This window comes from Saimiri boliviensis, chromosome 11, assembly GCF_048565385.1.
Source record: "Saimiri boliviensis isolate mSaiBol1 chromosome 11, mSaiBol1.pri, whole genome shotgun sequence".
NCBI lineage: Eukaryota > Metazoa > Chordata > Mammalia > Primates > Cebidae > Saimiri > Saimiri boliviensis.
The window spans coordinates 14,691,569-14,973,165 of record NC_133459.1 but is presented as its reverse complement, the minus strand read 5'-3'; the positions used below and the strand labels follow the sequence as shown (position 1 = coordinate 14,973,165).

General features: G+C 49.9%; 8 protein-coding genes, 1 non-coding gene and 2 pseudogenes across 34 annotated transcripts; 4 read left to right on the top strand and 7 right to left on the bottom strand.

The window, feature by feature from the left end:
- Window positions 1-26,370: 26,370 nt before the first annotated feature.
- FAM131C (family with sequence similarity 131 member C) lies at window positions 26,371-46,412 on the top strand. Its single transcript, XM_003934968.3, has 7 exons — window positions 26,371-26,747; window positions 40,830-40,945; window positions 41,222-41,257; window positions 41,557-41,650; window positions 43,638-43,820; window positions 44,083-44,193; window positions 44,971-46,412. The coding sequence occupies exons 1-7, from the start codon at window positions 26,726-26,728 to the stop codon at window positions 45,252-45,254; spliced, it is 846 nt and encodes a 281-aa protein (XP_003935017.1). The 5' UTR covers window positions 26,371-26,725; the 3' UTR covers window positions 45,255-46,412.
- On the bottom strand, window positions 46,370-63,688 carry LOC101044206 (chloride channel protein ClC-Kb). The gene is made up of 20 exons (XM_039473505.2): window positions 61,694-63,688; window positions 60,442-60,547; window positions 58,906-59,034; window positions 57,960-58,088; window positions 56,657-56,796; window positions 56,280-56,357; window positions 56,118-56,196; window positions 55,442-55,567; window positions 54,987-55,071; window positions 54,776-54,877; window positions 54,322-54,406; window positions 53,888-54,061; window positions 53,389-53,458; window positions 53,114-53,224; window positions 52,534-52,747; window positions 50,523-50,656; window positions 48,140-48,228; window positions 47,908-47,988; window positions 47,153-47,239; window positions 46,370-46,805 (listed from the first exon to the last, which is right to left on the bottom strand). The coding sequence occupies exons 2-20, from the start codon at window positions 60,539-60,541 to the stop codon at window positions 46,758-46,760; spliced, it is 2,061 nt and encodes a 686-aa protein (XP_039329439.2). The 5' UTR covers window positions 60,542-60,547; window positions 61,694-63,688; the 3' UTR covers window positions 46,370-46,757.
- Window positions 63,689-63,769: 81 nt separating this feature from the next.
- On the bottom strand, window positions 63,770-86,005 carry CLCNKA (chloride voltage-gated channel Ka). 13 transcript variants are annotated; one of them, XM_074380133.1, is made up of 22 exons: window positions 85,768-86,005; window positions 77,145-77,543; window positions 76,606-76,678; window positions 74,797-74,902; window positions 73,768-73,896; window positions 72,827-72,955; window positions 71,464-71,603; window positions 71,087-71,164; window positions 70,925-71,003; window positions 70,260-70,385; window positions 69,806-69,890; window positions 69,608-69,709; window positions 68,855-69,113; window positions 68,392-68,565; window positions 67,893-67,962; window positions 67,620-67,730; window positions 67,019-67,232; window positions 65,952-66,085; window positions 65,517-65,605; window positions 65,268-65,351; window positions 64,553-64,639; window positions 63,770-64,205 (listed from the first exon to the last, which is right to left on the bottom strand). In XM_074380133.1, the coding sequence occupies exons 4-22, from the start codon at window positions 74,894-74,896 to the stop codon at window positions 64,158-64,160; spliced, it is 2,238 nt and encodes a 745-aa protein (XP_074236234.1). In that variant the 5' UTR covers window positions 74,897-74,902; window positions 76,606-76,678; window positions 77,145-77,543; window positions 85,768-86,005; the 3' UTR covers window positions 63,770-64,157. The 13 variants fall into 13 exon arrangements, with proteins under 13 accessions (XP_074236234.1, XP_074236233.1, XP_074236229.1 ...); XM_074380132.1 differs by lacking the exon at window positions 85,768-86,005 and having other exon boundaries at window positions 77,145-77,225; window positions 77,360-80,523; XM_074380128.1 differs by lacking the exon at window positions 85,768-86,005 and adding an exon at window positions 78,363-80,523 and having other exon boundaries at window positions 77,145-77,624.
- HSPB7 (heat shock protein family B (small) member 7) lies at window positions 80,599-84,714 on the top strand. The gene is made up of 3 exons (XM_010345555.3): window positions 80,599-80,797; window positions 81,328-81,461; window positions 82,980-84,714. Exons 1-3 carry the CDS (start codon window positions 80,599-80,601, stop codon window positions 83,157-83,159), a joined length of 513 nt encoding a protein of 170 aa, XP_010343857.2. The 3' UTR covers window positions 83,160-84,714.
- An 8,770-nt stretch (window positions 86,006-94,775) lies between the features above and the next one.
- Window positions 94,776-97,283, bottom strand: SRARP (steroid receptor associated and regulated protein). The gene is made up of 2 exons (XM_003934971.4): window positions 97,078-97,283; window positions 94,776-95,535 (listed from the first exon to the last, which is right to left on the bottom strand). Exons 1-2 carry the CDS (start codon window positions 97,157-97,159, stop codon window positions 95,108-95,110), a joined length of 510 nt encoding a protein of 169 aa, XP_003935020.2. The 5' UTR covers window positions 97,160-97,283; the 3' UTR covers window positions 94,776-95,107.
- Window positions 97,284-98,394: 1,111 nt separating this feature from the next.
- LOC120366093 (TBC1 domain family member 3K-like) lies at window positions 98,395-101,383 on the bottom strand (annotated as a pseudogene).
- Window positions 101,384-106,695: 5,312 nt separating this feature from the next.
- Window positions 106,696-107,178, top strand: LOC101048130 (developmental pluripotency-associated protein 3-like). The gene has a single exon (XM_003934972.1). The coding sequence runs from the start codon at window positions 106,696-106,698 to the stop codon at window positions 107,176-107,178; it is 483 nt and encodes a 160-aa protein (XP_003935021.1).
- Window positions 107,179-113,143: 5,965 nt separating this feature from the next.
- On the top strand, window positions 113,144-149,215 carry ZBTB17 (zinc finger and BTB domain containing 17). Of its 9 annotated transcripts, XM_074380124.1 has the most exons (17): window positions 113,144-113,269; window positions 116,289-116,372; window positions 140,227-140,301; window positions 142,672-142,878; window positions 144,056-144,247; window positions 144,868-145,005; window positions 145,319-145,444; window positions 145,964-146,193; window positions 146,293-146,435; window positions 146,533-146,833; window positions 147,235-147,322; window positions 147,415-147,531; window positions 147,607-147,727; window positions 147,915-148,045; window positions 148,350-148,559; window positions 148,647-148,757; window positions 148,836-149,215. In XM_074380124.1, the coding sequence occupies exons 4-17, from the start codon at window positions 142,674-142,676 to the stop codon at window positions 149,117-149,119; spliced, it is 2,397 nt and encodes a 798-aa protein (XP_074236225.1). In that variant the 5' UTR covers window positions 113,144-113,269; window positions 116,289-116,372; window positions 140,227-140,301; window positions 142,672-142,673; the 3' UTR covers window positions 149,120-149,215. The 9 variants fall into 9 exon arrangements, with proteins under 9 accessions (XP_074236225.1, XP_074236224.1, XP_074236223.1 ...); XM_074380123.1 differs by lacking the exon at window positions 140,227-140,301; XM_074380122.1 differs by lacking the exons at window positions 116,289-116,372; window positions 140,227-140,301.
- LOC101048776 (thioredoxin domain-containing protein 17 pseudogene) lies at window positions 119,005-119,563 on the bottom strand (annotated as a pseudogene).
- Window positions 149,216-150,598: 1,383 nt separating the features above from the next.
- Window positions 150,599-250,209, bottom strand: SPEN (spen family transcriptional repressor). 6 transcript variants are annotated; one of them, XM_039473557.2, is made up of 15 exons: window positions 250,035-250,209; window positions 221,601-221,921; window positions 217,784-218,260; window positions 184,765-184,925; window positions 183,280-183,480; window positions 178,966-179,117; window positions 173,063-173,188; window positions 172,598-172,711; window positions 170,524-170,637; window positions 169,080-169,180; window positions 155,051-163,241; window positions 153,365-153,847; window positions 153,003-153,197; window positions 152,148-152,306; window positions 150,599-151,714 (listed from the first exon to the last, which is right to left on the bottom strand). In XM_039473557.2, exons 1-15 carry the CDS (start codon window positions 250,115-250,117, stop codon window positions 151,583-151,585), a joined length of 11,010 nt encoding a protein of 3,669 aa, XP_039329491.1. In that variant the 5' UTR covers window positions 250,118-250,209; the 3' UTR covers window positions 150,599-151,582. The 6 variants fall into 6 exon arrangements, with proteins under 6 accessions (XP_039329491.1, XP_074236217.1, XP_074236218.1 ...); XM_074380116.1 differs by having other exon boundaries at window positions 184,765-184,922; XM_074380117.1 differs by lacking the exon at window positions 250,035-250,209 and adding an exon at window positions 228,450-229,375.
- LOC120366256 (small nucleolar RNA U13) lies at window positions 183,584-183,685 on the bottom strand. The gene has a single exon (XR_005580987.1). It is a non-coding gene; the product is annotated as a small nucleolar RNA U13 (small nucleolar RNA).
- Window positions 250,210-281,597: the final 31,388 nt, after the last annotated feature.

Here is a 281,597-nt window from a genome sequence, read left to right as displayed (position 1 = left end):
TTTTCTAACAGAAGGATACGCGTGGCACAGAAAGTGGGGGTCGCAGCCTTGTGAAGGAACACGGCATTCCCGCAATTCTGGTCTCAGCGCTGGGACGCTATTGTGTAAGATCAGATGAACTCGTTCCAACGGGTGGAGAAGAACGTTAGGCGTCTTAGGGTCTGGCGGAGGGGCTGGTGGAGAGCAACTGATTGCATTCTGTCTTTGTTTGCATCTGATAAACAGGTTTATAGCCAGCACCTTTCTGTGAAATGTTTCACAAACTCCAGTCAAGCAGGTGAAAGGTCGGCTTTACATGATAGATCTAGGTTTTATTACCCACGTGCCTGACAGCAGCCACCGTGGGCCACCGTGAACATTTTCTTTTGAAATGTCCTTTTTCTGAGAGCATGGACCATATTTTATTTAGCATTTGGCAGTGTACGGGCATAAGGGTGGCTCCCAATTTTTGGTTATTATGAATAGTGCTGTTGTCAATATCACCTATGTTTTTCCTTCTCTGGGGTATTCCTAGAAGTGCCATTGCTAGGCCATATAGTAACTCTTCATTTAGGTTTTTGTTTTGTTTTGTTTTTGTTTCTGTTTTGAGATGAAGTTTCGCTCTTGTTGCCCAGGTTGGAGTGCAACGGCATGATCTTGGCTCGCCGCAACCTCTGCCTCCCAGATTCAAGCAATTCTCCTGCCTCAGCCTCCCAAGTAGCCGGGATTACAGGCATGTGCCACCATGCCCTGGTAATTTTGTATTTTTTAGTAGAGACGGAGTTTCTCCATGTTGGTCAGGCTGTGACCTCAGGTGATCTGCCAGCCTTGGCCTCCCAAAGTGCTGGGATTACAGGCATGAGCCACTGTGCCCACATGGACTTTTTTTTTTTTTTTAAGATGATGTTTTGCTCTGTCGCCTAGGCTGGAGTACATCAGTGCGACCTCAACACACTGCAACCTTTGCCTCCGAGGTTCAAGTGATTCTCCTGCCTCGGCCTCCCGAATGGCTGGGACTACAGATGTGCACCATGATGTCCAGCTAATTTTTGTATTTTTAATAGAGTTTGTGTTTCACCATGTTGACCAGGCTGGTCTCGAACTCCTGACCTCAGGTGATCTTCCCCTCTTGGCCTCCCAAAGTCCTGGGATTACAGGCATAAGCCACTGTGCCCGGCCTCGTTTAGGTTTTTAAGGAACTGCCAAACTGTTTTCCAAAGCGGCTCCTAAAATCCTCAGAATCTTTTTGCATGCTAGTAAGTGGACTGATGGCTAGCCGCTCCTCAGTAGCTTTAGGCTGGGGCTGGTCACCAGAAAGACCAAGGCATGATTAAGGGGTTAATTCTTTCAGCTCCATCTCCTAACCTCTGGGAAGGAGAGAAGAACTGAAGGTTAAATTGATCACCAATGGCAAATGTTTTAATCAATCACACTTATGTAAATAAAGCCTCCCTAAAAATCCAAAAGGACGAGACCTGGAGAGCTTCCAGATAGATGAACAGGTGGAGATTCCTGGAGGGTGGAGTATCCAGGGAAGCCATGGAAGCTCTGTGTCCCACCCCCACATCTTCCCCTTTCCCTCTCCTCCTCTTCCCTCTCCCCCTCTCTCCTCTCCTCTTCCATTTTTTCTTTCTTTCTTTCTTTCTCTTTCTTTTCTTTTACTTCCTTCCTTCTTCCTTTCTTCTTTCTTTCTTTCTCTCTCTCTCTCTCTCTTTCTTTCTTTCTTTTTTGAGACAGAGTTTCGCTCTTAAGTTGCCCTGGCTGGAGTGCAATGGCATGATCTCGGCTCACTGCAACCTCTGCCTCCCAGGTTCAAGTGATTCTCCTTCTTCAGCCTCCCCAGTAGCTGGGATTACAGGCACCTACCACCATGCCCGGCTATTTTTTTTTTTTTTTTTTTTTTGAGACAGAGTTTCGCTCTTGTTACCCAGGCTGGAGTGCAATGGCGCGATCTCGGCTCACCGTGACCACTGCCTCCTGGGTTCAGGCAATTCTCCTGCCTCAGCCTCCTGAGTAACTGGGATTACAGGCACGCACTACCATGCCTAGCTAATTTTTTGTATTTTTAGTAGAGACGGGGTTTCACTATGTTGACCGGGATGGTCTCGATCTCTTGACCTCGTGATCCACCCGTCTCGGCCTCCCAAAGTGTTAGGATTACAGGCTTGAGCCACCGCGCCCGGCAATTTTTTAATATTTTTAGTAGAGACAGGGTTTTACCATGTTGGCCAGGCTTGTCTCAAACTCCTGACCTCAGGTGATCCGCCCACCTCGGCCTCCCAAAGTGCTGGGATTACAGGCGTAAGCCACTACGCCCAGCCTCCTTTTTCTTTTTTCTTTTTGAGACGACGTCTTACTCTGTCACCCAGACTGGAGTCCCAGTGGCATGATCTCGGTTCACTGCAAACTCTGCCTACTGGGTTCAAGCGATTCTCCTGCCTCAGCCTCCCCAGTAGCTGGGATTACAGGTACCCACCACCACACCCAGGTAATTTTTTTGTATTTTTAGTAGAGACGGGATTTTGCCATGTTGGCCAGGCTGGTCTCAAACTCATGACCTCGTGATCTTCCTGCCTCGGCTTCCCAAAGTGCTGGGATTACAGGCATGAGCCACCATACCCGGCCTCCTCTCCTCTTTTTTTTTTTTTTTTTGAGACGGAGTTTCGCTCTTGTTAACCCAGGCTGGAGTGCAATGGCGCGATCTCGGCTCACCACAACCTCCGCCTCCTGGGTTCAGGCAATTCTCCTGCCTCAGCCTCCTGAGTAGCTGGGTTCACAGGCACACGCCACCATGCCCAGCTAATTTTTTGTATTTTTAGTAGAGACGGGGTTTCACCATGTTGACCAGGATGGTCGCGATCTCTCGACCTCGTGATCCACCCGCCTCGGCCTCCCAAAGTGCTGGGATTACAGGCTTGAGCCACCGCGCCCGGCCACTCCTCTCCTCTTTTTAAAGACAGAGTCTGGCCAGGCGTAGTGGCTCATGCCTGTAATCTTAGCACTTTGGGAGGCCGAGGCGGGTGGATCACCTGAGGTCAGGAGTTTGAGACCAACCTGACCAACATGGAGAAACCCTGTTTCTACTAAAAACACAAAATTAGCCAGGCGTGGTGGTACATGCCTGTAATTCCAGCTAACTTGGGAGGCTGAGGCAGGAGAAACGTTTGAATCCGGAGGCAGAGGTTGCAGTGAGCCAAGATCACGGCATTGCACTCCAGACTGGGCAACAAGAGCAAAACTCTGTCTCAAGAAGAAAGAAAAAAGGAAAGAAAGAAATAGGATCAAGGGACTTTCGCTGTCCTCAGCGGGAGTGTTGGTTCAAATTATATCATATCCCATCATGACTCAAAGCGGAAGCCCCTACAAAGCTGTAATTTCCCACAGGCATCAGGCTTTGCCTAGCCCAGGATGAAACCTCTCTACCTGTCTCAGACACCCCTAATCTCAAAGCCCGGCACAGACCTTTGCCACCAGAAGCCACCCAAAGTCAGAGTCCCTGGCTCTCAACTCTGATCCCTGAGGTCTTCATCGCCATCACTGTGGTCACTCAACCTCCAACATTTATGTGGCACCCACATATGCCAGGCCCATCCTAGGCATTGAGAATTCAGCTGTGAACAAGACAGAGGCTGGGGAATGACAGTGGGTGACAACCCACTGTGATCAAGTTTGGTAGGGAGAAACAGAGCCATGGGGGCATTGCAAGGAAGTCCAACCAGGAGAGGCTTCCTGGAGGAAGTGATATGTAAGCTGAGACTTGAAGGATGTATATAAACTCAGTGCTGTTGTCAGTAAAAAGAACGAAAGAAAAAAAGGATGTGTAGCAATTATCAGGCAAACAGATGTGGGAGCAAAGGGCGTTCCAGGCAGAGTAAAGGTTATCTGTGAAGGTGTATAGGGGCAGTAGTGAATCAGAGTGGAGTGTGAGGGAGGGGGGACTGACAGGTGAAGCGGGAGGTGGGTTCAGCACCCTTGTCTGGCTTTATGAATTCCCCTTTTTGGTGTGTGTGTGTGTGTTTAGATGGAGTCATCGAAGGCTGTAGTGCAGTCATGCGACCTCAGCTCACTGCAACTTCCGCTTCCCAGGTTCAAGTGATTCTCCTGCCTCAGCCTCCTGAAAAGCTGGGATTACAGGCACCCGCCACCATGCCTGGCTAATTTTTGTATTTTTAGTAGACACGGGGTTTCACCACGTTGGCCAGGCTCATCTGAAACTCTCGACCTCAAGTGATCCGCCTGCCTTGGCCTCCCAAAGTGCTGGGATTACAGGTGTGAGCCACTGCGCCCGGCGTGAATTCCCCTTTTTCCTCTTCCCCTCCGAAAGATGGGGCTGGAAGCCTGGAGGACCCCTCACATGAGGGAAGGCAAACTCCCTGGATCTTCCGTGTGGAATGATCCCCTTTTGGAAAGGTCACTGCCCTTGGTGCACACTTCAGTCCTCAGCTTCTGCCTCCTCCTCCTTCTGCCTGGGGCAGAATGGAGGATGCCACATCCCTTTGGCACAAAAGAGGCAGGATTTGGGACTGAATGGGGCTACAGAGACTGTCTTCCTCAACTGGCCGCCAGCGCCCTCCTTACAAGCCCTGAGGCTCTGCCGGGCCCTTCCTGGGGCTCCTCTGGCTCTGTCCGGACCATCCTGTTTGGCTTGGATGGGGTCCCTGATCCAGGGAATGAGGTGGGATGGGGATAGAGGGCACAGAGCCCTGACCTTGAGCCCTTGGAAATGGCCACAAGCAACACGTCTTCCTACCTGGCCAAGGGTGTGATGACTGGGGACACACAGGATCTTTGGATCTCACCTGCTCCTCAAATCACCCCAAGTTCAAACTTGGGAGGAAAGGCTGGGTTAACCCTCAGGGAACCAGTGCTTGACAGGGGAGACTAGAAGATTCCTGTGTGGACCACTGAAAGGTTAACAGCAGGGAGGATTTTGTTTCTTTTGAGACTGAGTTTCATCCCATCCCCCAGGCTGGGGTGCAGTGGCACCATCTGGGCTCACTGCAACCTCTGCCTCCCAAGTTCAAGTGATTCTCCTGCCTCAGCCTCCTGAGTAGCTGGGATTACAGGCATGTGCCACCACACCCAGCTAATTTTCGTGTTTTAATAGAGACGGGTTTCAGCATGTTGGCCAGGCTGGTCTCAACTCCTGACTTCAGGCAATCTGCCCTCCTCAGCCTCCCAAAGTGTTGGGATTACAGGTGAGAGCCACTGCACCTGGCCGATAGCAGGGAGTTGAGTGAATAGTCTCAACTGGGGAATGGTCCCCTTCAACCATTTATCCCACTCGCCTCCACCCTAACCCATTGTCCAGATGGATAAACTGAGACTTGGTCACGTGACAACTGAGAGGCAGAGGCAAGACCTGAACCTGGATCTCCTGACTCCCGGGCCAGTGCTTGCCGCCTTGTGCTTTACTCCCTACACAGATGGTGGTGGTGGTGGTGGTGGGTGTGTCAAGGCTCATATTTGGGCTGTAGTGAGTGGAGCTGCAGGGCCAGCAAGGAGTTAACCTTCTCCAGCCCAACCTGGAAACGTGGCCTCCTGGGAACAGCTGGAGATGACAGGGTCCTCTCTCACCTTGTCATGCTTCACTGGAGGCTGACACTTTCCTGGCCCCTGGCTCCAGAGGCATCAACAAAATGGGCTGAACAAAACATGTCTTGTTCAGTTTTCTAAGACCTCGTCAATGCCTTCTAGCCAAAGGTCACCAGAAACACACCCGGACAAGGCTTACTGCTCATTGACACGGAGAAGGACGCACATCTCAGGAAACGGAGGGGCGTCTAAGATGGGGCAGGAAGGACTTAGAGGATTTGGGCTCGTGTTGGATGCTTTTGGGGAGGGTTCGGGGAGGTGGATTGGCTCTGAATTGTATGCTGTCACCAAGTGTGGGGTCATTCCGTGATTGGAGATCTTAGGTTTTTTTTTTTTTTTTTTTTTTTTTGAGGCAGAGTCTTGCTCTTATTGCTCAGGCTGGAGTGCAATGGCGCCATCTCGGCTCACTGCAACCTCCGCCTCCTGGGTTCAAGTGACTCTCCTGCCTCAGCTTCCTGAGTAGCTGGGATTACAGGCGTGCGCCACCACGCCCAGCTAATTTTCTATTTTTAGTAAAGATGGGGTTTCTCCATGTTGGTCAGGCTGGTCTCGAACTCCTGACCTCAGGTGTTCCACCCGCCTCAGCCTCCCAAAGTGCTGGGATTGCAGACATGAGCCACCGCATCTGTCCTTGTTTTTTGGCTTGATCATCATGGTCATAGGATGGCCTTGTCTGATGCTGGTGATCTGTGAAGTTGATTCTAACAGGATCACACCAAGGCCCAGCTGGGAGGGCCAGGTAGCTCCAGGGTGTCAGGGGCTGCTTCCTTCCTTCTTCATTTGAAAGCGAACAGCATGGAGCCCTAAAGCTGGCCGCATCGCACAGGGTGCTCACGAGGGGCAAATGTCAGCCATGTGTCATTTGTGGACCCTAAGGCTGCAAAGGAGGCTCTGCTAAGGTCAGGAAGCAGAAGCGCCTTTGGCATCAGATGGGTCCTGATCCTGACTGCTCACGCTTTTCGACGAGTCGCCTTCCCCCTTGCAACTTCATTCTCTGAACAAATACTTAGTAAACAGCCACTGTATGCCAGGGATTGGGGGCCTGGGGCCAGCGCCTTAACTCCCGGGGACTCGGTTTATCCCTCTAGAAAATGAGAAGATTCCAGCCTGGACAGCAAAGCAAGATCCTGTCTCTACAGAAATAAAAATTGTCGGGTGCTGTGGCTCATGCCTGTAATCCTAGCACTTTGGGAGGCTGAGGAGGCGGGCGGATCACCTGAGGTCAGGAGTTCAAGACCAGCCTGACCAATATGGTGAAACCCCTCTTTAAAAAATAATAATAATAATCCTTCAAATTATCCCCCTTCAATTTGAATATGCTATCAGTTTAAATTTAAAAAAAAATAAATAAAAATTAAAAAATTAGCTGGGTGTGGTGGCTCATGCCTGTAGTCCCAGCTCCTCAAGAGGCTAAGGCAGGAGGATTGTCTAAGCCTAGGAGGTCAAGGCTGTAGGGAGCTGTGAACACGACACTGCACTCCAGCCTGGGCCACAGAGTGAGACCCTATCTCAAACAAAACAAAACACACACAAAACAAAAATCAAAACAAAACAAAAAAAAACACAAAAAAAGAAAGAATGAAAATGGGACTAACCAAATTAGTGCCTTACTCCCAGGCTTGCCGTGAGATCAAATGAAAAACTCAGTGTAGGTCAGGTGTGGTGGCTAATGCCTGTAATGCCAGCGCTTTGGGAGGCCAGGGTGGATAGATCACGAGGTCAGGAGTTCAAGACCAGCCTGGCCAACATGGTGAAATTTCATCTCTACTAAAAACACAAAAATTATCCAGGTGTGGTGGCACACACCTGTAATCCCAGCTACTTGGGAGACTGGGACAGAGAACTGCTTAAACCCAGGTGGTGGAGTTTGCAGTGAGCTGAGATCATGCCACTGCACTCCATCCTGGGCAACTGAGCAAGACTCTGTATCAAAAAAAAAAAAGAAAGAAAGAAAGAAAGAAAGAAAGAAAGAAAGAAAGAAAGAAAGAAAGAAAGAAAGAAAGAAAAACGTCTGCCTAGTGGGTCCATTCCAGGTTCAGCCTGCTCCGGAGAGCATGGCCCCTGCCCCACTGCCAAGGGACCTGAGGCCCCAGCTGGTCCCCAGGCAGATCTGGGGCTGCACGAAGCAGAAGGAGGAGATCCTGGGGTTTGGGCCCCTCTGGTCTACACTTCCAGCTTCTCTGGAGGCTGGACCATGTGACACAGTAGGGGCTGGTCCTGCACCCTGGGATTACCTTGCAGGCAGCTGAGCCCCCCACCCGCCCCACCGACGCTGCCCAGGCATCAGCTCCATCTCCGCGGGCAGGGTGCTGCCTGTCCTTGGGCTCGAGACTGACGCTCCATATGCTGGGGGGATGCCCTTCCAGAAGTGGCGTTCTGTGTCTGGCCTTCTCCTGAGCAGTGGTGGTGCCAGTGCAGCTGCTGGGGCCTGGGGAGGCACAGAAGGCACCAGGGCTGTGGGGGTGGAGGAGGGCATGTGCCATCCTGCCTCTCGGGTGTGGAGGAGGGGGTGGTGACAAGGAGGGTGTGAGAACAGCACAGGAGGACGTCTGTGTACCCACTGGAGGTGGTGGTGGGAGGGCCCTTTGCATGGGCTTGAGTGGCGTGATGGGGAGTATGTGTCTGGGTGCACCCCACGGGGTAGATGTGCATATGCGTATGAGCAGGATTGACATTGTGGTGGGTGCAAGTTCATGTGGAAGGGTGTGATGTTCCCACCTCAGTGGGTGGGTCTCAGAAGCAGCCTGAGTTTAGGGTTCAAACTGGCCTGAATTGATTCCCCGTTGAGGTCCTTTTGGGCTGTGTGACCTTGGCCAGGTCACTTGCCCTCTCTGAGCCCAATTTATCCCCTCCACAAGTACACCTTGAGATCTTGTGCCAGGAGCAAACAAGGCAGAGAAGGTCCAAACCTTCATGCAATTGGTGGTCTTGCCTCAGTTTCCCCATCTTTAAAGTGAGAGTGGCAATATCCATCTTCCAGGCAACATCTGTCAAATGCAGGGCATCAGGTCCAAGTGCTCAGTGGATGTCTGTTTTCCTCCTCCTTCTGGAAGCCTGGAAGGGCACCCCTTCTTCCAAGGGACACAGCTTTCAGCTGATGGGTAGAGGAAGCCAAGCTCTCCCCACTTAAGGCGTGACTGAGCCCTTGCTCTGCTGTCTGCCAAGGGCCCTGGGAGGGAATGGCAAAGGCATCTGGGGTGGGTGGGTGAGACAGGGGCCTCGGCACTCCAAAGAGCCTGGCGCCTCCCAGGCAGTGAGGGGCGCAGGTCTGGAGGACACAGATGTTCTGTGGGCCCCCATCAGAATCCCCCTGACACGCCCAGTATAAGCACCGGGCACCGATGTGGGAGAGAAACTCCTCCAACAAGCTGGGACACCCTCTTTCCCCGGGTGGGCGGGGTTCACGGGGTGGGGATGGGGGGAAGAGCAGAGGAAGAGGCTGCCAACCTCCCACTGGGCAGTTGTTTACACCCAAGTGATGAGCTGGCTCTTGGCTTTATCACCTGCTCACCTGGCCAGCTATGCCAGGAGAGGCAGGCTGTTCCTGCCCGGCCCCAGTCAGCATTCAAAGTTCTGGCCCCACTGGGACTGGGCACGAGACAGAAGAGGTGACCAGCAGAGGATGACTGCAGGTCTTTGCTTGGAACTCGATGTCTGATTTTCCTCCACCTGATTTCCCTTATGTGCCCACAGCAGCCCTGGAGTGAGAGGAGTGCCAGTTCCCTTTGTAGGGGAGGCTGGCAGAGATTTAGGGCATCCCTGGCCCAGAAAGAATGATGTCCTGCTAGAGGGGTTGGTGACATTTCTCTCTCTCTCTTTTTTTTCTGAGATGGAGTTTTGCTCTTGTTGCCCAGGTTGGAGTGCAATGGCTCGATCTCGGCTTATCACAACCTCCACGCCCCAGGTTCAAGCAATTCTCCTGCCTCAGCCTCCCAAATAGCTGGGATTACAGGCGTATGCCACCACACCCAGCTAATTTTTTATTTTTAGTACAGATGGGGTTTTCCATGTTGTCCAGGCTGGTCTCGAACTCCTGATCTCAGGTGATCCGCATACCTTGGCCTCCCAAAGTGCTGGGATTATAGGTGTGAGCCACCGTGCCCAGCCAGTGACCTCTCTTTTCCACATCAGTGAAGTGTTTGGGGTCTTGAGAGAAGTAGCTGCCAGCCCAGAAGGCGGGTGGAGAGGAAGCAGTCTGTACCCAAAGTAGGAAGGACTCAGGTTAGACCCCAGAGAGTCATTGCAGCCCACGGAGGAGCTCTGGAGTCAGAAAGGGATGCTTCCTCACAGGACCTGCCTTTTGTGGGGGTAGGGAGGTGGGAGAGAGGCCAGGACAGATGGAGGAAGGGACCAGGTCCCCTCTCCCTCTTGCCAAGTGAAGAGCATGTGGGCCCTTCACCCACCTACCCAGCCACCCATTTCCTTCCACGTTGCCAGCCAAGAGAAGCCAGGTCTGGGACTTGCACAGTTAGAACTGCAGGGAGATCATGAGCGAGTTCCTTTAACTTCTCTGAGCCTCTGTTTCCCTGTTCTGTATGATGGGCAGCATGTATTTGACTCTCAGGGCCCAGGTGTGACCAAATTGTGTACCAGGCACTTCACACGTGCCAGGCACGGTATACCAGCCACATCGTATATGCCATGAACAGTGTACTGGGCACTCTGTATGTGCCACACACCCTTGCGTGTGGTGCCTGCCCTTAGTTCCTTCTTCTGAGGTAGGCACCATTATAGACCCATTTTACGGATAAGGAGATTGGGGCTTAGAGTCCAAGGGAGACACCAGGTAGGGCAAGAGACATCCCTGCCATGGGTCCCTGTCCTTTCCCAGAGAGCAGGCAAGTAAGGCACGGGCAGGCGAGCCTGACAGTGCAGCTTGGGCTCTCACTGGCTGTGGCTCAGGGAGTTCTTGTAATCCAGGCAGGGTGTTCTCTCCTGGTGGCCTTCCAGAGCGTCGTTTCTTTACGCAATGCGTCACAGCTGCAGAGCCGGTCTCCCTTACTAAGGAAGTGGGAGCACTGGCAAGTAGGTCCCCGGCTTGGGTCGACTCTGGGCCTGCCATCTTCAGCTCACGGGGCTGCCCCCAGGACATCTGCTCCCTCTAAGGCCCCTCCGCTGTCCAGGCAAGAGTGGTGCTCCGCTCTAGCCCTGCAGCTGCTTCCTGCTTCCTTGTGTCTGTCTCTGGGTGCTGGGCATGCGCAGCCCTGGGTGTTTTGTGCTGCGGTGTCCAGAGACAGAGGCAGGAGGTTTTCTTTGTTCTGCCTCAGTTCCAGCCTCACTTTTGTTATCTTCAAAAGACAAGAGGGATGGACTTCACACGCCATCAGCTACACAGTGGCCACGCCGCCAGGAAGAGGAGGCGCTGCCTGCACCAGTGCCTGCACCGCCAATTCTTTTCCTTTCTTTGTTTTTTTTCTTTTCTTTTCTTTTTTTTTTTTTTTTTGAGTTGGAGTCTTGCTTTGTCGCCCAAGCTGGAGTGCAGTGGCACGATCTCGGCTCACTGAAACCCCCGCCTACTGGGTTCAAGCAATTCTCGTGCCTCGGCCTCTCAAAGTGCTGGGATTACAGGCACGTGAGCCACGGCACCCAGCTTGCCCCTCCCTCCCTCCCTCCTTCCCTTCCTTCTTTCTTTCTCTCTCTCTCTTTTTTTCCTGGGTTCAAGTGAGTCTCTTGTGCCTTGGCCTCCCAAAGTCCTGGGATTACAGGCATGAGCCACTGTGCCCAGCATCCGATTTCTTCATTTTTCTTTCTCCATCATTCATAGGCATCCATTAAACCTTATTCCCTCACCCCTCTTCCGTCATCTCACTGATGCCCAAGCTGTGGCCACCTCCTTTCACCTGGCCTCTACCCACCTCCCTTTGGCACCCCCCCCCCAGCCTCCATCCTGGCCCCTTCCTGCACCCTCATCTGATCACCTCCCACCTGGGTGCTGAATCCTTCAATAGCTCCCCTTTGCTTCCTGATGAAGGCCGGCATTCAGCGCCTGCCCTGTGGAAACTGACAGGCGGAGAACCACGTGGGCCTGCGGCGCCTTCTCAGCCAGTGTCCAGGCCCGGAGTCAGCCCTGTGTGTAGAGGGGAGGCAGGCAACGGCGGCACGAGACGTCGAGGGGAACTGAGGCCCCAGGAGGGGTGGACTCTACCTTACTCCAAGTCGTATGGCAGGGAAGCTCAGCAGAGGCCCTGCCCCTTTCCCCGGGCCTCGTCCCTGCGGGCACTGGGCACTGGGAGCCAAGAGACCCATGGGTAAGGCTGACCCCTCCCCCTGCCTGGTTAGGCCTTCCGAATCCCCATAAATCAGAGCTGAAGAGCGGATGGCATTCTGCGCAAATCACCCTTGGTGCTGTGTTTGCCCACTGGCCCCGCTGCCCGCTCGCCCGCCTGCTGCTCCCCAGAGCCATGAATGTCAGGGAAGCAGCCAGCCCAGCTGCCCCTCAAGGGCAGGTTTGGGGCACAGGCCCCCGAGGCCTCCTCCCAACTCCGTCCCAGGGGAAGCCCGAGGCTCAGCCCACTTCCCCCTCTCTGGACAGAGAGGCCTCCACCCTGGTGCCCACCCTCCTGGCCCTGCCCAGGCAGCCTCCAGCAGGTTGTTTTCCCGGCTGCGCCTGGCTCAGCCTCCAGGTCCTGCCGGTCACGTAGCCAAACTCGTTCCTCCTCTCCTGCTGCCCAGGCTGCTGAGCACAGCGGTTTCCTGCTGGGGAGAGCACAATGGAGCCCGCCCCAAGGTACCCACCCCGGGGTGGCGCCAGCCCAGCTGTCTGTGAGCGCTGTGTGACCCGGGACTGGGCCCACGCCCTCTCTGGGCCTTGGTTTCCCTCCTGAGATGGAAGGAGGTGAGGTGAGGTCATGGGAGGCCACTCTCCAGTGACAGCCACCTTTCCCTGAGCACCGAGCCCACGCCAGGCTCCGCAGCCCCATGTCCTCACCGCCGGCCTTCGGGGCCAGGACAGAGTCAGGCTAACTCACTTGACCACAGCCAAATCTCCCTTTTCTGGCCAACATCTCAGAGCTTCTTCCTGTCTCCTGTTTAGGAATCTGCTCTCCCTGTTCCCACCCCTGCCCTACCGTCCGCCTCTTCCTCCCAGGAGGTGCCCAGCCGGGCCTGGGGTGGAGAAATCGGAGGAAGTGTTAGAAAGTACAAATTCGATCAGAGGGCACCTGGGCCAAGGTGGTCCTGGCCTGCCCGCCCCAGCCGTCTGGTGGGGAGGAGATTTGGGAGCTGTGGGGAGAGAGGCTGATGTGGGGAGACATCAGGGAGGAGAGAGAGGGGCTAGAGACTTTCAGAGGCTGAGAGTCAGTGGCCCTACAGAGTTTTGTTTTGTTTTGTTTTGTTGAGACAGAGTCTTGCTCTGTTGCCAAGCACCAGCCTGGAGTGCAGTGGCACGACCTCGGCTCACCGCAACCTCCGCCTCCTGGGTTCAAGCAGTTCTCCTGCCTCAGTCTCCTGAGTAGCTGGGACTACAGGCGCTCACAACCATGCCCAGCTAATTTTTGTATTTTTTAGTAGAGACGGGGTTTCACCATGTTGGCCAGGATGGTCTCGATCTCTTGACCTCGTGATCCGCCCACCTCGGCCTCCCAAAATGCTGGGATTACAGGCCTGAGCCACTGTGCCCCGCCGGCCCTACAGAGTTCTGTTCCTGCCTCCCTGCCCCTGCTTCTGCCACATCTTCGCCTTCAGCCTGTTGGCGATCTTACTCCTCTTCCGCCCAGAGCCTGGACCCAAGACCTCTTAGTAGTGGGGAAGGGGGAGGGCTACCCCCCCCATAGTGACGAGCAGCCCTAAGCAGGGACGACTCCCCAAGTTCTCACAACCTCAGTGTGCCTCCCCAATATAAACCCATGTGGATGAGCTCCATTCCCAAGTCCTGGGTCAAGTTGAATTAACCCCAAGTCTGAGCCCTGGAAAACCGTTATTTGCAAATATTGTTGTAACCATTTAGAAATCTGTGCACACCTGTTTTTGTCTTTTGAGAAAAACTATCCACCTATAAAAAACTACCTTGACAAAAACAGTTCTGGTTTGACTGATCATTTGTTTTCTTTTTTTTTTTCTCTCTCTTTTTCTCTTTTGAGATGGAGTCTCACTCTTGTTGCCCAGGCTGGAGTGCAGTGGCGCCATCTCGGCTCACTGCAGCCTCCACCTCCCAGGTTCAAGCGAGTCTCCTCCCTTAGCCTCCTGTAGCTGATATTATAGGTGCCTACCATCATGCCCAGCTAATTTTTAGTAGAAACGGGGTTTTGCCATGTTGGCCAGGCTGGTCTCGAACTCCTGGCCTCAGGTGAAACACTTGCCTCAGCCTCCCAAAGTGCTGGGATCACAGAGTGAGTCACCAGCGTGGGCCATTTTGTTTCTCCTTCTTCTTTTTTTTAGATGAGTTTTACTCTTTTTGCCCAGGCTGGAGTGCAATCTTGACTCACTGCAACTTCTGCCTCCCAGGTTCAAGCGATTCTCCTGCCTCAGCCTCCTGAGTAGCTGGGATTACAGGCATGCACCACCATGCCCGGCTAATTTTGCATTTTTAGTACAGATGGGGTTTTACCATGTTGGTCAGGCTGGTCTCGAACTCCTGACCTCAGGTGATCCACCCACCTCTGCCTCCCAAAGTTCTGGGATTACAGGTGTGAGCCACCAAGCCCGGCCTCCCATTTTGTTTCTTTAAATGGTAAATATATGCAGGGTGGGTCCTGGGCGAGCCCACGTTGCACTGTGGATGTATTTCTACATCTGCGTGCTATCTGAACAGAAGGCACCCTAAATCGAAATGTTGCTTTGAAGCAATATTTGTAGAATACGCAAACTTCTGTATTTGTATTTGGAAGAAATGAAACAGGTTCTTGTGCTTAAGAAAAAAAAAAAAATGAGGAAGGCACCAGGCACAATCGCTTAGGTTCGTAATTCCAGCACTTCGGGCAGTTAAGGTGGCAGGATCGCTTGAGCTCAGGAGTTCAAGACCAGCCCCGCCAACATAGCGAGCCCCATCTCTACAAAAAAATTTAAAAATTAGCCAGGTGTGATGATATTTCTACTCAGGAGGCTGACATAGAGAGCTCGAGCTGAGGTCAAGCCAAAGGCGGAAAAAAAAAAAAAAAAAAAAAAAAAGAGCAAGACCAGGCATGGTGGCACACACACCTGTAATCACAGCACACTTTGGGAGGCTGAGACAGAAGAATGGCTGGAGTCTAGGGGTTTGTGACTGGCCTGAGCAATATAGTGAGATCCTCTATTAAAAAAAAAAAAAAAAAAAAAGCACAGCCCAGACTCTCTGCCTGACAGTGCCATGGGTCAGGGGCTGCCCAGGTGTGTCCCCAGAAAAGTGGGTCCCCAAAGCAGGGCTTCCTCAGACCACTGCTGAGGTTTCTGGTGAGAACCAGGGAGATGGCGAGGAGCATTCCTTCCTTGGCAGGGCCTGAGAGGATCCCTTGAAGGGAAGAGGAAGTGACCACTGTCCCCAAAGCCACTTCTCGCCCCTCCTTGGTCCGAGGTCTGGCAAACACGCCTGAGTCCACCACCCCAGCTCTCCAGAATCAGAAGGTTTGACCTTGCCGCTGCTCAGCCCCGACCTCTATCCTGGCCCAGCCGGGCCCTGGAAGCGTCAGCAGCACTTCAGCCCTGAAGCCCAGGGTCCACAGCGGGACTAGCCCCAGCGCAGCTGACCCACGCTCTCCTTCTCCCCTCCTGTCTCCATCTTGAGATTTGGAGCTCTGCGCTCTTAGGCGATGGAATCTGGAATCCTAGCACTTGCCTCTTAGAGCTTCCATTTCCTCATCTGCACAACCATCTTCTAAACAATCCCACTTCCTCGGCTGGTTGTGAGGACAAAAAGGGACAGTGCACATGAGGAGCCTCACCCAAGAGGTGCAGAATCATAGGAATGTTTTTTTCTTTTCTTTTCTTTTCTTTGGAGACAGAGTTGCACTCTTGTTGCACTCCAGGCTGGAGTGCAGTGGCTCAATCGACTTACTGCAACCTCCACCTCCCAGGTTCAAGCGGGGGCCTCCTGAGTAGCTGGGATTGCAGGTGTGCACCACCACACCTGGTTAGCTTTTGTATTTTTAATAGAGACAGGGTTTCACCACATTGGCCAGGCTGGTCCCGAACTCCTGACCTCAGGTGATCTGTGCTCCTTAGCCTCCCGAAGTGCTGGGATTACAGGCGTGAGCCACCACACCTGGCCATGAATGTCTATTTCTAATTGAATTGTCTCGCCCACCCTCTCTGTCTCCCACCCATCCCTTTCTCTCCTGCACTTCTGACTTTTTAATTTCCACTGTTGCCTCCTTTTGGCCTCTAAGTCTGTGAAGTCCCCCTTCCTGACAGAGCCTGTCCTGGAGACTGCTTGGTCCCACCCTGCCCCACTTGGCTTCTGCCCTTCCCAGCAGGTCTCAAAGCCCAGTTCAGGGAGCCGGGTGTGGTGGTGGGTGCCTGTAGTCCCAGCTACTTGGGAGGCTGAGCCAGGAGGATTGCTGGGGCCAGGAGTTTGGGCCTTCAGTAAGCTATGATTGTGCCACTGCACTCTGGACTGGGAGAGGAAGCAAGATCTGTCTTTGAAAAAAAAGTGGGATGTTGGGGTGGAATTTTTTTTTTTTTTTTTTTTTTTAAGATAGAACCTCAAGCTGTCACCCAGACTGGAGTGTAGTAGTGTGATATTGGCTCACTGCAATCTCTGCCTCGTGGGTTTAAGAGATTCTCCTGCCTTAGCCTCCCGCGTAGCTGGGACTACAGGTGTGTGCTATCACGCCCTGCTAATTTTTGTATTTTTGTAGAGACATAGTTTTACCAAGTTGGCCAGTCTCGTCTCGAACTCCTGGGCTCAAGTGATCTACCCACCTTGACTTCCCAGAGTGCTGGGATTACAGGGGTGAGCCACCACACCTGGCCAAAATTGTTTTTTAAAGAAGGAAAAAAAGCCCCATTTGGGGACTTCCTACACATCAGTCCCGTATTCCCCACGCTGGCAGGGAGCTCAAAGTTCCCACCAACTCAGGGAACCAGGACCTGGTGGCAGGGAGTGGGGGCGGAAGGACTCTGGAGTCCGTATATTCACTGAGCTTGCTGGGGGGCTGCTGCCCACTGCTCTTCCCCCAGGAAGGAACATCTCATAGGCAGGTGAGCCCTGAGGTCCGCCCCTCGGCTGTTGCCACCCTGGGCACCTGGCCTTGTGCCCCCTCCACACCTCTGCTGGGAAAAACACTTTCCCACAGTGTGAGTTTCTCCGCCCCACCCCCACCCGCTTCTCGGGTTGGGAAGGCAGGAGTGGGCTGGGCAGGGCTGGGCAGGGGAGACCAGCTGGGCTGTGTTTGTTTTTGGGTTTTCCTCTTAGACTGGTTCTCTAAACAAAAGGCCTGGATGGTTGTGGAGACAGAGCCAGCCCCAACCCCTCCTGGGGCCAAGGTATTCCCAAGAGAAGATTTTGTGAGAAGGGGCATTTAGAGTCCCCCCAGGGCCAGGCCGTCTTAGGGAACATTTGAAACCATGACACGGGTGCTATTTCCCCATTTTACAGAGAAGACTGAGGCTCAGAGAGGCTCAGTGACATGCCCAGTGACAGGTGAAGAGGGCGGCTGGCAGGGGGTGACTCAGCAGGCGGGCTTATTTTGGGGCTGCGCTGGGTGCTTGGCTATCCTCCTTCAAACTCCCTCCCTCCCCTCCCTGCACGCTCCCCCTGCAGTGCAGTCGTGTTCCCCCACCCCCAAATCTCCCGGCCTGCGCCTCTTGCTCTCTCTTCTCCAGGAGGCTCCATCCTCTAAGTCCTTGTCCTCTTCAGTCTCCCCCAGGGCAGGCACAAGCCCCGGGTGACAACATCCCAACACCAGGCCATGACAATGCCATTTCAGGAGTCTGCACAGGCCACACTCTGTTCCAAAAGGTGTTACCCAAGATCAGCTGCCCAGTCCTCACAGCGGCTCTGGGAGGTAAGTACTATTCCTATCCTTGCTTTGCAGGTGAGGAAGCTGAGGCCCAGAGAGGGGACACCGTTGACCATGGGTGGCAGAGCCCGTGTTCAAACCCAAGCAGCCTGGCCCCGAGGCCCACACACTTGCTCCTCCATGTGTCCCTCTGGCTCTCCTGCCTAGACCTCCGACCTGGACTTCAGGCTGGACATCTTTCCCCAACTAGGGAGAGACGGGAGCTATGGTGGCAGAGGAGCGACATTGCCCTGGGCACCATTCCTGCCTAGCCCCCACCATAGCTCCCATCTCATTCTGTGTTGGGCCTTGTTGCTCCATGACCCCGCCCCACCCCCTTGGGTCCCATTTATTCATGGCCGGGTCCTTTTGCCCAGCACAGCAGACGGGGCCCACAGTAGGGCCTCAAAATGGGTTCTCATAGGAACAAAGTGGATTCCAGTCCTGGATCCAGCCCCAGCTTCCCCAGAGTGCCCTCTACTGGTCAGCCCAGACACTGCCCCACGGCCTCCAGGCCAGCATCCCTGCTTGATCCTGGATCGCCTAATAACCCCCTGAGTTTATAGAGTTCCGTTCTCCCACCGAGCTCAAAGCACTTTCCCATCTGTGATCTCTCTGGCCTGGGACCCACCCCAGAAGTGTGGGAGGGCCTAGCATTCATCTCCCCATTTTACAGAGATGAACCAAGGCCTGGAGAGTGATGGGCAGGCCCCAGCGTGCTGCTGGCAGATGCAGAAAAGAACGTACGGGTCCATTCATCCAGCCCTCTAGGGGACAGCTGAACACACTGAGGCCCAGAGGGAAAGAGACTTGCCCTGATGAGTCCTGGGCTAGAACCCTGGTGCCCTAAATGCCATCCGTGGCTTTCCCACGACATCAAGATCCCTGCCTGCAGAGACAAGGAGCAAGGCCTTGCCAAGTCATCAAACATGAAGAGCGTCTATCATCCTGTTCGCACTTTCCTCTCCTGCCTTCCTCCCAGGGGATGACTGGCAGGGAAGGGCTCCTGGTCCGCTGTGAAGGCCGTGAGGCCCGGTGAGGCCCGGTGAGGCCCGGTGAGGCCTGGTGAGGCCCGGTGAGGTCAGGTGAGGTCAGTGAGGCCAGGTGAGGTCAGGTGAGGTCAGTGAGGCCAGGTGAGGTCAGGTGAGGTGGTGATGAGAGCAGTGGTCCCTACTGCAGATTTGGCCGGGAGCCTTCCCTCTGCCTGGCATAAACACTGACCCAGCAGGAGTCCCTCACCCAAGACTTTGCCTTCTGAGGGACCAGCACGCTGTCTGCTACCCCCACCCTGCCCTGGCTGACCTGGTCAGGGGACCAAAGGTGAAAATCAATGGTCAACCAGTCTGACCCTAAGCATCAGTTCTTGGCCCCTGTTGTGCCCCTCCTGACACCTCTGATGTGTCAACTTATTTATTCCAGTGACTTGTTAACGTTCTGTCCTCTGCCACACTCTAGGCATCATAGCTCACTGCAGCCTCAACCTTCTGGACTCTACCGATACTCCCACTTCTGCCTCCAGACTAGCTGAGACTACAGGTACATGGCACCATGCTTGACTAATTTAAAAAATTTTTGGCCAGATGTGGTGGCTCACGCCTGTAATTCCAGCACTTTGGGAGGCCAAGCTGGGCAGATCACCTGAGGTCGGGAGTTTGAGACCAGCTTGACCAACATGGAGAAACCCCGTCTCTACTAAAAATACAAAATTAGCTAGGGGTGGTGGCGCATGCCTGTAATCCCAGCTACTCAGGAGGCTGAGGCAGGAAAATCACTTGAACCAGAAAGGCAGAGGTTGTGGTGAGCCGAGATCGTGCCATTGCACTCCAGCCTGGGCAATAAGAGCGAAACTCTGTCTCAAAACAAAACAAGACAAAACAAATGTAGAGACAAGGTCTCACTATATTGCTCAGGCTGGTCTTGAACTCCTGGGCTCAAGTGATCTTCCCATCTTGACCTCCTGAAGTGCTGGGATAATAGGTGTGAACTACCATGTCCAGCCTATTTTCAGCTTTGAGGGCCTTGCCATCTCTGTCTACCCCACTGTGCCCTGGGAGGGTGGGGTAATGAGAGACAACAAGTAAACAAATGAGCATAGATATGTTTCAGTAAAACTTTGTTTAGGCCAGGTGCTGTGGCTCATGTCTGTAATCCCAGCACTTTGGGAGGCTGAGGTGGACAAATCACCTGAGGTCAGGAGTTCGAGACCAGCCTGGCCAACATGGCGAAACCCCCATCATGTCACCACTAAAAATAAAAAAAATAGCCAGGAGTGGTGGCACGTGCCCATAGCCCCAGCTACTCAGGAGGCTGAGGCAGGAGAATTGCTTGAACCAGAGAAGCAGGGGTTGCAGTGAGCCGAGATTGTGCCATTGCACTCCAGCCTGGGTGACAAAATGAGACTCCGACTGAAATAAACAAATAACATAACATAAAATAAAAATTTACTTACAAAAACAGACTGTTTTCTGCATTTGGCCCACGGGCCATAGTTTGGGGGCCCCTGCTGTAATCTCCAGGGCCGGTGGGCCACCTCCAGACCATGGCTGTGCCTGAGCTGTTCCCTCTGCCTTGGAGGCTGAGCATGGCTGTTCGCTGTCAGCTGTCACTCACTGTGGGTGCTGCTTCAATCAACATTTGATGAATAACGGCATGAACAGAGAGTGAAACAGGCAAGACCTCTGTGGGTAGGACTCAAGGATGTGTGCGCTCTGGACTGATCGTGGCGGGGCGTGCAGCTTGTACAAATGTCCAGAGGCAGGAATTGGGGGGACGCTCAGGCCCCAGCAGTTACCAGGCTCAGGATCGCCCCCAAGGTCAAGATAGAGGGAAATCCAAGCATCTAAGGGCTGATGATGGCTAACCCTGCCCCTCCCAGGGTTACTGGGAGGGTGAAACAGGACAGGTGGGTAAGGGTCTCCACGCAGCACCTGACACACAGAAGGGCCTCAGCTGCTATGGTTATTATTGGTATTGTTAATAACCCAGACACCTGCAACTGCCCCTCAAGCTCCCACCAATGGCTGGACCCGTTCAGCCGGGCTCTCGCCGCCCTGGGGCTTGGGCCCTCAGAATGACCATGAAATGTCTCTGGAGGAGCTGAGGACACCTCAGCGCCTCATCAGGCTGGGAGCGTTCCCAGCAGAGGGACTGGATTATTCTGTGTTCCCAGTGCTCAGGACAGGGCCTGAGAGCATGGCTGTGTCTCCTCCATCAGACTTGGAATTCCCTGCAGGCTCTGTCTCCCCCATCAGACTAGGTAAGGCCTTGACTTCTGTCTCTCCTTATCCCATCTAGCCTAACTGGTTGCCTGGGGAGCTTACTAAGGGCCCTGACGTGACATCCAATTCCAGTCAGAGCCTGGAAGTGAGAGTCGGCACATTCCAAGAATGGTCCGTGACTTTCTCAGGCTCCCCAGAAAGGCCCCAAGCTCCAGCCCCGGGGCACCCCCAGGCAGGGCCAGGACACCAGAAGTGGCACCTAGCACTTGACACCACCAGACTGGAGCCGGGGTAGTCCTGCTGGCTGCAGGGTTCCAGTCCCTGCTGCGCTCCTAACTGGCCTTGGTTTCTTTCCTGGGGCTCAGTCTCCACATCTGTACAATGGGGGTCGGGATCGGGCGCTGTTCGGCTGCCGGAGCCTGGCCAGGCTGTACAGAGAGACTTTGTGCAGGTTTGTAAAAGGCCTTCCCTCTCTGTAGATGCAGCCTGTGAGCACGCAGCTTAAAGGAGGTGACACCTTTGCGCTAGGACAAAATCCGCCCTGTCCTGGGGCAGACACAGAGCTCTATACAGCCGTAGGGCTCAAGGCTTTGGGACCAGAGCACGGGCAGGTTTTGGCCCCCTCTCGCTCAGCCGGGCACCTCTGCGCTGGGTGCAGCATGCACCACCTGGACCCACGGCTGGGGCTGAGTTACCAGCCCACTTTCTGGGTCAGTTGACCAAGGGAGGAAGGACAGGAAAGCGGCAGAGAATGATGCTGTCTCAGGCTGCCCCCTGGTGGCCAGCGGCTGCCTCACGCGCACAGCTCCGGAAAAGCAATGGTTCCAGCCGAGGGACTTCCTCTCACCTGCGGAGAGCTGAGATCCTGAGATTTAGGAATTGGGGCACTAGCCCTCTGAGCCCTGACAAAGGGACCTGTCACAAAGCAGCCACCATGGGCCGGGCCAGGCCTGGGCTGGGCGTCTTAGAGATGAACTCAGGGCTCCTCCTTTTTTTTTTTTTTTTTTTTTTTTTGAGACAAAGTCCCGCTCTGCCACCCAGGCTGGAGTGCAGTGGCACGATCTTGGCTCACTGCAACCTCCATCTCCTGGGTTCAAGCAATTCTCTTGCCTCAGCCTCCCGCGTAGCTGGGATTACAGGCTTGCGCCACCACACCTGGCTAATTTTTTTTGTATTTTTAGTAGAGATGGGGTTTTACCATGTTGACCAGGCTGGTCTGGAACTCCTGACCTCTGGTGATTCTCCCATGCTTCAGCCTCCCAGAGTGCTGGGATTACAGGCATGAGCCACCACACCTGGCCTGGGGCACCTCTTTACCCACCAGGCTGGAAGCTCCCAGGGCAAGGGCTGGTCTCACCCCAGTGTCTCTGTGCCCAGCACAGCGGCTGTGTCTCTGTCAGACCTGGAGCTCCCTGAGGGCTCTGTCTCCCCCATCAGACTGAGGGCTTAAACTTCTCTCTCTCCCTAGTCCAGCTGGTTGCCTGGGGGTGAGGCAGGGAGATGGCCTGACACCCAACTCTAGCCAGTAGCCCCAGCCCTGAACCTGGAGCTGAAAGAGGACCCATTCTTTCTCAGTCTCCCCTAAGAGGCCCCAAGTCCTTGCCCCTGGAACCCCCAGGCAGGGCTGGGCCTCCAGAGAAAACAGAGAATTCTCCTGGAAACTCATTTGTGCCTCCATCTCACCGAGAATAAATGTAGGGGGGTTTGGTTCGCAGATGAAGAAACAAGAGATACACTTTGGACAAAGACCAGATTCTACTCTGAGGCCCTGCAGGAGGAGCTGCTGCCTCTCTCCTCCTCCTGGGACCTGGTCCCTCCCTCCCACCTGCAGACCGTGGCAGTCACCTGGCCTCTCTGCCCAGCCCCTCTGCCTTGGAGACCCTCCCCTCTCTCTGCCTAGCTAAGTCCCACTCATGCATCAGCTGTGAGCTCTGTCACTGCCACTTCTCTGGATGTGCCCTTCATGCCTGGGACCAGATGAAGTCCTCTCCACGCTCAAGGGCTCCTTTCTGAGCTCCTCCAGGGCTGTGATTCTAAATGTATCTGGGTCATCATTGGATTAACACCTGCCTCCCCCACCAGAACCGCAAGCTCCAATGACCGGGGCCCTGAGCACCTCCGTCTCATTCATGCTGCAATCTCGGCACAGACAGCGCTTGGCACACAGGAGGTGCTCAGTGAGCAATTGCTGGATGAATGAAAGGTTGACTCAGTCCTGGCTGATTGAACCACGTTCTAGGTGTAAAACCTTGGACAAGTCTCACTTTCGTCCATTCACTCAGCAGATCCTTACTGAGCATCTATCTACTGCATGTTGGTTTTGGCACAGGATTCAAACCCAGCTGTCTGGCTGTCGACCACGCTGTTCTCTTTCTACTTTGCAAGCTCTGCCCTTCCTGCGATGTTTGGGGCCTGGGGAAGAGGTCCAGGCTCACCCACTCTCACTGGTCCCTGGATGTCATAGATGCCAGTCCGCTGTGGCCCCCTGCCTCCTGACCTTTGTACACACAGAGCCTTCTACCACCCACAGCCCACTCGACCTTCAAAATCCACTTCTAAGGTCACGATCGCCTGAAAGCCATCCCCACAGCCCTTGGCAGAAGTGACTCTCCTGTCACACACTTGGCTGACATGGAGATGCAGCACTGTCCACCCTGACCCTGTGCTATTTATGCACGTGGCTCCCGCAGCGTCCCCGCCCCATCCCCCAGGGCTGCCAGAGCAGGGCCTGATCTGATTCATCACTGTAATGGTTGGCCTTGATTAATCTTTCCCTGATCAAACCCTGCAGCAGCTCCTCTCCACGCTCCAGCGCCCAGCCAACCAGGGCCGGGCACTCAGGGCTGGTGAATGTCCGGAGTAAGGCCACAGGAGTGGGGGTTCTGCCTGGATCCTTGAAATCATGACAGGAGAATGGGCTGCCAGGTGCGAAGGGCACAGCTTGGACACTCTCTCCTCTCCTCTCTGCCCCAGCAGCGGGCATGGCAAGGAGGGCCCTGGGGGCGGGCAGGGGAAGGTCACAGGGCAGATGGGCTGTGGGGTGAGCTGGGAAAGGACAATGTGGCCCCAGAGAGGACAACCACACATCTCAGAGCTGTCTGGACATCGTCCACTTCAGCAGAATTCCAAGGTGAATGTGAGCGTGCAAGGATAGCCACCGTCCCTGCGTGGGCTGGTCGCAGGCTGGTGCTAGGGCTGGGCTGACAGGCAGGAGACCTGGGTTCTAGTCCCCACTCTACCACTGATTTGCTGTGTGACCTTGGGCAAGCCCCTGTCCCTCTCTGAGTGCCAGTGTGTACAAGGAGAGAACTGAGTCAGTGTGGAACTGACTAGCATGAACACCAGAGGCCGGAGAGTCAGCTCTCCAGCTCAGTCACCTCTGAGAGGGTCAGCAAGGGACCCCAGGTGGGGCCACTGCCTAGACCTGCCCTCCTGTCCCTGGCTTAGGCTAAAGGGGGAACAGTGGGGTGCCCAGGCATCCTATCCCCTGTGAGCTGCCCTGTCCTCTCCTCAAGGGTCCCCCTCCCTGCCCCATCTGCCCCCAAAGCTGTCAGGCTGCCAGCAGGGAACATCAGCTGCCATGACGGAGCATCCTGCGTCACAGTGACTCAGAGCCCTCCTCCAGGCCAGATCCAGTCACTCGGTGACAGGAAGAAGAGAAGGACACCGCTGCCTTTTCAAGCCCGGGCCACACAGGATGGGACCCCAGAGCCTGGCACAGGCAGATCCGCCTTTCCTTCTCCACACAAGGGCAGGCACACGCCTGGCACCCAGGCATCCAAGATGACAGTAGGCCATCCCTTCCGACCCACCCCCTCCAAGGCCAGACCTGGAGGATACAGTTAGGGGGCCTCTGAGCACCTGTGATGGAATATGGTGCTGACTCAAGGATGGGCACATCTGTCTTGCTCACACTGGCACAAAGTAGGTGCTTTATATGTATCTGTTGAACGGAAGTTCTCAGGCTTCCCTGTGGTTGTCGGGAAGTTGTGATGGAGTAATAACACATCATACCTGTCTGTGTTCACCTATCACTATTATTTATTTTTAGTCTTGAGTACCTACTATGTGCCAGTCATTTTGCATACATTAATTTCATTAGCCCTCACAGCAATCCCATAAGGTGAGATTTTTACCGCAAGTTAACAGATGAAAAAACTCAGAGAGGTGAAGCAACTTACCCAAGGTCACACAGCTTGTGTGAGCTGAGCCCTCATTCACCCAAGTCTGCTGACACCAGGGCCAGGCACAGAACTGCTCTCCACCCAGATTTTACTGGGCAGAGAGCACCCAGCTTAGAGAAAGAAGTCAGCAGCCACTCCCTGGCCCAACTGCCCCGGTAGCACCTCCTGGCCCAGATCCTGCCCCTCAAAAGGCCTCCAGCCCCACCCCATGCAGCTGCTTCAAACTTTATTCTCTCTCTCTCTCTCTTTCTTTCTTTCTTTCTTTCTTTCTTTCTTTCTTTTTCTTTCTTTCTTCTTTTTTAAACAGAGTCTCGCTCTGTCACCCAGGCTGGAAAGCAGTGGCACAATTTCTGCTCACTGCAACCTCCGCCTCCCAAGTTCAAGCGATTCTCCTGCATCGGCCTCCCAAGTAACTGGGGTTACAGGCATGCGCCACCACGCTCGCTCAGCTAATTTTTTATATTTTTGGTAGAGACGGGGTTTCATCATGTTGGCCAGGCTGGTCTTGAACTCCTGACCTCAAGTGATCCACCTGCCTCAGGCTCCCAAAGTGCTGGGATTACAGGCATGAGCCACCGCACCTGGCCCCTCATTCATTCTTCAAAACCCCTCTCTGCCAAAACTAGTGAACCTGACTGCCTCACCTGGAAAACAGACACAAGACTGGGCTGCCCTGCCTGGTGCCCAGGTGAGCATGAAGAAGGGAGCGAGATGCCATATGTGAGTGAGGGTCTCAGACACTGGCACTGGGAAGTTTTGCTACAGGATCTTCAGACCTCAGGAGCTGGGATGCATGTGTGTGTAAATGCAAGCATACATAAATGTGAGTGTATAACTGTCATTGTGTGGGTGTGAGTGGGGGTATGTACACATGGGAGAGTGTGTGTGTATTCATGTGTGTGTGTGTGTGTGTGTGTGTGTGTGTGTATGACCATCAGTGTGTGAATGAAGGGGATGTATACATGGGAGAGTGTGTGTATAGGTATGTGTGTGTCAGTGTGAATGATTACAGAGGCCGTCCAGGGCTGGGGAAAAAAACCCGTGCCTCAGTTTACTCTGCCCTGGACAAGCCCAGAGAGGCAGCCTTGCCCACATCTTCAGCCACCGCTGGAGATCCTTCATCCAGCCACGAGGCCACCAGCACACCATCCCCACTCTCTCTACCCCAACTTTGGGCATGTATTATTTTGCATAAGTTAATTTCGATAGCTCTGAATGAGGTCAAAAGTCAAAAGTCGCTGAATTCACAGCTTAGGGCTCTCAGGCATGGCCTCTAACTTCTGCGATCCTCACTTTCGTCCTCTGCAAAATGGGTCTAACGGAACTGTGGTTCTTGTGCGCATCCCTCCTCGCCCCCAAGCCCTCGTGCCCAGTCGTCGCTGTTGTGGTTAAATTCATCTTGTTTACTTTGTGCCCCAAATGCCAGGAGTCTCCCCGCCCCCTCCGTCTCCTTCCCTGTCCTTCAGCCCACGCCAACCCGGGAGGTGCCGGAGACCCGAAGGGACAGAGCTGGCCCTCCCGCGCGCCGCGGCCACAGGTGCGCCCAGGCCTCCCGGCTGCGCTCCCCCCGGCCCCGCCCGCCGCGCCCCGCGGTGTCGCCCTTCCCTGGCAGCGGCAGGCGCGGGGCGGGAGGCGGCGGCGCGAGGCGAGCTGGGCGCGGCGGCGGCGGCGGCGGCGGCGACAACCCGGGCGGGAGCGGAGGCCGAGCCGAGGGCCCCCGAGCCCCCTCCCCGCGCGTCCTCTGGCTGCGCAGCGCTCAGCCCCGGGCCCGCGGAGACATGAGCGCCCCGCGGCCCCACACACCCCGGGCGCAGCGGCCCGGCCACGCGGCCCCGTGATGGGCTCCTGCGTGTCGCGAGGTGAGGGGACCCGGCCGGTGGTGGGGGAATCGGGTGCCGGGGACCCGCGGGGTCCCCTCGCCGCTCGGAGACCCTGGGGGGTGGAGCTGACAACCCGCCCTTCACTGCTCGGCCGCACCCTCGGGGACACGGCGTCCTGAGGGGGACAGGGCTGGGGACGGTAGGGGGCGGGGGGCAACACAGCGCGCGTGCAGAGGTCACCGCATCCTGCCCGTGTTCGGTTCGCAGCCCTGCAGGTGACACGAAGCAGGGTCCCGCGCCGCGCTCTCAGCCCCACAGCCACACACCCCCTGCCGGGTGCCTGGGAGGGGAGGGAGGCTCCGGTTCTTCCTGGCTTACCGGAGGAACTGTGGAGCACCCGGAGAACTGGCAGACCCTCCCTCTCCCACCCCTCCCCAAGACACAGGCCTTACCGGCTAACCCCCCCATCCCTCCCCACGCCTTACCGGGCGCCCCCATCAGCAGAGCCCCGGAACCCTGTTGGCAGGAAAGGGTTAATGGTGGGGCACAGGTTATCAAGAAGGTTCCCCTGCCCCCACCTTTATCCCTAATCCTCCTCCCCACCCCCATCCTTGGTCTGGGGACAGAAGGGCCAGAGCACAGCTAATGTTCCCTGTTACCCCTGGGCCTTTCTCCGTCTGACCTGCCACCCTGCACTCTCCCGCAGGTGGTACCCAGGGAGGTGGAGGGTCCTGCCCTTGCCTGGGGTCCCAGGGCAGGCCCCGGCCTCTTCTATCTGTGAGGAGGGGATGCAGAGTCTTGCACAGAGATTGGGGGATGGGCAGGTTGGTCTTTGGAGCCCCCTTCCTCCACCCCACGCACCACCACCAACTTTCCAACAGGCCTCTGGGCAGTATTTTAGGCAGCGATTGGGCTGAGCCCTTCCCCAACCTTGGTCCATTCACCCCACAGTGGGAACAAGGGGTGTGGCTGGGAGTGGGGGTGGCTTTGGCCTTGGTTCAAGCTCTGTAGGCTGAGGCCAAACCCATGGACCACCACCACACCCGTTACCCCTAGTAGCTCATCAGAATAGAGGGGACCTTGTCCTGGGGGTGTTGAGCAAGGAGCACACGCCCCTCCTCCATCCTCTGGACTTTAAGGGCTTCTGCTTGGGAGTTCCTGTGGGCATTCAGGTAAGTGGCTCAGGGTGTCTCTGGGAGATGTCAGGAGCGGGATCATGGCTGAGGAATGGGGAGGTACGGGGTCACTGTAACTTCCCTGCCTTTCACTGCCCGGCGGCACCCCTGGGCAGGCGGTGTCCTGAGGGGGACAGGGCTGGGAACGGTGGGGAGCTGGGGGGAGGGAGGCAGCACAGAGAGCAAGCATGCAGAGGTCAGTCACTACACGCATCCCCGCCGCATCCCCGCCCCAATTCGAAGCCCAGAAGGGAACAGGGTCCCATGCGGTGCTCTCATCCCTGCAGCCACACACCCCCTGCCGGGAGTGTAAGGACTATGTGAGGTTCCTTTACTTATCCATGCATTAAGCTGTTATTAACATGGTGCCTGCCATGTGCCAGGGACTGTGTGCACGCTGAGCATCCAGCAGCAAGGAACCCAGCACAGCACCCGGTCCAGGAGGCCTGCAACCTAGCGGGAGGGGAAGGGAGTTTGAAGAGGAAGGAGTGCTGGGGATTCTTCAGGCTCTCAAGAGTCTGAGGGTGTCTCCAGAAACCCCAAAGTTTCTAGGCAGTCTCTGCCTGGGACCAGCTCCAGGTGGAGGGGATCTGAGTGTTTCTTCAGTGGTCACACCCTTCCCCTTCACTCGGCCATCCCATGCCAGGTGCCTTCGGGTCCCAGCCCAGGTGGACTGGCCTGTGAGCTGAGGACCCACTGAGCACGGGGCAGAGGCCAGGGAGGAAGAGACACCTGCTAAGGTCACCCTGAGAGGCTGGGGCCCAGGTCCATTGACCCCACACCTGGGGTTCCCTCCACTGGCCCCTCTTCCAGGGCTCTTTGGGGCCACAGCAGGCAAGACGCGCTCCCTCCATCCTTCCTCTGCAGCCTGGGCTTCCCCAGTGCCCCCCAAATCTGACTCTGCAGTCCAGCCTTGTCCCGCTCCTGAGAGGACCGGGCCCCTGACAGTCTCGACATGCGCCCAGGAGAGTTGGGTAGAGGTGAAAGGAGTACGGGAAGCCACATGGCCAGAGGGCAGCCAGCGTCCGAGACTCTGGGTGGCTGCACCACTGACCGTCCCCCGAGCTTTCTCCTCGTCACTGATGCTCTCCGAAGCATACTAGTCTGAAAGTTTTAGGCAGATAAAGCTAGTTTGAGTTATATATGAAAACAGTCTCCATCTTAAAGGTGGAAAACTGGCCGGGCGCGGTGGCTCAAGCCTGTAATCCCAGCACTTTGGGAGGCCGAGGCGGGTGGATCACAAGGTCAAAAGATCGAGACCATCCTGGTCAACATGGTGAAACCCCGTCTCTACTAAAAATACAAAAAATTAGCTGGGCATGGTGGCGCGTGCCTGCAATCCCAGCTACTCAGGAGGCTGAGGCAGGAGAATTGCCTGAACCCAGGAGGCGGAGGTTGCGGTGAGCCGAGATCGCGCCATTGCACTCTAGCCTGGGTAACAAGAGCAAAACTCCGTCTCGAAAAAGAAAAAAAAAAAAAAGGTGGAAAACTGAGGCAGAGGGCAGTGGAGTGATGACCAGGGTCACACAGCACACAGCTAGGAGAGTATAAGCCAGGATTAAAACCATGCAGCACTGGCCGGGCGCGGTGTCTCAAGCCTATAATCCCAGCACTTTGGGAGGCCAAGGCGGGTGGATCACGAGGTCGAGAGATCAAGACCGTCCTGGTCAACATGGTGAAACCCCGTCTCACTAAAAAAAAAATACAAAAAATTAGCTGGGCATGGTGGCACATGCCTGTAATCCCAGCTACTCAGGAGGCTGAGGCAGGAGAATTGCTTGAATCCAGGAGGCGGAGGTTGCGGTGAGCCGAGATCGCTCCATTGCACTCCAGCCTGGGTAACAAGAGTGAAACTCCGTCTCAAAAAAAAAAACAAAAAACCATGCAGCGCTGACTCCACAGCCTGGGGCCTCAGTCTCTGCACTCACAGGCAGCCCTCGGCCCTGTTGCCTGCACCTGTCGACTCTCCTGCAGCTGCAGGCTGCCGTGGGCTCCTCAGCTCCCACCTGGCCCCAGCACCAGCAACTGATTGCTAATCGTAGCCTCTGAGCACTGAGTGCCTGCTGGGCCAGGTGGGCACTGCTGTAGAAGGAAGGGTGGAGGGAGTAACTCCACCCTTGGCCAAGGGCAAGGATTGCAGGCCTCAGGCTGATGCCCATACTGAGCCCAGAGCTTGCACCCAGCTGGTGCCATGCAGCTAAACCCCAAACCCCAGGTCAGGTCACACCTGGGAGAACCACCCCATCCCAGCATCGGCAGCAGTTAGCTCCTGCATACTTGACAGGGAGGACAGGAGTGCGGAATATGAACCAGGACTCCCCCATTTACCAGCTCTGTGACCTCAGCAAGTGACTTGACCTTGTGTGTGTACCTCAGTGTTCCCATCTCTAAATTGGGAATTATAACAGTATTGATGTCATAGGGTTGCTGGGGGAACTAAATGGCTTAATTTATATAAGGCACTCAGACCAGTACCCAACACATAGTAAGCACTTGTACATAGCAGCTACTGCTCTCTTATTTATTTAGTTAGTTACTTAGTTAGTTTTGAGATAGAGTCTTCCTCTGTCGCCCAGGCTGGCTCCATCTCGGCTCACTGCAACCTCTGCCTCCCGGGTTCAAGTGATTCTCCTGCTTCAGCCTCCCAAGTAGCTGGGACTACAGGCGTGCACCACCATGCCCGGCTAATTTTTGTATTTTTAATAGTGAAGGGGTTTCACCATGTTGGCCAGGCTGGTCTCAAACTCCTGACCTCAGGTGATCCACCCGCTTTGGCTTCCCAAAATGCTGGGATTACAAGTGTGAGCCACTGCGCTTGGCCTCATTTTTACTTTTAATGTTAAGATTTTATATATTATAATAGAGACAGGCTTACCTAGAACTCCTGGCTTCAATCCATCCTCCACCTCAGCCTCCCCAAACTGAGATTACAGGTGTGAGCCACTGCGCCCGGCCTTTAATTTGTATTACGTGTATGTGCAGACAGCTAATGCGGGTCTTCGTGGCTGGAAGGGGAACCTACAGAGATCTGAAGCCTCACCCTGCCTCATGGAAAAAGCAGCGGGTGGCAGGCACTCAAGGTCCCGAGGACATCGGGAAAGTGATTGGGACAGATTAAGGCAACAAACGCTGTTACCAGGAGCTGTTTCGTGTTCATTATCTATTTTTAAGCTACTGTTTGTCGAGCGCTTATCCTGAGCCGGGCTGAATCTTTGCTCTCCTGACCTAGTTAGTTCTCATTCAACCCTGTGGCAAGGGACGTGGGGCTCAGAGAACGGGAGGGTCTTCCCTCAGGTCACATGGGCAGAGTATGGAGAGGCAGGACTCAAATCCAGGTCAGTGTGACCCTAGAGCCTGAATGTGGAAACCCTGTCCTTTGCTCTCTCATGTCCCTACATAGAGAAAGGTGCTGTGGCTCGTGCTTATAATCTAAACATGGGAGGCCGAGGTGGGAGGATCGCTTGAGCCCACCAGTTCAAGACCAGCTTGTGCAACGTAGTGAGAACTCTCCTCTACAAAAAAAAAAAAAATTTTTTTAATTAGCTAGGTGGCCGGGTGCAGTGGCTCATGCCTGTAATCCCAGCACTTTGGGAGGCCGAGACAGGTGGATCTTACAAAGTCAGGAGTTCAAGATCAGTCTGACCAATATGGTGAAACCCCGTCTCTCCTAAAAATACAAAAATTAGCTGGGCAGGGTGGTGTGCGTCTGTAGTCCCACCACTATGGAGGCTGAGGCAGGAGAATTGCTTAAACCTGGAAGGCAGAGGTTGCAGTGAGCCGAGGTCACACCATTGCACTCCAGCCTGGGCGACAGAGCAAGACTCCATCTAAAAACAAACAAACTAGGTGTCGTGGTGTGCGCCAGTAGTCCCAGCTACTTGGGAGGCTGAGGCAGGAGGATGGCTTGTGAGCCCGGGAGGTCAAAGCTGCAGTGAGCTGTGATTGCTCCACTGCACTGTAGCCTGGGCAGAAAAGACCCTGTCTCAAAAACAAAAAGAAGTGCTAAATATATGGCCGGTGCTTAGAAAAACCACCTTTTGGAATAACTTGAATAGTCCCTAGTTGTTTGAGACTCTGCAGCCAGTGGCAGTCTGTATGGAACAGAGAGGAAGTTAATATTTGCCTCCTTCTCGCCAGCTCCAGGGGCTCATTACCCACGCCCTCGGTGCCATAACCACTCTGCCTGCCCACTCATGCCCCAGCCCTCTCCTCCAGACCCTGAGGGTCTCCAATGCACTGGGGGCCGGTGGGGTCGGGGGTGAGAGTAGAAATTAGAGACCAAGGCCGGATGCAGTGGCTCACGCCTGTAATCCCAGCACTTTGGGAGGCCAAGGCTGGTGGATCACCTGAGGTCAGGAGTTTGAAACCAGCCTGGCCAATATGGCGAAACCCTGTCTCTACTAAAAACACAAAAATCAGCTGGGCATGGTGTAATCCCAGCTGCCCCGGAGGCTGAGGCAAGAGAATGACGAACCTGGGAGGTGGAGGTTGCAGTGAGCTAAGACTGCACCATTGCACTCCAGTCTGGGCAACAGAGCAATCCTCCAAGTCCCAAAAAAAAAAGAAATTAGAGATCGAGAATTTTCCTCTGGAAAGTCAGACATCTGATCACGTCTGGGAGAAGGCACACGCTCTAAGAGAGCCGACCAGGGCCACCCACAGCTTCCAAGTCCTGAACAGTCCTACACCCGGAACCGTGGGGGACTGAGGACAGGGTAGTGGGACCTTGCCCTTCAGGGGCTCACAGTCTGACGAGAGAGGTACAGCTTTGTCCTTGGAGTGACCTAATGGGGGAGGCAGGATGCGTGGACAGAAGCCCTGAGGACCCTGTCTGGAGATCAGCGTCGTTTATGGGTGGGGCACCAGCTTTGGAGTTTCACTCGGGCTGAAGTTTGACCCTTATCTCTGCTGCTTATTAGCGGGTGACCTTGCATTTATCGTTTCTGACCCTCTGTTTCCCTGTCTGTAAAATGGGCATAACACCTACTTTGCAGAATTGTTGTATGGGTTAAATGCGAGATCATGGGTGAATAAGTCATTTATTCTCTCCAAGCCTCCATTTCCCTATCTGTAAAATGGGCATAACACCTACTTTGCAGGATTGCCATGTGGGTTAAATGAGAGATCATGGGTGAATAGGCCTAGGACAGTACCTGGCACTTAATAGGTGCTCAGTAAACAGTGGCGGCAAATCACTGCAGGCCAGACTTTGCCCGTTAGGTCCACTGGTAAAGGAGTCACCTAATCCAACAGAGGCCAATTTGGGCATGTTGCTTTGGTGAGGTGAGGCTAGAACAAGATGTTCCCAGAGGTGGGGTCACAGGATGGGAGGTAGCCTGGGCAAGGAAGTGAGGAGGAGCTGGGGGTGTGGAAGTCCCAGGGAGGAGCCCATTTTCTCTCTCCATCCTTGCAAGGGAGGGAATGGGACCCCCACCCCCAGCAGCTCTGAGCTGCGCCAACCCATGGATGAGCTACTGTCATGGCTTAGGTGACCCATAAACAAATGTCCTGGGGAGGAGGGGACATTCAGTCCACTTGAGGCCTGGCCTCTGCCAATCTCTGTGGCCTGCTCCCCTGGCAGTGACTCATCTGGCAGAGAGGCCAAGGACTCACCCTCAAGGGCCTCCCTCTGCAGAGCCTCCAGACCCAGCTGCAGCCCTGGGGACAGAACCAGAGGAGTGGGTGACCGGATGTGTCTCATTGTCCAGAGAGAGCCGCTGAGGGGAGAGGGAGGAGCGGCTGCCGCTTACGGACCACTTACTGTGGTGGGTGCTTCGTCCTTGCTGCAGCCCTTTCTGGGCTGGTATTATTTCACAGATGAGAATCCAGGACTCACAGAGCCCAAGTCTCATGCCCACCCCCCGGAGCGGGACTTAACCCCAGCTCAGGGGCTGTCAGTGGAATGCCTTGCACTTAGGTTCTCTTGGGCAGAGCCCAGCAGGGTACAGCTGGGCAGCACACACCCGGGCAGTGCTGGCTGGAGGGATCGCATCATGCATTCGGCTGCAGGTGCCCCAAGAAGCTGAGTGGAGAAGCTCGAGGCTGGCCAGGGAGGGGCATCACAGGGCTCTTTCGCCCCAGGCTGCTGCTCAGTTTCTGTGTGGTTTCAAGAGGATGTTTGCCCTCCCTGGGCTGCTGCAGAGGTAAACACGGTCCCTCTCTGCCCTTTGGGGTGCAGAGCCCCGAGAGACACTCTTGGGGTAGATGGCAACCACGGTGACTAATGGGTGGGACATGGAGCCCCAAAGAATCGGCTTAAAGGAGCTGGGAGGCCCTGTAGCAGATGAGAGGAGACTGAGAAGTGGTACTGCAGACTCCCCCGAGGATCAAGCGGAGAAGACCAGTGTGGCAACCGCAGCAAGACGGTTTTTTTGTTTTTGAGGCAGAGTCTCACTCTATCGCCCAGGCTGGAGTGCAGTGCTGCGATCTTGGCTAACTGCAACCTCTGCCACCCCGGTTCAAGCAATTCTTCCAGCCTCCTGAGTAGCTGGGGTTACAGGCGACTGCCGCTGCACCTGGCTAATTTTTTTTTATTTTTAGTAGAGATGGGGTTTCATCATGTTGGCCAGCCTGGTCTTGAACTCCTGACCTTGTGATCCACCCGCCTCAGCCTCCCAAAGTGCTGGGATTACAGATGTGAGCCACCGCACAGGCCGCAAGAGAGTTTTAGGCTAGACATCAGGAGGAACTGTGTGGGAGGTTAGACTCTAAAGCAGACTGAAGAGAAGCTGGTGTAAGAAGGCAGGAAGCACCCTCAAGATGCAGAGGAGAAGCTCTGGTTGAAGACAGAGGGATGGAGGAGACATCTACTGACACCCTCTCCTCGAAGGACCAAGATGGCCCTCTCCAGCTTGCCATGGCGACCAGAAGGCTGTCACTCTTGTGGACAGAGGAGGTAGGGGAGGGAACAGGTCTGAAAAGGGACCTCTGACCTTGAGGTCAGGAGAGTGGGGTATGGACTGAAAGAAAGGCAGTGGCCTTCTGAGAGGGGGCCACAGGAGCAGCTGCTAGCGGTCCCCTCGGGCTGCCCCCCCATCCCACATGACACTCTGTGTTTTTCCAGTTGCTGGTGGTGACGTGGCCACCAGTCCCAGCTGGGCGAAGAACAGCCTGTGATTTCACCCTGGGCTGGCTCATTACCTGACGTCTCCGTGGCAACCAGCCTGTGACATCACGGGGCCCAAGTCCTCAGGGGGAGCAGGCAGCTTCGGCAGAGACACCTGCACCCCAACTGAGGTGGGGGGCCAGGCAGGCTGGGGATGGGGTGGGAGCCAGGAGTCCACCAAGTCCACCACCGTCTCAACGAACGACCTTGTTCAAGTCACGCCTCTGCCAGGCTTTGGCATCACTGCCAGCCTCCTCTGTGCCCGGCCCCCCTCCCCATCAACCTTGCTCCCTAGTCAGTGGCTGGAGAGTTGTAAAAAAGCTTCAGGGGGCTGGGTATGGTGGCTCATGCCTGTAATCCCAGTACTTTGGGAGGCCCAGGCGGGTGGATCATGAGGTCAGGAGTTCAAGACCAGCCTGACCAACAAGGTGAAACCTCATCTCTACTAAAAATATAAAAAAACTAGAAGGCATAGTGGCACACACTCCCAGCTACTCAGGAGGCTGAGGCAGGGGAATTGCTTGAACCCGGGAGGTGAAGGTTGCAGTGAGCTGAGATCGAGCCACTGCCGTTATACTCCAGCCTGGGTGACAGAGTGAGACTCCATCTCGAAAAAACAAAAACAAAAGAAAAACACCTTCAGGTGATGGCCAGAGGTCCTAGAAATACTCTAATACCCCTCAAGTTCCCAGAGTCAGCCTATGGCCAGTACCACCTGTCTGCACCTTGGTGGGTACTGACTTGTGCAGGACATGCAGAATTTCCAGAGCCTCAAGATTGGCAACCTTCAAACTGTTTTGACTGGACACATAGGAGTAATATATTTTGCATCACGACCCAGTATACACACATAGAAAATTATTACTGTGTGTGTGTTGTGGACACACATGTGCACAGACTTGTATCTGCAGAAACAGAAACTTTATGAAGTCATACTTAACCTGACTTGCAGTGGGCTCTGATATTTTCCATTCTATTCCATTCTTTTTTTTTTTTTTTGAGATGGAGTTTCACTCTTACTGCCCAGGCTGGAGTGCAATGGCGAAATCTTGGCTCACCGCAACCTCTGCCTCCCGGGTTCAAGCAATCCTCCTGCCTCAGCCTCCTGAGTAACCGGGATTATAGACATGTGCCACCACGCCCGGCTAATTTTTTTTTTTTTTTTTTTTTTAGTAGAGATGGGTTTTCTCCATGTTGGTCAGGCTGGTCTCGAACTCCCAACCTCAGGTGATCAGCCTCGGCCTCCCAAAGTGCTGGGATTACAGGTGTGAGCCACCTCACCCAGCCTATTTCATTCTACTTCATTTAAAAAATAAGACCTAATAAATAAATGGCTTGCATGACCCACTGAAAGATGTACTCCCAGTTTGAACATTGCCTTTGAGGGGACTGGACAACATGGCCTTGTAGAAATGAAGGTCCTGGAGCCCAGAGAGGGGCAGGACTAGCTCAGGGTCACACAGCAGGGACTCAGGAAGATGAGCTGAGCGCTATGGTGCGCAGGCTCATGGCTCAGCCCACACGATCCCATGCTGCCTCGGGTGCTCTCACCTCCTTAGACCTGGGTCATGGGTGGGACGGTTCATCAAGATCCTTCCTCGGCTCCAGTCTCTGCCTCCAGCCTCCCTGACTTGCCCACCTACTTACAGCCTTTGGGTAGATCCCAGAAATCTTTGGGTAGATCCCTTCTGCAAACTAAGTCTAATCCAGATGGGGTGAAAACTTTAATCTCGGCTCCAATTCAATGCTCACCTTCCCCCTGCCAGCCAGGGCTGGTGACCTGTGGGCCACAGTGGGTTCTCCACTCTGCAGACCTCTGTTCTCTCTTGGCATTTCTTTTTCCTCTGGCATGCTGGGGTCCGGCATGAGGGATTTCTGGGAAAAGGCCAAGACATTGTTACTTTATCAGGGGCTTTAGGGTCTCACTGGGCCAAACACTGGCTCACTGTTGAGACGTCTGTGTGGCAGGCACCCAAATATTCATGCCTTCATTCTTACCCAAATGTGCCATGAGTGCCTTTGTGTGCCAGGCCCAGTGGCAGGTGCTGAGGCTGCCCTGGTGAAGGAAACAGACGAGGGCCCAGCCCTGGCAGAGCTTGTATCCTAGTGAGAGTCAATGGATGAGATGGACCCGCGTGATGAGGAGGGGCATGGGCGCTACGACCCAAACAGGATGGGGACAGAGAAAGAGTCGGCTGTAATTCAGACAGTTGCGGGAAGCCTGGCTGAGGTCCTAAGCACTGGCGCAGAGAGCTTCGGAGTGAGGGACTGAACACGGGGCTGTGTGGGAGGAGGGAGCTCCGGGCAGAGAGGGGAGACAGCCAGTGCCCAGGCCCCGAGGCAGAAGTGTCTGGGCAGCTCTGAGGATGCCCCAGGAGTGGCATCAGCATGGTTGGAGGGGAGCGAGATGGGAGAGGGGTGGGAGATGAGAGGGAGCGGTCCCCCTGATCTCCCAGCTTCGAGTGTGTGAGTTCTCCGGGGAACCATCTGGGTGGCAGCAGTGGCGGGGTGGGGGTGGGGGCTCCTAACCATAGAACTCCGCCATGGGAGGCCTGACCTGGCTTGACCTCTTCCATTCCCTGCCCAACTCCCCTCTCCTCCTCTAGGCTCCCCCTGCAGCCTCTGGGCGCTGCGGGCCCCTTGCCCTGCAAGCAACCCTCTTAGGGGTCTCAGGGGGGCCCAGCCGTGACTCCTTCCTAGTTGTCTGCTTTGTCTTGAACATCTCACGATCCTTGCCATAGCACAGGCTGGAGGGCTGGCTGTTTCCTGCCCACCCCACCCCTGCCTGCCCCACCCTGCGCTCTCTCACTGGTTATAGGGACATCTAACTGGGGCCTCGCCTGCCTCTGCAGGCCTCCCACATTTCTGCACGAGATCTTGTGGGAACCTTCTCAGTTAGTGGGGAGACGTGGGTAGTCGGAGTCAGAAGGGTGGTTTCAACCGCATTAGAGACGAGGTCATCTCCCTCCCCACCGACGATAGCAGCTTGCTTGGAAACATGGGGGATTCAAGGCCTCTGTGTTCTCAGTTTTATTTTATTTTATTTACTTATTTTTGAGACAGAGTCTCACTCTGTCGCCAGGCGCCAAGCTCGAGTGCAGTGGCACAATCTCAGCTCACTACAACCTCCGCCTCCCGGGTTCAAGCAATTCTCCTGCCTCGGCCTCCCGAGTAGCTGGGATTACAGGCACGCGCCACCATGCCCAGCTAATTTTTGCATTTTTAGTAGAGACGGGGTTTCACCATGTTGGCCAGGATGGTCTCGATCTCTTGACCTCGTGATCCGCCCACCTCGGCCTCCCAAAGTGCTGGGATTACCAGCGCCCAGCCCTGTGTTCTCAGTTTTAGATCCCACTACACAATTCCTGGTGAACAAGAACGGTCTCCCTCAATAGCCCACTCTGTAGATGAGGAAATGGGCGAGGGGAAGGCACCTGCTCAGGCCCGGAGGTGGTAAGGGTGGGGCTGGGATTCCGAGGGGACAGTCTGGCTCCAGGCCCTGACCTGGTGAGCTTTGGAGCAGTTCCTCAGAAGCTGCCCCTGAAATGAGGATTTGGGTACAACTGATATACGGTGAACCTTCCAGAGGAAGCCAGTAGGGAACTGGATGAGAGCAGGACGGAGGAGACCAGCCAGGCAGGGGGGTGGTCTCAGGCCCGGCCTCAGCTTGGCCCTGCAGGGTGCGCTCACGTCCTTAGACCTGGAGCTGGTCGCCCACCTGCTTACAAACGTTGGGTAGATCCCAGAAATCTGTGGTCTCTTCTGCGAACTAAGTCTAATCCAGTTGGGATGAAAACGTTAATCAGGAGGGTAAGTGAAGGGCAATTTTCTGATTCCAAAGGAGCTGGGGTCTTGCACCTGGCAGTCATTGGCTCAGGGACCCTCTGGGTGGGGCCAATGGAAATTTACCCAGGGCAGCCCCCGTAGAAAGAGCCTCAGGGGGTGCCTTTTAGAAGCCATTCAGGGGCGGAGGCAAAAACAGGAGAAAGGAATCCAGGCGAAGTGGGGGCAGCACCCTTGTGGTCCCCTGACCCCACGAAGTCCCTCTGCTGCCGGGCTAACAGTGAGTGCAGGGACCATTGTCTTCCAGGGAGGGAGAATGCCTGCCGCAGGGGAGCCCTGGGAGAAGGGAGGGGGAGACCCAGGATCGTCCTAAGAGAGGCCTAATAGGGTTTGCTGGTTGACTGGGTGGCCCCGGGGAGAATGGGGGACGGCAGGACCCGAGAAATTCCTGGGTTGTAGTTGGTGTGGGGGCGAGGGGCGTAGAGGGGAGGATGAACCCAGATTTGGGAGTCCTCTTTTGCCCAGGTGTGCTCGAGGTGCCTCTGGGGCATCCACGCAGAGAGTTGGAAACTCAGTTGGAGCTCAAATGTGGAGTTAGGGCTGGAGGTGTGCATGTGGGCAGCAGGCAGCAGGCAGCAGAAACACCCAGGTGAGACCTCCTGAGGAGAGAGGATGGAGAAGGGCCAGGACGGAAGTGTGGTGCCAGCCAACAGGCAGAGGTGAGCCGGGGAGGAGCCACAGAGGGGACCCAGGACAGCAGCCAGAGAGGTCAGAGGCCAGGATAAGAGCGAGGTTCAAGAGGGCAGGCAGACTGCACAGCTCGAGCTCCAAGAAGAGGCTAGAGCGGACCCCATTGGACTTGGCCCCATGGAGGGTCCTGGCAGCTTGGCAAGGGCTGCCTTATGAAAGCCTGCTAGGAGCAGTTGGAGGAGAAGTGGAGGACGAGGAAGTCGAGGTGGGACCCAGCTCTCTGCACGTCCGGCGAGAAGGGAGCAGAGGAACGGGCACGTTGCTGGAGGGAAACTGGTCACGACAAGGTTCTGAAAAGACAGGAGATGCTTGGGCTGCTGGGATGCTGACGGCCCCACCCAGTGGTAAGGGGACAGAGGAGTGAGAATGCAGGAGGAGGTCCAGAGCCCAAGAAGCATGGCAGCATGTGCGATGCTGGATGCATGCTTCCAGCCAGATGGAGCGGAGAGGGCGCAGTGATGCCTTGGAGAGAGAGCAGGGAGAGCAGAGAGAGCCTCGGGGTGGTGGGGGGGAAGGCAGGGGCAGGACCCAGCCTGGGGGGATGGGCCAGCAGGAACAGCTCTTCTTCTGTTGCAGGAGGGAAAGGTGATGATGTGGGCAAACGTGCAGGCAGGCTGGTGATTTGGTTGGAAAGATCCGGGTGACACCTTTCCAAGGATCCTGGACCCAGTGAGGAAGGGGCCAAGCCCCCAACAGCGTGCAGGGGAGGGGAGGGGAGGGAGGGTGTTTCGTGTCTGGGAAGGAAAGATGGGGGGAAGTTGTCAACCTGGCAGGAAACAAAGGCAGCAGGAAATGGAGAGACAGAGAAGGATCCGGGCAGCCTCACGTCCGTCCGTCCCTCGGGAGGCTGGAGCCACCAAGCTCACACGCGCCAGTCACTCTCCACCAACATTCAGCTCCTCAGACCCAGGCGTGGGACAGGAGGGTCAAACTCAAACCATCTGTGAAGGAGAGCTCGGAGGCCATGCCAGGGGGTTAGCTCGGCCAGGTGCGAAAGAGGACAGGAGGAGCTAGCGGGAGGGTGAATGGATGAAAGGTCTCTACGAGGCCAAAGCCATGCTGGAGTGTGGGTGCCAGAAATGGCGGAAAGGGAGTAAAAAGAAGATGCGGCCAATAATTCCCACGGAGGGGCACAGGCAGGAGGGCATCTGGCTGGACCCTCTCCTGCCGTGGACTTGAGTCTGCTTCCTGTACAATGATGTTGGGTAAGGATAAGGCCATGCCCATCTTACAGGGGGGCATGACCATGCTTTGTAAGCAGGAGAGGGCTGGGCTTTGCTGAGTTCCTTCTCTTGCTCTTATTTCCAGACCTATTCACAAGTGCCCACAAGGACTGCCCCATACCCCAGGGCACGAACCCCTTGAACCCAGACCTGCCCTCGGGCTGCACCCCCACCGTGGCTCCAGACCATGTCACTGGCAAGGTAACTGATTCCTGTGCCACCCATGCCCCCGGTTCTGACCTGTCCCCTACAGCTCCCTGCAGGGAGCAGAATCCATTCCAGTCTCCTTCCTTCCCTGCTAAACCCGCTTCTCCCTGTGGAATCAGGGACACCAGGGCATGACCCACGAGAGGGCAGACCCCGACCTCACAAAGCACTGGAAGGCTGACCCCCACCCTCACCCAGGATGCCAGAACTAGGGCCATCTGCAGACACAGTGCTGGGCCCTGCCTGATCCTTTCTCTCCTCTTGTTTCAGGACAAACAGATGGATTTCTGTTGGGATCCTTGGCAGGTCGGTGCACAGTGTGTCCCTAAGTCTAGCCAGCCCCAGCTGACACCACCACCCCTCCATCCTTTGTGCCCAGCCCAGGCACACAGTCCTGCCGGCCCTGGGGAAGTGGGGGGTCTGATGAAACGGTGGGTGGAGGTGGTCCCGTGGGAGTTGGTACGATCTCCCTGGCTTTAGCTGCCCTGTCCTTGCCCACTGCCCAGAGGACCTGGTTGGCTGGGAGACAGGGATGGGTAGCGCTGGAGGGATGTCGGCCAGCAGCCTGGCCCCCCTCTGCTCAGCCCTCCTGCCCTTTCCTCCAGAGGTGCTTCCAGACCACCAATGGCTACCTGTCCGACTCCAGGTCCTGCTCCAGCAAATACAACGTGGCAGCCCTGGCCACCTCGTCCCTTGTGGGTAGGTTCCGGCTGCCCCTCTCCCGCCCGTGGAGACCGCACGGTCCCACTCTAGACCCTGGCAGTGGGAAGGGCACAGCTGCGTTGCAGGTGGGAGGATGGCAACCTTGTTGGATTCTCCGTTTTCTAAATGCCAGACTCCATGCTGGGTTCTGCGGGTCGCAGAGGGACCTGTGGCTCAGGGTTCTGCTTCGCTGCAGGTCAGCATGGTCAGGTTAAACTGCTGGGTTCTCAAGAAGCTCTGAGGGGGTTGGCCAGAGTTTTTCAAATGTCTGCCTAGGGTGGTCTCCCTGCCTCTCTGCCAGTCACATCACCTTAGGTTAGGTTCCCTGGAAGCAGAGCCTGGCATGGGCATGACTGTGCAGGTGATTCCCTGGAGACTGGCCTTCAAGAGAAGCCAGCAGGCAACGGGGGAGGCCTCGGCAGGATTCTAGCTCTGCCCACCGGGTCTCACCGGGAGCTTGGGAGCATGCATGACACCCCCGAATTGACAGCAAGCCAAGGCGAGGGGCCGGACTTTATATTCCCCCATAGTGACTCACTGCCTGCCCCGGGGAGGACTCTGCAGCTTCCTAGGCATCTCTAGGTGAGGAGGCTCCCGGGAGCTCAGGGCAGTTCTCCAGATAAGGGCGTGAGCTCACAGCAGCAGCGCCTGAAGCAGCTGGCCCTGGGCTCCCAGGCTAGTAGAGAGGGTTTTGATGGCCACCACGGCATCAGGTGGCCCCGGCCCTAAATCCCACCCAGCTCCCCTGGGACCCCTGGGGCCCTCCTTCCCGAATTGTCCTGTGTCTTTCCTCCAGCCAAGGACCTTCCTCTGCCTCACTTGCCCTTCAAGGGCCACTTGAACCCCAACCGCCTCCAGGACACCCTCTCCAACGGCCAACACTCCCCACTTGGTGGGAGGGAGAGTCTCCCCTTTTCTCCACACCCCCGTCTTTCCCGTGTTCCCCACTTTAATTACCTTCGTGCGTACTTCTGCCTCCTTAAATATCGCCATTCCTCGCGCCATGGCTTCGGGGACCTGGGTGACTCTCAGATCTGTTCTCAGCCTTGGTTCATGGCAGTGCCCTCTTCATCCAGCAGCTCTACTACTAAAGCCCTGACCCCTCCTCTCCGTCTGCCCAGCCCTCACCTTGTTTCTCGTCGGGTCCCTGCGGTAGCCCCTAATCCTCCAACTGGAGCACTTTGTAAACAGGAGTGCCAGCTGGTCACTCTCATGCTCATTACCCTGCTGTGGCTCCCCACTGCACAAGGAGAACATCTGAGCCCTGCACCTGGTTCTCTCCAAACCTGTCCTGGCCTTGATCAGCTCCCAACATCTCCTGCCGCCCAGTCCGAGTGTGGACCTCATGTCTCACCCCGGCTAGTCCTGGACTCATGCCAGACTCTCTCATGCCTTCATCTTCTTCTCATCTCTGAAAAAGTCTCCCATCTTGCCTTTATCTTTCTATATCCAACCCAACTTCAAATTCCAATCCCAGGTCTCCTCTTCCAGGAAGCCTTCCCTGCCTGATCCACCCACCCAGGTCTCACCTTCAGCAGAGCTGGCACGGCCACAGAGACTTTCTTTCAGAATGTGTTTAAAGGATCCTGGAGAAAGCTGGGGGATCATGAGTGGTCCTTGGGTGGATCCCCTTGGGCGGAAGGGTCTGAACTTGATCAGAAAGGGAGTGAGGGGTGTGGGTGGTTGGGGAAGAAGCACCAGTGGGCAGGAACATGGACTGGGAGTTGGATGCTGGGGGGAAATGTACACACCAGTGGGTGAGGCATGCAGGGGAGGGCTCAGGGCAGGAGTGGGCAGGAGGCGCTGGAGGGCACAAAGAGTTAGATGGGTACAGGCCTTTGGGGAGGTGTGGGGCACTGATGGAGATTGTAGTGCACTGAAAGAATGTCGGGTACAGGCCCCTGGGTGGGCTGAGGCACGGGGGCCAGGTGCTGAGCTAGGGCTTGTGTCAGGACGGTCACCCAGATGCCCTCGGTGCCCCCAGGCGTGGTGCAGAGCATCAAGGACCACATCACAAAGCCCACGGCCATGGCCCGAGGCCGCGTGGCCCACCTCATCGAGTGGAAGGGCTGGAGTGCCCATCGGGCGGGCTGGGAGCTGTCCCCAGCCGAGGACGAACATTACTGCTGCCTCCCGGATGAGCTGCGTGAGGCCCGCTTTGCTGCAGGTCAGCGTGGAGAGGGACCGGCCGGGGCACTGTGGGGGTGAAGCTGGGTCCTTGGGGGGCCCAGATCACTGCATGGGAATTGTCTGGGCAGGAAAAAATAATGGCATGTGGGAGGGGATTCAGTGAGCACTGCCGACCACTGGGGTGTGGATGGGCAGCCCAGAGAGGCCGCCACCCTCCAGCCTGTCCTGGAGCAGCTCCATTGGGCACTGAGGTCGTCCCCACCCGTGCCCCCCTGAGCCAGATCTCGCTGTCCCCTCAGGGGTCGCTGAGCAGTTTGCCATCACGGAGGCCACACTGAGCGCTTGGTCCTCGCTGGACGACGAGGAGCTGCACCCCAAGGACAGCCCCCAGGACATCAGCCAGCTCCAGGGTACAGCCCAGGGAGTCCAGGGTGGGTGGGCAGAGTGGAGCTGAGGCTGGATGCCTGCCCACCAGCAAATGCAGCGTGACCTCGGCCGAGCCCCTTCCTTTTCTCAGCCTAAGTTTCTGCATCTGCAAAATGGGGCAGTGATCCTTGGCCTGCCCATTGCCTGGCAGCACCAAGAGCGTGAAGGAGAGAATGAGCACAGTGGAGGTGGGAATCGGGCGCCTGCCACACTGAGGCTGGGCACGAGGCATCTCACAGAATCCTCACAGCAGCCCTAGGGAGTGGGTCCTGTTGTTCCCATTTTTCTAATTAATGAGGAAACTGAGGCACTCAGGTTCAGAAACTTACTCCAAATGACACAGCTAGAAACGTCAGAGGCAGATCTGAAATTTACCAGCAGGCACAAGCAACCACCTTTCTAGAAGCCCAGGTTACTATTGAGGGCTTCAAGAAGCCTTGGCCCTGGGGGAAGTCTGCACTTAATCCTCCCTGACAGCTGGAGAGGGATGGGGAGGGGACAGAGGTTCAGGGGGAGCCCTGTTACCCCAGTTCTCAGAGAGCACAGGCTGGCTCCAAGCCCACTCTTAACTCCTGTTTACTGCCTCGAGGAGGAACCTGGAGCTCAGAGAGTTTTGGTGACTTGTCGAAGGTCACATGCTCGGCAGTCACACAGTGAGATTTGGAGGCCGGTCGTCTGCCCTTGCCCTCCTTCACACACGCAGAGAGGGCATGGAGCTGGATCTGGGACCCCATTCCTCCCTTACCCTGTTGCTTTTCCAGACCCCGAGAGCGGCTACTTTCCGGACAGCCTTCCTAGCGGCCCCTGGCAGGACGACAGCCTTCAAGCCTTCTCCTCACCCAGCCTCTCCCTTGACAGCTGTCCCTCACCTGAGGAGCCCCTCAGCACTGCTGGCGTCCTGCAGCCCCCAAGCTCAGAGCTGCAGCATCGGCGGCGGCTGCCTGGGACCCAAAGACCCAAGGGTGGGACCCACCTGCCAGGCTCCCTCCGCTCCGTGGACAACGGCTCCCTCTGGGAGGAGGAGGACGAGGTGTTCTATAACTGAGGAGGGGCGGTGCTGGTCCTGCACTGCTCACACCACCATCTCGCCTCCTGGGCAGCCCAGGCACATCTGGACCCCAGGGCCCAGGGCAGGGCATCTCGTCCCCTCCGGTAGGCACAGGGTTGGTGTGGCAGGAATGGGCCAGCGCTTGTGGTGGCCTCTCTGTGCCTCAGCGGACCTGCCCCTGGAAGTGAGAGCCATAATCCCCTCCCCCTTCATTATGTCACTCAGGTGGGCACCTTCCCCTGCAGGGTGTCTGCCCTCAGGGAACTCAAGGACTCTCAGAAACACCAGAGCAGACCGACCCAGAGGAGCCACAGCCAGGCCCCAGGGGGACAGCCAGGGAGAGAACTGGGACCCACTTAGAGCGGGGTCTGGGAACCCTACCTGTACCTGGGGCTCAGGCCCTCCCCACTCCCTCTGTGCATCTGCCCCCCGGCAAAGGCGGGGTGGCCACTTCTGGTAGCTACGCACCCGCTCCCCAGCTCTCCTCACCAGGACATCTGTCCCTGTGGAGTGTCTGTCTGTCCGTCCCTCCCTCTCTGAACCTGCTTCCTCGGTGCTCCCTGCTCCTCGCCCCAGGGAGCCCACTCCCCCTCCTTGCAGCTCCCTCCCATCTCACTCAAGGTTCTCTGAAGACATTAAAGTGGTGGGTTCACCCTGGATGACCTTGGCCTGGTCTCTGCTGGGGAAGATGTGACCTCGGGCCCCTGGGTGGAGACCAGAGGGAGTCAGGGAGGCCCCCTAACCCCAGCACACACACACTGCTGCTACCCAGCCCGAGAGGACCCATGGAGGATGCCCAACGCTCTGTGGACTCCCTGAGGAGCCACACTTGGGGACCCGGCTTTATGAGCTGTGGCTCAGCCAAGCAGGAGACTAGGGCTTGAGCGACACAGGGTCCTGCTTGTCCATGAGGACCAGCATCACAGACCTGGTGGGAGCCCCTCTTTCCCTGGCATCTCCCTGGTAAGAAGTGGAGCATGAGGAGGAGCCCAGGGACCCGAGCCTGCAGTGCCCATGTGGCTGTGGGAAACTCATTCTGGACCAGTGCAGGTGGGGAGGTCACGTCCCAGGCCAGCACCCCTGCAGCTGAGACGAGGGATGGACAGCAGCTCTGGGAACCAGCTTTATTTTTCTCAGGAGCCTCTCACTGGGAATCAGACAACCCCAGAGAGCATCTGTGCCTGCCCTTGGTGACAGCATACCCCAACCTTGTCATTCATTAATGTGATAGTCAGTCACTGAGCACCTGCCAGATACTGGTTTTCTGGCATCTCACGCTCTGAGCTCTGTCCAAGGTGGGATGTGCTTTTCAATCAGGAGCCATCGTTTCTTCCAGGATGAGCCATCCTCTTCCGGGCTAGGTTAGAGCTGCCTCTTATGCCAAGGAAATGGAGCTGGGCTGGAGGGAGGTGTGGGTGGTGATGGGGGAAGACAGCAGGGTCTCGGCCCAACCACAGCACCAGGGCGGCCGGGGTGCTGTGGGCATCTTGCTGGGCCGGCTCACTGTGGGGCTGGTGGATTTGTCAGGTTGGAAATTGCTTTCTTCATCTAGAACAGAGCAAGAGGGTGGGGGTTGGGGGGATGTAGAGGAGGTTGAGAGGGGGGCTCCAGCATTTTTAGTTCCCCTAAGGATTGTTTCTGGGCTGAATAGCAGAGCCCGTGCCACCCCACTGCACAGATGGGATCATCAAGGCTCAGAGAGGGGCAGGCTGGCCACTGGCCAGAAAACAAGATAGGGAGGGCTAGGCCCAGTGGCCAGCCTAGGCCAGGAAGAGGGGCTCATCAGTATCCTCTGAACCCCCCAGGTTTGGATGGGAGCATGCTGGTGTCCCCCCACCTCCCCAGCCTTCTCAGTATGGGTCCCCTGCTTTGCTCTGCCCTGGAGACCCTGGTACCTCTACCCAGGACACGCAGCCCACAGCTCTGCCCCGCGATGTCACAAAGAGGGACTGAAGGTTCAACAGCTCAAAGAGGTTGTGTGCCTGGAGGAGGGATTGTTAGGAAATGCTGGAGGGTAGAAGGCGTCCAGCCCGCCTTCTGGCCACCTTCCTGCCCACGCCTCTGAGCCAGGAAGAGGGGCCGGGCTTGATGTGGGTGGGAGACCAGAGACCCAGGTCTGCAATGTCCAGTGTGGCCACTGGGGGATGCCAGAGTCCAAGCAAGAGGCTGGGTGGGCAGCAGGTGGGCAGGACCCAATATCCAGCACCCTCCAGCAGCACAGAGTGGGCAGTGCCATCTCCAGGTCCCTTGCCAACCTCTGCCCCTCCCCCACCCATGAGTCAGGCTCTGTCCCCAGTGGCTGCGTCATTTGTCCAAGATCACACCGAGAAAATGTGCTGGACCTAAACTGAAATGCACGTGTGCCTTGGTGCCACCCCTTTGTCTCCACTCGGAGACTTCCCTTTGCCAACCCCCCACTTCTCTTTTCTCTTCTCTCTGCCCATCCCCACAATCCTGGCAGTGAGGGGCAACAGCTCGGGAGCTGCCCTGTCCGGCGTGCCGGTGAGGACACAGACCCAGGAGGGGCAGGGGGCAGCATAAGGCAGGTGGGCAGGGCGGGGGTGGGACGGGAGGCTGTAGCCTGAGCGCCTTATCAGCTCTTCCCCCACACGGGGGCCTCACATGTCGCACTCCCTAACTCTCCTGTTACCTCATGCAGGGAGGTCTCTGGGGACAGCTTCAGGGTCACTGGTTCCGTGGGGCAGCCCCCAGCCAAGATGTCCTGGAGACGCTGCCAGGGGTGGGGAAGGGTCACGGGTGCAGAGCCAGCACCCCCAGGCTGCCTCTCTCAGACCACCTCTCCCTCAGATCAGCGGGCCCCTCCCCTCCCAGCCCTGCCGGCCAACCCCCGCCCCATCCCCACGGCCCTCAGGAGTACCCACCTGCTCTCCTGGAGCCCAGGAAAGAGGCTCAGCCTGGAGGGCCTGCACCAGCTGGGGCCTTCGCACGATGCCCACCAGGATCTGGGACTCTGACAGGTGGAGAGGGAGAGGGAGGGAGGCGCGTTACAAAGAACCCGGGACTCACATTGACTTAGCACCTACTTAGCCAAGAACTGTGTTGGGTGTTCCTATGGGGCTATTGTAACTATTGTCACCCTTTATAAAGGACAGGAAACAGGCTCAGCAGCACAGAGAGGTTCGTTGTCTTGCCCATGGACATTCAGCTTCTGATGTAGAGGTGTGGTAGCTGAGGGTGGCTGAGAGGCTGCCAGGGGGCCAGCAGGGACCCTGGCCACCACTGAGATTCCCCACTTTGCAGGTCATCAAGACTGGAGCAAGCTGGGGACGCTGGCACGGTGACGTCTGTGTGTCAGGGCTGGGCTCTCTCCTTCATTTCCCAAGAGGTTTCACATTTGGCGCAGCCCAGTGAAAGTGTGAGCCCAGGAGGCCACCGTGTTCTGAGGCCCTACTGTGTGCTGGGAGCCTTGGCAAGCTTCACTCTGGCCCTGGGGTATCACTGGCATTGTCAGATATTTAGCTTTGAGGGCCCAGCTTAGTGTTTTTGCTTTCTGTTGAGTAGAATAAAAACTTGACACCCAGACATATACATGTCCCCCTACCCTTTATTTTTCTTTTCTTTTTTTGGTTATCTCCTCAAGTTAAAAGACTTTTTTGAGACAGAGTCTCACTCTGTTGCCCAGGCTGGAGTGCAGTGGCACGATCTCGGCTCACTGCAACCTCTGCCTCCCGAGTAGCTGGGACTACAGGTGCAGGCCACCACGCCCAGCTAATTTTTTGTTTTTAGTAGAAATGGGGTTTCACCATGTTAGCCAGGATGGTCTCGGTCACCTGACCTTGTGATCTGCCTGCCTTGGCCTCCCCAAACGCTAGGATTACAGACATGAGCTCCCTCCCCTCTTTAAAATGAACAATGGCCGGGCGAGGTGGTTCACACCTGTAATCCCAGCACTTTGGGAGGCCGAGGCGGGTGGATCACAAGGTTGAGAGATCGGGACCATCCTGGTCAACATGGCGAAACCCCATCTCTACTAAAAATACAAAACATTAGCTGGGCATGGTGGCGCGTGCCTGCAATCCCAGCTACTCAGGAGGCTGAGGCAGGAGAATTGCCTGAACCCGGGAGGCGGAGGTTGCGGTGAGCCGAGATCGCGCCATTGCACTCCAGCCTGGGTAACAAGAGCGAAACTCCATCTCAAAAAAATAAAAATAAAAAATAAAAAAATAAAATAAAAATAAAATGAACAATGAGGCTATTTCTTGGGTGAGCAGTGGGGCCTCACAGCCTGGCCTGTGTTGGTTGAAGCACTTTGCTGTGGCTCTAAGGGTGAAAGAAGACTTTGTCTTAGAGGCTCATTCTTCCTTTGCTCCAGGAGGTGAAGCCTCTTGTGGGGGTCATCGCAACGCAAACATTTTCAGATGAGATATTTGGCATGTTCCACGGTGTGATGTTAACAGTCTTCCAATTAGTGGGAAAAAAAGGGCCCAGCATTTGGGGTGAGAAGTCTGACCTATACTCTCTTGAGTCCTACTTTCCTGACGATGAAAATGCAGTACGTAGAGCTTCAGTGGAATATTCACAATTCTTTAGCTCATACGTGGATCTGTCCCTCTGGGGGTGGGCCTAGGGGTGACCCATATGGTTGTACAGGTTGTTCACTGCACAAGGTGCCTGCCCAAAGTGCAAGTGGAGACCAAAATCCAGCTGTGCTGTGCTTGCCAGGTGTGCACCTTGTCTCATTTGCACAGGGAGACGCGCGGCTGACAGTGGCCTGGAGTGGACAGGGCTCCCCCCCAACCCCGCCTTGTCTTCTGGATGCAGATACGGGACTTGTCCCCACAGGAAATGATGCTCTAGTAAAGGTCTCCCCAAGCACTGGGTTCCATTGCTTTTAACAAGGGCCGCCACGCTTTTGTCTTTAAGGAGACGTTTTCCTCGTGGCAACAGGGATTTGGGGGAGGGGCCTCATCTGGGAAACGCTTGAAGGGAGGCCTGAAGGGAAGCTTCTGAAAGACCCTGGTGGTATCCCCAATCTCTTACTCCAGCAGCTGCCCAGAGGCTGCCTTACAAGCACCCGGCCGTCTCTCTTTAGACAGGTCAATCACCCCAAGGGAGGAAGGCCATGATCTCCATTTTGCTGATGAGGAAACTGAGGCTCAGGCAAAGTGACTTGCCCAAGGTCACACGGTTGGTTGCTAAGCCACAGAGCCTGGATGCAGATCCTGTCTGCCTGGCAGGTCCAAGCAGGAGGCAGAGGGCATCCCCCACCCCACCCCCTGACTTCCTCCCCCATCTGGCTGGCACCTGTGCTCTCCACCAGGGGATACTCGGCTGTGTCTGTGGAGGTCACGACCTTGACCACCTCCTCCAGCGGCATGTCCTTGGCCAGCGTGGTGACGCTGTGGTTCATGAAGTGTTCCACCCTCACACAGTGGGAGCTGCGGGCAGAGGGGCTCCCATCAGGTCCCAGAGTCAGGGATGTCAGACCCAGGCTGGGCAGGGGCATCTCGGGGGAGCTTTGTTGGAACCAGGGACTCATGGCTCTGGAGTGTGGGCAGAGCCGGAGAGGTTCCTGGAATGAGGGACGCCTAGAACCCACGGTGGGAGGAAATCCTGGAGACCACATCCCTGATGGCCCAGTTCGGAATCCCCACCCCCTCCCATGCCAGCATGTCCTCTCCTGTCAGTTCACTTTGGCCTTTTTTACCCAGCAGCCTTCTCCGGAGAATTTCATTTGAATAAAAAGTATATGTGGCTGGGCATGTACTGACTAATGCCTGTAATCCCAGCACTCTGGGAGGCCAAAGCAGGTGGATCACTTGCGGCCAGGAGTTCGAGACCAGCCTGGCCAATATGGTGAAACCTCATCTCTACTAAAAATATAAACAATCCGAGTATGGAGGCACGTGCCTCGTCTGAGCTACCTGGGAAGCTGAGGCAGGAGAATTGCTTGAATCTGGGAGGTGGAGGTTGCAGTGACTGAGATTGTGCCACTGCACTTCAGCCTGTGTGACATGGCAAGAGAGACTCTAGCTCAAAAAAAAAAAAAAAAAAAAAAAAAAAAGTATATCCTTCCTCCAGGGTAAAAACTTGAAGGTTTGGAAACCTCTGGGGTGACAGCCCCATTTTACAGAGAAACAGGTTCAGAGCAAGGCTGCAGCTCGCTCATGTTTGGGATGGGGCCTTGGACCCAGTGACTCTCAGAGCCTCTTTGGTCTGCTTCTCTGGCGCCAGAATCTGCTCTGGTCCGATACGTCTGGTGGAGTGAGGACCTCAAAACCCATTTCCGTTCTTGTTCCACTTCCTGCTCCTGAACTCCCAGGGAAGGCAGCAGAAGTGGGGAGAGGGGAGGACACCCAGCTCTGGTGCTGGAGCAGGACACAGCCCCTCTCTGAGCCCCGGCTTCTTCACCCTGCACACGGGGCGGTATTCATCATCCTGCTGTGAGGACCAGCTGACCACAAGACAGACACAGAGGCCTGAAGCCCGAGGCCTTGCCCATGGTCACCCGGGGCACTGGGGAGAGTGGAGACCAGAGCACAACGGGTGTCAGCCCCTCCCAGCCCCCACGTCCAAGGTCAGCTGCGGTGGTGTTTCTTTTCTTTCTTTCGTTTTTTTTTTTTTTAGATGGCGTTACGCTCTTGTTACCCAGGCTGGAGTGCAATGGCGTGATCTCGGCTCACAGCAACCTCCGTCTCCTGGGCTCAGGCAATTCTCCTGCCTCAGCCTCCTGAGTAGCTGGGATTACAGGCACGCGCCACCACGCCCAGCTAATTTTTTGTATTTTTAGTAGAGACGGGGTTTCACCATGTTGACCAGGATGGTCTCGATCTCTTGACCTCGTGATCCACCCACCTCGGCCTCCCAAAGTGCTGGGATTACAGGCGTGAGCCACCGCGCCCGGCTCTTTTCTTTCTTTCTTTCTTTTTTTTTTTTTTTTTGAGATGGTGTTTCCCTCTTGCTGCCCAGGCTGGAGTGCAATGATGTGATCTCGGCTCACTGCAACTTCCACCTCCTGGGTTCAAGTGATTCTCCTGCCTCAGCATCCCAAGTAGCTGGGATTACAAGTGTATGCCAGCACACCTGGCTAATTTTTGTATTTTTAGTAGAGAAAGGCTTTCACCATGTTGGCCAGGAGGGCCTTGATCTCTTGACCTCATAAGCTGCCTGCCTTGACCTCCCAAAGTGCTGGGATTACAGGCGTAACCCAGCGCGCCCGGCCTGCGGTGGTGTTTCTTTTTAGAGGTGCCCTCCACCCCCGACCCTGCCCAGTCACTGTGACCCTTTCAGCCAGCCTGAGGTGGGCGCTGCTCACCGGATCTTGCGGCCCAGAATCCGTGGCAGGTATGGCAGCTTCTTGACGATGATGGTGCCATCGTAGAAAGAGGGCTGGCAGCTCTGTGCAATGGCATTGGCTGCCAGCACTGCCATCAGCACGGGCAACGAATGCACTATCTGGCCGGTCATCTCAAAGGCCAGCAGCGCCGTGGAGATGGTGTGGGTCACAGCCCCTGAGAAGGCTGCAGCCCCTGTGGGGGCAGAGTCAGGCAGGGCAGCTCAGGCCAGGGGCCAGCCTCACGTGAGGGCAAGGCTGGCACAGCTGCAGCCAGGGTCCAGGCAACAGGCTGGGCACTGTGGGAAGTGCCCCAAGGCCTGAGCTTGATGAGAAAGAGGGATAAGGGAGGCCACAGGGCATGGGGGACAGGACAGAAGCCCTGAGGGAGAGATGGGACCTGGAGAATGGTGGGGCTCAGGAGAGACAGGCCCCCATGAGGGATGGGGACTCACTGGGAGGCTGGGGGCCTGCTCCGTGCCCTGTGGAACCACTGGTTGGTTCTCCAGATCCAGCCCAGACCCACGACGTTGCCCACCCAAAAGGCCCCTGACGCACTCACCTGCCAGGGCATACCCCCCGGGCATGATGGGATTGGTGACCCCTCCAGCCACTATGCCCTCAGGAAAAATGAAAGAGACAGTCTCCCCAAAGAGGCGCCCGATGGCAGCTCCTGACCACAGACTTAGGGTGAGGGGGAGCCAGGCTGACCCGGCCCCCACTGCCCTCCATCCCTGAGGACCATCCTCAGTACCACCCCAGAAAAGGGTGAACCAGGAGCCATAGCCCTGCCCCAAGAACCCCAAAACTCTCAGAACCTCAGGGCTCCAGACTCACCGAAGACAAAGACGGGCATGAAGTACCCGGCAGGCATGGGGATGGTGGTGGCCAGAATCAGCATCCAGAACTGTGGGAGCGGGGAGACCAGGGCAGAACTTAGAGGCTGCTGGGCAAGGCGTGGACAAGGGAGGACAGGACAGGGGACAGGGGCGCATCCTAGAAAGAAAGAGTGTGCCCGGCCATATGCCCATTGCCAGCGTCTGGCATTAGGGGAGGGTCCTCACCCTGAGAAATGCCCACTGTGTGCCTGGCACTGTGCCAGGTATGTTCCTTTTTCCCTCCTCAGCCTTCCCAGTAACCACCCCATTTTAAAGATGGGAAGACTGAGTCCCAGAGAGCTGAAGCCACTTGCCCTGGACCATGTGGGGAGCAGGGGGCACATCATGAAGTATGGGTGGGAGGCCTGGGCTCCATGCCACCAACTGCGGGAAGGTACCCCCCTCCCCACCAAAGCTGATCCTGGCTCTGTGCACCTGTGGGGACCCGGGGGGCCCACCTTCATAACCAGGAAGAAGGCAAGGGTCCCAAAGATGGTGAACCTCGGGTGGTACCATTCCCACCACAGGTGCTGGGGGTCAAGCTCCTCAGGCCAGGGTGGGCTGGAGTTCCGGGTCATCAGCACCCAGGAGTGGTTGTCGAACAGTGAGTCCAGATGCTGCTGCATGGACAGCTGGGGTGGGGCAGGTGGGAACTGGACGTGAGGGGCCCGAGTGGCAGACTCCATCCACCCGTGCACCACCTGACCCCGCCTGGAATTCTCCTCTGCCACTTCCCAGCAGGGGCCTTAGGCCCGAAGCTGTAGTCTCATCCGTAAAATAATGCCCAGGCAGCTCCTCTATGGGGTATTGGGGGGAACTACATGAGATACACGCAAAGCGGGCAACAAATAGGGCTTCCCCACTCCTGCCGCTCCAGCTCAGGGCCCCTTACCCGAGAACCCAGGAAGCGGCCCAGGCCAGGCGGGTAGGTGATGGAGGCGAGAACCAGGGCGGCCAGGGCGGAGTACACAGGCTTGCTGTGGGGTGTGGGTGAGCTCCGGGGCTGGCCCTCCCTTTCCCCCATCCGGAGGAGAGGGCAGCAGGGCCTCGCCCAGGCAGGACCGCAAGGCAAGGACCAGGGAGGAAGAACAGTGGGAACGGAAGACGTGGGCTGGGCCCGCTCCAGGGGACAGACCCTGTGGGTCAGCCCCACACTCCTGGGTATTTTTAGGGGTAGAGGCTGATAGGAGAATTGGGTCACAGGCAGGCTGGGAGGGAGGATAGAGTGGGGCCAGGCCAGGGCGGGGCTCATGCGCCTAGGGCAGGAGGGCTCAGCCAACATAAGGTTGGGGGTACACAGTGGGTGGGCTCGCTGAGAGGTCCCCAGCCCCTAGTCCGGAGCCTACCTAGTGACCATGAGCTTGGAGCTGAACCGATTGTTCTTGATGAAACCAAGGAAGACTCGCTGGCAGAAGAGGTAAGCGCAGCTCACGATGCCGCAGATACCCCTGGGGAGCATGGAGCCATGAGTCCAGAGCCCAACCCCAGAACCAGAGGTCCAGTCCGTACCTGGCGGATGCCATGTTGGACTCGCAGGGGCCCAAGGTTCCCACTCACCCCAGTGCCACAAAAAAGAAGATCTCTGGCAGGTCGAAGGGGACTTCCACCCGAAAACTGGTCTTGAAGAGGGAGGTGATGGTCTCTGGGGAAGGAGGGCAGTGGGGAGTCTAGATGGCGCTCCAACCCCACCCAAACCCAAGTCCCAGGATAACAGACCAGGGTGGAGGGGTTCTAGGTCCTGACCCTGAATCTGTTTCCTGGCATTCGAGGCCCCCACAATCAGGCTCCTGCCTCCCTGTCCAGCCTCGCCCCCTTCTACCCTCAGGGCCCTGCCCTTCATGCCTGACAGGGGTCAGCCCCTCCATCCTCCCAGAAGGAGGTGGAAACAGGAAGGAGGGAAATGAGGGGGCGGAGAGAGAAGGGAAGAGCAAGGAGTGTATACAGGGGAAGAAGGGGGGACCCTTGCCCCAGCCCCCAGGCAGGGCCAGGGTCAGGCAGCCCAGGGGGCTCACCCTGCTCGCTGTTGAAGACCGCCAGGAGTCGGAACATGAAAGCCCCGCAGGTGGCTGCAAAGAAGCCCCTCCAGTAATCCCAGACAGAGAAGTGGGAAGACATGACCTCGATGCTGAACAGGACGCCTGGGGGCGACACTGATCTCAGGTGGGCGCCCCCACCCCCACCCCCACCTCCACCCACCTGCGGCTGTGGAGCGCTCTCTCCATATTACCTCCTCCCTGACCCATCTGTCCTGCTCCCCTGCAGCCTGGACAGGGACAGACAGGAGGGGAGGGCAGGGCATGCGCCCTGGGTGGGGAGGACCCCGCTGCCCAGGGACCCGTCCAGCCTGGAATGCAGGTGTGCGCCCTCTCACTACCGGGCGGGGACAGTTGCGATCCCCATTTTACCGAGGAGGAAGCCGGCTCAGAGAGGCCAACGGGCCAGGATCACACGTGGATTTCAAACCCACGTCTCTCTATTGTCACCCTGAAGCCTCTCAGCACCGCCCAATCACGTCCCCTCCCCCCCCAACCCCCACGTCCCTGGGGGTGGCTGTCCCCAAGGCAGGGCTGAAGTAAGAACTGGAATGAGCCCCGCCCCCTCCTCCAGGCTCTCTGCGGGACTGAGGGAGCCCAGGGTGTGAGGGGAGGAGCGTGAGGGACCCAGGGGGCGGGGCACGAGGGGTCTCACCGCTGAACGGAGCTGCGAAGACTGTGGCCACGCCCACTGCCGCCGCGGCCGCCAGCATTTCGGTTTGCTTGCTCTTGTTCTAGCGGGATCCGAGTCCAGGGCTCAGCGTCAGCCCCTCGCTCCCCACACCCATTCCTCCGAGGAAGCTCCCCAGCCCCTAACCTCAGGCTCCCCGCTGATCGCTGTGCGCACACGGCCCAGATAGGCCGCCATCATCACAGACAGGTGCACGAAGGGACCCTGCAGAGGGAGGGGTGAGCCCAGGGCCCAGGTGAGGGCAGCAGAAGAGCCTCACCCAGAGGCCACCGCAAGGCTTCCCCACCACGCCCTCTCCTCCATCTCCCCAACCCCCAGGGCTGTCCTCAGGTGGCTTTTGTCACGCTCTGGGGACCTGGCCTGCCTCTTCCCCCAAGACTGAGCTCCCTGAAGGCAGGGCCCAGCCCAAGTCCCTCTGATCCAGCTTTGGTGGTGATGGGGGAGAGGATAGGTTCAGGGTGGGGTGGGCGGGGTGGTTGGGGTGCCCTCATGCCTGCCCATACCACTTTGCCCAGGAAGACAGTGCTGCCACAGGCCAGGGTGCAGGAGAGGCCCACCACCTTGGCCCCAAAGTTCTTAATATCCAGGTAGTCCTCCAGGATCACACCCGACAAGATGGTCTTCAGCTCTGGAATTCCAGAACCTTAGCGGAAGGAGGACAGGAATGAGACGGGGACAATCTCTAGATTAAAACTCTCAACACTCTACATTACAGTCTTGCCAGATCAGGAGAACCCTCTCAAGTTAGGATTATTTTCCTTTGGGGACAGGGTCTGGCTCTGTTGGCCACGCTGGAGTACAGTGGCAGGATCATAGCTCACTGCAGCCTCAGATGCCAGGGCTCAAGTTATCCTCCCAAGTCAGCCTCCTGAATAGCTGGGACTACAGGCGGAGACCACTTCACCCAGCTTATTTTTTCAAAAGAAGGAGTCTGGCTATGTTGCCTGGGCTGCTCTAGAACTCTTGACCTCAAGCGATCCGTCTCCTTATGGCTCCGAAAGTGCTGGGATTACAGGCATGAGCCAGTGTGCCCAGCTGGGTTAGGATTCCTGTTTGTTTCAGGCTGGAGTGCATTGGTGAAACACGGCTCACTGAAGGACCAAATTCCCGGCTCAAGCAATTCTCACGCCTCAGCTTCCTGAGTAGCTCCGACCACGGGAACATGCAATCATGCCCAGCTGATTTTTCCTATTTGTTTTAGAGACAGGGTCTCCCTGTGTTGCCCAGCTGGTCTCAAACTCTAGGCACAAATGATCCTCCTGCCTCAACCTTCTAAAGTTCTGGGATTACGGACATGAGTCACTGCACCTGACCCAGGAGAGGATCCTTGAACTCATTTTGCAGATTTGGACACTGAGCGTCACAGAGGGAATGTGAGTTGTTCACGTTCCTCCCCACCAGGCCTGACAGATGGCTCTGGCAGAATGGGGGAAGCCTGGATGAAACCTCAGGCCACTACTGAGTGAGCCTGGAGCTCCCCTCTGCTGGCCTGCAGCTCTCCAGGAGACAGGGCTGAGCGCCCTGCGGGAGCTGTGCCTCCTCCACAGGCCCCTCAAGACACCAGCACAGGCCCCACAGGGGAATCTCTTTCCAAGGAGCCCTTGGAAAGTGGGTAGGGCCAGCAGTGACCCAAGAGTCAAGATCTGGCCTTCTTGCTGTGTGCTTTTGGACAAGCCACACGACCCTTTCTTCTGGGCCTTCGTCTGTAAAATGAGGCTGCCGCTTCCCGACTCCCCCCATCAGAAGCCCCCTGGGATCTGAGAAGGTTTTGGCCAGTGGGGACTGGCATGGTGACCGTGTACTCACCTCCAGAGGAGGGCGTGATGCTCTGGGAGAAGCCCGAGGAGAAAGAGACGAGGGCCACAGGGTACACGGTCCAGGAGAGATACCGGAGCAGGTGACCGTCCCCAATCTCCCGGTACAGCCACTGGTGTGCTGGGGACAGCTGGGTATCAGGAGGCCACCCACAGCCTCTGCAGCCCTCGGGACCAACACTGTGGTGCCCACTTACTGACCAGGAAATGGAGGCACAGAGAGGGGAGGACCAGGACACCTAGTGAGGGGCAGACCCCCGAGAGGAGGCACGAGTACAACCCTGGGTCCGTATCCCGGGTTTACCACTTCCTAGCTGAGTGACCTTGGGCAACCACTCAAGCTCTCTGAGCCTCAGTTTCCCCATCTGTCCAGTGGGCTAGTGATGGGCTCTCTCTCACAGGCTCACTGTAGACTAAAGAGAGCCACTGAGAACTAAATGACACAGGTGTGAAGCTCCAACCACCACAGTAGGTCCTGCTTCAGGCAGCCAAGGGCGTCTCCAGAGCAAGCGTCTTAGACCCTTCCTGCCCACACCCACTCTTCCAGGCAGGCCTCAGGGTGGAGGCAGGCTGCTGAGGAATGGGGGGGAAGGCTCCAGGTTTGGTGATCTAGGCAAGTCCCCCCACTCCTGCCCCAGGGCACAGAGGAGGGAAGGAGAAGGAATGGGGTGGCTGGAAGAGGAGACAGAGAGCTCAGAGGAGGAAGGGCTGTGGGGAACATTCAGGCCTCTCTCCCTTGTGCAAATGAGATGACTGAGGCCCAGAGAGGGGCAGGAGTCTGCCCAGGGTCACACAGCAAGTCAGGAGTAAGGCCAGGACCGGATCCCCACCCAGAGCCCTCTCCCCACCTCCGCTGCACCTGGTGACATCCATCTGGCATCCCCAGAGTGAGCTCAGAATCCCTTGGCCCAGGACAGCACCTGCCTTGGAGAGGTTACCTCGGACCACACTCCTGACAGCGAAGTCCATGGCGTAGCTGACCATGGCCATGAGCACCCCGAGGGCCAGCAGGAAGTACCAGTCCTCGCCCAGGCGGAACAGCTTCTGCTTCAGCCACTCCAGGCCTCCTGGGGCAGGGCATAGGGGTCGTGGCCCAGGGTGGGGCAGGGTACACAGACAGTCTTCCTTGGAGGCCTGCTGGGCTCCAGGCAGGGAGACTGGGGCAGAATGGGTAGAGCTTGGTGATGGAGTCTGGGGTAGTTCTGAGGGGGCCCTTCCTCACACGGGGCTGGGCGGGATTTGTGGAGGGTGACAATCATGACACAGTGGGTGCCAGGACTGCTGCCCCTGCCGGAAAGCCTTTGACCTGTCCACCCTCTACATCCCTGCGTCTACTGGGGGCCCCTGGTGGACAGGGAGTGCGGAGGGGGCTGGCAGCTACGCTTTCACCCGAATCCCTGCAGGGTCCGTAGCTTAGAGAGCTCCAGGGTCCAGCAGACTCCTGCATGTCCCAGGACCTGTGGCACCAGGTATCCTCTGGGTCCCCAGCAATGCCCCTGGCCCACTGGCTGCCAGCCCAGCCTGGGAGCTGGCCATCACTGACTGTGGGCACCAGCCCCTGGGGCTGCACTTAGCTTCCTTCTGGGGTCCCTGCCTGCTCTGCCCCATAGCTGAGGGGCTCTGAGCAAAGGTGCCAAGTGCAGGCTGCCCCAGCCCCCTGCTGTACCCCAGCTGTCCCCGCAGCTGACCCTTGGAGCCCCTCATTGGCACAGGTAGGTGAAGGAGAGGCCTAGAAGAAGGGTGGGCACAGTGACCAGGCCTCAGGCTGTATCTCTCAAAAGGCAGAGGGGGCCGGGCGCGGTGGCTCAAGCCTGTAATCCCAGCACTTTGGGAGGCCGAGGTAGGTGGATCACGAGGTCGAGAGATCGAGACCATCCTGGTGAACATGGTGAAACCCCATCTCTACTAAAAATACAAAACATTAGCTGGGCATGGTGGCACGTGCCTGCAATGCCAGCTACTCAGGAGGCTGAGGCAGGAGAATTGCCTGAACCCAGGAGGCGGTGGTTGTGGTGAGCCGAGATCGTGCCATTGCACTCCAGCCTGGGTAACAAGAGCGAAACTCCGTCTCAAAAAAAACAAAAAAACAAAAAACACAAAAAATTAGCTGGGCATGGTGGCAGGTGCCTGTAATCCCAGCTACCCAGGAGGCTGAGGCAGGAGAATTGCCTGAACCCAGGAGGCGGAGATTGCGGTGAGCCGAGATCACGCCGTTGCACTCCAGCCTGGGTAACAAGAGCGAAACTCCGTCTCAAAAAAAAAAAGGCGGAGGGCAGATGCCAGGCCCATCTGACCCACAGACAGCTGAACAGACAGACCCCTTCCCTCCCTACACCCAGGAGACTCTCGGCCGTGATGTCCTGGACAAATGCCAGGAGGAGGGTGGCTCCTGGGCAGGGAGGTGGGGTGGGAGCTGGGCAGGGGCATGTCCTGAGGGGTCCGCCACGGGGAGGGGAAGGGAACCTGGATCTCACCGCGGATGCCTCGGCGGATGCGGGGACATGGGCCCCATAGCTCCCACAGAGTTACAGGGTCCCCTGAGGAGCCCTCGCGCAGCCCCACCAGTTCCTCCATCAGGTCCTGGGGAAGCAGATAGAGGCAGGGACCCGGGTGAGCCGCTCTGGATAGAGGCAGGGACCCGGGTGAGCCGCTCTGGATAGAGGCAGGGACCCGGGTGAGCCGCTCTGGATAGAGGCAGGGACCCGGGTGAGCCGCTCTGGATAGAGGCAGGGACCCGGGTGAGCCGCTCTGGATAGAGGCAGGGACCCGGGTGAGCCGCTCTGGATAGAGGCAGGGACCCGGGTGAGCCGCTCTGGATAGAGGCAGGGACCCGGGTGAGCCGCTCTGGATAGAGGCAGGGACCCGGGTGAGCCGCTCTGGATAGAGGCAGGGACCCGGGTGAGCCGCTCTGGATAGAGGCAGGGACCCGGGTGAGCCGCTCTGGATAGAGGCAGGGACCCGGGTGAGCCGCTCTGGATAGAGGCAGGGACCCGGGTGAGCCGCTCTGGATAGAGGCAGGGACCCGGGTGAGCCGCTCTGGATAGAGGCAGGGACCCGGGTGAGCCGCTCTGGATAGAGGCAGGGACCCCAGTGAGCTGCTCTGGATAGAGGGAAGGACCCCAGTGAGCTGCTCTGGATAGAGGGAGAGACCCGGGTAAGCTGCCCCACATCCTCTCGCTGCCTCTCAGCCCTTCCGGGGCTCTCCCTCCCAAATGAAGAGGAAGGATTGGGCTTTCGCGGGTGTGTGTGTGTGTGTGTGTGTGTGTGTGATCACACTAGGTCTGCGTGTGCCCTCATCCCTCAGGTTCTGTCACTGAGGGTGTGCCCCTATGTGTGTCATTGTGTGGGATGGGGGTGGGATTCCTAGGTGTCCCCCGTGTCCAGCAGCCGAGTGGGCACAGGCTGGAGCCCAAGCCCTGCTCAGAGCCTTCCCCTTCTGTGGCCACGCTCGCACCCTTCTGGATCGCTTGGCGCTTCCACTGCTGGAAGCAGTGTCTGACCATGGCTGTGACTCTCTCCCTGCAGAGTCCCAGGGATGGCTCTGACTCTCCCTGTCCACTCCTGAGCACTCCTCACCCCAGCTCAGGCCACAGAGGCAGGAAAACCCCAGGCCCAGAATGAGACCCCTCCAGGACCAAAGTGAGGTGTTGGCTCCTGCCCTCACCACCCCCTCCTCCCTGCCTGCCTAGCCCTGGCAAGCCCCAGCTCCTTGCAGCCACCCCTCACCTGTCAGTCCTGCTGTGGCTGAGCTGACCCTCTTCTCACAGAGCCTCCAGCTCCCCTGCACCTGGACAGGTGTGTGTTCCAACAATCAACAGCCTCCCCCCCTTTCCTGCCTGGGCCCAGAGTTTATGGCAAACACTTCAAATGTCCTTGAAAACCAACCAGAACTGCCCAGGAGCAGAGCAGAGCAGAGCCGCCAAGAGAGAGGGGGCAGTAGCTTCCCCACCCACCAGAGCCACACAGAGGGTGGTGCCCGGCTGCACTCAGGCTCCCGGGGTGTTGCTGGGCAGGGAGGGGAGCTCACGCACACAGCAGGACAGCGAGGGGTCATCTGCCCGAGCTGAGGCTCAAGGCCCAGGGGACTCAGAGCTGGACATGGAAGGTTTGGAAAAGCACAGAGGGAGATGGAGGAGGCTGGGCAGGGAAGGCAAGGACAGGCCGGCAAAGGTGAGTGGGGCAGCACGATGGCACCCTCCCTGTGTGCCAGGCACACAGCCTTCCCCAGATTAATCACCGTAAGTGCCCACGGAAACCCCATGAGGCAGGCAGGGTGATCCTGTTATAATGGCGTCTCAGGGAGGCGAGGCTGCCTGTCCAAGATCACAGAGGCTGAGGCACAGCCAGGCTCCCAGCCAGGGTTGCCTAGGGTCAACCATTCCCCACTCACCCAGTTGCTTTTCCAGACCTGGAGAGTAGCTACCTTCAGGACAGCCTGCCCAGCGACTCTTGCAAGATGACAGTCTTCAGGCCTTCTCGCCCGGCTTCTCCTCCAGCTGCTGGCCCTCTTCCGAGGAGCCCCCCAGCACCGCTGCCATCCCGCAGCCCCCAGCCCAGAGCTGCAGCATCGGCGGTGGCTGCCTGGGACCCAAAGACCCAAGGGTGGGACCCACCTGCCAGGCTCCCTCCCCTCCGTGGACAATGGCTCCCTCTGGGAGGAGGAGGACGAGGTGTTCTATAACTGAGGAGGGGCGGTGCTGGTCCTGCACTGCTCACACCACCATCTCGCCTCATGGGCAGCCCAGCCATATCTGGACCCCAGGGCCCAGGGCAGGGCATCTCTTGTCCCCTCGGGTAGGCACAGGGTCGGTGTGGCAGGGATGGGGCCAGCGCTCATGGTGGCCTCTCTGTGCCTCAGCGGACCTGCCCCTGGCAGTGGGAGCCATAATCCCTTCCCCTTTCGTTATGTCACTCAGGGGGGCACCTCCCCCTGCAGGGTGTCTGCCTTCAGGGAACTCAAGGAATCTCAGAGACACCAGGGAAGACCGGCCCAGAGGAGCCACAGCCAGGCCCAGGGGGACAGCCAGGGAGAGAACTGGGACCCACTTAGAGCGGGGTCTGGGAACCCTACCTGTACCTGGGGCTCAGGCCCTCCCCACTCCCTCTGTGCATCTGCCCCCCGGCAAAGGCGGGGTGGCCACTTCTGGTAGCTACGCACCCGCTCCCCAGCTCTCCTCACCAGGACATCTGTCCCTGTGGAGTGTCTGTCTGTCCGTCCCTCCCTCTCTGAACCTGCTTCCTCGGTGCTCCCTGCTCCTCGCCCCAGGGAGCCCACTCCCCCTCCTTGCAGCTCCCTCCCATCTCACTCAAGGTTCTCTGAAGACATTGAAGTGGTGGGTTCACCCTGGATGACCTTGGCCTGGTCTCTGCTGGGGAAGATGTGACCTCGGGCCCCTGGGTGGAGACCAGAGGGAGTCAGGGAGGCCCCCTAACCCCAGCACACACACACTGCTGCTACCCAGCCCGAGAGGACCCATGGAGGATGCCCAACGCTCTGTGGACTCCCCGAGGAGCCACACTTGGGGACCCGGCTTTATGAGCTGTGGCTCAGCCAAGCAGGAGACTAGGGCTTGAGCGACACAGGGTCCTGCTTGTCCATGAGGACCAGCATCACAGACCTGGTGGGAGCCCCTCTTTCCCTGGCATCTCCCTGGTAAGAAGTGGAGCATGAGGAGGAGCCCAAGGACCCGAGCCTGCAGTGCCCATGTGGCTGTGGGAAACTCATTCTGGACCAGTGCAGGTGGGGAGGTCACGTCCCAGGCCAGCACCCCTGCAGCTGAGACGAGGGATGGACAGCAGCTCTGGGAACCAGCTTTATTTTTCTCAGGAGCCTCTCACTGGGAATCAGACAACCCCAGAGAGCATCTGTGCCTGCCCTTGGTGACAGCATACCCCAACCTTGTCATTCATTAATGTGATAGTCAGTCACTGAGCACCTGCCAGATACTGGTTTTCTGGCATCTCACGCTCTGAGCTCTGTCCAAGGTGGGATGTGCTTTTCAATCAGGAGCCATCGTTTCTTCCAGGATGAGCCATCCTCTTCCGGGCTAGGTTAGAGCTGCCTCTTATGCCAAGGAAATGGAGCTGGGCTGGAGGGAGGCGTGGGTGGTGATGGGGAAAGACAGCAGGGTCTCGGCCCAACCTCAGCACCAGGGCGGCCGGGGTGCTGTGGGCATCTTGCTGGGTCGGCTCATTGTGGGGCTGGTGGATTTGTCAGGTTGGAAATTGCTTTCTTCATCTAGAACAGAGCAAGAGGGTGGGGGTTGGGGGGATGTAGAGGAGGTTGAGAGGGGGGCTCCAGCATTTTTAGTTCCCCTAAGGATTGTTTCTGGGCTGAATAGCAGAGCCCGTGCCACCCCACTGCACAGATGGGATCATCAAGGCTCAGAGAGGGGCAGGCTGGCCACTGGCCAGAAAACAAGATAGGGAGGGCTAGGCCCAGTGGCCAGCCTAGGCCAGGAAGAGGGGCTCATCAGTATCCTCTGAACCCCCCAGGTTTGGATGGGAGCATGCTGGTGTCCCCCCACCTCCCCAGCCTTCTCAGTATGGGTCCCCTGCTTTGCTCTGCCCTGGAGACCCTGGTACCTCTACCCAGGACACGCAGCCCACAGCTCTGCCCCGCGATGTCACAAAGAGGGACTGAAGGTTCAACAGCTCAAAGAGGTTGTGTGCCTGGAGGAGGGATTGTTAGGAAATGCTGGAGGGTAGAAGGCGTCCAGCCCGCCTTCTGGCCACCTTCCTGCCCACGCCTCTGAGCCAGGAAGAGGGGCCGGGCTTGATGTGGGTGGGAGACCAGAGACCCAGGTCTGCAATGTCCAGTGTGGCCACTGGGGGATGCCAGAGTCCAAGCAAGAGGCTGGGTGGGCAGCAGGTGGGCAGGACCCAATATCCAGCACCCTCCAGCAGCACAGAGTGGGCAGTGCCATCTCCAGGTCCCCTGCCAGCCTCTGCCCCTCCCCCGCCCATGTCTCAGGCTCTGTCCCGAGTGGCTATGTCATTTGTCCAAGATCACACGTGTGCCTTGTTGCAACTCCATTGTCTCCACGTGGAGACTTGCCTTTGCCAAGCGTCCACTTCCCTTCTCCCTGCGTCATCCCCACAGCTCTGGCAGTGAGGTGACTACAGGGCGGGACCTGCCCTGCCTGGTGTGTTGATGCTGGCACAGGCCCAGGAGGGGCAGGGAGCAGCACAAGGCAGGTGGGCGAGGCGGGGGTGGGAGGGGAGGCTGGAGCCTGAGCTCCTCAGCAGCTCTTGCCCCTCCCCAGGGGCCTCACATGTCGCACTCCCCAATACTTGTTACCTGGTGCAGGGAGGTCTCTGGGAATAGCGTCAGGGTCACTGGTTCCGTGGGGCAGCCCCTAGCCAAGATGTCCTGGAGACCCTGCTGGGGTGGAGAAGGGTTATGGGTGCAGGGCCGGCCTCCCCCCACACCGCCCCGCCAGGCTGCCTCTCTCAGACCAACTCTCCCTCAGGAGATCTGCAGGTCCATCCCCTCCCAGCCCTGCTGACCAACCCCCACCCCATCCCCACACCCCTCAGGAGTACCCACCTGATGTCCTGGAGCCCAGGAAGAAGACTCAACCTGGAGGGCCTGCACCAGCTGGGGCCTTCGCACGATGCCCACCAGGATCTGGGACTCTGGCAGGTGGAGAGGGAGAGGGAGGGAGGCGTGTTACAAAGAACCAGGCCTGAGGGCAAAGCTTCTGGAAGTCCTCATGCTCCTACCCCAGCAGCTGCCCAGAGGCTGCCTTACAAGCACCCGGCCGTCTCTCTTTAGACAAGTCAATCACCCCAAGGGAGGAAGGCCATGATCTCCATTTTACTGATGAGGAAACTGAGGCTCAGGCAAAGTGACTTGCCGAAGGTCACATGGTTGGTTGCTAAGCCACAGAGCCTGGATGCAGATCCTGTCTGCCTGGCAGGTCCAAGCAGGAGGCAGAGGGCATCCCCCACCCCCCGACTTCCTCCCCCATCTGGCTGGCACCTGTGCTCTCCACCAGGGGATACTCGGCTGCGTCTGTGGAGGTCACGACCTCGACCACCTCCTCCAGCGGCATGTCCTTGGCCAGCGTGGTGACGCTGTGGTTCATGAAGTGTTCCACCCTCACACAGTGGGAGCTGCGGGCAGAGGGGCTCCCATCAGGTCCCAGAGTCAGGGATGTCAGACCCAGGCCGGGCAGGGGGATGTGGTGGGAGCTTTGCTAGAACCAGAGACCCACGGCTCTGGAGTGTGGGCAGGGCTGGAGAGGTTCCTGGAATGAGGGACGCCTAGAACCTATTGTGGTAACCAGGGGACCACGTCCCTCATGGCCCAATTCTGAATCTCCAGTCCCTGGGTCCCCATGTGCCCCAGACCAGCTCCACTTGGATCTGTTTTACCCAGCAGCCTTCTCTGGAGTATTCCATTTGATTAAAAAGTATATGTCACCCCCCAAGGAAAAACTTGAAAGTTTGAAAACCACTGGGATAAACAGCCCCATTTTACAGATGGGAAAACAGGTTCGGAGCAAGGCAGCAGCTTGCGTGTGCTCTGAGTGTCCCTCAGACCCAGGGACTCTCAGAGCCTCTTCGGTCTGCTTCTCTGGTGCCAGAAGCCGCTCTGGTACCATCTGGTTGAGCGGGGACCTTAAAGTCCACTTCCATCCTCGCTCTACCTCCTGCTCCCAAAGTCCCAGCGAGGATGCAGGAGTGGGGAGAGGGGCAGAGAACTCTGGAATCTGGTGCTGACTCTCCATGTCACCTGGAGCAGGACACGGCCCCTCTCTGAGCCCCGGTTTCCTCACCCTGCATACAGGGCAATATTCATCCCCCTGCTGTGAAGACCAGCTGACCGCTAGACAGACACAGAGGCCTGAAGGTCAAGGCCTTGCCCAAGGTCACCCGGGGGCACTAGGGAGAGTGGAGACCAGAGCACAGCTGTGTGTCAGCCCCTCCCAGCCCCCACGTCCAAGGTCAGTTGCAGTGGCATTTCTTTTTGGAGATGCCCTCCACACCCAGCCAAGCCCAAACACTGTGACTCCCTTCAGCCAGCCTGAGGCGGGCGCTGCTCACCCAATGTTGCGGCCGAGGATCCGTGGCAGGTATGGTAGCTTCTTAATGAGAATGGTGCCTTCATAGAAGGAGGGCTGGCAGCTCTGTGCAATGGCGTTGGCTGCCAGCACCGCCATCAGCACCGGCAGCGCATGCACTATCTGGCCAGTCAGCTCAAAGGCCAGCAGGGCCGTGGAGATGGTGTGGGTCACAGCCCCTGAGAAGGCCGCAGCCCCTGCGGGGGCAGAGTCAGGCAGCATGGCTCAGGCCAGGAGTCAGGGGGCCAGCGGTCAGGAGCCAGCCTCATGTGAAGGCATAACTAGCCTGGCTGCAGCCAGGGACTAAGGTGGCATTTGTAAGAGGCCACAGCCTGGGCACTGTGGGAATTGCCCCAAGGCCCAGGCTTAGTGAGAAGAGAGGTATAAGGGAGGCCACAGAGCTGGTGATGGGACAGAAGCCATGAGGGAGCAACGGAGCTCAGGGAATGGTGGGGCTCAGGAGGGACAAGCCCCGCAATGCAGGGCTCGGTGGCTGCTCTGGCCCTGGGGAACCACTGGCCGATTCTCCAGGTCCAGTCCAGTCCCACGACATTGCCCATCCAGCAGGGCCCTGCCCCACTCACCTGCCAGGGCATACCCTCCCGGCATGATGGGATTGGTGATCCCTCCAGCCACGATGCCTTCAGGGAAGGTGACAGCAAGAGCCTCTCCCAAGAGGCGCCCGATGGCAGCTCCTGACCAGACTTAGGGTGAGGGGGAGCCAGGCTGACCCGGCCCCCACAGCCCTCCATCCCTGAGGACCATCCTCAGTACCACCCCAGAAGAGGGTGAACCAGGAACCATGGCCCTGCCCCAAGAACCCCGAAACTCTCAGAACCTCAGGGCCCCAGACTCACCAAGGATGAAGATGGGCATGAAGTACCCGGCAGGCATGGGGATGGTGGTGGCCAGAATCAGCATCCAGAACTGTGGGAGCGGGGAGACCAGGGCAGAGGTTAGAGGCCACTGGGCAAGGCGTGGACAAGGGAGGACAGATCAGGGGACAGGGGCACATCCTAGAGAGAAAGAGGGTGCCCGGCCATGTGCCCATTGCCAGCGTCTGGCGTTAGGGGAGGGTCCTCACCCTGAGAAATGTCCACTGTGTGCCTGGCAGTTTGCCAGGTATGTTCCTTTTTCCCTCCTCAGCCTTCCCAGTAACCACCCCATTTTAAAGATGGGAAGACTGAGTCCCAGAGAGCTGAAGCCACTTGCCCTGGACCATGTCGGGAGCAGGGGGCACATCATGAAGTATGGGTGGGAGGCCTGGGCTCCATGCCACCAACTGTGGGAAGGTACCCCCCTCCCCACCAAAGCTGATCCTGGCTCTGTGCACATGTGGGAGTCTGGGGGGCCCACCTTCATAACCAGGAAGAAGGCAAGGGTCCCAAAGATGGTGAACCTTGGGTGGTACCATTCCCACCACAGGTGCTGGGGGTCGAGCTCCTCAGGCCAGGGTGGGCTGGAGTTCCGGGTCATCAGCACCCAGGAGTGGTTGTCGAACAGTGAGTCCAGATGCTGCTGCATGGACAGCTGGGGTGGGGCAGGTGGGAACTGGACGTGAGGGGCCTGAGTGGCAGACTCCATCCACCCGTGCACCACCTGACCCCGCCTGGAATTCTCCTCTGCCACTTCCCAGCGGGGGGCTTTGGGCAGAACTCTGAAAGCGCCCCCCACCCCCACTCAGCTATGGTCTCCTTATCTGTCAAACGATGCGCAGGGGTTGCCCTTGTGGGGTACCGAAGGGATTACGTGAGATACATGCAAAGGGGAAAACAAATGGGGGTTCCCACTCCTGCCCCTCCAACTCAGGGCCCCTTACCCGAGAAGCTAGGAAGCGGCCCACGCCAGGCGGGTAGGTGATGGAGGCGAGAACCAGGGTGGCCAGGGCGGAGTACACAGGCTTGCTGTGGGGCGTGGGTGAGCTCCAGGGCTGGCCCTCCCTTTCCCCCATCCGGTGGAGAGGGCAGCTGGGCCTCGCCCAGACAGGACAGCAGAGTTCACGCCCACTTGCCCCCCGGGGGCTGACAGCGAGACAAGGACTGGGGAGGAGGAAGGGTGGGAGCAGGGAGCATGGCCCCCTCCAGGGGGTGGAAACTGTGAGATGAGCTCCTCACTACTGGGTATGATTGGGGGCAGAGGAATCATACGGGTGATTGAGAGAATTGGGGCAGAGCAGGCTGGGAGGGAGGAGAGAGTGGACGGGACCAGAGTGGGCCACGTGCATCTCGGGGTAAGAGGGCTGGCCAATGCCAAGTCCAATGCTTTGCTGGAACCAGGGACCCAGGGGCCACACAGGGTTTGAAGGGGCACAAGGTTTGAGGCTCAGTGAGGGAGTGGGGGTTTGCTGAGCCAGTTAGACTGAAGGAGGGATGGGGGTTCAATGGGGGGTTCGTAGCACAGTAAGGAAGGGGGGACAGTGACTGTGGGGACTTGGAGATGGGGTATTAGGTGCTCCACGGGCTAGGGAGGGATTGAGGGGCTCAGTGGGAGGATAGGGGTGGGGCTTTCTCATAAGTTTGGGAGCCCATACGGGACTCGCTGAGAGGTCCTCAGCCCCTATCTTGGAGCCTACCTGGTGGCCAGCAGTTTTGAGCTGAACCTATTGGTCCTGATGAAGTGGAGGAAGGTTCGCTGACAGAAGAGGTAAACGCAGCTCAGGACACCGCAGATACCACTGGGGGGTGGAGGGAGGTAAGAGCAGAGCCCGACCCCAGTACCAGGGGCCACAGTCCAGGCTTGAGGCAGGCGGGGCAGAAGGACACACGCTCACCCCAGTGCCACAAAAAAGAAGATCTCTGGCAGGTCGAAGGGGACTTCCACCCGGAAACTGGTCTTGAAGAGGGAGGTGATGGTCTCTGGGGAAGGAGGGCAGTGGGGAGCCTAGATGGCGCTCCAATCCCACCCAAACCCAAGTCCCAGGATAACAGGCCAGGGTGGAGGGGTGCCAGGTCCTGACCCTGAATCTGTTTCCTGGCATTCTAGGCCCCCACAATCAGGCTCCTGCCTCCCTGTCCAGCCTCGCCCCCTTCTACCCTCAGGGCCCTGCCCTTCATGCCCGACACGGGTCAGCCCCTCCATCTTCCCAGAAGGAGGTGGAAACAGGGAGGAGGGAAACGGGAGAGAAAGAAGGAAGGGAAGAACAAGGGGTGTGCACAGAGGAAAAGGGAAGCCCCCTCCACCCAGCCCTGAGGCAGGGCCAGGGTCAGGCAGCCCAGGGAGCTCACCCTGCTCGCTGTTGAAGACCGCCAGGAGTCGGAACATGAAGGCCCCGCAGGTGGCTGCAAAGAAGCCCCTCCAGTAATCCCAGACAGAGAAGTGGGAAGACATGACCTCGATGCTGAACAGGACGCCTGGGGGCAACACTGATCTCAGGTGGGCTCCCCACCCCCACCCACCTGAGGCTGTAGAGCCCCCTCCGCATGTCACCTCCTCCCTGACCCATCTGTCCTGCTCCCCTGCAGCCTGGACAGGGACAGACAGGAGGGGAGGGCAGGACATGCGCCCTGGGTGGGGAGGACCCCGCTGCCCAGGGACCCGTCCAGCCTGGAATGCAGGTGTGCGCCCTCTCACTACCAGGCGGGGACGGTTACGATTCCCATTTTACAGAGGAGGAAGCCGGCTCAGAGAGGCCAACGGGCCAGGATCACACGTGGATTTCAAACCCACGTCTCTCTAATGTCACCCTGAAGCCTCTCAGCACCGCCCAATCACGTCCCCTCCCCCCCCCCAACCCCCACGTCCCTGGGGGTGGCTGTCCCCAAGGCAGGGCTGAAGTAAGAACTGGAATGAGCCCCGCCCCCTCCTCCAGGCTCTCTGCGGGACTGAGGGAGCCCAGGGTGTGAGGGGAGGAGCGTGAGGGACCCAGGGGGCGGGGCACGAGGGGTCTCACCGCTGAACGGAGCTGCGAAGACTGTGGCCACGCCCACTGCCGCCGCGGCCGCCAGCATTTCGGTTTGCTTGCTCTTGTTCTAGCGGGATCCGAGTCCAGGGCTCAGCGTCAGCCCCTCGCTCCCCACACCCATTCCTCCGAGGAAGCTCCCCAGCCCCTAACCTCAGGCTCCCCGCTGATCGCTGTGCGCACACGGCCCAGATAGGCCGCCATCATCACAGACAGGTGCACGAAGGGACCCTGCAGAGGGAGGGGTGAGCCCAGGGCCCAGGTGAGGGCAGCAGAAGAGCCTCACCCAGAGGCCACCGCAAGGCTTCCCCACCACGCCCTCTCCTCCATCTCCCCAACCCCCAGGGCTGTCCTCAGGTGGCTTTTGTCACGCTCTGGGGACCTGGCCTGCCTCTTCCCCCAAGACTGAGCTCCCTGAAGGCAGGGCCCAGCCCAAGTCCCTCTGATCCAGCTTTGGTGGTGATGGGGGAGAGGATAGGTTCAGGGTGGGGTGGGCGGGGTGGTTGGGGTGCCCTCATGCCTGCCCATACCACTTTGCCCAGGAAGACAGTGCTGCCACAGGCCAGGGTGCAGCAGAGGCCCACCACCTTGGCCCCAAAGTTCTTAATATCCAGGTAGTCCTCCAGGATCACACCCGACAAGATGGTCTTCAGCTCTGGAATTCCAGAACCTTAGCGGAAGGAGGACAGGAATGAGACGGGGACAATCTCTAGATTAAAACTCTCAACACTCTACCCACACGGTGTTTTCACGTGATGATATTTTTTTTTCCTTTGAGGGGGGGTATCACTCTGTCGTTCAGGCAGGCATGCAGTGGTTTGATCTCAGCCGATTGCATCCCTGACCTCTTCGGGCTCAAAAGTGATCCTCGGGGCCGGGCGCGGTGGCTCAAGCCTGTAATCCCAGCACTTTGGGAGGCCGAGGCGGGTGGATCACGAGGTCGAGAGATCGAGACCATCCTGGTCAACAAGGTGAAACCCCGTCTCTACTAAAAATACAAAAAATTAGCTGGGCATGGTGGCGCGTGCCTGTAATCCCAGCTACTCAGGAGGCTGAGACAGGAGAATTGCTTGAACCCAGGAGGCGGAGGTTGCGGTGAGCCGAGATCGCACCATTGCACTCCAGCCTGGGTAACAAGAGCGAAACTCCGTCTCCAAAAAAAAAAAAAAAAAAAAAAAAAGTGATCCTCCTATCTCAGCCTCTCAAGTAGCTGGGACTACAAGGCGGGCACTACAAATCCTGGCTAACTCTTTTTTATTATTTGTAGAGATGGGGTTTCACTATGTTGTCCAAGGTGGTCTTGAACTCCTGGAATCAAGCAATCCACTCACCCCGCTAAATGCTGGGATTATAGACTGAGTCACGATGCCTGGCCCTATTATGATCACGCCAGATCCGCAGAACCCTCTGAGGTTAGGATGCATAAACTCATTTTGCAGAGGTGGACGCTGAGAGGCAGAGAGGGAATGCAAATTGTGTCTGTTCCTTCTGGTGGGCCTGGCAGATGGTGTGGCAGGGTGGGGAGCCCTGAACAGAACCTCAGGCCACCACTGAGTGAGCCTGGAGCTCCCCTCTGCTGGCCTGCAGCTGGAGACAGGGCTGAGCGCCCTGCGGGAGCTGTGCCTCCTCCACAGGCCCCTCAAGACACCAGCACAGGCCCCACAGGGGAATCTCTTTCCAAGGAGCCCTTGGAAAGTGGGTAGGGCCAGCAGTGACCCAAGAGTCAAGATCTGGCCTTCTTGCTGTGTGCTTTTGGACAAGCCACACGACTCTTTCTTCTGGGCCTTCGTCTGTAAAATGAGGCTGCCGCTTCCCGACTCCCCCCATCAGAAGCCCCCTGGGATCTGAGAAGGTTTTGGCCAGTGGGGACTGGCATGGTGACCGTGTACTCACCTCCAGAGGAGGGCGTGATGCTCTGGGAGAAGCCCGAGGAGAAAGAGACGAGGGCCACAGGGTACACGGTCCAGGAGAGATACCGGAGCAGGTGACCGTCCCCAATCTCCCGGTACAGCCACTGGTGTGCTGGGGACAGCTGGGTATCAGGGGGCCACCCACAGCCTCTGCAGCCCTCGGGACCAACACTGTGGTGCCCGCTTACTGACCAGGAAATGGAGGCACAGAGAGGGGAGGACCAGGACACCTAGTGAGGGGCAGACCCCCGAGAGGAGGCACGAGTACAACCCTGGGTCCGTATCCCGGGTTTACCACTTCCTAGCTGAGTGACCTTGGGCAACCACTCAAGCTCTCTGAGCCTCAGTTTCCCCATCTGTCCAGTGGGCTAGTGATGGGCTCTCTCTCACAGGCTCACTGTAGACTAAAGAGAGCCACTGAGAACTAAATGACACAGGTGTGAAGCTCCAACCACCACAGTAGGTCCTGCTTCAGGCAGCCAAGGGCGTCTCCAGAGCAAGCGTCTTAGACCCTTCCTGCCCACACCCACTCTTCCAGGCAGGCCTCAGGGTGGAGGCAGGCTGCTGAGGAATGGGGGGGAAGGCTCCAGGTTTGGTGATCTAGGCAAGTCCCCCCACTCCTGCCCCAGGGCACAGAGGAGGGAAGGAGAAGGAATGGGGTGGCTGGAAGAGGAGACAGAGAGCTCAGAGGAGGAAGGGCTGTGGGGAACATTCAGGCCTCTCTCCCTTGTGCAAATGAGATGACTGAGGCCCAGAGAGGGGCAGGAGTCTGCCCAGGGTCACACAGCAAGTCAAGAGTGGAACCAGAGCCCTCCCCCGACCCAGATCCCTGCCTGCACCGCTGCACCTGGTGGCCCATCTGGCATCCTCAGAGCGAGCTCAGAACTCCTTGGTCCAGAGCAGCACCTGCCAGGGAGGACTCACCTCGGACCACACGCCCGATGGCAAAGTTCATGGCGTAGCTGACCAGGGCCATGAGCACCCCAAGGGCCATCAGGAAGTACCAGTCCTCGCCCAGGCGGAACAGCTTCTGCTTCAGCCACTCCAGGCCTCCTGGGGCAGGCAGGGCATAGGGGTACTGGCTTATGTTGGGAAAGGGGTCACAGACAGCCCCCTCCCTGGAGGCCTGCTTGGTTCCAGGTAGGGAGGACCCTGGTAGTGGAGTCTGGGGTAGTCCTGAGGGGGTCCTGCCTCACACTAGGGGCTGGGCGGGATTTGTGGTGGGTGACAGTGGCAGCGCAGTGGGTACCAGGCCTGTTGCCCCTGCCAGAGGCCTTTGACCTGTCCACCCTCCATACTGGGGGCCCCTGGTGGACAGGGAGTGCGGAGGGGGCTGGCAGCTACGCTTTCACCCGCATCCCTGCAGGGTCCGTAGCTTAGAGAGCACCAGGGTCCAGCAGACTCCTGCGTGTCCCAGGACCTGTGGCACCAGGTATCCTCTGGGGCCCCAGCAATGCCCCTGGCCCACTGGCTGCCAGTCCAGCCTGGGAGCTGGCCATCACTGACTGTGGGCACCAGCCCCTGGGGCTGCAACTTAGCTTCCTTCTGAGGTCCCTGCCTGCTCTGCCCCATAGCTGAGGGGCTCTGAGCAAAGGTGCCAAGTGGAGGCTGCCCCACCCCTTGCTGTACCCCAGCTGTCCCAGCAGCTGACCCTTGGGGCCCCTCATTGGCACAGGTCGGTGAAGGAGAGGCCTGGAAGGAGGGTGGGCACAGTGACCAGGCCTCAGGCTGTATCTCTCAAAAGGCGGAGGGCAGATGCCAGGCCCATCTGACCCACAGACAGCTGAACAGACAGACCCCTTCCCTCCCTACACCCAGGAGACTCTCGGCCGTGATGTCCTGGACAAAGGCCAGGAGGAGGGTGGCTCCTGGGCAGGGAGGTGGCGTGGGAGCTGGGCAGGGGCATGTCCTGAGGGGTCCGCCACGGGGAGGGGAAGGGAACCTGGATCTCACCTCGGATGCCTCGGCGGATGCGGGGACATGGGCCCCATAGCTCCCACAGAGTTACAGGGTCCCCTGAGGAGCCCTCGCGCAGCCCCACCAGTTCCTCCATCAGGTCCTGGGGAAGCAGATAGAGGCAGGGACCCGGGTGAGCCGCTCTGGATAGAGGCAGGGACCCGGGTGAGCCGCTCTGGATAGAGGCAGGGACCCGGGTGAGCCGCTCTGGATAGAGGCAGGGACCCGGGTGAGCCGCTCTGGATAGAGGCAGGGACCCGGGTGAGCCGCTCTGGATAGAGGCAGGGACCCGGGTGAGCCGCTCTGGATAGAGGCAGGGACCCGGGTGAGCCGCTCTGGATAGAGGCAGGGACCCGGGTGAGCCGCTCTGGATAGAGGCAGGGACCCGGGTGAGCCGCTCTGGATAGAGGCAGGGACCCGGGTGAGCCGCTCTGGATAGAGGCAGGGACCCGGGTGAGCCGCTCTGGATAGAGGCAGGGACCCGGGTGAGCCGCTCTGGATAGAGGCAGGGACCCGGGTGAGCCGCTCTGGATAGAGGCAGGGACCCGGGTGAGCCGCTCTGGATAGAGGCAGGGACCCGGGTGAGCCGCTCTGGATAGAGGCAGGGACCCGGGTGAGCCGCTCTGGATAGAGGCAGGGACCCGGGTGAGCCGCTCTGGATAGAGGCAGGGACCCGGGTGAGCCGCTCTGGATAGAGGCAGGGACCCGGGTGAGCCGCTCTGGATAGAGGCAGGGACCCGGGTGAGCCGCTCTGGATAGAGGCAGGGACCCGGGTGAGCCGCTCTGGATAGAGGCAGGGACCCGGGTGAGCCGCTCTGGATAGAGGCAGGGACCCGGGTGAGCCGCTCTGGATAGAGGCAGGGACCCGGGTGAGCCGCTCTGGATAGAGGCAGGGACCCGGGTGAGCCGCTCTGGATAGAGGCAGGGACCCGGGTGAGCCGCTCTGGATAGAGGCAGGGACCCGGGTGAGCCGCTCTGGATAGAGGCAGGGACCCGGGTGAGCCGCTCTGGATAGAGGCAGGGACCCGGGTGAGCCGCTCTGGATAGAGGCAGGGACCCGGGTGAGCCGCTCTGGATAGAGGCAGGGACCCGGGTGAGCCGCTCTGGATAGAGGCAGGGACCCGGGTGAGCCGCTCTGGATAGAGGCAGGGACCCCGGTGAGCTGCTCTGGATAGAGGCAGGGACCCCGGTGAGCTGCTCTGGATAGAGGGAAGGACCCGGGTAAGCTGCCCCACATCCTCTGGCTGCCTCTCAGCCCTTCCGGGGCTCTCCCTCCCAAATGAAGAGGAAGGATTGGGCTTTCGCGGGTGTGTGTGTGTGTGTGTGTGTGTGTGATCACACTAGGTCTGCGTGTGCCCTCATCCCTCAGGTTCTGTCACTGAGGGTGTGCCCCTGTGTGTGTCATTGTGTGGGATGGGGGTGGGATTCCTAGGTGTCCCCCGTGTCCAGCAGCCGAGTGGGCACAGGCTGGAGCCCAAGCCCTGCTCAGAGCCTTCCCCTTCTGTGGCCACCGCTCGCACCCTTCTGGATCGTTTGGCGCTTCCACTGCTGGGAGCAGTATCTAGCCAGGGCTGTGACTCTTTCACTGCAGAGTCCCAGGGATGGCTCTGAATCTCCCTGCTCATCTCGGAGCACCTTCCTCTCTCCCCAGTAGCTCAGGCCACAGAGGCAGGAAAGCCCCAGGTCCAGAAGGAGACTGCTGCAGAGCCAAAGTGAGATACTAGCTCCTGCCCCTACCATCCCCTCTGCCCTGCCTGCCTGGTGCTGCCAAGTCCATACCCCAGTTCATGCCCAGAGTCCCCTTACCTCTCAGTCCTCCTGCTGTGGCCGAACTGGCCCTCCCGTCACAGAGCCTCCTTTGCTCTCAGCTGCAGCGCACCTAGACAGGTGTATGCTCTATGCTCCACCAATCATCCTCCTCTCCCCGCCCCACTACCACCTGGGGTTTACTGTGGAGATTTAAAATGTCCTTGACAAACCAACCTGAACTGTGCAGCCCAGAGCCATGCAGGGCAGAGCGGCCAAGAGAGCGGGCAGCAGCTTCCCCACCCACCAGAACCACACAGAGGGTGGTGCCCGGCTGCACTCAGGCTCCTGGGGTGTTGCTGGGCAGGGGCCGGGGAAGGGGAGCTCACACACACAGCAGAACAGCGAGGGGTCATCTGCCCGAGCTGAGGCTCAAGGCCCAGGGGACTCAGAGCTGGACATGGAAGGTTTGGAAAAGCACAGAGGGAGATGGAGGAGGCTGGGCAGGGAAGGCGAGGACAGGCTGGCAAAGGTGAGTGGGGCAGCACGATGGCACCCTCCCTGTGTGCCAGGCACACAGCCTTCCCCAGATTAATCACCGTAAGTGCCCACGGAAACCCCATGAGGCAGGCAGGGTGATCCCGTTGTAAAGAAGTGGCGTCTCAGGGAGGCGAGGCTGCCTGTCCAAGATCAGAGGCCGAGACCGAGTCAGAACTCCCAGCCAGGGTTTGCCTGGTTCCAAAGCCTACAGGCTGTGCCGCACGGTCCCGTCCTGCTAACCCATCTTGTCCAGGGCTGGCGAGGAGGCCAACACCTGGGGCAAGGCGGTGAATTGGGGTGAGGCACTTGAACTTGATCCTGGTGTCCAGACCCTCCAGGCTCAGGAAATGCCTGTCAAAGCACACGTCCAGGGGGCAGCAGCTCTGGCTGGGGACTTCCGGGTAATTCCACAGACTGTCCCGCTCCAACAGAGGACAGGAGCGCAGGAGTGAGGGAACCTGGTGAGGAGCAAGCAGGTGTTGCGTGCCTGCTACGTGCACGAGCTTCACGTCCGCAGCTCAAGTCCCCCTCCACACACTCTGTGAATGGTGAGAGCATTGCCATTTTGTAGATGTTCAGAGAGGTGAGTCACTCATCCAGGGTCACAGAGCTGAGGCTGAACCCAGCCCTCCACTGTGCAGCTCTCCCTCTGCCCCAAGCTTCTCCAGCTCCTGAGGCTCAACCCAGGCAACGGCTTGGGTACACAGCAGAAGAGTTGAGTCTGATGCCACTTTTGGGCAAGAGGTCGGTCCTGTAACGATTGCTAAAATCTGGGACGCTGGGCTACCCTTTGTCCCTAGATGCCAGGCAAGTCAGATCAAAATAGAAGGTGTGTGTTGTGGGAGGTGGGACGGGGCTTGCTGCTCTGCGTGGTCCTAAGCCCATCTTCACCTTGGCCACCCCGACCTGTCGACTCTGCACAGCACCAGAACTGGCTGCCCTTTTGACATCCTGATCCCCAGTGTCTGGTCTAGGGCAGCGGCTGGCTACTCTCCCACAGCTGGCATTGCAAGTCCACATCCACCCTCACCCCCCAGCCCTGGGAGCCCCAGGAGGCTGAGAAGAGGGCAGCCAGGGGGCTCAGCAGGATGAAAGTAGGTTTGAAGCCAGCACAGCTCTGCTATGCCTAACTCCTTCATCAACTTGAACCTCAGTTTCCTCTTCTGTCTGATGAGGTGAGCCTGGAGGCAGGGGCCTGTCTCTGCCTTATTCATCCGAGTCCTTCAGAGCCTAGTACAGTGCCCAGCACCTATTTATAGCAGGGTTTCAATAAATACCTGCTGAGTGATGAGGGCTTCATCACCGGCCCATGAGCTGGCTGTGTGGGGAGCTGATGGGAAGTCATGGGAGGTCCCTTCTCCAGATCCCAAATCAAAATCCTGGGGTCAGAGGAAAGGATCTGTGTTTGGGAAAAGCTTCCCTGGGTAATCGGGATTCAAAGGACTGTATCATCTTTTTAGCTCCTTCTGTCCCTGTGATCTGAAGATAGAGGCAGGGGAATGGCCTTGATGACCTTTTGAGGTCCCTCCGGGCCAGTGAAGCCAGAGGATCCAGTATTTGTGTGGGCAATGCCCTGGGAAGCGGAATGGTGGGCGGGGGTGGGTAATGGGATCTGACATCCAGGGGCAGTGACTCAGGCCCTCAGCACCATGACAGTGTGTCTGCATTTAGCCACTGGCTCCTGTTTCCCTGGCGTCCGGCAGGCTCTGGGCCCCCCACCCTGCCCCACCCTCTCTCCATCTCACCTCAGTGCTGGTGGCTTCCCAGTGGCCCTAGAAACCCCTCAGCCAGGCTGGGTGTCACAGGCTACCACATGGGCAGGAAACTGCCGGGACAACAGGCACCAGCCTGGCCCCCACTGTGCCCTTTGCCCTGCTCTGCTTCCACTCCACGTACCTCCGGCACCGCTAACACCACCGTAGATCGAGCCCTCTGGGATGAAGTGCCAGACTGGGTTGTAGGAGGCTCAGATAAAAGAGAAACAGTCCCTGTCTTCGGGAACCTTCCATCTAATAGGGAGACAGGTGAATCCTTGCCCCCGTGGGAACTGCCAGTTGGATAAGGAAGAAGGGACACAGCAGAGAGTCACAGCACACAGAAAGACCATGTCACACTGCCAGGTGCTGTGGGTGGACAAAGACAGTCAGTGTTGGGGGCATCTGGACAACGTGTGGGGCTGTATGACCAGGAGCAATCAGAGAGGCCTCTCTGGGGGAGGAGGGATGAGAGCTGATCTGGGATGGAAGGGCGGGATTTAGAGAGGACAGCAGAGGCCCCGAACTGCAACCTGGGCAGAGCAGAGGGCCTGGCTGCCTCTTGCAATGGCCTCCACCCTGGCCCAGTGCAAGGTCAGTTCCAGCTCTGCTGAGCAAGCAGGTGAGTAGGGAGGGGCTTCTCCGGCTCTTCTGGGCCAGCCTGTCTCCACAGGCATATGTTCAAAAGCACCTCGGCCTCCGAAGGGCTTTGGGTCCACATCTAGGTTCGAATCCCAGCTCTGCTCCTTACGCAAGTGCAAGCCCCTCCCTTTCCAAGAGGCTTCATTTCCCCGTCCCATAAAATGGGAAGAACGCCTCACCTCCACCCTCCCGGCTGCGTGGGGATCAAATGGGGCCACACTGGACAGCTTGTGGCCAGAAGCCTGTGCCCAGAAGTCAGGACTAGAATGATAGTTGTCTGGAATTATTTTACCTCTGACTGAAATCCCTAAAGCAGCCCCAGGGGTCCCCTCTGACACGGAGCTGCAGCGGACAGTTCCCGGGAACATAACCCTCTAGACCTTTAAGGAGGAAGCTGCCAGCTTTCTCCTCTTGGGGCCCCTAAATGCTCTGAGAGTCAGGGGGAGTGCAGGCAGGGGATCCAGGTCCCCGTGGGGGCTGGCAGGGGACAGCTGCACATCCTACTCCCCCTGCCAGGGTTCAGCCTTCCTTAGACATAGGCTGGGAAGGTTGTCTGCCTTGAGGGAAGGAGCTCCTGACATCACACAGCCATGGTACTTCCACCTACCCTGTTCCCAAGGAGCCCACAGTCTGATGAGAGAGGCATGGCCGTGGCGGAGAACCACAGTCTGAGGGGGGAGGCACAGTCCTTACAGAGCCCCCCAGGCTGATGGGGCAAACAACACACAAGAAACCTCAAACCTGCAAGGTTCTGGGGCAGGCACCGAGGTCCAAGTGTCAAGGGGGCAGAACCCAGGCCTGTGTTTGGGAAAGGCGGTGTGGAGGCCCGTGGGGCTGCTGTGATCGGCCTGGAATGCCAGGCTGTGAGCTCAGCCTCTTGGCCTGCGTGTGTCAGGCTGTCAGCAGGCCGGCGCACGGGAGAAGGTTTCCAGCCCCCTCTGGGCCATGGAGAGGCCTAAATTTAGCTAGTAGACAAGGGGCTGGCCCCGAGCCCAGGGACAGTCGGCCTTATAAAGCGGCCACCGCCGGGGCCCAGCACGCTCCCCCGGAGGCCTGTGCCCACACCCTCTCCTGTCCAGTCCCTGCCCGCCTGGACAGGGCCCGGCGCCGCCCGTGGATGAGCCACAGGACCTCTTCCACCTTCCGAGCGGAGAGAAGTTTCCATTCCTCCTCCTCTTCCTCCTCTTCCTCCACCTCCTCCTCGGCCTCCCGTGCCCTCCCGGCCCAGGACCCACCCATGGAGAAGGCCCTGAGCATGTTTTCCGATGACTTTGGCAGCTTCATGCGTCCCCACTCGGAGCCCCTGGCCTTCCCAGGCAAGTGCTCGAGGCTCTGAGGGGAGGGGAGGTGCAGAGGGAGGTGACGTCCACTCCAGGGCGCCACCGAATGCACTGTGGCTGCCGGGCTGCCTGGAACAGGTGCCACACAGCCCGCAGCCGTGTGTGGCTGCCAAGACAGAGGTGTCCACAGGGACAGATGTGGCCATGAAAACAGGTGGGCCTCTAAGGAACAGTGGTGGCCCTGGGGATCAGACACGGTTCCGTGGCCACCATGGTCTGTAAATGCATCCAATCCCAGCTGAAGCCTTGGAGGGCTGGATAGGGTGAGGGGTGGGAGGCAGCCCCCAGGCTCCAGGCCCGGGGTGGGGTGTTACAGACCTAGCATCACACATACACACACCACACCTGTGGGTGAGCTGCAAGAAGGCGGAGGAGCTTAAGGAGAAACACCCGGGGGGTGGGTAGGGCCTGGGGAGCCACCCATTGCCCTAAGAGAAGGAGCCAGAACCCTGGGGTCAGCACGCCAGGCCTGCTCTGTGCCTCGCTCACAGTAGCCCATCCCACAGCCTGCCCTGGGGGACCAGGCAACATCAAGACCCTCGGAGACGCCTATGAGTTTGCAGTGGACGTGAGGGACTTCTCACCTGAAGACATCATCGTCACCACCTCCAACAACCACATTGAGGTGCGGGCTGAGAAGGTGAGCCCCCCCAACACCACCCACTGCACCCCAAATTCTGCTCTTGCCTCCAGCGTCCCCTACTCCCCCTTTCCATCCGGTGACCCCAGACCCTGGCCAATGTCCCTTCCCCATGCCCCGCCAGGGCTAACTGAAGGCCTTGCCTCTGCAGCCCATGGCTCTGGGGATCCTCACTGCCCCTCTTTGCATCGAGGTTCCCAGACCATTTCTTCCAGGGCCCTGGGCAGCTGAGGGAGCCTACGGGGAATGGGAGAGGGTTGGAAGGGTGTGGGCAGAGGGAGCCTGAGGGGGTGGGGCTTGAGGGCGGGAGATGAGGAGCGAGAGATGGTGATGGCAGAGTGAAGACAGCTCCTCTGGCAGCCATAGAGGGTGGATGCGGGTAGGCGGGGAACTCACCTGGGCAGCCGGGGGGAGTCTCTCCATGTGACACACCTCAAGCCCTCTTCCATTCCACAGCCAGAGAAACCCATTCCCCATCTTGGAAATTAGGCCCGAGGTTGGACAGCTTAGGGTGTCCAGTCCACCTGGGGTCTAGGGGTATAGGGGCTGGAACCTGGGCTGAGATGCCTGCATTCCCCAGGCATCCCAGATTCTGAGCTATTGCCATGGAGCCGCTTCTTCCAAGCCCCACCCCCTCCCCATGCCCCATGCTGCCCTTTGGAGCTACTGGAGATCCACGAAGCACCCTGCCCTGTCCCTGCAAAGTCCTCGGCCTATGGCCATCACCACCATGCAGTTTAGGGTCACACACACTCTAAACCACACACACCCTCTGCCCTCGGATCTCAGGGTCACGGGTCTCTAGAGTGTCTGCGTCTGAACTTCCAGGAGGCACTGGGGCCTCCGCCCTGGAGAGGGTGTGGCCAGGCCTGAACAGGGGCGCCCCCTGGGACAGCCAGGGCTGCCAGGAGAGAAGAGAGGACCTGCCCAAGGCCTCCTCCTAAGCTCCCGTGGGCTGGCTTCCTCCCCTCCGTATTCAAGGATGGACTCCTGAGCATCCCTGCCAGAGATGACAAAGACTGGGGACACCAGGACCTGAGGGCAGCACGTGCCAGCCCTGCCACCCGCAACAGTGACTCAGCCGCCCCAAACTCCCCTGGACACTATGTGCTGGCTGAGCTGTGGGGGAGAGGCAGGCGCTCAGTCTTGGCGGGCAGACGCCCAACGAGTCTGGAGATCCAGGAAGGCACGGCTGTCCTCTGTCATCTCTGCGTTCCCCAGGAGCCCCAGATTCAGAGCTACTACCACAGAGCTGCCTCCCTCTCCAAGCCCCACCCCTCCCTATGCCCCTTGCCTGTCCCTTGGAGCTACTGGAGCTCTGCGACACAGCCCTGGGCTGTCCCTGAATAGCCCTGGGCCTGAGGCCATCACCACCCTGGGCAGACCCTCCACACCTGAGGGCAGAGCCCCTGAGCATATGGGGCCTGGCCGGGGTTAGAATGGGGAGAAGAGGGCTATGGCTTGTCACAAGCAGGACAGGGGCGGGGGCAGCCTGCCTGACGGTCACCCCTTTCCCAGCTGGCAGCTGACGGCACGGTCATGAACACCTTCGCTCACAAGTGCCAGCTGCCGGAGGATGTAGACCCCACGTCAGTGACCTCGGCTCTCCGGGAGGACGGCAGCCTCACCATCCGGGCACGGCGCCACCCGCATACAGAGCACGTCCAGCAGACCTTCCGGACAGAGATCAAAATCTGAGGGCCTCTCCTTTCCCTTGCCCTGCCCCCCACCCCCACGTCTGCCAGCAAAGCCTTCCTAACCCCATTTCAACAGCTCCAGACCATCTCAGCCCAGGTTCCAGCCCCTATGCTCCCCAGGCCCCAGGTGGACCATCCTCCCGGACTAGGGCCCTCCACTCTATCCAGAGCAGGCCAGGGGGGTCCCTGGCCTGAGGCATGGTGCCCAGATTTCAAATATGGCTTCCCTCACTTAATTCAGAGTAGAGGGGCTGGGGTAGGGGAAGGAATATCTAAAGAACCTGCTGTGGGTCAGGGGATTGGGACCAGCAGGACATCTGGGCAAGCTCTGCGGGACAGACAGACCGACAAACACTCTGATCTATGAAGTCTCTGCAGGGCAAGGGGAGCAGGGACCTGGAACTCCCTTGGCCAAGGGGAGCAGGAGACACAGAGGGAAGGTCACAGGCAGGGGTGTCTATCTAAGTGGAACCAACTGCCCGAGGGTTCAGCAAGGCCAAGAGGAGACAGCCGTGACGGTAAACTTCCCCTCTGCCAGCCTCCAACCCTCACGCCAGTGAGCAGGCTGCCTGCCCGCCCTGTGCCCCCAGCCAGCTGGCTGTGCCAGAGCAGAGCCACGCCACATCTGTATATAGATGGGGTTTTTCCAGTACCCCTGATTCGTGATAAACGGCATGAAACTCCTGCCATCCCATGCCTGCTGGGGCCTTCAGCACGGCCAGGTAGGGTGGGGGGGGGGCTGGTCCTTCTCCCTCCCACCCACAGGCCTGTGTTCCTGGGCTGTTCCATGCAGACAGGATCACCCAACAGAGGTGGAGGCCAGGGCATGGGTGGGGCTTTGGGTCCCAAAGGCTGGACCTCAGCTTCTTGCCACCTTCCCCTCTAGGCAGTCGCCTCCTCATCCGTACCCCTCTTTAATCTATGAATTTATAGGTTTGGTGTGTGTAACACACACACCCTTATCCTTGTCCTTCAAATACTCAGCATTACCATTGGTTGAGGCCAAATTCAGAGCTTTCCCAGATTTACGATCTCCATTTTCATCAATGGGGAAACCATCTGTGAGCCACTGAGCGCCGGGCTTTGCTGCTGAAGGTTAGATCTAAACCCAGGGTGTCAACAGCTGCTCTCAACCCCCCATCTCTGGGCAATAAGGAGTATTTCCCCTCATTCTACCTCTCTAGGGCTATGCACCCCTCCCACGTCTTCCAGCTGGGGGACAGAGGAAGTCATAGGAAAAGCCCCAATCTCCCATCTGGGATAGCGACCTTCCATCAGCCTTAACCCTGGGGAATGCCTGCTGCCCCCAGTGACTCTTGGCTTTGGCTCCCACATACAGAAGCAGGGTGGAGGGAAGGGGTGGTCCTCAGTTAGTGGGTCCCCAGGGCAAGTGGCAGGCCAGCCTCCTCCCTCCGCGCCTCTCAGGTCAGTGTGCCGTGAGGTGGCCTCTCACTCCTGTCACTCTGGGCCCCTTGGGGGAGGACTCGGGAGGGATGTGTGGGAAAGCCCTGTGGTTGGAACCTGTATACACAATAAAGGACAGTCTCACAGCCTTCTGGAGGCCTCCTGCCTGGAGTTCTCAAACAGGGCAGGGCTGGAAACCCCGGGAGAAACAGACACACCTTTGAGATTTGGGGGTGAGAGTTGTAGCTCAAGTTAGAGCTTAAGATCTGGCCGGGCGCGGTGGCTCAAGCCTGTAATCCCAGCACTTTGGGAGGCCGAGGCGGGTGGATCACGAGGTCAAGAGATCGAGACCATCCCGGTCAACATAGTGAAACCCCGTCTCTACTAAAAATACAAAAAATTAGCTGGGCATGGTGGTACGTGCCTGTAATCCCAGCTACTCAGGAGGCTGAGGCAGGAGAATTGCCTGAACCCAGGAGGCGGAGGTTGCGGTGAGCCGAGATCGCGCCATTGCACTTCAGCCTGGGTAACAAGAGCGAAACTCCGTCTCAAAAAAAAAAAAAAAAAAAAAAAGATCTTACAAAATATGGGTGTTCCTTGACCTCCTCCGTGGGCTCCCCATAACCCCTGGGCAGGAACCCCAGGATTGTTTCTGGAACACCCTTGCAACACCCTCTCTTCCAACCGCCTGCCCTTCCCTTTTTATTTTTTCTTCCCTTCCAGAGATATTTACTGCCCTGCGGTATGTCAGGCGCTGTGCCAAGCACTGTCGCAGTCCCAGGCCTCGGGATGCAAAGGTGGGCAGGCTGCACCGGGTCACCTGCCCTCTTGAATTCCTTCCTGTACCTAATGGGGCTTCTGCGGCCCAGAGAGGCTGAGTGACTGGCCCAGGGTCACACAGTCCCAGAGGCAAAGCCAGCTGGAACTTGGGGGCAGGGGTTGTCCTGGCTGATTCAGAGAGCCTGGTGGGGGGGCCCTCCGGAGGGGTCCCCCACCTTGCACACCCCCAGGCCTGCTCCCCTGTGCAGCTCCTCCGGCTGCGGTCAGGAGGAGGGGAGGCGAGCAGGGGCGCGCGGTATTTCCAGCATCCATGACTCACTGATTCCACTGGGCTATTTGCAGCCCCGACACTCATTGGCGCGAGGTTGTGGGAGGAGCCGGCCTGGCTTCCCCTCCCGCGCCCCCCACCCCGGGTTCAGGCTCACCTTGGCGAACTGACCCCAGCAAGCCTTCCCTCGGCCGGTGCTGGGAAAGGGGACAGCTTCCCAAGTGGTCAACAGGGCCGAAACCCCCCCAGTCCCCAGCAGCCCCCTCCCCAAACCGCAGTTTGCGGGGATGAGGACAGCTCAGGGGACCAGGCGGCTGCTGGGCAGCTGGGGCATGGCGGGTCTGAAGCAGCCCTTGGCCGCCAGTCCGGCCAAGGTGACCCTGCGGCAGGGGAGGGCGGGTTGGCTCCTGGGCTTTCGCCGGCTCCGCCCCCTGGGAACTGGCCTCCGCGCTTTGTCTCCCAGCGCTCTCAACTCCCTTCCAGGCTAAATATAGGCCTGGCTGCCGGCCCTGCGCCCCGCCCCCACCCGGAAGAGTAATTATAGCCGTCCCATTCATTAAGCAACTAGTGTGTGCCAGGGGCGCTGCCCAGTCCCACGAGTCCTGCAAAGCGGGTACTGTGATAACTGTGTGCTGAGAAGGACGCGGAGGCTCAGCGAGGTCAGGCAGGTGGCCAAGGTCACCCGGCTTGGAAGTGGCAGGGTTAGGATGTGAATCCTTGCTGTGGCTCTGGAAAGCCCTCTGCTGGGTCAGTCTGGATCATCAGCTCCCCACAACCATGACAACCACCACAGGGAAAGGGGGTTCTCGCATCTTACAGCTTCTGGGATGGGCCTGGGAAGGAGGTAGGGGATACTGAAAAGACGCAGCTCTCTGGGGCTGGAAACCTGTGAGAAAGTCCAGGTCAGGTAGTACCAGAGACTGGGAGGGTCAGACCTAGAAGTTTTCCTCACTTTGAAGGCCTAGCCCAGGCCAAAGGCCTCCTCCTCCAGAAAGCCCTCCAGAGCTACCAGCTCAGAGTCACAGACAGAGCACAAAGAGCCCAGGCAGATGATGTTCAGAGCCCCTTCCAAAACCCTGTTTCCAAACTCAGATGAAAGTAGCGCATGCTCAGGAGCCTGAGGTGAGAGGATCGCTTGAGCCCCAGGTTTAGAGACCAGCCTGGGTAACATGGCAAGAACCCGTCTGTACACAAAATACGAAAATTAGCCGATATGGTGATGTGCACCTGTGGTCCCAGCTACTTGGGAGGTTGAGGTGGGAGGATCGCTGGAGCCCAGGAGATGGAGGCCTCAGCGAGCCATGATCACACCATTACACTCCATCCTGGGTGACACAGTGAGACCCTGACTCAAATAAAATAAAGTAAAAAATGACCAGGCTCACTCCTGCATTCCTAGCACTTTGGGAGGCTGAGGAGGGTGGATTGCCTGAGCTAGACAAATACAAAGCATTTATTTGAGACCAGCCTGGGCAACATGGCAAAACTGCATCTCCACAAAAAATACAAAAATTAACAGGGTATGGTAGCGCATGCCTGTAGCTCCAGCTAGTTGGGAGTTGATGCTGGAGGATCGCTTGAGCCCTGGAGGTTGAGGCAGTGAGCCATGTTTGAGCCACCACACTCCAGCCTAGGCAATGGAGTGAGAACCTGTCTCAAAAAAAAAAAAAAAAAAAAAAAAAGTGACCTGTAGGGAAAAGACCCCAGAAGAGCAGAGGCAGGAACCAAAGACCTCAGCCTATTTCCATATGAATAATGAAGAAGAAAGTAACTGGAAACATAACCGGTAGTAGTTATTAGTTATTCATAGGTGATCTTAGTTCTTCATAATTGAACTTAATTCTTTTTTTGTCTTTTTTTTTTTAAAGACGGCATTTCACCACATTGGTCAGGCTGGTCTTGAACCCTCGACCTCAGGTGATCCACCCGCCTTAGCCTCCAAAGTGCTTGGATTACAGGTGTGAGCCACCACGCCCGGCTGTGATCTTAATTCTTTTACTAAGGCCTCTCAGTTTGGAAGTGTGAACCTGGGGCGACATTGTGAAATGAAAGATTCTAAGGCAAGACACTTTAAGCCCTCTGCCACGCCTGCGTAAGGGCTGCTCAGAGCGCCTTGGCTGTGCGGCAGGCAGCGTCAGTGCTGGGAAGGAGCCTGCTGTTTAGCCAGCTAGGGAAGGAGACGTCCAAAATAGCTGAGACGTCTCCTTCCTCGGAAGAGTCAGGAGAAAACTCCACTTCTGCAAGCTCTTTCGGCAAGGCTTGATGGCTGTCAGGAAGGTCTGCAAACACCCAGGGGCTTAATTGTCTCTGTGATGCTGTGCTTCAGTGGTCACGTTCCACGTCAATCTCATGATCCGCTTCTGCATCTGGTTCCTTTTTCTTGTAAGAATGAATCAGTAAAAGTAACGTAAATCTTAATGTCTTTGTGACAAGTATGGAAAAAGTGCTGACGAACTATGCCACTTACCTCATCTCGGCTACGGAATATTCCTGAGCCCCTACCTGCATGGCTCTATCACTGTCACACCCTCTTTTACCCTGCTACTAGTCACCGACCTCCAAGACCACGCCCTACCTCCACCCTACCTTCCCTGCCCCCAGCTTTTGTACTCAACAAATTAAGTCAGAGTGTGCCGACACTCGGGGCTCCGCGCTTTGGCTGGCAGTGGACCCCTGGGGCCAAATGTACTTTTCTCTATCTCTGTGCCTTGTGTCTTTTATTTGTACAATTTCTCCTCTCCCCACCAGCAGGGAGAGGCTCACAGAACCCTGAAGGGCTGGACCCTACAGTGACCTTTTGTATTTGACATCTTTAACCTAGCATGTTTTCAAGATTCATCTATATTGTAGCATGGGCTAATAATCGGTTCCTTTTCAAGGCTGAGTCATACTGAGTTGCACAGCTAGGCCAAAATTTGCTTACATCAGTTGATGGATGCTTGGGTTGGTTCCACCCTCTGGTTTTGGTGACTAGTGCTACTCTGTGCACTCAGGCAGATTTTCTTTTTTTTTCTTTTTGAGATGGAGTTTCACTCTTGTCGCCCAGGCTGGAGTGCAATGGCACAATCTCAGCTCTCTGCAACCTCCACTTCCCAGGTTCAAGCTATTCTCCTGCCTCAGCCTCCTGTGTAGCTGGGATTACAGGCATGTACCACCACACCCAGCTATTTTGTATTTTTAGTAGAGATGGAGTTTCCCCAAGTTGGCCAGGCTGGTCTACCCGCCTCGGCCTCCCAAAGTGTTGGGATTACACCAGCCATTGCACCTGGCCATTAGTGCAGATTTTCATGTGGATGAATGTTTTCACTTTTATTGGGTATATATCTAGGAGCGGAATTTCTGGGTCCTCTTAAAGCTCCACATTTGTTTGAGGAACTGCCAGACTATTTTCCAAAGTGGTTGTACCATCTTACAGTCCCACTGAAGATTTTACTCAATTCATGGTTAATGAGGGAACCAGTAAGATGTTACAACCAGTTCAAAGAAGGCAAAGAACAGACAATATCTGTAGATCAGAGAGTATTGAAATGAACATGCACATAGAGGTAACGTTGCTTTCTTCCACAGTGGGGAAGGAGAATCCACTGGACTTAAGCAGGACAGGACAGAATTTTCTTGTCTATAGACAAGAAGTATTTTGCATTCCTATGGGTTACACACCATAGACAGAGCCGTAAAATAGCTCAAAGGCAAAGAAACATGCTCAATCCCTAGATAATCAGATAATGCATAGATTGTGTTGGATATTTTTTGCGATCTTTTGTGCTTATTCCAAAGTTTTCACGTCCCTGTCACCTTAGGTCTAAAGGAAATAATGGATACAGTGGTCCTTTTCCAAACCCAAAGTGCCTTGAATAGGTTTGAGTCCTCAAACTACAGAACAGACTCTACTAGGACCCTGCTTTGACAGCTGGTGCCTGCTTGTCAGGGTGCCCTTGGTTGCCCTCACCCAAACCAAAAAAGTTTAGTCTAGAATGAAAGTTTACTAGCCTGCAAAATAGCTCAATTTGTCTATTCTTATCAGCTTGCCTGACTACATAGGTCATAAGTCAAATACTTGAAAAAATCCTAAGCTGACTATGATTGCAATGCATTGTGGGCTGCCACAAAATGTACCTCTAAAGAAAACACCTAAAAACCCCTACCCAACAACCAATAGGTGACATCTGGGAAGACTGTGACCCCACAGCCACGGTACTCAGCTTATGAGGAACCAGGGAGGGACCTGCGCACTAGGGGATAGATTGCTTGTTGTGACTGTGCTGGGTGTGCCTGCCTACCAGACACTCCATCTTGCAAGACCATCGTTAAAAGTCTCTCTTCCGCCGGGCACGGCGGCTCAAACCTGTAATCCCAGCACTTTGGGAGGCCGAGGCGGGTGGATCACGAGGTCAAGAGATCGAGACCATCCTGGTCAACATGGTGAAACCCCGTCTCTACTAAAAATACAAAAAATTAGCTGGGCATGGTGGTGCGTGCCTGTAGTCCCAGCTACTCAGGAGGCTGAGGCAGGAGAATTGCCTGAGCCCAGGAGGCGGAGGTTGCGGTGAGCCGAGATCGCGCCATTGCACTCCAGCCTGGGTAACAAGAGCGAGACTCTGTCTCAAAAAAAAAAAAAAAAAGTCTCTCTTCCATGCCAGGCATGGTGATTCATGCCTGTAATCCCAGCACGAGGCTGAGGTGGGTGGACTATGAGGTCAGGAGTTTGAGAGCAGCCCGACCAACATGGTGAAACCCCATCTGTACAAAAAATACAAAAATTAGCCAGGTATAGTGATATAGACCTGTAATCCCAGCTACTCAGGAGGCTGAGGCAGGAGAATCGCTTGAACACGGGAGGTGGAGGTTGTATTGAGCCAAGATCACTCTATCGCACTCCAGTCTGGGTGACAGAGTCAGACTCCGTCTCAAAAAAAAAAAAAAAAAAAAAAGGCTCTCTTCGGCTGTTTTCCGTGCCTCTGAGTCCATTCTTTGGGTTTGGACGGGTAAGTTGGTTTCTCACAGGCCTGATGACCTGGTCTCATACCTCACCTCCCCAGACCAGCTTCATCACCCACCTCTATCCCAATGCAGTCCCACTGCCAGTCTCAGCCTCTGACCAGAGCTCCAACAGGGAATGGGCCATCACCTGCCCGCCTCCCCCCGGCAAGTCCCACAGTCCCTCACGTGACATCCACCTCCTGAGCCTGTCATCTCCCCGTGTCCCCACTGGCTCCTCCACTTGTATGTCCTATCTCAGCTAGGGCCGCACCACCCATTCGGTCCCCAGACACTCCCCACATGCTGCCAAGTCCTTGGCTGCATCCTTGGAAAATGGTCATTCTTCACTCACTCATTCAACAGATATGACCGGTGTGTTTACAGCACAGTGCGGGCCTGCAAGCCCGGTGCGCAATCACACTACCTGGGGTTTGGATTTGGGCTCTACCGATTTCCAGTTAGTGACCTTGGGCAAAGTATTCAACCTCTCTGCACCTCAGCTTCCTCTGTAAAATGGCATGGGAAGTCATGCCAACCACACGTGACTGGGGTTAGGTGAACTGATGGGGCGTGGGGTGCATATTTAATTGTCTAGTAATCACGACAGCTATAGTAATTGACGACATCAACAGTAATGATGACAGCTCCCTTTAAGGGGCAAGTATAAGTGCCTGGTCCCTCTGACTTCTCACCATGACCCCCAGGGTTCAACTCTGAAATGTCACTTTGCTGGGTGCCTGACATAGAGTAAACATTCATTATTCCGGATGAAAGGAGTCTTGGTTAGAATGAGTTTGGCTTCTGAAAAACAGATCCACCAGGCGGCTGGTCTCAAGGCTCTGGCCCGAGACCCGGCAGGTCCACGCCTTCCCTGTCCAGACCTGGACCCAGTGTCCTCCAGTCTGATGAGAGGGTGACACCTGCTGCTGAAAAGCTGGATGTGCAGCCACATCCTTTTTCCTTGAGGGTCTCAAACTCTCTCTGCAGCCTTGTCCTTTGGGTCTCCAGGAGAGGGGAAGAAGCGTATGTCACCCAGACTGCACTGTATCCTCCCCTCTATCCCAAAGCATTACTCTCCTTTGTTTGGATTAAGGCTCAACCTCCTGTGCCTCCTCCCCTGCAGGCAGAAGGGTTGGAGGCATCCTTTGCAAAGATGTGCCTGGCCATGATGCTTTCTGCTCAGTTTCCAGTGCTGCCATCTGGGAATAAGATCTAAAGGTCTGGCCGGGCGCTGTGGCTTACGCTGTAATTCCAGCACTTTGGGAGGGCAGCAGGGGTGTGGTGGTGGGGCGGATCACTTGAGGTCAGGAGTTCAAGACTAGCCTGGCAAACATGGTGAAACCCTGTCTCTACTGAAAATACGAAAAATTGGCCGGATGCAGTGGCTCATGCCTGTAATCCCAGCACTTTGGGAGGCTGAGGCAGGCAGATCACCTGAGGTCAGGAGTTCAAGACTAGTCTGACCAATATGATGAAACCCTGTCTCTACTAAAAATATAAAAAATTAGCCAGGCATGGTGGGGGGTGCCCATAATCCCAGCTACTTGGGAGGCTAACGCAGGAGAATTGCTTAAATCCAGGAGGCAGAGGTTGCAGTGAGTTGCGGTCGCACCATTGCACTCCAGCCTGGGCGAGAGAGTGAGACTTCATCTCAAAAAAAAAAAGAAACCATAAAAACTAAAGGTCTCGTTGCACCCTGCCAGGCCTCACGGGATGCAGCTCCTGCCACTTTTCTTTTTTCTTTTTCTTTTCTTGTTTTTTTTTTTTTTCTTTTTTCTGTTTTTTCCTTTGAGACAGCTTTTCTCCATTACCCAGGCTGGAATGCAGTGGCAAGGTCTCAGCTCACTGCAACCTCTGCCTCCCAGGTTCAAGAGATTCTCATGCCTCAGCCTCCCAAGTAGCTGGGATTATAGGCACCAGCCACCATGGCTGGCTAATTTTTGTATTTTTAGTAGAGATAGGGTTTCACCAAGTTGGCCAGGCTGGTCTCAAACTCCTGACCTCAGGTGATCCTTTCCCTGCACTGCCGTCTCGGCCTCCCAAAGTGCTGGGATTACAGGCAGGAACCCGCGTGCCTGACCTCCTGCCACTTTTCTGATCTGTTTGTTGTGTGTGTGCGCATTGCTTGTCTCCCCCAACTAGAGGATAAGCTGTTTCGTGGCTGGGCCTCATTGTCTTATTCATTGCTCCATCGCATGGTCTAGCCTAGAGCCTGGCATTCAGTGGGTGCCCAATAAATATTTGGTGAGTAAATGAATAAATGATGATTACCCTAGCCAGACTGAATGACAGGTCCTTCTGCCTAGAGAACTCCCCACTGGCTCCCCCACCCCACTCTTTTGTATACCTTAGTCACTGGTCAGATCTCACTTTAGGCATCACTTCCTGCAGGAAGCCCTCCCTGATCTCCTCTCTCCAGAGTGGGCTGCGTGCCCTCCAGCATCACTCTGTTTTGCCCTAACTCTGTTTTGCCCTCACTTTTTTTTTTTTTTTTCTTTTTGAGATCAATTTTCACTCTTGTTGCCTAGGCTGGAGTGCAATGGCGTGATCTCAGCTCACCACAACCTCCACCTCCCGGGTTCAAGCGATTCTCCTGCCTCAGCCTCCGAAGTAACTGGGATTACAGATATGTACCACCATGCCTGGGTAATTTTGTATTTTTAGTAGAGACGAGGTTTCTCCCTGTTGGTCAGGCTGGTCTCAAACTCCTGACCTCAGGTGATCCGCCCCTCCCCTCCCCCGGACTCCCAAAGTGCTGCTGGGATTACAGCCATGAGTCACCACCCCCGGCCAATTGTCTGCCTTCTTTCTGGCTTCCTCCACCTGGCTGTGAGTTCCTTGAGGACAGAGTTACATTTATTCTCTGTGGGTCTCTGTCTAGAAGAGATGCTGCCAAGAGGATATGTACCTTACAGTTATGAGCAAGAACATGAACACCTGTCTTGCCTGAGTGCTAATCTCAACAGTACCAGTCTATGGAACTTTGAGTGCATTCTTGGACCTCTCTGTGCCTCAGCTCTCTAACCTATAAAATGGTCACAAATATAGAGCCCATGTCATTTATCTGACACAGAGTAAATGATCAATACATGTTAAATGTTAGTGGTTGGTATTTGTAGGAACCTAGTAAAATAGTCATTGAATAAATTAATGACCGGGTACAGTGGCTCACACCTGTAATCTGAGCACTTTGGGAAGGTGAGGCAGGACGATAGCTTGAGGCAAGGAGTTCAAGACCAGCCTGGGCAGCACAGTGAGACTGCCTCTCTACTAAAACTCAAAGAAGTTAAGCTGGGCGTAGTGGTGCACCTTTAATCTCAGCTTCTTGGGAGGCTGAGGCAGGAGGATCACTTGAGCCCAGGAGTTTGAGGCTGCATTGAGCTGTGATTGTTCCACTGCACTCCAGCCTGGGTGATAGAGTGAGATCCTGTCTCTAAAATAAAATAAATAAATAAATAAAAACTCTGATTTTTATCTGGGAGCCTTGAAACTGACTTCCTTAAATAGGTTGATTTAGGGTTTCACACAGCACTGTGCCTCTCTTAGACTTACACACACCCTCACCCATGCCAGTAACCCCACCTCCTGCTCAGGGAACATGGTTGCCTTGAGGGCAGTGAACCTCGTCCAGCCACCTTTTTTTTTTAAATCCCTAGAGGGCACCTTGAGCCTGGTATGCAGTAGATGCTCAATAAATATCTCTTATTTTCATTAGTTCAAGTATGATACTCGATTTCTGAGCACCTCCCTCCCTTTTGAGAAGCCAGTTGCCCTTAGTTCCCATCTCAGATTCCCAGGTCCCACCCGGACTGCCTTCTGGGATGGAGTCTCCTGGAGCCAATTTCCCTGAGCCTCCCAGCCCCCACTGGCATGCCCTTGAATCTCCCTGTGTGCTGTCCCATGCCTTTGCAGTGACCTACACACTTGCCTCTGAGCCAAGATGGCAGCAAGCCCATCACGCTGGGGCATGCTGACCACCTGCTCTGGCCTGCCCTGGGGTAAGATGACTGCAGGTGGCCCTGGGGAGGGTGGATTCTCTCAGTGCTGGCTCCTTCTCATCTTTCACATCACACTTTGTTACCTATGCAGAGAGGCCCTTCCCAAGCACTGTATCGGGAAAGCTCTTCACCCCCATCACTCTCCATCTAGCATCTTGTTTCAGTTCCCACCCAGCATTCATCACTGTTCAAAATCATGTTCTTTCTTTATTTGGTTACTTTATTTATTTGGGGTGGATTCCCTCCACCCCAAAAATACCAGCTCCAAGAAAACCATGGTATCTCCCCAGCACTTAGCAGGGCCTGGCACGTAGAAGATGCTCCAGTAATATTTGCTGTATGAATGAGTGAGTCTCTTCATGTGCAGGTGCCTTATCCTGCCTCTGCCATTCGATGGCTGTTTCAGAGGTCCCTTAGCGGATCTAATGACCTTTCCTTGGTTCAGGCACGCTTAGCTGGGGAGGCAGGGCCAGGCCTTGGGAATTGCAGCCTCTGGGCATAGGAGCCTGGCTCTTCCAGCTAATCGGCCTGCCCACAGACACAAGAGGAGAGGGCTTTCAGCGAGTCCTTGACTGTTCCCCAAGTTGAAGACCTCACAGGCATAGCCTTCAAGTGTCTGCCCTTAGCCTCGGGAACCTCCTGGGGACAGAGCGGGCTGACCGGGAAGGAAGCTGAGGCTGTAGTCCCTCTGCAGGGCGGCAGGGTGGCCCTGGCCTGGGCAAGGCATTCCCCACCCGTGGGGGTCACCCGAGTCAGATGGGGCCAGTTTTCCCCACAGAACACAATGTAGGTCTTCATTGGTGGGGTGACAAGCCCTCGATTGGGACTGGGGGCTTGGGGTGGTGATGGGGTTGCTGCCAGGGAGAGCTGCTTCCTGTGGGCACAGTCAATAATGAAAGTCAGGTGAGCCATGGGGACAGTCTTCTGATGCCTGGCCAACTTCCCACCTAGAAGTGAGGAAAAGACCGAAGGTTTGTGTTAGCATAAGCAAGGGACTTTTTTGCCCCCCGAGACAGGGTCTCGCTCTATCGCCCAGTGAGCATGATCGTGGCTCACTGCAGCCTCAGCCTCGGGGCTCAAGCAATCCTCCCATCTCAGCCCCCTAAGTAGCTGGGACTACAGGCTCATGCCACCATGCCCAGTGAATTTTAATTTTTTTTTTTTTTTGTAGAGATGAGGTTTCCCTATGCTGCCCAGGCTGGTCTCAAACTCCTGGACTCAAGAAATCCTCCTGCCTCAGCCCAATCAGTACTGGGATTACAGGCATGAGCCACAGTACCCGACCAAGACATGGTTTCGTTAATTCATTTGTTCATTCGTTCTATAGGGTTTAACTGAGTTGGTTGATACACAAACAGAAGAGGACAGTCATGGTTTAAGCGCCTGGATTTCAGCATCAGAGAGACCTGAGTTCCAGTTTCCACTCACCATCCGTCCATCTACCTTCCAGGAGCACAGAGACCAGCATGTCAGTGCCTCTCAACTTTGCTGTTCCCATGAGCTGCCTGGGGAGTTTGTTAATATGCAGAGTCTAGTGCAGTGGGCCTGGGGTGGGGCCTGAGATTTGCATTTCTTGCAAGCCACCCAGGGGATGCCAATTCTGCTGGTCCATGGACCATATTATGAATAGCACAGTCCTCAACCCCAGAGAGGAAGGTCCTGGCCATCTTTCCAGGTGAGGAAACTGAGGCCCAGCTTGCACAAGTGCTGGTGGGTCTCAGGGAGCATCATGATACTCTTCCGCTCCCCACACAATCTTATCCACAGCCTCAGAGAATCCCATCAGTGCCTGGTGGCATCTGCCCTGGCAAACCCCCGCCCAGAGCCCAGCACAGGGTAGAGGGATGGATAAACCAGCCAATAGATTTATCAGTGAAGCAGGTATCTGAGCAAGTATATCTGAATGCAAAGCCTGTGCTCTTAAAAAGGTAACTTTTTGAGTTACCCAAAATAACACACACACCTCCATTCTTTTAGCTACGTGCTGGAAAGCACAGCATGGACTCAGAAGGAAGCTTACGTTCAAGCAGATTGGCTAACACAGGAAATAAAACAAGCCCGCCCTTGGCTTGAGAATCCCAGCAACCCGAGGGAGGTAGCATGTCTGCCATCAAACCCCCACCCACAGCTGGTCTTTCTTTTTTTTTTTTTTTTTTTTTTTGAGATGGCGTCTTGCACTGTGGCCCAGGCTAGAGTGCAGTGGCACGATCTCAGATCACTGCAAACTCCGCTAACTGGGTTCAAGCAATTCTCCTGCCTCAGCCTCCCAAGTAGCTGGGATTATAGGTGCCTGCTACACCACCCAGCTAATTTTTTGTATTTTTAGTAGAGACAGGATTTCACTATGATGGCTAGGCTGGTCTCAAACTCCTGACTTCATGATCCGCCCGCCTCAGCCTCCTAAATTGCTGGGATTACAAGCGTGAGGCACCGCGCCCAACCCCCAGCTGGTCTTTCCGTGGGGCTGGGGTAGCTTTGCCACCTCTTACCAGAGCTGGTCTCCAGGCCTGTCTCACGGATGGTGCCTTTCAGGCTGGCTCTCCAGTCCCTGGGGTCTTCTGATGGGGCCATGCCGCTACCTCGGCGCCTGCCTATCTCTGGCAGGAGGGGAGCTGTCCTCGGCCACTCTTCCAGGATGTGGCTCCCCAACTGCGGGACCAGACCTTTTATACTGACCGGATCTGGATTCTCTGAGTGCATTCCACCAGGAGCCAAAGGAACTGGCCCAGAGCAGTCAGGGGATCGCTTTGATCAACAGGGTTATGTCAACAGGATTATTGTTGGGTCAGTGGGAGGCAGGCCTCCTACAGGACAGACCAAACAGACACTATTTCTACCAAGGGCAACTGCTTCCTGATTTGGGATAGGCCTCTGGAACCGTCTCATCCAGCCTTAGTTTCCCAGACTCAGTCATTATCCAGTGGCTCCACAAGTTTGATTTTTTTTTCCCCTTTCTGGGAACTATATGTAATATTACTTACTTCACAGGTCCTTGAAGTCAGTCAACTGTGCTTACTGAAAAAGAAGTGCACTTTTATTTATTTATTTATTTATTTTGAGACAGAGTTTTGCTCTTGTTGCCCAGGATGGAGTGCCACGGCACAATCTCGGCTCACAGCAACCTCCACCTCCCAGGTTTAAGCGATTCTCCTGCCTCAGCTTCCCAAGTAGCTGGGATTACAGCCATGTGCCACCACACGTGACTAATTGTGCATTTTTAGTAGAGACGGGGGTTTATCCATGTTGGTCAGGCTGGTCTCGAACTCCTGACCTCAGGTGATCTGCCCACTTCAGCCTCCCAAAGTGCTAGGATTACAGGCGTGAGCCACCACACCCAGCCAGCAGTGCACTTTATTTTTATTTTATTATTATTATTTGAGATGGCGTCTTGCTCTGTTGCCCAGGTTGGAGTGCAGTGGTGTGATCTGAGCTCACTCTCTGTCTCTGGAAAGTGGGAGGGGGCTTGCTGGAGGCGTCTTGCCCACATCCCCCTCTCGCCTGCAGTGTGTCCAATACACACCCACTGAGTGCCTATCCTGAGGATCAGTGGGCCTACTGTGCTTTCTTAGAGACCAGGAGGAAGAGGGGGAAGAAAAGGTACAAGCGAAAGACCCAGGTAGTAGGGTTGGGGGTCCAGGCAGTCCGCCACTACTGACTGCCCGGAGGGTGACTCGGGAGGTCCCCACATTTCCTCGTTAGTTTCCTCATAGAGACCAGAGGGTGCCTGAGAACTGCACTGTTGTCCAGGGCCCAGGTATGGGAGAACTGCTCCTGAAAATGTGCCCATGAGCCAGACCTGGACATCGTCATGAGGCGCTCTAGGGAAAGAGTGGGCATCAGGCCGGGAGAGTTCCCTGAGAGGGGGCAGAGCCCATATCCCGTTGCCATCTCCCACTGGGCGGTGCAGGATCCTTTTGTAGCCACCCCAGGCATCCAGATGGGCACCAGAGGCTGTGGCTGGGGGGCAGCCTGGGCAGGGAAGTGCTCACCACACTCCAGACTTTCATCTGGGTCATGTGGGGGATGGGACCCCGAAGTGGGGGATATGTCACTGTGCCCTGCCCAGCCCACCCAGCCAGACCTCTCTCTGGGCCAGAGCAGAGGATCATGGGGACAGCGAGAGGAAGCTGCCACAGTCAGGGTCTGACCCCAGTGCTCCCCAGGCCCCACTGGGCCCACATGGACTTACTCCTCTGAACCTTAAAGGTAGCGTGTGCCATTGGCATCAACACCTGCTCCCCTTCTAGCAAATACATGTCCCAAAGGCTCAGGGTGAGCCCGAGAGAGATCTGTGGGGACAGTAAGTGTGGGAGGGCCTGACCCTTCTAGGCTGGGGGCTGGTGGTTCAAGCTGGGCCCACTGGGGCTGCAGTCCCCCAGAGGCAGTGACCCTTCCCATGAGGGTCATCAGACCCCTCCAGGAGGCTGGGTCAGACAAGGTCTTGCAGCTCCTTATGGGGGGGGGCACTCATTTCAGTGGGGATGTGGCTTCTGGAGAGGGGCTTCTCCAGGGCTGGAGGCTTCCCTGAGCCCTCCTAAGTGGGTCCTGGCCCAGTCTGCCCATGAGGCTGCGCCTGAGCCCCAGTCTCTGCCGTGGGATGACCCCTCTTGGGCGGAGGGTTTTGCGTGTGTGTCCTGCAGGAATCTGCCTATGCCTCCTATGGGCTGGGGGTGAGCCAGACCCCTGGGCAGGGGTCTCCCTGTGCCTCTTACCCCCTCTGTCAGGCTCCAAAGAATCTGACCTAATAAGGAACCCTGAACACATAGCCCTTCCTTGTCCTGAGGGGAGGAACAGAGGTGATCAGGTCCCCCTGGGCTAGCCTAAAAACCTCCCTCTCCTAGGGCCCTCTGAAGACCCTTCCCCACGTGCAGAACACTGGGTGGTGTCCGGGGCTCCTTACACCTTCCCCTTCCCGCACTCCTGCTGGACACACGCCTAGGCCTGCTCTGTGGGAGCCGGCCCCTGCGCCTGTGTCTCCTCCTGGCCAGAAAGGTAACCCCAACTCCAAACTCATAGAGAGCCCCATGTCCAGGTCAGGCCCCGGCTGGAACTCAGCCTCTCACCAGCCCCACTAGGGTCTCCAACCCTGGTTCCTCTGGCCCCACAGGATGCAGGGCCTGGGGGAAGAGCTGGGAGGACCATAAACTCACCGCGTGCCTCATGGTCTTAGGGTGTGACATGGGTACTTCATGCTCCTGGTGGCCTTGGAGCCCCTGGATCCTCACACCATTTGGACTGTGGAATCCTGGGAGGCCCCCAGCCCATATCATGACATCAACCCGCTTCCCAGATGTGGAGCCATCAGCTGGAAGAGCTGGACAGCTGCAGAGGCCCCCGGACCCCAAGGCCTCCCACCCTCCCATCTGGTGACCCCACCATGCAGCCTTGGCCTGGGGGAGGAGGGGTGGGACTATCCCCTGGAGCCTGGCTGGAGGTGCTCGGGGGGCCTCCTGGCGTCAACAGGAGGAGAGAGAAAGAGAGATGGGGAGGAGGGAGTGAGATCAAGAGAGAGGAAGGGTCGATTCTAAATCTTCTGGGGAACGGGAAAAAAAAAAGAGAGAGAGAGGAAAGGAGATGGGGAGAGAGGAGGCTGAGAGCAAGAGGAGGGAGAGGGACGTAAAAGTAAAGAGAGACACGCAGAGAGGTACACGAGCAGGGTGAGCAAGCCTGACTTTGAGGCCATGACAGAGGGCCAGAGCTGGGCTTCCTGGTCACCTTCTGGAGGTGATATTGGGTCGGGAGACACAGGGTGTGGAGACACTGCCATCAGGCTTCATTGGCCCATCTGTGGGCATCAAGGCAGCTGGAGCCCGGCCAGCTGGAGGGCAGGAGGACTCTCAGGGAGGAGAGAGTCAGCTGCACAGAGTCAGAGCCAGAGGGGGTGGCTCCAGGACACAGAGGATGGCCATGGGGATGACGAAATGCCCTCTGCTGATAGGGGTGAAAGGCAACTGACTTGGGATCTGGGGGTCCCCGTTCAGCCCGGGCTCCTGTGGGACCCTCAACAGAGACATCCTATAGGCTCCAAACAAGCTGACAACACAAGGAAGGTGCCTTTGCTGAAAGTTGAGGTCACCTGGCCAGGGTGGCTGTCCCCAGGTCTAGCTGCATGAGGCCCTGGGGACAGCTGTCCACCTACCCTACGGGGAGTGCCTCTCACCGGCCAGCAGCCAGACCAGTGCCCAGAACATGTCCTCCTCAGGCAGATAAAGGAGGAGCAAGGCGACGACATGGCTCAGGTCCCTGCAGTATTCCACCTCCTGTGAGAGCCAGAGTCACGGTGGAAGGACTGGGAGGGCCGAGGTCACCTGGGAGGACTCACGTCATTGGAGGAGGCAGAGGTGACTGGGGGGGCTTCCCCTGAAGAAGAGGCTTCCTCAGGATGCAAATTCATTTCATGACAAGAGGCATGTCCACCAGGCACTTCAGCAACTTGTCCAGAATGTCACCGAGAGCACTGTCCTGTGTGTAACACTGCCAAGCTTTGAAGCCCGGTGGTTGCCCTTAGTTTCTAGATCCAGGGAGACTTCTGGAGCCTGTGACTGGGGCTTTCTAGGGCTGAAGGTGGGCGGGCAGGGGGAAGGGTGGCAGAGGAGGCCTTGCATGGCAGGGTGCAGGGCAGGACACTGGCTCCCATCCCACCCCCACCTCCAAACCCACCCCTACCCAACCCTGGTGCAGGGTCAGGCCTGGTCAGGTGTCCTCCGCTTTGGCCTCAGCAGATCACAAGGTGGAAGCCAGCGGCCCGGTGGGTGTGCCACTCGAGCCAGTGGTGACCTGCAGCTTCTGCTTCATGGAGCGTGGGGCACCCACCCAAGAAAGCCCAGGCACGCCCCACGCCCCTGAGCTTGAGGGTGCTGGGAGATGGGGGACCAAGGTCCCGCAACCCCGTGCACGCATCCTGAAAGGTGGCCTAGGAGTCCTGTGTGCACCTGTCCAGGTGGGCCCCAGAAGCCTGAGCGGTGGCAGGGAGTGAGACCAGGAGGAAGAGAGAAGTGGAGAAGAAAGAGAGAGAAAGAGATGGGGAGGAGAAGTGAGATCAAGAGAGAGGAAAAGAGATCAGGAGAGAGACAGAGGAGGCTGAGAGAAAGAGGAGGGAGAGAGACAGAAAAGGGAAAGAGAGACACAGAGAGAGAGACGTGAGCAGGAGGTTGGGTCACTCTTGATCCCAGTTCCCAGTGCAAACTTAGGTCACTATCACCTAACCACACATGCAATAAAGTCTTCTGCTTGCTGCTTATAGCCCCCGAGAACCCCTTCTCCTGGAGAATAAAATCTTTTTTTTTTTTTTTTTTTTCTTTTTGAGACAGAGCCTCTGTTGCCTAGGCTGGAGTGCAGTGGCAAGATCTCGGCTCACTGAAACCTCCACCTCCTAGGCTCAAGCGATTATTCTGCCTCAGCATCCCGAGTAGCTGGAACTATAGGTGTGCGCCACCATGCCCGGCTAATTTTTGTATTTTTAGTGGAGATGGGGTTTCACCATGTTGATCAGGCTGGTCTCGAACTCCTGACCTCAAGTCATCCACCCGCCTCAGCCTCCCAAAGTGCTGGGATTACAGGTATGAGCCACCATGCCCGGCCTGCAACATTTTTAATAGCAAAAAAAGAAAACAACCAAAGTGTTTATCAGTAGGGATTTCATTAAATTGTGATGGTCATAAGCTAATGTTCTATTCAGCTATTAAAAGGAATGATGTGGATTTCTATTTGCTAATATGGAAAGATGGCTTGATATTTTATGAAGCACAAAAAGCAAGGTGCACCTCAAAATGTATAGTGTGATTTATTTGGTAAAGTGAAAGAAATAATAAATAAACTCGTATATGTAAAAACATATTTCCTGTCTGGGCATCGTGGTTCACACCTGCCAACCCAGCACTTTGGGAGGCCAAGGCGTGTGGATCATCTGAGGTCAGGAGCTCTAGACCAGCCTGACCAACATGCCAAAATGCCATCTCTACTAAAAGTACAAAACCCTAGCTGGGCTGTGTTGGTGAATTTCTGCCGTCCCAGCTACTCGGGAGGCTGAGGCACAAGAACTGCTTGAACCCAGGGGGCAGAGGTGGCAGTGAGCCGAGATTGTGCCACTGCACTCCAGCCTGGATGGCAGAGTGAGACCTTATTTCAAAAACAAAACAAAACCAAAAAACCTTTACACAAATGTTCATTGGAGTATTATTCATAATAGCGAAAGTGAAAATAACCCAAATGTTTATCAGCTGAAAAATGAACTGTGGTGTATTCATACAATGGTATATGTTTGACAATAAAAAATGCTGAAGTACTGACATGTGCCACAGTGTCAATGAACCTTGAAAATCAAGTGGCCAGGAACAGTGTCTCACACCTGGAATTCCAGCAATTTGGGAGGCTGAGGCTGGTAGATCACTTAAGGTGAGGAGTTCAAGACCAGCCTGGCCAAAATGGTAAAACCCATCTCTACTACAAATACAAAAATTAGCCAGGTGTGAAGGCATGCACCTGTAATCCCAGCTAGTCAGAAGACTGAAGTAGATTTGCTTGACTCCAGGAGCGGGAGGCTGCGGTGAGCTGAGGTAGCCGCCAGTGGTACTCCTGTCTAGGTAGCAGAGTGAGACCATGTCAGAGAAGGGAAGAGGAGGAGAGAAGAGGGGAGAGGGCAGGAGAGGGGAGGAAAATAAGTCAGTCGCAAAAGACCATATGGTGTATGATTCCATTTATATGAAGTGCCCAGAATAGGCAAATTCATGGAAATAAAGCAGATTAGTGGTTGTCAGGAGCCGGGAGGGGAGGAAGGAATGGGAAGTGTCTGTTAATGAGCATGGAGTTTCTTCTGGGTATAATGAAACTGTTCTGAAATTAGTGGTGATGGTTGCACAACTCTGTGAATGCACTAAAAACCACTGAACTGTACACTTTTCAAGGATGAATTGTATGTATGTGAATCATATCTCAATAAAGTTGTAGTATTTTAAGAAAGGAAATAAGCTCTCTCCTGCCTTTCCTCAGTGAACTATATTTTCAGGTAACCACATAATCCTGGATGATGTAGGGAATTCTTGTTTACAGAATTCCAGCTCATAGAGGTAGAAAGAATGATAGAAATGCATTATTTTACCACGTCTAATGAAATCAATGACTCAGAGATCTTCAAAGGAAAAACCATTACTTGGAAGGCTGATGGGGAACTTCCCAAACGTGAAGTCAGATTGCTGCCATGCAAACCCACCAAGGGGCTCCTACGATGTGACTTCCCAGAAGCACTCAGCAAAACCTGTGAAATGCACCTAACAAAAAAAGTTGGATCAGTGCCAGGCATGGTGGCTTATGCCTGGAATCCCGGCACTTTGGGAGGCCGAGGCAGGCAGATCACAAGGTCAAGAGATTGAGACGGCCAACATGGTGAAACCCCGTCTCTACTAAAATATAAAAAATCAGCCGGGCATGGTGGCGCGCACCTGTAGTCCCAGCTACTCTGAAGGTTGAGGCAGGGGAATCACTGGAACCTGGGAGGCGGAGGTTGCAGTGAGCCAAGATTGTGCCATTGCACTCCAGTCTGGCGACAGAGCAAGACTCCGTCTCAATAATCACAACAATAATAATTTTAAAATTAGCCAGGTATAGTGTTGCATGCCTGTAGTCCCACCTACTTGGGAGGCTGAGGCAGGAGGATTGCTTGAGCCCAGGAGTTCGAGGCTGCAGTGAGCCATGACCACACCATCAACACTCCAGCCTGGGTGACAGGATGAGATCCTGCCTCTAAAAAATAATAATGACAATAATAAATTTTTTTTTTTTTTTGAGATGGAGTTTCGGTCTTGTTACCCAGGCTGGAGTGCAATGGCGCGATCTCGGCTCACCGCAACCTCCGCCTCCTGGGTTCAAGCAATTCTCCTGCCTCAGCCTACTGAGTAACTGGGATTACAGGCACGTGCCACCATGCCCAGCTAATTTTTTGTATTTTTAGTAGAGACGGGGTTTCACCATGTTCACCAGGATGGTCTCGATCTCTCCACCTCGTGATCCACCGACCTTGGCCTCCCAAAGTGCTAGGATTACAGGCTTGAGCCACCACGCCCGGCTGACAATAATAAATTTTTAAAAATTAGACTGGGCCTGGGTGTGGTGGTTTATGCCTGTAATCCCAGCACTATGTGAGGCCAAGGCAGGTGGAATATTTGAGGTCAGAAGTTCAAGATCAGCCTGGTCAACATGGTGAAACCCCACCTCTACTAAAAATACAAAAATCAGCTGGGCATGGTGGCACGTGCTTGCAATTCCAGCTACTCAGGAGGCTGAGGCAGGAGAATCAGTTGCACCTGGGAGGCAGAGGGTGCAGTGAGAGGAGATTGCACCACTGCACTCCAGCCTGGGTGATGGAGTGAGACTCTGTCTCAAATAAATAATAAGAAGTTAGACCTGAATCTACTCAAGGCTTGAGGGCTAATTTACAGGAAAGAGGGAGACAGAGAAGCTAGTTAAATAACAGCACAAGGCAACAAACAGAAAATTCCAGAATGTGGGAATTCTACCGGACAACAGGCCCTACTTCTGCATCAAGGCAACAAGATGGAACAAACGAAAAACAAAGGAAGGAAGGACTTTGGAATAAAAGCGGCTCAAAAGACGATCTTTGAAACATCCTGCTCTTGCACAGGCTCTTAAGCAACATGGAAATAAGTTTGATGGAAAATAAACATCAGTTTCTAAAAAGTTGAAAAAAAAAATCACCACACGATTGTGACTGTGGTGGGAAGACTTTGTGTGGATCCCGATTTGAACAAAGCAATCATAAAAAGACACTCGGAGACAATTAGCAAAATTTGATTATGGCTGAACATTAAATTATTCCAAAGAATAATGCTTCATGTTGTTAGGCATGATCAGGGCATTGTGGACATTTTTTTACAGCTGCACGCTGAAGTGTCATCATAATGCACAGTGGAATGATAGAATGTCTGGGATTTGCTTTAGAAGACTTCTCCAGGCCAGGCACAGTGGCTCATGCCTGTAATTCCAGCACTTTGGGATGCTGAAGCGGGCGGATCACCTGAGGTCAGGAGTTCGAGACCAGCATGGCCAAACAGGGCGAAACCCTGTCTCTACTGAAAATATAAAAATTAGCCAGGTGTGGTGGCACATGCCTGGGGTCCCAGGTACTTGGGGGGCTGAGGCAGGAGAATCGCTTGAACCCAGGAGGCAGAGGTTGCAGTGAGCCAAGATCACACCACTGCACTCCAGCCTGGGCAACAGAGTGAGACTCAGTCTCAAAAAAAGAAAAAAAAAAAAAAAGAATAAAGAGCAAAGAAAGGAAGAATATATTAAGAATATGTAGCAAAACTTAACATTGAATCTGGATGATGGAACTGTAGAAAATGTTTTATTACTTCCACTTTTCTATAATTTATAACATTTTCAAAATGGATGGAAACTAAAAAGTATATGCCAAGGATTTCTGGGAAGAGTTAAGAAAACCATTTCATGACAAGTAAACAGAAGGAGAAAAGCAATATTTATGAATTAATACAGTTATGTTACATAATTATCTTACATTATTTGTGATTTTTAAGATTTGTGCAATCAGGTTGGTAGATTAAATTATATGAACAGCCATTCGTCTATCTACAGCTCTTCAAGTTTACGTCTACAAGGTTTTTTTGTTTTTGTTTTTGTTTTTTTGGTTTTTTTGGGGACGGAGTTTCGCTCTTGTTACCCAGGCTGGAGTGCAATGGCGCGATCTCGGCTCACCGCAACCTCCGCCTCTTGGGTTCAGGCAATTCTCCTGCCTCAGCCTCCTGAGTAGCTGGGATTACAGGCACGCGCCACCATGCCCAGCTAATTTTTTGTATTTTTTAGTAGAGACGGGGTTTCACCATGTTGACCAGGATGGTCTCGATCTCTTGACCTCGTGATCCACCCGCCTCGGCCTCCCAAAGTGCTGGGATTACAGGCTTGAGCCACCGCGCCCGGCCCACGTCTACAAGGTTTATCCACAGTTCTTCAAGTGTATGTCTACAGGGTGGCCAACTGCTTAAAAAGTTATCCTTGAGCAATCTGAATTTGCCCGTCATCATTTTCTGCTGGGTTTCAAAGACCCGGGAGAAGCTTAGAGTTGTGTCAAGACAAAAATGGACCCAACACAGAAGTTTAATCTAACCTTCATCCCAGAGTCTTCACAAGTGGTCACCGAAGAAACTTACCTGGACGATTCAGGGGCCTCTCAAAACTTCTCCGAGACATTGATAAAGAACCTTAGTCAGCTGACTCTCAACGCCAGTACTGAATTCCCTTCCCCTCTACCAGAGGGTTCACTCCATCAGCAGTCTACAGGAGCAGCAGTCCTCAGGGAAATCGGAGATGACAGGAGGAGAGGAGCAAGAACATTGCTGTCTGTGAAGAGAGAAAGGCTGGCAAGATTCAGATACATGTTACTTGGCACAGGTCCTAGGCAGCCTGAAAGAACACTAATGAACACTGGGCTTAAGGGAGTTAAGAATGCATCGAGAAGAGGAATATTCAAATGTCCCTGCAGTTTCTGCGAGTCTAGCGGATGGGATCCTTCTGAGAATGCTAGAATGGGGAACTATGACACCAAGCCACTTCAGCCATAAACCTTATTCTTGCCCCTTTTATTTTCTTGCTGGTAATTTTATACAGCAGACCGAGAAAGTTACTCTCTGCTCATACGGATTATACACCAATAATTTTGATAATGAGTTCGAGCTTGTATTTTTCTTGTATCTTTTTCCCTACTATGATGCTAGTGATTTATAAGGGATCTGTATAGTTTGAATATATTTGGATAACTTTAGCTCTACTGTTTGGTTAGACCCAAAGAAGCCAAGAGCATTTAAGTATTCCCGTGTGTTTCAGAAACCCAAAGTCAGTAAGGTAAAACCCAGCAACAAGAAATTGAAGCAAAGTTACTTGTGGATAAAGAAAGCATTAGCTAGTTTGGTTAGAGCATAATAATTAGATTTTCTGGCTTTCAAAAATTTGGGTTGCAATAAGAGCAAAGTTTATGCTATTTTTACAGTATTCAGTACAAAAAGGTGTACATATAGAAACAATAAAGTTGACATTTGATTACCTTAAAAAAAAAAGTTATCCTTATAGGGAAAATGCAGTGTTGCCCACGTATGGGCACAGCTCTGGAACAGTAACAGCTCTGGGAGGGCGTTAGGGAAGAAAGTGACATATGGTATATACATAATATAGAATATTATTCGGCCTTTAAAAAGGAAATCCTGCAATGTTGGACAATAAGGATAAACCCCAAGGATATTGTGCTTTGTGAAATAAGCCAGTCACAGAAGGACAAATCCATCATGATTCCACTGTAAACTAAAAATAAAATCCCAAGTTCCCCACTGACTCAATGGACCTCCTCTAGGCTACGGAGATCCCAGAAAAACCTTAGAGACTGAGTCCCCAGCTACAACAGGGTGGGAGGTTAGACGTGTGATATGGTTTGGCTGTGTCCTCACCCAAATCTCATCTTGAATTGTAGTTTCCATAATCCTCACGTGCTGTGGGAGGGGTCTGGTGGGAGGTAATTGAACCATGGAGGTGATTACCCCCCATGCTGCTGTTCTCAGGATGGTGAGTGAGAGTGAGTTCTCAAGACATTTGATGTTTTGTTTTCGTTTTAGAAGGAGTCTTGCTATTTTAGTAGAGGTGGAATTTCACCATGATAGCCTCGAACTCCTGGGCTGAAGTGATCCTCCTGCCTCAGCCTCGCTAGCAGCTGGGATTATAGGCATACATTACCATGCCCAGCTAAGTTTTTAGTTTTAGTAGAGATGGGGAGTGGATCTCACTGTGTTGCCCAAGCTGGTCTCCAATTCCCAGTCTCAAGCAGTCCTCCTGCCTTGGCCTCCCAAAATGCTGGGATTACAGGCATGAGCCACCACACCTGGCCTGTGATACGTTTAAATGTTAAGTCCAAACATTAGTTCAACCTAAAGTGAACATGGGTCATATATTACATGCACGTTAGTTCAACACGTGTGGGTCAGCACTGACTTCATGAATATTCATAGCTCCTCCTGTAATCTGCTGAATATGTATATTCAGCCAACCCATTCAGTTTAAATTCCCGTCCAATCCCTCCTCCTCCAAAGTTCCATCTCTGGTCTTTGCTAGAATCTGTGTTTTCAACCCTGCAGGATGGCCACCTTGCAGTCAGAATCCTATAAAAGAAATAAAGTCTCATCTCCTTATCTAAATGCATAGATCTTGTGATTTTTTTTTTTTCATGAGACAGAGTCTCACTCTGTCTCCCAGGCCGAAGTGAGTTGATCTCTGCTTACTGCAACCTCTGCCTCCCGGGTTCAAGCAATTCTCTTTCCTTAGCCTCCCAAGCAGCTGGGACTACAGGAATGCACCAACCACCATGTCCAGCTAATTTTTTGTTTTTTGTTTTTTGTTTTTTGTTTTTTTGTAGAAACGGGGTGTCACCATGTTGCCCAGGCTGGTCTTGAACTTCTGGCCTCAAGTGATCTGCCTGCCTCGACCTCTCAAACTGCTGGGATTAAAGGCATCACCGTACCTAGCCTAGATCTTATGATTGTTTTAAGTTACTACCACTTACTTATATGAGGTACCTAAAAACAGTCAAACTCACAGACTCAGAGAGTAGAATTGTGGTTGCCAGGGGCTGAGTGTGGGGAGGTGGAAACAGGGATTTGCTAATCAATGGACACAACATCTCAATTATGCAAGATGAGTTAGTTATTATTCCTGTAGTTAACAATATTATATTGTACACTTACAAATTATTGGGGGGCATAGGTGGATAGAAGAATAGTTAATGAATGCTGGGCTTAATACCTAGGTGATGTGATGATCTGTGCAGCAAACCACCATGGCACACATTTACCTAAGTAACGAACCTGCATATCCTGCACATGTACCCTTGAACTTAAAATAAAAGTTGAAGAGAAAGAACAAATCTTAAGAGGGTAGATCTCATGTTAAGTGTTCTTACTATGATTTAAAAATTTTTTTTCAAGGAGGGGGAAGTATGGGACCAAAAAAGAGCCTGCATAGCCAAAGCAAGACTAAGCAAAAAGAATAAATCTGAAAGCATCATATTACCCAACTTCAAACTATACTATAAGGCTATAGTCACTAAAACAGCATGATACTGGTATAAAATAGGTATACAGACCAATGGAACAGGATAGAGAACCCAGAAATAAAGCCAAATACTTACATCCAAATGATTTTTGACAAAGCAAACAAAAACATAAAGTGGGGAAAGAACACCCTATTCCACAAATGGTGCTGGGACAATTGGCAAGCCACACGTAGAAGGATGAAACTGGATCCTCACCTCTCACCTTATATAAAAATCAACTCAAGATAGGTCAAAGACTGAAATCTAAGACCTTGAACCACAAAAATTCTAGAAGACAACATTGAAAAAACTCTTCTGGATATTGGCTTAGGCAAAGACTTTATGACTAAGAACCCAAAAGCAAATGCAACAAAAGCAAAAATAAATACATGGGACCTAATTAAATTAAAAAGCTTCTGCACAGCAATAATAATAATAATAATAATAATAATAATAAGCCCACAGAGTGGGAAAGAATTTTCACAAACTATGCATCCAGTAAACGACTAATATCCAGAACCTACAAGGAACTAAAACAAATTAGCAAGAAAAAGAGCAAATAATCCCATCCAAATGTCACATGCTAAGGACATGAATAGACAATTCTTAAAAGAAGATACACAAATGGCCAACACACATGTGAAAAGTGCTCAGTATCACTAATTAACAGGGAAATGCAAATCAAAACCACAATGCTATACCTACTCCTGCATGAATGTCCATAATCAAAAATAAAAAAAAATAGACGTTGACATGACGTGGTGAAAGAGAACACTTCTACACTGCTGGTGGGAATGTCAACTGGAGGAGATTGGTCAGGGTGGTGGGAAAAATTACAGGAAAGACACAAACCTTCTTGGAAGGCTGGGAGGTTTTCAAAAGCTTCGGGAAAGGGTTATGGCTGAAGGCAGCCGAATCCACTTACCTTGAGCTAACAGCAGAGGACATATAACAAGGGAGTGCAAAGGAATTTATCGAGATGAATTTATCTATTTCTCTGGAAACCAACCATTGATCATCAGGGCGCAGGACTGCCCCCTACTGGGGGTGGGGGGTCGACAATGTTAATTACCCACAAACGGTGCTTGCTCCAAGCCTTTGTCGTTAAAATTTGTACTAAATAAATGCGAGCTCTCCAGCTGCTTATTGGGGCCTCACTTTCTCCTCGGCTGTGCTGAGCCTTGCAGTTCAGCCGCACTCGCAGGCAAAAAAACCTGGGTCTGTGTACTCTGTTCATCCATCACTCGGCCAGTCTGTGAGACAGACTTGACTGTAAACTAGTACAACCACTATGGAAAACAGTATGGAGATTCCTTAAAGGACTAAAAGTAAATCTGCCATTAGATCCAGCAATCCCACTAGGGGGTACCTACACAGAGGAAAAGAAGTCACTATGCGAAAAAGACACTTCCACACACGTTTATAGCAGCACAGTTCATAATTGCAAAAATATGGAACCAGCTCAAATGCCCATCAATGTACGAGTGGATAATAAAAATGTGGTGTGTGCATATATATATATATATATACATATAACACAGAATACTACTCAGCCATAAAAAGGAATGAAATCATGGCCTTTGGAGCAACCTGAATGGAGTTACAGACCATTGTTTTAAATGAAGTAACTCAGGAATGGAAAACCAAATATCACATGTTCTCACTTATAAGTGGGAGCTAAGCTATGAGGATACAAAGGCATAAGAATGATACAATGGACTTTGGGAACTTGGGGGAAAGGATGGGATGGGGTGAGGGATAAAAGACTACACATTGGGGGCTGGGCACAGTGGCTCATGTCTGTAATCCCAGCACTTTGGGAGGCTGAGGTGGGCAGATCACCCAAGGTCAGGAGTTTGAGACCAGCCTCACCAATATGGAGAAACCCCGTCTCTACTAAAAATACAAAATTAGCTGGGCATGGTAGCGCATGCCTGCAATCCCAGCTACTTGGGAGGCTGAGGCAGAGATTACACACCTGTAATCCCAGCTACTCGGGAGGTTGTGGTGAGCTGGTGAGCTAAGATCATGCCATTGCACTCCAGCCTTGGCAATGAGAGCGAAACTCTGTCTCAAAAAAAAGACTACATATTGGGTACAATGTACACTGTTCAGGTGATGGGTCCCCCAAAATCTCAGAAATCACCAAAAGAACTTATCCATGTAACCAAACACCACCTGTTCCCCAAAACTACTGAAGTAAAAATTAAAAAGAGTGGGTGAAATTAGTCAGGTGTCGATGCACATGCCTGTAGTCCCAGCTACTGAGGAGGATGAGAGGGATGATTGCTTGAGCCCAGGGGTTTCAGTCCAGCCTGGGCAACACAGCCAGATCCTTCAAGAGGGAAGGAAGGAAGGAAGGAAGGAAGGAAGGAAGGAAGGAAGGAAGGAGGGAAGGAGGGAAGGAGGGAAGGAGGGAAGGAGGGAAGGAGGGAAGGAGGGAAGGAGGGAAGGAGGGAAGGAGGGAAGGAGGGAAGGAGGGTAGGAGGGAGGGAGAGAGGGAGGGAAGGAAGGAAGGAAGGAAATACAAGAAGGGGTAAACTCAACTGCTGGGCTTTTTTGTTTCTCTTGCCATTGTGAAGGTAGGACTGAGTGGCCAGATTGGCATATGTTGCAGTCCTATTGAAGGCTAGTGGTCATTAATCTGTATGGACAGTCTCCCCATTGGATACTTTCTCTGGCTGTGCTTGGCTGTTTGGGAGCAAGCAAAGAGAAAAGGTGCAGTTGGAGTCACACAGGGTTGGTATTCTTACCAAATCCGTGTGACAAAAAGACAAGGGAGCAAAAGAGCTTTCGGTAGTGGCAAGAGTGTTGTTAAAATTATGGATTATGGAAAGTAAGCAGCCCTAGAAGTAAAGAAAGGAGAAAGCCCTCAGACTGTGAGAAAGTGGAGAAGTCAGTGGCCTAGAGGTACCAAAAAGGTAGAAGAGGGCCACAGAGAGGCCGTGCACGTCTGTCTGCAGACACTTTTGTTTTCAGACACCTTTATTCACATCCAAGATAATCCTGGATCTGCCTAAAGAGGGAAGCGGGTAATGGTTGGTTTAGAAGATTAAACACAATTGGGATCTGCAGCTTTGGAGCCACAAGTAGATTTACATCTCCGCTCCACCACTTACAAGATATGTGACCATGGGCAATTCATTTACACTTTTTGAGTCTGTTTTCCCTTTTTTAAAATTAGGAGAATAATCTTATAATTGGTGTGAGGATTTAAAGAGATAATGCAAGTAAAGCGCTTAACACAGTACCTGGCACACAGTAAGAGCTGAACACATGATGTTACTGTTACATTTGGAAGAGAAACCAAGGCAAGGGGACAATGAGGACGATTCGCAGCGCAGTACCGTACTGCAAGGTGAAACTTTTGGATAGCTAGGCGCATGCGCATGCGGCTGTCTAAGGGCGCTCGTCTAGCGAGGGCGCTGCGCATGCGCCGGAAGTTGCAACCGGGAAGCCTGCGAGGTCGGTTCCGCCCGACTCTAACATGGCGGCGCCCTTTGTCTGCTCTGAAGTGCCGTCCCCGGCCTTCTCGTGGCCGTGATGCACCTCCCTCTGCGGTGGGATCCGGGACATGGCAGGTGAGGGTCAACAAGCGCCCGGGGCCGGGGAAGTCCCGGAAGCCAGGGAGGAGGCGGCGGAGGATGGGGCGCGGCGGGACGCCGGGGACGGTTGTGTGGGGGAGGGGAGGCAAGTGGAATGGGACGCGATCCGGGGCTGAGGGGACACCACCGCGCTGGAGATTGTAGGGTGGTGGGGCGGGGGGCGCCGCCGGGCTTGCGGCCGGAGCGACCGCCCGAGCGAGGGGGCGCGAGTCGCCTCCCGGGCTAGGTGACACCCCAGCTGGTAGCGTCTCCGCCCCCGCCGCCCGGCTGTCACCGCCCCTTGACCCCGCGCGCCGTCGAGGGTGGGCGTTCTGCGGCCGGGAGGGAGCACGGGGCCCGGCAGCTGCCGTCAGCCCGCCCGGGCGGGAGGGCGCGGGGCTGCCCGGGCCTTGGAGGAGCTGACAGGAGGCCAACGCTGTCCCTGTATAAGATTATCTCATTCATTCATTCGTCCTGCGGATGGTGGTTTAGCACCTGATAGATGCAGAGGCTAGAGAGAGTGATGCGGGTGGATTGGATCCTGGAGCAGTGGTTAGGAGTGAACAGTGGAGCCTTGGGCACTTTTGGCTCTTTCTCTCTGCCTGGGTTTACTCATCCTTTAAGCAGAGATGTTAATAAAATCTGCCTCCTGAGATTGTAATTAAGGGGAAATGAGATTCCTAGAACACTTTTTGGCACAAAGTAAAAGCTTTGTTGCTGTGATCAGTTGTATCCTCATCGTCACCCAGAGCTCAGAGACCCATGTGGGAGACATACAGGTAAATCAGCAATTCTGATGCTGCTGCGAGGGCAGAAAGCCCTCCCTCCTCTGGAGCAGAGTAGAGACACTTCCCTCAGTCTAGGGGGAATCCTAGGAGGCTTCTGTCCCCCAGAAAGCTAAGACCTAAGGGAGAGAGAGAGATCAGGCTAAAGAAACAGGCTGGGCCGGGTGAGGTGGCTAACGCCTGCAATTCCAGCACTTTGGGAGGCCGAGATGGGCAGATCACTTGACGTCAGGAGTTCGAGACCAGCCTGGCCAACATAGTTAAACCCCCATCTCTACTAAAAATACAAAAATTAGCTGGGCATGGTTGCATGCGCCTGTAGTGCCAGCTGCATGGGAGGCTGAGACAGGAGAATCGATTGAACTCGGGAGGCAGAGGTTGCAGTGAGCTGAGTTGGCTGGCGCTGCTGACTCCAACCTGGGTGACAGAGCGAGGCTCCATCTCAAAAAAAAAAAAAAAAAGGAACAGGCCCTGGTCTGGTCTTAGGGAAAGTTGTAAACCTAGTTAAGGACTTTTAAGTTTTAGGTTAATGAGAAGCCATTTAAGAATCAGATTTGTGGCTAGGTGTGGTGGCTTATTCTCTAATTCCAGCACTTTGGGAGGCCAAGGTGGGATGATCACTTCAGCCCAGAAGTTTGAGACAAGCCTGGGCAACATGGCAAGGCCCCATCTTTATAGAAAAAAAAAAAAAATAGCTGAGCATGGTGGAGCATGCCTCTGTTCCCAGCACTTGGAAGGCTGAGGTGGGAGGATTCTTTTATTTCCAGCCTGAAATAAAAGAATCATATGTGTGTGTGTGTGTGTATATATATATATATATATATTTTTTTTTTTTTTTAGACAAAGTTGCTCTGTCACCCAGGCTGGAGTGCAGTGGCAGCATAATCATAGTTCACTGCAGCCTCGACCTGAAATCATGCAATCCTCCTGCCTCAGCCTCCCAACTAGCTGGGACTACAGGCATGCACCACAACACCTGGCTAATTTTTAAAATTTTAGTACAGATGAGGTCTCACTATGTTGTCCAGACTGGTCTCAAACTCTTGGCCTCAAATAATCCTCCCACTTCAGCCTCCCAAAGTACTGGGATTATACGCATGTGTAACCATGTCTGGCCAAGAATCAGATTTGTGGATTAGGAAGATCACTCTGGCTAAGTGAAGACTGTATCAAAGGGAGTGGGCCTGTAGGCCAATTAGGAGACTGCTATAATAATCCAAGTGAGGGCCAGGCTCGGTGGCTCATGCCTATAATCCCAGCACTTTGGGAGGCCGAGGCGAGCGGATCACGAGGTCAAGAGATGGAGACCATCCTGGGCCAACATGGTGAAACCCCGTCTCTATTTAAAAAAATTACCTGGGCGTGATGGCCTGTGCCTGTAGTCCTAGCTGCTCAGGTGGCTGAGGCAGGAGAATCACTTGAACCTGGGAGGTGGAGGTTGTAGTGAGCCGAGATCACACCACTGCACTCCACCCTGGCAACAGAGTGAGACTCCATCTCAAAAAACTCCAAGTGAGAAATGACAGTGTGAGTTAGAGGCAGAGTGTGAGGAAAGATGGTTTGGAAGATAGAATTGACACAATTAGTTTGATGAGAGTTAGGGGCAGGGAGGAGTCGGGATCACCCCAATTTTTGGCTGATGAGTGTTGGATGCTGCTCCATGTGACAGGGAGCAGGACGGGGACCAGATATGGGGGAGGGCAGATATGTTTAGTTTTGAACATGTTGGGAATCGGATGCCTATAAAACATTCAAGTACACTCGTTCAGCAGTGATCTAGTAGCTGTCACCATCAAAGGTCACTGAAGTTATGGGAGGCGATGAGCTCACCTAAGGAAGGGTATGCAATGAGAAACAAAGTCCCCAGGGTATCCCAGAGCAGTGCCAGTGCAGCAGTAATGCTTGGGCACAAGCCTTGTCATTTTTTGCTTATCAACCTTGTGTCCTATCTCTCACTGAGCAGGAGTTCTTGAGAGCAGGGCCTGAGGCTAAGTCTGTGCATCTTTGTGTCCCAGTGCCAGAATGTTGTCTGGCACGGAGCAGGCCATTTATTCAACCCTTCCTTTACCATTTATTCAAGTTGACCATTTATTCAGCACTTCCTTGGGCTGGGCGCTGTGCTCAGCACTCTGTATTTGTCTATGTTTGATCAATGCGTGAAAGGGCAGCTCTGAGGGAGCAGGTACCCTTCAGTTTCTCATCATTTTTCTTCTTGGGTGTCATTGATTCAGGTAATGAGCTGGAGGAGGGGAGCCAAGCTGGAGTTACAGGCAAACTGTCAGAAGAGAGTAGCCTGGGCTACTTGGGAATCTGAGGTATGTCTGTAATACTCAAGGATGAAACAAATCAGTTCAGTTTGTCCTTCTTCTCTCTAGACTCAATGTGATTCAAATCATTCTTTCCTGATAGCTTTTTCTTCAGAATTATACAGTAATGACAAAATCCCTGTTACAGTTTGGTTGGACAATTGTTGATATTACTGTGATTTTACCTACAGAGACCAGAGTGGGTAATCACTGGGCAATGCTTACACCTTTAGTTAGGTGAAATCTAAAATGCTCCAACAAAGTAATCCAAAATACAGTGGCGGAAACAGAAGTTTATTCTTTGCTCCTTAACATTCTGGAATTATGCAGTCCAGAGCTGGTAGAACAGTTTGCTCTTTCTGTGAATCATCTGGGAGCAAGGTTCCTTTGATAATGTGGCTTTTCTTGCTCAAACTTGGGCTTCCATCTCATAGTGCAAGCTGGCTGCTGTAGCTCCTGCCAACGCGTATGATCTCCCTAGGGCAAAAAGGGAAACAGCAGCGAGCACACACTCATCCCTTTTAAGGTTCTAAAGTTTAAGGAGACATTTTTGTACAACATGGTTCCCAAACATAAGCCACTTCCTGCATCTGATGCACAGCTAAAGAACAGATTGTGGGTATTTCAGTGCTGGACAAAAAGCTGGCTGAGCGAACGTGCTCTGTCCCGAGTCTGTCTGGATTACTGTCTTGAGGGTGTGATCCCAGCCTGAGGGGAGGTCCACTGAGTCCCCAGGGCAGGCTGCTCTGGCTTTTCGTGGGCAGGCTGCTCTGGCTTTTCGTAGGTTTACAGTGCATGGGCCCAGGGAGTGAAGGCTTGTTTATCCATTCATTGTGCCCAGCGTGTGTCAGGCATTGTGCTGGGTGCTAGGGATGCTGACACGAGTAAGAGTGAATCCTGGGAGCAGGTGCACCATACAATGCACAAAATACCTTGAAGGGCTGGTGGAGGGTGTGTGCACACAGGGAAGATGGACTGACGCTGGAAGGCCTTCCTGAGGGGGTGAAGAGGTTGTGAATGGCACTTTTTGGACTGATGAGTGTAAAGTTCCCCTTGGACAGATAGAGGCAGCCAGGACTCTGGAGTCAGGTGTGAGTCTGTCCTCCTGTTGAGTGGCTCTGTGCCTGACAGTCAGTTCCTTCTGAAACTGTGTTCCAAAGAGTTTAAAAAAAAGAAAAAAAAACCAAAAACCTCATGACTATTAATTTTCCTAATCACAAGATTATCTTCTGACACATGAGACAGCAAGCCCTTTTACTCAGTTCCATCACTGAGCCTCACTTTCCTCATCTATAAAATAGGGATGACAACAGCTACCTCACAGAATTGTTTGGAGAATGACGTGACATCAGCAAGGTAATTCAGAGTTTGCTGCATAGTGCGGTGGTCCCAAATCTTTTTTTTTTTTTCCTTCTTTTTTTTTATAGCAATATATATATATACATTATATATATAGTTATATAAATATAGGGGAGATTTCCCCCACCTACCCAAAACATGTGTCTTAGTGTTTGATTTTTTTGTTTCATATGCAGTGAAGAGGGAATTTCAGAATTTTTACATTTTAGCAAACAAGTTTGACTTCTTGGCTTTTTGGTGCAGTAATGCCACAGCAATCCCTCCTGGTGCCAAAGGCTCACACTATTACAGGGAAGTTGTGAACACTCGTTTCTTGGGGGGTGAGGCCTGCCCCACATGAACTTCTCTTGCATCCCTCTGCTCCACCATGATACATAAACACTTAGACTTTTTGTTTTCCCCCAGTGAATCATTAGACATTAAAAATGGAACAACAGAGTCACAAAGGGCCACATGCTTTTCAGTATAAAGCATTCTCCTTCTCTAGGTTGCTGTCACAGTGCAGACTGCTTGAATATGCTCAGGAGATTTAGTCAGTGTTGTCTGTATTTGGTTATAGAAAAGGGTCTCCTGGCGGGGGCAGTGGCTAACACCTGTAATCCTAGCACTTTGGGAGGCCGAGGCGTGTGGATCACAAGGTCAGGAGTTCAAGACCATCCTGGCTAACGTGGTGAAACCCCGCCTCTACTAAAAATACAAGAAATTAGCTGGGCATGGTGGTGAGTGCCTGTAGTCCCAGCTACTCGGGAAGCTGAGGTAGGAGAATCGCTTAAACTGGGAGGTGGAGGTTGCAGTGAGCCGAGATCGCGCCACTTCACTCCAGCCTGGAGGACAGAACGAGACTCCGTCTCAAAAAAAAAAAAAGCGCCTCTCCTTTTCTTTTTCTTTTTTTCAAAATCCAAAGTACAGAGTGAGAGCAAACAAAGCATTTCTTTTCCTTCTCAGCATCAGTTTCATCTGAGCACCTTCCCGTGAGACGCTGCTCAAGTGTCTCGCCTTTGTCCTCCCCACCCTCCAAAAATAAAAAGCAACAAGAGAGTCAAGGAATTTAGACATTTATCAGCCTGGTAAACAAACTTTGCAGCAAATAGAAGTCCTACTATTGTAAAGAAAATTGATGAGACAAAAAGTACATATGATGACCCAGCTACTGTGTTTGTTGGGTAATTTATAAGGTTGACCTCTGACTTCATTGTTTTGTTTTGTTTTGTTTCCAGTTTTTTAACACCATTTATTGCTAACATGAATTCAAAGCAAGTATACAGTTTTTTGATACTAAAATCAGGAAATCAAGACATGATTGCCATCATAAAATCTTAATCTTCAGAGAACAGCATTTCCGCAAGGTTGGCCTGAAGACGCTGAGGTTCTGCCAGTTTTTGAGGGGTTCCATACTTAAGTAGCATAGGCACTGCTGTTACTTTCACGTTTTTTCTGAAGCCATTATTTGGATCTTTCCAATAAGGCTTGTCTCCTACTTGGCAGTGGATGAACACACACCCTTCACTAACGTCCTTCAGCCCTTCTCATACAACTGGTTCGGCCTTCACGAAGTCGGGACGCTAGCTTTTCCCTCCGGCGTCCTTAGAACCCATAAAGGAGGCAAACGTGATCTTGCCATTGTGCTGTTCCATGGCCTAGTTGAACTCCTGGAAGCCAGGCAACGCTCACCTCCTCGTAGTGGGCCATTGGCACGACGCGGAACTGCTGCTAGCGGAGTGCGTGTCTGGCCGCCGTGGGCCGGGCCCACGTGGGCCTCGTTTTGTTTGGTTTTTTGAGACAGACTTTCACTCCTGTTGTCCAGGCTGGAGTGCAATGGCGTGATGTTGGCTCACCACATCCTCAGCCTCCTGGGTTCAAGTGATTTTCCTGACTCAGCCTCCCCAGTAGCTGGGACAATAGGCATGCACCACCACGTCTGGCTAATTTTGTATTTTTAGTAGAGACAGGGTTTCACTGTATTGGTCAGGCTGGTCTCGAACTCCTGACCTCAGGTGATTCGCCCGCCTTGGACTCCCAAAGTGCTGGGATTACAAGCATGTGCCACCATGCCCAGCCTACCTCTGACTTCATTGATGTAAAATCCTATTGGAAATATTAGGGCAGCCATACAGAAAAGGATGGTTCCAGTGAATGCTATCCATTGAGTACATTTTGTAGCTTCTCTTCCCCAGTGGGAAGCCACCAGCAAACCACATGTGACAGTCAATGAAATGATTCCCATGATGATAAAAAACCGTGTGGTGACCCACTCCAGGGGAAGCCCGGGAGAGATGCACATCCCGTCTCGTCCATGGATTGTTTGGCACTGTCACGTGAGGCCCACGGTGAGTGCTCCCACAGACTCCCCGGTGTTGAGCCAGTCTGGGTTGGTGATGCTGGTGATGGTGAAGATATCAGCAGCCAGAAAGAGACACCCTGAGATAATGGTCAGTTTATCCAGTCGCCCCACCCTGCTTCCCCAACTCTCCGAGCCCCGGGCAGGGTGGCCTCACACCTCCTGCCCCGTGCACGGCCTCCAGGATCTGGAGTCCCTGTGCCACTGCCTCACGCCCCCTTAGCCCCCATGCCCTGGTCCAGCAGCTGTGGCACAGCCTGCACCCCCCCAACCTTTTTGGCACCAGGGACTGGTTTTGCAGGAGACAGTTTTTCCAGGGACAGGGGGTTAAAGGTAGAAGGTGGTTTCAGGTTGACTCAAACACATTACATTTACTATGCACTTTCTTTCTATTGTTATTACATCATAATATATAATGAAATAATTCTACAACTCACCATAGTGCAGAATCAGGGGAGCGCTGAGCTCGTTTTCCTGCAACCAGATGGTCCCATTTAGGGGTGATGGGAGACAGTGACAGATCATCAGGCATTAGATTCTCATGAGAAGCATGCAGCCTAGATTCTTCACCTGCGCAGTTCACAGTAGGGTCTTGCTCCTATGACAGTCTGATGCCTCCGCTGCTGATCTGGCAGGAGGTGGAACTCACGACGGTAATGGCGAGCAAGCGATGGGGAGCGGCTGTAAATACAGATGAAGCATCGCTCACTCGCCTGCCACTCACCTGCTGTGCAGCCCAGTTCCTAACAGGCCATGGACAGTAGGTCTATGGCCCAGGGGTTGGGGACCCCTGGTATAGTGGACATTTGTGAAATGGTACTTGCTTCCTGCTGCAAGATACAGGATGGTTGGAAGCTGGGGGCCAGTCAGGATGGAAGTTGAGGACGGCCCAAACCTGTGGGGAGGCCAGGTTGCTGTCCTGCCCTGTGGCAGGGACCATGCCATCTAGGTTGTGCATGGAGGGTCAAGGATTGCTCTGTGCCCCTGTTTTCTGTGAGAGTTCCCCCAAGCTTTCTAATTAAAGTCATCAAACCTTGGATTTCCAGAGACCATATCCTGAGAGATCTGATAAGGGGTGTTTTGAGGATTCTGTCTGTCAGTTTAATTCCTTCAAGCTCAGATGCCTCTGGGAAGCCTTTTTTGAGCCTTTCCCAGATCTATCCCAAGTGAGTTTGGAACCCCTCCCCTGTGGTTTCTTAACATCCTGTTTTTGATCTCTGTTAACACATTTTCACCTCAGTTATGATCCTGGGCTCCCTTGTCTGTCTTCCCATGAGACCGCCAGCGTCTTGAATGCAGGGACAGGTTCTTACTTATTCTGTCATTGCCACTGTATAGCTTGTTTCCTGGCACACAGCTGGTGCTCAGCAAATGTTGGATGAGTGGATGATCAGTCTTGATTGGCTGAGGAGGAACTGGCATTTGGGGTTGGAGAAACTCCATGCGATGAGGGCTGGGCATGCTGCTTGTTTCTTGGGTATTTGGCTATAATATGGGAAGTAGACATGATGAACTATGACCTTCACTGTGAGAGTTTTGGTCAGAAGATGGTTTCCGTGTCTTTTTGTCTTGTTCCAGTATAGTGGGTTACTCAATCTTACACTTCTGACATTTGGGGCCAGATATATCTTTGTTGGGGGCAGAGGGTGTTCCTGTAGCATCTCTGGCCTCTCACCATAAGTGCCGGTAGTAACTCTTCTCCAGTGGTGACATCCCAAAATGTTTCCAGATATTGCCAGGTGTCTCCTGGCACAAAATCGCCCCCAGTTAAGAAACCCCCTTAGTATAAGGTAGCAGTTAGGAACGTGAACTTTTAAGCCAGACGTACCTGGGCTCATGTCTGGGTCTTAGAGTTACTACCTGTAGGCCCTTGGGCAGAGAAGCCTCAGTTTTGCTCAGATGTAAAATGGGGATAATAGTTACTTTGAATATAACTTTCTTGGGTGGGATTATTAATAAGGTTATGCATGTAAAGTGCTTAGTCGTGTCCCTGGCTCCATAATTACTGTTATTTGATGGAAGAAGACTCCTGAGGGTCAGAAAAGAAAATCTGCAGAGTTTAGGAAGAGAACAATGTTTGGTATGGGAATGCATTCACAAGGTTGAAAAATCAGGAGGTTCTCAAGGGTGTACCAGGCTGGTCCCAATCTTCTGGGCTCGAGCAGTCCTCCTGCCTCAGCCTTCAAAGTGCTGGTATTAAAGGCTTGAGCCACCAAACCCAGCCTCAGATAACACTTTTTATTTATTTATTTTTTTCTTGACAGGGTCTTGCTCTGTGGCCAAGGCTAGAGAGCAGTGGAGCTGTCATAGCTCACTACAGCCTCGACCTCCCTGGCTCAAGCAATCTTCCTGACTCAGCCCCCCAGGTACCTGGGACTACAAGCACACACTACCATACCTGGCTAATTTTTCTGTTTTTTTATAGAGATAGGGTTTTGTCATGTTGCCCAGGCTGGTCTTGAACTCCTCGGCTCCAGTGATCCACCCACCACGGCCTTCCGAAGGACTGGGATTACAGACGTCAGCAAGGGTATCCTGCAGGGTGACCCATTGTTGGGTTTGACATTTGACATCATAGTAGGGAGGGAGCTCAACTTTAATTAAAACAAAAAACTCCAAATACATTTTGTGTACAAAGCATATTGTCCTAGAGATCATAATCTACTTCTTTTGCTGGCCACAGTTTTTTTTTTTTAATGTTTTTAAGTTTTTGAGACTGAGTCTTGCTCTGTTGCCCAGGTTGGAGTGCAGTGCTAGGATTATAGCTCACTGCAGCCTCAACCTCCTGGGCTCACACGATCCTCCTATCTCAGCCTCCCATGGCCACAGTTTTTAAATGATTGAAATAATAGAGGTCAGAGAGTAAGTACTGTGGCTCAAAGAGATTCAGCTTTGCTGCAGGTGTGTATGTGGAGTGTCAGCACAGGAACTCCTTATGGACATCAATGCTTGACAGCCCCAGGGTGGTTAAGGCTGACCTCAGTAATGCAGTCAGCACAGATACATGTAGAAAACTGGGGCTTTGGCTCTTGGATTCAAACATGCTTGTTATGAATTGAAGAGAGACGGTTCTTAGGGCCTGGGCTTCAAAGGAAGGAAGGAAGCAAAGGGCATGGTGAGAATTGAGAGTTGTTCACTCATATCTAAACAGCAGTGTGGACAGAGCTCAGAGGTGGGAATTCCCGCTGCGAGCAGAGAGCAGGCCAGAAAGCAGGCTTGGTGGATTCGTTGTAACATCAAAAATCTGCTCGGCTTCTGGTCTTAAAAGGTCTGGCAGTAGAATCTGTTCTCCACTCCCCAGCCTCACCACTTCCTATACTGGAACTTATTAATCTAAGCAGCCACTTTCCTGTCCCGAATGGCAGGCTCGACTCAGATTTTGCCAGCCTGCCCCACGGGAAGCTGTATCACCACAGCTCAGAGAGCAAAGCACTTCTTTCAGTGGTCTCAGGCCATGCGGGGCCCCTCAGGGATTTTCCCCAGCTACTGTGACTCAGTCAGCAGCCCAAATGAACCCTTGACAACATTGTTTAAAGTAAGAAAAGAACGTTGTTTAATTTTGTTTGTTTTTGTTAAATGTTGACTGGATACAAAAGAATGTGTTCAGTGTAAAGAATAAGGATACAAGAAACATCTTCCAGGTACTCATTACCCAGTTCCCAAAAATAACTGACTGTTACCTTTAGAGCCCCCTGTGTGCCCCTCCATATCTTGCCCAGCCCAAGTCATCCTTGAGTTTTGCTTTTATCACTCTTTTGCTTTTCTTTATAGTTTTTTTTTTTTTTTTTTTTTTTTTTTTTGAGACGGAGTTTTCGCTCTTGTTACCCAGGCTGGAGTGCAATGGCGTGATCTCGGCTCACCGCAACCTCCGCCTCCTGGGTTCAGGCAATTCTCCTGCCTCAGCCTCCTGAGTAGCTGGGATTACAGGCACGCGCCACCATGCCCAGCTAATTTTTTGTATTTTTAGTAGAGACGGGGTTTCACCATGTTGACCAGGATGGTCTCGATCTCTCGACCTCGTGATCCACCCGCCTCGGCCTCCCAAAGTGCTGGGATTACAAGCTTGAGCCACCGCGCCCGGCCTTTCTTTATAGTTTTACCATGTGTTTGTCTTGCTGAACAATGTACCATTTAATTTTCCTGGTTTTTGAACTTAATATAATCATACTGTTTTCTTCAGTGCCTTGACATTAATCCATGTTGCACAAAGTGGTATTTCATTTTCACAGATGAATAATGTTCCATTGTATGAGAATTTATTTATCCTTTCTATTGTTGGTGCATATTTGGGTTGTTTCCAGTATTTTGCTGAGACAAACAGTGCCACTGTCCACATTCCTGGGACATGTGTGCCCAGCCTCTCCAGGGGCTACAGCTGGGAGTGGAGCTGAGTCACGGGGTATGTGCGTCTTCAGTTTAACCAAATAATGCCAAGTTGTTTCCGAAATGGTATCCCCAGTGTACACTTCAACAATTCCATTTGCCTTATATCCTCTCAACAATGGCATTTTCAGACTTCAACATTTTTACTAATCTGGTGGGCGTAGAGTGACATCTCATGCGGTTTTGATTTGCATTTTCCTGGTTGTGAGTTGGCCATCTTTTCATTGCTTCCTGATCATTCAGATTTCACCTTCTCTGAAACACCAGATTGTCTTGCTCATTTTTCTTTTGGGTGGTTTGTAAGCTTTTTGTTAGTTTGTTTCTTATTTCTTATTTTGGATACTAAATCTTTGCCAGTTATATGAGTTATAACTGCCCACTTCCAGTTTGTGGCTTGTCTTTTTACTCTAGGATTTTGTTTTTTGGTTTTGATGAAGAGAAATTCTTTTTTTTTTTTTGAGACAGAGCTCTGTCATCCAGGCCGGAGTGCAGTGGTGCGATTGTGGCCCACGGCAACATCTGCCTCCTGGGTTTAAGCAGTTCTCCTGCCTCAGCCTCCCGAATAGCTGGGATTATAGGCATGCACCACTACACCTGGATAATTTTTATATTTTTAGTAGGGACTGGGTTTCACCATGTTGGCCAGGCTGGTGTCGAACTCCTGACCTCAGGCGATCTGCCCACCTCAGCACTCCCAAAGTGCTAAGATTACAGGCATGAGCCACTGTGCCTGGCCAGAAAACCTTAATTTTATTGTAATTTATCAAATTTTCCTTTTATGATTAGTCCTTTTTGTTTCTTTTTTTTTTTTTTTTTTTTTTTGAGACGGAGTTTCACTCTTGTTACTCAGGCTGGAGTGCAATGGCGCGATCTCGGCTCACCACAATCTCTGCCTCCTGGGTTCAGGCAATTCTCCTGCCTCAGCCTCCTGCTTTTTGTTTCTTTTTAAGAAATTCCTTCCACTTTCAAATTTATAAAGATATTTCCCTATATATATTGTCTTCCAAGCATTTTACTGTCTTGCCTTTTACCTTGAAATCTTTAATCCATTTATAATTATTTTTGTGTGTGGTATGAGATAGGGGGCCAATTTCTTTCTCTCTCTCTCTCTCTCTCTTTTTTTTTTTTTAGATGAAGTCTCTCCCTTGTCCCCCAGGCTGGAGTGTAATGGCGCTATCTCAACTCGATGCAACCTCTGCCTCCCGTGTTCTAGTGATTCTCCTGCCTTAGCCTCCTGAGTAGCTGGGATTACAGGCATGTGCCACCACACCCAGTTAATTTTTGTGGTTTTAGTAGAGATAGGATTTCACCATGTTGGCCAAGCTGGTCTCGAACTCCTGATCTCAGGTGATCCACCCACCTCGGCCTCCCAAACTGCTGAGATGACAGGCGTGAGCCACCACACCCGGCTTTTTTTTTTTTTTTTTTTAAGAGGAAGTCTCTCTGTGTTACCCAGGCTGGTCCTGAACTCCTAGGCTCAAGTGATCCTCTCACCTCAACTTCCCAAAGTGGTGGGATTATAGGTGTGAGCCACTGTGCCTGGCTCTTTCTCTTTTTTAACAGGTGTACCAAATTGCCCCAGTACCATTTATATATATAAAAAAAAAAAAAAAAAATAGGCTGGGCACAGTGGCTCATGCCTGTAATCCCAGCACTTTGGGAGACCGAGGTGGGTGGATCACCTGAGATGAGGAGTTTGAGACCAGCTTGGCCAACATGGTGAAATCCTATCTCTACTAAAAATACAAAAATTAGCTGGGTATGGTGGCATGTGCCTGTAATCCTAGCTACTCAGGAGGCTGAGGCAAAAGAATCGCTTGAACACAGGAGGCAGAGGTTGCAGTGAGCCGAGACCAGGCCACTGCACTCCAGCCTGGGCAACAGAGCAAGACTCCATCTCCAAAAAAAAAAAAAAAAAGTTTAAAAAGAACTAAAATACACAACTACAGAGTAAAAGTGGAGAGGAAATGATAGGAATTAAAGTGTTCTCAGGTCCTCATTGTTTGAGAGTCAGGTATAAATACATTGACGAAATTTAGACTTTGATAAGTTAATGTAAATTGAAAGCTACACCACATTTATAGATCAGATGACTCAACATCATAAAAACGTCAACTCTACCCAAATTTATGTATTATAAACTCACGGCAATCCTAAGAAAACATCCCAACAATTTTTATGGCATTTGGCAAACATAATCTAAAATGACAATGGGGCCAGGCAAGATGGCTCACGCCTGCAATCCTAACACTTTGGGAGGTTGAGGCAGGAGGATTGCTTGAGTCCAAGAATTGAAGACTAGTTTGGGCAACATGATGAAGCCCTGTCTCTACAAAAAAGACAAAAATAGCCAAGCGTGACAGCATGTGCCTATAGTCTCAGCTACTTGGGAGGGTAAAGCAGGAGGATAGGTTAAGCCTGGGAGGTCAAAGCTGTAGTGAGCCAAGATCGCACTACTGCACTACAGCCTAGGTGACAGAGCAAGACCCTGTCTTAGAAAAAAATAAAATGAAAATGGAAGAGCAAAGGGCCAACACATTGCTAGACACCAGTTCACCAGTTTTCTAAAATGATGTAATTTACTAGTCAGTGTGGCATTTGCAGAGACAGAGAACAGATAACAAAGAGCCTAGAAACACAACCACACATTAGTGGATGCTTGATGTATGCTAATATTACTGGTGACATTATAGATCCACACAAAAGAGGTGGAGCTCACTGCAGCCTTGACCTTCTAGGCTTATGCAATCCTCCTGCCTCAGTTTCTCAGTAGCTTGGGACCACAGGCACTCACCACCACACCCTGCTAAGTTTTACTTTTTGTTTGTTTGTTTGTTTGTTAAGACAAGGTCTCTTTTGGTAAAGACAGTAGTCTTGAACTGCTGGGCTCAAGCAATCCTTCTGCCTTGGCCTCCCAAAGTGGTGGGATTAGAGGTGTGAGCCACTGTGCCAGTCCTTTTCAAGCTTTTGTGAACATCATCAGTTGAGCATTTGTTTAGGTTTGCTCACTTGTATTTACTGTTTTTCTTGTTCTTCCTTCCTTCTTGCATTTAATACTTTCTTTGGGGGGGGATCACTTTCATCTGCCTGAAATATGTCTTTCATAAGGTATGAATTTGAGTTGCAGTCATTTGGGGGCCTGTTAGTCATTGTGTATTCTCAGGGAAGATTTTTTTCCTCCTCTATTCAGCACCAGGATGTGATAGAGGCAGCTTCTGTATTGTCTTCTTTCCACCGAGGTCCATTGAGACCTCTCTCTGGGGATGGGGTGGAGGGTAGGGCTCAAGCTTGCCTGTTCTGCAGGTGTCTTTCCTTGAAACCTGGTCTCAAAGCTCCACTTGCTGTCTGGATTTCAGCCCTTATTTAGTTGTGTTTTGACCTCTCAGTGTTACTTACTGACCTATCAGTTCTTTGATACTTTTTACTTTTATTTATCTATTTATTTATATTTTGAGATGGAGTCTTGCTATATTGCCCAGGCTGGAGGGAAGGTCATTTTTTTGTTTGTTTGGTTTGTTTTGTTTGTTTAGATGGAGTTTTGCTCTGTTTTGCCCAGGCTGGAATGCAATGGCACAATCTCGGCTCACTTGCAACCTCTGCCTCGTGGGTTCCAGTGATTCTCCTGTCTCAGCCTCCCCAGTATCTGGGATTACAGGTTCATGCCACCACACCCGGCTAATTTTGTATTTTTAGTAGAGACAGGATTTCACCATGTTGGCCAGGCTGATCTCAAACCCCTGACCTCAGGTGATCAGCCCACCTCAGCCTCCCAAAGTGCTGGGATTATAGGCGTGAGCCACCGTACTTGGCCATTTTATTTCATTTTTAACTCCTCTTATTATCAATTTTTGATGCGTTTGAAAAAATGTCTTATAATTTTTATCCAGCATTTATAGCTGTTTACAGTGGGAGAATTGGCCAGGCTACCTTTGCCAGAAATGGAGTTGTTTCATAGCTTTAACTTTGCATTTCATCTGGCAGTAGCAAACTCTGAATATATTAAGGCTTAGTAATGTTCACTTCTGGATTGTGTGAGTTTTTTAAAATTAATTAATTTGCGGCCGGGCGCGGTGGCTCAGCCTGTAATCCCAGCACTTTGGGAGGCCGAGGCGGGTGGATCACGAGGTCAAGAGATCGAGACCATCCTGGTCAACATGGTGAAACCCCGTCTCTACTAAAAATACAAAAAAATTAGCTGGGCATGGTGGCGTGTGCCTGTGATCCCAGCTACTCAGGAGGCTGAGGCAGGAGAATTGCCTGAACCCAGGAGGCAGAGGTTACGGTGAGCCGAGATCGCGCCATTGCACTCCAGCCTGGGTAACAAGAGTGAAACTCTGTCTCAAAAAAAAAAAAAAAAAAAAAAAAATTAATTAATTTATATATTTTTTAGAGATAGGTTTTCACTGCCTTGCCCAGGGTGGTCTCAAACTCCTGGGCTCAAGCAGTCTGCCTGCCACGGGCCCCCAAAGTGCGGGATTACAAGTGTGAGCCACTGTGCCCAGCCTTGGATATTTTTTAGTTTTTTTGTTTTTCTTTTTTAGAAACAGGGTCTCACTGTGTTGCTTAGGCTGGAGTGCAGAGGTTATTCATAGATGCAGTCAAAGTTCACTACAACCTTGAACTCCCAACCTCAGGTGATCCTCTTGCTTCAGCCTTTCAAGTAGCTGGGACGACAGGCACGTACCACTGTACCCAGCCACTTCTGGGTTTTATATGATGTCTTACAGCATTCATTAGTATAAGGAAGAGAGACTGCTACGTGCCTGTGATGACGGAGAATTTGCCCATTTGGTACAGGCTAAGGATCTGTTGAGCCTGTTATTCTGTGTTTGTCCACAGACGTTTTGTTCTTGTCTGTAGTGGAAAGAGCAGTTTTTAGAGTATGATGAACTTGGCTGTGAACGTGGTCAGGGCAGTGTGACCTAGGTCAGTGACAACCTCAAACTGATTTGCTCATCTGCTCAGTGGGGGTGGCAGTATTAGTCCCTCCTCTCAGGATCACTGTGAGTACTGGTGAGGCAGCGTGGAAGTGTGAAACACTGCTGGTGGGACACGGCAACAGCTCTGGCCCTTACTCCCTTCATGGCTGCTGTGAGTTATAGTCTGTTTGCACAGGAAACAATCAGCCTGTGAGTTTTTCTAGCCAGTAACCTCCCCTGGAGTCTCAGCAAATGGAACTGTTATCAGCAAGGTTCAGTTTCCTCTTGGCACACAGGACACAGTCCCACCTGTGGTCTCTTACCAGGACTCACAATTTTTATTTCATTTCATTTTATTATTTTATTTTATTTGAGATAAGGTCTTGCACTGTCACCCAGGCTGGAACAGCAGTACCATGATCTCAGCTCACTGCAGCTTCAACCTCCCAGGCTCAAGTGATCCTTCCACCTCAGCCTCCCAGTAGCTGGGACCACAGGCACATGCCACCATGCCCAGCTAAATTATTTTGTTCTTTTTGTAGAGACAGGATCTTACCATATTGCCCAGGCTGGTTGCCAACTCTGGAGCTCAGGCAATCCTCCTTCCTGGGTCTCCCAAAGTGTTGAGATTACAGGCGTGAGCCACCGCTTCGGGTTTACTGATAACATCATAAAATATACTTCTCCACTGGGACCCCACCCCGTGTCATCGCTAGCTGTGTCTGTGTCTCTGTCTTCGTCTCCATCCTATTTGCCCCACCTCCCTGGTCTTATTAGGAACAAGAGCCAGGCCACACTTGGGGGTGATTTCCAAGTTTCTCTCAGAAGCTCGTACTTCAAAGCAGGGCTGGTCGGGAAACCAGCCAGGGTTGCAAGCCTTCCGTTTCAAGGCTTGGCCTGGGAGCAGCTTTGCTGATTCATTGCTGCCGCAGGTGGTGAGGATTTGAGGGGCCGGAGGTCTGCAGCACTGTTTGTTGAAGGGCGGCCCTGGGCCCCTGAGCCTCTCTTAGTCCTCACAGGGCTGCTTCTAAAACCTCTGCCGTAGGACAGCACTTCTGCATCTAGATTGAGAAGCCCAGCAGTTTTTAAAAATTATCAGAAACTGAGACATTGGGTTCTTGACCCCTGTTTATCCAGGCCCAACCTAAGGCTTCGGGATCCCCAAAATATCCCTCTAAAATATTCTCTTACTCATTTCGTTTTTTCCCAATGAAGTTTTACAGAATTTTAACTGAGCTTAATCGTATTTGGAATAGGAAATGTAAAATCTGGTGTTGGCTTCTGCTGTATGTATTTCATAGTTTGTGTTCATGTCCTATATAGTTCATGTTCATAGTTGGAAATCTTAAAGATAATACTGTAGGGAAAGTTGTTTTTGTTGTTGTTGTTGTTTAATTGTTTTGTTTTTGAGACGGAGTCTCCCTCTACTGCCCAGGCTAGAGTGCAGTGGCACAATCTCAGCTCCCTGCACCCTCCGCCTCCTGGGTTTAAGTGATTCTCCTGCCTCAGCCTCCCGAGTAGTTGGGACCACAGGCACGAGCCACCACGTCCAGCTAGTTTTTTTTTGTACTTTTAGTAGAGGCCAGGCTGGTCTCAAACTGCTGACCTCGTGGTCCGCCTGCTTCAGCCTCCCAAAGTGCTGGGATTACAGGCGTGAGCCACCGAGCCTGGCCAGGAAAAGTTTTAAGTGGAAAAAATCTGCTAACTGCTAGGTAAATGCCTCCTTTTAATTGTTACACTGTATCTGCTATGTTTCAAATGCATGGCAGCTTCCTTAATGAAATCGTTCATTCATTTATTCAACACTGATGAAATCTTTTTTCTTTTTTTGAGACAGGGTCTGTTGTCCAGGCTGGAGTGCAGTGGTGCAGTCACTGCTCACTGCAGTCTCAACCTTGTGAGCTTAAGTGATCCCCCCACCTCAGTTTCCCAAGTAGCTGGGACCACAGGCAGGCACCAGCATGCCTGGCTAATTTTTGTATTTTTTGTAGAGATGGGGTCTTGCTGTGTTGCCCAGGCTGGAGCATGTATTACATCTGAACACTGCAAGACACCTTGGCAGTGACCTAATCCAAATGAGCATCCAAACCCAGAAAAAGTCAGTCACATTTGCAGAGCCTGAGCTACATCCATTTCCAGTTCATACTTAACCTGCTTTATTCTTTTGGCTTGAATTCTTGATCTTCAAAGAGTATCATGGGCCATCTAAGCCTTCCTTTGTGATTATCATGTTCTTCGTCCTTGATGAAAGCCTCTTTGCTCCTGGCGTCCTTGTGCCCATTGTAGAAAGAAGGTGGCGGTTACCATCAAGTATTAAGCATTTCTGCCTTTTATTCTGATTCCTGTCGAGGAAGTATTGCAGTGTGTGGGCCTTTTCCTGGTCTTTTTTCAGGTTGAAACTTAATGGGTGCCTGGATTACTGATGAAATTTTTACATCCATTTCTAGGAGACAGGACAGGGATGACAGCATTGGGCTCTCTTTTTTCTGTAATTTTTTTCTTTATTAAAAAATTAAAAACAAGTTCAAGCCAACTATTTTCTATAATTTATCAACCTTGCTGGCGTGAGTTTCTATGTAATGACAGAATGATGATGGCCAGCAGCAGCTTTATGAAGAAACTTTCATCATCATCTCCGTTTTACAGAAGGGAAATTGAGGTACGAGATTCGAATACTCCTGCCTGAGGCACTTAACTAGCCTTGGCTGGATTCCAAGTTCGGAGTGTTTGAACTGGGTCTTGGACGTGGCAAGCTCCCCACGGTTGTTGTGGATTGTGTATATGTATCTCCCAAGGGGAAGGACTTGGGTTTTGTCACACTGTCGGTGGCTCCCTCTGTTTGAACACGAGGGTACCAGCTGCTGCACTAGGGGCGTCCCCTCAAGGAATTTCTGCTCATATTGTTTTCCTGAGTGATACATTGATTCTCTGCGCACATTACCGCAAGTTTCCATTTCCCTTATGAGAAATGTTTTCCTTTGAGAAGTTTCAGTCACCAGGTCTTATAGAAAATATCTTAAGATTTTATGGTAGATGGAAATAAAGGGCTTAGGTCTCTGGCTTTGTGGGCATTGTTTTCTTTTCTTTCCTTGTCTTTTACATGTTTATTTTTTGATACAGTTTTGCTCTGTTGCCCACACTGGAGTGCAGTGGTGTGATCATAGCTCTCTGCAGCCTCAAACTCCTGGGCTCAAGCAATCCTCCCACCTCAGCCTCCCAGTTAGCTGGGACCATGCACCTGGCTTCCTTCCTTCCTTCTTCTTCCCTCCCTCCCTCCTTCTCCCTCTGTCTTTTTCCTTCCTCCCTCCCTTCCCTCCCTCCCTCCCTCCCTCCATCTGTCCTTCTCCTTCCTTCCCTCCCTCCTTCTCCCTCTGTCTTTTTCCTTCCTCCCTCCCTTCCCTCCCTCCCTCCCTCCCTCCCTCCATCTGTCCTTCTCCTTCCTTCCCTCCCTCCTTCTCCCTCTGTCTTTTTCCTTCTTCCCTCCCTCCCTCCCTCCCTCCATCTGTCCTTCTCCTTCCTTCCCTCCCTCCTTCTTCCTCTTTCTTCCTTCCCTCCCTCCCTCTCCTCCCTTTTCCTTCCCTCCCTCCCTCCCTCTCCTCCCTCTTCCTTCCCTCGTCTTTTTCTCTCCATTCTTTTTTAGCTTTCTTAGTTTTAATTTTTTAATAGATAGTGTTTACAAGTGAGGAAACAATACAAAAAGGAAATACAGTGAAAAGTTCAGCTCCTTCCCCACTTCCCCTGCTCCCCTGAGGGGCTTCTCATTACCAGTTTCCTGTATACCCTCCAGAGATGTGGATGTTGTCTTTTAAAAATAAGATGGGCCAAGCATGGTGGCTCACGCCTGTAATCCCAGCACTTTGGGAGGCCACGGCAGGTGGATCAAGAGATCAAGAGATCGAGACCATTCTGGCCAACATGGTGAAACCCCGTCTCTACTAAAAATACAAAAATTAGCTGGGCGTGGTGGCACACCTTTAATCCCAGCTGCTCGGGAGTCTGAGGCAGGATAATCGCTTGAACCCAGGAGGCGGAGGTTGCAGTGAGCCAGGATGGCGCCACTGCATTCCAGCCTGGGCAACAAGGCAAGACTCCATCTCAAATAAAATAAAATAAGATATATAAATTCTTAGCCTGGGTTTATGGTTTTGGACAAATGTCGTGGACTACCTTCCACTGGGAAGGGCCAGATAATAAATTTTAAGAGACTTTGAGCTACTCCAAGAAGAGCTGCTTAAAACTTTTAGAGGATTTAATAGTATTTAGTGGGAGGGCCACTTGTACAGGCTGTCCAGAAAGAATAATGTAAGTGTGTTTTGAATTCTTGGCACTAACTAAACCCTTTTAGGGCCGCCTGGAGGTGACATCGTCCCAGTTTTCCCATCCCAAGGGTCCAGTCCAGTGGAACTTAATCTTCTGCTTTCAAGTCCCATTGTGGCTCCTGACTGCCAAGGTTGTCACTGAATCCTGGTGTGGTAGTCCCAGCCTGAGTGTCTGGCCCTCCAGCTGCGTTTCTCATCACTTTGTCTCCTCCTTCCTCTCGTATGCTGGGGCATGATCCACTTCTCCACCTGGCCCTCCAGCCGTCACTGCTTCTGCTGTCCCTGCCTGGATGTCTTTCTTGCCTTTATCTGTCTAGGTATGGTTACATCCTCCCAAGTTGGCACTTAGCAGCACCCACTCATCACCCAGTCGAGGGGCCAGAGCTCAGACCCAGCCTTATCCAAGGGCCCCCTGAACTAGACAGTGCTCTGCAGTTGACTTTGAAGTAACCTCCACCATCCCCTCAGCCCACCAGCTATGGAGATTAGACCCCCAAAGCCCCTTCTATTGAACTTGAGCTCCCAGGCTTTCTGCCGTAAGTGACATAATAGAGGCCTGACGATAGAGAAGCAATACCTAGGTGCTTTTTTGTCGTTAGAGCAGGCTGTGGCTCCTTTAGCTTTTGCCAGCTGCCCTCCCAGGGCTTTGACCAGCTGCCATCCTGTTCACAGGAGCCCTGTGCCTCCCTGGTATGGGGATTTCACTTGGGATCACCTGGTTTGTTTTTGTTGTAATTAGTTCATCATTTCCCTTTTAACTGTGTATCAGTCACAGAGCTGTGTTAGAGAAGTAATATCTAATTCCACTTTTGCCAATATTTGGGCAGTACTTCCTGTCTCCTTGTCTCATTGAACCCTTATGTTGGTGGTGGTTTTCCTATTTTACAGGTGAGCGATTGAAAATTCAGAGATGCTTGCCTGAGGTCACCCTGTTAAATTTGGAGCTGGGATTCTGAGTCCATTGGTTTCTTCTCTTGTTCATCCAATACCCGCTCCCATGGATATCTTGTTCTACCTTGTGGCTTTAATTATCATCTCTGCAAGCAGACATCTCAGTTGTAATTGGCCAGCCAGCCTTCCCTTTCATGCACAATCCTGGAGCAGTGGGGTCCATCAGTGATCAGGCAGTGGGGTGTCTGTCCTTCAAACGTGTGGCTAAACTTATGTTGTTGATGATGATGTTGATAGGGTCTCTCTCTGTCACATAGCCTGGAGTGCGGTGGTGCAGTCATAGCTCAACCCAGCTAATATTTTAATTTTTATTTTGTAGAGATGAGGTCTCACTGTGTTGCCCAGGCTGATCTCAAGTTTCTGGCCTCAAGTGATCCTTCAGTCTCAGCCCCCCAAAGTGCTAGGATTACAGGTGTGAGCCATTGTGCCTGGCCTAAATCTGAAAGATAGTAGTAGTTGTATAGTTTGAAAAGCAAAGTCGAAATTTCATTTATATTTAGACATTTTTAAGACTTAAAGAAGTCTGTTTTTTTTAATAATACAAACTTCAGAAAATACTGCTGAACCCTGGCTGGTGGGACTGTGTAGAAGATAGCAGTGGTTCTTAAGCTCGGAACGGGCATTTTCCAGGGGAAATACCAGAGTCAGGTTGTTGGGAGGGGCCGAGATTTGTATGCTTATCTAAAGGAAAAAGTGATTTTAAAAGTTTGAGAAATCCAGTCTTAAGAAGAGTGTTTGCTGGGTGAGGAGGAAAGTGGCAGCAGGGTTGCTTTTGTTCATCTTTGCTTCTCTGCCGTCTCTTGTATTCAGAAAAATGGGTTGTCAAACTGGGCTGGTTGATGGGGTTGGGCAGGTAGGTTTCATGCTCACAAGGCTGGCCTGATGTGAACTTCCATTTCCTTGGAAGTTTGGTTTGTTTGTTTTTGGGGACAGAGTCCACTCTGTCACCCAGGCTGGAGTGCAGTGGTGCAATCTCGACTCATTGTGACCTCTGCCTCCAGGGTTCAAGTGATTCTCCTGCCTCAGCCTCCCCAGTAGCTGGGACTAAAGGCGTGCACCACCACACTAGGTAATTTTGTATTTTTAGTTTTTATTTAAAAAAATTTTTTTGAGATAGAGTCTCACTCTGTTTCCTAGGCTGGAATGCAGTGGCGTGATCTCGGCTCACTGCAGCCTCTGCCTCCTGGGTTCAAGTGATTTTCCTGCCTCAGCTTCCCGAGTAGCTGGGATTACAGGCACATGTCACCATGCCAGGTTAATTTTTGTATTTTTAGTAGAGACGGGTTTCACCATGTTGGTCAGGCTGGTCTCAAACTCCTGACTCCTGGTCCGCCCACCTTTGCCTCCCAAAGTGCTGGGATTACAGGCGTGAACCACCGAGCTCAGCTTAATTTTGTATTATTAGTAGAAATGGAATTTTGCCATGGTTGGTCAGGCTGATCTCGAACTCCTGACCTCAAGTGAGTCAACAACCTCGGTCTCCCAAAGTCCTGGGATTATAGGCATGAGCCACCATGCTTGGACACAGGTTTTTTATTTGTTTGTTTTTGAGACAGGGTCTCACTCCACGGCCGGGGCTGGAGTGCAGTGGTGCAGTCATAGCTCACTGCAGCCTCGACCTCCTGGGCTTAATCTATCCTCCTGTCTCAGCCTCCCAAGTAGCTGGAACCACAGGTTGTGCCACCATACTCAGGTAATTAAAAAAAATTTTTTTTTTGTACTGACGGGGTTTCACCATGTTGCCCAGGCTGATCTCAAACCTTCCGCAGTCCTCCTGCCTTGGCTCCCTAAAACGCTCACAGACGTGAGCCACCATGCCTGGCTCCTTTTTTTTTTTTTTGAGACGGAGTTTCACTCTTGTTACCCAGGCTTGAGTGCAACGGCACGATCTCGGCTCACCGCAACCTCCGCCTCCTGGGTTCAGGCAATTCTCCTGCCTCAGCCTCCTGAGTAGCTGGGATTACAGGCACGCGCCACCATGCCCAGCTAATTTTTTGTATTTTTAGTAGAGACGGGGTTTCACCATGTTGACCAGGATGGTCTCGATCTTGACCTCGTGATCCACCTGCCTCGGCCTCCCAAAGTGCTGGGATTACAGGCGTGAGCCACCACGCCCGGCCTCCTTTGGAAGTTTATGTCGAGCCACCTGTATTTCTAGAAAATCGAGAATGCTGAGCAACTGGAAGCCAATGGTGATCCTTCTCACCTGCCATTAGGTTCCTCAAGCACCTGGATGTGAGAGGTCTCATGTCAAGGCTCAGAGCTGGGCGCAGCTTGTTCTGGGAGCCAGGACTGTTGTTTGTGAAGATCAGTGTTTCTCTATGGTAGGCTAGTTGTTTCCTGGCTTAATGGCTTCCCTTTGCGGCAGTTTGGAAACCCTGCTGGTAGTTTAGCTCGTGCTAATAAGCCGGGTCATATTTCATGTTTGGCAGGTGCCCATTTGACTCTGAGATGGAGCTGTACTCTGTGGGGCTATTTAGCGCTCTGGGCATACACTCCAGCCTTCACCTGGGAGCACCCTTGGGGTTTAACAGAAGTTCAGTGTAAAGTGCCTCCCAGCAGAGACCATCACTCTGGATCTCTCTCCACTCAGTGCCTCTCCCATCATTCCCTCCCTCTTTTCATGCTAATTGTGCTCCGGGATTTTTCCATATTGCATTTAAAAGCAGTGATGGGTTATGATTACAACCTCTTAACAAGGTCAAGTCACCACATAGTTTTCAAAGGTACCCAATGTGCCCAGCGTAAAGGGGTTTATAGAAGCCATCTGATAAAGTCTTTGGCCTACAAAAGCAAAACTGTCGTCTGCATGTCTGCTTCCTGGTGACAGGAGTTTGCTGCGTGCTCATGATATGCCGGGCGCTGTACCGGGCCTTGACAGATGTTACTTAATTTAATCCCCTCACAAAGGAAATCACACCATTAGCCCTGTTGGCCATTGGAGAAGCTTTGCTGGAGATCGCCTGCAGGTGGGTGGTGGAACTCGGCCCTAGGTCCTGCTGGACCTGTCCCTGGAGGTTCTGCTGCTTCCATGGGGCTCAGCTGCCACTGGAATCCCTGCGTCGTGGAGGCAGCAGTATAGAGCTTGGCAGCAGAGTAGATTTCACACCGCAAACAGAAACTCGTACTCAGCAGTCTGTGGTGCTTTGGAACTGCAAGGCAGATGCAGTGGGTGGTGTTTTCTGGGGCCAGCTCTTCCGAATCCCACCTGTGGGAGCCTTGGCGATCCTTGGCTGCCCTCTTAGCTCCTCTGACCCTCGCTGCCATGCTGGGCCTCAGGGCAGCCGTGGCGAGCATGGTGGGGGATAGCGGTTGGAAGCAACCCAACTTTGGCCTGCACTCTCTGCCGTGACTGGATCAAGTCTGGCAACTGAACCTCACTTTTTTTTATTAACATTTTTGAAAAATGGCTGGGTGCAGTGGCTCATGCCTATAATCCGGCATGTTAGGAGGCTGAGGCAGGCAGATCACTCAAGCCCAGGAGTTTGAGACCAGCCCGGGCAACAGGGTAGAATCTTGCCTCTACGAAAAAAAATAATATTTTTTTAATTGAAATATGTTTTCATTTAAATGTATATGAAATATACACATTGAGTTTAAGTAGTAAATCCAGGAGACTCTAAGTAAAGAAAGAGAACTCTTCCAAGATCTCAGAAGTCCCCTGCTCGCCCTTCCCCATCTAGAGAGAACCATCATCCTGAACCTTTGACTTAATCACTTCCTTTGCTTTATAGTTTTACCGTCTGTCTCAGTTATCTCTTGCTGCACAGCAAACCACCCCCAAACCCAGTGGTTTAAGTCATCAGTGGGTCAGTATTTCTTACAGTTTTGTGGGTGGACAGGGAGTCACTTGCTCCCCAGGCATTGTGTGAGGCCGTGCGGGCAGTGCACGTGGGCTGGGAGGTGCAGGAAAGTGTGCCCTGTCCCCAGAGCCCCTCCATGCGTTTCCTACTCACTCGGGAGGCCGGGCTTTCCTCCAGCTCGGCAGCTGAGTTTCCAGGAGCCAGAGCAGAATCTTCCAGGCTTCTTTAGGTTTGGGTCTGAAACGGGTACAGCCCCTGCATCCTGATGGTCAGAGTCCTCACTGGGTCCTCCAGATTCCACCGGGAGGGAGAGACAGCGTCTCTCCATGGGAGGTGTGGTGGGCCCTGGCGGGAGAGGTGTTGTCGGCCATCCTGAGAGGGGCCCTGCGTTGCCTGTGTCCGTTTCGCCGCACTGGCCTGCCTGTCTGGACTCATGCTGCACGTGGCCCCGGTGCTTCACTCTTTTGTTCTGCAGTGAATTCCTTGTGAGGGAGGCAAGGGCCGTGTGTCCAGCCAAGCCTTTGGTCATCTGGACAGCATCCCAGCTCTGACACCTGAGGTCAGGGAGAAAAACTGAGTGACTGGAGGTGTCAGAGGAAAGTTGCCCAATGGCAGCCAGTACTTTGTAAGGGGGAGATAGGGTTAGTCTGCATCTAAAATGAGGACTTTGGGCTGCTGGGCTCTGTGGTCTTGCCTGTTGGCATTTTCTGTGGGTCTAAGGTGTTTGGGTCTTCCTTAGAAGTCGCTTGAACTAGTGCCTGTATTTATCGCCCATGACGCAAGATGAAGTAAAGACCACAGACCCTGACACTCGTGCTTGAGCAATGCGTACCGCGTTCCAAGGGTGGGTGGGGACAGGCTGCCTGGTGGGAGCAGTATTGCTTCACCCTCTGTGCCTGCTCACCTGGGGGCGCAGGGGAGCAGGCTGGCTGTGGATCTGATGACCGTGGGTAACGTCTCCCCAGACGGCACCTCCTAGCACGCACTCAGGGGTGCTCCTGGGAGCTGCCCACCCCTTCGCTCCCAGCTCCTCCTGTGTCCATCCAAGCATGGCCATCCTGCTGGGTTCCTGTCACTGAGGAGCAGATAAGGGAGGAACTAGGACACGGGCTGGTGATCCCTCCAGAGCAGTTTGCGTGGGTTGGAGGTACAGGAGTGCCTAGTTCCAGCTCAGCCCCTCTGAGGGAAGGACCCAGAGCCTTACCACGGGCCTTGGGAGAGGGGCTGTTCGAGCTTCCCGGCTGCCTGGGGGACCCTGAGCCCCACTTGCCTCATGAGGGTGAGGCTTCAGTTATAAAGTCCACAATGACACAGTTCTGCAGGTAACACCATTTAGCACTTGGTATCCCCGCTCCTGCACCCCTCAGGCTGCTCATGCACCCCTGGGAGGCCAGTCCCAGATTGTACTGGAGTGTGCATTTCAGCTGCTGCTGATCTCTCTGTGGGAACAGGGCCCCTCCCTCCCTTCCTCCCTTCTTTCTTTCCCTTACTCTGCCCATCTTTACTTCTTCCTCCCTCCCTCTTATGATCGGCTCTCCTATTTTCTTCCCACTTGGTACATTTCTGTTGGAGCTGCCTCAGAGGGTTATAGACGCCTGTTTCTCCTGCTAACACCCATGTGTGGGAGGAGCCCACTGCTGGGCGGGCATCTTGCATGTGAAGAGTGTGGTTGGTGTGAGGTGGAGAACATTACTCATGGGCACACAGCTGCTCTCTTGGCAGGTGGTGGCATGAGGGGTGCTGGGCTACCACCCACCCTGTCCTCAGGGCCTTTACTATTTTATTCTCTAGGGAATGTGCCTTATCTAATCTACGTGGCTCATCCATCCATCCATCCATCCGGGCCCAGGACAGCTGTATGGCTGGGTGAGGCTGTGCTTGTGGGAAGCCCGAGGGCACATGGCCACAGGGAGGTTCATCCCAGCCTTGGGCCCCAGACAAGACGGATTGATCCTGTCCCTTCACTTGGCTAGGAGTTTTCTCATGTATCTTCCCAGCAGGTCAGATGGTTTTCCTGCTAGAGGGTTCTCTGTACCTCTGGGGGTTCAGCTGCTGCTCCCCAGGTTGTTTTAGCACCTGGGAGACCCCTCCTTCCCAGCTCAGGTGTCAGGTTGGCTCCTGGGGAAGGTAAAGAAGTCTGCATACAGCCAAGAGAAAAGGGTTGAGCCTCACTTGCAAGTTCCAGTTAAACGTTTTGCCCTGTGTAGGCCCTGGTGTTCCCCTCTTCTGCACTTAGGGCTGCTGGGGCTGTAGGGGGGTGACTAGTGATTGAGCCCAGGGCTTGCCACCCACACAGCTGTCTGTTCACGAGACCTTTTCCACAGCCAGAAGACAGCTGAGGGCCCTGCCTTGGTTCCTTCTGCACCTTGCCCTCCGGTCTTGACCCACAGGCCAGACACTGGTGCCTCCCCACATCCAGCACATAGGAGCAGCGCAGCCACGATTCTCCCTTGCATTCCTTCAGTTCACAAATGGGACCCTGCTGCTTCCAGGGACTGAGAACGGGAGAGAAAGGCCTCTAGGCTTTGCTCCACGTGGCCGTGTGCAGCTGCCAGCCCCCTGGCTTTGGTGTGGGGCCAGCTGCCCCAAGGCCTTACCTCCTGACTTCCGGGCTGGCCCTGGCTCTCCAGTGCTTACGCTTAGGGCTCTAGCCACAGCCATTTAGGAATGCCACTGAGAGCTGAAGCTGGCCAGTGTGGGGGGAAGGAGCGGCTGTTTCTGGGTCTCTGGTGGCAGCAGCAACGCCGAACGTGTGGCTCGGAGGCTGCAGCGCTGTGCTCATGCTTGTTGCCACCGCCACTCTCCCCGCTTGTTTGCTGGATCACTTCCCCTGGCTCAGCAGATAACATTACCTCCATTTGTGAAAAGTTTCCCAGACATTACGTGGTGGGGGGCCTTCGCGCCCTTCGAGGCTGGCGGACCTGTGCTGGCAGGAGGGGCGTGGCTTCCTCTGCGGCTCCTCACAGCCTGACAGCCATACATGGTCACAGCGGCTTCAGAGCTGCAGCAGTGATTCACCCCCAAGAGGCTGATGTCACAGGGGAGCGCTGGAGCTAGGGCAGAGCTGCTGAAAGTGAGGGCAGAGAGCCCCGGTGTCCTTCTCACCTTCCCAGAAGCAGCAGGGGCAGCCCTGTGCAGACTCGGGCCTCAGAGAAGAGGAGGAGTAGGCAGAGACCCACCGCCCCTTAGCAGAGGCTGGGCCAAGGCTTGACAGCTGTGCCCAGTTGAATCTGTCTGATGTGATCCCAGACAGTGGGTATTGATTTTTCTCCTCAAACATTCTGAAATGGGTTCTTTCTAGAAAAGAGGGCCTGCTTATTTTCCCTAGACAATTGCTGATCTTGATGCTGACTCTGGGTGGTGTGGGGGCGGGAGTGAGAGCTGTTTTAAATACTTAGTCACGGCTTGTGCAGTTCAAGACTGCTGGGCACCGGGCCACGGAATTTTTCTGAACATTTTCACTTGTGGGATTTCCAGGCATGAAGTGAGGCCCTTGACAGAGAAGTTGTGGCCAGCTCAGCCGCTCTTGGGGTCAGGATCAGAGTTTGTTGTTTCTCCTGGGACGGCCACCAGGACACAGGTTTCTGAAGTCAGAAGACTCCGCAACTCTAGGCAGTTCCCCAAGCCCATGAATCAGAAAGAGAGGGAGATCTGGGCTTCGGCAGGGGATGAGGGCAACTGCAGAGCCTGAGCGGGGCCAAGCTCTGTAACACTGGGTGATGAAACAGCATCATGTCTTTACCTGTCCATGAGAGAATGCAAAAAATAAGAACAAGATAGAAAAGTTTTATTAAAGACCAGCCTGTCCAATGGAAACATCTGTCCCCTATTCTAACATTGTCATGCATTCTTTTTGTAACAAATGTTAGTGACCATGTCTTTTCATTTTTGAAATCATGGCAGTAATCAGTGTTTTATGTTTATTCACTTTTTTGGCTTTTTAGTGTCATTACCAGGCTGGATACAGAGGTGGCTGCCTCGTGTTGGTGCCCGATGCATTTTGGTTTGGGGCACTTTTCCTGGCCAGTAGACCCAGGCATGCGGGAGCCACCAGGTGGTTGAGTTTGGCTTGCAGCAGGGGTGTCTGGAAGGATCTGGCCTTTTGGGGCAGAAATGCCCTCACTCGTTTTAAATCTGTCTTCTCCATGGTGCTTGCCTGGGAGTTCAGGGGTGACTCTTGAGTGTGGCTGGCACCCTTTCTCCTTGCTAACCCCAGGGCCCTCTGACTTTCTGCAGCCATGGACTTTCCCCAGCACAGCCAGCACGTCTTGGAACAGCTGAACCAGCAGCGGCAGCTGGGGCTTCTCTGTGACTGCACCTTTGTGGTGGATGGTGTTCACTTTAAGGCCCATAAAGCAGTGCTGGCAGCCTGCAGCGAGTACTTCAAGATGCTCTTCGTGGACCAGAAGGACGTGGTGCACCTGGACATCAGTAACGCGGCAGGTACCCCGTCAGGGCTGCAGCTGAGCTTGCTGAGGGCCAGAAGCTGTGGCTGGCCCTGTGCCATGCCAGGCCCTCCAGGGGTAGCGCCTGTAGGCTGTGGGGTGCACCAGGCCTCCTGCACAGGCTTCAGGCCATGAGCATGTCAGTACTAAGTTCCTCCCACCTTTTGGGGGTCTGTTTTGAGTGGGGGTGAAGCAGTAAGGGGAGAACTGGCAGGAAGGGCTCATGATGAGCTCTAGGCCGCAGTGAACACAGGAAAATCTCATTGGGAGGGGCAGAGAACAGGCGGGCTCTGTTCCCTGGCTGAGTCAGTCCTGAAGCATCGACCTCAGTGCCAACTAGAAGTGTGGGGAGAGGTGATGGGGAAGGCCTGGGGGCTGCGAGCAGTGGCAGCAACACCTTGGGACTGCAGGAGTAGCTGGTCCTGGATTCGGTCTCCCAACCCAGAATGGCATGACATGCCCAGAGAAGGTATTATTCTCCCAATTTATGGATGTGGAAACTGAGACCCAAAGAGGTCAATGACTGACCTGGAGGTCAGTCAGACAGATTTGGTAGCAGAGCCCTGATGAAAGTCAGGTCAGAGTGTCCTTCACTTCGATGGTGAAGCCCAGTAGCCAGGTAGAGGGTGTATAGGGTAGACGTTCAAACCATCTGTCCTCAATGCGGGGTGGGCCTTCAAACCTGTCCTCGTTGAAGGCAGGCATTCTCACTCTGTCCTCCGTGCAGGGTGGGCGTTTATACCGCCATCCTCCGTGCCGGGTGGGCGTTTATACCCCCGTCCTCCGTGCCGGGTGGGCGTTTATACCCCCCGTCCTCCGTGCCGGGTGGGCGTTTATACCCCCGTCCCCCGTGCAGGGTTCATATTCACATCTCCTTTTCTCTATGCGTGGATGGCATTCACAGCTCATCCTCCTCCATGCAGGGCAGGCATTCACACCTCCTGTTATCCATGCAGGGCAGACATTCAGAACCGCAGTGAGCACTTCTTTTCAAGGGCTGTTGGCAGTGCTGAGATCCCCGGGTTACCTGCCTCCTCCCTACACAGGAGATGGGGCAGTGCAGGCTTGCCAGTCTGCTGCTCCTAAATCCCTGCCTCCTGCTGCTGAGTGAAGTGGCAGGCAGGCTACCAGTGCTGGGTCTTGAGGTGGGTCTGTGACAGCTGTCCTGTCCTCAGCAGGCCTGGGGCAAGTGCTGGAGTTTATGTACACAGCCAAGCTGAGCCTGAGCCCTGAGAACGTGGATGATGTGCTGGCCGTGGCCACCTTCCTCCAGATGCAGGACATCGTCACGGCCTGCCATGCCCTCAAGTCACTCGCCGAGCCGGCCACCAGCCCTAGGGGAAACGCAGAGCCCTTGACCACAGAAGGTAGGTGATTGGCACCCGCTCCCAAGCAGATGGCCAGAGGCCCTGGCTTTTGATGTGGGCTCTGCCTCTGACTTTCTGGGTCTCAGTTTCCTCATCTGGCCCTGACTTGGTTGGGGTGCTGGCAAGGGTTAGCCTCAGGTCTGAGGGTGGCCTCTCTGCCTGCCTTTCCCCTGCAGAGCACCCGGGAGCTGTGCCTGGTTTGGTGCCTTTGCAAATGGGCAGAGTTTGCTCCTAGCCCCTCCTTCTGCTCCCCTTAGCTGCTGAGATAAAGCCCTCAGACGCCCCGTGTGGGCCAGGTACCTTGCTGGCGACTTCCAGAAGCCACATTCCTCCCTTTCCAAGTGCTGACCTCTGATCAGCTCCCTTAGTGCACATGTGAGGTCAGCCTTCTCAACCAGTCTGTGTGTCCCACACAAGCATGAACCATCACTGTTGTGTTCCTGGTGCCCAGCCAGCAGCCTGGTATGGAGTGGGTGCCCTGTGAATAATTGGGTGAATGAAAATAGCAAACCACTACTTAGAGGTATCCTAGGGAGGACGAGGAAGACCTAGCCAAGTTCTGGGCCACCTCACACCGCCAGATGGTGGGAAACGGCAGGTCTGCCCTGTTCCATCTCCAGGAGGGGACAAGAGAGCCAAAGAGAAGGCGGCCACCAGCACACTGAGCAGGCTGGAGCAGGCAGGACGAAGCGCATCCACAGGCCCCAGCAGGGACCTCAAGGAGGAGCGCGGCGGCCAGGCCCAGAGTGCGGCCAGCGGTGAGTCAGATGCTGAGAACCCAGCCAGCTGCCTTGTCACCTCCCAGCGGCCTGGGCACAGGATAGTGAGGGCTGCCTTGGGACAGGTGGCATGGACACCTGCACCTCTTGAGCTTGTGTTACCCAGAATGACCTGTTGTGTGTTCCAGGGGTCTCTTCCAGCCAGAGCAGACACGAGTAGCCTGAGCCAGGGGTATGCTGGGGCCTCCCCTCCTGGGCCACGCACAGCCACCACCAGGGCAGTGGTCCAGGAGAGGAATCCGACCCCTGGGCAGAGGGTAGCAATCCAGCCTCCGGTGCTTCCCCCACTCAGGTGCAGAGCAGACAGAGAAAGCCGACGTGCCGCGGGAGCCGCCCCCTGTGGCGCTCAAGCCAGACCCCACGAGTGGCATGGCTGCTGCAGAAGCTGAGGCTGCTGTGTCGGAGAGTGCGGAGCAAGGTAGCCCCGCCCAGCCAGGACCAGGCCCTCTCTGGTGCATCCTCCCAGGGCCCTGCCTCCACTGCGCACTGGGGCCTGCCCTCCTCCCACCTCCAGCCAGTCCCACTTGGAGCCACCATGCACTCCAGCTTTCGGACACACTTGGTCTTTGCATGTTCCCGAGTCTCAAGGTCGTTCCTTGGCTGACCATGCTAGCCGTGTGTCTGTGAGCACAGCCACATCTTTCCAGGCCCCAGAGCTTCTCCTGCTTCTCGGCTTTGAGCACCAGGCAGGGGTGCCTTGCCACCCAGAGCAACCCTCCAGAGCCTGCTGGCTGACAGCGCCCACCCCAGCTGGCTGAGCCAGCCCCCCTGCATCCCCCAAGCGGCAAATATCGAGGTCACAGACCCCCAGCGGGTTTTCCTTGGCCAGTGCTGGGGCCATCTACTGTCCCTCCCACATGTTGCCAGTGCCCCAGGCCTAGGTGCGAGGCCCTGACACCCTCTGAGGCACCTCCGTGCCCCGCCCTTCTCTCCACAGAAGTGGAGGTGGAGCCTGCCTGGAAAGGGGAAGAGGAGCAAGAGGAGGAGGTCAAGGAGGAGGGCCCCCAGCTGGAGAACGGAGAGGCCCCCGAGGAGAACGAGAACGAGGAGTCGGCAGGCACAGACTCCGGGCAGGAGCTTGGCACCGAGGCCCGGGGCCTGCGCCCAGGCACCTACGGCGACCGCACAGAATCCAAGGCCTACGGCTCCGTCATCCACAAGTGCGAGGTGCGGGGGAGCGTGGCCAGCCCTCCCCGCCGGCCTCCCCTCCCCTCCAGCCTCCCCTCTCGCTGCCCCTCATGCCCCGCTTCCCCGCTGCACCCGCAGGACTGTGGGAAGGAGTTCACGCACACGGGGAACTTCAAGCGGCACATCCGAATCCACACGGGGGAGAAGCCCTTCTCGTGCCGGGAGTGCAGCAAGGCCTTCTCTGACCCGGCCGCGTGCAAGGCCCACGAGAAGACACACAGGTACTGCCCCAGGCTGGCCTCCTGCCCTGGCCCCTGCCTGGCCGGGCCTCTCGAGCGCCGGCGAGCCCTGCCTCCCTGTCGCCTTCTGGCCCCGTAGCCCCCTGAAGCCCTACGGCTGCGAGGAGTGTGGGAAGAGCTACCGGCTCATCAGCCTGCTCAACCTGCACAAGAAGCGGCACTCGGGCGAGGCGCGCTACCGCTGCGAAGACTGCAGCAAGCTCTTCACCACCTCGGGCAACCTCAAGCGCCACCAGCTGGTGCACAGCGGCGAGAAGCCTTACCAGTGCGACTACTGCGGCCGCTCCTTCTCCGACCCCACCTCCAAGATGCGCCACCTGGAGACCCACGACACGGACAAGGAGCACAAGTGCCCACACTGCGACAAGAAGTTCAACCAGGTGTGCGGACCCCTCCCCGAGCCAGCAGCTGGGAGCCCCCAGCAGCCCCGCGCATGCCACAGGGTGGCGGGTAGCACAGCCCCGGCCTCAAGGAGCTCATCAGTCTCTTCACCCAGGAAGCAGGGCCAGCCCCAGCCACTCGCGCAGGAGAGCTCCTGGCTGCTCCGCAGAGGCAACCCGGAGGGCAGGCCGAGTCAGGGTGGGGTCTGGGCCTGAAAGAATGGGGTAGGGTGGCTTGCCTCTCACCCCTGGGACCTGGGAGCTCTCCTGACCCAGGAGAGATGGAGCCTTCACGGTCGTGGCAAGCCTGAGAAGCGATTGCTCCTTGGGGGGAGGGGCAGGTGAGAGGGCCCACGGCCGAGCTCTGCGGGGTGGCCCCCCTGACCTCTCCCTGGGCACAGGTGGGGAACCTGAAGGCCCACCTGAAGATCCACATCGCGGACGGGCCCCTCAAGTGCCGAGAGTGTGGAAAGCAGTTCACCACCTCAGGTAGGGCCAGGGCTACCCTGGCTGACCTCACACCCCTGCTCCTCGGCCACCAGTGGTGCCCCACGGCAGGTTCACCCTTGGTCTTGCCACAGGGAACCTGAAGCGGCACCTGCGGATCCACAGCGGGGAGAAGCCCTACGTGTGCATCCACTGCCAGCGGCAGTTCGCGGACCCCGGCGCCCTGCAGAGGCACGTCCGAATCCACACGGGTGGGTGAACGGCCACACCCGGGCTGGGAGGGCACGGGGAGGAACCGACACCAACACCTTCTTCCTGGCCCCCAGGTGAGAAGCCGTGCCAGTGTGTGATGTGTGGCAAGGCCTTCACCCAGGCCAGCTCCCTCATCGCCCACGTGCGCCAGCACACCGGGGAGAAGCCTTACGTCTGTGAGCGCTGTGGCAAGAGGTCCTGCCCCGCCGCCACATCCATCGCCCAGACACCCCACAGTGAGGGGCCCAGAAGACAAACTGGGGGCTTGGCTGGGGACTGGGATGACCGCTGCCCACACCAGGGGTCCTTTTCAGTCTAGAGGGGGAGGCAGGAGGCCCAGGCTGCGGCGGTTCCATGGGAGCTCCTCCCTGTGGCCCCACAGGTTCGTCCAGTCCAGCCAGTTGGCCAATCATATTCGCCACCACGACAACATCCGCCCACACAAGTGCAGCGTGTGCAGCAAGGCCTTCGTGAACGTGGGGGACCTGTCCAAGCACATCATCATCCACACGGGTGAGCCGTGCCCCCACCATGCCTGTGGGGAGCAGGGAGAAGGAAGGGACCCCCAGACCCCAGCCTCAGGTGCTGCCTCTTGCTGCAGGTGACCTTAAAGGCAGTTCCATTCAAATGAGGACCCCATTTTCCTAGAGCTTCCTGAAGAGCCAATGTCACGGGAGGCATCTGTGCAGCTCTAGTGGCCCTCCCAGAGCACTTCCTGCTGTAAAAGGGTTGCTGGGCAAAGGAGTCATTGAGGGCCTCCCACCCCACCCCCTGTGGCCCCTTCCCCCTAAGGAAAGAGAGAACCTTGCTCCCCCAGGAGAGAAGCCTTACCTGTGTGATAAGTGTGGGCGTGGCTTCAACCGGGTAGACAACCTGCGCTCCCACGTGAAGACCGTGCACCAGGGCAAGGCAGGCATCAAGATCCTGGAGCCCGAGGAGGGCAGTGAGGTCAGCGTGGTCACTGTGGATGACATGGTCACGCTGGCCACGGAGGCACTGGCGGCAACAGCCGTCACTCAGCTCACAGGTGCGGGCTGTGGGCAGCAGAGGGAAGTCACAGGCAGCTTGCTGCCAGGGTGTCGATGATGGGGCAGTGCCTGTGCCTTTGCCTTAGGCCCTGAAACTCTGCCCGCAGTGGTGCCAGTGGGAGCTGCAGTGACAGCCGATGAGACGGAAGTCCTGAAGGCCGAGATCAGCAAAGCTGTGAAGCAAGTACAGGAAGAAGGTGAGAGGGGCCACCCGGGTGTGAGGACGGGTGGAGCCGGGGGTCCTTCCCACTCTGACTGCAGCCCCACCTCCGCAGACCCCAACACTCACATCCTCTACGCCTGTGACTCCTGTGGGGACAAGTTCCTGGATGCCAACAGTCTGGCTCAGCACGTGCGGATCCATACAGCACAGGCACTGGTCATGTTCCAGACAGACGCGGACTTCTACCAGCAGTATGGGCCAGGTGGCACATGGCCTGCTGGGCAGGTGCTGCAGGCTGGGGAGCTGGTCTTCCGTCCTCGGGACGGGGCTGAGGGCCAGCCTGCACTGGCAGAGACCTCCCTTACAGCTCCTGAATGTCCACCGCCTGCCGAGTGAGCTGGCGGCCCTTCTCTTGACTGTTTATTTAAGGATGGATGGCACCCTGGAAGGGTGACCTGTTCCCTAGAGAGAATAAATTGGATTATTTTCTAATGCTGCCTATAGGTCCCTGTGGAGTGGGTGGGGAGTTGGCAGTTAGGGCTGATGCCACGGAAGGGCTGCAACACTCAGGACCAGCCTTCCTGGGAAGGTCAGCCCATCCCTCCTGTTGAATGCAACTGGAACCAGAGCCAGGCTGGCTGCTTTGCCCCAAGTTGAGGAGTGGGCAGCATACTCGGGCTGGAGAGATTGCGGTACCCTGTGCCCTACGTCCTCATCCCGTCTTCTGTTTGGAGGCGTCTCACCTGTTCAGCTTTAGAGCCCAGCCTCCCCTCGCCCCCCAGCGAGCACAGCTATCACCCTGCTCCCCCTCTGCCCAGGTTGAGGAGAGGTTGGGAAGTTGGAGAAGGGACCAGCAGGGGCAGCCAACAACTGCTTACCAGGGCAAAGCTGGCTCACAGGCCACACTACTGCCAGGTTTGCCTTAGGGGTCCTTTCAGCGAGAGTGGCAAGATAGGCCAAGGAGAGTGCCAGGCCCAGGTCCCTCGCCTGGCTCTGATGGGCCTGGGGGAGGAGACGGATGCCACACTTGCTTCAGCAGAGTGGCCCGAGGACGAAGGCCAAGCCAGTGCCATCATCTTTTGGGAAGGTTCAAAAGATGGCATCTGGGCCACCAGGCTGGGAGCCCAGAGGAACAGGAAGGAGTAGCCAAGAGCTTTGATGGGGAGCTGGGGGGCTGGCAGAGCAGCTCTCACTCCTGTCAGCAAGGAGTCGGGAGGTACTGTCTCGACCCCCTTCCCACAGTTGACCCCAGCACCTGTGCTCCACCGTTTAGAGGGGGATGCCATCTTCTCGCACCGGAACAGGCCCATCTGTAGGAGCCCACTGACATTGCAAGTGAGACGAACTCTCTAGTGTCCGTGTCCCTGTCCCTACCCCAACTCCATAGCTTGTAGAGGATCCAGCTGCAGGAGAAGCCTGTCCACAACCTTCATCCTCCTGTCTGGAGGCAGATACAGGATCAAATGAGCCCCAAGGATCCCAAGCAGGGCCACTGCCTGCTTCACACTGGAAAGGGAGGGGCAAGAGACAAGAAACCAAAGTTTGCCGAGACACTTCTGAGACAACATGGAGCGTGGCTATATTCTGTATCAAAATTGGAAGTGCCGTCCACGTTACCTAAGGACCAATTAGGACCTTGAAGACACCACAAGAGTGAGAAATAGTTAAGTTCCATGTCGATGACAAAAATCTCTTTTGTACAAGACAAAACTATACTTGGGGGGGGGGGAGGACCGCCCAGGAGGCAGAAGGGAAACAGGTCCCATGTACAGACTTGACATGGGGAGCAAAAGCGGGGTGAGGGTTTATTGTTCCCATAAGCCAAGGACCCAGGGTTCATCCTCCCACCCAAGTGGCAATCACATTCACACTCGGTGTGTTTTATATTTTTTAATAAAGTTTGTAATCCAATGGACACACAAAACAAAACTGCGCTGAGAAAAACAGTTTCATAAATTAATAAGTGTTAGGAAGTTGGGGGAGAGGTCAAGGTAATCGGAAGAGGGGTTAGCCAGTCTTTCTGTACAGGTGGCGTGACACTTCCACATCGCGGGAGCAGGACCCGTGCTGTACCGAAGCGCACTTATACAAATGAGTGGGCAATACAAAGTCTGAATATGAAAATAAGATTTCCTCTGAAAACACATTTTTGGCACAGATTAAAAAAAATGTATGTCGGGGGATTGGATTTTTTCAGTCAGTATTATATATATTTATATATATTATATATTTATATATACACACATCCCAAGTTCTGCATATCCCACCAGAGAAAACCTTTCTGTTTGCTCAACTGTAAACTGTACATCCCGGTGAATCAAAGACGGTGGTAGCAGGAGAATTAAGGTGATGCATCCAAATGAGCAAGGGAGAAAAACCCAATGAAATGTTCCTTGACCCCAAGGTCTCAGCAGAAGTCTGAAGTCTTTCCTGCGTTGAGTCCACGATGTGTGTCTATACACACGAGACATCCAGAGTGTCACAGCCTGTCTTCACTGGGCAAAAGTCCAAGTCACTAATTTAGTGCAAAGGCAGTTCTGTTTTCTTGTTTCTTAAAAACAAAAAAAAAATTTTTTTATTCCACTGCCCTGTTCTTTTTCTCCAAAAAGAGGAGAGAGAAACCCAGCCCCAGGGTGTCTGCAAGTCCATCGGTTGGTGATGTGTCCTTGGGGTAAAGCATCATGTAAACATACAAGGTAGCAGCACCACTCCCAGAGGAAGTCTGTCCGACTGAGCCGGGCGGCCGGACAGCGAGAGGCTGGCCGTCTGGCAGTGGAGTCTCCCCTTCAGCAGCTTCTTCCTCTGCTTGGCTGGGTTGCCCTTTGTTTTGATTCACTGAGGTGGTGACTGTTCAGCAGCTCACACGGAGGCAATGACAATCATGAGGTGGGGAGAGATGTTGGAGATGCTGGCAAGGAGGTCAGGGGCCAGGCGGGACAGGTGACTCTCGGAGAACTCACAGGGCGGGAAGATCTGCAGCACATAGGCGGGCTGGAAACAGGACGAGAGAGCAACATGGGACCCTCCGTCTTCTCATCACCCCGCAACTCCGTTTCCACTGGGGGGACCTGAAGAGGCCCAATGCTAAGAACCAGGCTCAGTCCCCAGCCAGCAAATGTCTCCAGGACTATGTCCACTGGAAGACCTACCAGGTGTCAGAAAACTATGAACAGGAACCCCTGGGGCCTCTCCCTGTCGTTAATCTCACGGACACCTGTGTTCCCAGTGGTCCCCAGCTTCTCTCCAGGATGGGCGATGGCACGCTGCCCTGTGTGCTCTGCTGGCTTCTGTCCAAAATGCCCCTTTGCCCACCTCTGGGAAGCTCTGGGACCATATGTAGTGGGCACCAGATGACTCAGCCCACCTACCCTGACCAGCCCCACCTGTGGGTGTACATGTGAAGGAAGGACACAGGAAAACCGACCTGATTGGAGCCAGGGTTGGGAACGTTGATGATCCCTGCTGCCTGCTTGGCCTGCAGGTAAGTGATGAAGGCAGCCTTGAGGGACTCAGTCTGGCTCACAACATCCTCTTGGTCACGGCCACAGGGCAGAGCCAGCAGCAGACAGTAATCTGTCTCCACCTGAGGGAGAGGCCAATAGCTAGTAAGGAGAGGCCTCCTAGTCGACTAGCAACCCATGTCCAATCCACAGTATCAGGTCCACAAACCCCCCTCCCCCTGCCCCACAAGATGACTTTAAAGTCTACCCTGATATTTGAATGGAAAAAAAAAAAGCTTTTTTCAACCTGAGAAAGTTGATTTAAAAAATACTTTTTAAAAATGCAAAGCCTTGTTTCAGGATCTAGAGGCATTTTACATCCCCCCACCAAGTAGAAGCAGAATGGACCCTTCATTGCCCACTTCAAGAACACCGTTACTGGCCAGGTATAGTGGCTCATTCCTGTAAACTCAGCACTTTGGGTGGCTGAGGTGGGCAGATCACTTGAGGTCAGGAGTTCGAGACCAGCCTGGCCAACATGGTGAAACCCCATCTCTACTAAAAATACAAAAAATTAGCTGGGCCTGGTGGTGAGTGCCTGTAATCCCAGCTACTCAGGAGGCTGAGGTAGGAGAATGGCTTGAACCCGGGAGGCGGAGGCTGCAGTGAACAGAGATCATACTACTGTATTCCAGTCTGAGCAACAGAGTGAGACCGTTTCAACAACAGCAAGAACATAGTTAACTCTTCCAGGACAGGCCAGAGACGGGCTGACGGGCCATCTCCGTCTTCCCTCGTCGCAGGTAGGGCAGTTGCTCACCTGGGCCTCAGAGTCTTACCGTCATCCTTCGGGCAACCCCTTCCAGCTGGGATGCCTCCAGCCGCATCCTCTGGGCGATCCTTAGTGGGGGCCCTCCTTCAGAGAGCGGCAGGGACCGATGGGCCAGGACGTTGTTGCCAGAGACGAAGTGGAGCTGCACAGCAGCTGTGTCATTCTTGAGGGCCAGCAGGCCCTGCCACACGATGGGGTACTTCTGCTCACAGGGAAACAAACATGAAGTGAGCTCATGGCTGGAGGGCTGAACCACACTGGATACACCTGAGGCTGTAGCTTGCCGGTCTGTTAACTAGGGAATCTTAGGACATTTAACATGGCATAAAATCTGTGGGGCCAGGAAGGGCGGCCCCTGCTCATGCTTACCTTCAGAAGTTGAACCATATCCACAGGTCTCTGGGAAGTCAGGTGTGGAGAGGAATCTTGTTTGGGGGTTGGTTGGAACTCAGTGTGTGGCACAACCAGTCCTGGTGGGGTGCTGGGGCCAGAGGTTGTTGGGACAAACAATGTCTGTTTTGGGGCAGTCTGAGCAGGAAGAGGGACTGGAAGGTCAGGCTTCATTGAGACAGACACGGGGGAGGGGTAGGAAGTCGGGCCTGTTTCCACTTGTGCCCTCTGAACCTGGGCATGAGATTCAGGTGGCCTATTTGCAGGTCCAGCTGAGAGGCGAGGCTGATCTACTCCTGTCTGGGTCCCTTTTGCCTCCTGGGACACCTGAGGCATCTTGCTGCTTGGTGGCTGGCCGGGCTGGCTGAGTTGGGAGGGCGTGCAGGGTGGTGCGGGCTGGGCAGGCTGTGTGGACTGCACGGGCTGAGGAGGCTGCAGGGGCTCACCTTCAGGAGGAGGGCCCTGGGGTCGGGAAGGAAGGCAAAGGGACAGTCAGTCTGTTGTGCACAAACCCTACGCCCAACAAATGACCCAAAGGGCCACAGGGAAAGGGTCAGACGTGGCATCTCCTGTCAAGTCAGGCCCACAGCAGGAGCCTGAATCAACGGAGCTGCTCTCAGAGTAAGAAGAGATCTCCTATTACCTCCGGCCGACACCACCCAGCAAGAGTTCCCTCCCCATATGCAGAGCTCCCCATGACATGATCTGATCTAATCCTTTCATCTCAGAACTAAGAAAGCTCTTTAAACTCATAAAAAGATCATCTTAGGGCCGGGAGCGGTGGCTCAAGCCTGTAATCCCAGCACTTTGGGAGGCCGAGGCGGGTGGATCACGAGGTCAAGAGATCGAGACCATCCCGGTCAGCATAGTGAAACCCTGTCTCTACTAAAAATACAAAAAATTAGCTGGGCATGGTGGCACGTGCCTGTAATCCCAGCTACTCAGGAGGCTGAGGCAGCAGAATTGCCTGAACCCAGGAGGCGGAGGTTGCGGTGAGCCGAGATCGCGCCATTGCACTCCAGCCTGGGTAACAAGAGCGAAACTCCATCTCAAAAAAAAAAAAAAAAAAAAAAATCATCTTTAGGGATAGCTGACCAGTTCACTTGTACTCAACCACTATCTTTACCAAAAGGCGAATTTTTAAGTATGGACAGTTTCACCATTTTGGCCAGGCTGAACTCCTAACCTCAAGTGATCCGCTGGCCTCTACCTCCCAAAGTGCTGGGATTTCAGGCGGGAGCCACTTCGCCCAGATGCCCAGCCTGATTTTTTTTTCTTTTTTTTTGAGACTGGGCAGGTCTCACTCTGTCACCCAGGCTGGAGTGTAGTGGCACAGTCTTGGTTCAATGCAACCTGTGTCTCCAGGGCTCAAGTGATTCTCCCACCTCAGCCTCCAAGTAGCTGAGACCACAAATGTGTGCCACCACCTCCAGCTAATTTTTTTTTTTTTTTTTGTAGAGATGGGGTTTTGCCATGTTGCCCAGGCTAGTCTCGAACTCCTGGGCTCAAGCAGTCCTCCTGTCTGGGCCTCCCACAGTGGTGGGATTACAGGCACAAGCCACTACACCTAGCCCCTGATTTCCTTAACACATCTCTGCTTCAAAGCCTGCTGAGTCCCACCGGCACACGCCCGGCAGACAGTGGGGAGACCCCTGGCTCACTCACCTGAGCAGCTGTCTTGGTCCTCGAAGGCAGGCCAACAGAGGAAGCAGCAGGAAATTGAGTGTGTGTGAGCTGGGCCGGGGTGTGGTAGGTGCGGATGTCACCGTACCTGTATTCTTGAAACAGCTCCCCACTGGAGTGTACAATCTGCACTCCGTGGGTCACCACCACAGGGGGCGTCAGAGGCAACCCCTGGAGTTGGTTGCTGGGGGTGACTGTGAGGATGCGGGCCTCACCATGAGGAGCAGGGGCAGGGGTGGGAACAGGAACGGGGACGGGGACGGGGACGGGGACGGGGGTGGGGGTGGGGGTGGGGGCAGGGCTAGGGGTGGGGGCAGCTTTGGCATCTGGTGTCTTGGCAGCTTCCTTCCCAGGCTGTTGAGGGGCCTTGCTGGCTGGTGGCACCTTCACCACCCCATCCGTGGCCCTGGGCTGCTCACTGACTGCTGTCACGTGTGGATGCACCATGATCCTCACATCCCGAGGCACGGTATAGGGGTGCAGCCGGTACTCAGACTGCATGACCAGGACTTCTGACTGAACAGGGGCTGCGGCTCGAGCGACGGGAAGGTGGTAATGTACTTCCTCCTCAGGAGGGTGCTGGGAGGCCAGTGCAGGCACGCCGGCTGGGGCTGGCTGTGGGGTGCTGGCACGCTGTGGGGCCCTGACCTCTATTTGCTGGGGCTGCAGCGGTGCCCGAGGAGAATGAAGCGCTTCTGGCCGGATGCTGTAGGTGATGCTGGGTAGCGTGGGAGTGTTCATTCTCACCTCGCCCTGGGACAGGTGGCTCAGGGACACAGTCTGGGTGATGCTGTGGGGTGGCATGATGACAGACTGCTCTGGGTGGATGCTGGAGATGAACTGGGGCACTGGAATGCCTGCGGCCAGCATGACCGTGGCATTGGTGGAGAGTGCAGTGGATGCAGTACTGCTGGGGTGGCTTGCCCTTGGGAATGGGGATGGCCCGGGTCCGCTGGGTCGAGGAGAATGAGCGTCTAGCTTTGTAGCTGCCAAATGGGAGACAGTTCGATCTGCTGGGATGCTGGGCCCTGAGGGGATGTGGTTCACTTCTGTAGGCAGTTTGCTGGGCAGAGCAGGAGGGTGGTGGGGTGTGAGGGTGGACCCCAGGTTGGCCGGTTGAAGGACCTTGGTCTCAATTTTGAGGGTGACGGGGTCAGCAAGCTTTTTGTTCGTGGTGACAATGCTTGGGGTGAGGACCAGCTGGTTGTGAACCAGCACAGGGGGCGTGTTGATCCCCTGGGTGAGAACCTTCACCGTGCCTCCCTGAGTGACAGGTGTGGACACAGAGAGGTGAATGGGCTCGGGTTTCTCCAAGGATGGCCTATCGGCCTTCACAGATGAAATCACAGGAGAGGCATTGTATGTCTGGGCGGTCAGTACCAGTGTGGAGTGGGTGGCCACATTCGCATAGCCTGCAGGAGCTTGAGGGCCTTTGGGTGGAGGCTGTGATGCCGTGACAGAATCCGGTTTGACTTGGGACTTAGACACTGACTGCTGAAATTCAATGTCCATTGCACTGGCTGGGGGGATCTGGCTGATCTTGGCACTGATCCGCTGTGGGCCTTCGGTCTTCTGCCCTGAATAACTCAGGAGCACAACCCCTTCGGAAGTGTTCACACGCAGCCCCGCCCCCGAGCCCGCGTCTGCCGGACGATCGTCGATCACAGGCATGGACCCTGGGTGGAACCGACTGTTTTCATTAGCACTCGCTCTCTGTTTGCACTTTGCTGATGGCGCAATCACTGGCCCTGCCATCGTCACCGTGCCTGTTGTGGCTGTCACACCACCAGATGCAGCAGTAACTGCACCCGCTGTGACGTTCACTGCACTTGCTGTGGCATTCACTGCACCCGCAGCAGCATTGACTGTGCCTGGGGTGGCATTCACTGTGCCCACTGTGGCATTCACTGGAGTGGTGAGAACATTCACTGGCCCCGTAAGAACATTCACAGGCCCCTTCAGGACGTTCACAGGCCCAGCAGGGGTGCTCACCAAACTTTTCAGTGTGGTCACCGAGCCCTTCACAGGGCCTTTCAGGGCATTCACTGGGACCAAGGAGACATTCACCAAACCAGTGAGGGCACTCACAAGGCCAGTGAGGGTTTGAGGAGCTGGTTTTGCCAGGGTTATCTTCTGCGAATTTTCTAGATCGATGCTAACAGGCATCCGGCTAATAACAGAGGTAATTTTGGGAGCAATGACTGGAGCCACCTTTTCCTTGTCAGCAGCTACCAGCACCTCTGAGGCTTGTGTCTCAGAGTTGTTAGTCACTGGAGCTGCTGTTTTTTCTTCTAAAGTCTTTTTAGATTCAACTGGAGGGGGCAGAGCCTCATGTAGGCAAGGGGCAGCACTGACAGGCTCTGCAATGGCCGTGGTGACACTAGTGGAAGTAACACCTGTAGCAGACACATACTTGGGGTCCATGAGAATCTTCCTCAGGGTGCTGGAGCTGGTGTCGATGTCAGAAGCCTTTGTGTCTGGGGGAAGAGCTGCAGATGGGGTGGATTGAGCCCGTGGCTCCTCCTGCCTTGTGATCCACTCTGTGACCTTAGTAGGCGAGCTCTGGTGTGGGATCCCCCCAGAGGTAACAGGAGATGAGAGCTTTGCTGCAGTTACAGAAGGCAGCGTGGGTATGGGCATGCTTGGGTCACTGGGTGGGGTCACCGGGTCACTTTCAATGATGGAATGCACCCTGAACCTGGCTTGAGGCTCCTCATCCACTGGCACTGGCTGGGGTGTTGGGGGAAGGTCTGGGGGCACAGACGCTTTGGTTGGAGTCCTTTCCTCAACACTGATTTCTTGGGACAAATTCTCTGTAGATGGAGTCTTGCCTGGGTTGGAAGTACATGACTGAGGAGGAGTGGAATGGGGTTTTTCACTCTGCTTTTCCTCCTGTGGGGCTTCAGGGTGTTGTGCTGTCGTCCCCTCATTTGTAGCAGGACTCTCACCTTGAGCTTGGTCAGATTCAGGGACACGACTCTCTACAGGAGCCACCACTTTCCTGTTTGTGTTCCGTTTGCGGCGTGATCGGGTTGTCTTCTGACGCCCTTTCTCTTTCCGAACAAGAGCAACTTCCACTTCTTTAGACCCTTTGGCTTCCGGCACCAAGTGTGAGGTTTCACTGCTTTTTCCTCTGGATTCCTTGGTATCTGTTGGGCCTGCTGAGGGACCAGGAGCGTTGCCTGGTAGCCCAGAAGATTCTGTAGCAGCCTCAGTTTCCAGGATGCCAGACACAGCCTCACTGGTCTCTGTTCCTTCCTCAGAAGGCTGCAGCGCCTGTGCGTGGGGCTGCAGATCTGTCTGGGATTCTCCACGATAAGGTGGAGGTGCTGCTGGGAAGTTTTCTGGCTCCCCAGAAATGTCGTTGATGATGGAGCCAATGGCTGCAGCCAGCTCTGTTTCACTTGCTTGGTGTGCAGGCTTGTCCCTGTCCTCTGGGGCAAGGCCCTCTGGTGCATCTGCCTTGTAAGCAGCAGAGGCGGAGGCCTCAGCGAGCTTTGCGATGTGCTCCACAGCCTGCTCCAGCTCCACCTGCTTGGCCAACTGCGTCGCTTCTGAGGACGGCCCAGAGGCAGACACGTCTTCTTTTTCTGGTTCCTTGTCTGGATCAACTAGATCACTTTTCAATTGGGATAAACCATCCTCCTTTTGGGGACTCTCACTTTTCTCAGGGGAGATGGCCACCACCCCTGCTTCCCTCTCCCCTGGCTGCACTGCAGTTCCCCTGGGACTGACAGCAGCATCCACATTTTTTAGACTCGCAGATTTGTCCACTGCTAACCTGGAGTTGCGAGATCTTCCTCTCTTTGATTTGGAGTTTTTTTCAGGGGCTGGTTTTTTCTCTACAACTTCGACAGAGGCGGCTTCAGGAGGATTTTTGTCTGTGCTGATGTCTTTTCTGTCACATTTCTGTTCACTTCCTGCCTCCTCAGCAGCCTTGGGTTCTATGGGGTTCTCTCTCCCGCCTACTTGGGGGCCCACCTCAGTGGCTGCCTCAGGACGTGCAGCATCCACCTTTGGTTCATTTTTTCCCTTTTTTCCTTGGGGGCCGCCACTGGCTGCCGTTTTCTGAGACCGTGGGGACCGCCATCCCTCAGGTGGCTTGAGTGTTTCTGCAGGTTCCTTGGCCTCCTCCTCCTCCTCATCAGCTCGCCGGCGTGTCTTTGGAGGCCTTCCCCTCCGAGGAGCGGTGGGAACCGCCACGGCCTCCTGAAGCTCTCGCTCCAATCTTTTTCTGGTCACTCTTGGTTGCTCAACAGGCTCTTTGATGGGAGAGCGGTTTTCGTGGTCACTCATGGTTGCATAGACGCTCCTTACATTCCGGCGCCTTGTTCGGCTGAGAGGCAAACTTGGTTCGGGATTTTCAAGGTCTGCAGCAGAGTTTTTAGAAGCAGTCCTTGTAATCTTTTCTGCCTCCATCTTCAATTCCAAAAGCTTCTGTGCTTCTCCCCGAGGAGAATTGGACCGCTTGAGTTTTTCCCGGTCTATCCTCTCACTCTTCCTTGTGACAGGCTTCTCCACGATACTCACTGCAGCTGCCTGAACAGGGGTCTTGGAACGTTTGCTTTTGTTTGGCTTTTTATCCTTTGCAGCAACTGGAGGATCAGCCTCTAAATCTTCAGGAGCTGGGGGCTGAGCCTCAGGAGCAGCTTCGGCTTTCTGGTTTGCATCAGGCTCGGCATCAGCAGTGGCATCTGGCTTTTCAGGTTTTGGCTCAGTGGCTTCCTCGGACTTCTGAGCTGGTTTTGAAAGTGGCTGGGTATTGTCAGGCTCCGGATCTACACTGCTCTCTACCTGGGAAAACGAGGCCCCAGGAGTTGGAGGCTTGGCCTCCAGATAAGGCAGCTGGTCACCTGATGAACCTTCCTCAACACCCGCTGGTGTCACGGTAGCTTCTTTATTGGGATCTGCTCCTGGAGGCAGGTCCACTTGTTCCAGCTGTTCCACAGGGGCAGGAGCCGGTTCCGACGCAGGCTTTGCTTCTTCTGAGACAGTGGCTGGCTCCACGGTCTTCTCTTCTGGTACCAAAGGCGCCTCCGCCATTTTGTCGCCAGTGGTCTTCTCTAGCGATGGGGCTGATTCTGGAGTTACGACTGTGACACTGGGAGGCCCAACGGAAGGTGGAGTTTTTAGGTCTGATTCTTTATTCTCAGAAGCAGATTCTGGGGTCTTGGGATGATTCTCTGTATCTTCCTGTTTCTCAACCTCTTTGGGTTTCTGGTCTTTTTCTTTTTCTTTCTGTTGCATTCGTGTGAGCTCCATAAATCTGCTATGGAACAGAACTACTGGCTCCTGAACGGAATCACTGGTGGTGTTTGCTCCCTCAGATGTCTGCCTCCCATAGATCCTACCAGAAATGAAGTCAGAGTCTTCCTCTTTTCTCTCTAGATGCTGCAATCGCTTGGAATCTTGTTCAAAGATTGAGCTGTGTAAAAAACGAGAAGCAAACAATTCCTGCCTCTCTTGCTCTTCTTCTTTATGGTCCTCTTTCTTATCATCCATTTTCCCTTCTGAATCAGTCCTGATTTTCTTCTTTTTCATGTACCAGGATGGAATAGGTCTTGGAGCAGAGTCAACCTTTTCTTTATCTTTGTTGTTTCGAAAATTGGCAAATCGGGAGTCCCAATCAAGAAAAGACCAATTTTCTTCTCGAGATGACGAGAGGGATTTAGCTCTTTCAAGCAAAGCTTTAGTGTCTGGTGTGATTGTCTTATCCAACGCAAAAGAGTAAAATTTGTTCCTTTCTAAAGAACTAGAGAGTCTTTCATCTCGCTCACGTAGCTTATCTTCTCTGTCCCTCAATAAAAAAGACAATCGAGAACTTTCATATAATGCAGAGGCTCTGGGTGAGTGGGATTTGTGTTCACCATCTTCGTCAGAATCAGAAGGCACCTCACCAGGTTCCAGATCTCGTACAGACCTTTTTCGAAGGCTGTCTCTCTTAATTATGCTGTTTGGGAAACTCACATCAAATCTGCTAGGATCTTGTTTCATTTGAGTGTCCCAACGATTTAGTTCATCTTCAGAATTCAAGACAGATAGTTTTATTTTGGCCATATCTGCCATCTGTTCTCTCCTGCTAGAATCATAAGGATTAAATTTTAAAGACTCTTCCCTGACTGTTATATTAGAATAAGGGAGGCCTTTTTCATCTACTTTAGGAGACCCTTTTACTGACATTAGCCTAGGGGAGGCTATGGGATCCTCATCTTCATGGAAGGAACCATGGCGAACACTGGGAGAACAACCAGTCCTTTCAGAATCTTCACTGATTTGGCGTGAACTTCTGTAATTCCTCTCTCTCTTGGTGCAAGTATCAAAATCGACATGATCCATCCTTTTCTTTTTGCTGGGAGGAGAGTCATCGGTGACATCTTGAGGGGGTTTGCCTACCTCGTGAACAAGGCTACGTCTTTCATATTCATCTACATCTTTTTTAGGACTGCCAAACTTCTCAGACTTGGCTATTTCCATCTCCATCTGCTGTTTCCTACGACTCTGCTCCATTTGTTTTCGGTAACTCTGCGTGTGATCGATGTCAATGCCAATTTTTTCTTCAGTATTTACTGAATGTGATTTCTCTTGGCCTGATTTACGTTCAGGTGTTTCATCACGAAGACTGCAATAGTTTTTCCTAACTTCTTCTCTCTCTGATCCTTGATCATCTAATAGCTGCAGCTGTTTGAGCTGTGGTTTTGAGGGAATGGTTTTTTTTGATTGGATTTCTTGATTTTCCACAGGTTCACCTGCTGGTTCTCCCAGTCTTGCTTGTAGGTCTGAGCTGGGCCTTGAGCCAGACCCAACAGAAATACTGGCAAGCTCCTGACAGTCTTTAGGGCTGGCAACAGTGTTAAGTCTGTCCAGTTTGATTTTTTTAGATTCTCTCTTAAGAATTTCTTTCCTTACAGGCTTTCTTTCAGCCTCTCCTTCCCTCAGCAGAATGACCTCTCTAGAGGATGCATCTGGCTGCTTTTTTGAAAGCACGCGAGCGTCTTCCATCTCTGGACTGCTTTTCTTGACCTCTGGTTTTTGCCTTTCTGCTTTCAAACTGGAATCTGCAAAGCGCCTCTTCCTTGCTTCCAGCTTCTCCAGATCCACAGCACTTACCCCATCCGCAGCTTGGTCAGGCTTGAGGTGCTTCCTGGCTTTAAGCCTGCCCTCCTTCTCCACCACTTCAACATGGCTTGAAAGCCCCTTTTCCTTTGGTACTTTCATTCTAACAGATTCCAGTTTAGACAAGTCAGATTTTACAGGCTCCGTCTGAGAGACCTGAAGTTTCTGGTCCAAGGCAGAAGACTTCACAGCGTCATTATCAAGCTTGGCTTTCAGCTTTTCCACAGGAGTGTGGTCAATGACCTTTCCCTCTTTCTCTTTTACTCTAGTCAAAACCACGCAAGGCATGAGTTCTAGGCGGTTTTTTGCTATTCCTTCTTTGTCAGTTTTCTCTCTGCTCAGTTTATTAGAACTCCTTGGCTTTTCAGGGCTTTGTTCTCTCTCATTTTCTTGGTCAGTTTCTGAAGACTGAGAACTAGGGGAGTGAACCTTTCCTTTGCGTTTCTGCCTCTCAGTTTTGTCCTTTTCCACTTTTTCCTTCCGTATTAAGCGTCTCTCTCTCTCCACTCTCTCGGCATCAAAAGTTCGTTCTTTATCTGTCTTTTCGTTTTTTGTATAGCGCTCCAAACGAGATTTGTCAAGTTTCTCGTATCTTGGAGGGGAGAGTGAGCTACAGCTTCCACTCCGGTCTGAGGATCGGCTGTAAAGCCTCCTTTCAGAATCACTGGGCAACCTCTCTGCCTGAGAGGGAGACGCTCCAGGACTCTGTGGACGTCGTAAGTGAACCGGACTTTGACTTCGTTCAATTGGCCTCCTCTCATGGTCTCTGTCCCGGTCAGACTCAAATCTTTCACGTTCTCTTTCTCGTTCCCTTTGCCTGTAACTATATTCCCGAATATCTTGTTCATAAGGATCATTCCTATAATCCCTGTATTCCCGAGGATCATCATAGTATCGTGATTCATAGTAGTCTCCTTGGTAAGTTTCCCATTCTGAATAAAACTCTCTCCCTCGAGCTGGATAGTCCCGCCTGGAATCCTCAGGGTAAGTGCCTGGAGTCCGAACACTCTCATAATATGTACGATCTTGGTTATAGTCATAGGATGCCCTTCGTTCCTCTCTGCCAAAAAATAAGAAAGATATTAGTTCTTTTGTTTTCTCATCACTTATGCAGGAAATCAGAAACTCCTGCTTCTAAAAAAAATCTTTGACATTATTTAATCATTTGTGAAATGATTAGTTTGTAGTGGCTGTCCACTATTGCTTCAAGTAGCTACTAGGCACTTGAAATCTGGCTAAATTGAGAAGTGTATGTCAAATACACACTCAATTTTGCAAACCTAGTTTATAAGAAAAAGAAAACCCAATAATTTATTTAGACTGATTATATGTTAAAACAATATTTTAGATATATTAAAGAAAATTAATTTCACCTTGTCTACTTTTTAGTATGGCTACTAGAAAATTTAAAATTGTATATACAGAACTTGCAGAACTTGCATTATGCTTCTATTGGACAGTGGTGGTTCAACCCTTTTTCAATGTTTCTGGTAACTCCGGTGTGATTGCAAAGCAAACACTAGTTATTGGACAATGTCCCCACACTCCTAAGTCTCCCATAAAACTACTATTCTACCAAAAGATATTCTTACCACAACTTGGGAAATAAATGCACTGTTTAGAAAAAAAAAAAAAAGAAAAATTTTAACTAAAATCTTACCATCTATGTGACCTGTATGATATTGGTAACACTTCTGTCTAATTCACAGGTTTTTTTTAAATAATACACTGGAACCCGGTTAAGCCCTCTGAACTCAGTCTCCTCACTCATAAAATGATGGCAGCTTTCCCTCATAAGGCTCTTTAAAAGATTAAGATAGCAACTGTAAAAACTTCCCTACCATAATCCTAGGCAAACACTGGGCCTCAGTAAATGTTGTCACTTTCCCCCCGGCTGCCAGCTAACAAACCAGGGATGACTGCAAGCACCATGAGAGAACACCTCCGGTTTTAAGGAACTTACCAAAGGTTTTCTCCCACAGAGACCTGTCTGGTGCATTCAAAAGAGGATTACATTTATACACAAGAACATATACGAAATTAGATACACCTGTATCAGAGGCCAATCACTTCCTTCACTCACTCTTTCTCAGCAATGTTTGTTCTCTCACGTAGGTACAGCTGGCTCATTCCAGATAATATTACCATTAGCAGCTCACTGAAAGAACACTAGAACTTAAGCCCCATAAAGGCACAGGCTTTGTCTTCCAAAATTTCTCTAGCTCTTACAACAGCACTTGGCTCATAGCAGACACTCAACTATTTGTTGAAAGAATGAACTTCAGAAAAATATATCAAAGCTGCTACTAAATGATGTTCCAACTCCTTTGAACAGCAAATGAAGCATCTAGACTGAACGTTCCAACACTGGAAGCATCGATCACACATTCATTCATTCATTCATTCATTCACAGAGTCTCACTCTGTCTCCCAGACTGGAGTACAGTGCCACAGTCTCAGCTCACTGCAACCTCCATCTCTGGGGTTCAAGCGATTCTCCCATGTCACCACCACCACCACCACCACCACCACCCTGAGTAGCTGGGACTACAGGCATGTGCCACCACACCTGGCTAATTTTTTTGTATTTTTAGTAGAGACAGGTTTCACTGTGTTGGCCAGACTGATCTCAAACTCCTGACCTCTGGTGATCTGCCCACCTCAGTCCCCTGAAGTACTGGAATTACAGGCATGGGCCACCACGCCTAGCCTATTACATGTATTTATATTGAAATTTCTCGGTTCAAATGAAATATTTTATTATGTATCTATGATACGTGGTTTAACTGAAGATGATCCTTCCACAGCTCCATGGGAAGGGAATCAGATTCCTTGTCTAAATACTGACCAGCCATCTCGTAAATAACTGTTACTAGACATGGAATTAGGCTAATTTAACTCATTACCAACATAAATACATACTTTGAGGAAGTATTTTCCACATGAAGGTGAACCCACTGTATACCTTCAAAAACTATAAAGTGAGTAAGACACCTAGAACAGTCATTAGTTTACTGCCCATATTAATGGTAGGCTTGAGTCTTATTTTTAAAACACAGTGTCAAGATTTTTTTAATTAAGCAAACTAAAACTATTTCTAAAAATATGAGCCAAGCATGGTGGCTCTGGCCTATAATCCTAGCACTTTGGGAGGCCAAGGTGGGAGGACTGCTTGAGGCCAGGAGTTCAAGACTGGCAGGATCAGCACAGCAAAATCCCATCTCTAAAAAAAAAAAAAACTTAATAAAAATTTAAAAAGTAATAATATGAAAAAATGTTTTAGGAGGCAGAAACATATGTGTATAAGCATTCATGCTGGAGTACTGTTCAACTTAACAAATACTTATTTTGCCGGGCCCCATGACCACAAAAAGAAATAAGCAGTCTGGCCCTCAAAGAATTCAACAACTTAAGCAGGGACAGCACAACTGGCACTTGGACCATGTACAGGGACACTGAGGAACTCCAAAAAGGTTCAGAAAGAACACTGTTCACAAAACCACACAATATGCAAAGTACCATAAAAGTAGATGTCATTTGAATCACAATGTGATCCTGTAAATTCATCTTGAGAACCACTTTGGTAAAGGGTAAGCTCAATGTACTAGCAGGTAGTAACTTGGGGTTTATCCTCAGCTCAACCCCTTTGTGGCCTGTGACCTTATTAGCAAACGTTCCTTCCATAAAAAGGGGTTACCTGACAGAGTACTTGAGGGATCAAATGAAATACTAATTGGAAAATGACAAAGCCCTGTGCAAATACAGTTGTCATCTACATTCCTGAGCTGAATTACCATTAGCATTAAACATTTTTTTCATTCATGCATCAACTATTCAGTGAGATAACTTCCATTCTATGGAGGAAGCAAGATCCTTAAGGTCTGCTGCAAAGAATGCATTCCATAAGCACTGCCATCTGAAACCACACAGGGCAAACCTGGGTCACAGGTTTGAGGGTCCCACTCTCTCCTGCTTCCTCATGAGGAGATAACCACCACTTGAGAGGGATAAATAACACAGAACAAAGCCAAAGCCAATTAGTTCATTACCAGAAAAAAATGAGTTTTGGCCAGGCACAGTGGCGCATGCCTGTAATCCTAGTACTTTGGGAGGCCGAGGTGGGCAGATCACCTGAGGTAGGGAGTTTGAGACCAGCCTGACCAACATGGAGAAACCCTGTCTCTACTAAAAATACAAAATTAGCTGGACATGGTGGTGCATGTCTGTAATCCCAGCTACTTGGGAGGCTGAAGCAGGAGAACTGCTTGAACCTGGGAGGCAGAGATTGCAGTGAGCCAAGATAGTGCCATTGCATTCCAGCCTGGGCAACAGGGTGAAACTCAGTTTCAAAAAAAAAACCTGAGTTTTAAGTAGTAATATACAGGAAGTAACACCCACATTACATTATTCAACCCTCACAAAATTGCTCTCTTAAAAATATTTAATGTACACAGAGGATGTTAATGGATTTTCTATGTTTTAGGTGCAAGTAGGCCTCCGAGATACTTTCCACTCATGTATAGATAAGAATTCTGGTAAGTATTTACTGTATTAACAATGAATTCAAATTGCTACTTGGGGAGGCAGCATGGAGAACTTTTTTCTCTCCTAAGACACACACATCCTCTTGCATGTGGACACACAATCTTATGTTCACTCTCCTCTCTTACACTCACACAACTGAGAAAGCCTACTAGGCCTGATGTGCTAGCTACAGGACTGTCAATCTCTGAAGCTTTGTGATTTGGATTCTGATCTGGTGAGAAACTATCAAAACCTGATTAAGTTTGGGCTTTAGAGATTTTGACCGTAGAGAGCATTTTTCATTTAAAAAGCACCAAACAGGCCGGCGTGGTGGCTCACATCTGTAATCCCAGCACTTTGGGCAGCCAAGGCAGGCAGATTACGAGGTCAAGTTCAAGACCAGCCTGACCAATATGGTAAAACCCCGTCTCTACTAAAAATACAAACATTAGATGGGCATGGGGGCACACGCTTATAGTCCCAGCTACTCAGGAGGCTGAGGCAGGAGAATCACTTGAACCTAGGAGGTGGAAGTTGCAGTAAACCAAGGTTGCGCCACTGCACTCCAGCCTGGGCAACAGAATGAGACTCCATCTCAAAAAAAAAAAAAAAAGCACCAAGTATTCAATGACTGTTGTACAATATTCCACTAAGAAATGAATTAATATATGTTAATATTTGCTATCAAAAATGAAGTGGCAAGAAGAGGCAGTAGAAAGGGAATGTATTCAACAGGGCTTGTGGCAGCACAACCCCATCTTGACTCATCTTGCCATGGAGTCCTTTTCATACTCTGAACAAGTATCTAAAGGCATTTTTCACACAAACCTTTTGTCTAACACGTACGTATAGAAGTGGAGAACTAGTGGGAACATTCCAGCAGATTTAATCAGAGGGATGTCTGGAAAAACAGCTTGACTGTATGGACCATATTTCCATTTTCAAAAGTAATCAGCTATTGAAGAATCTAGTGGCATTATCTTAAGATGTTTTACTATATTTTGGTCTGTTAAGCAGAAAAAATATTAAATACTACATAACCATGACTGAAAGCATTAACAAGTGGAAATCAGGTTTGTCCTGCACATTGTCAAAGTCACCAGTTTACATTTGCTTTGGCTTATTGATTCACTCTGACTATTTAAGAGATTCAACTTTAAAATAAAGCTCTTGATATTCTTTTGGAAGTTGTTTTATTTTTAATTAAATGTATGAGCACATGTACAGTGACAACCTGGATGTTGTCATTACTAAATATGTAGCTATTTAACAGTTTATAATGCACTCTAACATATATTAATAATTTACTTTAAAACTGTAAGCAGGGCCGGGCGCGGTGGCTCACGCCTGTAATCCCAGCACTTTGGGAGGCTGAGGCGGGTGGATCACGAGGTCAAGAGATCGAGACCATTCTGGTCAACATGGTGAAACCCTGTCGATCGAGAACATTCTGGTCAACATGGTGAAACCCTGTCGATCGAGAACATTCTGGTCAACATGGTGAAACCCTGTCTCTACTAAAAATACAAAAATTAGCTGGGCATGGTGGCACACGCCTGTAGTCCCAGCTACTCGGGAGGCTGAGGCAGAATTGCTTGAACCCAGGAGGCGGAGGTTGCGGTGAGCTGAGATAGCGCCATTGCACTCCAGCCTGGGTAACAAGAGCAAAACTCTGTCTCAAAAAAAACAAACAAACAAACAAAAAAAACAACTGTAAGCAGGATGATATGTATTTATGATTAGTGGTACCTAAAGTTGGCCAGGTGCAGTGACTCACACCTATAATCTCAGCATCTTGGGAAGGCCAAGGCGGGCGGATCACTTGAGCCCAGCAGTTCAAGACCAGCCCGGACAACATGGAGAAACCCCATCTCTACAAAAGTTAGTCCAGCGTGGTGGCGAGCATCTGCAGTCCCAGCTATTCAGGAAGCTGAAGTAGGAGGATCACTTGAGCCTGTGAGGCAGAGGCTGCAGTAAGCCATGATAAGCTGAGGTGGGAGGATCACTTAAGCCTGTTAGAAAGAGGCTACAGTGAACCATGATCATGCCACTGCACTCCAGTCTGGGTGACAAGCGTTGAGACTCCGTCTCAAAAAAAAAAAGGTACATGAAGTCATCACCTGGTAAAACAGTAACTCTTTCAAGCTCTAGGAACATTCAATGAGAAATCCAGACAGGTCATTCCAAACCCACAGGAGTCACCTGAAAACTGGATTCAAAAAATAAACCTGTGTTTACCTGTGAAGTGATAAAAGAGAATCATTCTCTATTCTAGAGGATGAAAGCAGGGGTAAAGAGTGAAAAATAAAATTTAATGCCATCTTAAGTTTCTGTATTAAAACTCAAGCTACACTGATAGGTTTAAAATACATACCTTCTTTCAGCTAACATTTCATAAAAGTCTCTGATATCTTGACCAGATTTCTCCATGCAGTGATAAAAAGCCAGCTGACTTTCCCGATTTGCAAAATCCACCTTTAAAAAAGAAAAACATGTTTGATGCAAGTTTCAAATGTTAAAGATGAAAAAATGTTATCAAATTTGAAAATTCTTCACAACATAGCCCTTCTGAGAAAATTTCAGGAAAGAGCAATGTATCTCAAGTAAAACAATCCTCATAACTGAAACTATGTTTTGTTAACCTGAAATCTCTCAAATTCTGTTTAAGTCGTGATAAAGGAATGAAATTTAAAGTTTCAAACCCAATTGTGAAGGAGTGAAAAAAGCAAAATGGAAAACTGAAATGGCGATTTAAGTAATCAGATCAACTAAATCCAGCAATCTCTGTTGTCAGAAGTACAGTTAGAATATAAAGCAAAATATGAATATTTAAACTTTACTCACAGCTGGGCCTCAAAGTTATTAAAGCAAATGATACCCATCAGCTATCAAAATCTCATTTAAATATCTATTAATATCAAATGAATAGATATTTTAAAATATCTATCAATATTTTTAAAAATACTTCTTTGAACCTAACCATCATAGTTATTAAGTGCATAAATTTCTTAAAACTACCACGAACACAAGTTTTTAAATACATAAACCAGACATACAATTATGCTTTCAGTGGCTACCCACTCTTCCGGAGAGTAGGAAAGGAGAGAAAGATGTATCATTCAGGATGCTGGACTGATACTATGAGACCCTGGGTGTCAGACACCCACAGGTGACTGTGGTCAAACCTGCACTAAGAATGTCTGTGTGAGCATCAGCACTAAGAGCACTGAGAGGCACATTTTTTTGAATGAGAGGATTTTTAGGGAAGGATCTGTGGCTTATGGTTTAAAGATGCTGTGCCTACAAGTAGCTTAGCATAAAATCGTAATATTCCCCTTGAACGTTAATGATACAGAATGTGTGTTCTGTAAACCACTCCCCTTATTGGCAGCCTATGAAATGCTAGTTACTAAGGGAGTGAGTTGTTTTTTTGTTTTTTTGTTTTTTTTTTTTTTTGGGATGGAGTCTCACTCTGTCACCTAGGCTGGAGTGCAATGGCATGATCTCAGCTCATTGCAACCTCTGCCTCCTGGGTTCAAGAAATTATCCTGCCTCAACTTCCCACGTGGCTGAGATTACAGGCATGTGCCACCACGCCTGGCTAATTTTTTTTGTAATTTTAGTAGAGACAGGGTTTCACCATGTTCATGAGGCTGGTCTCAAACTCCTAACCTCAGGTGATCCACTCACTTCAGCCTCCCAAAAGGCTAGGATTACAGGCATGAGCCACCACACCCAGCTCAAGAGGGTGAGATTTAAATATAGCTTTGTTTTGCTTCTGTTTAAAGTCATTCTGTACACCTTAATTTTATTCCCACCTTAATTTTATTCCCACCGATTTTCCTCCCTTTGGTCTCTTTCACAGCTGCTTGTGCATATTCGATTTCGTTGTAGAGAACGAGAGCCATGCCTTTTAAGCGGTCAAACACCACCTGCAAAAAAGAAAAAACAAGTAAGAGCCTCATCCACTGGACTTAGCAGTGTCAGTCCCAACAAAATCCTAAACCACAAGGACACTGATGAGAAAAAATATATTTTTATATATTTTATTCTATTTTTAAAAACGTGTAATGCATGCTGTAGCAAGCACAATAAAATGTGCAGAAACTGTTCAGAATCATAGACAGTGTGGCTTGAGAGATTATGCCTTTGTTTTTCTGTACTTTACTTTGTTTTCCATGTTGACTGATCACTATACTATATTTCAGTAAAGCATTAGTCTTGTTTGGCTCAAAACAAAAAAGCAAAACCAACAACAACAATAAAAAAAAAAAACACCCTTGAAAGGAAGGAAAAAAGAACAACAATGAATTTCTGTGAATTGTGGCTACAAGTAGCACAACTGTCTTAAAAGCTATGGATGTTTGCTCATGGGCAGTGGCTCACACCTGTAATCCCAGCACTCTGGGAGGCTGAGGCAGGCAGATCACCTGAGGTCAGAAGTTTGAGACCACCTTGACCAACATGGAGAAACCCTGTCTCTACTAAAAATACAAAATTAGCTGGGTGTGGTGTCACATGCCTATAATCCCAGCTGCTTGGGAGACCAAGGCAGGAGAATCGCTTGAACCCAGGATGCAGAGGTTTCACTGAGCTGAGATTGCGTCATCGCACTCCAGCCAGGGCAACAAGAGCGAAACACTATTTCCAAAAACAAAAAAAACTGTGGATTTTTTTTTTATACAGGCAATCTTTAAGATGTGTATTTCTAAACAACGAAAGCTACATTTAATGTATTATCTGCCAGGCACAGCGGTTGTAATCCCAGCACTTTTAAGAGGCAGAGGTAGGTAGATAACTTGAGGTGAGGAGTTCGAGATCAGCCTGGCCAACATGGCAAAAACCTCGTCTCTACAAAAAATACAAAAATTAGCCAGGCCAGGCATGGTGACATATGTCTATAATCCCAGCTATTCGGGAGGCTGAGGCAGGAGAACTACTTGAACCCAGGAGACAGAGGTTGCAGTGAGCCGAGATCCTGCCACTACACTCCAGCCTGGGTGACAGAGTGAGACTCTGTCTCAATTAATAAAAAAAAAATAAATAAAGTATTGTCAAGGATATACAATATATCCACTGGAGAGTAAATATAAATTTAAGGACGGGAAGCTTTACCTTCACACACTGAATTGGGTCTGGAGACCCTTTTCCTGTTGCTTATGGGTGTGTTACATAAAAAACCTTGGTTAGATGAATATTCTGTTGTGTGAACTTCCCTTCATTTAAAAAAGTCTAATTACATATTTAGTGTAAAATGTGAATAACTATATAACCAGATTAATTTTAATGTAAGAAAAAATTATAAAAATCCATAAGCAACATTTCTATTTCATTCTGTTTAACTATACTATGAGAATAGTATCAAAATTAATCATCTTGGGCTGGGCGCGGTGGCTCAAGCCTGTAATCTCAGCACTTTGGGAGGCCGAGGCGGGTGGATCACGAGGTCAAGAGATCAAGACCATCCTGGTCAACAAGGCGAAACCCCGTCTCTACTAAAAATACAAAAAGTTAGCAGGGCATGGTGGTGCATGCCTGTAATCCCAGCTACTCAGGAGGCTGAGACAGGAGAATTGCCTGAACCCAGGAGGTGGAGGTTGCGGTGAGCCGAGATCGCGCCATTGCACTCCAGCCTGGGTAACAAGAGCGAAACTCCGTCTCAAAAAAAAAAAAAAAAATTAATCATCTTGGCTAGTTTAAAATAGTTTTTCAAAGTAACTTAAGGCAACAGATGCAAATGTCCTTATTTGACCAAATCTTAGCAAACATAATTTTAATGTGCTAATTATTAAATAAAAGAAATAGGCAATGCTAGCAATTGAGACTGAAAGGATAGGATACCAAGACAAGGGAGTCAGAAGTCTGAACCACACACCGAAACCTCCCCCTTACCTTTACCACAGGCCCATATCGGCAGAAATGTCGTGTTAAATACTGATCCGACACATTCGAAGAAAGCCCATCTAGCCACACGCAGTTTGTAGGCATGCTCTTCCCAAAACCCAGCTGAATATAAAACACAAAATTTCTATTAGTAAAGTTCACAATAACTATTCAACTACAGAATTCTGAGAAAACTGGTTTTCTATAGTAATCTTTTCAAATCAGCATCTCAAGTGGGAACCAACTGGTTAAAATCAAATAGAAATTTATAAAAAAGCAATCCTGCCTGGTTAGTTGAGTATTAATCAGGTTATAGTACATAATAGGATGGGAATGCAAAGAAGTATATCACCTTTATGGTTATCTGTCTTACTGGGATCTTAAATAATCTGGCATACACACACAAAAAAAAATTTAAATCTTAAAAATCAAAGCAAATCATAACAGCACAATAATTTATGCAAATTCATTTACCTTGAGGCGATTATTTCCAAGATATTCCCCATCCATCTTCTTAATAGCTTTACAAACACTAGCAATATCACAGTATTGCAGGAACGCATACTGAGGAACTCCATTCACTTTCTTAATATCAATATCCTGAAAAAGCCAATCAATACGACTTAGCAATATGCCCCAGAAAATAAATTGGAATGAACCAAGTCCATATAGGGTATTTATTTCTCAAAAAAGTTACGTTACCAATCATCATTTACTTAGTTAAAAAACTACATCTTAACACAATTGTAAGGTAGAAGTCTGCTATAAAATATACAGCATTTGTTGTCACAGAACAAATCGTTCCTATGTGAAGCTCTCGGCAGAGGAACAACAGCATTGCAATTTAAAATTTAAAATTCCTAATAACAGCATTAAGAGAAACTTATGATAATAAAGAAACGGCAGCCTATGTAATGAGATCCTAAGAAATAATTCCCTTCTGCAATATCTAGAATCGTTATCAGGGGTCAGGCCGTTTAAAATATGATGCCTGGCTAGGCATAGTGGCTCACTCATATAATCCTGGCACTTTGGGAGGCAGAGGCAGGCAGATCACTTGAGGTCAGGAGTTTGACACCAGCCTGGCCAACAACATGGTGAAACCTTGTCTCTACTAAATGTACAAAAATTAGCCAGGCATGGCAGCACATCCCTCTAATCCCAACTATTTGGAAGGCTGAGGCAGGAGAATCGCTTCGACCTGGGAGACAGAGGTTGTGGTGAGCCAAGATCGCACCACTGCAATCCAGCCTGGGTGACAAAAGTGAAACTCCATCTAAAAAATAAAACATGATAAAATAAAATATGATTAGGCCAGGCACGGTGGCTCAAGCCTGTAATCCCAGCACTTTGGGAGGCCGAGGTGGGAGGATCACAAGGTCAAGACATCGAGACCATCCTGGTCAACATGGTGAAACCCTGTCTCTACTAAAAATACGAAAAATTAGCTGGGCATGGTGGTGCGTGCCTGTAATCCCAGCTACTCAGGAGGCTGAGGCAGAATTGCCTGAACCCAGGAGGCGGAGGTTGCGGTGAGCCGAGATCGCGCCATTGCACTCCAGCCTGGGTAACAAGAGCAAAACTCCATCTCAAAAAAATAAATAAAATATGATTAAGAATGATAAATCAAGTTTTCAGAAAGCATTTTAAAACATGCAATCCTGAATGAAACGACTCATTCTATCAGTATATCCAACTGAACCAAGGCTGGTGATTGAAAAGTGTGGTAATAATCTCTCACATGCAGAATGGATGGATATATAAACACCTGAACTCCTTTGTGAAGATCCACCGACCATAGTTCTTGGATAAAAGAAACACTTATAAAGGAAGCTCCCATATCTTTGGAATGCATAAAGCCTATAGTTGTGTCTGACACTCCCATGCCTACTCAGAGGAGGCAGTGAAAAAACCTGGCTTAGACATGGAAAATGGTCCAGAGAAACAACAGTTAGCTGGCAAAATCTGTATGTAAACAACAATGACCTGGGCCATATATAGCAGAATAAGTATTATGATCATATAAATGTCCTTAAGGGTCACAAGCCAATAATCAAGACTTGAAACAGTAACATATTTACAGAGCTGTTTGATGGGTACTTTAATAAGTAATAATCTGCAGCCGGGCGTGGTGGCTCAAGCCTGTAATCCGAGCACTTTGGGAGGCCGAGGCGGGTGGATCACAAGGTCGAGAGATCGAGACCATCCTGGTCAACGTGGTGAAACCCCGTCTCTACTAAAAATACAAAAAATTAGCTGGGCATGGTGGCGCGTGCCTATAGTCCCAGCTACTCAGGAGGCTGAGGCAGGAGAATTGCTTGAACCCAGGAGGCGGAGGTTGTGGTGAGCAGAGATCGTGCCATTGCACTCCAGCCTGGGTAACAAGAGCGACACTCTGTCTCCAAAAAAAAAAAAAAAAAAAAAAGTAATAATCTGAAAGGGTACAATGGCTCACAGCTGTAATCCCAGCACTTTGGGAGGCCAAGGCAGGAGGATCATTCAGGCTGGGAGTTCAAGATCAGCCTGGGCAACACAGCAAGACCCTCTTCTGTATGAAAAATTTAAAAATTAGCTGGGCATGGTGGTACATGCCTATAGTCCCAGCTGCCCAAGAGGCTAAGGCAGGATCCCTTGAGCCCAGGAATTCGAGGCTGCAGTGAGCTATGATCGTACCACTGCACTCCAGCCTAAGTGACAGGGAGACTTTTCTCTAAAAAAGTAAATAAAAATTAATTAATCTGTACTTAAAATTCCTCAAAATAATGGTAAACAGGAGCTAACTTTTAATTATGCAGAATGTAAAAACCCAGGATAATTCCATTTAAGAGAAATTATCTCCTAAGAATACTGGTGAGCAGATTCACTGAAATAGTTCTTCTGGCTACTGCATCATCTGTTATCAATAAGCAACAGACTGTTTTCCCAGAGTTTGTGGGTTATTTAAAACAGTGCCACTCAGCCAGGCACAGTGGCTCACACCTGTAATCCCAATACTTTGGGAAGCAGAGGTGGGTGGATCACCTGAGGTCAGGAGTTTGAGACCAGCCTGGCTAACATAGTGAAACACTGTTTCTACTAAAAATAGAAAAAGATTAACCAGGTGCGGTATCATGCACCCATAATCCCAGCTACTCGGAAGGCTGAGGCAGGAGAATCACTTGAACCGGGAGGCGGAGGTTGCAGTGAGCCAGTATCACGCCATTGCACTCCAGCTTGGGCAACAAGAGCAAAACTCCATCTCAAAAAAAAAAGAACAATAGTGACACTCAGGGCTGGGCACAGTGGCTCATGCCTATAATCCCTGCATTTTGGGAGGCCGAGGCAGGTGGATCACTTGAGCTCGGGAGTTCGTGACCAGCCTGGGTAACACAGTAAAACCCCCATCTCCACAAAAAGTACAAAAATTATCCAGGTGTGGTGGCTGGCACCTGTAGTTCCAGCTACCTGGGAAGCTGAGATGAGAGAATCGCTTGAACCTGAGAGGCAGAGGTTGAAGTGAGCCAGGATCTTGCTAATGCACTCCAGCCTGGGCAACAGAGCAAGATCCTCTCTCAAAAATAAATAAAATAAAATAAAATAAATGATCAGCAAATACTAACATTGATGAGATTATGGTTTCAAACAGTATACTAACATGTCCACCTTATTGAGAACAACTCTTAAAACACAATAATCATTACATTTTTAGCAAACCTGGTGATAAGAATGTATCCATTTGCCCAACTACAGCTTTTTACACTGCTCTGAAGTCTAAAGTACCAGCTATCTTCATATAAAAGTAGGTCTGAAAGTTTTATCAATTCACAGACCTATGAATACCAACACCAAATTAAATAACAGATAACTGGCTGGGTGTGGTAGTTCACGCCTATAATCCCAGCACTCTGGGGGACTAAGGTGGGTGGATCACCTGAGGTCAGGAATTCAAGACCAGCCTGACCAACACTGTGAAACCACATCTCTACTAAAAATACAAAATTAGCTGAACATGATGGCACATGCCTGTAAAACCAGCTATTTGGGAGGCTGAGGCAGGATAATCGCTTGAAATGGGGAGGCAGAAGTTGCAGTGAGCCGAGATCATGCCATTGCACTCCAGCCTGGGGAACAAGAGCGAAACTCCATCTCAAACAAACAAACAAATAAATAACAGATAACTGTCTAAAGACAAAACAAGCTGGAGCCCAGATACATAACTGAATTCCACATCACCCATCTAGGTAGGCAGTAGAACTGGAATTAGAGTATGCTACTCCCTCAAAACCAAAAGAATCTGACAAATCAAAATAATTGAAAATGAAGTTATCCATTTCTCTATTAGCCAGGCAGTATGTTGGGGGTGAGGTTGACATACCTATCAAGGACAAAAACTAACTACCAGGGCTTCCAGTGCTTTGACAAAACCTCAGATGTGTGACTTTTTGGACAAGCATCTGTAATATCACATTGTTGGAGGATTAATTGGAGGTCGCGGTTCTCTAAGTTTGCTGTGGCTAAACCAGGAAAGAAGGCACGTGCAGATTTCTACAGAAGTTACCTATGTAAGATTTTGAGGAGATGAGAAAGGCTGGTATCTTTCAGAATACAAAGTGATTCTGAAATATAAAGAATTTCACCAGGCGCAGTGGCTCACGCTTGTAATCCCAGCACTTTGGGAGGCCAAGGCGGGTGGATCACAAGCTCAGGTGTTTGAGACCACCTTGGCCAAAATGGTGAAACCCCATCTCTACTGAAAGTACAAAAATCAGCTGGGTGTGGTGGTGGGTGTCTGTAGTCCCCGCTACTCAGGAGGTTGAGGCAGGAGAACTGCTTGAACCCAGGAGGGGGAGGCTGCAGTGAGCCAAGCTCGATCCACTGCACTCCAGCCTAGGCAACAAGAGTAAACTCTGTCTAGAACAATAATAATAGTATATCCCAAAACTATAAAGCTGTGACCAAAATATTTTCATTTTAAACTTACTCAAATTTTGAGTCATAAAGGAACAGAAAACTTCTTGTACCTTTTAATCTAACGATTACTTGCATAATATAAAAAGTGATTCAAGGCCGGGCGCAGTGGCTCACGCCTATAATCCCAGCACTTTGGGAGGCTGAGGCGGGTGGATCACGAGGTCAAGAGATCAAGACCATCCTGGTCAACACGGTGAAACCCCCATCTCTACCAAAAATACAAAAATTAGCTAGACATGGTGGTGAGTGCCTGTAGTCCCAGCTACTCGGGAGGCTGAGGCAGGAGAATTGCTTGAACCCAGGAGGCGGAGGCTGCGGTGAGCCAAGATCGTGCCATTGCACTCCAGCCTGGGTAACAAGAGCGAAACTCAGTCTCAAAAAAAAAAAAAAAAGTGATTCAAATTAAAACTTCCTAACAGAATTGAACTGCTAGCACACAACATCCATGTTCTGGTAATCCCCAAAGTATTTCTGATACGCATTGTGATCACAAAACAATCGTATATTAACTTATTCTTTTTTTTTTTTTTTTTTTTTTTTGAAGACAGGGTCTCACTCTGTCACCCAGGCTGGAGGGCAGTGGTGTGATCTCAGCTCACTGCGGCCTCTGCTTCCTGGGCTCACTGCAGCCTCTGCTTCCTGGGCTCACCACAGCCTCTGCTTTCTGGGCTCACCTGATTCTCCAGCCTCAGCCTCCTCAGTAGCTTAGACTACCGGAGCAAGCACCAAAGCCCAGCTAATTTTCCTATTTTTTTAAGAGACAGGGTTTCACTATGTTGCCCAGGCTAGTCTCAAACTTCTGAGCTCAAAGTGATCTACTCACCTCAGCCTCCCAACGTGCTGGGATCATAGGCATGAGCCACCACGCTCAGCCTGCTGCTGCTTTTTTACAAACATTTCTCTTCTTCCAGATTTTCCTTTCAACCCACAGAACTAGAGATTAAAATAGAACTCAAAGAACAAAGAAAGATAAAAATGAGTAAGAAGCAGCCTGGGCAACATGGTGAAACACCATCTCTACAAAAAAACACAAAAATTAGCTGGGCATGGTGACACACGTCTATAGTCCCAGCTCACTCAGGAGACTGAGCGATGGGAGGATCGCTTGAGCCCAGGAGGTTGAGGCTTCAGTGAGTCGTGATCATGCCACTGCACTCCAGGCTGGGCAACAGAATGATACTCTTTCTCAAAAAAAAAAAAAAAAAAAAAAAAGAAAGAAAACGTGTGTAAACAAAAGACATATATTATATTTTCACATATATATAGAACCATACCCAATGGGTTTCTCTGGATTATCTTTTAGCAAGAGCTAAAGCACAGCAATATTCATTACACCATTAAATAGCACCTTTCCAAATGGAATCTGTACTATGCTTCATGTGTCATGACAAAGATCTAAAATTGTTTTCATGGTAAACGCAACATACCACAATTTCTCCAAAGCGCTGGAAGATGTTGCGAAGGTCATGGTAAGTAGTGGTTTTTTCAAGGTTGCCAATAAAGAGAGTTCTTGTTGCTTTGGGGTGAAATTCATCTATCCTTTCATCCAAGGGGCGAAATTCATTTTCACTTTCTGTCTCTGTAAGTGGAACGGGGGCAGAGTAAAAAGAAAAGAGAGTATTTTAATGCATATTTGTATATCATGGGAAAATCTACATTTAAAAAACAAAATTTCTGAAATAATGGGTTTGAATACTTACATAAACTAAAATATTATAAACACCTTCAGAAATAGCTACCCCTTATTAACTCGAAAGCAAAAAAGGAATACAAAGGCTAAAGAAACATTTCAAAAAAATTTAAGGCTAAAGTTAACACTTTGTTTAATGTTTACAATTAAAAAATAAATTGATTTAAATCTGCTAAATTAGCTGGGAGTGGTGGCTCATGCCTGTAATTCTAGCACTTTAAGAGGCCAAGGTAGGAGGATCACTTGAGCCCAGAAATTTGAGACTAACCTAGGCAACATGTTGAAACCCCATCTCTACCAAAAACTACAAAGATTGGCCAGGTATGGTGGCACACGCCTGTATTCCCAGTACTCAGGAAGCTGAGGTGGGAGAACAGCATGAGCACAGGAAGTTGAGACTGCAGCGAGCTGTGATCATGCCACTGCACTCCAGCCTGCGTGATGGAAGTGAGAACTTAACTCCAAAAATAAAATAGATACATATCTTTGCTAAGGTAATTTGTTGTTGTTTCTGGGACAGAGTGCAGGTCTGCCACCCAGATTGGAGTGTACTGGCACAATCATGGCTCACTGGAACCTTGACCTCCCAGGCTCAAGCAACCCTCCCACCTCAGCCTTCTAAGTAGCTGAGACCACTAGTGTAAGCCACCATGCCTAGCTAGTTTTCCCTGCCACCCTGCAGAAATAAGGCCTCACTTTGTTGCCCAGGCTGGTCTCTGGGCTCAAGCAATCCTCCTGCCTCAGTTCCCCAAAGTGCTGGGATTACACTGCACCTGGCCTGATTTATTTTGCAAAAATGGTAATTAATTAATTGAGCCTAATCATAGTTTCCAAAATTATGCAGCAGGCTCTCAATTTGGAGTATAAAACTACACTCTGAAATAGACATAAAAACTCAGCTGAAAATAGTCCAGCTTCATTGTTTAATTTCATTTACTTTTCAACATTTTGTAAGATATTTAGCATTTCGCCCCTCTCATACTAATAAATCAACTGTCTAAATGCAGAAATTTTAGATACAAAAGTTACTATGAAAACTAATTAAAGCAATATTTTAATAATATCGTTTGATATTCCATGGTACCCAATGACAAATAGAAAGAGGTTAAATGATTCCTATGATTTCTTTTTTTTTTTTTTTTTTTTTTTTTTTTGAGACAGTTTCACTCTTGTTGCCCAGGCTGGAGTGCAGTGCCGTCATCTTGGCTCACTACAACCTCTGCCTCCTGGGTTCAAGTGATTCTCCTGCCTCAGCCTTCAGGTTAGCTGGGATTATAGACACCCGCCACCACACCCAGCAAATTTTTTGTATTTTTAGTAGAGAAGGGTTTCGCCATTTTGGATAGGCTGGGTCTCGAACTCCTAACCTCATGTGATCCACCCTCCTTGACCTCCCAAAGTGCTGGGATTACAGGCATGAGCCACCGCGCCCGGCCGGATTATTTTTATGATCAAAATAATCAAATAATCAAAATAATACCCGGCCTCTGATTTTTATGATCAAAAGCCCTGGCTTAATCTCTAATTCAGTCATAGCCTTTCTCTGAAGCTCCATTTATTAACTTGGTCTAGGAAGGGAACCCTAAAGGTTTTGTTGATAACAATTACAGGAAAATACTGTGTGTTCTTTTCTCTTAATGTACAACAAAGCCATCCAAAAAATTAATATTTAATCAACTTTACTGAAACGAAGCATTTAGGGCCAGCCACTGAACATTAGTGATGATGTCAATGACACTGGTTTTTAGTTTTTTGTTTCTGAGACAGAGTCTCGCACTGTTGCCAAGACTGGAATGCAGTGGTGGGACCTCAGCTCTCTATAACCTCTGCCTCCCAGGTTCAAGCGACTCTCCTGTTTCAGCCTCCCGAGTAGCTGAAATTACAGGTGTTCGCCACCACGCCCAGCTAATTTTTTGTATTTTTAGTAGAGACAGGGTTTCACTATGTTGCCCAGGCTGGTCTCGAATGCCTGACCTGGTGATCCACCCGCCTCAGACTTCCAAAGTGCTGGGATTACAGGCGTGAGCTACCGTACCTGGCTGACACTGGCATTTTTAAAAACTCAACTTCAGGGACCTAGAGTTAAGTCAGAATGCATCTCACTTCTGATCCCAGACTGATGGCTCTAATGGTAACTCAACTAATCTTGCCACTTTCATCAGACTATGTACTTTCACAAACTCAGGTGGACCCAGAAACTGCCCAGGGCCCATAATAGCTATCTCCATCTATTCTGCATATCACAAAGGAGTGTATATCATTTTAAGCTTAGCTTGGTCTTAATTTAAGTGTAGGCAGACATTTTAAAATATTTCAAAAAATTCAGATAGAATCTTGAGGTTTGTGCTCTGAAAGGGAGAATCACAAGGGGGAAATGTTATTTGCAACTATTAAAATCTCTAATGGTTTCATTTCCACCAAATGGCCTGGTACATTTTCTTTCTCCTCCTCCACCCCCAACACTGGAGACAGGGTCTTGCTCTGTTGCCCAGCCTAGAGTGTGGTGATGGGATCATAGCTCAGTGCAGCCTCAAACTCCTGGGCTTAAGCAATCCTGCCACCTCAGTCTCCCAAGTAACTGGGACTACAAGGCCTGGCTGATTTTTTATTTTTGGTAGAGATGGGGTCTCACTTTGCTGCCCAGGCTCATTGCAAACTCCTGGGCTCAAGGGATCCTCCTGCCTTGGCTTCCCAAAGTGTTTGTAGGCACGAGCTTGGCCAGGCACAGTGGCTCATGCTGATAATCCTGCCACTTTGGGAGGCCAAGGCAGGAGGATCACTTGAGCCCAGGAGGTCAAGGTTTTGGTAAGCCATAATTATGCCACTGCACTGCAGCCTGGGTGACAGAGTGAGACCCTGTTTCCAATCAATCAATGAATCAATCAATCAATCAAGGTGTGAGCCACTACACCCAGCAGATTTTCAAAATCAGAAATTCAGTTAGCAAAAAAAAAAAAAAAAAGTAAGTTTTCCATATGTAGTTCACTTAACTTCATAACCAGTCAAAGTCTTAATGCCTACACATCTTTGAAAAAAACTTCTTGAACTTGTATTTTCATGTGGGAAAAGAAATTGTAGATGCTACCAAAGGGTCTGGTCTATATGCAAAGTTAGGTTTCTTGGATTTGAATCTTTTTTTTTTTTTTGAGATGGAGTTTCACTCGTTACACAGGCTGGAGTGCAATGGTGCAATCTCGGCTCACTGCAACCTCCACCTCCTGGGTTCAAGCAATTCTTCTGCCTCAGCCTTCTGAGTAGCTGGGACTACAGGTGTGCGCCACCATCCCCAGCTAATTTTTATATTTTTAGTAGAGACGGGGTTCACCCGCCTCAGCCTCCCAAAGTGCTGGGATTACAGGCTTGAGCCACCGTGCCCGCCCGGCGGTAGTTTGCTTTCTAATTCAAGATAATTCTGTTGTCACACTCCTAGGAATTACCTCCTAATTTTGATAAATTCAATCCTTTGGGAAGGCTGGACTCAGTAAGGGTCTATAGTTCTATCTTTCAGACTCTTAACAGTCAGCAATTCTCCATTATAGCTACAGATAAATCTATCCTCCCTAACCAAAACAATGTCTTTTGTTTTTGTTTGTTTGTTTTGAGACGTTTCGCTCTTGTTGCCCAAGCTGGAGTACAATGTTGGGATCTCAGCTCACTACAATCTCCATCTCCCAGGTTCAAGCAATTCTCCTGCCTCAGCCTCCTGAGTAGCTAGGACTACAAGCATGCGTGACCACGCGTGGCTAATTTTGTATTTTTAGTAGACATGGGTTTTCTCCATGTTGGTCAGATTGGTGTCAAACTCCCGACCTCAGGTGATCCACCCACCTTGGCCTCCCAAAGTGTTGGTATTACAGGCATGAGCCACCATGCCCAGCAAACAGTGCTTTTTATTAAGTTGAACAATAAACAGAATCATCTTTTTAAACAGAAGACAATGGAAATGTCAATAAAGCCAAAATAGTGCCCACAATGAGGATTATATGCTGCCCTCTTATACAACACAGTTGTGTATAATGTGTAACTCAAACTCAGCTTGCATGTGTCTTACCTGGCCCTATCCATGCTGTTACTTCAATCTGCATGCCAAAGAAAAGTTTTCCTTTTGATGCAGTCAATGCTTTTTCTTGGTCCTCTTGCTGTCGAAAGAATACCAGACCATACCTTTCTTCTGAAGCTCCATGTATCTGCACTGAAGTTACTTTTCCAAATTTCTTAAATTCATGGAAAAGGCCATCTTTAAGGCTTGTATCTAAATTCCCAAACAAAACCAAGTTATTAGTTATTCTAATTTAATTACAACTCAATAAGCAACCTAACGAATCTTTAGCCCAGGTTTCTTACTGTTTTATTCATGTCAGATAGGTAATATGCCAATTGTCATAATAAGGCCTGAGGGAGGCACATCTTACATGGCATAAAAATCCAATCATCATGCTTACGAACCACAAAAGCATCTAGCTTGGTTTTTTACCTAAGTTTTATGTCATTAAAACATTACTTTTTCAAACAAAAAAGCCCCAAAAAGACATACTGGAGATTATTGTACAATTCTGAAAACAAACTGTTAGATGATAGTATTGGTTGTTAAGTAATAATAATGCTATGCAGAAAAAATGTCCTCATATATTATAGATATAGATATATATAAATATACGTCTGTAAATAGGTATGAAATAAAACATTGTCAAGGATTCACTTTAAAGGTGGAAAGAAAAAAACTGTAGCAGAGCAGGAAGACAGGAAACAGATAAAGCAAAAATGACAAAATGATTTCTGAATGTTGGATATTGTTTAAGGAAAATTCATTTTGCTATTCCTTCTACTTTGGCATATGTTTCATAAAACTTTACATATATATTTATAATTAAATAAAAGTGTCAAGAGACTTGAAATGTTAAGGCATCTTTCTATCTTTCCAAGGAACATCTCAATGATAAAACTGTGTGAGAAGTGTCATGTAGCATGCTAAGCAATTTTAATATATTTTACAGATGAATCATACCATCTGGGGGGCTTGTGTTGGTTTGCTTTATTAGAAATACAAAAGGTGCACAGAAAGAAAGGCAAGCCAATAAACTCCCTTGTCCATTTCTAAATTACCAAGAGTTCTAAATAAAAAGCCCATCGACATTGGTGTCTCAATAACTCTATTCACAAACCTGATACCTAAGTTTTATAGGCTATTTTAATAAATAATTTAAGCAATCACTGAAATACACTTAGCTAAGAAATACTTAATTTTGTCTTTGTTAGCATGACTATTAACAATTTTAACTTGTTTACAAGCTCAACATGCCTAATGTAGGAGTAATAGTATACTATGATCAGCTGTCAATTAAAAATATTTCAAGGAGAGACCACAGAATAGCTTAAGCAGACTTTTCCATTATTCATGGCTTTCCTCATTTAAAATGTTAATATTTTGAAGTGTGTTTTCTATAATTCTATGCCCGAAGTTATTTCAACGTAATGCAGTATCATACCCCATTCTCAGTAGTAGCACAGAGAAAAGAACATTCACACAAAATCTTACCTGTAGAGCGTACTGGAAGATTCTGGACCTTGATCCCAAAACTTTTACGGGGCTCATCTTTTTCCAGAGATGAAAGCAACTGGGAAGTGGGTGCTGGGACTGCTGCAGACTGAACTGATCGAGCTGGAGAATCATCACTTGAGCTACTGCTGGAATCACTGCTGTAAAAAGGCAACAACAACAAACTTCAGTGAAAAGACACACAGAAAATGAGTAGCATTATACAACTTCTTAAAATAACCAACAAGTCTAAACTTTCTGACTGGAATTTCTGGAGGCCCTGCATTCTACATATCTATCTCATAGATTTGGAGGTGTCAGAAGACAATAAAAATGCAGGAGCACAAAAGTATAATCTTCATTTACCACCATGTACCACCAATATGAGTGTTGCATTCTATTAATAACTTGAACAATTTTTTTCAAATGAAGTCAGACTAGTGAATGCAATTTACTTAGTGTAATAATAACAATAGCGCATATATGGGATTTGGATTCAGAGGTCTAGATTCAAATCTTGGATCAGACATACAGCATGTGTCCTTGGACAAATCACTTAACATGTTTGAAACGGGTTTCCTATCACAATGTTATGCTCAAAGTTACTGCATGGAACACAGGACTCTCAGCCAACATAATAAAACTAAATGAAAATAGTATTTCTAAAATTTCATCATACCCAATGTCCTCCAATATCAAATGTGTAAGATGAAAATAATCATAATAGTACCTATATCCCAGGGTTAAGAATTAAATAAAATAGGCCGGGCACAGTGGGTAATCCTAGCATTTTGGGAGGCCGAGACAGGCAAATAACAAGGTCAAGAAATTGAGACCAGCCTGGCCAACATGGTGAAACCCCGTCTCTACTAAAAATGTGAAAATTAGCTGGGCATGGTGGCTCATGCCAGTAGACCCAGCTACTTGGGAGGCTGAGGCAGGGAGAATTGCTTGAACCCGGGAGGCGGAGGTGGCAGTGACCTGAGACTGCGCCACCGCACTGCAGCCTGGTGACAGAGCAAGGCTCTGTCTTTAAAAAAGAAAAAGAAAAGAAATAAAACCGCACAAGTTTAGAAAGTTTGAAATATGACAGGTATCTAATAAGTAAAACAGGGTTGGGTATGGTGGCTGACATCTGTAATTCCAGCACTTTGGGAGGCAGAAGCAGGAGGATCACTTAAAGCCTAGTCTGAGACCAACTTGGGTAAGAGAACCAGGCCTTGTCTTTAAAACAAACAAGTAGGGCCGGGCGCGGTGGCTCACGCCTGTCATCTCAGCACTTTGGGAGGCCGAGGCGGGTGGATCACGAGGTCAAGAGATCTAGACCATCCTGGTCAATATGGTGAAACCCCGTCTCTACTAAAAATACAAAAAATCAGCTGGGCGTGGTGGCGCGTGCCTGTAATCCCAGCTACTCAGGAGGCTGAGGCAGGAGAATTGCCCGAACCCAGGAGGTGGAGGTTGCGGTGAGCCGAGATCGCGCCATTGCACTCCAGCCTGGGTAACAAGAGCGAAACTCCGTCTCAAAAAACAACAAGTAAAATAAATGAAGCAGCACTGCTCAGTTACTATTAGTAGCAGTAACACTACTACCTCATGAGTAATTTTTAGAAAAACAATATCCAAAATAATTTTCCATGTAGGTGCAATTTTTAAATTACTTAAGGACTGATGAATAAATATTGTGTAAATTACTAGAGTCATGTTAGTTTAGGCTTTTTTCACTGTGGATAACATTGAAAAGTGAGAGTTAATGAAACCACCTCAGTTTAATAAAACCGTCAAACAGAAAGACAGTCAATGGAAGGACAAGAAGGAAATGCTACTTACACAGTCAAATTAAGAAAAAAAATTTAAATAAGTTTATTATGCCTTAGTTCTCTATGTAGATTCAGAGGAAAAAAAGTTTATTATGCCTAAGAACTACATGAGAAACATAAAATTCTCTTTTCAGTAATGCACATGCCAGACTTTTGTATTTTTAGTAGAGACGGGGTTTCACCACGTTGACCAGGATGGTCTCGATCTCTTGACCTCATGATCCACCCGCCTCGGCCTCCCAAAATGCTGGGATTATAGGCGTGAGGCACCGCGCCCGGCCCTACGACCTCCTCACCTTTCAAGCAAATCATTCTGAGTAGTGAATCCATCTTAAGCACACTAGCTACAAGAAAGGACCCATGGTAGTTTCTGTCTTTGTACTAGAACTACAGCTCTCATATTCAGGACAATCGCTGATCCATCCAGACAAATGAGTCCAAGTCTAGTTTGAAAAGAATTTGCTACAGCCCTTTTGTTTTCTTTTGAGACAGAGTGTCGCTCTGTCGTCCACGTTGGAGTGCAGTGGTGCGATCTGGCTCACTGCAATATCCACCTCTCAGGTTCAAGAGATTCTCGTGCCTCAGCCTCCCAAGTAGCTGGGATTACAGGCACGTGCCACCATGCCCAGCTAATTTCTGTAGTTTTAGTGGAGATGGGGATTCACCATGTTGCCAGGTTGGTTGATCCGCCCACCTTGGCCTCCCAAAGTACTGAGATTATAGATGTGAGCCAACACAACCAACCGCTACCTTATTTTTCTTTTTTAATAAATACTATGTTTTCTTATAGAAAAGATGTTTCCAGAAAACTAATAATTTACGCATCATTTTTAGCTCTCACATGTTAAAGCAATAGATTAAAACTTGACTGGGTGCAGTGGTTTAGTTCCTATAATCCCACCACTTTGGGAAGCCAAGGCAGGAGGGCTGCTTGAGGCCAGGAGTTCAAAACCAGCCTAGTCAACATAGCAAGACCCTATCCCTACAAAAGAAAAATTTTAAAATTAGCTGAACATAGTGGCACATACCTGTAATCCGAGCTACTTGGGAGGCTGAGGCAGAGGATCATATGAGCCTGTAAGTTTGAGACTGCAGTGAGCCATGGTCACACCACTGCACTCCAGCCTGAGCAACAGAGCCAGATCCCGTCTCAAAAAAAAAAGATGAAAATATTCTGGGTGTGGTGGCTCATGCTTGTAATCCCAGCACTTTGGGAGACCGAGGCAGGTGAATCACTTGAGGCCAGAGGTTCGAGACTAGCCTGGCCAACATGGTGAAACCTCGTCTATACAAGAAATACAAAAACTAGCCAGGCATGGTGGCACGTGCCTATAATCCCAGCTACTCCGGACGCTGAGGCAAGAGAATCACCTGAACCCAAGAGGTAGAGCTTGCAGTGAGCTGAGGTTGTGCTACTGCACTTCAACCTGGGCAACAAAGGCAAAACTCTGCCCCTGCATCCCTCTCCCCAAAAAAGAGAGAGACAAAGGTTAATAATCAATGGTGATAATGCCTTTAAAATAAAGCACAAAAATAATGGTAGAAATCAGATTTATTATAAACACTAACACAGGTCAGGCACAGTGGCTCATGCCTGTAATCCCAGCACTTTGGGAGGCCAAGAGGGGTGAATCACCTGAGATCACTGGGGTCAGGAGTTTGAGACCTCAAAAAAAGGTTGGGGGGGTGGGGAATTATCACACTCTCTTTTGGTGAATTCCCTACTACCACACAAATTCTGAAACAAGACGTAGAATTTAACTTTCAGAATCATCTGCTAATGTGAAGTGGCAACTAGAAAGGAAAATTGATTTTAAAATGAATTATGAAACAATAAAACAGTACAAGTTTTGAGTTCACTTTTTTTTTTCTTTTTCTTTTTGAAATGGAGTTTCGCTCTTATTGTCCAGGCTGGAGTGCAATGGCACAATCTCGGCTCACTGGAACCAATGTCTCCCAGGTTCAAGTGATTCTCCTGCCTCAGCCTCCCAAGTAACTGGGACTACAGGAGTGCACAACCATACCTGGCTAATTTTGCGTTTTTAGGAGAGACAGGGTTTCACCATGTTGGTCAGGCTGGTCTCAAACTCCTGACCTCAAGTGAACCACCCACCTCAACCTCCCAAAGTGCTAAGATTACAGGCGTGAGCCACTGCACCTGGCCTTGAGTTCACATTTTGATATAACCTAAACTGCAATGTACCAGGGATTTCAAGATACTGAATCAAAATGAGGGCATGAATGTAGGCCCCCAAATACTTTTCAGTCCTACTAAATTGACAGAAGGCCCAAATGCCTGGAATCTTGTCCATTTTAATTTTTAAAATTTTTTTATGTTCACAATTTTGTTAGAGCTAAAGAATCACAACAGTTCATCAAAGTGCAAGATATAGTATTTAGCTGTTTCTGAAAAGCCAAAAATGGTTCATCAGAAGCTAATTTGAGTTGTCTTAAAGAAGTAGTAATAGGCTGGGAGCAGTGGCTCACACCTGTAATCCCAGCACTTTGGGAGACTGAGGCAGGTGGATCATGAGGTCAGGGGTTCAAGACCAGTCTGGTCAAGATGGTAAAACTCCATCTCTACTAAAAATACAAAAAATTAGTTGGGCATGGTGGTGAGCACCTGTAATCCCAGCTACTTGGGAGCCTGAGGCAGTGAACTGCTTGAACCTGGGAGGCAGAGGTTGCAGTAAGCCGAGATCGCACCACTGCACTCCAGCCTGGGCAACAGAGTGAGACTCTGTCTCAAAAAAAAATAAAATTAAAAAAAAAAGGTAGTAACAATGGTGTATTGACTAACTGTTTTAAGAAAGTGGAATTGGCTGGTCCGAAGGTAGTGAGTTATCTCAACTGACTGTTCACAGTCAGTTACAGATCGAACTCCTTGTTCTATTCTTTCCCCTCTTCTCACTACTGCACTTGACTAGTCTCAAAAAAATAAATTTAAAAGAAAGAAAGTGGAATTTACCCAAGCACAACAATCAGTATTACATGTTCAATAACAATTAAAAATATCACTCTAAATAAAGAATTGGAAGTTGGGCACGGTAGCATGTGCCCATAGTCCCAGCTACTCTGGAGGCTGAGGCAGGAGGATCCCTTGTGCATAGGAGTTTGAGACCAGCATACACATGACATAGCAAGATCCCAGTCTCTTCAAAAAAAACCCAACAATTTGGGGCCAGCCACAATACTTTGGGAGGTCAAGGCAGGCAAATCAATTGAGCCCAGGAATTTGAGACCAGCCTGGGTAAAAGGACAAAAACCCATCTCTACAAAAGATTAAGCAGAGTGGCAGGCATCTGTGGTCCAAGCTACCTAGGAGGCTGAGGTGGGAGGATCATCTAAGCCCCGGTGGTCAAGGGTGTAGTGAGGTGTGATCGTGCCACTGCACTCCAGCCTGGGCAGTGTGAGACTCTGTCTCACAAAGAGAAAAAAAAATTTTAAAGAAACACAATTTAGGGATAACATTACGAGAAATACCTAATGTAGATAATGGGGGGATGGATGCAGCAAATCACCATGGCATATGTATACCTGTGTTACAATCCTGCACGATTTGCACATGTACCCCAGAACGTAAAGTATAATTTAAAAAAACAGAAACACAATTTAAAAAGAAATCTAGGCCGGGCACGGTGGCTCAGGCCTGTAATCCCAGCACTTTGGGAGGCCGAGACGGGTGGATCACGAGGTCAAGAGATCGAGACCACCCCGGTCAACATGGTGAAACCCCGTCTCTACTAAAAATACAAAAAATTAGCTGGGCATGGTGGCGCGTGCCTGTAATGCCAGCTACTCAGGAGGCTGAGGCAGGAGAATTGCCTGAACCCAGGAGGCGGAGGTTGCGGTGAGCCGAGATCGCGCCATTGCACTCCAGCCTGGGTAACAAGAGCGAAACTCCATCCCAAAAAAAAAAAAAAAAGAAATCTAGTTACACTCTTCCTAACAACATTTGACAGGACAAATTATTTCTTATAATTTGTAATTAAGATTACTGAAGAAAAGAAAAGAGAAAAAACAAAGAAGCAGACCTGACCAGTATTTCCTTATGAAGATATGTAAGAGTAGGTAAATGGTTATATATTAATTATTGATAAGCAGAATATAGGATGCTAGGATTCTCATAAAGTAATAATGATATCAGATCATCAACTAATCCTATTCCTGCAGCCATTTTATACACAGAACTATATGAGCATTTGACTCTTACCACTGAAAACGTCAAGGCACTGGGTATGCTATTTATAAGATGACTGAGGGCTCTATTTGTTAACATACAAGAGTGACACCCAATGAATGATTAGTGTATCCTTGTATTATTTGTAAATATTTACTTATGGCAAATATGGATCTATGCTGTTTTTTTGTTTTTTTTTTTTTTTTTTTTTTTTTTTTGAGGCGGAGTTTCGCTCTTGTTACCCAGGCTGGAGTGCAATGGCGCGATCTCGGCTCACCGCAACCTCCGCCTCCTGGGTTCAGGCAATTCTCCTGCCTCAGCCTCCTGAGTAGCTGGGATTACAGGCACGCACCACCATGCCCAGCTAACTTTTTGTATTTTTAGTAGAGACGGGGTTTCACCTTGCTGACCAGGATGGTCTTGATCTCTTGACCTCGTGATCCACCCGCCTCGGCCTCCCAAAGTGCTGGGATTACAGGCTTGAGCCACCGCGCCCGGCCTGTTTTTTTTTTAAGGTAGAAGATTAAAAGGCATTTAACCAAAGTAAGCACAATGCATCACCACACTTGATAATAATACTTCCACATCTTTTTTTTTTTTTTTTTTTTAACAAGTCCAAACTGTATCTTTCTAGTGCAGCAGTTATCTAAGTATAAGAGGACCTGAGAGGACCCAAAACCCTTTTAGGAGATCTGTAAGATCTTCCCTATTTCAACTGTGTATCTGTGTGAGGCCAGATTTTCTTCATATACTTCACCCAAAAAACCTTATAATCACAGTTTGAAAACAGAATTGGTTATAGAATCTAACTACATTATTAAACCAGATGTTTAAAAGATTTCCAGGCCAGGCGCAGTGGCTCACACCTGTAATCCCAACACTTTGGGAGGCTGAGGCGGGCGGACCACTTACCCTAAGGATTTAAGATCAGCACGGCCAACATGGCAAAATCCTGTCTCTGATAAAAATACAAAAATTAGCTGGCCGTGGTGGCACACGCCTGTAGTCCCAGCTACCTGGGATGCTAAGGCACGAGAATCATTTGAAACTGGGAGGCAGAGGTTGCAGTGAGCTGAGATCATGCTCACGCCTGTAATCCCCGCACTTTGGGAGGCTGAAGCAGGCGGATCACGAGGTCAGGAGTTCAAAACCAGCCTGACTAATATGATGAAACCCCATCTCTACTAAAAATACAAAAAAAAATTAGCCGGGTGTGGTAGCGAGCACCTGTAGTTCCAGCTACTCCCAAGGCTGAGGGAGGAGAATCGCTTGAACCCAGGAGGCGGAGGTTGCAGTGAGCCAAGATTGCACCACTGTGCTCCAGCCTGGGTAACAGAGTGAGACTCTGTCTCAAAAAAAAAAAAAAAAAAAAAAAGTTGGCCGGGCGCGGTGGCTCAAGCCTGTAATCCCAGCACTTTGGGAGACCAACGCGGGTGGATCACGAGGTCAAGAGATCGAGACCATCCTGGCCAACATGGTGAAACCCCGTCTCTACTAAAAATACAAAAAAGTAGCTGGACATGGTGGCACATGCCTGTAATCCGAGCTACTCAGGAGGCTGAGGCAGGAGAATTGCCTGAACCCAGGAGGCGGAGGTTGCGGTGAGCCGAGATCGCGCCATTGCACTCCAGCCTGGGTAACAAGAAGGAAACTCCGTCTCAAAAAAAAGTTTTAATTTCAATACGGCAAATGTTCAATAGGTATTATCCACAATAAACAAAAGCTCCATAATTTTAAAATGTAATGTTTTAAGCCTAGAAAGTTTTAAAAACAAATAATTCAGGCCGGGCGCAGTGGCTCAAGCTTGTAATCCCAGCACTTTGGGAGGCCGAGGCGGGCGGATCACGAGGTCAAGAGATCTAGACCATCGTGGTCAACATGGTGAAACCCCGTCTCTACTAAAAATACAAAAAATTAGCTGGGCATGGTGGTGCGTGCCTGTAATCCCAGCTACTCCGGAGGCTGAGGCAGGAGAATTGCCTGAACCCAGGAGGCGGAGGTTGCGGTGAGCCGAGATCGCGCCATTGCACTCCAGCCTGGGTAACAAGAGCGAAACTCCGTTTCAAAATAAATAAATAAATAAATAAATAAATAATAATTAAAAAAAAATAATTCAGTATATAATCTGATGTGACACCACTACCATTTTCAACTCTACCACTTCTGATGGAACCTGTTTTTTTTTTTTTAAACACAGGGTCTTGTTCTGTCACCCAGGCTGGAGGGCAGTGACGTTATTTCAGCTCACTGCAACTTCCGATCCTCAGGTTCAAATAATCCTCCCACCTCAGCCTCCTGTGTAGCTGGGACCACAGACCACAGGTACGCACCACAACATCCAGCTATTTTTTTTTTTTTTTTTTTTTTGCATTTTTAGTACAGACAGGGTTTTGTCAAGTTGCCCAGGCTGGTCTCAAACTTCTGGGCTCAATCATCCTCCTGTCTCAGTCACCCTATAAGCTGCAACTACATGCATATACCATCCACACCTGACTCAAGCGCCTATTTTTTTTAACTCTAAAATAAAAGGAGTTAAAAAAAAGTAAGTTAAAATTTAAGCCTTTTTTTTAAAGGCTGAGGTGGGAGGATCATTTGAACCTGGGGATCGGAAGTTGCAGTGAGCCGAGATCACGCCACTGCCCTCTAGCCTGGGTGACAGAGCAAGACCCTGTCTTTAAAAAAATAATTTTAAAAAAGGCTTTAAAAAGGAGTTAAAATAAGAAGGAAATAATTGGGCCGGGCGCGGTGGCTCACACCTGTAATCCCAGCACTTTGGGAGGCCGAGGCGGGTGGATCACGCGGTCAAGAGATCGAGACCATCCTGGTCAACATGGTGAAACCCCGTCTCTACTAAAAAATACAAAAAATTAGCTGGGCATGGTGGCGCATGCCTGTAATCCCAGCTACTCAGGAGGCTGAGGCAGGAGAATTGCGTGAACCCAGGAGGCGGAGGATGCGGTGAGCCGAGATCATGCCATTGCACTCCAGCCTGGGTAACAAGAGCGAAACTCCGTCTCACAAAAAAAAAAAAAAAAAAAAAAAAAGCATACTATAAGTCGGGCACAGTGGCTTACACCTGTAATCCCAGCACTTTGGGAGGCCAAGGTGGGTGGATCACCTGAGGTCAGGAGTTTGAGACCAGCCTGGCCAATATTGTGAAACCTTGTCTCTACTAAAAATACAAATATTAGTTGGGCATGGTAGGGTGCGTCTGTAGTCCCAGCTACTACTTGGGAGGCTGAGGCAGAAAAATTGATTGAACCTGGGAAGCAGAGGTTGCAGTGAGCTGAGATCATGCCACTGTACTCCAGCCTCGGTGACAGAGTGATACTCGGTTTCAAAACAACAACAACAATAGAAAGCACACTACAACTCAACAACAAAAAGCAACTTGATTCAAAACTGGTCAAAAAGTTCAACAAACATTTCCCCAAAGATACATAAATCGGAAATAAGCACAGGAAAAAATACGCAACATCTAATAATTAGGGAAATGCAAACCATAACCTTGTGAAACTTGGCTCATACTTATAGTTCACATCACTTGGGAGCCTGAGGCAGAAGGATCGCATGAGCCCAGGAGTTCAAGTGCAGCATGAGTAACACAGTGATAACCTGGATCTTTTAAAGAACAACAACAAAAAAAAACTCCACCACATGATATATCACCTCACACCCATTAGGATGGCTATTATTAAAAATAAACTGCCGGGCACAGTGGCTCACGTCTGTAATCCTAGCACTTTGGGAGGGCAAGGCAGGCTTAGGAATTCAAGCCCAGCCTGGCCAAGATGGTGAAACCCCGTCTCTACAAAAAAATACCAAAACAATTAGCCAGCATGGTGGTGCACGCCTGTAGTTCCACCTACTGGGGGGCGGGGTCTGAGGCAGGAAGATGGCTTGAACCTGGGAAATCAAGGTTGCAGTGGGCCAAAATCGCACCGCTACACTGAAGCCTAGATGACAAAGTGAGACCCTGTCCCCCGCCCCCCCCCCCAAAAAAAAACAACAACAAGCAAGCAAGGTAACAAGTGCTGGCAAGGATGTGAAGAAATTGGAACCCTTGTGCATTACTTGTGGGAAGGTAAAATGGTACAGCCATGGGGTTCCCCAAAACACTAACTTACACATGATCCAGCAATTCCACTATGGTTATATATTCAAAAGAAATGAAGACAGGAACTCAAATAGATATTTGTACACTCAAATTCATAGCATGTTAAATGCCGAAAAGGTGAAAAAAAAACAAGTGTTCATCGACAGATGAATCAGTAAACAAAATATGGCATACACATAAAACAGAATATTATGCAGCCTTTAAAAGAAAGGAATTTTGGTCATGTGCAGTGGCTCACGCCTGTAATCCCAACACTTTGGGAAGCCAAGGCAGGCGGATCACCTGAAGTCAGGAATTCAAGACCAGCCTGGTCAACATGGTGAAACCCCACCTCTACTAAAAATACAAAAAAATTAGCCAAGCAGTAGAGGCGAATGCCTATAATCCCAGCTACTCAGAAGGCTGAGGGAGGAGAATCGCGTAAGCATGAGAGACAGAGGTTGTGGTCAGCCGAGGTCATGCCACTGTACTCCAGTCTAGGCAACAGAGTGAGACCCTATCTACTCTGTCTAAAAAAAAGGAAATTTTGACAAATGCTATGCCATGAATGAACTCTGAAGATATTATGCTAAATAAGAGAAACCAGCCATACCAAAAAAATATTGTATAATTCAATTTATAAGAGGTATCTGGAGTAGTCAAATTCACAAAACCAGAAAACAGAATGGTGGTTGCCAGGGGTTGAGGGAAAGGGAGAATTGAAAGTTATTGTTTAACGGGTATAGAATTTCAGTTGGAGACAATGAAAAAATTTTGGAGATAGATGGTGCTGATGGTTGCACAATAATGTCAATGTATTTAAGTGCCACTGAACTGAACACTTAAAAATGGTTAAAATGGTAAATTTTATTTTACACATACACACAAGATAAGTTAAGAAGTAAAATACAAAGTTAGTGTCATTCTCCTTGTTCCTTAGAAAAAGATGAGCGACTCCAAAACAGTCAAAGTAAGCTACCTACTGCTTTTTGTCTATAATGCTTTGCTCAATCAAGGGGTCTCACAACCTGTCTTTCCCAGGTAAAGTTCATCAGAAATGACATCAGGGCAATGAGTCAGATCTAACTGGTGACTGTGCAACTATTAGGAAAGTAAATACTCAACTGTATAATTGATCAATGAAGCCCTTTAGAGCCAAAGTTAATGAAACATTGTCTAAACTCTTTAAATTTAGGATATATATTAAGGAAATGCTGTGTTGATACACTAAAAAGCAAAAATGTGGCCAGCCACAATGGCTCACACCTCTAATCCCAGCCCTTTGGGAGGCCGAGGCAGGTGGATCACCTGAGGTCAGGAGTTCGAGACCAGCCTGACCAATATGGTGAAACCACATCTCTACAAAAAATACAAACCTTTGCCAGGAGTGGTAGCGTGCGTCTGCAGTTCCAACTACTTGGGAGGCGGAGACAGGATAATTGCTGTAGTAAACCAAGATCCCACGACTGCCCTGCAGCCTGGGCGACAGAGTGAGACTCTGTCATAAATCAATGAATGAATGAATGAATGAATGAATGTATGTTACAGCAAAATTGAACACAATAAATAATCAGTTTCATTATTTCTCTTCTATTCTCAAGTCTAATAGTTTATATAAATGAGAGGAAAAGCATCATTACAGACTCAGTTTTTAAAAAGTGTCTTATTCTGGCAGAAAATACTGTTTACAATTGTGCTTAAATATGCTTTATGTGGTTACCATGCTCACAAAAGATTAACTATAGGCCAGGCATGGTGGCTCATATCTGCAATCCCAGCACTTTGGGAGGCCGAGACGGGTGAAATGCCTGAGGTCAGGAGTTCAAGACCAGCCTGGCCAACATGGCGAAACCCTGTCTCCACTAAAAATACAAAAAAATATTACCCAGGCATGGTGGCACACGCCTATAGTCCCAGCTACTCAGGAGACTGAGCAGGAAAATCGCTTGAACCCGAGAGGCAGAGGTTTCAGGGAGTGGAGATCATGCCACTGCCCTCTTCCACCCTGGGAGACAGTAATACTCTGGCTCAAAAAAAAAAAAAAAAAAAAGGAAAGGAAAGGAAAAAAAAGGCTAAGTAATTATTTGGGATGCAATTATAGTTGTAATTAATGTTTTAAAATTTATTACTATCTTTGGGTAGAATTAAACAAAAGAAATATGGAACTAGTTGATCAACAGGATAACTGGTAGACAACTAAAGCTTACCCAAAAATAATTAAGGAATATTACTCAGCCTTAAAAAGGAATTAAATTATGATACATGTGACAAGACAGATGAACCCTGAAAATATGCTAAGTTAAATAAGCCAGACACAAAAGGACAAATGCTGTGTGGTTCCACGCATACAGATACTCAGAGTTGTCAAGAATTCATGGAGACGGAAAGCAGAACAGTAGTCGGCAGAGGCTAAGGGAGGAAGGAATGGGAGTTATTGTTTAATGATAATGGACAGTGATGATGGTCACACAATATGAATGTACTTAATGGCACAGAACTATACACTTAAAAATGGTTACAATGAGGCCAGGCATGGGTGACGCACACCTATAATCCCAGCATTTTGGGAGGCTGAAGCAGAACAATCAGTTGAGCCCAGGAGTTTGAGACCACCCTGGGCAACAGAGACGCCATCTCTACAAAAGAAAAAAAACCCTAAAAATTAGCTGGGCATGCACCTATAGTCTCAGCTACATGGGAGGGTAGCTTGATTCCAGGAGGTTGAGGCTGCAGTGAGGGGTAACTGCACCACTGCAACAGAGAAATACCCTAGGCAACAGAGAAATACCCTGTCTCAGAAAAAAAAAATGATTCAAGTGGTAAATATTATGCTTTGTATATTTTACAATTAAAAAAACAACTTTTTTGAAGCCTTCTAAGTTTTGGCATTAAAGACATAATATGGACCAGGTGCAGTGGCTCACCCTGTAATCCCAGCACTTTGGGAGGCCAAGGCGGGCAGATCATCAGGTCAGGAGATGGAGACCAATCTGGCCAAATGGTGAAAGCCCATCTCTACTAAAAACACAAAAACTAGCTGGGTGTGGTGGCACGTGCCTATAATACCAGCTACTTGGGAGGCTGAAGCACAAGAATCGCCTGAACCCAGGAGGTGGAGGTTGCAGTAAGCCTAGATCGTGCCACTCCACGCTGGTGACAGAGCAAAACTCCATCTCAAAAAAAAAAAAAAAAAAAAAAAGGGAAACAGGCTGGGTCGAGGTGGCTCATGCCTGTAATACAGCACTTTCGGAGGCCGAGGTGGGCAGATCACCTGAGGTCAGGTGATCTGAGGTCAAGACTAGCCTGACCGAGATGGAGAAACCAACGTTGTAAAATCCTATCTCCAAAAATACAAAATTAGCCGGGCGTGGTGGCACATGCCTGTAATCCCAGCTACTCAGGAGGCTGAGGCAGGAGAATCACTTGAACCGGGGAGGCAGAGGTTGCAGCGAGCTGAGATCATGCCATTGCACTCTAGCCTGGGAAATAAGAGCAAAAAAACTCCATCTCAAAAAAAACAAACAAATCAAACAAACAAAAAGAAAACATAATATGGTAGTTTCAGGATCTACTGTCCTAATAACAGTAGCAAAAATAGAAAGAGGCTATGCTTTTGTTAATCTATTACTAAAAATCATGTGACTTATTTTTTGGTGGGCTTTACTTGACCCTTCCCACTTAAAACACCTTGTACTATGTAACTCAAAGCAAAAAGCAAACATGCATGCTCCCTGAATGTAGTAAGCAGATGTAACATGTCTGCCTAAGAACAAGAAATCCTTCCACATGGCAGCAGTCTTTATTTAAGAGACAAAAAAGACCAGGAAATTTAAACTGCCAAACTCCCCACCTAACTCCCCACCAGAAAATATCCCCTCCAGGAAATTTAAACTATCAAACTCCCCACCAGACTCCCCACCAGAATGCCTAGGCCATCTACTATTTGGTATACTTTGTTTATTTATAAATGACTACAAATTACTCAGTAAAAAACCTCAAGCTAAAGTTGTTCTGCTTAAATATAATTACTTCTTTGCAGTTTCTTCAATGACAGATGCAAAGCTACAGTCCAAGATGGCTCCACACACCAAGACACAGCATATTCAGGAACCTAATTTACCCTGCCTACTACCATTGAAAATCGCATATAAAGAATAACAGAACTCCTCCAGTTTGGGTTATACAAATCATGCCTAGAAGCAACACATGTATTATTTGTGTGTCTTCTAATTCCAACAACAGAATTCCAGTCTATTAGCACTAGTATGTAAATAGACATATCTTAAACCTCTATCACAAGAATAGCCATCACTTAAAAATGATCAGATGAAAGTGCTGTTTTTTTTACTCTTGTTGCCCAGGCTGCAATGCAATGGCTACCTTGGCTCACTGCAATCACCACCTCCTGGGTTCAAATGATTCTCCTGCCTCACTCTCCTGAGTACAGGCAGTGCTCGACTTACAACCACGGTCGGGACCGCGGAACGGTCGTAACACGAGTTGGTTGTAAGTTGAGTAGGCTATATGTAGTTGAAATGGTGCACGCGGAGATGGTAGTGCTGCCGGAAGCTGGTCCGCACTGTCATATGCCCAGCTGGGCAACGTTTGCGCTGCCAGACGAGGAGCCGTCGTGGCTAGCGATTGTGGTCGTAAAGTCGAATGGTCGTAAATTGCATAGGTCGTAAATCGATCAATATCTGTAGCTGAGATTACAGGTGCAAACCGCCATACACAGAGCTAATTTTTATATTTTTAGTAGAAACAAGGTTTCACCATGTTGATCAGGCTGGTCTTGAACCTCTGGCCTTTGGTGATCTGCCCGCCTGGGCCTCCCAAAGTGCTGGGATTTTAAGCGTGAAAACCAATGCACCCAGCCGAAAGTTGTTTTTTAAATTTTAAAAATAAATTTACTCACGGTCGGGCAAGGCGGCTCATGCCTCTAATCCAAGCACTTTGGGAGGTCGAGGCGGGCAAATCACGAGGTCAAGAGATCGAGACCATCGTGACCAACATAGTGAAACCCAGTCTCTACTAAAAATATAAAAATTAGCTGGACGTAGTGGCATGCACCTATAGTCCCAGCTACTCAGGAGGCTGAGGCAGAAGAATCACTTGAACCCAAGAGGTGGAGGTTGCAGTGAGCCGAAATGGTACCACTGCACTCCAGCCTGGCAACAGGGCAAGACTCCATCTCAAAAAAATAAAATTAAACTTAAAAAAATAAATTTACTCCGGTTAAGATGATTTTATTTTCTTCTTGGGAAATTTATTTAGAGGCTTTGATATTAAAATATTTCTAAGTCTAGAATCTGGACTTTGAAATAAATAGAATATTTCGGATGAGACATTCCCTCACCCACCCTGGAAACAAACATTCCCTAGGCCTGACCAACACTTGAATTGTTGAAGATGGAACCTGGAAGTAGCTCAGTTTATATTTTAGGCATAACAGTCCCAAGAGCTTTTTCCATTAATCCATCATTTCCAAGAGAACAGAAGGGTTTGGGGAATTAAAAAAAAAAAAAGAAAAATAACAAACTATTTGTCTTTAAATAAAATTAAAAGCACTAAATTGATACACAAATTACTTTGTATCATTACAGCTTGATGGAGCTTGCTTCTAGATGAGTACTGTCCAACAAATATAAGCCACAAAATTTTAATTTTCAAATAGTCATATTTTAAAAAAGAAACAGATGCAATTAATGTAGTAATACATTTTATTTAACCTAATATATTCAAAATATCATTTGAACATGTAGTCAACATAAACTTTTTTTTTTTTTTTAAGATGGGGTTTCACCATGATGGCCAGGCTGGTCTTGAACTCTTGACCTCAGGTGATCCACCCACCTCAGCCTCCCAAAGTGCTAGGATTACAGGCATGAGCCACCACGCCCGGCCCACATAAACTATTTTTTAAAGAGGTCTCCAGAACCTGGTGTGTATTTTTAAACAGTTCTACTGAGATAGATGTGAATTTATCAACATGACACCATGACAGTAGTTTTTCTGAGTGATTTTTATATTAGCCCAGGTACAGTGTGGCTCAAGTCTGTAATCCCGGTGCTTTGGAGAAGCCAAGGCAGGAGGACCACTTGAGGCTATGAGTCCTAGACCAGCCTGGGCAACATAGTGAGACCCTATCTCTTAAAAAACAAAAAATTAGCTAAGTGTGGTGGCATGTCTACTCTCTTGGCTATTTAGGAGGCTAAGGTGAGATAATCCCTTGAGCCCAAGAGTTCAAGGTTGCAGTGAGCCATGATCACACCTCCACTCCAGCCAGGGTGACAGAGCAAGACTACCTCTAAAAAAAATTTTTGTAGCAATTATTTCCAAATGTAAATGGAATTTCTTTATTAAAACCCACACACATATATTTTGGGCTATGCCTAAGCATTATAAAGGCCTACCATTTTCTCCTACTTAAAGGATGATGTGCTAATTTATTATGGACGTTTTTTGTTTTTTGTTGTTGTTGTTGTTTTGAGACGGAGTTTCGCTCTTGTTACCCATGCTGGAGTGCAATGGCGCGATCGCGGCTCACCGCAACCTCCGCCTCCTGGGTTCAGGCAATTCTCCTGCCTCAGCCTCCTGAGTAGCTGGGATTACAGGCACGCACCACCATGCCCAGCTAATTTTTTGTATTTTTAGTAGAGACGGGGTTTCACCACGTTGACCAGGATGGTCTCGATCTGTTGATCTCGTGATCCACCCGCCTCGGCCTCCCAAAGTGCTGGGATTACAGGCATGAGCCACCGCGCCCAGTCGAAGTTTTTGTTTTTAGAAATAGGATGTCCAGTACTACAGCCACTAGTCACATGTGGCTACTAAGTACTTGAATGTGGCTATTCGCTGCACCCACCAGTACTGATCAATGCTGTAACATGGATGAACTGCAAAAACATGCCAATGAAAGAAGCCAGTCACAAAAGACTGCAATATGGCATGATTTTCCTTCTATTAAATTTCCAGAATAAGTAAATCTATAGAGATAGATTAGTAGTTGCCTTGGGCTGGAGGAGGAAAAAAATGAGAGTAACTGCTAATAGGTATGAGGTTTCTTTTTGTGGACATGAAAATGCAATAGTTTCATTATGGTGATGGTTGCAAAATTCCACAAATGTACTAAAAAGCAGTAAGTGTCCACTTTTAAATGAGTGAATTTTATGGTGGAGGTTGCAGTGAGTAGAGATCACATTCTAGCCTGGGAAACAGAGCAAGACTCAATCTTTAAAAAAAATTTTTTAAAATAAAAAAAATAAAATAAAAAACTGAAATCAAAATCTAAAATGTCAACCAGGCCAGGTACAGCGGCTCATGTCTATAATCCCAGCACTTTGGGAGGCCAAGGCAGGTGGATTACAAGGTCAAGAGCTCGAGACCAGCCTGGCCAACATGGTGAAACCCTGTCGCTACTAAGAATACAAAATTTAGCTGGGTGTGGCCGTACATGTCTACAATCTCAGCTACTCAGGAGGCTGAGGCAGGAGAATCACTTGAACCCGGGAGGCGGAGGTTGCAGTGAGCCAAGACTGCACCACTGCAAGAGCAAGACTCCATAATTAATTAATTAATTAATTAATTAATTAAATATCTGTAATCCCAGCACTTTGGGAGGCCAGGGTGGGCAGATCACTTGAGGTCAGCAGTTCAAGACCAGGCTGGCCAATATGGTGAAACCCCGTCTCTACTAAAAACAGAAAAACTAGTTAGGCGCAGTGGCAGGTGCCTGTAATCCCAGCTACTGGTGAAGCTGAGTCGGCAGAGTCATTTGAATGAGGGAGAATCGTTTGAACACAGGAGGCAGAGGTTGTGGTGAGTTGAGATGGAGCCATTGCATGCCAGCCTAGGTGACAGAGACTCTGTCTCAAAAAATAATAATAATTAATTAATTAATCAAAATAAAAATGTCAACCTTATTTTATTGAACTGTGTATGTTTTCCCTTCTATTTGTAAGAAAACGTTTTGCTGTCTTCATCTTAGCATATATTTGTAATCTACTTCTCCTTTCCACACCAAATGAAAGTTTTAGAGCATGAGTGAAATTCTTAGAAACAAACTCTACTTTAAAAATACATTTTTAAAGTTATTTCACTCACTGTTTTTGTCTATCTGGACATAGTAAGTTTATTTACAATACAAAGTGGATTTAGAAGATGGTCTATAGAGATACCACAATTTCTAGTACCAGTAAATTCCAGCAGCACATAACTTAAAATGAATAACTGGTAAGTAAGTAAACGACCAGAGGGCGCTCTTTCCATTTTCTCACAAGGGAACTGACGGCAAGACTGCTCTTTTAAGGTAATTCAGTTTGTACTCTAAGACACAGATTTAAAAAATAGGAGGGTGCTTGTATAAATAATAAAATCTCAACTAATTCTGAACTTCAGAAAATGCTGTTTCTTTTAAAATGAGAATCTTACATTTTCCTTAAATTTCTGGAAATGCATGATTCCTTGTTTGGGGCAAGGTAAAATTGTGCCTTGGCTTCTAAGAATGATCATAGAGAACCTCAGAGTACAAACACCACAAAAGAGGTAAAAGAAAAGAACAAGATAACCTAAACTGCACTGAGTAAAGTTTTACCATAAGTAAAAATGATTGGCCAGGCATGGTGTCTCATGCCTGTAATCCCAGCACTTTGGGAGGCCAAGGCGGGCAGATCACCCCTGAGATCAGGAGTTCAAGACTAGCCTGACCAACACAAGAAACCCCCTCTCTACTAAAAACACAAAAATTAGCCAGGCATGGTGGCATGTGCCTGTAACCCCAGGTACCATGGAGGCTGAGGCAGGAGAACTGCTTGAACCTGGGAGACGCAAATTGCAAAGAGCCAAGATCATGCCACTGCACTCCAACCTGGGCAAAAGACCAAGACTCATCTCCTCAAAAAATAAATAAATAAAAATAAAAATTTTACATACTTTGTTTCCAAATCAAACAAATACAATTTGACGTGGCATTTTTTACTTTTAAATTAGTTTTTTTCAGGAGGCTGCGGCAAGAGAATCACCCAAACCCAGCAGATGGAGGTTGCAATAAGGCAAGACAGTACCACCGCACTCTAGCCTAGGCGACAGAGCAAGACTCCGTCTCAAAAACAAAAAAAAGATTAACAAATAAAACTTGTTGTTTAGAACTTTAATCTACCTAATTACTTGTTATTTTTATTTTTTGGTTTCTTTGTTTGAGATGGAGTCTCCCTAGGTCACCCAAGCTGGAGTGCAGTGGCATAATCTTGGCTCACTGCAACCTCTGCCATCCAGACTCAAGCAATTCTCCTGCCTCTGCCTCCCAAGCAGCTGGGATTACAGGCACCCACCATACCACCACGCCCAGTACCTTTCTGTATTTTTTTTTTTAGTAGAGACAGGGTTTCATCATGTTGACCAGGCTGGTCTTGAACTTCTGACTTCAAGTGATCCGCCTGCCTCAGCCTCCCAAAATGCTGGGATTACAGGTGTGAGCCACTGTACTTGGTGGACTTGCTTTTTTTGTTGTTGTTGTTGTTGTTTTTAAAAGAGGTGAGGTCTTGCCTCTTTCAAACCCCAGGCCTCCATCGATCTTCCCACATCAACCTCCAGAGTAGCTACAGGCACATACCATTACACTGGGCTCGACATTTTTTTTTTTTTTTTTGAGATGGAGTTTCGCTCTTGTTACCCAGGCTGGAGTGCAATGGCGCCATCTCGGCTCACTGCAACCTCTGCCTCCTGGGTTCAGGCAATTCTCCTGCCTCAGCCTCCTGAGTAGCTGGGATTACAGGCACGCGCCACCATGCCCAGCTAATTTTTTGTATTTTTAGTAGCGACGGGGTTTCACCATGTTGACCAGGATGGTCTCAATCTCCTGACCTCGTGATCCACCCGCCTTGGCCTCCCAAAGTGCTGGGATTACAGGCTTGAGCCACCGCGCCCAGCCTGGGCTCGACTTTTTAATTTTTAGCAACACTAAAAAATTTTTTCAGGCCAGGCACAGTAATGTCACACCTGTAATCCTAGCACTGTGGGAGGCCAGGGTGAGCAGACAGCTGAAGCCTAGGAGTTCAAGACCAGACTGGACAACACAGTGAGACTCCATCTCTACAAAAAATACAAAAATCAGCCCAGCATGGTGGTGTGTGCCTGTAATCCTAGCTACTTGGGAGGCTGAGGTGCAATGATAGTTTGAGCCCAGGAGGTCGAGGCTGCAATGAACCAAGATTGCCACTCCAGCCTGGGTGACAGAGCAAGACCCTGTCTAACCAACCAATCAATCAATCAATCATCCAGAGTGAATTAAAACCCGCAAGACATCATGTCACAGCTTTGCCACCAAAACCTGCTTTAATTCCTTCCACCTAAGAAACCAAAATAAAAAACCCCAGCACAACCTAAGTGGTAAGAATGAGAAGGGGTGAAAGGGACCACTCTTTTCTTCAAACAGACTAACCTAACTAAAAGCAATGCTCCCAGGAACTTTAGTAATAGACTTCTTGTCACCAAATGCTGACCATGTTGCGATGTGGCCAAGCACTGGCAGCGCAGAAGCATTTTTACAGAAGCCATAGCTTCTAAAAGGTAGAAGACTAAACATTACCATTAAAGCAAGGGTTAATAACAGAACGGTGTATTAAAAATAGAGTTCGCACCAGCTTGCAGTCAGGTGTTCACCCTTGCTAGATTTGAACTCCTCCTCCCCAGGAACACTAAAGGTACAGCCGTCCTGCCCCTCCCACCTTCCGGCCCAGTCACCGTGCAGCAGCCGGGTCCCCGTGCCCCGCCCCTGGACTGAGGGCTAGGCAGAAACTCTGGCAAAACAAGGAAGCCTCCGGGAGGTGGCAAGCAGCCAACTCAAACTGGATAGTTCCAGTTTAGGCTGGTTCAAGTAACAAACAGTTACTAGCTTCCCCCACAATATTCAGACGAAGGGGCTGCCCCGGTGAGCGCTTCTCATCTGCTTCCAGAGCTAAGTCTATCTGGTTCCCATTCCTCTGCAGCCCAGCATCTTAATTAAAAGCAGGGTTCCCACTTCAGCTGTATGGGTCAACCCAGCACTTGTTTCTAAAATGGAATGCCTATTTGGTACAAGACCCTGCCACTGACGACACTTACATAACTTAAACAAAACAAACAAAAAAAGCCTTTACTAAAATGCTGTATTTGGCCAAAAAAGGAAATTCAGAAAGGAAACATATCTATTTACAGGTATCCATTATAAGACCTATGCCTACTAGAGCAATTAAGTCTCTTCCATGTTCCATATTTAGCACAAAAAAGGCTTGGCTGGCTAATATGACCCCCCAAAACAGAAGGCTGTGTGTTGCTTATTGAGCAATAACAAACGACGCAAGTAATACAGCAGCCAAATAAAGAATGTGTTTCCAAAATGTGGGCACTTCAGCGACCTCTGCAGTTTGTCTGCCACTGAAGGGAAAAAAAGGGTTTTTTTGTTGTATTTCTCTCCACAGCACACACCACTGAACATTTATTCCATGCTGCTAAACAGCACCAAAATAGCATTAAGCAGAGAACAAGCAAATATTTATTCTTTTGTAAAGTATTTAAGAGAGTCACTCAAAATGAGGCACGGGCCGGGCGCGGTGGCTCAAGCCTGTAATCCCAGCACTTTGGGAGGCCGAGGCGGGTGGATCACGAGGTCGAGAGATCGAGACCATCCTGGTCAACATGGTGAAACCCCGTCTCTACTAAAAATACAAAAAAATTAGCTGGGCATGGTGGCACGTGCCTGTAATCCCAGCTACTCAGGAGGCTGAGGCAGGAGAATTGCCTGAACCCAGGAGGCGGAGGTTGCGGTGAGCCGAGGTCGCGCCATTGCACTCCAGCCTGGGTAACAAGAGCGAAACTCTGTCTCAAAAAAAAAAAAAAAAAAAAAAAAAAAAAAAAAAAAAAAATGAGGCACGGCCTAACGTTTCTCGAGGATCACAGACACTAATATGCCTGCTATTCTCTTTTTCTTCCCTAACCCTTCTCCAAGTAGGTAACTTTTTAAAGAATTTGGATACAGGCCGGGCTCGGTGGCTCAAGCCTGTAATCCCAGCACTTTGGGAGGCCGAGGCGGGTGGATCACGAGGTCAAGAGATCGAGACCATCCTTGTCAACGTGGTGAAACCCCGTCTCTACTAAAAATACAAAAAATTAGCTGGGCACGGTGGCGCGTGCCTGTAATCCCAGCTACTCAGGAGGCTGAGGCAGGAGAATTGCCTGAACCCAGGAGGTGGAGGTTGCAGTGAGCCGAGATCGCGCCATTGCACTCCAGCCTGGGTAACAAGAGCGAAACTCCGTCTCAAAAAAAAAAAAAAAAAAAGAATTTGGATACAAATATTTTAAGGAAAGAGCATATTTAATCGTACGTGGTCAATGAAAACAATAATTGGCTCTTACAGGATTCCATCACAAAGAATAATACTAAACATCAGGACAGAAACCTCACATACATTTCCTCTTGAATGCTTAAAAAAAAAAAAAAAAAAAAAAAAAAAAAAAAAAACCCTTCTGGCTCATGCCTGTAATCCCGGCACTTTGAGAGGCTGAGGAAGGCAGATCACCAGGTCAAGAGACAAGACCATCTTGGTCTGTCATGGTAAAACACTGTCTCTACCAAAAACACAAAAAAAAATTAGCCAGGCATGGTAGTGCAGGCCTGTAATCCCAACACTTTGGGAGGCTGGGGTGGGTGGATCACCTGAGGTCAGGAGTTCGAGACCAGCCTGGTCAGCATGGTGAAACCCAATCTCCACTAAAAATACAAAATATTAGCCGCACGTTGTGGCGGGTGCCTATAATCCCAGCTACTTGGGAGGCTGAGACAGGAGAACCACCTGAACCCAGGAGGCAGAGGTTACAGTGAGCTGAGATCACACCACTGCACTCTAGCGAAGGGAGAGGAGAGGAGGCGAGGGGACCGGGGGGGGGGGGGGAGGGGGGGGGAGGGAGGAAGGGGAAGGGGAAGAGGAGGAGGAGGCAGGAGAATCACTTAAGCCCATGAATTGGAGACCACATTGAGCCAAGATCGCGCCACTGCACTCCAGCCTGGGAGACAGAGCAAGAATCGGTCTCAAAAACAAACAAACAAAAAAATAATCACAAAGCTACAAAACAAAATTACATCTTCCACTGAATCCAGAAATTATTTGCCTATTCAGTATTACAGATAACTTTTTATGATAATCAGACAAATTTATTTCTCTCATCAACAAAAAAAGATAATACTTTAAGAAACTGACTTTTAGGCCAGGCTTGGTGGCTCATCACTGTAATCCCAGCATTTTGGGAGGCCAAGTCAGGTGGATCACTTGAGGCCAGGAATTTGAGACTAGCCTGGTCAACATGGTGAAACCCCACATCTACTAGAAAAATACAAAAAATTAGCTGGGTGTGGTGGTGCAACCTGTAATCCAGCTACTCAGGAGGCTGAGGCAGAAGAATCGCTTGAACCTGGAAGGCAAAGGTCACAGTCAGTATATACTGCACCACTGCACTCCAGTCTAGACAACCAAGTGAGACTATGGCTTTTTTTTTTTTTTTTTTTTTTAAAAAAGAAAGAAAGAAAAGAAAAAAAGAAACTGACTTTACTTCATATGCATTTTAAAACTGCTGCTGTGTCTGGCAGTTCCCAGCACATGCCATGTATCACAGCAAACGTTGTACAGCCATGTAATAAAATTAGCATTCCTTCTCCCAATTAAAACCTGAATAAGCATACCTGTTTAAAGAAAAAAGAGAGAGAGAGAGAGAGAGAAATGGAAAGTACACTGTCACTCTGATACATACAACGCCACCATTCTTAATGGTTTCCCTCATCCTTTATACCCTCATCCACATTCTTTCACGAGACTACAAAAATGATGGCATTTTTGAAAAGTTTTCTACTTGAACTTGGAAGAAAATCATTTCTCCTAACTAAAATAAGTTAACTGCAAAACCTCCTCATGAAAAGACAAAAGGATACATAAATAGAATTCTCCTCTAGGAAAGAAACTATAATCTGTAATATCTAAATTGTTCATGATTTGAAGATTTGATCTTTAGAGAAAAAAATGCTTCTTATTAGAGACACACTTTTTTAAGTTAAAGGGGTTATATTCCTTTTTATAACGTTATATCTGTTGCTAAAATCCAGAATTCAGCCGGGTGTGGTAGCTCACACCTGTAATCCAAGCACTTTGGAGGCCAAGGCGGGCAGATCACCTGAGGCTGGGAGTTCAAGACCAGCCTGACCAACATGGTGAAACCCTTTTTTTAAAAAAAATTAAAAATTAAAAAAAAAAATTCAGAATTCATTCAATATTCTAATTATCTATAAAAGAATCTTAAATTGTCTAATATTAAGAAAAAAAGTAACAGGTTTATACACAACTTTTGATATACTTTACTCAGCATAAATAATTTTAAAGAAATATACAGACAGGTTGTGCAAAGAATTATCATCAGTAATAAAAAATACTTTCATTTCACTTTCAATTAAAAACTAAATTGTTCTAGGCCGGGCAGAGTAGCTCACACCTGTAATCCTATTAGCCAAAAAATTAGCCAGATGTGCTGGCACATGCCAGTTGTCCCAGTTACTCAGGAGGCTGAGGCATGAGAGTTGCTTGAACCCAGGAGGTGGACGTTGCAGTGAGGTGAGATCACACCACTGCACTCTAGCCTGGGCAACAGTGCAAGATTCTGTCTCAAAAAAAGAAAAAAAGAAAAGTAAATAGTTCTACTGCAAAGCTAACATACTGAAGAAGAGAGAGACATAAAGCTTTCCATATCTTAACGTGGCATAAGAGCTGAAAAGTCGGGTTACTTGAAGTTACTTTCCTTGTTACTTCAAGCAAACACCACAAAGGCCTTCACATGTCTGCTTTCCTGACCAGGAATTGTGTATGTGTCTTTCTCTCCCCATTCCTGTTCCCAAGCTTCTCCCCTATATCTTCTAGCTTCTGACAATGCAAAAGAAATTTTACTAATGTAACAACTATACAATGAAAATTTGAGAAGTACAGTTTTTAAAAATCAGCTCTTTCTAATTTTTTAAATCTCTTTAAGAAGAAAGCTTGCTCTAAAATTCCAATTTCTGGTGGATGCAACGACCCTGTCAGCCACTGCCTCCTTTCCCCTCTCTCTTCTGGGAAAAAGGGGGTTTCCTGCTGAGGAGGGAAGGGAAGCTTCATTCACAGCTCCATGACTCAGACTTGGTTGGAGCCTGGGGGAAGCAAGAGCCCTGAGGGGGCTGTGGCCTGTGATGCTGCCAAGCAGAGCCATGAGGGCCTATTACCATAGTCTTCTGCCATCACTCTGAAACTTGAGCATTACGAAACACCTGCCAGCCCTCAAGTCTGCAGCTTTCATCCTAGTACAGGTGTGACCTATTGTATGTGCTCAGTATGCGTAAGCTGTCCACACCAATCTATTATCTGTGCATTCCTTTGTTTGCGGCAAATAATTTTCTTTTTTTGAGACAGACTCTGTTGCCCAGGCTGGAGTGCAATGGTACAATCTCAGCTCACTGCGACCTCCATCTCCCAGGTTCACGCGATTCTCCCCCCTCAGCCTCCCAAGTAGCTGGGATTACAGGCACGCGTCACCACACCCAGCTAATTTTTGTATTTTTAGTAGAGACAGAGTTTCTCCATATTGGCCAGGCTGGTCTTGAACTCCCGACTTCACATGATCCACCGGCCTCGGCCTCCCAGACTGCGCTGGGATTACAGGAGTGAATCACCCCACCCAGCCTTACATGTTAACTCTTAATTAGACATGTAGAATTTCTTGTTTGGATTAGCTAGTGTTTATTTATTTATTTATTTTGAGACACAGTTTCTCTTTCACCTAGGCTGGAGTGCAGTGGTGTGATCTTGGCTCACTGCAACCTCTGCCTCCCAGGTTCAAGCAATTCTCCCATCTCAGCCTCTTGAGTACCTGAGATTACAGGCACGTGCCACCACACCTGACTAACTTTTGTATTTCTGGCAGAGACAGGGTTTCACCATGTTGGCCAGGCTGGTCTCAAACTCCTGACCTCAGATGATCCGCCTACCTCGGCCTCCCAAAGTGCTGAGATTATGAGCGTAAGCCACCGCATCCAGCCCCAGTGTTTAATTCTAACTGGTTCTATTCTTGGGGCTCTAGACAATCTGTCATTAAAATATCTTACTCAATAAGTATAATAAAAGCATTACCAAGTAAATGCACAATAAAAGCATTACCAAGTAAAGAGACGGTCAAATGTAAACTCAAGTTAACTGTGGCCTAAAAACAGATTTAGGGAAGTAACCTATTAGCAGGGAGGGATAAAACAAAAAAAGGTTTTGGATTATCCAAATATCAATCTCCCTCCATTGTACCTTCATCCATTACCACACAGGATTTGGTAATCTCCTATAGGGTACAGAATCAAGGGCTAACTGCAGCTCCAAAGGTGCCAGGGACCCTTTTTTGGCAATCTGGTAAGGTCTATGGACCACTTTTCAGAAAAATGTTTTTTAAATACATAAAGTAAATAAATAGGAATAAAAAGGAAATTAATTATATTGAAAGTTATTAAAATATTTAAATTTCTGTAATATAGTAATTTATGTCTTTATTGACATTAAATAACACGACCTGAAACTGGGTTCAATAACTTATCTTAATTTTAAGGTAATGGTGAATATAAATTTGAGTTATCTGCAACTATGATATTAAAATACCTTTAACTTTATACTGGTAACAAAGTAACATACACTGTTACTATTAACTGTAGTTTGTTGCCTACTTTCAAAATGGAAGGCAATGTTTAATTTCAGTTACAGGTGAAGGAAAAGATGTTAATTTTTTTCCCATTCACGTTTCCAAAGATGACTGAATCCCTAACCCAGTCTAATCATCTTTGACTGTGATCAAAATGAACAACTGGGAAACAAAGCTGTCAAAATTACCTTAGTTCATCGACTTTCCAAATATCTTAATTTAACCTCACCAAATACCTTAATTCCTTTGGCCTGTATTAAAGAGAATTCTTAGAAAATAAAACCAAAAAAAAATAAATAAATAAAAAGAAAATTCTTACATCTTGATGGGGAAAAAAAGTCTAATAATAAGGAACTATAGAAATAAAGAATGTTCAACATCAGTCAAGGGATTTTAAAATAAATGCTTCTGTGGAACTTGTGCATTTAAAATGTTCTGTTGAAAGGAAATGTGGCAAAAAAAAAACAAGGAAATGTGGCTCAATAAATGAACATAACAGAGAACTAAAAAACATCTAGCAGTATATAGCAGCACAAGGAGCCATGTTCTCACCAGTTAAATACTGTAAAAGGTTTTGCAGAAACAGTAGGTATATTATTTAAAAGGACTTCACAACTAGACTGCCATTAATCCCATGTTTACTCATTTGAAATGCCCTGCTAGGAATCTAATTCACCAAAACTGTAACACAATTAATAAGGATGAAGGGTGATTAATATCCCCATCGGTCATATCAGTCATGGAGACATAAGAGAAACTTGTTTCTACAAGTAAAACCGAGCTATATTTTGTCCACTATATGAGTGCTAACTTTAAACATCTTTAAAGGACTTAAGGAATGTCACAGTTTCACAAGTTTTAAAGATCACAAGAAATAACTTATTTCTTCCAAAAGGAAACTAAACATTCTGAATTTCATAATATCCTAAAATATTCCACTTTAAATTCAATATAATTACAGAGGAAAAGAGAGCATCTGATAAAAGGGAATAATGGATAAACTCTGAACATCAGAAGATTATTATTTCTGTACACCTGCTTCAATCACAATTTATGACAAAAACTTTTAGCTATGTACATTAATTCTGCTTTATCCTTCATGTTAACTAAGAACTGTATCTAAGTATTTCAACTACTTATTGGACATGTTTTTGGAGAATGGCAATATACTAATTTCTGTGATGTGCAGTAAGGTCACTCAGTCTTATTTTTTCTTTTTTTTTTTTTTTTTTTTTTGGAGACGGTTTCATTCTTATTTCCCAGGCTGGAGTGCAATGGCACAATCTCGGCTCACTGTAACCTCCGCCTCCCGGGTTCAAGTGATTCTCCTGTCTCGGCCTCCTAAATAGCTGGGATTACAGGCATGAGCCACCACACTCGCCTCATTTTGTATTTTTAGCAGAGATGGGTTTCTCCACGTTGGTCAGGCTGGTCTCCAACTCCTGACCTCAGGTGATCCACCCTCCTTGGCCTCCCAAAGTTCTGGGATTACAGGCGTGAGCCACCCAGCCTGGCTGGTCTTGTTCTTTCATATTCCCAAAAAGTTCATCCTGGTTTGTTTGGTTTTTTTTTTTTTTTTTTTTTTTTGAGACGGAGTTTCGCTCTTGTTACCCAGGCTGGAGTGCAATGGCGCGATCTCAGCTCACTGCAACCTCCGCCTCCCGGGTTCAGGCAATTCTCCTGCCTCAGCCTCCTGAGTAGCTGGGATTACAGGCACGCGCCACCATGCCCAGCTAATTTTTTGTATTTTCAGTAGAGACGGGGTTTCACCATGTTGACCAGGATGGTCTCGATCTCTTGACCTCATGATCCACCCGCCTCAGCCTCCCAAAGTGCTGGGATTACAGGCTTGAGCCACCGCGCCCGGCCCATCCTGGTTTTTACACATCAGGATAATCTGATTCTTAATACAATGTCTCTCCCACCTGTTCCAAATTTTCATAATGCTAAGAGTAGGGGGAAAAAAACAGAGATTACAGCTAAATCACCAGCTGCCTTTCTAAAACACAGATCTCAACAAGCTATCTCCTTTCTAAACTCTATTAATGGCCCTCTCTGTATACAGAATAAAACCCAAAAGTTGGGCATGGTGGCTCACACCTGTAATCCTAGCACTTGGGAGGCACAGGAGGGAAAATTGCTTGAAGCCAAGAGTTTGAGACCAGCCTTGACAACACAGTGAGACCTCATCTCCATGAAAAATTTAAAAATTAGTCGGGTTTGAGTGATGTGCACCTATAATCCCAGCTACTCAGAAGACTGAGACAGGAGGATGGTTTGAGCTCAGGAGCTATGACTGTACCACTGCACTCAAGCCTGGGCAACAGAGCAGAATCCTATCTCTAAAAAAAAAAAAAAAAAAAAATCATTACCACAGTTAAACCATTCTGTAGTAATGAATGGTCTAATTCTAAATTATCTGTTGTGCTCAAAACATTCTTCCATCTATCTGTATCTCCTCAGGTTGTTCCTTCTACCCACAGTGTTCCCTGTCTAGCCTAAACCTCCTCTCTTCTTGTTGGAATTTCTGCATATCCTTCATAGCCTAACCAAATGCTACCTATCAGGTCTTTCCAACAATCAAAAGATTTCTCTCACTGTTCTTTTTAAAAGCTATCCCAGCTCCTCAGTAAACTGAGTCAAGAGAATAGCCTGAACCCAAGAGGTTGAGGTTACAGTAAGTCAAGACTGTGCCATGGCACTCCAGCCTAGGCGAGAGTAAGACCCTGTCTTTAAAAAAAAAAAAAGGGGGGGGGGGGAATAAAAAGCTATCATTACATAAAATTTGTCACATGAGTGAAAGTAGAAGGAATGAATATTAATGAATGAGGTTCAAGTAACTCACTAAAAGCAATGTGTACATATAAGGTTGAAATCTGTTAGCTCTAGAAAATATGACTGTATGTAATGAAACCAATAACCTAAGTAAATGCTCTATAACCTTCAGAAGGAAAAAAATAGTGATTCATATAAAGGAAGAATCTAGATAGACATAAGAAAAGGGGAGCAGAGCAAGAATCTCTCAGTGATTCTTCTCTAAGCCCATGGAAAGAAAGTGTCTTCAACCAGCAGATTTCAGTATGCCTTACTTCCTTGTCAGATATGGTCCTACAGTGCAAATCAGAGGGAAGGAATATACAAGAGCCCAAATCTGGCCTTTTAGGTGGAAATTCCAACTTTTTAAAAACTGGCAATAATTTAAATTTAAAACACTATACAAAGTGAATTAAATATATGTGCTGGTCAGATGCCACCCTCCAAACCTATAGGTTGTAGCCTTCATTATATAAGTGAATACATCTATCTATCATAACTTGATAAAATAATCATCAAAAATCCTCTTGCTCATCAACTTTTTTACTGTAATTTAGTCCCCAGGCAGACTTTCTAAGTGTATCCTACCCTTCTAGCAGTTACCTTTCTAGATTATCCTAGATTACCTAAAGAATAATCTATACTGAGTGTAAGTATTTAGAAGCAAAGAGCTGCTTTTTTTTTTTTTTAATTACATGAGCTGAGCAGGGATTAGCTCCATCAAATTCATCAGATTCCCTATGGGTTCAAGCTTCTGCGCCTAAAATTCTGAGGGTGGATCCATTATATTACCATCAAAGTATAATGACACCCTGAAGGCATCATTCTCCTCTAGAGATCTCAGCTCACTGAAACCTCTGCCTCCTGGCCTCAAGCGATTCTCCCACCTGTCTCTTGAGTAGCAGAAATTACAAGCACCCACCACCACATCCAGCTAATTTTTGTATTTTTAGTAGAGCCAGGGTTTCGCCGTGTTGACCAGGCTGGTCTCCAACTCCCGACCTCAAGTGATTTACCCGCCTCAGCCTCTCAAAGTGCTGGATTACAGGCATAAGCCACTTCGCCCAGCCTCAACATCTTTCCTTTTTTTTTTTTTTTTTTTTTTTGAGATGGCTTCTCGTCTCTGTCACCCAGGCTGGAGTGCAGTGTGGCTCGATCTCAGCTCACTGCAACCTCCGCCTCCTGGGTTCAAGCCATTCTCCTGTCTCAACCTCCTGAGTAGCTGGGATTACAGGCATGCACCACCATGCCTGGATAATTTTTGGACTTTTAGAAGAGACAGGGTATCACCATGTTGGCCATTTAACTACATGACCATTTGCTTTTCTTAAATTAATTTTAAGCAGGCAAAAGAAAAATAACCTGAACCTTTTTTTTTTTTTTTGTATTTTTAGTAGAGACGGGGTTTCACCACGTTGACCAGGATGGTCTCGATCTCCCGACCTCGTGATCCACCCGCCTCGGCCTCCCAAAGTGCTGGGATTACAGGCTTGAGCCACCGCGCCCGGCCTTAACCTGAACCTTTTAATCAGGTCAAAGAATTTGACTGTCAATTTTAAATTTATACCACCTAAAATGAAAAGTAGGACATTTGGGATTAACAAGTTGAATAGCAGCATGTTTTTTTTTAACATACACTAGGTATAAAAGTAAGTATTTTACATGAAGTTTTCATTTTAATTTTCACAATAACTTTATTAAGGTACTTTTGAAAAATGAGGAAGCTTGGTCAGGCGCAACAGCTCACATAAGTAATCCCAACACTCTGGTAGGCCGAGGTGGGTGGACCACCTGAGGTCAGGAGTTAGAGACCAGTCTGGCCATCATGATGAAACCCCATCTCTACTAAAAATACAAAAATTAGCAGCCAGCCGTGGTGGCAAGCGCCTGTAATTTCAGCTGCTCGGGAGGCTGAGGCAGGAGACTCACTTGAACCCAGGAGGTGGAGGCTGCAGTGAGCCAAGACCGTGTCACTGCACTCCAGCCTAGGTGACAAGAGCAAGTTTCCATCTCAAAAAAAAAAAAAAAAGAGAGAGAGAGAAAGCTGAGGCCTGAAGAGCATAAGCAATTTATCCTAGATTACCTAAAGGATAATCTATACCATATACTTACATCTGTGATTTCAAAATCCATATACCTAGCTTTGAAGCTAAATTCCTTACTGAGATTACCGTCAACTTATTATTTTCATTTTTTTTTTTTTTGAGACGGAGTTTTGCTCTTGTTACCCAGGCTGGAGTGCAATAGCGCAATCTCAGCTCACCGCAACCTCCGCCTCCTGGGTTCAGGCAATTCTCCTGCCTCAGCCTCCTGAGTAGCTGGGATTACAGGCATGCGCCAACATGCCCAGCTAATTTTTTGTATTTTTAGTAGAGACAGGGTTTCACCATGTTGACCAGGATGGTCTCGATCTCTTGACCTCGTGATCCACCCACCTCGGCCCCCCAAAGTGCTGGGATTACAGGCTTGAGCCACCGCGCCCAGCCTATTTTCATTTTTCAAATAAAACTTCTTGGCTTGGCACTCTGACTCATGGCTGTTACCCAGCAATTTGGGAGGCTGGGGTGGGCAGATCACTTGAGGTCAGGAGTTTGAGACCAGTCTTGCCAACATGGCGAAACCTCATCTCTGCTAAAAAACAAAAAATAGCCAGGTGTGATGGCATGCATTTGTAATCCCAGCTACTTGGAAGGCTGAAGCAGGAGGATTGCTGCAACCCAGGAGGCAGAGGTTGCAGTGAGCCGAGATTACACCACTGCAGTCTAGCCTTGACGACAGAGAGAGACTCCGTCTTAAAAAAAAAATTATTTGTAGAAAGATATTCTCAAATAGTGAAATCAGTTTACTCTGCCTTAGAACAGTAAAGTTACAACCCATATTGAAAGGAAGCTTTTCTACTTGAAGTTATAAATTGGCTACCACCTTGATATTAAAATTAACTAAAATTTGTTCATAATTTTAGTCATTGATAATATGTCAACAATATATTTCACCCATATATATTTAAACAGATTTTACAAATCTTCAACCAAAATAATAGAAATAAATTGGTATTATACACCTACAAAACTTAAAATGTTACAAAGATACCACATTTTCCGTGTCACAAGATTTGCCTTGCACAACTACAGTCACTCCTCTTTGATCATTTAATTTTACCATTGTGCATCTGGAGGATGAAACAGCACTTTGCAAATCATCACTTAACTTCAAGTACTGAGAACAGTTAATTCAATGGCCACATGCCAGTTTCTTTACCGAGTACATACATATATGATCCAAGATTAATTTTAAAAACATTACTATGCTGAAACCACTCCCACTGATTGTTGAGAATTTCTTTAAAGCTAGCTCATCTGTTATAACAAAAGGCTGTTAACCTACCTGTCACTGCTGGTACTACTGCTGCTGCTGATTGAATCACTACTGGAGGATCTACTTCTAGAGCCGCTGCCGCTAGGGGACCTTGTGGGTCTAGACGCTTGGCTAGCCAGTCTCTGAGGAGACTGATTTCTAGACTGGGATGAATGTGGTGACCGACTCCTGCTGTGCTGGTAATTCCGTTCTGGCCTTCTGCCTCGTACCTCCCGGGTAATATCATCCCTGTAGATATCCCTGTGTACCACACTGGGCAAAGTAAACTGCTCCCGAGCCCTAGGTTCATATCGGGGGTCATGAGCATCAAAGCGATTTGGACTTCGACTCCGAGAAGCATAATAGAGCCCATGTTGTAAAGTCCGCTCTCGAGGATCTCTATAGTAATCCTGATCGTAATGTCTTGTCCGATCAAATCCTCCCGTCCCCCGTTCATGGTGTCCATAGGCACTATGTTCATAAGCACGCTCCCTGTTATCTGAAGCCCTGCATTTAGGAGGGGGGAAAAATATTTAATCAGAAAGGAGCAAGCAAAACTAAAAGCAAGTCATGCAAACATTCACTTCAGCATTGTCTTTGTCTTTGCAACTGGTCATTTTCTAAACAGCATTAACCTACTTAGTAAGCAAACGCTAACAAGCTTAACATTTTACTTTGCTCCAAAAATTATTTTCACAGCTGAGCAATCACTGTTTTCATTGTATATTGGGCTTTCATGACTAGTGTTTTGCAGCTCAGTTGCTCACTTTTATTAGAGATTTTCTGACTTGTATACATAAATATACTATCTCCTTTTCATGTTAAGTTTAACGGAACAAGAGGAGACTATTGTTTTCACTTTCATCTGATTAAAGTATATACCAAATTTTATTTACTTGGGGTAAAGTATATACCAAATTTCTTTGAGGCCACATTTCCATGCTGCGTTTTAACTTAGACATGAAAGCCCTGCTGCAGCATGTGTCTCACAGTAGGAAGGACTTTGAAGGAAGTCCAGAAAAACCTTTCTACCTTTAACTTTTTTTCATTAAGTTTTGACTGCTTTGATAATTACCATAGAAAATTACTAGACTACTTAAACTACACTACATAGACTGCACAGTGGTGACCAATTACACTTAATGATAAAAATTAAATATCAAAAAAAAAAACCACTACAAGTATCAAAATATTGGGTTATCACATGCTGTTCTATGTAAATTTAAATAAAAATTCTTTTACTCCTTGTGCTATCAAATTCCACGACTTTAAAAATGTCTATTTCATAATTCAATTTCTTAATGTATATACTCAATGGTAGTAGAAAATATGTTCTCTTAGCTTTTAGCTATATTCAAATTGCCTGTGATGAAATTAAGCAACATTAGAAACTATAAGATATTCTAAGGTCACTTAGAATCCTACTAAAATCATTTAGTAGGATGTATCTGTCAACCTAAAAAGTACAAAGCATGTTGCATGTACAATTACACACATGCAATTATGTGTTATTATTAAAAACTAACTGTAATCCTATGAAGAAATCTGGCCAGCCACAGTGGCTCACATTTGTAATCCCAGCACTTTGGGAGGCTGAGGCAGACGGATCACCTGAGGTCGGGAGTTCAAGAGCAGCCTGACCAACATGGTGAAACCCCATTTCTTTACTAAAAATACAAAAATTAGCCAGGCACGATGGTGCGTGTCTACAGTCCCGGGCTGAGGCAGGAGAATCGCTTGGCCCCAGGAGGCAGAAGTTGCAGTGATCCGAGATCGCACCACTACACTCCAGCCTGGGCGACAGAGCGAGACTCTATCTCAAAAAAAAAAAAATTTAAGTTCTCTACTTTTGTAGAGAAGTAGAACTCAGTTCCTGAGTTCCTAAAAGACCATTTCACTTGAGTTTCTCTTCAATCTATCTCTGGATCTATCTTCTATCAAAACAGATTAAGGAATCATGAAAGATAAAGAATCAGAATATCTCCAATGAAGAATATCTGGCAAAATTTTATGATAATTAATACTAGATCCTCAGTACATGCTTAGATTCCAGGTCTCTCCACTAATAGTCATTTTCACTCATCATTTTACTTAGGAGCAACCCTATCCTCCTAGGCTTAGTTTAGCTTTTTTGCTGCTATTGTGAAAAACAACTGGCATGATAAACATTCTATATCTCTCTTACTTAAATGTATTAAGTGACTTTCTCTTTTATTCACTACAATTCTGAAATTTTGATATTTCAATGTCTAACAAATAAGAAGGTATCCTTTGAGAAAATGCCATAAACAATTAATTTAGCACCCTACCAAATGTTAATCAGTGAAAGCCACTATTAATGATATAACAGAAACAATAGGCAAAAAAGTTCTAGGATAATTACTGCTACAGCTGCTATTTTATAAATATGCAAAGTTCTTATCCATTAAGAAGATACAGAAGGCAGGCACAAGAGCTAGCAGAGCTGAAATCTAATGGCTATTCTCTGATTCACTATTAGTACTAAATACTTCTAGAGTTAGTGGGGGAAAAAAAAGAGAGTTTGACTTGGGTTAGGAGAGGGGCTAATATACACAGGTCAGGACATACCAACCTTTTCCAAGTGTGGAAACACGACCTATAATCCCAATTAAATCTAGGGAGAGAATTGTGAACATAACTTCCCCAATTTTGGCCCCTCTTATGGGGGTAATCCACCTTCTTAATGGGCAAGGGTGTCAAATGATATTTAGATGAACCACAAGAAAAAAAAATCTTAGTGACCAGACAAAATAATTCCACTGGAAGCAAGTAGTCCCAAACAAACTGTAACTCTCAAACCCCCAGACTTCTTTCTTGAGAGAGTAGACAATTAGAAATTTATCCACATTCATAAATATTTCCAGCCCTAAGTATGAATCAGGCAGCTGGCAGAAGAGGAAATATCCTCTACAATTCCAACAAATGAGGAAGCACAGTTGCTCGCCAAGAGTTCACTTTTGTAGCCATCCAGCCCAGTTAATTTTGACTGCTGTATCCACAACTGATCATCACCATGTGTTCAAAGCTAAAGTACCTTTGATTGGACAGCAACTTGCTTAAGAAATGATATAGTAATCCTCTTTGCCTGGGCTAGTGGAGTCTTGACAGCATGACATCCCATATATCCCAGCAATTAGAAAAGAATCGCTATATTCCAGGATTTAGGAAACGTCCATCATTTCAATTTTCCCCCATTCCATCAAGGAGTATAATTCCAACAATACAGAGATTGTGTAGATCCAAAATGGAAAAATCAAGCATTGCCTTCTCTCTTCATCCAAGTACACATTTCCATGTTAAAGTATTGTTTGTAGAATCCAAGTGGTTGAATCATTACGGTCTGCTAAATTCTCTGTGACAATCCAATTTGTTTGTACACTTTATGCAGTGACAATGGAGAGGCAGATATCAACTTCTAAAAGAATCTGTAGGCTCTTATATTCCAGAAATATTCCATATAGTATGAACACAAAAGCCAAATAGCTCCATCAGGTAGAAGTGATATATCCAAGGACGGACTTAACATTATCCAAGAGAAGGAATAATTAATTCGAGAAGACAGGTAACTCCAAAAATGATGCTTCCACAGGAAATCTTCCACCACTTTATATCTCAGGAACAGATATCCAATCAGCTGCAGGAAATATCCTCTACGATTCCATAAGATACCAGCCAGTGGGACAGAAATCACTTCCGTTTCCAACCCAAAATGGGAAACATTGAGAATGCCCAAAACTTTAAATCCGTCTGGGGCCCCTAAATATGAGTTTCTGTTTCTCACCATATCAAATACAAAATACCTGCCTACAGAAACCTTGGAACTTACCCATCAAGTCTCCGCTCATAACGTCCTTCTCGTGCATGAAGTGACGGTGGGGGGCCATAAGCAGGTCCTCCACCACCTCCTCTGAACCCAGAAACCTCTCTACTACGAGATGCTATGGAAACTGTATCATCCAATCCCCGAGCAGCACTCGGGATGGTGCCTGGTTCATTATAATCCGTGCGTAGGTCTCTATCTCCCATTTTGTTGACTGAGTTATGAGCTTTCTGTGCACTTTTGATGTCCACAAAATCCACAAAGGCAGCCACTCCTCCTTCAGATCCCCTCTTGGGGAGAATTTTGACACTTTCCACACGGCCATATCTGGAAAAAATAAAGTCAATGTTATTGCTGCATATTAATTTTCCAAAATGAGATTTTAGAAATTTTTTTAGACAATTTGCATTATGTATGTAGGAGGGCTGAGTTGCAAAATGACTTTTTGAATGGCTTTCTTTTACATTTACATTTTTGTCTCTGGGGAAAATATTTTTACCGCATTACTATATTACTCACATTTTTTAAATATAAAATATTTACTAAACTCCCCTTCACCTATCTAGAACACTTAGCTGAAATACATTACTCTTTTTTCTTTCGAGACAGTGTCCCTCTGTCACACAGGCTGGGGTGCAGTGGTACAATCTTGGCTCCCTGCAACCTGCAACTCCCAGGTTCAACTGATTGTCATGCCTCAGCCTCCCAAGAAGCTGGGATTATAGGCATGCACCACCATGCCCAGCTAAAAATTTTTTGTATTTTTAGTAGAGACGGGGTTTTGCCATGTTCCCCAGGCTGGTCTCGAATTCCTGCTCTTAGGTGATCCATCTGCTCTGGCCTCCCAAAGTGCTGGGATCACAGCACTCGGCCTTGAAATGCACTTCTCAGAAGCTTTTAGAAATACTTATATTCGAGGCCAGGCGCGGTGGCTCAAGCCTGTAATCCCAGCACTTTGGGAGGCCAAGGCAGGTGGATCACGAGGTCGAGAGATCGAGACCATCCTGGTCAACATGGTGAAACCCCGTCTCTACTAAAAATACAAAAAAAAAACTAGCTGGGCATGGTGGCGCGTGCCTGTAATCCCAGCTACTTAGGAGGCTGAGGCAGGAGAATTGCCTGAACCCAGGAGGCGGAGGTTGCGGTGAGCCGAGATCGCGCCATTGCACTCCAGGCTGGGTAACAAGAGCAAAACTCCGTCTCAAAAAAAAAAAAAAAAAAAAAAAAATACTTATATTCGAAAAACGATTACTGAACCTAGAACAGAATCAAAGTAATTGATTCTGTAATCTGTAAAACTTCTATTAAAATAAAAAAGTAATCTGTAAAACTTCTATTAAAATAAAAACATACATAGCTATTTCAAAGATTTCATTTTAACTTAATTAAGTGACAATCACACTGGAAAACTGAAGTACTAAAACACTCCTTACTTAAAGGCAAAAATAAATCCAAATATTTTTGTGCCCATTTGTAAGTGACAGTCTAATTTTTTAATGTAATTTTTTGCAATTTAATTTTCTTTTTCCAGGGAGTTAAAAAAAAACTGTTAAATTTTTAATATAGACATAATTAAAATTACTTATACAGGCTGGGTGCAATTGCTCACACCTGTAATCCCAGCACTTTGGAAGGCCAAAGCAGGTAGATCATTTGAGGTCAAGAGACTAACCTGGCCAATATGGTGAAACCCTTGTCTCTACTAAAAATACAAAAACTAGCAGGGCAAGGTGGCATGCTTCTGTAATTACAGTTACTCAGGAGGCTGAGGTGGGAGGATCACTGGAACCTGTGAGGCAGAGGTTGCAGTAAGGCAAGATCGCACACTGCACTCCTGCCTGAGTGACAGAGCGAGACTCCATCTTAAAATACATATATATGGTTGGGCGCGGTAGCTCACGCCTGTAATCCCAACACTTTGGGAGGCCGAGACAGGCAGATCACGAGGTCAAGAGATCGAGGCCCACATGGTGAAACCCTAGTAAAGTACAAAAAATTAGCCAGGCATGGTGGTGGGTGCCTGCAGTCCCAGTTACTTGGGAGGCTGAGGCAAAAGAATTGCTTGAAACTCGAAAATGGAAGTTGCAGTGAGCCAGGATCTTGTCACTGTATTCCAGCCTGGCGATATTGCGAGACTCTTGTCTCAAAAAAAAAAAAAAAATACATATATATGTGTGTGTGTGTGTGTGTGTATATATACACACACACACACACACACACACAAATTAGTAACTCTCTGAGAAAATCTTTTGATAGATCACACATCCTAATTTTTATTCTTTTTTTTTTTTTTTTTTTTTTTTGAGACGGAGTTTCGCCCTTGTTACCCAGGCTGGAGTGCAATGGCGCGATCTCGGCTCACCGCAACCTCCGCCTCCTGGGTTCAGGCAATTCTCCTGCCTCAGCCTCCTGAGTAGCTGGGATTACAGGCATGTGCCACCATGCCCAGCTAATTTTTTGTATTTTTAGTAGAGACGGGGTTTCACCATGTTGACCGGGATTGTCTCGGTCTCTTGACCTCGTGATCCACCCGCCTCGGCCTCCCAAAGTGCTGGGATTACAGGCTTGAGCCACCGCGCCCGGCCCTAATTTTTATTCTTAAAAAAATTGTGCAATGTCTGTAAAAAGGGAATTTTAAGGTATTTGTTATATTTTGAAGCACATGTGAGAAATAAAATTTGGAATCACCATAGAAAATCATGAAAATGTCATAAATTTCATTAGGAGTTAATACTTTACGTACACATAATTTGGCAGAAAAGCAGGCAAAAGCATTTTCTTTCTTTTTTTTTTTTTTTTTTAAATAATAAAGATGGGATTTCACCATGTTGGTCAGGCTGATCTTGAACTCCCAACCTCAGGTGATCCGCCTGCCTTGGCCTCCAAAGTGCCTGGATCACAGGCGTGAGCCACCGTGCCCAGCCACAAGCACTTTTAAATATAACATTCTTATTTGCTGACAATCCACAGTCATAATTTTACACTTCCTGTGAAGAAGCTGACTTCATAAGAAAGCAGAATTTTTCCTTTTTGACATCTCTGACATGATTTAAGTTACCATCTCATACAAAGTAAACATAATCCCAAAACCAGATTCATCAGGAAACTGAAATAGAAGTAATAAAACTACCTGGCACAAATTAATTTATTATAATGTCCTTTTTCACCCCTTTACTGAGAACTCCCAAACCAGAACAGATTCAGAGGGACCCTCAAAAAGAACCTTTTTAATTTAGAAAAAAAAAATTGATAGAAATTGAAATACTTCTTTCCACACAGACACAAAAAAATGTCAACCAATGTATTTGACAAAGGACTTGTATCTAGAACACAAGAAACCTCAGCTGGGCACAATGGCTCACACCTGTAATCCCAGCACTTTGGGAGGCCAAGGAGGCAGACTGTGAGGTCAGGAGTTTGAGACCAGCCTGGCCAACATAGTAAAACCCTGTCTGTACTTAAAATACAAAAATTAGGCCGGGTGCAGTGGCTCACGCCTGTAATCCCAGCACTTTGGGAGGCCGAGGCGGGTGGATCACAAGGTCATGAGATTGAGACCATCCTGGTCAACCTGGTGAAACCCCGTCTCTACTAAAAACACAAAAAATAAGCTGGGCATGGTGGCACGTGCCTGTAATCCCAGCTACTCAGGAGGCTGAGGCAGGAGAATTACCTGAACCCAGGAGGAGGAGGTTGCGGTGAGCCAAGATCGTGCCATTGTACTCCTGCCTGGGTAACAAGAGCGAAACTCTGTCTCAAAAAAAAAAAAAAAAAAAAAATTGGCCGGGCGCGGTGGCTCAAGCCTGTAATCCCAGCACTTTGGGAGGCCGAGGCGGGTGGATCACGAGGTCAAGAAATCGAGACCATCCTGGTCAACACGGTGAAACCCGGTCTCTACTAAAAATACAAAAAATTAGCTGGGCATGGTGGCACGTGCCTGTAATACCAGCTACTCAGGAGGCTGAGGCAGGAGAATTGCCTGAACCCAGGAGGCGGAGGTTGCGGTGAGCCGAGATCGTGCCATTGCCCTCCAGCCTGGGTAACGAGCGAAACTCCGTCACAAAAAAAAAAAAAAAAATTAGTCAGGTATGGTGGTGTATGCCCATAGTTCAAGCTACTCAGTAGCCTGAGGCAGAAGAATCGCTTGAACCTGGGAGGTGGAGGTTGTGGTGAGCCAAGATCATATCACTGCACTCCAGCCTGGGAAACAGAGCAAGACTCCATCTCATTTTAAAAAAACAGAAAGAAAGAAAGAAAAAAAGAAACTTTACAACTCAATCAAATTTTCTCTAAATAGTTAAAACATTTCACCAAAGAAGATATATAGATGGCAGACAAGCACCAAGCACATGAGAAGATACTGAAAATCTTTAGTCATTAGGGAAATATAAATCAAAACCACCATAAGATACTACTTTCAAGCTAGGCACAGTGGCTCACACCATAATCCCAGCACTTTGGGAGGCTGAGGCACGAAAACACTTGATCCCAGGAGTTTGAGACCAGCCTGGACAACAAAGCAAGACACTGACTCTATGAAGATAAAAAAAAAGGTAGCCAGGCATGGTGGCATGTGCCTGTGGTCCCAGCAGCTGCTCAAGAGGCTGAGTCAGGTAAATCACCTGAGCCCACAAATTCAAGGCTACAGTGAGGCAAGATTATGCTACCACACTCCAGCCTAGGTAACAGAGTAAGACCCAGTCTCAAAACAAAAAACAGAAACAAGACATCTACTTCACACTCACAAGAATGGCATTTTTTTGCCGGGCGCGGTGGCTCAGCCTGTAATCCCAGCACTTTGGGAGGCCGAGGCGGGTGGATCACGAGGTCGAGAGATCGAGACCATCCTGGTCAACATGGTGAAACCCCGTCTCTACTAAAAATACAAAAAACTAGCTGGGCGTGGTGGCGCCTGCCTGTAATCCCAGCTACTTAGGAGGCTGAGGCAGGAGAATTGCCTGAGCCCAGGAGGCAGAGGTTGCGGTGAGCCGAGATCGCGCCACTGCACTCCAGCCTGGGCAATGAGAGCGAAACTCTGTCTCAAAAAAAAAAAAAAGAATGGCCTTTTTTTTTTTCAAGACAGAATCTAGCTCTGTCACCCAGGCTGGAGTGCAGTAGCACAATCTGAGCTCACTGCAACCTCTGCCTCCCAGGTTCAAGCGATTTTCCTTCCTTAGCCTCCCGAGTAGCTGGGATTACAGGAGCCCACCACTACACCCAGCTAATTTTTGTATTTTTAGTAGAGACAGGGAGGAAAAGAAAAAGAAAAAGAAAAACAAAGTCTATTATTTACATACACGCATGCAGGGGGAAAAAAAAAAAAAGTAAGGGCAGAATTTCACCATGTTGGCCAGGCTGGTCTCGAACTCCTGACCTCGTGATCTGCCCACCTTGGCATCCCAAAGTGCTGGGATTATAAGCAAGAGCCACCTCACTCACCTGGCTGGGAATGACTTTTTCTTTTTCTTTTTGAGAAGGATCTTCACTCTTATTGCCGAGGCCAGAGTACAGTGGCACACTGCAACCTCTGCCTCCTGGGTTAAAGTGATTCTCCTGCCTCAGCCTCCCAAGTAGCTGGGATTTACAGGCATGCACCTACACGCCTGGATAATTTTTTGTATTTAATATAGAGATGAGGTTTCACCATGTTAATCAGGCTTGTCCTGAACTCCTGCCCTCTGGTGATTCACCCACTCATCCTCCCAAAGTGCTGGGATTACAGGCGTGACCCACCACTTCCAGCCATGGCTATTTTTTAAATACTCTAAAAAACAAAAAATGTACATCCTTGCAAACACTTTTCTGTTTTTTCATTTTTTTATTTTTGGCTGGGCCAAAATCACGAGGTCAGGAGATCGAGACCATCCTGGGCCAACATGGTGAAACCCATCTCTACTAAAAAGTACAAAAAATTAGCCAGGCATGGTGGCAAGTGCCTGTAGTCCCAGCTACTCGGGAGGCTAGGGCAGGTAAATCACTTGAACCTGGGAGGCAGAGGTTGCAGTGAGCCAAGACTGGACACTGTACTCCATCCAGCCTGGTATCAGTGCAAGACAGTCTCAAAAAGAAAAAAAAAGACAAATTTAAATCCTTATGCATAGGTACTAGAAATATAAAAAGATACACAGTCCTCTGAAAAAGTTTGGAATTTTCTCAAAAAGTTAAGCACAGAATTACCACATGACCCAGCAATTTCACTCCAAAAAAATGAAAACTGGGAATCAAACAAGTAGTCTCCACCAAGGTTGAGTTCAGTGCAGCACTATTCAAAACAGGCAAACGGTGTAAACAACCCAAATGTCCATCAATGTATGAAGAGATAAACAAAATATGGAATACACATATAATGGAATATAAGCTATTATAAGCAAATAAGAAGGCCAGGCACGGTGGCTCAAGCCTGTAATCCGAGCACTTTGGGAGGCCGAGGCAGGTGGATCACCAGGTCAAGAGATCGAGACCATCCTGGTCAACATGGTGAAAGCACGTCTCTACTAAAAAAAACACAAAAAATTAGCAGGGCATGGTGGCACGTGCCTATAATCCCAGCTACTCAGGAGGCTGAGGCAGGAGAATTGCCTGAACCCAGGAGGCGAAGATTGCGGTGAGCTGAGATTGCGCCATTGCACTCCAGCCTGGGTAACAAGAGGAAAAACTCCGTCTCAAAAAAAAAAAAAAAAAAAAAAAGCAAATAGATGCTGATAACATGCTATAACATGAATAAAACTTTGAAAACATTATGCTAAATGAAATAAGCTAGATGCAAAAGGACAAACAGTGTATGATACCACTTATATGAGGTATTTAGAATAGTCAAATTCATAAAGAAAGTAGGCCAGGTGCCGTGGCTCACACCTGCAATTCCAGCACTTTGGGAGGCCGAGGTAGGCGGATCATCTGAGCTCAGGAGTTTGAGACCAGTCTGACCAACAGGGAGAAACCCCATCTCAAAAAAAAGAAAGCAGAATAGATTACCAACACCTGAGAGAAAACAGGAATGGGGAGTTATTGCTTATAGGTAGAGTTTCTACATGGGATGATGAAAAAGTTCTAAATACGGTGATGACGGTTACATAACATTGTGAATTTACTTAATGCCACTGAATTGTAAATTTTAAATGATTAAAATAAATTTCATATTATATATATTTTACTCCCCCAACACACACATACACACACACAGCTTATCATTAAACTTAAGTTCACACAAATTTTTCTCTTATCTAAAAAATAAAAAGAGGGCTGGGCACGGTGGCTCATGCCTATAATCCCAGCACTTTGGGAGGCCAAGGCGGTGGATCACAAGGTCGAGAGCGAGACCATCCTGGTCAACACGGTGAAACCCCATCTCTACTAAAAATACAAAAATTAGCTGGGCATGGTGCCGCACGCCTGTAGTCCCAGCTACTTGGGAGGCTGAGGCAGAAGAATTGCTTGAACCCAGAAGGTGGAGGTTGTGGTTAGCCGAGATCACTCCATTGTACTCCAGCCTGGTTAATAAGATCGAAACTCCGTCAAATAAATTAATTAATTAACTAATTTATTTATTTTTTAAAAGCTGTCATTGTCATCAACATAACTGAAGTAGATATTAAGACTACTTCATTCACAATTACTGATATATACTATTAAAAATACAAAAATTCTTTGTAATCATACTCATCATACTCATTACTTGAAATTATATACTCAGATTATAAGACTCCTACAATTTGAACATAACCAAATAAAATAGTAAAATTTGTAATATGTCATCTATCTCATGTCAGTTAAAATAAATTAAAACCATAGTAAAACTAAGTTTTAACAATTATGCAGAAAGTCAATGATAAATCTAAATAGCTAAATGACAATGACAAACTAAAATAGTTAATATAGTTTTAATCTAAAGACATACCAAAAATAGACATAATCCTATGGAATAGGAGAAAATATTTACAAATTATCTCTGATAAGAACTCACAACTCAATAAAAAGCACAATCCAATTTTTAAAAATGAGACTGGACACAGTGGCTCAAGTTTGCAATTCCAAAGCTTTGGGAGGCCAGGTGGGAGAATCACTTGAAACCAGGAGTTCCAGTCCCACATATACAACATAGCAAGACCTATCTCTACCAAAAAAAAAAAATTGTTTTAATTAACTGGGGCTGGAATCAGTGGCTCACACTGTATTCCCAACACTTTGGGAGGCCAAGGCAGGTGGATCATTTTAGCCTAGGAGTTTGAGACTAGCCTGGGCAACATGACAAAATCCTATCTCTACAAAATACACAAAAATTAGCTAGGCATGGAGGTGCATGTCTGTAGTCCCAGCTACCCCAGAGGCTGAGGCAGGAGGATTGCTGGAGCCCAGGAAGCGGAAGTTGATGTGGGCTGAGATCGCACCACTGCACATCAGCCTGGGTGATAGAGCACATATACATACAGAGAGAGATACATAAGTGGCCAATAAATACATGAAAAGATGGTAAATTTAGTCATCATTAGTCATTAGAGAAATCAAAATCACAATTATATACCATTTCATACCCACTAGGGCAGCCCAAAAAAAAGGCAGTGACAGGTAATAATGATGAGGAGGAGAAATCTGAACTCTCATACATCGCTGGTGAGATAGCCACCTAGCCTGGGTGACAGAACAAGACCTTGTCTCAAAAAACAACTACTACAAATGTACAGATACTTTCATTGCAGAATTTTTCATAATAGCCAAAAATGAGAAACAACCTAATAATGGATAAAACCTGATAAAGGGATAAAAAATGTGGAACAAGCCGGGCACGGTGGCTCAAGCCTGTAATCCCAGCACTTTGGGAGGCCGAGGCGGGTGGATCACGAGGTCGAGAGATCAAGACCATCCTGGTCAACATGGTGAAACCCCGTCTCTACTAAAAATACAAAAAAATTAGGTGGGCATGGTGGCACGTGCCTGTAATCCCAGCTACTCAGGAGGCTGAGGCAGGAGAATTGCCTGAACCCAGGAGGCGGAGGTTGCGGTGAGCCGAGATCGCGCCATTGCACTCCAGCCTGGGTAACAAGAGTGAAACTCCGTCTCAAAAAAAAAAAAAAAAAAAAAAATGTGGAACAGTATCTCATGCCTATAACCCCAGCACTTTGGGAAGCCAAAGTGGGCAGATCACTTGAACTCAGGAGTTTGAGACAACAAGCCTGGTCAACATGGTGAAACCCCATCTTCTAAAAATAAAAGAGGGGGGCATGCCCATTCAATGCAATATTCTTCAGCAATAAAAAAAAAAAAAAAAAAAAAAAAAAATGAATGCCAGGCACGGTGGCTCAAGCCTGTAATCCCAGCACTTTGGGAGGCCAAGGCGGGTGGATCACACACAGTCAAAAGATCGAGACCATCCTGGTCAACATGGTGAAACCCCGTCTCTACTAAAAATACAAAAAATTAGTTGGGCATGGTGGTACGTGCCTATAATCCCAACTACTCAGGAGGCTGAGGCAGGAGAATTGCCTGAACCCAGGAGGCGGAGGTTGCGGTGGTTGCGGTGAGCCGAGATCACGCCATTGCACTCCAGCCTGGGTAACAAGAGCAAAACTCCGTCTCAAAAAAAAAATGAAGTTCTGATATATGCTAAAATACACATGAACCTTGACAACATGCAAAATGAAAGAAGCCAGTCACATACTGTATGATTCTATAATACACAAAAGATCCAAAATAGGCAAATCCATACAATCAGAAAGTAGATTAGAGGTTGCCAGGGGCTGGGGACAAAGAATGGAGAGCCATCACACCCAGCTGGTAATATAGAACACTTTCAAAAAATTTATTATGAAATGATTTTATATATAAAATGGATAGGCTGGGTGCGGTGGCTCATGCCTATAATCCCAGAACTTTGGGAGGTCGAGGCAGCTGGATCACCTGAGGTCGGGAGTTTGAGACGAGCCTAACCAACGTGGTGAAACCCTGTCTCTACTAAAAATACAAAAATTAGCCAGACATGGTGACACATACCTGTAGTCCCACCTACTCACGAGGCTGAGGCAGGAGAATAGCTTGAACCTGGGAGGCAGAGGTTGCAGTGAGCAGAGTTCATGCCACTGCACTCCACCCTGGGTGACAGAATGAGACTCCATCTCAAAAAAACAAAATAAAATAAAAATGGACATATGAGCAGTTCTTAAATAACTAATGTATTCCTCCTTTAATCACTCTTTTGAGTAACAAATACTTAGTAACAAATAATTACTAAAGATGGCAAAAGACACTGAGAATTCTTTTTAGAGATGGAGTTTCGCTCTTGTTACCCAGGCTGGAGTGCAATGGCGCGATCTCAGCTCACCGCAACCTCCGCCTCCTGGGTTCAGGCAATTCTCCTGCCTCAACCTCCTGAGTAGCTGGGATTACAGGCACGCGCCACCATGCCCAGCTAATGTTTTGTATTTTTAGAAGAGACGGGGTTTCACCATGTTGACCAGGATGGTCTCGATTTCTTGACCTCGTGATCCACCCGCCTCGGCCTCCCAAAGTGCTGGGATTACAGGCTTGAGCCACTGCGCCCGGCCGACACTGAGAATTCTTAAAGCCAGCAAAAGAAAGTCAACTACAGAGCCCTAATCTCATTTTTAGAAAAAGTTCATACCCTGAAGTATTTATCTACTTGGAGGGATGGGAGAAGGGGAGGAAAAAGAGGTGGGCAAAAGGATTTTTACTAGTTTGAAGATATGTATTACCTCTCTGCCCAAAAATAATAATAATAATAATTGAGCTGATTTTTTAATTTTAGAACTAGGAAAGAATTGCATGATATAGAATCCCTAAACCATAAAGGAAAAGATCACATAAATCAAACCACATAAAAATTACAACTCCTGACTCGCTTGAACCCAGGAGGCGGAGGTTGCAGTGACCTGAGATCATGCCACTGCACTCCAGCTTGGGCAACAGAGTGAGACTCATTTTCAATTAAAAAAAAAAAAAAAAAAAAACGAGGCCGGGCATGGTGGCTCAAGCCTGTAATCCCAGCACTTTGGGAGGCCAAGGTGCGTGGATCACGAGGTCGAGAGATCGAGACCATCCTGGTCAACATGGTGAAACCCCGTCTCTACTAAAAATAAAAAAATTAGCTGGGCATGGTGGCACGTGCCTGTAATCCCAGCTACTCAGGAGGCTGAGGCAGGAGAATTGCCTGAACCCAGGAGGCGGAGGTTGCGGTGAGCCGAGATCGCACCATTGCACTCCAGCCTGGGTAACAAGAGCGAAACTCCGTCTCTCAAAAAAAAAAAACAAAAAAAAAACCACAACTCCTATATAGCAAGATATAAAGTCAAAAGACAAATGGAGAAAAAAATACTTGCAACACCTGAGAAATAAATGATTTCCTAATTATGCAGAGTTCTTACAAATGAAGGGAGAAATATGCCCCAACAAAAAACAGGCAAAGTGGCCAGGCACTACTCGGGAGGCTGAGGCAGGAGAATCACTTGCACTCGGGAGGCTCAGGTTGTAGTGAGCCAAAATCGTGCCACTGCACCTTAGCCTGGCAACAGGGGGAGACTCCCTCTCAAAAAAATAAATAACTAAACAGGCAAATACCTGCATAGGATGTTTTCTAAAACATACTCATTCACAAATGGTAATTAAAACAAACACACTCACAACAGGCCCAGTGGCTCACATCTGTAATCCCAGCACTTTGGGAGGCCAAGGACGGCGGATCACCTAAGGTCAGGAGTTCGAGACCAGCCTGGGCAACGAAGTGAAACCCCGTCTCTACTAAAATACAAAAGATTAGCCAGGCATGGTGGCACGTGACTATAGTCCCAGCTACTCGGGAAGCTGCAGCAGGAGAATCACTAGAACCCAGGAGGCGAAGGCTGCAGTGAGCTGAGATTGCACAGCTGTACTCCAGCCCAGGCGACAGTGAGACTCTATCTCAAAAATAAAATAAAATAAAACAAATACACTGAAAGCTGCTCAGTTTCACTCAAAATTTTTTAAATGGCCAGGAATAATGGGTAATGTCTATAATCCTCACCACTCTGGGAAGCCAAAGTGGGAGGATGATTTGGGGTCAGGACATCAAGACCAATCTGGGACAACAAAGCAAGATCCCTCCCCCTACCCTGTCTCTACTAAAAATAAAAAAAATTAGCCAGGTGTGTTGGTACACACCTGTAGTCCTAGCTACTTGGGAGGCTGAGACGGGAGGATCCCTTGAGCCCAGTAGTTCCAGGCCGCAGTGAGCCATAACCACATCACTGAACTCGAGACTGGGTGACAGAGGGAGGCCTTGTCTCAAAAAAAAAAAAAAAAAAAAAACCCACAAACCTAGAAATTCCATTCACAAAAATTATCATACATGTGTTAACTGCACATGTCTGCAAGTGTACAAAATTGCTTACTACAACACTGCTTACAGTATTTTAAAAAAAAAAAAAAAAAAAAGGCAGCCCAGCGCAGAGGCTACGCCTATAATCCCAGCACTTTGGGAAGCCAAGGCTGGGAAGATCCCTTGAGGCCAGGAATTTGAGAACAGCCTGGCCAATTCAGTGAAACTCCCATCTCTACTAAAAATACAAAAAATTAACCGGTCGTGGTGGCGTGTACCTGTATTCCCAGCTGCTTGGGACGCTAGCACAAGAATCACTTGAACCCAGAAGGAGGAGGAGACTGCAGTGAGTTGAGATTTTGCCACCAGACTCCAGCCTAGGCTACGGAGTTGAGACTCTATTTATAGAGGGGGGAAAAAAAAAAAGCAACCACCATTCTACTTGCTGTCTTTATGGAATTGACTACTGTAACTAGGTACCTCATATATGCATAACATACACTCCATTTTTCCCTCTTATGTAAAGGCTTATTTCACTTACATAATGTCTTCAAATGCTGTAGCATGCATCAAAATTTCCTAAGGTTGAATAATACTCCATTGTATGAATTCTGTTTATTACACATCTGATAAACGCATTCTGTTTACCCATTCATTGGTCATCGATATCAGAGATGCCTTCACGTTTTGGCAACTGTGAATAATGCTGCTGAAAACATAATAGATTAGTTTTTTTGCTTGTTTTGTTCTAAGACAAGGTTTTTCACTGTTGCCCAGGTTGGAGTACAGTGGCATAATCTTGGCTCACTGCAGCCTCAAACGCCTGGGCTCAAGCAATCCTCCTATCTCAGCCACCTAAGCAGTTGGGACTACAGGCAGGCACCACCACCCCCAGCTAATTTTTTTTGTTTTCCATAGAGATGAGGCCTCAGGCTGGGCACGGTGACTCAAGCCTGTAATCCCAGCACTTTGGGAGGCCGAGGTGGGTGGATCACAAGGTCGAGAGATTGAGACCAACCTGGTCAACATGATGAAACCCCATCTCTACTAAAAATACAAAAAATTAGCTGGGCATGGTGGCGTGTGCCTATAATCCCAGCTACTCAGGAGGCTGAGGCAGGAGAACTGCCTGAACCCAGGAGGCGGAGGTTGCAGTGAGCCGAGATCGGGCCATTGCACTCCAGCCTGGGTAACAAGAGCGAAACTCCATCTCAAAAAAAAAAAAAAAAAAAGAGAGAGATGAGGCCTCAACACGTTGCCCAGGCTGGTCTACAATTCCTGGGCTCAATCAAACCTCTAGTCTCGGTCTCCCAAAGTACTGGGATTACAGGTATGAGCCACTGCACTAAGCCAGATAACTTTTTTATATTAGAAACTATTTATTGGTTCTAATTAGAAAATCTTTAAGAAAATTTTAAGAGCAAGAATAAGCTTAATTCAGCCAATAAAACTATACCCCCATTTACTGAATCTAGAGTACCTAGATTCCTGAATATGGAAAACTTGATAATTACAACTCCTGGGGAAAGGCATCTGTTTTCAGTAGAACTCTGAATGTAAATATTCTTCAGAACTATTGCAGGCATCATTACTCCAGTAAGGAAAAAAGGTGGGTGGGTGGGTGTGGGGTGTGTGGGGTGTGTGTGTGTGTGTGTGTGTGTGTGCATGTGTGTGCGCGCGCGCACGCATTTTGAGACAGAGTCTCAAACTGTCACCCAGGCTGGAATATAATGGCACAATCTTGCCTCACTGCAGCCTCAACCTCGCAGACTCACATGATCTGCCCACCTCAGCCTTCCAAGTAGCTGGACTACAGGTACACACCACCACACCAAACTACCTGTTTTTTTCCCCATTGATAATGAAAAAAGTGCTGGGATTAGAGGCATGAGCCACTGTACTAAGCCAAAAAAAATTATTTATACACACACATATTCACATTATTTGACTCCAATCTAATGAAAAATTACTTATTAAATAAAATTAACTTTTAACAAAGAGATAGTGTTCAAATGACAAACCTCTCAAAAGATTGTCCAATTAGGAGGAGAAAAATTCCAGTTTTCTGTAATCTTTAGATTCTGCTGGTTAAAGCAAATAAAAAGCCTGACTACTTTAGACAATCTTAGAAAACACTCAGTGTGCTTCTTCCCCAGAGAATAAGATAGGAGTCTATACTGCAAAAATCAAAAAGTGCAGGAGGGGGAAAAAAAAAGTGCAGGAATATAAATAATCATGATGACCATTAAACTAACATTTGGACACTGTTCTCAGAATAATTAATGAGTAACTTTCAACTGGGCATGGTGGCTCACGCCTGTAATCCCAGCACTTTAGAAGGCCAAGGTGGGCAGATCACAAGGTCAGGAGTTGAAGACCAGTGTGGCCAGCATAGTGAAACCCCATCTCTACTAAAAATACAAAAATTAGCCGGGTGTAGTGGCACGCACCTGTAGTCCCAGCTACTCAGGCTGAGGCAGGAGAATCACTTGAATTCTCCCCAAGTCTCTCCTTGGTCTCTGCCAAGATCATGCCATTGCACCCCAGCCCAGATGACAGAGTGAGACTATCTCAAAAAAACAAAGGCACTCAACCTGGCCAATGTGATGAAACCCCAACTGCATCAAAAAAATGTTTTGTGTTGTTTTGTTTTGTTTTTTGAGACAGAGTTTTCGCTCTTGTTACCCAGGCTGGAGTGCAATGGCACGATCTCGGCTCACTGCAACCTCCGCCTCCTGGGTTCAGGCAATTCTCCTGCCTCAGCCTCCCGAGTAGCTGGGATTACAGGCATGCGCCACCATGCCCAGCTAATTTTTTGTATTTTTAGTAGAGACGGGGTTTCACCATGTTGACCAGGATGGTCTCTATCTCTTGACCTCGTGATCCACCCGCCTCGGCCTCCCAAAGTGCTGGGATTACAGGCGTGAGCAACCGCGCCCGGCCCAACAAAATGTTTTTTAATTAACTGGGCATGGTAGCACGAAACTGTAGTCCCAGCTACTTGTGAGGCTGAGGTGGCAGAATCGATTAAACCTGGGAGGCGAAGGTTGCGGTGAGCCAAGATCGCGACACTGCACACTCCAGCCTGGGCCACAGAGTAAGACCCTGACTGAAAAAAAAAAAAAGACCAGGCACAGTGGCTCACACCTGTAATCTCCACATTTCAGGAAGCCAAGGGAGGCAGATAATGAGGTCAGGAGATCGAGACCATCCTGGCCAGTATAGCAAAACTCATTCTTTATACTTATTAAATAATATCTGAGCCTTTCCGGTCAACATTTTAATCTGCTGAATTATAGTATATTTAGAATTAAAAGTTTTCTCCAGAAATAAAGTCCTTTTAGGAAGAATCCTCTCAGAAACTCATTTTTGAAACAAATTTCAAATCAATTCAATATACAGGAAATAAAATGTCACAACTCTTTGAGACCCAAAGCCAGGTATCCCCAAACTTTTTACACAGGAGGCCAGTTCACTGTCCCTCAGACCATTGGAGGGCCGCCACATACTGTGCTCCTCTCACTGACCACCAATGAAAGAGGTGCCCCTTCCTGAAGTGCGGCGGGGGGCCAGATAAATGGCCTCAGGGGGCTGCATGCGCCCACGGGCTGTACTTTGGGGACGCCTGCCCAAAGCTGTGATGAAAGTTCCTTTTCTACATCAACTTTTAGAATAACAAAGCAAACTTAGGTTTAAAGGGAATGATCTGTGTCAAAAAAATTATAATAACTTTGGAAAGTGGCCAGGTGAGGTGGCTCATGTCTGTAATCCCAGCACTTTGGGAAGCAGAGACGGTGGTCAGGAGTTCGAGACTAGCCTGACCAACATAATGAAACACCGTCTCTACTAAAAATATAAAAAATTAGCTGGGCGTGTAGCAGGCGCCTATAATCCCAGCTACTCAGGAGGCTGAGGCAGGGGAATCATTTAACGTGGGAGGCGGAGATTGCGCCATTGTACTCCAGCCTGGGCAATAAGAGCAAAACTCTGTCTCAAAATAAACAAATAAATAAATAACTGTGGATAAGAGTTACTTCATAAGAAAAACAGGTTAAAGAGACCCCCCCAAAAAAGAGCATATTTCGTATCCTTATAAAGCACAGATTAGTATAACAGAGTATAACTTAGTATATAATAGAGTATAAATTAACTGTGGCTCACACTCGTAATCTCAGGTGGATTACTTAAGGAGTAACTGAGTTACTAGAGGGTAGAGCCTACCTAGGCTATGGATTGGGTGGTAGTGTTCTACCAATTTTGATTTCCTAACTAGGAGGACTATAGGGTGGCAATACAGGAAAGTGTCCTTGTATTAGGGAGGTACACACTAGAGAATTTAGGGTTGAAGGACATTATGCCATAAAGACAACAAAGGGTAAGACAGCAAATGTGACAAAATGTTAACTGGGGAATTTGGGAGAAGGGGATGTGGGAGTTATAGTCTGCTCCTGAACTTTTCTATTTTTCTGGCTGGGCCCAATGGCTCACACTTGTAATCCCAGCACTTTGGGAGGACAAGGCAGCAGTATCACTTGATCCCAGGAGTTCAAGACCAACCTAGGCAACATAGTGAGACCTTGTCTCTAGAAAAAATTTTTTAAATTAGCTGGACATTATGGCTCATGCCTATAGTCCCAGATACTAAGGAGGCTAACATGGGAGGATGTCTTGAGCCCAGGAGGTCGAAGCTACAGTGAACAATAATAATGTCATTACATTCCAACCTGGGTGCGGAAAAATAATTTTTTATGGAAAAAAAAAAATAGGGGATGGGCACGGTGGCTCACAGCTGTAATCCCAATACTTTGGTAGGCCAACACAGGCAGATCACTTGAGGTCAGGAGTCTGAGAACAGCCTGGCCAACATGATGAAACCCTGCCTCTAATAAAAATACAAATATTACCTGGGCGTGGTGGCATACACCTGTAATCCTAGCTACTCAGGAGGCTGAGGCAAGAGAATCACTTGAACCTAGGAAGCAGAGGTTGCAGTGAGCCAAGATCACACCACTGCACTCCAGCCTGGACAACAGAGCAAGACTTTGTCTCAAAAAAAAAAAAAAAAAAAATTGGCTAGGCTCAGTGGCTCATAACTGTAATCCCAGCACTTTGAGAGGCTGAGGTAGACAGATCACTTGAGCTCAGGAGTGCGAAACCAGCCTGGGCAACACAAAGAGACTATACCTACAGAAAATACAAAAAGTAGCTGAGTGCGGTCATACATGCCTGTAGTCCTAGCTGCTCGGAAAGCTGAGATGGGAGGGTCACTTGAGCCTGGGAGGTCAAAAGGACAGTGAGCAGTGATCATGCCACTGCAATCCAGCATGAGTGACAAAGTGAGACCCTGTCTCAAGAAAAAAATTAAATAAAATAAGGCCAGGCGAGGTGGCTCACACCTGTAATCCTAGCACTTTGGATAGCCAAGGCGGGTGGATCATGAGGCCAGGAGTTCAAGACCACCCTGGCCAAGACGGTGAAACCCTGCCTCTACTAAAAATTTTTAAAAACTAGCTGGGCAGCCGGGCACAGTGGCTCAAGCCTGTAATACCCAGCACTTTGGGAGGCTGAGGCAGGTGGATCACGAGGTCAAGAGATGGACACCATCCTGGTCAACATGGTGAAACCCCGTCTCTACAAAAAATACAAAAAATTAGTTGGGCATGGTGGTGCGTGCCTATAATCCCAGCTACTCAGGAGGCTGAGGCAGGAGAATTGCCTGAACCCAGGATGCGGAGGTTGCGGTGAGCCGAGATCGCGCCACTGCACTCCAGCCTGGGTAACAAGAGCGAAACTCCGTCTCAAAAAAAATAAATAAAAAAAAAGAATTAAAAAAAAAAAAAATTTAGCCAGACAAGGTGGCATTCACCTATAATCCCAACTACTCAGGAGGCTGGGGCAGGAAAATCACTTGAACCTGGGAGGAGGAGGCTGCAGTGAGCTGAAATTGCACCACTGCAATCCAGCCCTGGCAACAGAGTGAGACTCCGTCTCAAAGAAAAAAAAAGAGAGAGAGAGAGAGACCAGGTGCAGTGATTCATGCCTGTAATCCCAGCACTTTGGGAAGCTGAGGCAGGCAGATCACGAGGTCAGGCCAACATGGTGAAACCCCATTTCTACTAAATATACAAAAATTAGCTGCACGTGGTGGTACACACCTGTAATCCTAGCTACTCAGGAGGCTGAGGCAAGAGAACTGAACCCCGGAGGCCGAGGTTACAGTGAGCTAAGATCACGCCACTGTACTCAAGCCTGGGGAATAGAGCAAGACTCTGTCTCGAGAAAAAGAAAAAGAAAGAAAGAAAAAGAAAATATAGGAAGGAGAAAAGTAAACAGGCCACAGCTGATGGTTGTTGGGAATGAATGATAGGTACTTGGGATTCACTGAGTGTTTTGTCCACTTTTGTGTATGTTCAAAATTCCCGGGCTGGGCGTGGTGGCTCACGCCTGTAATCCCAGCACTTTGGGAGGCTGAGGCGGGTGGATCACGAAGTCAAGAGATCGAGACCATCCTGGTCAACATGGTGAAACCCCGTCTCTACTAAAAATACAAAAAGTTAGCTGGGCATGGTGGCACGTGCCTGTAATCCTAGCTACTCAGGAGGCTGAGGCAGGAGAATTGCCGGAACCCAGGAGGCGGAGGTTGCGGTGAGCCGAGATCGCGCCATTGCACTCCAGCCTGGGTAACAACAGCAAAACTCCGTCTCAAAAAAAAAAAAAAAAATCCCCAAGATAGAATTTTTATGATATGTAACACAAATTGATCATACAGTAATACATATGTTTCTTTACTAACACACCAAAGAAAAATATCGAGACAATGGCTCAGAGATTGGGAGTTTGAGACCAGCCTGGCCAACATGGTGGAACCCGGTCTCTAATAAAAAATACAAAAATTAGCTGGGGATAATGGCGGGTGCCTATAATCCCAGCTACTCAGGAGGTGAAGCAGGAGAATCGCTTGAACCTGAGAGAGAGAGGTTGCAATGAGCTGAGATCGTGCCACTGCACTCCAGCCTGGGCGACAGAGCGAAACTCTGTTTTCTAGCAGCAGGTCTAACAGCTACTATAATTTCCAAGTTGTGATGAGCATAAATAATGAGGTATTTGCAAAAACTGCAATGTAAAATATGAAAATACATACAATTTATATTGGTAACAAAAAACACTAGTACTGTTAGTTTTTTTCTCTATGTTATAGTTGAAGGAAATAGATCCCAATAAGAAGTTAGTAAAAATAAAGACGTATTTTCCCACCCAAGTTTAGTACTTCCTCTTGAATTCTGATCCAGAATCTTTAATCTTCATTAAAGATTCTAACATCCTTTTAACATAATAAATTGTTCTTTTATCTTTTTTTTTTTTTTTTTTATTGCATTTTAGGTTTTGGGGTACATGTGATGAACATGCAAGATTGTTGCATAGGTACACACATGGCAGTGTGCTTTGCTGCCTTCCGTCCCCTCACCTGTATCTGTCATTTCTCCCCATGCTATCTCTTCCCACCTCCCCACCCCCCCCTTTTTTTTTTTTAAAGACGGGTTTTTCCGTGTTGATCAAACTGGTCTTGAACTCCGGACCTCAGGTGATCCGCCCGCCTTGGCTTCCAAAGTGCTTGGATTACAGGCGTGAGCCACCACGCCCAGCCACTTATCTTCTTTTTTTAAAGATGGGGTTTCACCTATTATTCAGGATGGTCTTGATCTCCTGACCTCGTGATCCACCCGCCTCAGCCTCGAAAGGTGCTGGGATTACAGGCATGAGCCATCTCACCCAGCTGCCAAACAGCATAATTTTTAAAAGTTAACGGTTCAGACAAAATACATAGACTATCGACCAACGTGACTGGTAAAAGACAAACCATGGCCAGGTGTGGTGGCTCACGCCTGTAATCCCACCACTTTGGGAGGCCGAGGCAGGTCGATCACCTGAGGTCAGAAGTTTGAGACTAGCCTGACCAACACGGAGAAACCCCGTCTCTACTAAAAACACAAAATTAGCTGGGTGTGGTGGTGCATGCCTGTAATCCCAGTTACTCAGGAAGCTGAGGCAGGAGAATCACTGGAACTCGGGAGGCGGAGGTTTCAGTAAGGCAAGATTGAGCCATTAAACTCCAGCCTGGGCAACAGACTGAAACTTGTCTCAAAAAAAAAAAAAAAAAAGACAAATTGCTAAATGTCAAATGTAGTTTAATAAACTACAAAATGGTTTTTGAGTACATAAGCCTCAGTTTTTAAATCAAAGGGGAAAAAATGGTGTGTAAAAAAAATCACTTTTAGTCAATTTTAAGAATCAAAGACTATAAATATATGTAAAAGTACATATGTGTAACATAATGGGAATATAACAATCAAAGTCAATACAATGTATAATTAGAAGAATCTTTATATCATTTGGCAATGTTCCCTAGTAACCCAAACAGCACCTAATACAAAGACATGCATATGCAACCCCAGCACTTAAGGCTGGACTAAAAATCTAGCACCAGGTACAAAGGATAAGAAACAGTGTTACTCATTTGAATTTTCCCACAAATATTCCTTAATTCTAAAGATTGAAGCAGTTCCTTACATAATACAAATCTTTAAGTATGCTAGAGTTCATATCATTTCCATATTCAAAATGAAATCATAAGTAATTAAATCCAAGAATTCACTAAATTTAAGTTAGGATTTTATAGAGCCATTCCACTATGATTTTTTTAGCCACTTGTAATCTTCAATTTGGCAGACAAGGGATACATGTAGGGAGAACAATCTGAATATTGAAATACTTTAAAACTATACCAAAAAAAATTTTCACTCACTGCAAAGCATATTTACACACACTAAAAACCAGCTACATACCACATAAAAATTACATGGTTTCGAATAAAATGATTAGCATTCTAATTGGTTTCCACAGAGGAACACATTATTTTTATTCAAAATATGTGTAGCTTTAAGGTAAGTAAGTTTAAAGAAAATTTTAAAGCCGGGCGCGGTGGCTCACGCCTGTAATCCCAGCACTTTGGGAGGCAGAGACAGGCAGATCACTTGAGGTCAGGAGTTCAGCCTTGACAACATGATGAAACCCTGTCTCTAATAAAAATACAAAAATTAGGCCAGACATGGTGGCTCATGCCTGTAATCCGGGCACTTTGGGAGGCCAAGCCGGGCAGATCACGAGGTCAGGACTTCAAGACCAGCCTGGCCAACACAGTGAAACTCCGTCTCTGCCAAGACCACGCCACCCCACTGCACTCCAGCCTGGGTGACAGAGTGAGACTCCATCTCAAAACAAACAAACAAAAAAAGTTAGCAGGATGTGGTGTCTCATGCCTGTAATCCTAGCTACTCAGGAGGCTGAACAGGAGTATCTCTTGAACCCAGGAAGAGGAGGTTGCAGTGAGGCAAGACTGCACCACTGCACTCCAGCCTGGGCAACAGAACGAGACTCCATCTCAAAAAATAAAAATAGGCCAGTGCAGTGGCTCACACCTGTAATCCCAGCATTTTGGGAGGCCAAGGCGAGCAGATCACCTAAAGCCAGGTGTTTGAGACCAGCCTGGCCAACATGGTGAAACCCTGTCTCTATTAAAAATACAAAAATTAGCTGGACATGGTGTCCTAGCTACTTAGAGGGTGAGGTATGAGAACTGCTTGAACCCAGGAGGAGGTCGCAGCGAGCCAAGATCACATCACTGCACTCCAGCCTGGGCAACAAAGCAAGACTCCATCTCAAAAAAAAAAAAAATGGCCGGGCGCGGTGGCTCAAGCCTGTAATCCCAGCACTTTGGGAGGCCGAGGCGGGTGGATCACGAGGTCAAGAGATCGAGACCATTCTGGTCAACATAGTGAAACCCCGTCTCTACTAAAAATACAAAAATTAGCTGGGCATGGTGGCGTGTGCCTGTAATCCCAGCTACTCAGGAGGCTGAGGCAGGAGAATTGCCTGAACCCAGGAGGCGGAGGTTGCGGTGAGCCGAGATCGCGCCATTGCACTCCAGCCTGGGTAACAAGAGCGAAACTCCGTCTCAAAAAAAAAAAAAAAAAAAAAAAAGAATAAAAATAGGCCGGGCGTGGTAGCTCACACCTGTAATCCAAGCACTTTGGAGGCCAAGGCGGACAGGTCACCTGAGGTCAGGAGTATAAGACCAGCCTGACCAACATGGTGAAATCCCGTCTAAAAAAAAAAAATTAATTAATTTTTTAAAAAAAGAATAAAAATAAAAATACAAATATAAGCTGGGTGCGGTGGCTCACAACTGTAATCCCAGCACTTTTGGGCACTGAGGCGGGCAGATCAGGAGGTCAGGGACTTGAGACCAGCCTGACCAAGATGGTGAAACCCCATTTCTCTTTTAAAAATACAAAAATCAGCCAGGTGTGGTGGTGCGCACCTGTCATCCCAGCTACTTGGGAGGCTGGGGCAGGAGGTTGCGGTGAGCCAAGAGCACCCCATTGCACTCCAGCCTGGGCAACAGAGCGAGACTCCATCTCAAAAAATAAATAAATAAAATAAAAATAAAAGCAAAGGCTGGGCAAGCCGGCTCATGCCTGTAATCCCAGCACTCTTGGAGGCCAAAGGAGGAAGATCACTTGAGCCTAGGAGTTCAAGACCAGGGCTGGGCAACATAAGAAGACTTCCCATCCCTACAAAAAATTAGTTGGGTGGCACATGCCTGTGGTCCTAGCTACTTTGGAGGCTGAAGTGGGAAGATCGATTGAGCCTGGGAGGTCAAAGCTACAGTGAGCTGTGATCCAGCTTGGGTGACCCTGTCTCAGTCAGTCAGTTAATTGATGAAAACAAATAAATACATAGTCTCCAACTGGATATGCTGGTTTTCATAGAATATTTTAAGTTTTTAAAAAATTTCGCCGGGCGCGGTGGCTCAAGCCTGTAATCTCAGCACTTTGGGAGGCTGAGACGGGTGGATCACAAGGTCAAGAGATCGAGACCATCCTGGTCAACATGGTGAAACCCCGTCTCTACTAAAAATACAAAAAATTAGCTGGGCATAGTGGCGCGTGCCTGTAATCCCAGCTACTCAGGAGGCTGAGGCAGGAGAATTGCCTGAACCCAGGAGGCGGAGGTTGCGGTGGGCTGAGTTCGCGCCATTGCACTCCAGCCTGGGTAACAAGAGCAAAACTCCGTCTCAAAAAAAAAAAAAAAAAAAAAAAAATTTCAGTATAATTTCAAACTAGGGGGAAAGGAAAACTTGAAAGACTATTTGAAAAAAACCTCCTACATAAATTTTCCCAAAGGATTAGTGTTTCTAGGATTTAAAATGTCTCATAAATCAAGCCTGAAACCTCTTCATAAGCATACCAAACAATACAATCCCAGTAATCAAGAGTCTACAACAAAGATAGTTAGAAAAAGGTGCCCTCTACACAAGTGAAACACTACCATTCTTCCTGGCACTGAGCCCTATGTTTTCCTTCAATCTGCCAAGGGCATTCCTTTTGGTAAACAAAATACATTTTATTATTCTATATTATTTTGTGTAATTATTCTGTAATTACAGAATAATTTCTCTGTATTATTCTGTATTGCTTATATAATTATTCTGTATAATTTTTAATGTTGTTTCAAGATAACTCTGAATCTTGTTTTATTTTTTAAATGTGCAAAAGCATATTATGAAAATAGATATTGAAAATCATAATATTCAAAACCAGAGGTGGTTTCACAGACGGGATGGGGCGTGGTAAGGGTGGTATGGCCATAGACAACAAGTGGTTTCATAGAAACCTTCTGGTCTCAAATGAAGAAACGATGTAACAATGATACAGGCTACAGTGAGTCAAATTTGCTTAAGTCTAAAAATATCCCTAGTAGTCAGGACAAGGAAATTCAATATTTTATATTGGGTCCCAGAGATAAAGATATCTGAATATACATAAAATGTAATAATTATTCCATCTATTTAAACTCAGGAAAACCACTGTGATCACTTAAAATCAGCAAAAACAAATTACATTTTTAAATGGGTCTCATTCTTGCCCCCACCCCCAAGACAGAGTCTTGCTCTGTCACCCAGGCTAGAATGCATTAGCATGATCTCGGGTCACTGCAACCTCCAACTGCCCGTTTCAAGGGATTTTCCTGCCTCAGCCTCGTCAGTAGCTGGGATTACAGGCACTCACACCACACCCTGCTTTTTTTTTTTTTTTTTTTTTTGAGATGGAGTCTTGCTCTGTCTCCCAGACTGGAGTGCAGTGGTGCAATCTCAGCTCACTGCAACCTCCACCTCTGTGATTCAAGTGATTCCCCTGCCTCAGCCTCCTGAGTAGCTGGGAATACAGGTGCAGGCCATCACACACAGCTAATTTTGGTATTTTAATAGAGATGGGGTTTCACCACGTTGGCCTGGATGGTCTTAAACTCCTGACCTGGCGATTCACCCGCCACAGCCTCCCAAAGTGCTGGGATTACAGGTGTGAGCCAATGCACTCAGCCTGGGTCTCATTCTTTAAACGATATTTTGGCCGGGCGTGGTGGCTCACGTCTGTAATCCAAGCACTTTGGAGGCCAAGGCAGGCAGATCACCTGAGGTAGGGAGTTCGTTACCAGCCTGACCAACATGGTGAAACCCCGTCTTTAAAAAAATAAATAAATACATGGTATTTTTTTTTTTACATGAGGGGCTACCTCACTTCATCTCTGCATAATCTTTAACCTAGTCTCTAAAACTGGAGATGGATGGGAAGAACCTCAATTTGTGATGTATTTAAAATCTGAAAAGACATAAAGATTTTAAATATTTTAAGGGTTTTTTTTATTTGCTCATTCTAATTCAAGGAGTCGCCTTTGCACACACCTCTCTCCCTCTCAGAAGTAAAAGACAGGAACCAATTGTTGTATGACTCCTCCCTTCCCCCTCCAACCCAGCTAACATACAAAGGAAAGGACTTTCTCTATTGTGCCCCTGTAATGAATCTTTGTTAACTAAAACCCAATTCAGAAATAGTTCTCATTTAACTTCTTTAAATCAGCAAATTGAAAACTGTAAAGATAACAACAGATTTATTATTGCAAGAAAAGTAACACCAATTTTTGAAAATGTTCTGATTATGTTTTAAGGATTTAGTCTTTCTTTGGCACTGGGGAGAAAAAAGCCAAATCACCATCCTCCTCTCAATCTACCGTCCATTAAAAAAACACAAAAAACAAACAAAACAATTGATCAAAATGTAAATTTAAAAATAAAAATTTTAAGAACTGACTGACCTCTTTTTTCCGTTAAAATGTCTCTAAGCTGCCCACAAAGCTGTCTGGTTTAATCTTTTTGTAAAATCCAAACACTTACTACAAAAGCCTAAACACCGTTAAAAGAACATTCATCTTAAAAACGTTTTATATAATGTATTCCCAGTGTATACCTCTTAATCCTGTAAAACAGTTATTAATGTAATCAGCTAGGGAAAAGGGTAAAAGCAGGCACTGAAAGTTCAGTTTTAATATAGGTATTGCATGGTTTTTCTCACTGTGATTTCTACAAGACACCCGAAATGAATACCATTTAATTTTCTTGCAGAGACATCATTCTGGTACAACTACCTTTTCATTCCTTTCACTTAAATTATTCAGATTTCATTTTCACTCCCAGTAGCAATCACACATTTTACAAAATACATTCCACAATAAGGATAAAAGGCCTTGATATCCTCCAAACAAGGTCCATTTAGCTCCACAGCTGGATCAGCAGAACATTTCTTGTACATGCAGAAAGATGAACAAGAAATCAGAAATAGATATTACCTGGATTTTGGGGGGTGAGGGGAGGAAGTGTGGGAACTGGGAATCCCAGGGTCAGGGGTGGAGATTTTTCTCTGTATACCTTTCACACGCTTTGAACCCATAAAAATGTACTGTCTATTTTAAATAAGTAGATTTGTTTATAAATGAAAAAAATCTTTAAAATAAAGGAATTTCAGGGACACATGATCTGCTTAGTTTTAAAATAGCCTGCTTTTATCAGTAGCATCTGCTCTTACTCTGTAAAAGGTAAGATGCTCCTTTGAATGCAGTCGTGAGCAAAGTGCCAACTAAGCCCTTTTTAACACAGCAGTGTTCCTCCAGACTGCCGCTTTCCAAGGCAGCTCGCATCCTCCGCCCCCTCCTCCCTCTGTGCATTCTGAGATTGGCTCTGCCGATTCCCACATAAAGTGGGTCCTGGCCGCCATTTTAGAAAGTCATTCACACAAGCCGGACCGCAGCACCGTCCACTAAAAAATCTCCCAAAACTGCCTCGGACGATTTCCTCTTTCTTCTCTTTGCCCTCTCATCTTGCAGAGGGGCCAAACTCTTTTGCCATAGGCATGCAATGTCTCTGGAATCTGCATAATGAGAAACGACACGTCTGGGCACCTAACACGGAGGAGCCAGCGACTGCTGCAATGCACGTGCTTGCACATCGGTGCAAACGAATTTCCCAGGCAGAGACCTACAGAGAAAGTCCACAGGGGATTAAAGTGAGCACGTCTAAGCAGTTTTTCCACTGCAATAATCTGCACCTAAATTATTTTTCCATCAAAACACTGATGATACCGGGGGAGAAGGGAAGAGGTGGGGGGCGGGTAAGGGTGGAGCAGCGCCAGGAAGAGAAAGTTCCCATCTGCTTCCTAATCCAGCCCGAGGTCTCCCCTTCATCCTAGGGCACAGAGGTGAATTTTTGCTCCCTGCCTCCCCCCGCCCTTGCCTGGTTTCTCAGGCACAACGTAGTAAACACCGGGAGAGTCCTTGGAAGCGCGCACCTCCCTCCCCCCGCCCCCCACCCGGCCTGCAGAGGACAGCTCGAGCAGGTTATGAATGGCCCCACGATTCCCGGCTCCCTTTCACACGCGGACACGCGCAGTCGCGCGCTTCAGCGGCGAGGGTTTAATGCCCCAGTAACAGCAACCACCAACACAATCAATGATCCTCCATTTAAAAGACAGGAGCTCCGCTGCCGCTGCTTCCATTTCCTTATCCAAGCGGCTCAAAGCGAGCGACGCAATCTATTTTTCCCATGGTGACTCATTAATGAGGACGCTTCATAATTTCCTCCACTCACTAGATAGTAAGGGAAATTAAAACCCAAACTTGAAACCTTCCAGGGTCTTAAATATCCTAATAAACTATAATTTTCGAGGACAGTCACAGATTTGCTACGGTCCCTCTGAATTTGCACCAAGCCAATCGTCATTTTAATAAGCGTTTTATACGGAGGCCTATCCGTTACGGTACACAGGCAATTCACAAAGAAAACGCGCTACATACTACTCAGTAAAATGTATCAAGGACAACACTGATTCTTACAATTCACAAAAATCCAGGTAAGGTTTTTTGTTGTTGTTGTCGTTGTTTAAGCTACATCTTCTCATCGTAAAAGGTTTGTAATGTTTTACCGTTTGATTCGTGAATTCAGGGGTGGGGGACACCAGGGTCTTGGGGCGGCCAGGGAGTGCGACCCGAGGCTTCCGGCGCCGGGGCGGGCACCCTCCTGTCAGAGCCCGCGGTCCCCTCCGCCGGGGACGAAGGAGCCGAAACGGGCGCACCAACTTATTTCACACCACCCTCCACGCTGCCCCGCAAAAACGAGAAACGTCTGCCATTCCCCGTGAGTTTCAGGAGTGCAAACCCTCCGGAGAGGTCCCGGGCGGTCTCTCCCCGGGTCCCCGCCTCGCCACGGCACCTACCGCGACTTCTGTTTTCGCACCGCCTGTCCCTGCGCACGGAACCCTCCCGAAGTCAGACATTGCCGAACGCCCGCAGAGCGGCTCCGAGTGGCGGCGCCGGGCCGGGCCGTCGGCGGGCTCGGGTCCCCGCGGCGCCGGGCCGGGCACGGTGCGCAAGGACGCGACCCCACCGGCTCCCGGGCCGACGCGAGGGCAGCCCCGGGGCGCCGGCTGCGTGGAGGCCGAGCCTCGGCGACCTCCCTCGTCGGGGACGCGGCCACCGGGGGCCCGCGGGCTCTTCGGGGGCGGCGGGGCTCGACCGCCCGCACCGCCGACACCCGAGGCCCGCCCGAGCGGCTGACGGGGTCCCGCGGCGCCCGTGGGTCCGGGCTGGGGTCCCCTCACCAGCTCCGCGCTCCGGGAGGGGCCGGCAACGGGCCAGGCGGGAAGCGGCGCCCGAGAAGCGAGCGCGGCCGCGGGCCTCGTGTCACTCACCGTTTGAAATGCTCGATGATCTTCTCCTCCCGCACGTTCTCGGGTAAGTTGCCCACCCAGAGGTGCCTGGTTTCCCGGACCATGCTGGGCGGCGTGCCGGCGACCGCCGCTGCTGGCTCCCCCTCGCCGGCTTCGTACGAGACCGTCAGCGCCGGGAGGCGGGCGCCGGGGCGGCGGCGGCGGCGGCTGCGGCGGTGGCGTCGGCAGCGGCGGCGGCTCCTCCGGCTCCCCCCAGTGCAGAGACCATCCCTCTCCCCCAGGTTCTGACTCTCGGGCCTCGCAGCTCAGCTCTGCCGCCACCACACACCCGAAGCCGACCCTCGCGCTCCGGCGGCGCATGCGCCCGGGCAGCGGCGGGCGGGGGGGAGCGGGAGGAGGGGCGAGCGGGACCCGGGCGGCCGCGACTACGACGGAGCTGGCGCTGTGGCAGCCGGACGCTTCCCACCGGCGCGCGCGGCCCGCCTGCCGCCGCCGCGCCGCCTACCCCTCGCCGCGGGCGCGCGCGCGTCCTCCCGCCCGCCGAGGTGGAGACGCCGAGTTCCTCCCAGCAGACGCGCAGGCGCGCGGGCCGGGCGAAGGTGTGAAGAAGGCCGGGCGGGGAAGGAACGCTCGCGCGCTCGGCCCCGGTACGCAGGCGCGCAGCCGCTCGAAGAGGTCGGCAACCCTGCGGGCTATGGGTCGGGCTCCAGCGCGGGGCGGAGGGGCCGGGGAGGTAGGGCGGGTCTCTGGCCCCTCCTGCGGTAACCCCAGGCGCAGGTCTAGTGGAAGAAATGCAGAGAAATGGAGTTGGTTTCGATAGGGCTACGGGTCAAAGCGACTGCCAAGGCCTGTCCCCTAAAAGCCAGGACCCTTTCGTCGTCCGCTCACCCGGCGGCTAGCTCCCGGCGTTTCCGAGTACTTGGATCCCCGCCTGCTTGGGAAGGCGATGAAAACAAGGATGCCCTTCTCACCGCCCCACTGAGCAGCGACGGCTTCAGAAATCCATCCCATACAAGAGCCATTGGCTTGTATTAAGCAGCGGTTTTTTGTTTTGTTTTGATACGGAGTCTCGCTCTGTTGCCCAGGCTGGAGTGCAGAGGCATGTTCTCGGCTCACTACAACCTCCGCCTCCCAGGCTCAAGCGATTCTCCTGCCTCAGTCTCCCGAGTAGCTAGGATTTTACAGGCACCTGCCCCCACGCCCGGCTAATTTTTGGGTTTTTATTAGTTGTCAGGGTTTCACCGTGTTGGCCAGGCTGGTCTTGAACTCCTGACCTCAGGTGATCCGCCTGCCTCGCCTCTCAAAGTGCTGGGATTACAGGCCTGAGCCACTGAGCCCAGCCTAAGCAACTTTTTTTTATATAGGATCTTGCAAAACCATTTGCAAGATATTCCTGCTGATCGCTAGGGTATATGAGGAATAAAACGGAAATGAGACAGTTAGGAATCCAATATTGCTCCCTTCAGAGGGTTTACCATAATTTAATATTTAAACAGAGAAGGAATTAGACCTCTGGCCTTTCCAGGCCTAAAAGCTTTTGAAACCTACAGTTGAACTTTTTGTTGTTGTTGTTGAGATGGAGTTTCCCTCTGTCGCCAGGCTGGAGTGCAGTGGCACGATCTCAGCTCACTGCAACCTCTGTCTCCCGGGTTCAAGCATTTCTCCTGCCTCAGCCTCCCAAGTAGGTGGAACTACAGGCTCGAGCCACCGTGCCCAGCTAATTTTTCTATTTCAGAGACGGGGTTTCACCATGTTGTCCAGGATGGTCGAGCTGTTGACCTAGTGATCTGCCCACCTTGGCCTCCCAAAGTACCAGGATTACAAGCATGAGCCACCAGCCCAGCCAATTTTAAATACTTGGTCTCGTGGATTTTCTCCTTAAATACAAACCAACTTACAAACGACACCATTTGACTTCAAAAATACTGTCACCATAACCAATGGCACAAATAGGTCGCCTATGCATAATTAAATTGTTTCTTTGTAGTCTCAACTGCCGGAGAGGCTAAGGCAGGAGCATCACCCGAGTCCAGGAGGTCCAAGCTGTAGCGCACTATTATTTTGCCTTGAAAAGCCACAGCACTTCAGCATTGGCAACATAGGGAACACCCCTCTCTTTAAAAAAAAAAAAAAAAAAAAGGAATAAAGAAAGTAGAATTGGCCACTTATATCCAGCCATTACTGTGTCACAATTATCACATAAGGAAAGTCAGGCTAGCACCCTACTACCTAAACTCATGAACTCTGCAGTATTGTGAATGTGGCAGCAATTAAATGTTGAATTGATAAGCATTTTTCTATGAAGCATGAATTTCAATACAAGCACCCAGGTTTGAAGCTTATTTTAAAATCTGATAGACTCTGAATTAGCTAAAACCTCTTGGGAAAGACCAGTGTCACCATAAAGAACAAAGTCACCATGAAGAACAGCATCACCTCAATTGTATTAAAAGGAGCAACTGACAAGAGGATTCAGAAAAGTGTCTTGCAATTAGAGAAATAAATGGCATGTCTCACCTTGAATGCAGGCTTCTGTTAAAATCATGCTGAAAAAAAGAATTCAAGGGCTGAATAAAAAAAGGACTTTTAGAAGGAAAATCATTAAAGGAGAGAATGGTTAGAGTAATGATTAAATATGGTATTTTGCATCTAAACAGCAATAAAAAGGTAAGAACCAAGTAAGAACCAATTAAAAAGTGTTTATAGGCCGGGCATGGTGGCTCATGCCTGTAATCCAAGTACTTTGGAGGTCAAGGCGGGCAGATCACCTGAGGTCCGGAGTTCAAGACCAGCCTGACCAACATGGTGAAACCCCGTCTTAAAAAAAAAGAAAAAAGAAGTGTTTATAATACTTTCTCCACAAAAAAAGTAACATTTTTACCAACTAAATTTTTTTTTTTTTTTTTTTTGAGACGGAGTTTCGCCCTTGTTACCCAGGCTGGAGTGCAATGGCGCGATCTCGGCTCACCGCAACCTCCGCCTCCTGGGCTCAGGCAATTCTCCTGCCTCAGCCTCCTGAGTAGCTGGGATTACAGGCACGTGCCACCATGCCCAGCTAATTTTTTGCACGTTTAGTAGAGACGGGGTTTCACCATGTTGACTAGGATGGTCTCGATCTCTCGACCTCGTGATCCACCCACTCGGCCTCCCAAAGGGCTGGGATTACAGGCTTGAGCCACCGCGCCCGGCACCAACTAAATTTTTTAATTTAGTTCTAGAGTAGCCTAAAAGTCTTGTTACAGTAGTGTTATTGCTCCATGTAAAAGGCAGAGTAGATACTTAATTTTTATAATTTAATTTGAAATGGGCAAAGCTGTTTACAAATACTTTGAAACCTCCCACCTTCTGGGGAATAGCAGAGGAGAAACTTGTGGAAGCTTATTAACATACAAATTATTCAATAAAGTTTAAGTTATAATTATCTCCAAGATCCTTAGAGATCATAGAATGTAAAAAGAAATTATGAGCAAATGTCAAGTTATCATCATGTCGGAGATTTCTCAAACAATTGAGAAACTCTTAGCAATTTACAGGCGCCGGATGCGGTGGCTCACACCTATAATCCCAGCACTTTGGGAGGCTGAGGCGGGTGGATCACCTGAGGTCAGAAGTTCGAGACCAGCCTGACCAATATGGTGAAACTCCATCTTTAAAAAAAATAATAGGCCGGGCGCGGTGGCTCAAGCCTGTAATCCCAGCACTTTGGGAGGCCGAGGCAGGTGGATCACGAGGTCGAGAGATCGAGACCAACCTGGTCAACATGGTGAAACCCCATCTCTACTAAAAATACAAAAAATTAGCTGGGCATGGTGGTGCGTGCCTATAATCCCAGCTACTCAGGAGGCTGAGGCAGGAGAATTGCCTGAACCCAGGAGGCGGAGGTTGCGGTGAGCCGAGATCGCGCCATTGCACTCCAGCCTGGGTAACAAGAGCGAAACTCCACCTCAAAAAAAAAATTAAAAATAAAAATTAAAAATAAAATAAAATAAACAATTTACAGGCAAGCAAATTTCCATCAAACATCATTTTATAACCGCCTCACTCAGATTCTCTTGAAGTCTTAGTTTTAACAAAATACATGTTTTCAGAATTAGGGGCACCAAAAATAGCAACAGAAGTATTTGATTTAGTTTTTTTGTTTTTTGTTTTTGAAATGTGATTAAACCTCTAAAAAGAGAATTCTCAATTTTTAAAATGTCAACGGACATCAGCTAAATAGATAGGTAAATTATGTAATGAGTAAAACAAATTTCAATTATTTTTTGTTCTAAATTTTAACGTGCTCCTATGGTGCCAAAAAAAATACTCTTATTTCAGTTAAGCAATTCATTTGAAGGAAAAATAGGCCAGGCATGGTAGCTCACGCTTGTAATCCCAGCACTTTGGGAGGCCGAGGTGGGTGGATCACCTGAGGTCAGGCGTTTGAAACCACCCTGACCAACAAGGTGAAATCCCATCTCAAAAAAAAAAAAAAAAAAAGATTAAAAATGAAAAATAGCTCACAGAGAGATGCTGGGTTAAAAAAGCAATACAGGTGGGAATTCTACCCATTACTTTTCTTTTATATTTATTTTTATTTTTATTTTTATTTTTGAGACAGAGTCTCACTCCATCACTGGGCGCCAGGCTGGAGTGCAGTGGCATGACCTCGGCTCACTGCAACCTCTGCCTCCTGGGTTCAGGCAATTCTCCTGCCTCAGCCTCCGGAGTAGCTGGGACTACAGGCGCTCACCACCACGCCCAGCTAATTTTTTTGTCTTTTTAGTAGAGACGGGGTTTCACCATGTTGGTCAGGATGGTCTCAATCTCTTGACCTCGTGATCCGCCCGCCTCGGCCTCCCAAAGTGCTGGGATTACAGGCATGAGCCACCACGCCCGGCTTTTTTTTTTTTTTTTTTTTTTTTGAGACGGAGTTTCACTCTTGTTACCCAGGCTGGAGTGCAATGGCGCGATCTCGGCTCACCGCAACCTCCGCCTCCTGGGTTCAGGCAATTCTACTGCCTCAGCTTCCTGAGTAGCTGGGATTACAGGCACGCACCACCATGCCCAGCTAATTTTTTGTAATTTTAGTAGAGACGGGGTTTCACCATGTTGACCAGGATGGTCTCGATCTCTCGACCTCGTGATCCACCCGCCTCGGCCTCCCAAAGTGCTGGGATTACAGGCTTGAGCCACTGCGCCCGGCCTTTTTTTTTTTTTTTAAATAGAGACAAGGTCTTGCTATGTTGATACGACCACAGGTGCCCACCACAACTATTTTTTGTAGAGAAAGGATCTCACTTTGTTGCCCAGGCTGGTCTCCAATTCCTGGTCTCAAGCACTCCTCCAACCTTTGGCCTTCCAAGCCTGGGATTATAGGTATGAGCCCATGTCTGTCTAGGCTGATATCAAACTCCTGCATTCCAGTGATCCTCCTGGCTCGGCCTCCGAAAGTGCTGAGATTACAGGCATGATCCAGTCAAAAATTCCATCTGGGCATGGGGTTCATACCTGTAATATAAGGACGTTGGGAGGTCGAGGCAGGAGGATCACCTGAGATCAGGAGTTCAAGACCAGCCTGGCCAACATGGAGAAACTCTAGTCAGGGCAACAGAGCAAGACCATGTGCCTTAAAAAATAATAATAATCGGCATTAGATAAAAAAAAAAAATCTAGTTCCAATTATGTCACTAACTATGTGGCCTAGGCAAATCAATTAAATACTTGAAGTCTCAATTTCCTTACCTTACCTGTAAAACGAGTATAAAACTACCTGTTTTCTGTATCTAGTAAGGTTGCTAGAAGTAACAAATGAGATAATATATGTTAAAATGTTTGGAAGTAAACATCATGTAAATTATGTGGACATTTAATTTCACATTAATATCAAAAGTAAGCAACAGTTGAAGCTTAAAACACTGTACTTTCCTGATAGTTTTCATAAAAAGTATTTTTTGCTGGGCATGGTGGCTCACGCCTGTAATCCTAGCACTTTGGGAGGCCAAGGTGGGTGGATCACCTGAGGTCAGAAGTTCAAGACCAGCCTGGCCATCACGGTGAAACCCCATCTTTAAAAAAAAAAAAGTATTTTTTAACAAAGGCATTATCAGGAGGGGCGTGATGGCTCATGCCTGTAGTCCCAGCACTTTTGGAGGCTGAGGTGGGCAGATCACCTGAGGTCAGGAGTTCCAGACCAGCCCAGCCAACATGTGAAACCCAGTCTCCACTAAAAATACAAAAATTAGCCAGGAGTGGTGGGGAGTGCCTGTAATACCAGCTACTTGGGAGGCTGAGGCAGGAGAATCGCTTGAACCTGGGAGGTGGGGATTGCAGTGAGCCAAGATCCTACCAGTGCACTCCAGCCTGGGTGACAGAGTGAGACTCAGTCTCAAAAAAACAACATTTTCATCATTATAGCCAGGTCCTGTAGTTAAATCAGGATGCAGTGATTGCATGTCAGGTATAAAGTTTCTTGCTTTTATTTATTTTTTTGGTTGACTTTTTCTATTGCAAAAGCTTTTAATAACAAAACTGGTAAGCATATGCCCTTTGCTCAGACTGAAATCGAGTGTTTAATTTTCTCAGTGCTTTTCATTTTTGCTGACAATGCATCAAAAAACACCAGAAAAAGCTTTTCTCCATTTATATCCCTGTTACAAATACTTACACGGGCAGAACTTCTTTAAAGCATGCATCTTTGTTATGTGTTCAATAGAAAGGCAACCCACTCTGTTATTCTCTGATGATTTTTTATTTAACAATAATTGATGCTCATTGAAAAAGATCAAAAAGTAGGTTGTGATTTATCTATGATAAATGGATAGTGAAGTGAATTTCCTCATTTGATTATTAAAGATAATTCAGAAAGCTGACATTAAAGCAGAGCCATTTGCAAAGGGGAATTAAAATAGATTTGTTTTTAATCAGGTTTTATTTTCACACTGTGAGGAGCTGCTGTATTTAGCATGCTAGACATGCTCAAAGAGTTCAGTCATGCGTAATGGAAGCTCAGATGGGGAAAGCGTCCTAGCCTCAAACTCAGGCTTTGAATGCTAAGCCAGCCACTAGAGCAGATAAACTAATATCTCCATTTAAATAGCAGGACACAATAGTTATCAGGTATTTAACAAGAATTTGGTTACAAATCAGGTCCCAAGCTATTAAAATTCAGCTGTTTCAGGAGAAAACATTCACTTAAAAGCATTTCGGCAGGGTGCAGTGGCTCATACCTGTAATCCCAGGACTTTGGGGGACCAAGGCGGGTGATCATGATGTAAGGAGATCAAGACTATCCTGGCCAACATGGTGAAACCCCATCTCTACTAAAAATACAAAAATTAGCTGAGCATGGTGGCCCATGCCTATAATCCCAGCTACTAGGGAGACTGAGGGAGGAAAATCGCTTGAACCCAGGAAGAGGAGGCTGCAGTGAGCTGAGATCACGCCATTACACTCCAGTCTGGCGACACAGTAAGACTGTCTCAAAAAAAAAAAAATTACACACACACATACATATACATATATACACATTTCTTCTTTTTTTTTAAGATGGGGTTTCACCATGATGGCCAGGCTGGTCTTGAACTCCTGACCTCAGGTGATCCACCCACCTCGGCCTCCCAAAGTGCTAGGATTACAGGCATGAGCCACCCCGCCCGGCCTCTTCTTTTTTTATTTTTAGATAGATTCTTGCTCTGTTGCCCAGGCTGGAGTGCAGTGACATGATCTCGGCTTACTACAACCTATGCCTTCCAGGTTCAAGAGATTCTTATGCTTCGGCCTCCTGTGTACCTGGGATTACAGGTATGTGCCATCATGCCTGGCTAATTTTTATATTTTTAGTAGAGATAGGTTTTCACTGTGTTGGCCAGGCTGGTCTCAAACCCCCTGACCTCAAGTGATCAACCTGCCTAGGCCTTCCAAAGTGCTGGGATTACAAGTGTGGGCCACTTCGCCCAGGCCAAAATAATAAGCATTTCTTTCTTTTTTTTTTTTTTTTTTTTTTGAGATGAAGACTTGCTCTGCAGCCCAGGCTAGAGTACAATGGTGTGATCTCGGCTCACTACAACCTCCACCTCCCAGGTTCAAGGGATCCTCCCACCTCAGCCTTCCTAGTACCTGAGACTAAGGTGCACACCACCATGCCCAGCTAATTTTTATATTTTTAGTAGAGAAGGGATTTCACCATGTTGGCCAGGCTGGTCTGGAACTCCTGACCTCAGGAGAGTGCCCCGCCTCAGCTTCCCAAAGTGAGCTACCATGCCCAGCCAGCATTTCTTTTTTTTTTTTTGAGGAGGAATTTCGCTCTTGTTACCCAGGCTGGAGTGCAATGGCGCGATCTCGGCTCACCACAACCTCCGCCTCCTGGGTTCAGGCAATTCTCCTGCCTCAGCCTCCTGAGTAGCTGGGATTACAGGCACGTGCCACCATGCCCAGCTAATTTTTTTTTTTTTTTTTTTTGAGACGGAGTTTCGCCCTTGTTAACCAGGCTGGAGTGCAATGGCGCGATCTCAGCTCACCGCAACCTCCGCCTCCTGGGTTCAGGCAATTCTCCTGCCTCAGCCTCCGGAGTAGCTGGGATTACAGGCACGCGCCACCATGCTCAGCTAATTTTTTGCACCATTAGTAGAGACGGGGTTTCACCATGTTGACCAGGATGGTCTCGATCTCTTGACCTCGTGATCCACCCGCCTCGGCCTCCCAAAGTGCTGGGATTACAGGCTTGAGCCACCGCGCCCGGCTTTTTTTTCTTTTTCTTTAGACGGAGTTTCACTCTGTCGCCCAGGCTGTAGTGCAGTGGTGCCATCATAGCTCACAGCAACCTCTGCCTCCCGGGTTCAAGCAATTCTCTGCCTCAATCTCCCAAGTAGTTGGGATTACAGGTGTCTGCCACCATGCCCACCTAATTTTTTTGAATTTTTAGTAGAGATAGGGTTTCACCATATTGACCAGGCTGGTCTTGAACTCCTGATGTTGTGATCCATCCACCTCGGCCTCCCAAAGTGCTGGGACTACAGGCATGAACCACCTCGCCCAGCACATTTCTTTTTTTTTTTTTTTTTTGAGATAGAGTTTCACTCTTGTTACCCAGGCTGGAGTGCAATGGCACGATCTCGGCTCACGGCAACCTCCGCCTCCTGGGTTCAGGCAATTCTCCTGCCTCAGCCTCCTGAGTAGCTGAGATTACAGGCACGCGCCAACATGCCCAGCTAATTTTTTGTATTTTTAGTAGAGACAGGGTTTCGTCATGTTGACCAGGATGGTCAACGATCTCTTGACCTCGTGATCCACCCGCCTCGGCCTCCCAAAGTGCTGGGATTACAGGTGTGAGCCACCGCGCCCGGCCCCACATTTCTTCTTAAAGGCATCACAGAAAATTATATTAACTGGGTATGCACAGTGGCTCACACCTGTAATCCCAGCACTTTGGGAGGCCGGGGTGGGTGGATCATGACGTCAGGAGTTCAAGACCAGCCTGGTCAAGATGGTGAAACTCCGTCTCTAATAAAAACACAGAAAAGTTAGCCAGGTGTGACGGTGGGCACCTGTAATCCCAGCTACTCAGGAGGCTGAGGCAGAGAATTGCTTGAATCTGGGAAACAAGAGGTTTCGGTGAGCTGAGATCATGCCACTGCATTCCAGCCTGGGTGTCAGAGCGAAACTCTATCCCAAAAAAATTTAAAAAAATAAAATTATATTAGCTATGGCCGGGCGCAGTGGCTCAAGCCTGTAATCCCAGCACTTTGGGAGGCCGAGGTGGGTGGATCACGAGGTCAAGAGATCGAGACCATCCTGGTCAACATGGTGAAACCCCGTCTCTACCAAAAATGCAAAAAATTAGCTGGGCATGGTGGTGCGTGCCTGTAATCCCAGCTACTCAGGAGACTGAGGCAGGAGAATTGCCTGAACCCAGGAGGCGGAGGTTGCGGTGAGCGGAGATAGCGCCATTGCACTCCAGCCTGGGTAACAAGAGCGAAACTCCGTCTCAAAAAAAAAAAAAAAAAAAATTATATTAGCTAGTTGTAAAATGGAAAAAGCCCCAACCACATGAGAATTGGACAATACAAACAAACTCCTACTAGTAGAACCAAGTTTTTTCCTCAAAATACCAGAAAATAAAACTCCCACCACCACCACCGTAATATTATCAAAGGGTGTCTGTCTCAAAAAAAAAAAAAAACAACTTCATAAAGTACTTTACTGTTCAACCCTCTAAAAAAGCTAAATAATTTATTCCATGTTATTTTTAGTTTTTCAGAAATGAATATACTGGCTGATGTATTTTTAAATCAGTTCTTAGGTTTCTACCATTCTTTATTCCTAGAAATTTGCTAAAAGTAACATCTTTCTCTCTATGAGGAAATATCGGCAATATACTTAATATTGAGAATTATTCAGTAGCCTGTAATCCCAGCACTTTGGGAGGCCAAGGCAGGTGGATCAAGAGGTCGGGATATTGAGACCATCCTGGTTAACACAATGAAACCCCACCTTTACTAAAAATACAAAAAATTAGCTGGGCATGGGTGGTGGCATGTACCTATAGTCCCAGCTACTCAGCAGGCTGAAGCAGAAGAATTGCTTGAACCAGGGAGGTGGAGTTTGCAGCAAGCAAACTGAGATCACAACACTCCAGCCTGGGCAACAGAGACTACATCTCAAAAAAAAAAAAAAAAAAAAAAAAGTATAATTGAGTGGAAAACAGACTGGAAAGATATTTGCAAATGTTAATCATGGTTAAATTAACGTCTATGTTGTAGACTTTGAATTTTTTCTCTTAAATTTTTAAGGATTTCCCACTAATAAACTATCAAGTAGTCTGGGGGAGAAGTAGTCAAATTTGAATTTTTAAAAAAATTTTATTCCTGGCCAGGCACAGTGGCTCACTCCTGTAATCCCAGGACTTTGGGAGGCCAAGGCCAGTAGCTCACCTGAAGTCAGGAGATCAAGACCATCCTGGCCAACATAGTGAAACCCCGTCTCCACTAAGAATACAAAAATTAACTGGGTGTGGTGGTAGGTACCTATAATCCCAGCTACTCGGGAGGCTTAGGAAGGAGAATCGCTTGAACCCAGGAAGCAGGGTTTGCAGTGAGCCAAGATGGCCCCACTACACTCCAGCCTGGGCAACAGAGCAAAACTTCATCTTGAAAAAATAGTAATACAAAAATTAGCCAGGCATAATGGTGGGCACTTGTGATCCCAGCTACTTGGGAGGCTGAGGCAGGAAAATTGCTTGAACCTGGGAGGTGGAGGTTGCAATGAGCCAAGACTGAGCCACCGCACTCCCGCATAGGCAAAAGAGCAAGACTTCATATTTAAAAAAAAATTCCTCTATATTTTCTAAATTGTTCTTTGATTAACAGGTATTACTTTTATTATTCTTTGAGATAGGGTCTCATGCTGTTTCCCAGGCTGGAGTGCGGTGGTGTGATCACTTCTTACTGCAGTCTTAATCTCCTAGGCTTAAATAATCATCCTCCAGCCTTAGCCTCCTGAGTAGGTGGGACCACAGCCCCATGCCACCATACCCGTTTTTAATTTAGTAGAGATGGTTTCACCATGTTGGTCAGGCTGGTCTCGAACTCCTGACCTCAGGTGATCCATCCACCTTGGCCTCCCAAAGTGCTGGGATTATAGATTATAGATGTGAGCCACCATGCCCAGCTCCCCCACCCAGCTTGCTATTTATTTTATTTATTTATTTATTTATTTGAGACAGAGTCTAGGCTGGAGTTCAATGGCATGATGTGGATTCACTGAAACCTCTTGTCTCCTGGGTTCATGTGATTCTCCTGCCTCAGCCTCCAGAGTAGCTGGGAATACAGGCACACACCACCATCCTTGGCTAATTTTTGTATTTTTAGTAGAGATAGGGTTTCACCATGTTGGCCAGGATGGTCTTGATCTCCTGACTTTGTGATCCACACACCTTAGCTTTCCAAAGTTCTGGATTACAGGCGTGAGCTACCTCGCCCAGCCCCCTAAATTTTTGTTTGTTTGTTTGTTTTGAGGCGGAGTTTCACTCTTGTTACCCAGGCTGGAATGCAATGGCGCGATCTTGGCTCACTGCAACCTCTGCCTCCTAGGTACAGGCAATTCTCCTGCCTCAGCCTCCTGAGTAGCTGGAATTACAGGCACGCGCCACCATGCCCAGCTAATGTTTTCTATTTTTAGTAGAGACGGGGTTTCACCAAGTTGACCAGGATGGTCTCGATCTCTTGACCTTGTGATCCACCCGCCTCAGCCTCCCAAAGTGCTGGGATTACAGGCGTGAGCCACTGCACCCGGCCCTTGTTTTTTTGTTTTGTTTTGTTAATAGAGACGGAGTAGGCCGGCGCAGTGGATCACGCCTGTAATCCCAGCACTTTGGGAGGCCGAGGCAGGTGGATCACGAGGTCAAGAGATCGAGACCATCCTGGCCAACATGGTGAAACCCCATCTCTACTAAAAAAAAAAAAAAAAATACAAAAATTATCTGGGCATGGTGGCGTGTGCCTATAGTCCCAGATACTCGGGAGGCTGAGGCAGGAGAATTGCTTGAATCTGGGAGGCGGAGGTTGCAGTGAGCCGAGATCGCGCCACTGCACTCCAGCCTGGTGCCTGGCGAGAGAGCGAGACTCTGTTGGCCAGGCTGGTCTCAAACTTCTGACCTCAGGTGATCCGCCCACCTCGGCCTCCCAAAGTGCTGGGATTACAGGGGTGAGCCACTGCACCCAACCTTTTTATTTATTTATTTATTTAATAAAATTTTTGTCTTTTTAAAAAGAGATGGTGTCTGACCATATTGTCCAGGCGGCTGGTCTGAATTCCTGGTTTCAAGCAATGATCCAGCCTCAGCCTCCCAAACTGCCAGGATTACAGGCATGAGCCACCAAGCCCTGTTAAGTATTCCTTTTATAATCTGAAACAAGTAAGTTACAATAAAATGACTTGGGGTGGGTGCAGTGGCTCACACCTGTAATCCCAACACTCTGGGAGGCTGAGTTGAGTGGATCACCTGAGACTGGGAGTTCGAGACCGACCTGGGAGAAACCCTGTCTCTACTAAAAATGTAAAACTAGCCAGGTCTGGTGGCACATGCCTGTAATCTCAGCTACTCAGCAGGCTGAGGCAGGAGAATTGCTTGAATCTGGGAAGCAGAGATTGCGGTGAGCCAAGATTGCACCATTGCACTGCAGCCTGGGCAACAAGTGTGAAACTTCATCTCAAAAAAAAAAAAAAAAAGCACGCTTGGGCCAGGTGAAGTAGCTCACACCTGTAATCCAAGGTGGGTGGATCACAAGATCAAGAGATCAAGACCATCCTGGCCAAGATGGTGAAACCCTGTCTCTACTAAAAACACAAACATTAGCTAGGCGTGACGGCTCGTGCCTGTTGTCCCAGCTACCCCGGGAGGCTGAGGTAGGAGAATCACCAGAACCCAGGAGGCAGAGGTTACAGGGAGCCAAGATCGCACCATTGCACTCCACCCTGGCTACATAGTAAGACTGTCTCAAAAAAAAAAAAAAAAAAAACACTTAGCCAGGTACAGTGGCTCATGCCTGTATTCCCAGCACTTTGGGAGAGCGTGGTGGGTGGATCACATGAGGTTAGGAGTTCAAGACCAACCTGACCAACAGGGAAAAACCCCGCCAGGTGCAGTGACTCATACCTGTAATCCTAGTACTCTGGGAGGCTGAGGTGGGCGGATCACCTGAGGTCGGTCGGGAGTTCAAAACCAGCCTAACCAACATGGACAAATCCCATCTCTACTAAAAATACAAAATTAGCCAGGCATAGTGCCTGTGATTCCAGCTACTCAGGGGGCTGAGGCAGGAGAATCGCTTGAACCCAGGAGGCAGACGTTGCAGTGAGCCAAAATCGTGCCATTGTAGTCCAGCTTGGGCAACAAGAGGGAAACTCCATCTCAGAAAAAAATATACAAAATTAGCTAGGCGTGGTGGCACATGGCTATAATCCCAGCTACTTGGGAGGCTGAGGCAGAAGACTTGCGTGAACCTGGGCGGCGGAGGTTTCGCCGAGTCGAGATCTTCCCCCTTGTACTCCAGCCTGGGCAAGAAGAGTGAAACTCTGTCTCAAAAAAAAACAAAACAAACAAACAAAAACAGACTTTTGGAAGTCAGTGTCTGGGTCCACTTTAGTTAAGGGTTCCTCTGAAATGTTGACACTTCATTGCATGCATTAAATTAACATATTTATTATATTAACAAATCTCACATGAACAAAATGTTCTTCCTCTCTATGTTAATTCAGATATTTTATTTAACCTTTTTTTTTTCTTTCTGAGACAGTATCACTCTGTCACCCATGCTAGAGTGCAGGGGTAGGATCATAGCTCATTGCAACCTCGAACTCATGAGCTCAAGGGATCCTGCTGCTCCAACCACCTGACTACAGGTGAATGCCATGGCGCCAGGCCCTCATTCAAACTTTTCAGACCCTACCACTAATCTCCATTATTGAAAAGCTTAACTGTTTCACCATAAGTGATAATCACATTAGCCAAAACACCCAGGTCTAGGAGATTGTAACATCTACACCACCAAGATGCAAGCAGAATATAAATAATGCAAATCAAGACTTCTTTTTCCTTTTTAGATGCAGTCTCCTGTTGCCCAGGGTGGAGTACAGTGGTGCTAACTCAGCTCCCTGCAACCTCTGCCTCCTGGGTTCAAGTGATTCTTGTGCCTCAGCCTCCCAAGTAGCTGGGATTACAGGCTTGGATTACCACACTGGCTAACTTTATGTTTTTAGCAGAGATGGGGTTTCACCTTGGCTAGGCTGGTCTCGAACTTCTAACCTTAAGTGATACTCTGCCTCGGCCTCCCAAAATGCTGGGATTACAGGCATAAGCAACCACAACCGGCCAAGATTTCTGATTAATTCAGAGAAAGCTATCAAACTGCATTTGATGAAATATCAAAAACAATACCAAATAAATTGTGTTAAGTAACTTATTACATATGGATGGAAATTTTCACCAGATTTCTTTGAAGCTCCCCTGCTGCTCCTCTCAGACACCTGGTTGTAGTTTGAAGTAAATAATTCAAACAGGCCTGCCCCAGTGGGTCACGCCTGTAACCCCAACACTTTGGGAGGCTGAAGTGGGAGGATCATTTGAGCTCCAGAGTTCCAGGCCAACCTGTACAACACAGCGAGACCCCTGTCTCTACAAAAAATTTAAAAATTAGCCGTGTGTGCCGGTGCACCTGCAGGTGGGACAATCCCTTGAGCCCAGGAGGTTGAGGCTGCACTGTTCGTGCCACTGCACTCCAGCCTAGGCCACACAGAGAGACACTGTCAATAAATCAATAGATCAATCAAATCCATCTCCAGGATCCTATAGACAGCACAAAAGGACTTTGATATGATGCCTATTTCAAATTATAAAACATACACACCACAAATTTTCTTCCCCTTATTTATAGTCAGTGGTATCATTACTGTAGGAATGCCGATTTTAAAGCCTCTATTAGGCTGGGTGCAGTGGCTGGCTCATGCCTGTAATCCCAGCACTTTGGGAGGCCAAGGCAGGCGGATCACCTGAGGTCAGGAGTTCCAGAGCAGCCTGACGAACATGGAGAAACCACGTCTCTACTAAAAATACAAAATTAGCCAGGCATGGTGGCACATTCCTGTAATCCCGGCTACTCGGAAGGCTGAGGCAGAATTGCTTGAGCCGGGGAGCAGAGGTTACGGTGAGGCAAGATGGCCCCATTGCACTCCAGCCTGGGCAACAAAAGTGAAACTCCATCTCAAAAAAAAAAAAAGAAAGAAAGAAAGAAAAGACAAGACTCTATTAAGCATAATTTATGTTAAGACAGAATCTGTAACAGAAATTCTACGAATTCAAGAGACACTTAACCTGGTCATTTCCAGGCCTCAAATTACAGCCTTGTGATAATTCTATTGCTTGCTGGAACTTCAACACCCTCTAGATAGGTTTTTTTTTTTTTAATTTTTTTGAGACCGGGTTTCACCATGTTGGCCAGGATGGTCTCGATCTCCTGATGTTAGGTGATCCGCCCGCCTCGGCCTCGCAAAGTGCTGAGATTACAGGCTTGAGCCACCCTGCCCGGCCCTAGATAGGTTTTATATACGTAGTTCCTAGTAGGACTCTGGTACCAACTCACAATTCCCACCGGGAAATGAGCACGTCCTTTGTTAGGGGCCAAGGAGCGGCTCCGCCCAGCGCGCTGCCCCGGCCCGACCCCAAACTGGCGCGGTCAGTGGTGCGCGCGCACCCTCCCCAAGTCAGCACTTCCCTGGAGCCGCAGGTTCTCCGAGCGGCTGGTCCCCCATTGCAGCGTCCACACTGGCCTCTAAGAGCCCCCGGTGTGCTTTCTTCTCGAAGCAGCTCCCTTTTTAAAGCCTGGCACCTACAAGGACCTGGGAGTGCGTCACAAGACAGTACGTCTAGGGAGGCTGCTATGGCAGCAGGGACACAAGGGTCCTTCACCCGGCAGCCTCGTAAGGAGACCGCGGCAGGCGGGAGGCAGAGGCAAGCCGCCCCGGTTTCCCTAACTTCGCACGCAGGGGAAGCTGATTACTCAAGAGGGGTTTTTTCGTTTTGGTTTGGCTTTTTGTATTTTGAAGAACCCATAACGCTGGCAATAATTTCCACCACACTCCGAAATCACAAGCGGGAGGGGAAGCACTGAGTGAAGAGGAAGTACGGTCGCCATGGTTACCACCCCACAGCTCACTTCTGCAGAGGGAAGAGGTGTAGCCGAGGCGCTCTGCACCCACGCACCAAGGCCGAGCCCAGCACCAGCCCCGCCCGCCTGAGCGGAGGACTGTGGCAGGCACTAGAAGCCCCACCCCATTCCAAAGAAAATGACACCTTTCAAAGCCTTAAAAAAAAAAAATTTTTTTTAAGCCCGGGCGCGGGGGCTCCTGTAATCCCAGCGCTTTGGGAGCCCCAGGCGGGAGGATCGCCGAGGTCAGGAGCTCCAAAGCAGCCTGGGCCACATGGGAAGACCTAGTCTCAGAAAAAAATAAATAAATACAAAATAGAGCCGGGCGCGATGGCTCACGTCTGTGATCCCAGCACTTTGGGAGGTCAAGGAAATCCGATCACCTGAGCTCAGGAGTTCGAGACCCAGCCTGGCAAACATGGTGAAACCCTGTCTCTACTAAAAATACAAAAACTCGCCGGGCATGGGGGCGGACGCCTGTATTCCCAGCTACTCCAGAGGCTGAGGCAGGAGAATCGCTTGAACCCGGGAGGCGGAGGGTGCAGCCAGCCGAGAGTGTGCCACTGCCCTCCAGAGTCAAGACAGCTTTCTTTGGGCTTAATGAGCAAACAGTCCACGCAGCGCCTGATGTAAGCTGGCCCGGGCACCACCCAGGCCTTCGGCCAGGGCTGTTTTCCCGTTTCGAGAAGGCTCCACCACACTCTACACGGGATCCGGTCAAGAGCCATTCCAAAAACGGCGCAGGTAGGGGTGGAAAGCAAGCCAGCGCGACGCCGTCCAGCCTCAGCCCCGGGGCACGAAGGGGAGGCTCATCTCCGGAAAACTCGCGGTGCAGAATTGATAACCCCGCAAGAAGCTAGCTTCCGCGAGTGGGCCTCGAGGAAAAAGTGACTGGGGCACAAGCGAAACTGCTCAGACGCACTGCACATGAAAGACGCGCGGACAACACAGCGAGCCGAAAATAGCTCTGCGCGCAGGCGCGCGGAACCACGACTAGCGCGTTGGGGACGACCCTTCCCCCTTCCCTCCAAGGCCAAAGCAGTGTGGCTCCGACGCGCTTGCGCGAGGACAGAACATTGGGTGCGGGGAAACCCGTTCCCTTCATTGTGAGAGAGAACCGCCCCCCGCACGGCGAGCGCGCGCGCGCTCACGCGCCTCTCTCACACTCCGGCGCGCCCCGGGGCTTTCCGGCCGGCGCCTCGCGCATGCGCGGAAAGGAAAGTAGTGGCGAACTCGGCCTTTTTGCTGTTTCCCTGAGAAGTTTCTGGAAAGACGAAGCCAAAGCGACGCTGGGAGATGGGGAGCGGGAAGAAGCAAGCGTTTGAAAAAAGCGAAACACCCCCAAGCACGCCGACACACCTTCAGCCTTCGAGCCGCGGCCCAAGCAGAGCCCAAGGCCACTGACACCCTCACGCCAGAGAAAAAACACAGGGACTGCCGCAGGCGCTCCTCCCTTCGCCAGCGCTCAGCCTCGGAGACCCGTCAGCACGGGGAGAGGGGAGAGGGGAGAGGGCAGGGGTGGCCGCGAGAAGCCTAGCGCGCACGCAGGACGTTAGCTGGGCGGAAGGAAAGCCGCACCCCGCCCTCCGGAGTCGCCTGCGCGGGCGGGCCCCCTCGAGCGGGCCCCCTCGAGCGGGCTCGTTACGGCGGGGCTCGGCGCGGCTGCCGAAGCATGGTTAAGGGCGTCTTTCAGCGGCTTTTCCTAAGTTTTCCCTCCCCTCGGGGTCTGCGGTCCCTCCCCCGTCCGTCTTCGCTTTGGTGGCCTGACGCTAACGCTGCGAGTGTGGGGAGACCGTAGCAACCCCGGGCCTGAGGGACGTCCGTCGCCCCTTTAAAGAGAAGCCCCGCGGAGAGCGGCCCGTGTGGCCGAGCAGAGCTGGCGCGCGCCTGCACAAAGGCGCCGCGTCGTTGGCAGCTCCGGGCGTGGCCGCAGGTGCCGCGGGGCGCCCCGGGCAGGGCGGCGTGGGAAGACCGGGCTCCTGGGCGGGCAGAACGGCGCTGGCGCTCGGCGGGGGGAAGCCACCGCGCTTCGCAGGTGCCTCTCTGCGGCCGAGCGGCTGCCATTTTGTGGTCCGTTCGCCGCCATTTCGCGCAGCCAAGGGGCGGGGCGTGGGCGTGGGCGGGGCGGCGGGCGAGCGCGTCCCCTTTGTTCTTCCCCTTGGCGGCTCGTGGCCCCAGTCTAGACCGCCGACCGCCTCGGAACCGGGTTACTTCCGAGCGGCCACGCGGCGTGTGAACCTTGCGGCGCGGCCTGGGCGTGCGCAGCGCCCCAACTGTCTTCCGCCTTGCAAGCCCTTCGAAAGTGGGATTTCTCACGCCACTCTTGGCAGGGTGTAGGGAACACTTTTATTTTTTTGGTTGTGGGGCATGGTTTAAAGAGAGATGCCTAGAACTCAGCCGTGGGAAGTGGTTGTCCAGAGCCTTGAGCTGTTGCCAGTAACGAACCCGTGCGCGTGCCCGGCTTTGGGCGATCGTGGCGCTCTGCAAATAGCCCATCTGCAGAGCGCGCCCCTTAGAGCTTCCTCAGCTGCCGGGAGACCTCACAAAGGTGGTAAAAACCCGATGTCCCTACCGGTTGGCCTCTTTTTTTTTGGGGGGGGGGAAGGTGGGATGTCTTTGACGTGCTGGAAGGCGGAGGAGAATGAGACGTTGCTTTTCATTGGCTGGCCATTAAGCACGCACTGCGCAACTGTTCTCCAGATAGGAGTTTATAGCCCATTATATCTGAGCCATAAACTTGAACAATAGATTTGAATATCTTATTTCTGTCGGTTTAGAGCATTTCCCTTTTAACTTCTTTTTGAAATCCCACATGAGTATGTAAATAATACATTGACCTATTAGAATCTATTGTGTGTCTTCCAGCGTCATTCCAGATCCTGAAAGAGCTATTGTTTTTCTGATTTCAAAAGAAATACTTAAATGTGAGTCTTGGTGTTTTAATGTTAACGTTGTGGCTCGAAATCAAAGCCAGGAAACTGAAGAGAAGTGCTGCTAAATTTGTCTTCCCCTTTTGCTTTTGTACAACTTGGTGGTGATGTTTAATGTTTTGTTTTGTTTTTTTTAAGTTTGTTTTTCTTCACCACAGCGTGAGTTCGTAAAAGAGCCAGCCAAATCTATTGGTGGCTCAGCTGCCGTAGGTTTTTTCATTTTCTTACTATGTATAATTACAGGGAATTATTTGTTTCAGCAATAAGGAGTAAAGCTCATAATGATAAGATTAAAAGGTAAACATCTGTTGTTGACGGAATCAAATCAGGATTTGATGGCTTCTAGATTAAAGAAATAGAAGAGGCTTTTGGATTCCAAATAATTTAGTTCCATTATGACCAAACTTAAAGCACTGCATAGAGCTTTAAATTTTTATACCATATTTTAAGATTGTGTAAGTCTTTTGGCATGAACTATCTTTTTGTTTTGTTTTTGAGACCGCCTCACTGTCTCTTGGCGGTGGCGAAATCACGGTTCACTGCAGGCTCGACCTCCCTGGGCTCAGGTGATCCTCCCACCTCAGCCTTCGTTGTAGCTGAGACAATAGGCACGAACCACCACCCCGGGCTAATTTTTTAAGATGGGGTTTCGCCTTGTTGCCCCGACTGGTTTCCGGCACCTGGGCTCAAGAGATCCTCTCCTAGTGTTGAGATTACAGGCATGAGGAACCGCTCCTGGCTTGTGCTTCCTTTTCGCAGTGAGAGTTTACAGAACATATATATATGTTTGTTAATGCTGTGGGTTTTTTTTTTTTTTTGCCTGTACAACGAAAATGAAATACTATAAAAGCATGAGTTTTATTGGAAATTTGGAATCTTACAGTAGCCTGATAACTCAGGCAAATTATTCTGGCTCTAATTAGCTGGGTAGTTCAGATTCGAAGAATGGTTGCCTAGCACTTGAAGAGACTAGAAGGATCAGTTTAAACACTCCTAATTCCTAGGGTTCATTTTTATTTGTAAACACATACCTTTAACCATTACATTTAACACAGCACATCCTTTTACTGTACAAAAAAAAGGTGTTAATTTCTTTTTTTTTTTTTTTTTGAGACGGCATTTTGCTCTTGTAACACAGGCTGGAGTGCAATGGCGCGATCTTGGCTCACCGCAACCTCTGCCTCCTGGGTTCAGGGAATTCTCCTGCCTCAGCTTCCCGAGTAGCTGGGATTACAGGCACGCCCCACCATACCCAGCTAATTTTTGTATTTTTAGTAGAGACCAGGTTTCACCATGTTGACCAGGATGGTCTCGATCTCTTGACCTCGTGATCCACCTGCCTCGGCCTCCCAAAGTGCTGGGATTACAGGCTTGAGCCACCGCCCGGCAAATTTGTTAATTTTTTAAAGAGTGGGTGGTGTTTGCACTGTTGACGTCTGGCTTATGACCAGGGTGTACATTTGCAAAACAGTTGAACAGAAATCCAGGCTAACCTCCTCCTCCATACTCATATCTTCCTAACCGGAAAAACCCCAAACACTGTTAGAACTGGTGAACTTTAAATATGCAGAGAACCATGCTCAAATAAACAGATTGAATCACCACGTCTCATGATCTGCCCCAGAGGTGAAAAGGCCTTTGTTTATATATTCCTGGATCTCATTTGTCAGGCTAGACCAGACTAGCAAATTCCAGAACTGCCAATTCATTGTTCTGTAGTTTTTCTTTCTTACTCTAAAACCAATTTGTCTGAATTAATTTGTACCACATAAATGCTCCCTGAAAGAGGGTAGATGTTAACCAAAACCTTTGATTCGACCCAGATCCTTAAGACAGTCAATGCAGAATAGAAATGGTGTGTACTAGGCCCCTTTTGCTCATGCCTTTGGATTTGTTCGTTCTGGTTTTTTTCTTTTTCTTTTTTTTTCTTTTTTTTTTTTTTTCTTTTTTTTTGGCATTTGACAAAATTCCTGGGCTGCTTTTCTGAACAATGGATAGAAACCATAATAATCCCTATCCATTGTTCAAGGAAAGAACAGCTTCTCATGCCAAATTCTGAAATAGAGAATTTAAAACAATAACTTTTTACTGGTAAAGATAAATGAACTTCTTTAGAGACTTTAATAACATGGGAAGTCTTTCAAAATATTTTTGGCAGCAGTTAGCACTCCCACATCATGTAATAATTTTTTCTCCTTTGAGGCAAAACATTCAGAGAGTTGGTTATAAAATGCTTTCCTACACTTCAGAAGTATTGGAGTTCAAGGAACAAATACTTGCAGCAACAGTATGCTTCTTAGAAAAATAGACGGCGGGGCATGGTGGCTCACGCCTGTAATCCTGGCACTGGGAGGCTAAGGCGGGCAGATCTCCAGGTCAGGAGATCGAGACCAGTCTGGCCAACATGGTGAAATCCCATCTCTACTAAAAAATTTAAAAATTAGGCCGGGCACAGTGGCTCACGCCTATAATCCCAGCACTTTGGGAGGCCGAGACACGTGGATCACAAGGTCAACATGGTGAAACCCGGTCTCTACTAAAAATACAAAAATTAGCTGGGCATGGTGGCGCATGCCTGTAGTCCCAGCTGCTCGGGAGGCTGAGGCAGGAGAATTGCCTGAACCCAGGAGACAGAGGTTGCGGTGAGCCGAGATCCCGCCATTGCACTCCAGCCTGGGTAACGAGCAAAACTCCGTCTCAAAAAATAAAAAATAAAAATAAATAAATATATATGTGTGTGTGTATAAATATATATATATGTGTGTGTGTGTGTGTATATATATATATACACACACACATATAAATTAGTTGGGCGTGGTGGCGTGCGCCTATAGTCCCAGCTACTTGGGAGGCTGAGGCAAGAGAATTGCTTGAAGCCGGGAGGTGGAGGTTGCTGTGAGCCAATATCACACAACTGCACTCCAGTCTGTACAATGGAGCAAGACTCGGTCTCAAAAAAAGCCTGGGCACAGTGGCTCTCACCTGTAATCCCAGCACTTTGGGAGGCTGAGGTGGGCGGATCACCTGAGATCAGGAGGTCGAGATTAGCCTCGCCAATATGGTGAAACCCTGTCGCTACTAAAAATACAAAAATTAGCTGGGAGTGGTGGCAGGTGCCTGTAGTCCCAGCTACTCTGGAGGCTGAGGCAGGAGAATTGCTTGAAACCAAGAGGCGGAAGTTGCAGTGAGCTGACATTGTGCCACTGCACTCCAGCCTGGGCAACAAGAGCAAAACTCCATCTCAAAAAAAAAAAAAAAAGTAAACAATGGTCCTGGATCACTCAACGTTTGTTTGTCATGCTAGAGTACAAAATGGTCAACTGTAGAGCAAAATTCTATCCTGACAACTGTGCAGACTATATAAAATCTTTAGATGTATCATTTTGGCATTATGGTGTAAGTGACCTAGTTAGATAACATATCAAAAAGACTCTGAAAAGTCAGGATTTAAACTTGTTTAACAATTTTTGAGCATCAAACAATGTACCAGAGCCAGTTCCTGGTGCTTAGGTACATCACTGAATAAAAACCACAAATATCCCTGTTCTCATGGAGCTTACCCTGGTGGGGAAGGGAGACAGACAATAAGGAAATTAATAGAAGTGGCAAGTGCTATGGTAAAAATAGAGTGAAGGATAATAGAGATGAAGCAAGTCTTGTAATTTTAAATGAGGTGGTTAGGGTAGGCCTCAAGAAGGAGATGGTTTTTGCTTTTTTTATACGTATATATTTTTGAAACAGAGTCTCACTCTGTTGCCCAGGCTGGAGTGCACTGATGGGATCTCGGCTCACTGCAGCCTTCACCTTCTGGCATCAAGTGATTCTCCTGTCTCAGCCTCCAGAGTAGTTGGGATTACAGGCGCACATGACTATGCCCAGCTACTTTTTGTATTTTTAGTAGAGACAGGGTTTCACTGTGTTAGCCAGGATGGTCTCAATCTCCTGACCTCGTGATCCGCCCGCCTTGGCCTCCCAAAGCGTTCAGATTACAGGTGTGAGCCACCACCCCTGGCCTTATTTGTACATTTTTAGAGAAAGGGTCTCGCTGTCACCCAGACTGAAATGCAGTGGTGTAATTCTAGTTCACTTCAGTCTCTAGCTTGACTCAAGTAATCTTCCTGCTTCAGCTCCACAAAGTACTAGGATTACAGTTGTGTGACTTGGTGCCCCACCAAGGAGATATTTATGAGTGAAGATTTTCAGAAGCTAAGGGAGCAAATCGTGGATATAGGGAAGAGATTGCAGAGGGAATCATAGAAAGGCCTTCAAGGAGGAGCATGACTGGCACATACGAAATAGAAGAAGGAAATCAGTGTGGTTAAAGTAGTTCGGTCATAGCTGGGTGTGGTGGCTCATGCCTGTGATCCCAGTACTTTGGGAGGCAGAGGTGAGAAGATTGCTTGAGGTCAGGAGTTCCGGATCAACCTGTGCAACATAGTGAGACCGGTCTCTACAAAATGTTAAAATTACCTGGGCCTGGTGTGTACCTGTAGTTCCAGCTACGTGCAATGCTGAGTCAGAAGGACTCCTTGTGCCTGGGAGTTCAAGGTTACGGTGAGCTATGACTGCACCACTGCACTACAACCTGGGCAACATGGTAAAACCTCATCTCTACAAAAAATATAAAAATTAGCCAGGCAGGCCGGGCACGGTGGCTCATGCCTGTAATCCCAGCACTTTGGGAGGCCGAGGCGGGTGGATCACGAGGTCAAGAGATCAAGACCATCGTGGTCAGCATGGTGAAACCCGGTCTCTACTAAAAACACAAAAATTAGCTGGGCATGGTGGCGCATGCCTGTAGTCGCAGCTACTCGGGAGGCTGAGGCAGGAGAATTGCTTGAACCCAGGAGGCGGAGGTTGCGGTGAGCCGAGATCGTGCCATTGCATTCCAGCCTGGGTAACAAGAGCAAAACTCCATCCCAAAAAAAAAAAAAAAAAAAAAAAAAAATTAGCCAGGCATGGTAGCATGCACCTGTGGTCCCAACTATTTGGTAGGCTGATGTCAAGAGAATTGTTTGAGCCTGGGAAGTGAGTCAAGGCTGCAGTGAGCCTTGATTGCGCCACTGCACTCCATCCTGGGTGACAGAGGGAGACTCTGTTTCAAAAAAAAAAAAAAAGGCCAGGAGCGGCGGCTCATTTTGGGAGGCAGAGGTGGGTGGATCACGAGGTCAGGAGATGGAGACCATCCTGGCTAACATGGTAAAACCCCATATCTACTAAAAATACAAAAATTAGCTGGGTGTGGTGGCACATTTCTGTAGTCCCAGCTACTTGGGAGACTGAGGCAGGAGAATCACTTGAATCCAGGAGGTGGAGGTTGCAGTGAGCCGAGATCCCGTCAGTGCACTCCAGCCTGGGCGACAGAGTGAGACTCCATGTTTTTAAAAAAACAAAGAAATAGAATGGTCAAGAGGGAGAGTATAGGATGAATGTCAAAGAGGCAGAGGAGTGTGTGGGACAGATCTGTAGACTGGTAGACCGTAGTGGGTTTTATGGCTTTTAATGTTGACATGTTTTAAAAAGATTGCATAACATATTGAGAATAAGAGGCCTAGGGTAGAAGCAGGAGCCGAACGAATTGGCCGTATCAGTAATCCAAGTGAAGGTGAGGGTGGCTTTAATGACCAAAATGTATATATCCTGGAAAGGGGTGTGTGTGTGTGTGAGATTGAGAGAGACAGAGACAGAGACACTGGGTCTCACTCTGTCACCCATACTAGAGAGCAGTAGTAGTGCAGTCTCGGCTCACTGCAACTTCTGCCTCCCAGGCTCAAGCATTTTCCCTGCCTGAGCCCCCTGAGTAGCTGAGACAACAGGTGTGTGCCACTACTGCCCAGCTAATTTTTTTTTTTTTTTTTTTTTGGGCGACAGAATCTCAATTTGTAGCCCAGGCTGGAGTGCAATGGCGTGATCTTGGCTCACTGCAACCTCTACCTCCTGGGTTCAAGCGATTCTCCTGCCTCAGCCTCCAAGTAGCTGGGATTACAGATATGCACTGCCATGCCAGGCTAATTTGTTTATCTTTTTTTTTTTTTGAGACGGAGTTTCGCTCTTGTTGCCCAGGCTGGAGTGCAATGGCGCGATCTTGGCTCACTGCAACCTCCGCCTCCCGGGTTCAGGCAATTCTCCTGCCTCAGCCTCCTGAGTAGCTGGGATTACAGGCACGTGCCACCATGCCCAGCTAATTTTTTGCACCTTTAGTAGAGACGGGGTTTCACCATGTTGACCAGGATGGTCTCGATCTCTCAACCTCGTGATCCACCCTCCTCGGCCTCCCAAAGTGCTGGGATTACAGGCTTGAGCCACCGCGCCCGGCCTTGTTTATCTTTTAATAGAGACGAGGTTTCACCATGTTGGTCAGGCAGGTCTTGAACTCCTGACCTCGTGATCAACCTGACTCAGCCTCCCAAAATGCTGAGATTACAGACATGAGCCAATGTGCCCTGGCCCTGGATACATTGTGACAGTAAATTCAAGCAGACTTTCTGGTAGATTGAACATGGGATTGATAAAAAGAGGAGTCAAAGATGAGCCAAAACTTTTTTTTTTTTTTTTTTGAAACGGAGTCTCCCTGTGTCGCCCAGGCTGGAATGCAGTGACATGATTTCAGCTCACTGCAACCTCTGCCTCCCAGGTTTAAGTGATTCTTCCTGCTTCAGCCTCCCAAGTAGCTGGGATTACAGGCGCCTGCTACTATGCCTGGCTAATTTTTGTATTTCTAGTACAGACAGGGTTTAACGATGTTAGGCTGGTCTCGAACTCCTCACCTCAGGTGATCCGCCTGCCTTGGCCTCCCAAAGTGCTGGGATTACAGGCGTGAGCCATTGCTCCTGGCCAAGCCAAAACATTTTTTGACCTGGGCACTCAAAAGAGTTGTGATGAAGGAGGACTGGATAGAGTAGTTCTTCAGGAGAAGATTAGAAGTTCAGTTTGGGCATGTTCAATTTGAGGTGTTTATTAGATGTCAAATGGAGATGCAAGTGGGCTATTGGATATATGGATCTTGAGTTTAGGATGAAGTTCTGGAGATTTACATTTTTATTTATGCCCTTTTTGTATATTATCTGTATTTGTGTGTAAGAGAGTTATCCTATAGATAGCATTTAAAGCCTCAAACTGGAAGAGATCACAATGTAAATATAGAAGGAAGTACAATCAAGGAAGCCCTGAGGCACTTCACTGTTAAGAGATCTGAGAAAGTTTTGCAAAGCAGGATGAGAAGGAACAACCAGTTAGGTGGAAAACCAGGAAAGGGTGGCAACCAGGAAGTCAAGTCAAGAAAATGGAGGAGGTGGCCAGGCACGGTGGCTCACATCTGTAATCCCAGCACTTTGGGAGGCTGAGGCAGGCAGATCACATGGTCGGGAGTTCGACACAAGTCTGGCCAATATGGTGAAACCCCATCTCTATTAAAAATAGAAAAATTAGCTGGGCATGGTGGCACACACCTGTATTCCCAGCTACTTGGGAGGCTGAGGCAGAAGAATTGCTTCAACCCAGGAGGCAGAGGTTGAAGTGAGCTGAAATCCCACCATTGCACTCCAGCCTGAGCAACAAAGTGAGATTGTCTCAAAAATAAATAAATAAAAATAAAATTTTAAAAAGCCAGGTGTGGCCAGGCGCGGTGGCTCATGCCTGTAATCCCAGCACTTTGGGAGGCCGAGGTGGGTGGATCACAGGGACAAGAGATCGAGACCATCTTGGTCAACATGATGAAACCCTGTCTCTACTAAAATACAAAAAATTAGCTGGGCATGGTGGCGCGTGCCTTAATCCCAGCTGTTCCGCAGGCTGAGGCAAGAGAATTGCCTGAACCCAGGAGGTGGAGGTTGCGGTGAGCCGAGATTGCACCATTGCACTCCAGCCTGGGTAACAAGAGTGAAACACTGTCTAAAAAAAAAAAAAAAAAAGAAAGCCAGGTGTGGTGGCATGTGCCTGTAGTCCTAGCTACTGGGGAGGCTGAGGCAGGAGAATCTCTTGAACCCGGGAGGCAGAGGCTGCAGTGAGTCAAGGTTGCAGCTCCAACCTGGGCTACTAAGTGACTCTTGTCTCAAAAAAAAAAAAAAAAAAAAAAAGGCAATGGAGGAGGGAATGCTCAATGGTAAAATGCTGCTGAGAAATTAAGTTGAGGCATGAAAATTGAGTATTGTAGGAGCAAGTGGAAGTCACTGGTGACCTTGACAAGAGCCCTCTTCAGGGAGTAGTGGGGCAAAAGTTTTGTTAGAATTGATTGAAAAAAAAACAAAACAAAAACCAGTAAGTATGGAAAAGTCTGACAGTGAGACTTAGAGGGGAAGATGCCAGAGACTGTGATGCTGGAAAGTACCTTCTGTTTTAGGGAGTCCCTGAGGGGAATTGTTAGATTCTCAGGACGTGATATCCTTCTGGCCTTATACCTGCTCCATGATGATGTGAATAATAAATTATTTCTCAAAGAAAACAGGCAGGTGCGGAGGCTCATGCCTGTAATCCCAGCACTCTGGGAGGCTGAGTCAGGCAGATCACGAGGTCAGGAGATCAAGACCATCGTGGCCAATATGGTGAAGCCCTGTCTCTACTAAAAATACAGAAAAAATTAGCGGGGCATGGTGGTACACATCTGTAGTTCTAGCTACTCAGGAGACTTGAGGCAGGAGAATCACTTGAACACTGGAGGTGAAGGTTGCAGTGAGCTGAGATTACACAACTGCACTCTAGCCTAGGGTCAAACTCCACCTTCAGAATTTCAGATTTTTTTGTGAGGAATCTAGCTCTATCACCCAGGCTGGAGTGCAGTGGTGCAATCTTGATTCACTGCAACCTCCACTTCCCAGGTTCAAGCGATCTTCCTGCCTCAGCCTCCTGAGTAGCTAGGATTACAGGCACTTGCCACCATGCCCAGCCAACAATTTTGTTGTTGTTGTTGTTTTTGAGATGGAACCTCATCACTCTGCCTCCCAGCCTGGAGCCCAATGGTGTGATCTCGGCTCACTGCAGCCTCTGCCTCCCAGGTTCAAGCCATTCTCTTGCCTCAGCCTCTCAAGTAGCTGAGACCGTAGGCATGTGCCACCACACTCAGCTAATTTTAGTATTTTTAGAAGAGATAGAGTTTCACCACGCTGGCCAGGCTGGTCTCAAACGCCTGACCTCAGGTGATTCGCCTAGCTCAGCATCCCCAAGTGCTGAAATTATAGGCATGAGCCATGGCGCCTAGCACACAATTTTTTATTTTTTGGTATTTGTCAGTTTGGATGAAGCCTAGTAGTAGTGTATAGTTAAGTGTACATTTTCTTTTTTGGTTTTGGTTTTTTTTTTTTTTTTTTTGACTGAGTCTCGCTCTGTCGCCCAGGCTGGAATACAGTGGTATGATCTTGGCTCACTGCAACCTCTACCTCCCAGCTTCAAGTGATTTCTCTTGCCTCAGACTTCTGAGTAGCTGGGACTACAGGCACGTGCCACCATGCCCAGTTAATTTTTTGTAATTTTAGTAGAGACAGGGTTTCACCGTGTTAGCCAGGATGGTCTCAATCTCCTGACCTCATGATCCACCCACCTTGGCCTCCCAAAGTGCTGGGATAATAGGCATGAGCCACCGTTCCCAGCCTTGGTTAAGTGTACATTTTCTGTTTTCTGTTTTTTGCTTTTTGTTTTTTGTTTTGAGACAGAGTTTCACTTTTGTTACCCAGGCTGGAGTGCAATGGCGTGATCTCGGCTCACCGCAACCTCTGCCTCCTGAGTTCAGGCAATTCTCCTGCCTCAGCCTCCTGAGTAGCTGGGATTACAGGCACGCGCCACCATGCCCAGCTAATTTTTTGTATTTTTAGTAGAGATGGGGTTTCACCATGTTGACCAGGATGGTCTCGATCTCTTTACCTCATGATCCACCCGCCTCGGCCTCCCAAAGTGCTGGGATTACAGGCATGAGCCACCGCGCCCAGCCTCATTTTCTGATTTTTTATGAAATGTTGCTCTCCAGATAATGTAGAATAACATTTCACCTGTTTTTCCTTTATCCTAGCACATACTATACTTCTGTCATTTACATTGATTTATACTGGTAGTGATTTAGGGATTCAGTTTTTTGGGGTTGGGAGGCAGAGGTTGCAGTGAGCTGAGATCACCCCACTGCGCTCCAGCCTGGGAGACAGAGCGAGACTCCATCTCAAAAAAAGAAAAAATAAAGTAAAGACAAGATTTGAAGGTCCCAAGTAGGATCTTTGACTCAGACACGGTATCGTGATATTCTTTTCTTTTTTTTCTTTTTTTGAGACAAGAGTCTCGCTCTGTTGCCAGGTGCCAAGCTGGAGTGCAGTGGTGTGATCTTGGCTCACTCTGATCTCTGCCTCCTGGATTCAAACAATTCTGCCTCAGCCTTCTGAGCAGCTGAGACTACAGGCGTGTGCCACCATACCCAGCTAATTTTTGTATTTTTTAGTAAAGATGGGTTTTCACCATGTTGACCAGGATGGTCTTGATCTCTTGACCTCCTGATCTGCCCGCCTCGGCCTCCCAAAGTGCTGGGATTACAGGCATGAGCCACTGTGCCTGGCCCGTGATTTTCTTCTCTAGAAATGGAGTCCCGCTCTGTCGCCCAGACTGGAGTGCAATGGCATGACCTTGGCTCACTGCAACCTCCACTTCCCTGGTTTAAGCGATTCTCCTGCCTCAGCTCGAGTAGCTGGGATTACGGGCATGTGCTACCATGCCCAGCTAATTTTTTTTTTTTTTTTTTTTTTTTTTTTTAGTAGAGACTGGGTTTTACCATGTTGGTCAGGCTGGTCTCGAACTCCTGACCTCGTGATCCACCCACCTCAGCCTCCCAGAGTGCTGGGATTACAGGCATGAGCCGCCGTGCCTGGCTGACTTGGGATGTATTTCTGATGGTATGACTGCATTAGTTATGTGTAGAGTATACGTCATGAAAATTCCACTTCTTGGAGATTATTAAATTTTTTTAAATTATTTTTTTCCGCTTTTATTCTGGTCTACTCCAGGACAGAGTATCAAATTTTAAGAAAGTTTTTTTTTTTTTTTTTTAGCCGGGCGCGGTGGCTCAAGCCTGTAATCCCAGCACTTTGGGAGGCCGAGGCGGGTGGATCACGAGGTCGAGAGATCGAGACCATCCTGGTCAACATGGTGAAACCCCGTCTCTACTAAAAATACAAAAAACTAGCTGGGCGTGGTGGCGCGTGCCTGTAATCCCAGCTACTTAGGAGGCTGAGGCAGGAGAATTGCCTGAGCCCAGGAGGCGGAGATTGCGGTGAGCCGAGATTGCGCCATTGCACTCCAGCCTGGGTAACAAGAGCAAAACTCTGTCTAAAAAAAAAAAAAAAAAAAAAATTTTTGTTTGTGGGGGTGAGGGGGCCAGACATGGTGGTTCATTCCTGTAATCCTAGCACTTAGGTAGGCCAAGGCAGGTGGATCACCCCAGGTCAGGAGAATCGAGACCATCCTGGCTAGCAAGGTGAAACCCTATCTCTACTAATACAAAAAAAAAAAAATTAGCCTGGTGTGGTAGCGCACACCTGTAATCCCAGCTACTTGGGAGGCTGAGGTAGGAGAATCACTTGAACCCGGAAGGCGGAAATTGCAGGGAGCAGTGATCATGGCATTGCACTCCAGCCTGGGCAACAAGAGTGAAACTCTGTCTCACAAAAAAAAAAAAGAAAAAAGAAGATTAAAAAGTACATGTGGTATCCATTATCTTGGGGACACTGAATACAATACCTGTGTACAAATACCATGCTGGATGTTTTCAATGTTTTTTTTTTTGGAGACGGAGTTCCACTCTTGTTGCCTAGGCTAGAGTTCAATGGCATGATCTCGGCTCACTGCAACCTCTGCCTCCCAGGTTCAAGCGATTCTTCTGCCTCAGCTCCCTGAGTAGCTGGGATTACAGACATGTGCCACCATGTCTGACTAATTTTGTATTTTTTAGTAGAGATGGGGTTTTTCCATGTTGGTCAGGCTGGTCTTGAACTTCCAATCTCAGGTGA

Bases quoted from the DNA above. Each gene is read 5' to 3' on its own strand.
- FAM131C (XM_003934968.3), top strand. From the start codon at position 26,726: ATGGGCTCCTGCGTGTCGCGAG. The intron at 40,946-41,221 runs GTAACTGATTCC...CTCTTGTTTCAG, and splicing joins CAGACCATGTCACTGGCAAG to GACAAACAGATGGATTTCTG. The intron at 44,194-44,970 runs GTACAGCCCAGG...TTGCTTTTCCAG, and splicing joins GGACATCAGCCAGCTCCAGG to ACCCCGAGAGCGGCTACTTT.
- LOC101044206 (XM_039473505.2), bottom strand. From the start codon at position 60,541: ATGGAGGAACTGGTGGGGCTGCGCGAGGGCTCCTCAGGGGACCCTGTA. The intron at 48,229-50,522 runs GTGCCAGCCAGA...TCCACCTGTCAG, and splicing joins TCCCCTGGTGGAGAGCACAG to AGTCCCAGATCCTGGTGGGC. The intron at 47,240-47,907 runs GTAACAGGAGAG...TCCCTCCTCCAG, and splicing joins CAGAGACCTCCCTGCATGAG to GCACACAACCTCTTTGAGCT.
- CLCNKA (XM_074380133.1), bottom strand. From the start codon at position 74,896: ATGGAGGAACTGGTGGGGCTGCGCGAGGGCTCCTCAGGGGACCCTGTA. The intron at 70,386-70,924 runs GTGAGACCCCTC...TGTTGCCCCCAG, and splicing joins CTTCGCAGCTCCGTTCAGCG to GCGTCCTGTTCAGCATCGAG. The intron at 69,891-70,259 runs GTGAGCTCCCTG...CTCCTTCCCCAG, and splicing joins GGTCTTCAACAGCGAGCAGG to AGACCATCACCTCCCTCTTC.
- HSPB7 (XM_010345555.3), top strand. From the start codon at position 80,599: ATGAGCCACAGGACCTCTTCCACCTTCCGAGCGGAGAGAAGTTTCCAT. The intron at 80,798-81,327 runs GCAAGTGCTCGA...CCCATCCCACAG, and splicing joins GGAGCCCCTGGCCTTCCCAG to CCTGCCCTGGGGGACCAGGC. The intron at 81,462-82,979 runs GTGAGCCCCCCC...CCCCTTTCCCAG, and splicing joins TTGAGGTGCGGGCTGAGAAG to CTGGCAGCTGACGGCACGGT.
- SRARP (XM_003934971.4), bottom strand. From the start codon at position 97,159: ATGGCCCCATCAGAAGACCCCAGGGACTGGAGAGCCAGCCTGAAAGGC. The intron at 95,536-97,077 runs GTAAGAGGTGGC...CCTCACTTCTAG, and splicing joins AGGCCTGGAGACCAGCTCTG to GTGGGAAGTTGGCCAGGCAT.
- LOC101048130 (XM_003934972.1), top strand. From the start codon at position 106,696: ATGGACCCAACACAGAAGTTTAATCTAACCTTCATCCCAGAGTCTTCA.
- ZBTB17 (XM_074380120.1), top strand. From the start codon at position 120,016: ATGGATTGTTTGGCACTGTCACGTGAGGCCCACG. The intron at 142,879-144,055 runs GTACCCCGTCAG...TCCTGTCCTCAG, and splicing joins GGACATCAGTAACGCGGCAG to CAGGCCTGGGGCAAGTGCTG. The intron at 148,758-148,835 runs GTGAGAGGGGCC...CCACCTCCGCAG, and splicing joins GAAGCAAGTACAGGAAGAAG to ACCCCAACACTCACATCCTC.
- SPEN (XM_039473557.2), bottom strand. From the start codon at position 250,117: ATGGTCCGGGAAACCAGGCACCTCTGGGTGGGCAACTTACCCGAGAAC. The intron at 221,922-250,034 runs GTGAGTGACACG...TATTTTTTCCAG, and splicing joins ATCATCGAGCATTTCAAACG to ATATGGCCGTGTGGAAAGTG. The intron at 163,242-169,079 runs GTATGTATTTTA...ATTTTTTGGCAG, and splicing joins GAAATGTTAGCTGAAAGAAG to AGAGGAACGAAGGGCATCCT.